A 224,566-nucleotide genomic window follows, 5' to 3' on the forward strand; every position below is an offset into this window, starting at 1 on the left:
AACCAGTGCCACACATCACGTCCTATTCTGGACCCCCTCCAACAAGTTAATGTTTTTTTACTGAGGAAGGTGAGTAAAAATTATGAGAGTATTCTTAACTAAGGAACCATAAAAATCTGATAGAGCAGTAATGTTCCCAGTGAGCCTGAAGGAAATCCATCAATAGTTATGAGGCTGATGCTCGATTTATGGCCTGAATTCATCAAGCATGGTATTCTCCATTTTTGTACAGGATGCTTTTGTGGTTCCTGCTGAGCAGAGGAATATAAAGTCAGCACAAGCTCTTTCTCAACAATTGCCCAGGCTTTTTAATTTAAGATAGCTGACTCTACAGAGGTGGCGATCAGGGTCCTATGATCGATTCGAAGGCAATTTTTCATCATATAGGACAGGCTGTACCAACTGTAAGGGTTCTTAGAGTCTCAGGCTTAGAACTGTTTCACAAAGAGTAAAAAATATGGTTATTTTGGATCTCTTTAAAACTTGACCCTGAAGTTATTCATTTGCCTGCAAACCACTCCACTGTCAGGAATGGTTCAGTAGCATGTTCTCCAAAAATCCTTTCACTGCCTTTTGTAGACCCCTTGCAATAGAATTTTCTAGATAGAGGCTGGACTAATTCTACATTTCTAAGCTGCCTCTGTGGAAGAAGTTCTCCCATCTGCATCCAGCACAGATGTGATCTCTTTAAGTTTTGAAATTGGTTTTTAAGGAAAAAGGCAGACAATGAAATTTCATCCAAAGGTTTTATTAAAACCACCATGTAAATAGTCAGACCTTTCCAAACCCTGAAGTAAATGCAAACCTGATGTAGCCATCTCCCACCAGTGCTATAAGCATTGGGAGAAACAACTGCTTTGAAAATTTAAAAAAGTTTATTAAACCTTGACAAAAATACAACAAAAGGACTATATCAGGAAAAATTCACAGCGCCGGGAACTGCCCCTCACAGACACCACAGGGCCAGCTCATCTTCAGGCTGAACGCTCAGTCTTTTATAGCCGCTGGGGGGTTGCATCCGCCAACCCTGGCACCTCCCAAAGTCTGTCAGTCAGCTCTTCTTTGCCGTTTATTGGTGGAGACTGTTTTCTTGTAACTTGGTTGGAGGGTCAGGTGTTATCATGCCACGCCCCCTTAGCAAGAAGCTTTTCCATTCCCAACTGCCCCAGGTAAGGGACACATATGTACGCCTTCTTTTACCTGTCCTAGACAACCCCGGCTGTCTGATGGTAACAATACGGGGGGGAAGGGAACTATGGGGAGAACAGAGGCCATCTAAACTACAATAACATAACTATACATCACTAAAGCTTTTCTTAATATTCACACAGTAGTTATCCCTTAATTGCGAGAGCCAATCATCTCATTATCCATCTATAACAGCATGAAATAGACAGAAGCTTTTCAGATTAAATGGAAAAGCCTAGGTTTAAGCCATCTCCTGTATCTACTTGTCATTCCTGCATACACAGATTAGTAGGAGAAAGTTTTAAGTCTCTGAAGTGACAGGAGTATTTTGTAAATATACAGTAAGGTCCTAAGTGAAGAGCGCTCTAAATTAACATTTGACCAAAAATATTTTGTGATACTCATTCAAATATAACTTCTTAAGGGTGCTTTTAAATCCCCACACCGTGCACATAGACTAAGCACCTGGACCTGCAGATGATCTTCATTGTACAGATTCATTCCTGCTTTGGCTATCTGCCAGTGGGTTTTATGTGAAATACTCCCTGGTATAGCCTCTGCATTTAAAGGATGCCGATAAATATCTGCACTGGTTGACGGGACAAAAAGAGAAAGAGACATTCTTAGAGAAATGTAAGATGTGCAGAGAGCTGAAATGCCCATGGTGGCTTTTCTGATGGTTCAGGACGGGCTCTGGGAAGCCAGGGCTGCTGGTGCTTTCCCAGCCCTCTCCTTGCAGCAAGATTTTCCTCTCCTGCCAGCAGCTGCAGGGGCAGAAGACAGGAGGCGCTCAGGAAAGCTGGGCTGTTACCTGAGCCAACAGCGACACCCAGAGCTCCAGCAGCACAATCAACCCCTTCTTACATCTGCAGCCCCGTGTCCATGCCGCCTGGAAAATATCCCAAGGATTAGCCCTTTTTGCCTTCCTGAATGACTACGTTTATTGAGAAGGAAGACATATTTTGCTGTAGTAATTTTATCAATAGCAATCGTGTGTACTGTGCTGACAGTAAATTAGATCAGCCACAGGCACATCTATATTCCAACGCTTGCCTTCACACAAAGTGGATTACACTCTTTCATCTCTATCAAAACAGTTAAGATGATGTTATTTTTTGCAGCTAAGGTCGAGGCAGAAAACTTATAAAACCTCCCATTCCTGCTTCCTCACTACTGCAAGAAGTCTCACTGAGACCACACTGAAATTATTTTGGTAAGCTTTTGTTGAATAAATGCACAAACAGAGGCAAACAGTACATGCAAGGAGCATGTCAAGATCAAAATAATAGGTACAAGTTTTGTGACAGTGAACACTGAGTCAGATTTTTATTAAAATGACCCTAAACAACCTCTTGAAGACACATATCTGAGCAGACAGTGGTAAAATAATTAGAGAAGTAAGAGAGAGCCAGGCATTAATGTCTCTAGAAAAACATTTCAATAGAAGCAAGAAAACTCGTTAGAATTGATCAGTATACAGAGTGTGCTGAGGACAACCCAAATTACACAGGACAATTACAAAGTACAGGTGTATTTTGCACTACCAGAATGCAAAAGCCCTGTCACCAGGGTACAGCCTGCACAGCTGCTGAGGTAGCTTCTTGTTTCCTTTCCAAGCTCAGGCTTGCCTCAGATCCAAAGGGAATACCAGTTCCTCTCTGCAGGGCAGGAGGCAGGTCAAGTGAAAAAGCACCAATGCTGAGCAAGTAGCAAATGTTATAGGCCAATGACTGTTGTTTGACCACCAAGCAGAGAAGTTGGTGGAGGGGAAGGGCATGAATGGAGTCCAAAGCTTTTATGTTCCAGCTGAGCTGAGGTTAATTGAGAAGAAAATAAATTAAATCCGTGTTATATCAATATAAAGCATAAAGGTGCAAGCCAATGTGAAACAGAGCAAGAAAAGTTACCAGTGCAGCAAGCATAGAATTAAGTGGTCCAGGAACCACAATCATCAGGGTTGGCAGTGCCTGAGAGCACTTTTGGTCACTCCTGGACAGTATCATGGACTCTCTTTGAGAAAACAACCACAAGCATCCTTCTCTAGCTGAAACAGACCATTAAGCAGTACTCCAAAAATCAGGGCCAAAGTGCCTGAAGATGCATCCAAAATGTGAAACATCTGTGGTTCATTCAGTTCTTCTGAAAATGCATGAGTCCATTTGCACTTTCATAAATCTGCCGGTTGCTTTGTCTCTGTGTTCTGAAAGATTTATATTGAAACAGTTACCATTCTGCATGTCTTTTCAAGGAAAGATGAAGCCAACTTCTGTTTATTCCTGCCATGGCACAGTTAGAAATGGGATATTTGCTAGGAACTCACACAGTCAATGTGAGACAGTTGCTACAGGCTGCAGCTCTATACCACCAGTTTTCCTTCGCATTTTTATTTCTTTCAGAATTTGTCAAGAAAGGTTATCTAAAAAACAGTCCACATCTTGATAATCTTGATAATCACCGCAAATACTGATTCCTTTGTAGGAAGTTTCAGATTGGTTTGTGTTTCTTCAGTTGATACTGAGAAAGTGACCCAACCACTACCATAATGAGGACATCCTTCAGATCACAGAAGTACCTGCTGTGGGCCAAATTAAAGGCTTCCACACACCACTCATCTTTGAGAAACTGCTTGGTCACAATGCAAATTGTTTTCCTGCTGTTCCAAATGGCGTCATTAATATTTTTGATATGTTCTTTGAGTATGTTCTTTGAGATTTCATGCCTCTTTACTCAAGAAGAACATATCTTTGATATGTTCTTCTTGAGTAAAGAGGCATGAAATCTCTTTACTCAAAACACAAGGTAAATCTGTTGTTATCAAAATACCGTGAGTCCAGGTGCTTTAGGAAAGAATTCTGGACCCATTCAAAGTCGTTTTTGCTGTAGCACAGATATGAATCATATTTGTATTCATTTTTATCTACTGCTCATGGTTGGTTGTCTATTAGTCTTTTTGTGGTGGTTTTATACCGGATGAAACAAATCCCCCAGACGCAAGTAAAAATTATGACTGCCACCAGAAACATGAGAAGAATGACCAAGAAGAAGATGAAGAGTGAGAATCTGAGTGTCTGCTGGAGTTCATCTTCATCACAGTCATCGTACTTCATATATGACAGGGGTACCCCTTCAAAGGCAGGGGGGTACACACCATACCTGTCAAACTGGGAGCCAGCCAGGGTTACATTTGTTTCATTCAGCCACACTAGCAGGCTCTTTAAAGCACAGTCACAGACATAATTATTATGTGTTATATCCAGAATACTCAAAGTCATAAAGACTTCAGGCTCAGGGGAAAACAGCTGGTTTCTGAATAAGTTTAGGTTTGTTAGGCTTTGTGGGAAAATCCCAGGAGAAAGATGAGACAACAGGTTGGAAGCCAGGTAAAGTCTTTTAAGAGATGGTAGACTTCTAAAAATCTCCTGTGGAAGAGCACTGAGGTAGTTGTTATTCAGATATAGAACTTGAAGTTTGGGCAATGCCCCAAACACATCCAAACATAAATCTCTCTCCCACACCAGCTGTAACATATTTTCACCAAGATCCATATATACTAACTGATTGCTTTCTATAACATTATCACTCTTCACACAGTAAGAGAATTAGTTCTGTTTTAAGAAGATATACTGCAGATCTGGAATTTGGAAAAGAACATACAGGTCACCTAGTTTTGCCAACCAATTTCTTTCTAATTCGAGGTGTGTTGCAGTTATTTCTCTGTTACCTACAGATATTAGCTTATTGTCACCTAAAAAGGCAGAGGTCAGATGTGGAAAGGAAGGGAGTCTTTTAATGGCATTGTCTCAGAGATAAATTATTTTCAGGTTTACTAAATGCCTGAAGGATTTTTCACCAATCATCCCAATATGATTTTGCTGTAAATCAATATACGTTACACTACATAGACCTGCAAAAGTATAATTGTACAACTCACCCCAAAGGTTACTTGAGAGATTGAGAACTTTTAGGTTGCCCAAGCCAAAAAATGCTTACCTTTGGATTTGATTTATCTTGTTTTTGAAAAGGTTCAGTGATTCCAGATTTGCCAAGACTTTGAAAGACTAAAGAATTGAGAGAGAAAATGCAACCCTGTGAAATATCAAAGAACCTTAGTTTACTTCTTCCTAGTCCTGCAAAAGTAGAATCATCTGGATTTTTTAAATTATCAAAGGCAAATCCTGAACCAATTATAGGACTGCTAAATATTAAAGAACTTATTTGAGTCCCTTCAATGGTTGTACAGAGATACTGGACTCTCTCTGTGCTCCAGCCATTGTCAGTAAGGTCTAGGGAGCTAAATGTGGTGTTTTTGAAAGGACTGGGGCACTTGGCCCAGGCCACATCTGCTGTCTTGTACAAATGATTAAAACTGAGGTTAAAAAAAAAAGTGTTTTCCTTGGAAGCTGGTAAGATTGGTTTGACAAAAGTTGGATATCTTGTTGAATTTCAGGTTCACGCTTTTCAAGGCCGTTAGATTATAAAATAAGGGGTGGGGATGAAGTTTTGTGATTTCATTCGTTGAAAGATCCAATTCTTCCAATGATCTCAAATCTTGAAAGTAACATTCTTTCAGGATGGAATCGCCAAGGGAATTGTGAAACAGATGGAGAACAGTCAGGCTTGGTAAGCCCATAAAAGCATCAAGATGCAGTTGAAGAATCTTATTGTCTCCCAAGTCTAAGATACAAAGGTTTAGCAGGTTCCTGAATGCTCTTTTTCCTATGGTAACAGGATGGACTAACTGGGTTCCGATTTCCAACAGCCACAAATGCTCTAGCAGTGAGAACGAAATCACTTTTCTGATATAGTTGTAAGTCAGGAAAAACTTCACTGTATCCTTTGGCACAGGTGGAACATCTGTGGCGCTGCAGAAAAAGCATATGGAGACTTGGGCTTCTGAGTAGCACCTTCTAGATGAACACACACCATTAGCTAGTGACAGACCAAAGAAGAGGAGGAGCTGATGGCACAACATCATGAACCTACGTGAAAAAAGTGACAACAGCAAGAATTAGTTCAGCAGTTGGCTGTCTTTGCAGTGAGTTTCAGAGCACATTTTTAACAGCTGTAGAATAGAGGACTAATGTCACCCTAAAAAGGACTTGTGATTTGGGATTTATCCTTTCTCTGAAATCTAACAAGCATCACCTGATAGTCTGTTTGGTCAGAACATGCATCCCAAAAAAATGTGAGGACCTCCTAAAACCTAAAAAGTAACTCTCCTTTATGTTCCTGTCCTAGGGTGACATTATGATGCTTATATCCCCAGTCAGGTGTTCTGTTTATGCTGGATGTTATATTCTGTGCCTTCAAGACTGGCTCTGACAGTGAAGGCAGGAAGAAGAAGAAGGAGCACAGAGTTTCATTATCGCTGCGCTCTCCCCCAGTCTGCTGGAACACAGAACTCCACTGTTGTTGTCTGGGCATGGACAGGGCAGAACACCACGCTCCTTTTGCTTTTTAGTTAGTCCAGCTAGCTGAGGCAGTCTGAGTTTTCCCTGGACTGTTTTTCTTTTCTTTTTTCTTGGAACCACTTGAGCCTGCTCCAGACTGGGAGCTGGGGAGCACCGAGAGCTTGCACTTTGTGACCTACGGGGGCCTACTCTGGGCAGCAGCCTTTGCCGGTGCCGGAGGGATTGATAACAGAGCGAGCACCCACAGGAGAGACTCTGAATTTGTCGTCTCTTCAGAGCGGCGAATGAGTTTTGTCATCTGGTATTGTTCATTTCTTGTGCTGATGAGTGCCTTGCCTGTTAAATAAACAGGTGCTTTCACGTCTCTCAGAGGAAATTCTTCCCGAACCAGTTGGGGGGGGGAGGGGCCATGTGGGTTGGCTTTCTGGGAGCCCCTTTTGGAGGTTTTCTCCCAAATTTGCCCTAAACCAGGACAGTTCTTTAAAACCTCACCAGGTAAGAGTAAAAATCTTGGCCTAGCTATTTAATCGGCACCATGGAACTCGTAATGCTGGTGTATTAGCTTAACTCCTTAAATAGTTTTTCCAAAAAGGCTAGAACAGTTTGGATTGTCCAAGTAAAAGTGCAGCCACCCAGTCATCTCAACAGAGCGGGAAATGCTGCTCTTTCCCTGAGTGCTCTCCTTGTCACCTGTCTGGAATTCAGATTGTTATCACACAGAGGTACTTAAAAGCCATGAGTTCTTAAGAAGGGGAACCTCTTTTGGGGCTCCTCGAGCCTCAGATTAACCTGACAATGTGAAGTTGTTCTGGAAAACAGCGGCTGTAAAATAGTTTAAAAAGTATAGGCAGGAACAAGACTAACAGTGATGGAACAAAACAAAACAAAAGCAGTAGCCTGAAACTGTGCTGCAAGATTTCATGTTTTATGAAAAACTACATTTCCCAAACTGTAAATTCCTAAATTATACGAAAAGGTGCATAGCACAATTTATGCAGCTTAATGATCAATCCATTTATTCCCACTGTCTATTTTTCTTGCATTATGCGCTCTGTCTGCCTGTTGCCCTTTTTATCTGAGACAAAAACCTCTTCAGAGCAAGGAAGGTCTTTTTTATTGAGCATGGTAAAGAACAGAGCAAATTATTAGCCCTAAAGTGGTTGTTTGTGTAGTGTAGTTTCAAAAAAACTCCTAACCTTCTAAGATCACAATCATCTGCTTCTGCTTTTAGCCAAGCATTTAATGAAATGACGACTTAATGGGTGATTTTTTGTGTCCTCCAGCACAATTTGCTCAAAGATTGGTAAGTGTGAATTCTTGTAGAACCGAACCCTCATCTAATGTCTGCAAAGTAGATCTACTTCAGAGAGAAAAACAGTGGGACATTGAGCGATTACTGTTCTGATTTGAGCACGCCTCCCTCTTTAAAGGACAAGAACAAAACTCCATCCAGAACACTGCACTATTAAATTAAATTAAAATTATGCTTATTGCTGCCATACAGTGGGATTCCTGGGGAATCAGAAAGTATGTCAGTAGAAGCCACTACGACATTTCCACTGCAAAAATGAAAGGAAAGATCCAGCCAATTTTTAGAGACTATCTGCTCCATAGAAAGTACAAGGATACTACAACACAATCCAGTCCTATAACTGACATGACCCCACTGTATCAAACATTTTTGGTGATGTTCTCCAAGTGACCTGATTATATTAAAACCTTCACTTGTAGCAGCTTTGACTGCTGGAATGTGGCTATGAATTTTCACCCTAGAGGCTCAAACCCTAAGTGGGAAACCCACATAACTCACAACTTAAAATAGTGATCTTGTAATTTTTAAGACAATCTCATGTGCTTGAGACAAGCTGTGATCCTTGAAAGTGAAAGAGATTAGGGATGTACAATAAGAGTTGATGTCTGAAGTCCTGGCATTCAAACTTCACTCATGTTTTGCCTTCCTAAGGAACTTAGGATGTGCTGCTACGGAAATCAAATTGCAGGCAGTGAGCATGAAAATTCTTTTTCATTGAGCATAGTAAAGAACAGAGCAATTTATTAGCCCTAAAGAGGTTGTCTGTGTACTGCACTTTAAAGTAATCATGAAGAAATTTTAACTTCTTCTTTGGGGAATAATTCCAAGCATTGAAAAAATAGTTGTACCTACTAACCTCTTTTTTGAACTAGCATGCACTTTTTAAGGGGACTTCATAAGCAGTAAACTATATAATGTTTCTTGTGACTACAAAATATTGTAGGTTATTAAAAAGGCACAGCTAAACATACAGCAGGTCATTCAAGATCTTATTTACTTTTTTACTTTTCTCTTTGCTTGAACTATGAAACCAAAACACCAAGTTGCCTTTTTAGTATTTGATAACTATTACATTGATTCTTGACACCTTGCTATCAGGTGTTTAGCACAAATAGTTTTAAATTACATTTATCTTCAGACATTTACATTTTCATCCCAGATTAGATGGATGCTTTTAAAGTTTAGGCAAAATCACAGCACCATCAAAAGGAGTGACAAAGAGAAAATATTGACTTTAAAAGTAAATATTTAATGGATATGTGTACATTAGACAGCTAGAAAAAGCTCAGAATGTTTAGAGTGCAAGAATTAGAAAATTTTGGTTTTAAATTTAAAAATGTAGTTTTATTTTTATTATGAGAGTACAAGAAAATGGGGAAATATTTTTAGAGATCTTTTCTTTTATGTTGACCTGCTTTTCCACATTTTTGTGAGCTAAAAAACCATCTAACAATCTTTCAGCAGTTGTTACACTCCAACTTTGCTCTGGTTTAGTGTCAAGCAAGATTTCACTTGTAAACTCTTTGCTCCCTTTCTGCCTAAGTTATTACCTTTTTCCCTGAATCCATGAGCAGCAGAGGGGCACTGGCACTAAGAAATGCCTTTTACTGCTCTCATAAAGACAGCAAATATTTGTAATTTATCAGATTCCCATCATGTAGCAGTTTATGCAACCCTTCACCACTGTACATTAGCATGTAAAACCTTTTGGGAAGAATATTCTTCCCACAAAATGAGGATCACCCCATTCAATTTCCTGTCTGTGCAGGGACATGGAAATGAAGGGATGTATAAATGCTCAATTCACAGAATCATAGAGTCATAGAATCTTTGAGGTTGGAAAAGACCACCAAGAACACTGAGTCCAACCTTTGGCCAAACACTACCATGTCAACTAAACCATAGCAATAATTGCCAGGTCCAGTTGTTTCTTGAACACTTCCAGGGATGGTGACTCCACCACCTTTCTGGGCTGCCTCTTCCAATGTTTAAACACCCTTTCAGTGAAAAAATTCTTCCTGAATGTCCAACATGTACCTCCTTGGTGGAGCTTGAGTCTATGTCCTCTTGTCCTGACAATTATTGAAAATTTTCATTATTGAAAACTGGAGCACTGAAGTTCAGAAACCAGAGCATGTGAAATTTTGTTTCCTTCTACTGCACTGATGTTGGAAAGGGTAAGTAGTAAAGGGAAGGGGAAAAGTGGGAAGGCTTTGCATCATCTGGAACTGATCTTCCCTATTGTACTTACTGTTTTAAAACCTGATTTTGCTAACCTGGTTTCAAAGCATAGCAAAGGAGGATGGGAACTGGCAGTACCTGAGAGTGGATACTGTAGCAGAGCCTGTCTATCTCAGCATCCCTGTGTTGGCCTGAGGACACCCAGAGGGACTGTCAGTAAGCAGGGCCTGGAGTAAATCTGAAAAGGAGGGCTCAGACTGTATCTTTTTTGTTATTCATGGCAGAGCAGCAACTCTCTTATGGAAATTTAGAAAGCACTGTTTCTCCTCTTTCCACACCCCCAACAAAAATGTGCTGGAGAAGTTGCTGTGCAATTGCTGTCTAAACTCATGAAAATTCACCTGAATCGACAAAGATGTCTCAATCTCCTTCTTTAGATTTTGGGGACCTTCCAGCCACCCAAAGGAGTCTTCCTTGTGCAGCCTTCTCTTTATATTCCCAGGTCACAGTTCTGTAGGGAAATCAAAATCATTCTTACTTCTTGGAGAAAGTGCAGAACAAAATATCATTGTCTGATGCCCTAGTATCTTTCATATTTTCCTCACTTGTGGCAAAAATTATAATTATCTTTCCCAGAGGCTGGTGATATTCACTGACTGCGAAGGACTATTTGTATTTGGTGCTTGGTAGAATTTCTCAGAAAAAACCCCACAAAGACCTTCAAAGAGCATCCTTTTTCTTTTAATCTAATAGAAAGCCTTCTGACAAGGAGTTTGTAATATTTCTTTACGTCATAAAAAATATCTTGAAAGATATATTGCAAAACAGGAAGCCTTTGTTCTTCGACTGGTCAGATAAAGGCTGACTGCTATTGGGAAAATTTGTATTGCTGATGTTATCTGATTAGATAAAATCTACTAACTGAAACAAAAATAAAGCTCCAAGCTTTTGACTGAGCTTTAGGCCATCACAATATATGCTTTGGTGCTCATAAAAAGTTGTGCAGTGTAAACACACTTTTTGTCATGGTCCCCCTCTAACAAATTAAGATCTAAAATAGAAACTATTTCAACTATTTCATTCATCAGATGATTGATTGATTGATGAATGTGCCCCATCCCATCACCTCAATTTCTCCCTTAAGTTGCCAGGATGCTTAAATCAAATATAGCAGATTTCCTCTTAAAATCAGGAAGCATCTTACAAGGTAATTGTGCACTGTGACAGTTCCTATCATCGATGGAGAAAAGCATAAGGCAGTAAGGCATTTAATGACCTGACAGAGCAGAAGGACCATAAAAGCCAGTACTGGTTTGGGTGTAATGATCTACTTTCTGTTTGTATTTATTTGTTTGTTTTGATATCCCATCAGATTATATGATGAGATACAAACACACTAAGACAGATGTGATTTCACCAATTATAGTGTAACAGCTCTTTACAGGAGAGCAGTCCCCAAAAGGACAGGAAAATGAACTTGAAAACAGAGACTAAAACATGCTGGGGCTACTCTGTGGAGGACGAGAGTAAATTGAATATGCTGAGAGAGATTCCTAGCCACAGACCTCAGCTTTTGGCCCTAGCTCAGCTGTTTTTAGCCTCTAGCACAGTTTTGAGTGTGTCCCTGGTGAGCTGGGTCAGCCTGCTCATGTCCCTGCCCAGCAGCCAGCTGGGTTGTTTGTCTCAGTATGGCCCAAGCACTGAGCACTGGTCCATGAGCCAACCCAGAGCCCAGCTCTGCCCTGTGTGTCACAGGACAGCATGAAGGCAGAAAGAGCCTCAGCTGGGCCTCAGAGAAGACCAACAGCCAGTCTTCCAGCTCCTAAGGAAATACAGCTTTAGTGAGGACAATAAAGATTCATTTGAAGGTTTGGGGGCTTTTTGTTTGGTGGACTTTTTTTTGTTTTTCCAAATTTTTTGCTACTGTTGTTTGCCGGCAGTGACACTCATTCTAGGCTGCACAAACCACCTGTGGGCAGTCACAGTCACCACTGAGGGATTCTTACCTCACATCTTGAGCCCATGTTTTCCTTATTCTTTGAAACCTGTCATGTGAGAACTGCCTGGTCTACACCAGAAGCCACCCTGGGGGAAAAAAGTCTCCTTCCTGTTAGTTTCCCCTCACTCTTTGCTGTAACTTTGGACTGTGTTTTTCAGAAACTGGATTTAGCCCAGAGACACAATGTTCTTTTTTTGTGCTTGCAGGATAATTAGAAGCAGCCAGAATTTAAGCTCTCACCTGGAAAAGATCAAAGTGATAATAGGAAAGGAGTCTTAGGAACAACAGTCAAAGACAAACAGAGCTCTGTACAGTCCTTTTTAAAGGTCTCACCTTTTTATAAATCTCATCAGTGCTGTCATGCCTGTGAAACAGTTGTCAGGTATAAATCAGTAGTAATGGTTTGGTAGCCTGAAGTCAGCAAAGATGAGTAATGGTGATCAGCCACAGGGGGAATGGCATGGTTACCACTCCTGCACTTCTGGGACCAAATCTGGGCACATTATTTATTAGAGAATTATTGAAAAAATATGGAAAAGGATTCCTGAATATGTGGAGCCAAATGGAACAAATTATAAAAGAGATGTTTGCTTTTTCAAGCTTTTTACTTTTTTTTTGTACATGCACTTTAAAAAAGCAATCAAAAGATAACAAGCTGCAAATGCCCAGTGACAAAAGGACCATAAATATAATACAAAGAGAGATAAAATCTACCCAGCTTTTAGGTGAAATTAGAAACTGCTCCAGACTTTCCTGGAATGGAGATGTTTGAATTTATTTGAAACAGGACTTAGATCTGAATGAATTTGAGTTTGCTCTTGGTGGTGGGGGAGAAAAATGTGAAAATTTCACTCACTAGTACGGCTGAAAAAACTCTGGACTGTCAAATCTGTGATGCAATGAAGACCTACCAAGTAAAGAAGGTAGAAAAGGAGCTGGTGGCCTTCCGGAAACCATTCTTCCAGGAGACTCTTGGTGAGGTACCTGTTCCATCAATTCCCAGCATGGCAGGAGCCATGGCAGGAGCATCCTAGGGCTCACCTGCATATACATCCTAGATCAATTGCTTATCCACTGATTATCCTTACACTAGATAGTCCCAACCCAACCAGGAAGAACAGCTGTCACACAGGCTGAGCTGATGAAAGATGTGTAGAGTGGAAGCTGGTGACTGAGTGACACACTCCATGCAGTGCATCTAGAAGAACATGCACCTGATTTCTGAATCCATAAAGACCTGCAGTCAGACACCAAGGGACTGCCACAACAGAAATCCCCATGCAGTTTGTATTTTAAATTGTCTTCCTACCCAGCTCTTTCCAGAGAGAAAGCCAGCTATGCCTTTATTTAGCACATTATTCTGTCAAGTAAAACAGCTACGGTCAGCTCTGTTTTCTTCACAATGCAACACCAAACCTTTTTCTTGCACTCATACCCACTAACTCTGGAAGCATTGGTTATTTTGGATAGGAGGCACTCTCCTCTTCCGTTATAGCTCTTTCAAGTGAGTGAATAATGTTCAAGATTCTCTAAATCATGTTTCAGCCTAATGAGGGGTTGGGGGATGCTTTGTATGGGGCCAAGGGAGGGAAGGGAGAAGATCTGTTCTGGGCTGCTTCTGTGTTCTCATTATGCAAATGTTCAACCCAGAAACCGTTCTTAGAGAACACTATGTAGGTCCTTCTAGCCCTGTCCTCTAGTTCCTGTCTTTCACCACCTTATTCAGCTTCCAAAAGTTCTTGCATAATGACACGGCTTCACAAGGAAGCTAGAGACGACCAAAATTAGCCTATTACCAGTTAAGAGGAAGACACATCTCATTCACCCTTGGGCAGAGGTTTGATGGACTGAACTCTCCCATGACCCGTGTGAATGCTCCCAGTCATGGAATTAAAGAAATACAGCAGCAGTTCACTGCTCCATTTTACAATGCTGTTGTGCTTTATGCTAGGTCAGAGCTAGAAGCCTGCCTACCTGACAACACCTATGCCATGCGTTAGCCAGGTTAGATGATGGCCAGTTAGCCCTGCCAGACTGGGGCACTGCTAGGTGTCTGCAAAAGCAAAACACTTTGTGCTCAAGTTCTCAAGTACTAAGTCCAGGGTGGAACTGCTGAAATCCCACAAGCTGGACTCTTCAAAGGCCAGGTGCAGATGCAGTCTTGTCCTATCAAGTCCCACCTCCAACACCTTTGTGCTTCTTAGGGACTTTGCACCCCGCAGATCTATTTTTTCCCCCATAAAAAAAAAATAAAAGAGTATAGTAATCCTTGTCCACCTCGGGCCAAGAAAATGAATGAGTGCTAAGTTACATAGTGCTCTGAAAAATTCGAAGTGAAACCGGGCTGCCAAAACATTCTCCTAGGGCTGGAAAACCTTATTTCTTGGCGGCTTAAAGGGATATTGGAAAGAGGGGCGGTCGAAGGTGGGAAGAGAGGGTGAAGACTGACCCTTGGAGTGCTGTGGGCTGTGACGGACCCATGTAGGGCTGTCACTCTCTCCCGCAGCCCGATCCCGTGTCCCAACGCCACCACCAGCGCTCCAGGGCAGAACAGCCTCGCACGGAAATTCGGCTGGGAAGAGCCTCCCTGTTCCCCACATTGTTCCCCATTCCCCGCGTTATTCCCACACACACATTGGGTGGCTGGAGCAGGAGAGCATCCTCCACCTGCCGGGAATGGCTGCGGCACAGGTCCAGCAGGAGAAGCACCACCCCAGGGGGAGCAGGAAGAAGCAATGTGGGGGGGGGCGCAGGGATTAGGACTAGAGGGAAGTGGTGAATGATGATTATGTGGATATGGAACAAAAAAAAAAAAAAAAAAAAAAAGTAGAATCATCAGGGAAGAAGCACTGGAAGGTAAATTCCCCAGCAGAATGGAAACCCTCCCTGGCTTTCCAAGATCGGCTGCTGGATACAGAACTCCAGGGCCCCAATAAAAGAAGGAAGGTGTTATGAGTAGAAAAGTTGCCAATTTTTTTAAAAGGTTGCAGAGTTCACAGGTTGGGCTACTTGCTGCCAGGGTGGAGGTCTAACTGTTTGTTGTTGAAATCACCTGTCATTTTCATTAACTACCTGTTGCTGATGGTTGGGGAATCCCCCTTTTGTCAGTGGCACCCTACTGCTTCCCGGAGGATGGCACCCGGATGGTGAGGAGGAGGGGAGGGGACATCGGGGTTGGCATGTAAATGCATCGGGGCGGGCATGCAGATGAAGAAACCCCTCACCAAACCTAGCAAAAACCCCAAAAACAATGAGCCAACATGGAATTGACGGATTGAAGTGATGTCTAGATGTGAGGAACAGAATCCAGTGTCTGCTAATACCCTTTTTACCCCTCACTCTAACCTAAAGGATGTTGGCTCGACAGAGGACCTCGAATGTCAAACTGAGAAAGTGGGAATCCTCTGATGCTCTCTTGAAGACAGAAGCCCTAGCTCTGCCTGCAGACAAGTGGACAAAGCTGCGCTTTTTCTTCTCCTCCATGCCACTCCTGGAAATAGCGGCGGCATGAGTGCGAGCCATTGGTTCTTCCCACCCGAGCTGATTTTTTAATAAAAGCATTAAAAAGGAGAAAGATCTCCTGCCCTATGTATTTCAGAAAGGAAGTGTTGGAGCAGCTCCAGAGGAGGTTCACAAAGATTCTTAGACAGTCTGAGACAGGTGGAGTTGTTCAGTCTGGAGAAGAGAAGGCTCCAAGGAGACCTCAGAGCGCCTTCCAGTACTTAAAGGGTGCCCATAAGAGGGCAAGAGAAGGACTTTTTACAAAGGATGTAGTGATAGGACAAAGGTGAATGACTTTAAACTGACAGAATTTAGATTAGGTTTGGATTAGATGTTGGGAAGAAATTCTTCACTGTGAAGGTGGTGAGACATTGCAACAGGTTTCCCAGAGAAGTTGTGGATACCCCTTCAAGGCCAGGTTGGATGGGGCTTTGAGCATCTTGGTCTTGTGGAAGGTGTCCATGCCCATGACAGGGGTGTTGAAACAGGATGATCTTTATGGTCCCTTCCAACCCAAACTATTCCATGATTCCATGGGAGAGAGTCAGGCCTGGGAAAACCAGGCTGAGGGGTATAGCCAGAGCACAGGAAGCAGTTTTTATAGGCTTTGCTGCATTTTAATCTTTAGGAGATTATCAGACTGACTCATCTCAGTCTAAGAAACATGAACATTTGTGTTTGCTAGCTGCTTGGTGCTTGAGCTGTTTCTTCTGGTCTTTTTTCAGATAGAAAGAGCCAGCACATCTCTATCTCTTACCTCCAGTACAGCTGACTCTCTGATCTGCACTTAATCTGACCCCAGATAACTGTAAGCAGGTGATCCTCCACTCACATTATTATTCTATTTCTAATGACCATTACATTCCATTTCCTACGTTACCTTATACTAAGGGAAATACTAAAGAAGTTAGGATTGAATGATAGATCAGTAACTGAAGTGATTTATTTGCCAGTTACTGTAATTCTCAGAGAGCAATCCAGGAAGGAAAAGGGGAGGTAAAAGAGAGGACAGGATAACGTTTATTTTTTAGAAATCATAGTAATTTAGGTTTTCATGTTACATTTAGATAAAATTTCTGGAAATTGATGCTATTTGAAAAAGCAACCACCTCTGAGCTACCTCTTGAGCTCACTTTCGCATAGCCGTATCCACAGGAGAGAGTTGGGGATTCAGTAACACTGCATGGGAGAAATGGGAGCCTAAAGCACTGGATCTACAATACCCAAATATCTTGTTAACCAAAGCAATATCTTGTTAATAATCTTGTAAACCAAATAAATATCTTGTTAACAAAAGCATCACCTAATCTGGACAGCTGGAAATGCAGCACTGAGGGCCATGTTTTATTATTAAATAAAAGGAGTCTCGACTCTCTTGAGGTTGCCTAAGTCTCAGCCTGTTTTGGAATTAAGTGCCTAAGGCAGTTCTTGCTCACAAGTCACACCAAGTTGTAGACCCTTCTCCTATCCAGATCACTCCTTCTGGAGCCCTCCTCTTTGTGAACTCTGCTTCTGTCCCTGATGTCCCCTGGTCTCCCACCAGACAATGAGAATATCTTGACAGGAAATTCTTACTCTTTCCTGCTTAAGGTGTTCTGCTTTTTATGGAATCAACTGGGCCAGAGATGACACCAAAGTGCCTATTTTCATACTAATCTGTGTTACGTACCTTTAATTACTTATAACTATGTCACTCCTATATTAAGTACTTACTAGTGATTGCATAGCATAAAGCCTAGGCCTCCAGGGACATAACAGCTACAAAAGGCATGCAAAGGGGAGCACTTAATATAATCTCACTACATTGGATTACAATCACTTAATTCAGAATTTGCTTTTATTTCTTTAAACTGAATTTCACTTCATTATAAGTTCACCCCAGTCAGTTTGTTTCACTTTGTTCTCTGACTTGGAAATTTTATTTCCTTTCATATAAGGAAATTCTTTATTTCATGAAAGGAAATGAAATCTTGTGACTCCAATGAGGATCCATTCAGCAACATTTGGTCCATCTCCCTGCACTTGAAATCTTGAAATCAGAGAAGAAAATGGAACAAACACTCAGGAAAGGAGATAGGATGAAATAAAATGCAATAGAAAAAAAAATTCAGAAATGAAATTACTAAAACCAAATGGATTGCAGTGAAATGAGGTACAGTGAAAAGGACCAAAATTTGGCAGAATTATACTTACTGAAATCTTGAAATCGGGAAATGAAATCAAACAAAAAGACAAGAGAAGAAGTTAATGAAATAAAATGCTTAAAGAAAAGGAAAATTTTGCAGTGAAGTGAAAACCATAAAAGCCAATAGGATTATATGAGCAACAGACAGTGGCCACAAGTGTGCTCCTGCCTTCTAAACTAGTGAAAATGGTAGGTCTCCCGGACCAAAGCTGCCAATACCTAAATTTCTGGCTGCCACTGAAGCACCAAACGCCACCTCTGAGCTGACCCTGAGACACTGGGGGAATGGGGTTTTTTCTCCATGGAAAATGGCCATGGTTCACATCCAGTCACACTGATGGATAGTGGGGTGCTGCCTCCAAGATTCACGAATGACACAGTATCTCTCCCAGAACAAAGCTGCCACCAACTAGGACCCTGGCTGTCTTGGAGCCCCAAATGTCACCTCTGAGCTGACCCCAAGACACTGGGGGCTGAGTATTGTTTTCTTTTGAAAAGAGCTGGTTCTTGTCCAGGTATTGGAAATCCAGGGAGATGGACCAAACCTTGCCAAATTAATCCTCATTTAATACTCAAGTATTCATTTCCTCTCATTAAATGAAGAATTTCTTTCAATTAAATGTAATAAAATCTTGATTTCAGAAAAGAGAGTGTAACTCCGTTCAGAGAAGATATGGTATTACACGATGCAGTTGAAAGAAGGAAAAATAAAATTTGTAAATGGAATGACTACAACCTAATGTATTGGGATGAAATTACCTGTAGTGAAAATGACCAAAATGTTTCAAAATTATACTTCATGTAATCCCAAAATCACAGAATTAAGTCAAACAAAGAGACGGGAGAAAAAATTGATGAAATTAAATTCTTAAAAAAAAAAAAAAATTGTAAATCAAAGTGAAAACAATAAAATTGAATAGGATGACATCAAGTGGAGGTAAATGGACCAAACCTTGCCAAATTTATCCTGATTGAACTCAAAAGATTTTGTTTACTTTCATGAAATGAAATGTTTCCTTCCATGAAATTAAGAACTTCATTTCATGAATGGAAGTGAAATTTTGAAATCAGAGAAGAAAGTGTAACACTCTGGAACGACAATATGATAAAATAAAAAAATACGTATTTCAATATAATTTCAATTCAATTCAATATAATCAAAATAATCCATGATGGTGACTATGTTATGGCTTTCCTGCTGAACCATGGCTTCCAGCTCCTCCTGTTTGTTGCCCATGCTGTGTGCATTAGTGTACATACACTTCAAGTGGGCTGCTGATTTCACCCCTGAGTCTGGCTTACCCTACTGGGGCTTGTTTCTGGAGAGCTTGCATCCCCTTCCCCCTTCAAACCTGGTTTAAAGTCCTCTCAATCAGCCCCCACATGGGCTAGAATCTTTTTGCCCTTGTTAGTTAGATGGAGCCCAGCTAGCTACAGCAGGCCAGGTGTCATAAATGTTGCCCCATGATCAAAGAACCCAAAGTTTTGCCCATGGCACCAGCCTTTAAGTACTTGTTGGTAATGTGTTTCCTTCTGTTCCTTTTATCATTTGTCCCTACTACTGAAAAGACTGAGCAGAACCTGTACTCCTGCCCCATCGACCAATCAACCCAGAGCCTTGAAGACTATTTTAGTTGCCCTGGTACCCTTCTTTTCAATCTCATCACTGTCAGCCTGGAGTATCAGCAGTGGATGATAATCAGAGGGCTGAGTCAGCTTAGGGAGTCTCCTGATAGCCTACAGCCAGGCCCCAGGGAGGCAGCAGACTTATCTGTGGGATGGGTTTGGTCAACATACCTCTGTTCCCCTCAGAAGGGAGTCACCCACCATGACTGCCCTTTTCATTTTAATGCCAGAGGTGCTGATCCATCTGACAGACAAAGTGTAATTGGGAGGCTCTTTGGGCAGGTTATTTTCTTTGATGGCACCTGGCTGACCCTCTGGATCCAAGGCCTCATAACTACTCTGAAGTGGCGCCTGGGTAAGTGATGGGGGTCAGAGGAATTTTTATTAACTCCCCGAGTAGGGACTAATTTCCCCTCCCTTTTATCTACTAGGTCTCCTCCTTCTGCCTGGTGGTGAGAGACAGGGGAGTCCTCTGACTCCTGGGGGGCTTCTTTCAGGGATGGAAGGGTGAAACTCCACCAGTCTATTTCCCTTTAACTTTCCCTAATACTCCTAAGTTTTTCTAATTTCTCCTTAAGCTCAGCCACCAGACAGAGGTGATCATTCACCTGCTTGCACCACATGTGGGTGTCTTTTGCATTGTCCCCTGCTACTACTGACAACCTCAAATACTACTTACAGCTAGGAGTCTGGACAGACACATCCTTCTTGAGGCGTTCTGTTTGGGTTGGCATGCTTTTACTAGCCATAGGTTTTAATCATTTGGAGACCATTGCTGAAAAAACAAACAATCAAAAAACCAAAACAAAAACAAGCGAACAAAATCCCAACACAAAATAAAAACCCCACATCCAGGAGGATGACTGCAACCCAGCCTGCTTACCTTGCCCTGTGTATACCACTGTGCCATGCCCCTATTTGCCCACTCCTGGCTGCCACCCTCCCTAGAGCCTTCTTGAAAAGAGGAAGAGCCTTCTTGAAAAGAGGAAGCCCCTTCCTGAACCTGAGTGGCCAAGGAGAGAGAAAGGGGACCACCTTGCCCTTCACGGTCCCTTTTGAAAGCACTTCAGATGGCATGGATTGGGATGAAATGATGTGCACAGAAAAGGATAGAACCTTGCAATAATTGTACTAATTGAAATCTTGAAATCAGGGAATGAAGTGAATGAAGTGACAGGAGAAATTGATGAAATGAAATTGTGTTAATGCACCTCTCTGATTGCCTGGGATATATTATACTTACATTAAATCAGATGACAGATCTGGCCTAGGCCTAGAACTGAAACAGTCCTAGACCACAGAAAATGGGACCTCAAAGACAAGTAATTTTGCTAAATTTGGAATAGTGTGTTTAAACAAAACACAGGGAATTGAAGAAAGCCAAATATAGGGAAAGAACACATCTTTGAGGACACGTGGGATATTAGAGAAGTATCTGGAAGCAAATTGTTTTGTGCAAATTTACAGTGTGAGGAAACGGTTGTGATACTTATATCACCGAAGGGGTATCAGGGACAGCCACAGGTGATACAGAGATTCCATCATCAGAAGGCATGAAAATACACTTTATTATTAGAAATCTACAGTTCTTATAGAAACAATGGTGGACCTAAGACCTGATTGGCCTTTAGGAATCTTCTTTCACACTATTGGTGACCTGTGAATAGCACACCCTGGAGAACCACGTCTATAAACAATGGTTACAGAAAGAGAGACAATAATTGCTTGAATTCTTTTCCTCTAAGTTTCCCACAGCTTCTACACAGCTTCCCAGGATTTTCCTGGGAGAACCATGTCTCTCTCTGTTCAGAGGATATGTAATTACTACGTCTCACCCTGTATACTGTAAAAAAAAGAGAAAAATGAAGGGCTGTGTTTGCCAATCTTCTGCAGGGCTCTTTGCAGAAGGAAGAACAAACAGAGCTCAATAGGTTTATCAGTGATCAATCAAAACCTCATTCAGAAGCTGATTTAGAATGGCCAGACTTTCAACATATACTGTTGAATTCTCTGCAATCTCTCAGGCAAGAGGTAATTATTAATTCTAAGAAATCAGTTACTAATTCTAATATAGTAACAAACCATTGTCAGTCTGAAAAAGGACTGGCAGTCCAACTTGTCAAAACCCATTTCCATGTGTGAGTAGATGCCCACATGGCAGAAAAGAAGGTATTAATAAACACGTGCACGTATTCAAGTCAGCCAAATTTGGCAAGATGAGTAACATCTGTTTGCCACAGCTGCAAAGCCTTTAGGCCTCTGGTATTTTTCCCAGCCAGTAAGGTGCAGCAGTTCAAGCTTTGGTTGGTGCTATAAATGACCAATCAAAAGCCAAATTATGAAAAATGTGAAAAGATTTATTTATCTTTTTGCGCGACCGAAATAGGGTCCTCAAAACCACCACAGCCAAAGAGACAATGTCAAGCCAAGGATCAGCGCTGGGTGAACCTGGATCTGACCTCTATTGCATTGAATACCACCCCCCGTTCACGCAAGCCGCTTCTAGCAATGAGGTTTTATACAGTTTATTGTGCCCGAGGCAAAGGAGTCCCAATTTCTTTTGTAACTCTTCACATTCATGGCTGTTTCTTTCAGTGTGCAGAGCTGGACAAAGATCATCTCCAGGTGGATAGTCAGTGTTGGTTGACTTTGGGGAAGCCATGTATTCACATGTATAACTCTGGCGTCCCTGGCTATCTTGATTGATGTTTTCTGCAGGACAATGATCGCTCTTAGGCGGTTTCCAACGACTCGAGATACCGGTGATCATCGTGCTGGGAGCGTCCATTCTTACGCTAAAGTGTCAATCGTTATCTTAGCCATGTCCGGGAATCTTTAGAATCTGTATAGACATCTGCTCTCGGCCGTGTGTGGTCAGAGACACGTTCGGATTTCACAACCTTTATAAAATACATTCTTTAATAGCATGAATTATTTCTAACATATATTACAATCCCTCCTCTTTAATATCACCACATTAATTCATGCTCCCTCTACATCCCAAATTGCTAAAATCTATTTATTTTCTACTTCTACCCACCACCTTTAAGGGTCTCCTTCAAAGAGAAGAACTATTAGATTCTTCTTCCACGTTCTCCTTGTGGAATCCCCTGATAACCAGTATTGTTTACATTTGTTTTGACTCGTTGTTCAAATTTTGCCAATACTTCGGCAGCATTGCTTGCATACTTTCTCTCTCCCAAGCTCGTGATCTTGGATGTTTTGTTTCCGGAAGCCAACTCCGGGTCCACAGGTACTATTGCTATCTGCATCCCCTGTACCACGGAATGAATCAGTCTAATAAAACAAGGAATTAGACACGGAAGAAATAGGATTCCTGCTACTGAACACAGCACAAAGATTATTATTTTGTTCCACCAGGCCCCATTAAGTAATCTGTCCCACCAAGATGATTGCAAAATCAAATTCCATTTCTAAACTGGGACATGGGCCACCTTTTTAATTCCGGCTGCCAATCCTCTTATGGTTTCCCCATAACCATCAATTTCAATACAACATTTTGATTCGCTGAATTTTCCACACACTCCCCCTTCTTTGGCCAGCAAATAGTCTAAAGCTATTCGATTCTGGTACACAAATGCCTGTACCTGGGTGTGTTGCCAATTTAGTAAATCCAGGACTTCTGAAGTGTGATTTGATACAATTTCTACCACTGCCTGCAGCCTGACCAGCCAGTTCAGTAGGTAAATAGGAGTCCTATATCTGTAGCTTCCATCTTGAGCCCATGTGGCCAGTCCATAATAGTCAATTATTCTTGCGGCTGGCCGCTCTTCCTCCCACCAGGTTTGCCTACCACTTATGACAGGTATCATCTTTTTCAGACTTCTTTACTCCCTCCTCAGGGTCTCGTACAAAGGAGCCCCTAGCAAGTTACTTTTTGTTTGGGGGAGAATGAAGAAGACTGGCAGGATCATGCCCAAAGTGCATGATCCCTTCCATCTCGGGGGCAACTCACTGTATGCTTTCTTTCCGCAGATCCAATAGATTCCATCCGGGGCTTTCCATCTAATGTTCGTCTTCCCTGGGTCTCCCCAGTATTCTCTCAGGCCCTCCAAGGATTGGTAAGGGTTGGCTCCAGGACTTTTGACCCAGTAGAGTCCTATTTGTCTCTTCCATTCACAATTTGTTTTGTTTTTCTGGCTCCAGTACCTTGTAGGCCGGGTTCCTTGCCCTTATTGTTTGAATTTACTGTCGTGTTTGTTATACACAGAGTGTATCCCACCAATTTCGGTATATTCCTTTCCTGCCCGACTGATGCAGATTGTTCCAATCACCCTTTGATCCAACACCCATCCCTCAGGTCTCTGTGCCGATTTTGAGACCCTTGGGTTGTCCCATTTCAAAAGCTGTTCCGGAGCCAAACCTTCACCTCTGTAGGCCATTTTTCTGCCGCCTTAAGCCCCCCGCAAAATCCAGCAATTTGACAATTCCAATTTCGTTGCAATTTCTTGCATTAAATCAATAAATAAGTTCCAATCCGGGGAAGGTAGTTCCCCATCAGCGTATGTTTTTACAAGCAGCTCCTACTGCTCTCCCAGAGTTTTCAATCTTTCTTGCTCCACTTTTTGTCTTCCTCAGTTCTGACTCCCTCCTTTTCAATTCCTGAGTAACTTCCCTCATCTTTCCCTCAGGATCCGTTCTATCTTTTTTTTTCGCAAAACAGACAACCCTATCATCGTTTGCCTGTGCTAAATCCAATATGATCGGTTCCCTGCTTAGGTTGAATTTGTTGTCGAATTTCATATTTCTTCTCACCCAGTACATCTTTCCATTCATCACACGCATCCCCAGTTTCGAATTGTCGTAACACAATGGATTCACCTGGTGATAAGCTACAAAAATTGACTCTGTCTTTCCCCCAACCCACATTGTTCGATTACATTGATTGCAAACAGGCATTGATTGACATTATTTCCACATTCCTTTTCCATATCTGATGTCAGTGCTTGCCTGACTGTCCATTCCATGTCCCCGCCTCCGGATCTATACACAAGATCCCTTTGCCCAATTTACATCATTTGACCGTCGTGCCGTTTGCCAAACAGTACCTGCCAGGCTCCCTGATGCATTCCTCCGGGGCTTGGTATGCTGAGGTTCCCCCATCCCTCCATTCAATCAGGACCACCTGAGTGCACTTATTGCAATCTGCGGAGCTTTTGTTTCCACCACTCATCGGGACCTCCATGTGCAGACTCTGCGTCCTGCACCTGCCTAGGCTCAGGCCAATCAGGATTCCCACCAGGCGTACTCCTCTGCCTTTGCCTCCGCCCCCTGGGGGGCGGCAGGAGTATTCTTCAGGGAATACATTCTCTGACCTTGCCACATACCTCCTCTTAAAGGTGCCTCACCTTGAGACCTTGACAGCATGTGAGCTGCACGGTACTTTGATTGACTTCCGACACTCCACATCCAGAATCTCTGCCTTAGACCTGAGCTTTCCACGCACCCCGTTCTGAAAAATGTGAAACCACTCCTGCGAGTCCAATTCAATGATTCCTAAATTTGTGGCTAGGGTTAGAGTACGGTCAGTCAGTTCAAGCTCCTCTTCCAGACACTGAGTGCACAATCTCTTTGGCCTCTGTCCCCTTCTGCAATGTACAACAAAAGTTCCCTGACAATATTCACACTTAAAATGTACAAATGGATAGCATACACAGTTAGACAGTATACAACTTATCTGTTCACTGTCGGTCATTTACGAGGATGTTGGAGTTTGATTTTCAAGTCGCCTGGGGAAGAAGTGACCCTCCACTTGAGTGCTTCTTCCTGGTGTTCGATTTTCTTCACCCTAGACGCGTGTATCCAGCCTTTCTCCGCAGTCCCAATGGCCGTGTCTGTTGTCAGAAGTACAAGAAAGGGGCCTTCCCAGTGGGGGGAGAGGGGTACATCTTTCCAGACTTTCACAAGCACTCTGTCACCCAGTTGAATTTTGTGAATAGTGAATCCCAGAGGGGAGCTCTGAGATACTATCCCTTGTTTTCTCAGTTCCTGTAAATTCCTGTTTATCACTACCAAATATGGTTGAATCTGGCTGTCCTCAAGTCTGGGGTGTCCCACTGGCATCCCGTGCTTATATGGCATTCCATATAGCATCTCGAAGGGTGAGAGCCCCATCTCTGAATGGGGAATCATCCTGATATTAAGCAAGGCTAAAGGTAGGCATTTCAACCAGGACATCCGAATTTCTAAAATTAATTTAGACAACTGCACTTTCAAGGTCTGATTCATCCTTTCCACCTGTCCTGAGCTCTGGGGATGCCGCAGAGTGTGGTATTCCCACCGAATGCCTAGCGCCTCCGCCATCTGCTTAATAATTTTTGACGTAAAATGAGTTCCTTGATCCGAATCAATGTAATTCACCACCCCATATTGGGGCACAATTTCTTCCAGCAATTTCCTGGACACTGTCTGAGCCGTTGCCTTTGGACTGGGGAAAGCTTCCACCCAGTGGGTCAATTTGTCCACGATCACAAGCACAAATTTGAACCTCCCCACCTTGGGCAATTCAGTGAAATCAACTTGAATCCTTTCAAATGGTCGGTACGCGATGGGGCGACTCCCCAGGATTGCCTGTCTTGCCTTAGGCTTGTTAACTTTCTGGCAAATCAGGCATCCTTGTACCTCTTGTTTGGCCAATTTGTAAATTCCCCTGCACCCGAAAAATTTCAAAAATTGTTCCGCTAGGGCCTGTGCCCCCCAGTGTGTTCACTGGTGCAGCTTCCTCAAAATCCTCCTGGTAAAACCTTTAGAGACTAATTCTCTCCCATCTGGTAATTTCCACTCACCTTCCTCCAGTTTTCCCCCAATCTTCTCATAACTTTCAGTCTCCTTTTGGGAGGGTTGAGGAGGGTCATCTGGGACCTCGATCCCTTTGATCTCCGAGGTACTTACCATCATCAGTGCTGCGGGCTTGGCTTCCTGGTCTGCCAAATTGTTTCGCCTGGTTCAGAACTGCATCTCTGCCTAGTGTTCCTTCACATGGACAACTGAAATTTCCTCTGGTCCGCTTATTGCTTCCAAAATTTGCCGGATCAGTTCTCCGTGCATCAGTCCCTTTCCGCATGTGTTGATCAACCCCCTTTCTTCCTAGATCTTCCCAAAGGTGTGAGCCACCCCAAAGGCATACCTGGAGTCTGTAAAAATCGTTCCCTTCTTTCCCTTCCGTCCTTTAAAGGCTCTTAGAACTGTGTACAGTTCGCAAGCCTGTGACGACCAACCCGTGTTCAGGTGGCCTGCTTTCTTTTCCTGTTTCGCCCGTCCACGACTGCATATCCTGATTTTCTTTTCCCGTCAATCACCCTGCTTGATCCATCTACAAACCATTTCCCCCACTCGTCTAATTCCTCTTCCTCCAAATCCTCCCTGATCTTTGTCTGCAACTCAACCACTTCCACACAATCGTGAACAAGTTCCTCCGAAGCTTCCCCAAACAAGAACTGTGCAGGGTTTTGCAACGTTGTTGTCCGCAATTCCAAATCCTGTGAGTGAATCAAAATGGCTTCATACTTCAGCAATCTAGCATCCACGAGCCACTTATCTGCCCTGCACATTGCGTAGTGCAACTACTACCAAAGGTGCTCCAAAGGTTACTTTCTTAGCTTCCTCCACCAACAATGCTACAATGACAATCGCTTGCAAGCACGTGGGCCAGCCCCTGCTGACCGGTCCAAAAGTCTAGACAAGTAACCCACTGGTTTCCTGATCCCTGCCCAGTCCTGTGTCAGCACACCATGTGCCGTGTGATTGCTCACATCCACGAACAACTGGAATGGCTCTTTCACATCAGGGAGGCTCAGCGCTGGTGCTGCTATGAGTGCTTCGTTGACTCCACTGAATTCATCCTCGTCTTTTTCTGCCCATTTGATCCTGTCCGTGGTGAGTTTCTCACACACAAATTTCACCTTCTCACTGTATCCTTTAATCCACTGCCGGCAATATCCCAACAGCCCCAAAAGTTGCCTAACTTCTCTTTTTGTTCGTGGGGTGGTAAGGCAATAATCCCTGCCACCGTTTCCGGATCCAACTTCTTTTTCCCTCTGGTTAACCAATGTCCCAAGTACCTGACCTCGGCCTCTGTGAATTGCAACTTTGACTTCGACACCTTCAACCCCTTTTCCTCTAGAAAGTTCAAAAGTTCAATGGTACTTGTCCTCACAACCTCCTCCCTTGGACCTGCAACCAACAAATCATCTATATATTGCAGCAATTTTGTTCCCTCGGTTGGTACAAAATGACTCAGCACCTGTTTGAGTGCTTGCCTGAAAAGGTTTGGGGAATCAACGAAGCCCTGAGGCAGCGATGTCCACCTGAGCTACTGCTTTCTCTTAATTTCTGGGTCTTCCCACTGAAACGCAAAGTAATCTCTGCTGTCCTCTGATAAAGGACAGGTCCAGAAAGCATCCTTCAAATCAATCATGCTGTACCACGTGTCCTTCGGAAGAGATGTTATTCAGCAGGGTGTAAGGATTCGAGACCGTGGGGAACAGTGTCTTAGTCCTTTGATTCACAGCCCTTAAATCTTGCACTAGCCTGTAGCTACCGTCCGTCTTTTTCACTGCCAAAATTGGGGTGTTGTGCCAGGATAAGCAGGGCTCCAACGTTCCTTTCTTTATTAATTCATCAATCACTGGTTCAGTCCCTTCTTCCCTTCCATGGAGATGGGGTAGTGTTTGACCCGAATGGGGTCCCCTGGTCTTTCAATTTCAACATGGATTGGCTCTATGTCCAGCCTCCTTGGACATACCAAACTTTTGGATCTATTTCCTCCTTATCCTGGATGGTGAGCCTATACATTCTCACCCTGAGCCAGGAATTCTCCACTGCCAAACCAATTTCCAGGGCTACCATCAAGTCCTGCCCCAGCAAATTTAAGTCTGCGTCCTTTATTAATAACATAATTTCTATACATTTTTTTGTTTCGTCTCTATCTCGACATTCTTTATGATTGGAACCTTGAAAGGTTCCCCTTTTGCCCCAATTACCATCATTGTATCATCACTCAGAGAGCACCCTTGTGGTAACTGTTGCACCACGGTTTGTTCTGCCCCAGAATCCACCAAAAACCAAATTTCCTGTCTGTGGGGTCCACTCTTAATTTTATCAAGGGCTCCCTCGGTGTTCCAGACCCCAAACTGAAAAGGCCCTGAGACCCCTAATCCTCCTGAAACATCACTTGATCCTTGACTTTGTTGTGACAATTCCTTCGGATGTGCCCCTTTTGCTTGCAGTAGTAGCACTCGATGTCCTTTTTCTGATTGTCTGAACCTTTTCCTTGGGAAGGATTTTGCTTCTTTGCCGGCACCGTTTTCGCCGAGTCTCTGACCTCTTCCTGTTTCTGTTCCCTCACTGCAGCCACCAGTACCTTTGCTTGAATCTTCTGCTTTTCTTCATCTCTCCTCATGTAGACCTTCTGGGCTTCCCGGAGCAAATCCTGAAGTTCCCTGTCCTGCCATCCATCTATCTTTTCTAACTTTTTCCTTATGTCTTCCCACGATTTTGCCACAAACTGAGTTTTCAGCAAAACCGCCCCAACCAGAGAATCGTGGTCTATCCCGGAATACTTCCTCAGGCTCTTTCAGAGGAGCCTTTCCAGCCATTCTGTGGTGATTTCGTCCTTTCCCTGACATTCCCTGAGTACCTTACTCATATTCTGCCCCTTCGGCACCGCCTCTCTGATACCTTGGATTACCATGTTTCTCAAATTTATAATTTTCTGCCTCCCTTCCTCCGTCTGGGCGCTCCAAGATGGATTTTGGTTCGGTCACCTCTGGTCTCCCCTCTCCCCCTGGGGATTTCTGTGTTCCCAGTCCTTGATCGCGGCTTGTCTGATCATCTCCCTCTCCTCATTGTTGAACAGCGACCTCAGGATCACCTCATAAGCGTATGTGCTGGTTCCTAGAAATTCATCTAGTCTTTCTGCCACCTCCAAAGGATCATCCATCAATTTCCCCATTTCTTTCTTGAACGCCCTCACATTTCCGGTGTCAATCGGTACATGTACGAAGCCGATAATTCCCAGAGCCATCGGCACCTCCTGTAAAGGGAAGATGCCAGGCTTCTCCTTCTCGTCATCACTGTCCCCAGTGGTCGCCCTCCTTGTTCACTGCCTCGTTCAATGGGCCAGGGGAGAGCTAACTTTCTTGGGGAAAATTACCTGTTTTTCTTCGGTCTTGGGGAGGGTTGGTGGCTGGGACTGCTTGCATGGGAGTGGGGGCACCATTGCCTGCCCATGTGGGAGAGAAGGTGCCGCAGCCGGCTCCGGTGGGAGCGGCGGCGCTGAGACCTGTCCCTGCGGGATCGATGCCTCGGGAGGCAACGCGAGCACCGGAGGTAGCTGGGCTGGCACAGGCTGGGGTGGAGGAACAAGGTAGGGGGTGGAAGGTTGTCCAGGGGTTCCCACTCCTTGCCACGGTTTGCCGCACATCTGAGAGCTCATATCGGGTATAAACTCATACAAGCGTATCTCCACATTTTCGGCATACTCAATTTCCTCAAAGTCCTGTGGGTGGCGATCAATACATGGTTGTAGAGGGACTCGCACATGGTGCTTCGAAACGTGCCAAACATTGGCCAAACCACATATTTTGCAACCTCCTTCCCTCCCCACTTTTCCATGCAAAACTGTATCATCTTTTCCTTGGATTTTCCCATTCTCCTGGGGCTGTCTTCCCAATGTTCTAACATCCATCCCAATGGGCTCTCCCTTGGGATTTCAGGCAGAACCTTCCTGGGACCTTGGGGAGATTTTTCTTGAGGCTTTTTCTGGAACCTACTTTTTCCCAACCCTATTTTTTCAAAACTCCTGCTTGCGAACTTTCTCACCTTGTCCCCTTCGGTTGGAACGCTCAATGGGAGTCCCGAGTCTCTGTTCGATGTCGATTTCCTGAGTTTGCGAAACGCCACCAGTCTTATTCAGTCACATGGAGAACCATTCCGTGGGTCTTTCGACTGGTTTTGATTTTTCTTACCTGTTTCTCTAGATCAGAAAGCAGACTGGCTCCCGAAATATTCTGGGAATGTCTTTTCCCCTTCCTGACCCAACCATGATCGATTTCCTGAACTACCTACAAGTTCTGGGTTCCATGTGTGTTAAGAAAAGCGCTCACTTCCCCTTTGACCGACCACGTCCCTCGTGGGAGAGTGGAAATGCGATCATAGGGTCCACACTTGCTTCGTGATAGAATCATGTCTCACACACACGCTCGATCACACCCCATTCAACCACACGATACTTATGGTTCGTTTCCCATGTGGATTCTTCATGCACATTGATTTCCGAGTGGAAAATGCACCTCGGTCTTCCTTCTTTGGATCATACCGAAGTTTCCGAGAGGTGGGCACATTTTTATCCCTCTTTGGCTGTGGTTCTGGTTTAGGTTCGGTGTTTTGATTGGTTTTGCGAACTCCCAATCCCGTCAGACCGCTGAAATCAGCAGGGTGGCTCCTGACTGGGAAGGGGTCCCTGAACCCCAAATTCAAATCCTGTCACCAAATTGTTATAAATGACCAATCAAATGCCAAATTATGAAAAATGTGAAAAGATTTATTTATCTTTTTGCACAACCAAAATACGGTCCTCAAAACCACCACAGCCAAAGAGACAGCATCGAGCCCGGGATCAGCGCTGGGTTGTCGCCGGTTGGCCACAAGGTTTTCAGGGTGAAGGAAGAGACGAGATGGGCTCCATGATCAGAAGGCTTGATTTATTAAGTTATGATATAAACATCTATTTTAACTATACTAAAAAGAAAAAGAAAAGGAGAGTTTCCAGAAGCTGCTAACTACCTAAGAATAGAAAGTAAAGAATGATAACACACAAGCTGGCCTTGACAGACTCCGCAAGCCAGCTCTGCTGTGACTGGTCACTGAACCAAAACTTCCCCAGGAGACCAATCACAGACTCACCTGTTGCATTCCACAGCAGCAGACAATCTATTGTTTACATCTTGTTTCTGGGGCCTCAGCTTCCCAGAAGGAAAAAATCCTAAAGAAAGGATTTTAGTGAAAAGGATGTCTACGACACTGGGTGAATCTGGATCCAACCTCTGTCACATCGAATCCTCCCCCGTTCACGCAAGCTGCTTCTAGTGATGAGGTTTTATACAGTTTATTGTGCCCGAAGGAGTCCCAGTCTCTTTTGTAACTCTTCACATTCATAGTTGTTTCTTTCACTGTGCAGAGCTGGACAAAGGTCATCTCCTGATTGATAGCCAGCATTGATTGAGTTCAGGGAAGTCATGTATTCACATGTATGTTCCTGGCGTCCCTGGCTATCTTGATTGATGTTATCCGCAGGAAGATGATCGTTCTTAGGTGGTTTCCAATGATTTGAGATACCAGTGATCATTGTGCTGGGAGCGTCCATTCTTACACTTAAGTGTCGATCATTGTGGAATCTCAGAATCTAAATAGACATCTGCTCTCAGGCCGTGTGTGGTCAGAGGCATGTTCAGATTTCACAATCTGTATAAAATACATTCTTTGGTAGCATGAATTATTTCTACCATATATTACAGTTGGCATTGAAATTGCTTCTTGCAGAGCGTGTGCACTTCAATAGAAGAATCATGGAAGGCTTTTGGCCTATGCAGTCATGTCCTGAATGAACATCTTGAGTGATATAAATGAACTCACGTCTGAATTACATCCCCAAAGTTTTCAAAACAATTGAGTGTGTCTGCTGCATAAGCAGAATTGACCAAATTCAGACACTTAAGAAAAGTGCTGGAAAGCCATGGCAACAGCCTGTAATATGACCAGACTGAGCCTAACTTGTGACGTTCCAGTGTTCCGAGCCATCTATGAAGACGATGCCTTTTTTTTCTTTCCAGAAAGGCCAGCAGCAGTAGCAGCGGGTCTTACAACCCAGCAGCACTGAGCAGGGAAGTGGCTGTGGTCCCGGTGGGCGGGCCAAGGCACCCAAACACAGCTGGCGGGGCAGGGTCTTTTTCCTCACTGCCCGCCCCAACCATGCTTCCAGTGTCTCGGCCAACTCCTCCGGCATTTCGCCCTTCCACCCACCCCCTCCCCCCTGCCAAAATGGGAGGAAGGATTGCTGGAGTGGCCAAACACCTCCTCCTCCTCCCCCCACTCTCTCCAGGACCCCTGGTCCATGTTGACAAATATGAAGGAGAGGTTTTTCCAGGAATATGAAATTCCATCCTGAATTCAGGGTTCTTGACACCACCCATGTCTGCCCAGGACAAGCAGGTGATCCGCGCTCCCCCCTGTGCCTCTCTCCCTCACAATACAAGTGATTGTTGCCCAGCTCCCTGATTCGTGGTCCTATTCCCCTGGGCATGAGACCAGCGGCAGCATTCTCAGAGACCGCCCCTCCCGCCCCGCAGACGCGAGCGGGAGGGGTGAGGCGTCCCGAGCCCTGGTGGGAACCCCACAGAGCAAGGGCACCCCCCTGTCTAAAAGAGAGTTGGTTTGAGAAAAATGTTGAAATGGATAAAGGGCAAGGAGACTTGCTCCTTTTGGATGCCTTTATTGAGTGATCAGGTCTGGGTGGGGGCCCCAGGAGTTGCGCACACCGCTGCTGCTCCTTTTGGCAAAGCAGGGGAGGAGGTGGACAGTTTTGCTCCACAGCAGAACAGGGACCTACATCTTTACAAGCGTGCCTAGAAAGACAGTTTCAAGCTCGTCATCTAGGGTCCTCATTCTGACCCAGTTCTAGTCAGGTCACGGTGACGTCTAAAACCTTGCTGGTGGAATAGGAGAACTTTTTGCTAGTAGGACCTGTCTCTTAGTTCCTCAAATCTTCGACTGGCTTGTTTTTTAGGGTCTTTCGTTGGATTTGCTTGACTGTCTCTTAGTTTGCATATTTTCCCGGGGACGTTACCTGACGCCATGTTGAGGAGCAGTGGAGGCAGTACCAAACAGATGCAACAAAGTTACTGGTAGGGTAAGGGGATTGACAGTGGGGGTAACTTAAAGGTTCACAATTAACTTGTTAAAATTTCAGATTAACTTTAACGATAGGGGGTGACTTAAAGCTTTAACATTTAACAACAATTTAAATAACACAATTAACTCGTTACAGTTTCAGATTAACACTAACAACTCTAATTGTATTAACTTGTGAACTTGTTCGTAATAATGTTGCTCTCCAGAAAATCACTGAGTTTCAAAGTTCTCAGCCTGGCGGCACCAGCAGTCAATTGTCAAGCGGTGCCTCTGCTGCAGAACAGGCTGGTGTCTCCTCTCGCTGTCCAAGGCCTCGCCTCAAGGAAACATGGCTTGGAACAGTCCAAAGAAGGCAGAGGGGAGACTGGGCTGGTTGCAGGCTCCGAAGCAAGTTGCAAAGCAGAGAACGGAGCCTCTGAAGGCGGTGGGGGGCAGAGCAAAGCAACTGCAAGGCCAGGTTGCGAAGCGGAGGTTGCAGCGTCCACCAGCACGGCGGCAGTAGATGCCGCAGATTGCAGGGGTTCTTCCCCGGTGGTGTGGTGCGCCGCCAGTCTCTGCAAAGTGTGTGGTGGTGCGGGGGAGCTGGCCCCCAGCGCTGCCATGGCTGGGGGCCCAGCCGTGGACTGCAGCTAGAGAGGTAAGGGGGTCGATCAGCGCGACGGCCACAGGTGCGCGAGAAAGCGCCGCCGCAGTTTCTTTTGGTCCCAGCAGGGGTGGCGCTGGCAGCATCTCTGCCGCTACCGAAGCGCATCGCGGAGTTGGCGGTGGCAGTTGGCTTGGGGCCGGTCAAAACAAAGAAACATCGGCTGCTCCATCTGGAGCGGGGGTGGGTGCTGACAGCGGGGACAAGCCAACCAGTCCCTGCGGCGCAGGGAATGCCAGAAATACCAGTGAGTGCAACTGCACTCCAGCCACCGCCCTCGGTGCGGGGAGAGTTGGAGCCGGCGGAAAGGGAGCAGGACGTTCTGCCACAGCCAATCGGGACACGGTTCCTGGAGCCATCGCAGGCGGAAAACCTGTTGGCTTTGTCACTTTCCTGTTCCCTGGGGTCTGTGCTGAAGGGCTTTAGAAATGCGTCTCTAGGGAATGACCAGTTCGGATGTGGTGGCATCCCCTGCGGTGACAGCAGTTAGCAAACAATCACCAAGGGATTCCCAAGTCTCTGAATTGAATGCAGCGCCCACATCTGCTGTGAACCCTTGATCTCTGGCCCAGGCCAGCAGATCACAGAGGGCTTCCTCAGAGACAGCGAGTCTCAGAGGAATTATCAGATTCCTCCAGGCAGAGACAATCGTTTGTTCATCTCTGGAGAGCTGGTTCCCCACTTTTAAGGAAAACCCATCCCTCAGCAGGCATCCACTTCAAGAGACAGTCTGCTGTGCCGGAAAAAGCCATCCCCCACTCACTTCTCGGCCTCCTGGGGCCAACGTCTCTGGTCCCAACGGGATCAGTCCTCTCAGGAAGACACGGGGCAGATCACAGTTATCTCTCTAGGACGGCAGAAGGTGTCCAATCTGTTTTGCAGGGAACGCTGGAGGTCAGCCTGAGTTCCTCTGATGGAGAGATCCAGATGGTCTCCAGTTTGTGCCAGACACATGGCTTGGGTCAGTAACAGTCACCCCAGTCTGTCTATACCCTCAGAGGGGTCAGCAATGTCAGGCTGATGTTCAGACACTTCAGAGGAGTCGTCAAAAAATCAAGGCAGAGTGTTCACCCACATGAGGGGTCACCAATTATCGTGCGACCCCGGGTGCACCCAGCATTGAAGGTCACCAATTCTCATGTGACCCCACAAAGGGGTAATTGATGCAATGCATTTGGGGTCACCAATTATAACCGAAGGGGTATCAGGGACAGCCACAGGTGATACAGAGACTCCATCATCAGAAGGCATGAAAAGACACTTTATTATTAGAAATCTACAGTTCTTATAGAAACAATGGTGGACCTAAGACCTGATTGGCCTTTAGGAATCTTCTCTCACACTAACGGTGACCTATGGAGAACACACACCCTGGAGAACCATATCTATAAACACACACCCTGGAGAACCATATCTATAAACAATGGTTACAGAAAGAGAGACAATAATTGCTTGAATTCTTTTCTTTTAAGTTTCCCACAGCTTCTACACAGCTTCCCAGGATTTTCCTGGGAGAACCATCCTCTGTTCAGAGGATATGTAATTACTACAATACTTATGCTCAAAAATATAACTTATTTTCTTTTTGTTCCTGTTTCTCCCTTTTATAACTGAATAGAAGACACTGGATATTTTAAGTTCTGAATGTTTTCAGGGTTATCCTTAGCTATAAATAGTAGGAAAAGACAGTAAGCCTGTAGTAAATCTCTTTTCTACTGAGTCTACCACCACAGCACCTCTTTTTATGTTGTGACATTAAGAACCAGCATCATGATTTAACCATGTTTACCCCCAGTTCACAGGCCACAAACATCTGTCTGATGTAGACACTTCACTTATAATCCAATTGTTGCAGGTGGAAAGCATCTCAGGTTTTGTAGATCCTGTCAACTTGGGCCTCCAACTGTTTGCCCATATACCTAAAAGGCTGACATATTTTATACTGACATTACTAAAACAAGGTCAGAAATGCTGTGAGAGTTTAGGTGCCAGCTAAGCCAGTCTCAGTTTGCGTAAACTTCAGAAGTGGCTGCAGCAGCAGGTAAGCAGGATTGTTATCCTTTAATGGCTGTAGTTTTTAAGAACTTTTTTGTTTAATACACAATGTACATTTGAGCATGGAAGCAATGTATTCACTGCTGCTTGTTGTACAGTCACCTGCTGCTAACAAATGTTCATGAATTTACACAAGTGTTTCTTTGCAAAAGTTCTTACTAAGTTATAGTTGAAAATCCAACCTGGAACTTTTTTTGGGTTGGTGCATTCACTTATTTGCCACTGAACAATGCTTGTACACCAATATTATGACTGTAGACTTGCTTCTGGATGAAATCCTTTTGATCCAGTTTTTAAAACCTCCAGGCTTCATGTGTATAAATCACAGGACTCTACAATAAAGATGCCAAAATATTCAGCTACTGTGGTTGTTCTCTCTCTCAGAGAGAAAAGACACAGGCAAGTTGCTTGTTAATGCAGCTGTATTTTCTGCAGCAGTGTGCTGACACCTTTCAGTGCCTTCTAGCTCACAGGAAGTAATTCAATTCCAAATGACACAGATGAGTATGTCCTGCATGTTATATTTTGATGAAAAAAAGCACACCTACACAGTACTCTCATGCTGTTCTGTCACTTGAAAGAAATGATGGAAACAAAGCCAAAAGTTGTCTTCCTGCAAAGCTGCCTCTGTTAAGCACAGACATGTTTCTTGCTTCTCCCTTGTCTTATGCAAGTCACATACACACAGTGAGCTAGACACCTAGCAGGCACCAGAAGGGATTAGGATGGACGCGGTAAAGATTTCCTCTCCAATACGAACAGGAAAAAACCAAAAATTAGGAACAATTGCTTATAGGATTTTACTGTCTCCTAGATTTATTAGCTTCTTGAAATTAAGCACGGAGAGACCTAATTTTAAGCATGTTACTAATTTCAAGAAAATACCATACTTCATTAATAAAAGATCAGTAAATGCTGTAACAGGTTTTATAGTTATCTCACATTTTGATAAAGACTGCAACAGGTTAATAGGCTGTTTATTGCCAGGGTTTATCACCAGCTACTGATGTGCTCATAACATTTCCAGTGTATCCCACCCCATTTTAAACATGTTAATAAAATACATGAATAGCATGCAATCTTTATAAAGCCCCCTTAAAATGCAGCCAGGATATAGTCTTTATTGAAATAAGACCAAACAGGTGCTCTCTCTTGTATTTAAATGGGGTAGATTCAATACAGGCTAAAAAAAGTGCTTTCAGCTAAAACCAGCCCCTTGTGTGTGCTGGTTGTGCAAATGACATTTGCTAGTTGTAATGTACTCAGCCTATGAAATTCTAATAGCCACAGAAGGTTATCTATGGCGAGCAACTAATACCTTCTAAAGAAAGGCCTGTAAGTGCATTCCAGTGATTAATGCATTATATTACCCATTTTTTTACATGTAGGACACTTAAAAATGTGTATCTTTACTGTACCTCTGAGCTCACCTGTAATGTACAATAGGTAGGTGAAATACATGAGCATTTCCCCCAGGCTCCTTCTACACCAGGCTTCCATCCACACAAGATCAACGCTGTAATAAGGTCATTATTTCTGGAAATGCACATTCTCAGATCTTGCATAGGTAATGTCATGAAGTTCCTTTACCTTATGAGTCCCAGTTAAAATTATCATAATAAATGCCAAGAATGATTTGATTTTTTCCCATATGGATTTCACAACTAACATTGGAAAAATCTATTATCTCTTTAATAAATCTCTAACTTAAAAAAAAGGGACAGGGAAAAAAACAGTATTTTGGGAATAATTAAAGTGTTCTAGAAAGATTTTTATCAAAGCAGTGAATTCAACAGTTTGTCCACATAATGGAGAGAACAAGAAAAGATGAAATTCTTCATGTACAGACTTAATTATTCTCGCTTTATGTATATAAAAGAATCTAAGATGAACTGCAAATTAATTTTTTCCTGGGCCAGGTAGCATTGATTTTGATCTCAGTGTCCTTCTGTGAGCTTTTTTTCTTAGTGAGACTAAAGACTTTGGAGAGGCAGGTTTTTGCATTTATCTGCCTTTAGAGCCTTGGCTACCACTGATTTCAGTTACAAATATGACTGTGTTAATTTCAGCAAAGAAGAGAAAAGCAAGTTCAGTAAAGGCTAACTGAGCAAAGCTTGATCAATTGAATAAAGTGCTCTGTTCATCTCAGCATAAGGATAATTCAATGTATTACATTTTAGCTTGAAAATGATGATATTTTCATTCTAGCACACACTGAAACCAAAGTTTCTCCATTGAAATTAACATGGTCAGGTCTTGTCGAAAAGAAACTCTCAGAGTATCAATGCAGGATGACCCCCAGATGAAGAATAACATGCAGTGACTCCATGATTCAGAAGGCAGAACAATTGCTTTATTAAGCTATGTTATATTACACCATACTATACTACTACTATATTATACTAAAGAAAAACCCATGACCCTTTCAGACAATCACAACACAGCTTTTTCCTAATTGGTCAATCAATCCAAACAACCATCACCAGAGTCCAATTAACAAATCCCTTTCAGTAAACAATCTCCATAACACATTCCACATGTGCCAAACAACAGTAGCAGCAAATAGAGATAAGAATTGTTTTCTCTTCTCTCTCTGAGCTTTCTCACTGCCTTCCTCAGGAAAAATCCTGGGAGAGAGAATTATTTCTCTATCTCCATTCAAAGAATAAGTGAATACCACATCAGAGCTGTGCTTACCCTGCTTTAGATTCTTAAACCCAAGTAGAAATATGCAAAAGGATAGTGATAGAGGAACAGGTTCAGCTCGCTCTGTTTCTCTCCTGGATCTGAGTAGGTTGTAGGAGAAAAATGTACTCCTACAGTTTATTATGGATAAAATACAGCCCTGGATTGTCTGACCTCCACAGCTGTACAGGATAAATCCTTGTTTTGGGTCCTACTGTCAGGCCAGCCAGCCAGAGCAGCAGCAGCAGCAGCAGCAGTTGGCCCTCGAGGCCACTTGGAGTAGAAGGAGACTTGTTCGGGCAACATCCACCAGCTAGCTGTTCCCTGTATCCTGCAAAATAAAAGGCTGACTGGAGCTGAAATCTGGTTTTACTCTAACCTAAATACTTTTCAAACACTGGGGCTGTAGCAAAATGACCTGTGACAGCTTTCATGTTATTCAACGGTCTGGCCTTGGGATGTGAGTGTACACGTGAAGTATGTGTGCAAGCTCAGGTTCTGCCATGGAATCACACAGTGCACGTGGGGTTGAGAAAGACAGGACAGAGCCTCAAGACATGAGTTTCTGCAGTGTTAACAGAAAGAGGAGATGAAGGTAAAACAAAATCCCCTGGTAACACCAGAAGAAATGTCCCATGAAAATGGAAACTGTACATGCTGACAATATGCCAGGGTTGTGCATGCAGCTGAGATTTAAAAGTCAGCACCTCCACAACAGCCTTGTATACTTATGGCTCCTGTGGCATTCGAGATGTGTCAGTCAACAACAGCATACTCAGCCAGGATGGCTGGATTGGTCCATGCTGGCCACTTCTCCAAGTGTAAAAATGACACATGAATTGTGACATGTCATGTTGTGCCACTCAAAAACACAGTGGATGAGGACAGTGTAAAACAGGCACATCACTTCTTGCACTCCCAGAACGTTATTCGTTTAAAGATCTCCAGAGCGGTTTAGTAGCAGAGCATGTGACATCCTAGAGAAAAAATCCTTAACATTTTTTTTTCACATGGAAAGATTCCTGCAGGCATTCAAAAAAGTACCTGAAGTCTCAGTACTAGAATACTCAATACCAAGATGCAGGTAGAAGTAATCTTCTGTTCTAGAGGGAGGACTGCTGGGTGACCACATGAACTCCCAAGCTGGGTGGCAGCCTTTCTGCTGCTGCTGCCTCTGGCTCCTATGTCCAGGGCAGGAGGGGCCCCAGAGTGGTGCAGGCAAGCAGGACCCACCAACCAGAGAGCTGTGCCGGAGGCCATGCTTCCCAATGGCCACCATAGCCCTCTCTGGAGAGATGCCTTTCCACTCCAGCTCCTGCCCCACAGCAGGGAATCACACTGATGGGGTGAATACAGAATAGAATAATACAGCAGTTTTTCTGCAGTTCCTTCCACCTTGCCCAGTGTTCAGTTTAGCCAAACTCAGCACTAAGTGGTGCTTTGCACTCCTGATCTTATGCCAGCCAGGAGTGACTGGAGAAAATGCTTGGAGCGGCATGCCACATCACTTCTGGCTTCATCCACACTTGAAAGTCCAACCTTTCAGGCATGAAATGTGTTTCACTTTTGTATGGCCTCTTCCTGTATTTTTTTTATGCCTGTTTTGACAAGGCAGCAGTTTCTGCTCATTTTGTGCTATCAGCACAAGCCCTAAAACACTGCTCTTATCTACACCTGTTCCTGCCATGAAATGCCTAAAGAAAAGATAGATGCTGCAGATGCCAAGAAGAAGCTCCTTTGACTCACTCTCTGCAAAGCAATCTTCACCTCACAAATACTATTTTCCTGAAAAGATCATGCTTGCTATTTTCAGTAACGCTACCCATTGCTGATATTGTTTTCTTTGTACATTTGAGAGAATTTGGAGCCTAGTCACCTTTGCTCCTGGCTTTTGTGGCCAGTGCACCAGTACTGATGGAGCTGAAATAGCCTTCAGCTGTGAACAGCTGTTGTTTTTAAGAGAGCAGAATCAATTCTCTATGACCATGCCAAGGGGTAAAGCAGTTGCTCAAGCAGAACATTTACCACTTATCACAAATTTGTGCTTTCTGCATTTCCTACCTTTTTAAGTTATATAGAAACAGTTGTGCTTTGCATGTGCACATGCAAGTCTATCTACATCTGGAATTTGAAATGTATCACAACCTGCTTGGCAGCAGTTTCCCTGTAAGTTTTCAGCATATACTTATGGCTCTCCACAATCATTCTTCATTTCTTTTTCTGTGGCTCTGGTAAGCAAAGCCTCAGCTCACTTTTCTTTTGAGGTCCAAACTCTCTTCACTCTGTAAAAGAGAAAAATACTCATCAAATGTCCAAGGTCCTTGAACTGTTGTATTGGTATAATCCTGATGATTGCATAGGACTCTTTCTGACCAGCAGCCTGAGATTTGTGCCTTTCTCATTCAGTAAACAAATCTTTTCCACAGTGCTTAAATATATAATTGCAGGGCAGAGGCTATTGCTTCCTAGGAAAAGCACTTATGAACACATCTTGCACTAAGTGTTGAGGTTTCAGTGTAATCATGGGCTAATATTTCTCTGGTTTACAGGCTGTATTTCTTTCCAGGGTCCAAATTATGAACATGAGATTTGGCTTCTCTATTGTGAACTTCCCGTTCAAGTGCATGACTAATCTGGAGAGAAAAATTAATGCCGGAGGACAACATAACAACAAGGCTACTCCTAAGCTAGATTTATTTGTTTATTTTTAAAATAATTTGTTTAGTTTTCAATGGTACTCACTTTGGAGCTGATGGGAGTTGAAAATATTCACTGCCTCACAGAGCCAGACCTGACAGACATCCTGATAGAAAGATCTGACAGTACTGAATACTGCTGAGGCAAAAACCTAAGAGGACTTGCAACCATTTCTAATTGGGCCAGCCTTGAGCAGTGCCATGTCTATCTTTGGAGTCACCAGGAACTAGGTCTGCTAAACATGGAAGCTTCAAGCTTCAAGTTCTCACAGAAGCCACTCCTGTAGTCCCACCAGCTACCAAAACCAGGCAATGCTAAACCAATACACTCCATTCCATTCCATTCTATTATTTTCAATTTCTTTCAGAATTTTGTATTTTATCAATTAAATTAAATTTCCTTCCCTTTCTATCCGTTGCGCCTCATTTGTTGATTTCTCATTTCATTTCCTTTAGTGAAAATTCTTCATTTCATGCAAGGAAATGAAATCTCAAGATTTCAATGAGTATCATTTCAGTAAGGTTTGGTTCATTTCACTGCACTTCATTCCATTCTATTTCATTGTTTTCATGTAATTTCACAATTTACTCTTTTTTTTTGCATTTCATTAAATGTCATTCTTTTTCCTTTCCTGTCTTCTCATTTCACTTCATTCTTTGATTTCTCATTTCATTTCCTTTCATGAAATTAAATCTCGAGATTTTTATGAGTATAATTTCAGCAAAGTTCAGTTGATTCCATTCCATTCCATTCCATTCCATTCCATTCCATTCCATTCCATTCCATTCCATTCCATTCTTTTTACTTAATTCCACAAGTTTTTTTTTCCAATTAATTTCAGTCTATTTCCTCTTCTGTCTTTTCATTTAACTTCATTCCTTGGTTTCTCATTTCATTTTCTTTCATGAAATAAAAATTCTTAATTTCCTTTCATGAAATAAAATCTCAATATTTGAATGAGTATCATTTTGTTTCAATTCATTTCACTACACTTCAGTTCATTCCATTCCATTATTTCCCCTCCAGTTCAGTATTTTATTTTCTATATATATATTCAATTCCACTTAATTATATTTCCTTTCCTGCCTTTTCATTTCACATCATTCCTTGAATTTTAATTTCCTTTCCTCTCTTTTTATATATTTTAGAGGAGGCATATTTGATTTACATCTGCTGTCACCTAATGACATAAAATACTGGTGACACAGCCTCAATGAAGAGACTGAAGGTCAGGGGACAATTAATCATATTGTTGCCCATAATTTAATATGAAGATATGTAGGCATATTTAGGACACTTAGGATCCAAAGAGTGGTATTCTGGATTTCCAAGTATTTCCCTCTTCCCCCAAGAGGGAAACTGTCTTTTAGTTCACTTGCTTGTCTTTGCCTAGAGCAGCCAAAGGCTGCTGGTGATCTGTTGCACAGCCCTCACATGTTGTAAAGACTCGAATCCACAGTACCACAATGCACCCAGTCAGCCTCGAGTCACTGCAAATGCTGTAATGCACGTAAAATCAGAAGTCTGGGTAGATTTTCCAGAGTCCAGTTTTACTCTAAAGAAGTGCAATGATAAACCCCACCTTCCCTTGGAAGGCAGCACATGGCCTTTTTTTTGCTTCTGGGAATCAGATGGGGACTCCTGACTGCATGGTCAGGAAAGAGTTTGTTGCTGAAAGGGGTCCCAGTTCTCATTCATTTCATTGGAAACTGAGATCAGTGTGCATATCCAGAGCCTTCTGTCTGTAACAGCTCCTAGATTCAGAAATTCAGGGTACAGGAGCCTCCCAGACCAGAGAAAACTGACTGAAGAGGCATCATTATCTTTAATGGTGCTTCTTCTTGTAAATTTTTCCTCCCACTTTTTCCATTAACCAAAGAGAACACTATCGTCTAAGCCTTGTTGTAGGTATGCCTATCCCCAGTAAAATGTATTTATGATAGAATCAGCCCAGCACCCTAATTGAGAAGCTGGACACTTCACAGCTGTCATGATGTCTTTTTTAATGCCAGGCTTTAGCACTTCTGTAGCTCTGTCTACACTGCACACTGGTGCAATGTCCACGGATATGTAAGAACACCTGTAAATTATTGCGAAATTAACCTGCACTTCTCTTCCCAAGTGGTTGCTCAAAATCTAATGAAAACCAAGCAGGAAGTATACAAGCAGACAGTTGGACTAATCCTCATTTTTGCTGCAGCAAAAATAGAGCCAGTAATGGCTCTATCAGTGATAGAGTGCAGACATTTATAGTCTTCATCAATGAACAGGCTAAGTGAAGCTAAATCGTTCTGCTAAACTTTTTAGTAAGTAATTAACCCTGAATTATTAACAACAGGCAGCTCTGGTAATGGTTATGAGAGAAATAACAACTGGTTGCATGGTTATTAGCATGAGAGCAGTGAACAAGGCAGGCAAGCAGCATGTGCTGCCATTGAATTAATAGAAGGGACAAGGGTGGCAAATGTGATCCCCTGCAGGGCAGTGCAGTTCCAGGGGCTCACAGAGCTACTCGAAGACACTTGCTTTGGCAAGAGCAGCATGTACTCAGCAGTAGATGGATGGAAGTCAGAAGTGGATGGTAATAAGGAACATTAAAAATAAATCCAGCCTTATTAGGTTAAAAAGAAAAAAGAAAATATGTCAACTTGACAGCTCAGAAACTGGCAACTCTTTAGTTCAAGCAGTTATCCAGGGGACAAGAAATTCATACTGGAGCACCAGGAAGCAGGCAGATGAAGTGACCTGCTGTGCACCCTGTGCTCCCTAACTGGACTGTATCAGTGCAAATTTCCTGAAGATGTGAGCTCACCAGTTTCAGAAAGGAGGGGGTCTTTTAAAAGGTCTTACCTTAACAACACCCTAAAACATCAGCAAATCCTTAAATCCTTTGGCTATTGCTGTTTTCATAGGAGCATTCACAGGCACCTGTGAATATTGGGCTGATAAAAGCTGGTGAGCTGACAATCCTGGGATGAAGGCATAGACCCAGCACTCATGAAGCAATGTGGGCTCCCCCCAGTGCCCCTCTGTAATCATTTTCATGGGCCATTTGCCAGCAGAGTGAGGAGCTCCATGTCCCTTCTTGTCCTGTCTGCTGAGAACTTAAATGAGCAAGGCAAATAAGAGCGACCTCATATATGGGAGGGAAAGTGTCCTGCTGGGTACTGCTCTGCAGGTAAGCAACTTGTTTTGCTTCCCAGCATGACTGGGGTGGCAGAATGAAACTGGAACAACAATATTAGTTACCAAAAAAAGCTGAGTGAATAGAAGGATAAGCAGAGGAGAAATGAAGGCAAACAAGTAAAATGGAAAAAGTGAATCCAAACCAAAACCAAGGCCCTTATTGTAAGCAGAACCAGTCTGATGGTAGAAATGCAGAGATGAAAGAAAAGAGATACTGAAGCTCCAAAAACTTGGAAGTTTGTGCTTGCCTCTTGACTTTCTTTTGAACCAGTTGTATTAAACAAACAGCTCCCTCTGTTCTTACTGGAGAATATGGGGAATTTATTCATGTCCCCTTGACTTAATTAAAATTTAGATGTTGTCCTGGTCTAGGGCAAATTTGGGAAAAGCAAACCCACACAGCCCCTCTCCCCAACAGGTTCGGGAAGAATTCCTCAGAGAGAAGTGGAAAGAACCTGTTTATTTAATAGGCACAGCACCCCCCAGCACACAAAATGAACAATACTAGATGACACCACTCTTTCACCGCTCTGTAAAAAGATGACAAATTCAGAAAGTCTCTCTTGGGGGATGGTCGCTCTGTTATCAGTCCCTCCGGTGCTGGGGTAGCTGCTGCAGCCACAAGGTGCAAACTCTTGGTGTTTCCCAGGTCCCAGTCCGGAGCAGGTTCGAGTAGGTCCAAAAAAAGGGAAAGGAGAAACAGTCCAGGGAAAAATTTGGACTGCTTAGCTAAACTACCTAATGAGCAGAAGCAAAAAGCAAGAGCAAAGCAGAAGCAAAGCAGAAGCAAGAGCAAGAGCAAAGAGAAAAAGCCAAGCAAAAAGCAAAAGCGACACTATGTCCTGCCCCGTCTGTGTGTCCCGCCAGTTGTGGGGGAGCAGCTGATAGCAAAACCAAAATAAAACATTCACTCTTCAGAGCCAGACTTGAAGGCACAGAACATAATATCCAGCATAAACAGAACACACGAATGGGGATACAAGCATCATAATGTCACCCTAGGACAGATGTCTTTTATTTCTTCTCCTTTCTTCCTTCTTCCTTTCTTTCTTCTCCTTTCTTCCTTCTCCCAGTTTCTGCTTAATATATTTTAGCAGAATGTAATTTTCCTGGGTTTTAAAATGTCCTCACATAGCAGCTGCCCCTGCCCCGCAGGGCAGCCCCTTTGCCTTGCTGAGGAAGGGTGCCTTGAATCCCAGTCAGCCTCATCCATCCAATTTCTTTATGGGGTCTTTGTGAATTATTAAAAGTCTGCTCTGAGACCTGGACAGAAGATAATTCAATCTCAGCCCTTTCTGTTGCTGTTAAATAACCTATCTTCCTGTCCTGGAAAATGTAGTGGCTGTGTGCCACTATATAATAATAGTGAGGAGAGAAATCTGGATGCATGAAGTAAGTTATGTACATTATATAGGGAGAGAAGGGTTTGTCTGCCTATTCTGGCTGCACACCTTGGCCTGGGAGAGTGATAGGCAATGCAGGGCCCATCTCCCCTCTGCCACAGGGCTTTCCCTCCAGTATAGTACAATTTCTTTGGGAATCATGTTGAAGGAACTGGATGCATCCTTGACTAGGTTTGGGGCAGATGTTTACTTGCTTTGTAATTCTTTCTGCCCCCAAGTCATGCCTGGACATCCACAGGAGATCAAGAACAGGAACTTGAGATGTGCTTCTCTTATCTGTGCTACTCCCCTTCTGACAGCTGACATGCTAAGCTGCACTACTATCCACAGCACAGAGCAGGGAGGAACAAAGAGCTTTTGGGCATGGGAAGCCAAGTTTTGCATAAGCATGACAATTGGGTCTGTGCTCCAGTTGCCTGAGCTGCTATTTCTCGTTGAGCTCAATAGGTGTCTTTACTTCACCTAATGCACAGGGAGTATTAGCAGGGCTGCATTCATTTAGCTGCCTAAGATAGACATGAAGACCAGAAAATCCCAAGTTTGGATTTGTCATTTTCCTAGGGTGACGTTATGATGCTTGTATCCCCAGCTGTCTGGTCTGTTTATGACAAGAAGGAGCACAGAGTTTCGTTATCGCTGCCCTCTCCCCCACAGTCTGCTGGAACACAGAATTCCACTGTTGTTGTCTGGGCATGGACAGGGCAGAACACCACGCTCCTTTTGCTTTTTAGTTAGTTCAGCTAGCTGAGGCAGTCTGAGTTTTCCCTGGACTGTTTTTCTTTCCTTTTTTCTTGGAACCACTTGAGCCTGCTCCAGACTGGGAGCTGGGGAGCACCGAGAGCTTGCACTTTGTGACCTACGGGGGCCTACTCTGGGCAGCAGCCTTTGCCGGTGCCAGAGGGATTGATAACAGAGCGAGCACCCACAGGAGAGACTTTCTGAATTTGTTGTCTCTTCAGAGCGGCGAATGAGTTTTGTCATCTGGTATTGTTCATTTCTTGTGCTGAGGAGTGCCTTGCCTGTTAAATAAACAGGTGCTTTCCACTTGTCTCAGAGGAAATTTTTCTGAACCAGCTGGGGGGAGGGGCTGTGTGGGTTTGCCTTCTGGGGGCCCCTTTTGGCGGTTTTCTCTCAGATTTGCCCTAAACCAGGACAGTTACAGAACAAAATTCTGAAATCAATGTCACTTCAATGGAAAAAGGTTTTATTAACAGGATTTTATTGGAGTTCAGCCCATGCTACATGAAAGCTTCAGTTGGTGGAACAGACTGTGGTTTTGATGAGCACTGACTAGTGTGCCCAGTACCATGAGTTTGGAATTAGTCTATGGACAAAACTGGGCATCAGCCAAGTTTAGTTCTCACAAGCTGGGAATCATGCAGAGACAGAATGAGAAGGGGCCCAAAACTCACATTGTGCATCTTCCCCAATGTTTTCCTGGCCTCTACTTATTTAAAACAGTCCTAAAAAAATCTCTCAGAGGTTTTTACAGCTTCTTCAGACCATCTCTCTCTCCTAACAACTATTCCTATGACTAGAATGTTTTTCCTAATATATAACCTAATTCTCTCAAGCCTCAATTAAGTCTATTATTCTTGTCCTACTTATACAGATAAATTCCATCTTCTTTGAAAACATGTTTCTTACAGAAAACTTAATTTCTGTGTTCTCTTTGGTCTTCTGTTGTTCACACTGAATGCTACATAATCTGTGAGGACGGGACTGATTCTTCCAATTCTATCTGCTTGATTCTCTCAGCTTGGCTGCTGTCCAGCTGCACCACATTTCCCTCAAAGAGGAAAAAATTTGCTCAACATTTGACACACTTCTCTAGCTGAGGCCTTACTAGTGCTGAGTGCAGCTGAATGATTGCTTCATGCATTTTATAAGTTACAGTTCTGTGTAAACACTGTGTTGACATTTAACATTTTCACAACAGCCAGGTTCTGTTGACTCACGCTCAGGTTGTGATTCACTACCTGCAGGGCTCCTGTGAGACCTTGGATCCCCACCCTTCACCCAGCACTCTGCAGGTCAAGCCCCTGTTCGTAAGTCACCGTTCAAGGCTGACATATTGCTCACTTCTGCTCCTCTTTTCTCATTTTTAGAAATATTGGCAGGGTGAAGCCAGTTCTTGTTTTTCTTTCCTGGAGTTCTCAGTACACAACCATTTTCTCTCTGCTGAAGGCACATGGGTTCCATCTTCACGAACACCTCACCAATAAGAGCTTTCCTGGATCTATTTTAATTCACATCCAGTTAGCTCAAGGGAAAACAGCTTATGATCTGCATAAGATGTGCTCATCCTCCCATCTGGTCTCATTTACACAGTGAACATCCTGCCGTGGTCATAGCAGCTCTTTTGTCTCTTGAGGTCCTGAAAACACCCTGAGGTCTTAGACCAGGGAGCTGTGGAGTTCTCCAGGGTGTCCAGGTTGCTGGGCAAGCTGGGGGTACCCCCCGCGCTTGCCCAGGGTGTCACCTTGTGGGTGGATCAAGAGGCAGGCAGTCCTCTCATGAGAATTCAAGCCCTATGTAGAAAAAAAATAGCGTAAGAAAAAAATCCTCTCTTTCCCCCCAGATATTCAAGCATGCAAAACCCCCAAACTCAACCACACAAATTATCCCCCCCCCCAAACAGTCTTCCATGAAGTTTTATCCAACATAAGCAAAAAATGGTAAAACTCTCTTTCCTTTAAAAATTGTATTTGGCACAGTCCTATCAAAAGGCTATCAAGCAAAATTAATACATTTATGTTTTTTGGTGTATTGTTCTGCACTTCTTAAAATAAAAATGTCCTAATAAGTCATAAATTTACATTTCTTCAGTTACCCTGTCTGGCTCCTTTAATAAAATGACTGCAATACAATACACACAGCAGTGTGACTCTGTAAAACCTCAGAGCTCCAAATATTAATCAAGAAGCTTTCATAGAAATTAATAAATGGAAGCAAAAAAATTTAAGGGATGAAAATTTACGAACTGCTAAAAGATCAGCAAAGATGGATTTCCTAGGCACAAGGCATTTAAAATAAATCCAATACTTTTCAATGGCATTATGAAACTGAAATCACATAACTGACTGGAGGCTTGGGGTGTGCTTCAGTTCAGGGCTGATTTTAGAGCACTCTTGTCTTGTTTGCTGGAGTGGTAATTCTGAGTGGTCGTGCCAACACCTCTGGAAAGCTTGAGATCATAAAAGGAAGGGGAAGCCAAGAAAGTACAAACACCTGATAGATATATCTGTGGGATAAACCTGAGCATGCAGCTGCAACTGAGACAATTCAGGAGAAGAAAAATGGAAATATTGTATAAGCAAGGATGGAAGATAAAATGGAATATGTCTCATTTTTCAGTACCAATAACTGTGTTTTCATCAATCTTACTGTAGGATAATTGACAGAATTACTTCTGCAGCTTTTGGTCTGCCTTTGCTTCTTGCTGTCATGTACAATTGCTGACAGGATGCTAATAAACACTTTTCTTGAATGGTTGCAGCACATCTATTATTCCACTATCCTGGCTCATGAGTGGGGCCACTAAATGCTACCACAATACAAATAAATCATTAAACAATCATGAAAAAATAAAAGAGCAGCTTGTAGTGATCCTCTATTTATGGCAATAGCGATATTATTAATTTACTTTGTACATAAAATCAGAATTCAGTCATATTTTCCCCTTTGGTTTGGATTAGCCCACATGATGGCAATCTCTGTCATTAACACACAGTGTTAATTCCTTCAAACACTGCCAGTTTAAGGTGTTTCATCTGCACAATACCAAAATAAGAAAATCAGCTTGGATTTCAGTGAGTACATGAAACAGCCAGGAATTTTCCTGACAAAGTACAAATAGCCTGTAACACCACAGAGTGAGCCCCTCATACAGGCTTTAGCACAATGCTCTGGCACAGCCTGCAGAGCAGAGAAAACCCTCACTGAAACCCACATTTCAGCTGCAGAAGCTGTGCCCCTGCTGCACCCATTCTGTGTGCTCTGTTTAACCAAAACCACTCTCTCAATTTCCAGCGGATATTGGGTGTAAAGCTGAAAATGCCACAGGACAGGTGTTCTGCTACCTCCTACCTTCAGGTACGAGCTGGTGAAAGAAGTGAGGAAGGAAAAAAAAAAGCCAACTACACAATAGTCAGATAAGTCAAAAGAACTGAAACTCAGCTTTATTATTTTTTTTTAAAGTATTCTACCATAATGGCTCAGAATACTACCACAATGTAAAGGGACAAGGCAGTGCTCTGGGCTATGACTGTAGATTACTCTCATATATATATACATATATATATATTTATTTATTTATTTAAGAGCTTAAGAAAGGTTGAAGCAGAGCAGTTCGACATTTCTTAAGCATGTATTTCATAATTTTAACATCTTTTAGATCTCTCATATTACAGCAGGATTTATCAAATGCAATGTAGTCACAGAAGTCTTGCATAAATACAAATATTGATACTTTACTTTGAATATTGTCTATGATATAAATTCTGCCTTACCTTTAAAAAAAATCTCCAGATCGTTATGTGACCTGGGAGTCTTTCCTTTTCTCTCTCTTTAAGAGTTTTTAAATATACATATATATATATTTTTATATATTTGCTATTGTACATCAAAGTATATATGAATCCCATAATTTCTGTTATATTTTCTGCAGACATGGTCTGAAACAAAATCACCAACAACTAAATCAAAAACTTCCTGGTTATCATAGGAAAGCCAAAGAGGATCTTTCCTCTTTTTTTGTGTGTGTTTAAGTATTGATATTTTTTAAACTTGAAAGGATTCTTCATAAACTAGAGGTCCATAGATCATTTAAAGTAGTCTTTATAAGCAAATTTACATATTTTGACATGCTTTTGTGAGGCAGTTAGTATCAAAATCCACTAGCATTTCTTACAGAGCCATATGACTTTCTGCGATGCAGATATACATTTCACTTCTAAAAAGCCACAGTTATTTTTCTAAATCTGCTCTCATCAAATCCCCAGGATTCATTCATAAAACTGCTGCTGTTGGAATGCTGATGCTGTTATCCCCACATACACCCAACCCGTGACATCATCGCGTGGAAGATTGGTAAGTAGGAGAACACCCTCCCCAAATCCACAGAGTCTTTTCTATCTCTGAATCCTCATGATTCATGTCACCCAACAGTACAATGTGATGAGGACACGACTCAGTGCAGGCTAAGGGTCTTCTTCCATCAAAGGAATCTCTAGGAGAAACAAAGAAATAGCATTGACTGCTGATTGCAATTTCCCTTTTTGCTTTTGCAAAGTATAATTGTTACCAATTCTACAAAACCAGAAATGGACATTGCAAATATCTGAACAAGACATGGGATATTGCCAATTCTAAACCCACTCGGACTCTAACACCTCTATGAAAATTAGATAACTAAAACTACACAGATTTTCTCCAATAAGTTAGGACCACAAAAACCTAAATGCAAACATCCTTGCTACTACATTAATCACTGAAGCAGCATTCAGAGGTGGAAGGGACTTCAACTGGCAGCCCTGTAATTTCTTCCTCTCCTCCTGGGTCTCCTATTCCCCTTTAGTACCACTAAAACTATCCAAACTCCTCTGAAGCAGAAGACTTCCTCCACCCAGACCTTCACCCACACTGAATTTAGGACACTGAGCTTCAGCTCAATGACAATGGAGAGTAGGATATGAGCCTCTCCCTCAAAATGTCTCCAAGGAAAGCCATCCAGTTTCTTTAACATGCTGAGCAGCACCAACCAGAACTCCATGAAATCATGTCAGTACATGCTCATGTTTGATTTAAAGGCGGGCAGTAATACATGGCAAGCTCCCTCCTGGCACATGGACCTGTGGCACGTTCTCCTTATGCTCTGATTTCCATTCCATGGCTTAAGGGTCACGTGCCTCAGATGGAAGGAACATTTTGCTGGATGCATAGACACGATGAGTTTGCTAATAAAGGCAGCTAATTTTGGCTGAGTATGAAAATATGATTTATTTCCTTTTTGAGGAGAAAATCCTGTTGTTTGCTGTGAAAGCCATGGTATGTGAGGGAGCTGTGAACGTACGAGTTGAAGAGCAGATGAACAAATCAGCACAGGTTGGCTTTGCTGCTGTACACAGGTGTTTGCTGACATCCCTGTTGATGAGACTGGGGTCTGGACAGGAGCCTTCTGGCCTGGTATTCAAATTACATGCACCACAGCTAGCAAGGACATATCACAGACATGAAATTCTATAACCATGGAGTTTTATGATTTAAAAAAAGTTTCAAATTAAGGTGTAGGGAAAACCACGGAGAAAGTAGGAGTGAGTCAGCTGGGTGAATTCCTAGAATTGTAGAATTCCTACAAAAAAATGATGTCCCCTGTCCATGGACTCACCTATTACATCTATGCAAGACTCACCATCTGTGATATCGATCCGGGGACTTGTGGATACAGCGTCCCCGTCAGTGCTGTGGGATATGTCAGTTCGATCTGAGCTGGGAAGTGCTGCCGTTTGGCATGTCAGGGATGGGTACAAACTATGGAGCAGTTCAGAGGAACCCGACCTACTGTCACAGGTCTCAAATTCACTGGGCTGCGTGTCTGGAATCCTGGGACCGGGATAAGCAGGGGGATTCTGATTTTCTGTCTGCAAAATATGCCCCTGGTCTGCAGCAGTTGAGTATCCGGGTGCCAGGGCATTCAAGCCACTGCTGACAGCTTCATCGTAGGAAGGCAGCATGACAGGAACACCATCCACCACCACAAAGTCGGGGTCGCCCATGGAGCCCTCCTGGTTGCCTCTATGTCAAACACAGAAAGGTTATCACAGAGAGCAGGAGTATGTCAGCAGCACCTCGGAGCAATTGCTGAATTCCAGTAAGCACAGTACTTTCTAGTCATGCCAAATGAAGCTACAGGGCCATTAACATTCACATAGTTTGCCAAACTATGCTTGGGTTGACAGGTGGAATCTGTTACAATCGGAAAAAATGAAACCGGTAATGGGAAGAACAGTTCCAAGAAGGGAAGGTAAACAGGTATGTGGAAGAGATAAGGAGCACCATTTGCTGTGCTGTGCACAGTAGGTCATGGATATAAGATCACAGATGTAGTTCACCAGGCAAAAGTGTCTGAACCCCTAGCAAAATGTATGCTAGAGCACAAAAGTGTTTACAGCACAAGTAAATGGGGGCTGAGATCACCACTGCTGGATGACAAGGGTTTGGTGGCAAGACTTGTGGCCTCCTTTGGGTCTTGCTTTCAAAGGATGGAGGCTTTCTTAACCAGTATTAAGCTGATTTCTTTTCAAGCAAAGCAATTCTATTAATTGGGAAGGTCCATTAAACCCTAAAGTTTCTGCTTAGTAGCCTATTAAACACAGTATAGTCCAGGCAGGAGGTCTTAGGTACCTTTAACACATGAAAACATCTGAAAAGGAGAGGACTAAAAACCATTCTAGTAAGCAAGACAAGTCCAGGCTATAGGCTTTCCTCATGGAGAACACTATGTCAATCAATGACAAATGCTCCCATCTCCAGGATATTTTACAGAAATAAAGGAAGATGTTTATGGATCAGGATGAAAATAACACTAATGAAGGTAAAGCAAACCTTTAATATAAATTTGTCCATAGAGAAAAAATAAATTATTTCTTAAAACTTACATTACTAAGTAATGTCTACATAGTTAAAAAATTAATCCCCCCAGCACCTGAAAACGAGTACTTAAAAATATTGTCAGCTATTTTTACAGGCAGAGGCAGCAGCTCTCAATAGGAGAGCGGTAATTATTCCCAGAGTGAATCTCGCAAACTTTGCTTTTTATCTTAGCTGCGTGAAGGACTACTGCAGGTTTTTGGGGGTGCCCTTCCACACTAGTGGTTCAGGGACTTCTTCTTGGAGCAGAACAAAGTATCTGCAAGGCTCATGAGCTCCTCCATTTCTCCAGAAAGAAGTGCTGAGTGTGAAAACGAAATCAAGGCCCTCAACCTTCAAAATAAGAAAGCAACCGGTACAAACCGTGGAAGGAAATGTGTCTTAAATTTGGTCTGGAACATCCTGGCTAAAATAACCAGTAGCAGTACTAATAAAACACTGGTAGCAGTAAACGCCACTATCTTCCATGTAGTCAGGAGGGTCTCCTGTGTATTTGGCCAGGCTTGTTCTGTAACAGAAAGACAATACAAGAGTTGTGCTTGTATATTCCCATTGTTATTTTATATTCAACACTACTCAGAAGTGCACATTTTTTATATCCAACTTGTAAAAACACAAATAAACCCTTTGCCATGTACCAAAAGCAGTCTTAACATAAAGCTGTCACAGAGACTGGATCTTGCTTTTTCCCCTTGACTGGTCTTTTATACATGTAATCGTGACCTTAGCTTGCATATATATAAAACATCCAAATGTTAAAAAATACATTTGAAGAGGTAATGATCAAAATGGTTTAGAACCATTCAGAATCTTGAGAATGCATTATATTTACCCTTTTTGAAAATCTTGCAAAGGAGTTCGAAAATAGCAGCATCTTAAAATCAGTGCTCATCACTTAACCATGAAAGAGACAAAGTTCACCAGGCATTGTCAACCTACAAATTTGCTCTGAAATAAGGGGCTGTAAGAAGACAGGGCTGTTAGGATAGGATAGTCCTTTACCTGTTTTGACACAGTACACTTGGTAGGAGGGGAACCACTCTCCGTACTGGCAAGTGATGTACTTGTAGTCATTGGCGAGGGTGTAACCAGGGTCGCAGTAGAACTCCACCACCGTCCCGTGGTTGTAGCGCTCGCAAGGCCGTGGGTGGCAGATGTAGTCTCCGTGACTCACCATTGGAGGTAGTGGACAAACTTGGGCAAACAAAGGGAAAAGGAGAAAGACATTAATGCCAGCAGTCCACCACTGGGCAGCTTCAGAGTGTCAAAATTCAGCAGGCACACTTTGGGTTCCCTCTCGGCTCCCTGTGGTTCTGGGTATGTCTCAGTGGCACCAGGCCACTGCCCTGGCAGTCCAGGTGGCCATCCACACCAGTGGAGGGATGCACAGGCCAGGGGGTCACTGAAGTGGGATCTGGAAAGCTTCCTACCCGCTGTGGGAAGAGGAGGGTGAGAGGAAGACAAAGGGGACACATTCCCATCAGGTGGCTGCATGGGGATGGAGCAGGGCAGTCAAAATAAGGAGAATCATGCTCTTCACGAAGCATTTATAATTCAGCTGTAACATGCTATTTTTTGTTTCATTAACATAATTAAATGGTTACATGCATTAATTAAATTCCTTTTAAAAATAAGTTTGCCATCAGCAGTGCTGTAAGAGATGCAAAGCACCTAGTGTTGCGTAAGCATGTGCAGTCTGTATCACTGTAATTTTATTAAGTTGAGCTAAAGTCTGCCGGTGGTATCTGTGTTTTGTTATTTCTGAACAGCCCAACTGATCTCAGTGGGACCACTGGTGGAGTGAGGTCTTAAATATAGCAGAGGCTGAGCCTGTGTTAATTAAGTAGACTGGTTTACTTAGGGTTAGGTAAATAAGAGAGAATTGCAATATAAACATGTGGGACTTTTCCTGTAGGCCCTGGAATCACAGCTCAGACAGATGAACTTCATGGAGAACTGAGGAAGCACTCTGGAAAACAGCAGTGGGGAAAGCAGTTCACAAGCAGTATTTTTACAAGAGAGAAAACTTTTCCACGGCTTAAGTGTTGGTTGATTACTGCTTTCTTAAGCGCTTCTAGCACCGGGCAAAAAAATCCTACAATGTGCAATGATGTTTCAAATGACTGCATACTGACCCAAAAGGGCTTCAGTTACTGGATGACTACTTTTATTTCCCTTCAGAGGCAGTTCCTGGCTGTCTCAGTGCCCCATCTACACACCCTTCCCTTTACTTCATGCCTCTCCCATGCAGGCAAGACCTGCTGCATTGATTTAAATAATGAAAATGACATCTCTTGAAAGAAGAACCTTCTCAGAAATTACAATTCAGCTGCTTCTCCCTGTGAATCTTGTTACATGAATAATGCATTTCATAAAAAAATACACCAGATATTAAATGAATCTTCAAGAGAAGCTGATTACAATGTGCAGCAATGTCTATTCCCCATCCTCTAGAGACATGGTTTTGTTTGCATTTTCACTGGCAAGGCTTAATGATAACTTGAAATCAGACTAAGTAATTCACATAAAAATTCACATCCTCAATGCTCTGCACACTTTCCAAAGTCTCTGGGCCCACAAGAAAGAGGAATACTTTACTGGGAAGTCAACTCAAGATTGAAAACAATTTTCTTAAGATTAGGGTGAGGTTGTCAGACTGAAATAGCAGGAAAGCACCTATTAATAATTCTTGTATATAAAAAGAAAATGATCGGTGAAAGCCATGATCCTGGCCTACCATAAAGAAACCTGGTATATGTTTATTGCCAATGCTTAGAGCATGAGAACAAAGGAAGAGAACAATTTAAACTCCTCTGCAACTGAATTTTGCCAAGCTCTGGCAGTGTGCAAGAGACGTGTAGATGCCCACAACCTTTCTAGCAATGAGCAAGTAGGGAACACCTTATCACAAAGAGCAACACTCAGAAAAACTAATTTTCCCCTCCAGCAATGTAGCTGCTGCATTATCCCTAACCTCTTCATGTCATTGAGAGCCAAAGCAGCCTGCTGAATAGAAAAATCCCTCAAAGCTGGCATCCCAGCAATGTGGGTCAGCTCAGGATTGACACACGTCCAGGCAGATTTAAAGCTATGCACTGTGGAAACAATCCAGATATGGAGCTGTCAGTCTGTACAAACAGAGGTCTATTTTATAACACCCAAAAACGAGTAGGACATGTCCCCAGTACTAAAAAGGGTGCCACTCCTTCCAGGGACACATTCATCTTTCAAGGGAAATGCTTGTGTATTGGTGCTGCCTGGAAACTCCTACAAACAATTTTTTATTGTCCTGCCAAGTATTAGTCATGAATTAGTTGAGGTTTACAGAGTCATACCTGTCAACAGCTCCTGCATGAAACACTGGGAACCAACAGATGCAATGCAACAGGTTTGAAACCGAGGGCTTTTAGCTCAGCTGAAAAAATGCTTCATTCTTATGTCAGCTGGATGGCAGGAGTCAGGGATTCTGACTCACCTGGAGTGTCACTCACCACCTCGGATGAACTTTACATTCAACCAGTTTCAGGATCCCTTTAACACTTCCATGGGCAAACTGGCCCCCATGTAGCACTCAGGTTCAAAGCCTCTTTTCACAAATCAAGTGAAAGGTATGTTGTGGTAATCACATACCCTCTGAACAGAGAGAGACATAGCTCTCCCAGGATTTTCCTGGGAAGCTGTGAGAAAGCTCACAGAAAGAATTAAAACAATTATTATCTCAATCCCGCACCTGGCAGGCAATCTCTGTTTGTCAAAGATGTTCACAAGAAGGAGTTGTCCCTTCTTGACCAGTAGGTGAGAGAAGATTCCTAAAGGCCAATCAGGTCTTAAGTCCACCATTGTTTCTATAAGAACTGTGAATTTCTAATAATAAAGTGCTTTTCATACTGTCTGATGATAGAGTCTCTGTATCACTTTTGTATGGTCCCGATACCCCTTTGGTGATAGTACATCACAAACAGCCCTCAATGAACTCACTTTGAGCTCTGGGTAGTTGTACACTCAGTCCTTTTCTCCACTCACTTCATTCCTATGGTCATCCTGATCCAAGATCCTTTAAAGTCAGTGGAAAGACAGCCAGCAAGTAGCCTTGGTTTTGATCATAGAAAAGAAATATTAGGAAAGGCTAGAGGGCTGCTGAACTCTCTTGGCTCTCTTGGACAGAAAATTTTTAGTGCAGAGCCGGTTACGTTACAGGGTCTGAACACTTATTTATGCCAGATGCCAGTGAATGATAGTGGTTACATGGATTAAAGGAATGTGTCACATAAAATATGGAGGGAAACTCTGGTGACAAACCTAACGCCACTGAAGTTTTTTAGGAAAGTTAAAATTCTAGCATTCCCAGTGATGAACCCTAATTGTGTTTGGAAATTACAGGCCATGGACTTCAGACAACTGCACCAAACTCACAGAATTAAAATAGCCATAAAACTGATTACAATAAAAGCATCTCTGACAAGTACATTTTCACTGCCAAAGCCAATAGCAGTATGCACAATAATCATAGAAACAAGGGAATTCTACCTCAGAAAGTTCTCACAAATCAAAAAAAGCCCTAAGTGCTGCTCTTAAATATGATACTTACTCTTTACTACCAGTAACTTTCAGCATCTTCACTTTATAAGGCTTTGGAGACTTTAATGCTCTAATTACAGCATCCAGCATGGATAATCTAGTACCATTATCTGGCGACCAGCATTCAAAGACCACATGCCTGTGTCCTTAACTTTGGAGCTTGGCAGAGGGACAGGCATAATTTAAACAGTGTCTGCTGGTGGTCATGCAGCAGGTGATCCCGAGTCTCTGGATCTGTCTTTGTACAGCAGTTGACCACACACTGTAAGGGGATTTACAGGAACTTTATAGTTCAGCATTCACAACTGAAAAGTTGAATCATTCATCAAAAAGAAAGAACAATTGTATTTATATGGTAAACAAATCTCTTGCTGGATGCTCAAGAGTCCTGTTACTCAAGGAAGTTGAAGGGAAGAATTCCTGATTTGATTTGGTGGAGTTGCCTGCCTGTTCCTAAGAGCAGCTGGAGCTGAGGGCTCTCCTCTAAGATCAGCTTTCTGCTCTGGCTGATTTTAATGAAGGACTAGCACTACCAAGAAAAGCTTGGAACCTGGGGAGATGAGTCTTGTGTTACCAGCATGTGGCACTGTGGCCTGGAGCAAAGGCGAAGGCTGGTCTGCCCCACAGAGTGTCCTCTCCATCACAGCCTCCACAGAGCCACATCCCTTGGAGCAGGGCCAGGGGAGGGTGGCACAGGCTCCATTCTTCATTAATTGAAGAATTAATGAGGTTCACCCAGTGATTTTTTCCTAGCCATTATGGTCAAGAAGCTTTTTAAACTCTGCCCGGAGGATGCTGCAGTAATTCTGCAATGTTGACGCTGGAACTGGAGGATGGAGGGAAGACTTTTTGGCATTAGCATATTCTCAGTTAACATCAATGGCACAGAACAAAGACATTGCATGACTTTTTAAAAGCCACTGGTAGAGAGATAACAGTGGAGTCACAGATATTTACACTGCTCGAAACCCGTTTTTTAATCAATGTTCAAAGGCTAGTGGTTTTAGTCTGTGGTCCAAGTAGACAGGTGGTAATCACTCAGGTTTTGCCCACTATTTTTTATATGAGCCAAAAATTAAAAACAAAAATGTCCTGAAGTACAGGACACTTACTTATTAAAAAAAGAAGGGGTAGGAACAAGCAAGCTTATTTTCCACCTGTGATAATTTGTCTCAAGCCTTTTATGTAGGACATTAATTTCTTGGCTAGCTGGGTTAGCAGAAAGCCCCAGTGTAAGGCCAGCCATTTCTGTTTGACACAGAGATGGAGAGGATTAGAGACATTGGCACCTCGTAAAGAATAACACTTCTTTCAAACACATTGTAAATGCCTGCTCATTATGCAAAGAATGCGAACAGATTAAGATGAAACTTCCAGATGAGAAAGACACAGATAAAAACCTGCCAGTTCCACTGTGTAGGAAAATGCTGGTATATCTCACTCAGAGAATCATCTGGGAGGGGGAGACACTCTCTGCTTTGCTCACAAACTGGAAGAGAACAAGAATTTCTCCTGACCCTCACTTGACATTTTTGTACACATCAGGACACTAATTATCACCAGGAATGTGGACACCTGTCACCTGGCTACAGCACCCCAACCAATGTTTAATTCAAGCTGTCACTTACTCCATGAGAGCACAGCTGTGTATGTCCCAGCAGGTCTAACCCTTTCCATCGAGGGTGGCCAGGTCCCCACCTGAAGCTTTACTGGCTGCTTCTGGGACCTAAGGAGGGATCCTTTTCCATATATTGCCTTCATACAAACACATGCTTAGGAATGTGAGATCTGAAAATTGTATTTTTTACAGGAACATAGATGATGAAGATTATATTTGTTCCTTTTCCTGCTTCTTTATGAACACTGTGCTAATAAACTTGGTTTCTTGGTTCCCTCAGTGTCATCACCCTTCATACCTTCAGAATAAAACAAATCATCAACTAAGAAGTTTTTCTTTCATATTCAGAAGGATTCCTGTCCAGTTCATCTGACAAACCTGTCCATTTCCACAGGTATTACTAGCAAATGAATCACACCTGCACTGCAAAGTACAGAGCCTGAGGAAATTAATTCTGCACTTTGAATACTAAAAAAGGGATTTTTCTATTCTATACTTAGATTTCAATTTACAGAAATGTACAAAACCCAATGTATTTTAATTCTAAAATAGCAAACCAAAAATTTCCATTAAAATATGCAGTATTCTAATTAAGATGGTAGAAAAAACTACTGGACTTAACCACTCATATCCAATCAAAAGCTTGAAGAAGAAATTTAGAGGTTTGTAAAAGGAAGGAAATAGCAAATCCAGTTGCTTTAAAATAAGCCCTGACAAAACATCTCCTTCTAGGAACAGCTGCTTAATAATACTTTTTTAAAATTACACTATTCAGGAATGTAAGCAGAACAGGAAGCATTACTGGTGTACGTTTTCATTGATTGTGAACATCAGCTTAACAATATCCTAATGAAGCATTCCTACAACAAATTCTGCTGGCTTTGTGAAGGGAGACTTCGAGCTGTACTGGAACAAACTTGGAGGCCATTGAATTTGTGTTCTGAAAGTGATGCCATGCTTTCAAGAACATTTCCTATTACTTGTTCCCACAGCAAAAAAACCCAGCACCAAGAGTAATAACAGAATAGAAAGTTCGGTAGAAACAACTGAGCACTCTTATATAAAGTAAAAACTATTTAAGCCTGACTGAAGATGTAAAGTAATGAAGATGCAAGATGCTAACTTTGAACACTCAAGTTGCCAGAGAATTTATTTATTGAAAGTCTAGAGCAAGAATTATTAATAATATTGTATTCTCAGCCAATAGTATACAAATTCTTCTCAGTCTTAACCTTTCTTGATTACTTAACCTTCACAATGCAACTTAGATGTTGTCTACTGAAAAGACACCTAACAGGTAAGCAATTTCTTCTCAACCACTCAGCAAGTCAATGTTCAAGCAGCCAGGAACATACCCCAGGTCTCCTGGCTCCAGACTGCTGGCTGTACCCCTAGAAAGTCACCCTGGAGTAATTCTGAAGCAGCTTTGACAGTGAGGTAAGCCTTTCAATGTGCACACAGTGAGAAGAACTTCTCACCTTCTACAGAGTGTGAAATGAATTGAATAATCAAGTTTTTTAAAGAAAAGCTGCTTCTCTGGTCTAGCTTTGACAAACACCATCTTAATGAGAATTTAATGAAACAATATAAAACTAATTTCAAACATATTTTAATAATAATTTAATGTTAGGTGATTCCAAAATGGAAACAGATGGCATTTTACAAACACTTATCATACACACTTCCTTCCTGGAACTGCAAATTACACTGCAGGTTTTGCAATACCAGTCAGTTGAGCTCCTACAGGAGCATTATGTCAAATTCACACTCAATCTCAACAACTCTGCCCTTCCCAGCACTGTGCCCCATGAAACATTGATATCAATGCTGAAGTCTTTAGTTTCAAATGCATTTCACAACAAATACATGATGAAGCACACCCTAAGTGATATTTTCCTATAAATTATAAGGTAAACAGAGAAAGTTTCATTTAAACAACAAAAAATTGATGACAAGTTTGCAGCTAGAGCAATAGGACTTCTTTTAGCAAATGGCCCACAATTATATTTAAGGAAATATTTATATTCATTATTAACATGAGTGCTTGGAGCACTGTGGTCTCATTTACAGCAGATAATTTTGTTCCAATGTTGTTTCTTCCTTCCCTCATGACTGGATGGCTTTATGATCAGCAGTGGTCTTTTCAGGAATTTGAGAAGCAGATGCTGAGGACTACACAGACACTTCGCGGAAAGGACTTAACTCAAAAATAAATCAAGGCTTGGGTATTTCACAGGCATCCCAGGATAACCTGAGGACTAGAAGAGGTCAAAGTGCTTAGAAGTATAATGGAGGTAGAGACGAAAGAGAAAGCAGTCAGGAAGCTGGCTAAGAAAACCAGGCAACCAAAGGCTCCTGTCAGGAATGTCTGAAAAAGCCAGTGCTCACTGAAAGCTGGATGTATCAGAAGGTTTTTATGTTACTTTAATCCCTCTTTTTTGAACAGCTTTTTCTTCTCTGTTATGAGCGAAAATCCCTTGACTTTGTGTGGGGTTACCTACACCCGTCATCAGGGACTGATGGAGACAAGGAATGCTGGGATAGACAAGCTGTAATCCAGGGCTTAGCTGAAGGCTGAGGAAATCAAGCTATACCACATAAGGAAGGAAAAATAACAAAGTCTCATTCCCAATGGAGAGCTACAAGGAAAAAAAAAGAGGGGCAAGGAAAACCAGCAGATGATCTTAGCACTGTAATTTCACAAATCATCTTACAAGACCAGGAAGGCATGGAGGAGTGTTGGTTTCTGTTATGTTCAGTTCCCAAGTGCCTGCCTACACTGATTGGTGAAAGTGCCACCCTTTAAATACTGGGTTTTATCTCTGGAAATGAACAAGTGAGTAGACTTCCTGCTGCACAGACTCTGTAGCTACAGCTCCCTCCATTTGTGGAAGATGTTCTGTGAGTGCACCATGTGGCCAAATTTAATGAATATGTCTGTAAAGTGCAGAGATGTTTGATTTCAAGGTAGGCAATGTGTTATTTTCCCTTCCAAGCAGCCTTGTCAGTTAAAGATGAATATCATAAAGTAACCCTCAGGAAGAATTTTTGTCTGCTTTCCCCCACCTAATCCACAGTATATTTAAAGCACTATGGATAAAACACTACATGCATCTGGCAGCTAATATGGAACTTCAGGGCAGAAATTAGGGCTCCATGAACAAATTGGGATGTCTGGCTGATTCTGGAAATGCTAAGAAGTTTCTGAAAGGTACAGAGGTGATAGAGCAGGTGTGAAACAATGATTTACTGTGGAAGTCCTGTGCAACAAGCAATACCAAAGACATGAAAGAAACAGATTACATGTTATTCTGTTGCTTTCTTGAAAAACTATGAACAGTGGAGAAAGCCCAGCCCCAGAAATCAAAGAAGATTTCTTCAATGCAATAAAGGAGCAGTCACTTAGAAATATAATGCTATTTATGTTCTTCAATGTCTTCGACTTAGAGCCTGTTCTCTAAGCCTTCCATCCCTCACAACAAGAGCTGCAAAAAGCCCATTTTGTTATGTATCCATTCTGTCTTGGGTTTGGACTATTTTTCTTCATGTTTCACTTTGCAATATAGCAGCCGGAGTTACAAAACTGGATGACTATTTAGCAGAATAACTTCTGCTAGACTTCTCTGTCTAGCATTTCATATCTCCATGCTCCTTTTGAATTCAATTCTTTTTCACACCTCTTCTCTTCAGCTGGGTAAGTTGAAGACTAACAGATGAAGTTCAGCATTTTCCAGCAGCACAAAAATCCAGATACCCCAGGTTAAAATGTTCATCTTCCACACTCATACATGTATGCATATAATTTCTGCACTCCTGGGTGATGAATGAATCAACTGTCTACAGTGCAGAAACAAGCAGAATTATTGAATGACTTTTTCTAAAGAAAAATATACTCTAACTTCTTCATCACACTTGCTTTCCACAACAAGCATCCTCAGGGTAAGACACTGTCAGCCTATTTAGTCCTTTGGGTATCAGGCTAGAGGTGTCACTGACATAATGGTGTTGCCCTAGTAAAGGTCCTTAGATATATGGTTGTCTGCCGCTATTTGAGCATTTACTGCTGGTTGTAGTTTCTGAGTCACACATTTTGCTGTAGGCAGTGAAATACCACTGTAGTCAGAGCTATCAATGTGTCTGTCTTATGTTAACATTAACTCAGTTAACTTGGATGACCTCTTTGGCAGTTGAGCGCTATTTAATTTATTCTCCCTCCTGTCTGCCAGATGAGTGGTTGCAAACCTAAAACAGAATCCTGGTATCTACTTCGCTTAATTGCTCAATATCACAGTGTTTCATAACTTGCTTGTATTGCTGCCCTCTGCTCCCTCTGCAGGACTTCTGTCTGTTGGAGATGTGCTGCATCAACATTATCATCCCCGAGGATACACGTCAGTCTGTCATGTTGGAATTTATCTAAAGCCTTCTCAAAGTCAGCAGAGAAACACAGAGAGAAATCCATTTGTACCAATGTGTAACGTCTGAGGCTTAGGATTGCTTACTTCCTCCTGTCTCCTGAACATAACTGATAACAGGCTGACTGCTATCCCTTTTTTCTCAGACTGTTGCCCTATGTTCCATCAAGAATTTAAAAGATTTTAAGTGCCTAGTTTATCAGATAGATAGCTCAGTGTCAATCACAGTTCATAGCATTAGGAATTGTTATGGAAGAATGTAGATCTGTGAAGCTTTCCTTCAAAGTGTCCTGCCCATAGCTGGTAACAAAGTTTCAACTATTTTGTTTTGAACTATTACAAGGCTTCACATTACAATGGCACTTCATCTCTAATACCACCCTCTTCTCTTATACCCTTTACTTTCTAGGTTCTAAGTCAGAATTATCAGCCCTTCTCTATGAGTGTCTATCCCCAGGCTTATAAGAAGAAAAATTTTAAAGCTCTGTTTGTATTCCTACCTGTCTTTCCAGAGTATTTTTTTCCTCTGCAGCATATTTTGTTGGTTTGGATTTTCATCTGGCTAACCCTTTTTTATTCTCCAGAAATCTCCTGGTGCCCAAGTAAGGGGGGGGTTGGGTTCCCTTGCACTTCTGGCTTTGTCATAAAATTTCTTAATTACTTCCTTCTCCTACCTTTCTTCCACAGTTTCCATAATTTTCAGAATCCTATCAGTACCTTTATGGTTGCTTAGCTTTGTATCTTTTCATTTACCCTCACAATGAGGTGGTTCTATATTCCAAAATTCAGAAATAACTTCAGGTTTTTTCTGTGTTTTTACTCTCTTCTGTTTAATGAATCTCCCCTTTGAAGTCTATTACTCATGTTTGTTTCATTTTAATTTCAAATCTACCTACAAAAAATTGAAATTTTCTGTTTTACATTCTTTCAAATTTAACCTCCGCTAGAGAATCTGGTGGTCCCACAAAGAGAATGAAGTTTTGATATTGCAGTATATTTGATTTCTTGCAAGACCAGCTTTTCTGTTCAGCTGGGATGATGCTGAAACAAGACATTCTAGAAAACAGCAACATGTCTATTGTTTGCAAATTGAATCAACCTGTTTTCCCTTTTATTCTTAAATACAAAGCTGGGAATTGCCAATGACACTATCCATACAACTGCTTAACTTCCTGGCACTGCAATCAAATTCTCCCAGCCCTTCCTCTCTTTATCTGCTTGCCACTCCCCACCTAGTTCTTTAGAAGAACTATTCTGGAAGAACTATTCTGGAACAGCAAAAATTAATGTTTCACCCAAGCTGGTGGGAGCCCTGTGCTCACCAATATTGAGGGTAAAGCTAAGAATCATTAGAAAGCCTGATGTGCAATAGGAGCTGCATGGTCTCTGGTGTGATTTTCTGTTCAAATAAAGCTAGAAACCCTTCTTTCAGAATTCATTTGCCGTAACAAAGAGGAAAAAAATCACCAGATTGATGCATAATATTTTTGTGACTACACACAAATTTAGGAAATCCCTTCTGTGGAGGCTTCAGCAAGAACATACATCTAAATGAAGAAGCTGTAAGCAGCATTGTTTATAGGAAAATAAAAGTTCTCAGATGGTTTACTGTAGCTTCCTAGCAGTCATCTGTTTTTAATCATAACCATATTAAAATACTGAGCAGGAAATGTCATTACAATACATTTTAAATTGAACATGGAAAGAAATAAATGGAATTAATTCGTTATTTGCAGATTTCCTCTGTGAAAAATACTGCTCGGCAAGATTACACAGCACACATAAAAGGAACGCTGAAAAATTAGCTTGACACTGGAATGCAAGGTGGAGAATAAAAAAATATGCAGGAAAGGAATTTGGTTCACTAATTAAGAGTAGTGGATTGTAACAAGATTCCTGGAGACCGGCACTCCTTCCATAAATGTCTTGAACAAGCACTTTCAAACGAGGGCATCTTGAGTTGATTTACCCTGTCTGGATTCATTTAGGATCACTGCACAGCTGCTGAAGCAGCCCTACAGCAGAGTTCACAAGGGGAGCTGTCAGGAGTGACCTTTCAGTGCTGCTGGAAGCTCTCTTCTCCCCCAAAGCTGAGCAGAACCAGCTCTTGCAAGTGTTGTGCTCCTGATTTGGTCTCCTGTGGTTCACTGAATGAATGCACTGATGGGATGCCCACATGAAACCACCATGGGAAATTCTGGCATTTAAAGAGTGCAGTAAGAAAGTGATTCAAAGGGAGGCTGAATTGAAATCAGAACTCAGGAGGCCTCCCCAATGGCCTTGGCACACACCGATCCCCCCATCACAGATCATCGTAGTTGAGAGGGGATTATAATTTTTGACGCATAACTTAAAATACAGAACTGTCAGGGCAGGAGTTCCTGCCTCATGTTTTAAATTATCAAGAAAAAGAGCCTCTCTATGATTTCATCATACAGGCAAGAAACAATGAGCACATGAGTTTTCTTGGGTATTTTGATAGCAGCTGGGATGCTCACCTGTGTTAAGTGACAGTAAGACACAATTTTTCCTGCTTCACATACTTGAGTTTCATGCTCTTATCTTTCTAACTGAAGAACTATAATTTTTCTCAAATCAGTTATATTGTTTGGATTAAGCCTAACAGGGCCCTTCTGATTTTTTAATGTGTTTTCCATGCTATAAACAACAACAAACAAACCTTCCAAAAATGGCTTACATACAGCTGATTGAGGATTAATCTTTCATGGTAAGCTAAATAAACAACAACAAAAAATCATCTTGTTTTGTCATTCCAAAATTGCAAAGGCATTTTTGAATTTTGGAACTTGAATTGTCAGCTAAAAATAAGGATAATTAAATTATTTTTGTGCCGTTTGTCACTTTGTTGATGCTTTTGGCAAATTTTTGCACTTCCAGAATGCTTAGCATTTAGTTCAGTGACATAAGCATCACATATGAATTCCTATAATTGCTTTTAGCTAATTTCTACGTATAGAGAGCTTCCTTACAGGCTTGAAATAGAACAAACGTGTTTTAAGGGAATGAAATGCAGAGGATGTATTTGGACTCTCAAGACTTCCTAGGATGTTTCATTCACGATGTGAAAATGGAGGAGGGTAGTTTATGCAGTTTTGGCAATGTATGGAACAATCCATCCGGTATAACTGTTTTAAATGTCTGGGTTGCAAAGATAAACACACTACAACGCCCTCCATCCCAGCTCTAGTCACAGAGCCTTTTGGCACGGTAGGATCTAGCTGCTTCACAATGAATGGCTTTTATGCTCCTCATCAATAAACTAGCTCAGTCGTTTTTCAGTTGTCAATCTTTCTTTAAGGTAGGGGAGACAGTGAATACCCGAGTGTGCGGCACCGTGTGGCGCTGAGTAATGACTGCAGCTGGCACAGCCCAAACCAAGGGTTTCTGTGGGGTATTTTTTAGCTGATCATGGAAATCTATCCATATGTGTAGGAGTTCTGACCATCTGCACAGGAAGGCGAGTTATGTAACTTCCTCAGTGTTTTAATCAGAAAGGTGGCAGAGAGTTTTCATTTTAAAGGCAAAGCAATCATTAGGAGCTTTCCCTCTTGCATTGGGACACTGTGAGAGCAAACATTACTTGGGAACACCACAAGTTGAGGGTGCAGTGAAGCACAGCAGGAACACATCAGAACCCACACAGGCTCTGCACAGCCAGTGGGAATATCACTGAGAATGGAACCGTGGCTACAGCCCTGAGTTAAAACCACAGAGAGCATGCAGGTCTTGCAAACCAGAAAGAGAAACAAACAGTAAGGCATTTACCTTCCACATCAAGGCATCTAGGTGGGCTATCTGACCAGATAAGGTTATACATGCACACAAGGATCTCTGCCCCTTCTAGTTTATATCCAGGAAAGCATTGATAATACACCACTGTTCCTATGGGGAAGGAGGCCCCGAACTCAGAAATGTTAATGTAACTATGAGGAAGAACCAACGGCCTCAGGCAACCTGCAAATTAAGAAGAGGGAGGTTTCTTTTATTATCAAGTGCTTATCTCAGTCATCTTCACACATCTCAGTTACCATTTCTAAATTGAGGAGTGTGATTTTTCATCCTCTCCACTATGAATGGCATGTCTGCATGATCTCCCTCAGATAGATCTGCCTCATTATCCTGTTTCAAACCCTTTTGTTGTTCAGCCCACATGTTTTGCCAGTGTGGGCTTCACTCAACAAATCCAGGAAAGGTTTTCCGAAACTGACAGTATTTTGTTTAACAAACATTTACCATTTCAGCAGATGACAATCTCTTTTTGAGGTAGAATATTTAATAAATAAAGATTTTCATTTATATAAATGGTGAGTTTTATTCCTCCTCCTTAAAAACGACAGGTATGTAAACCCTCTCACATATTAAAACCGCTTCTGTGACAAAGTGTATGCAACTATAAAAGATTTGCAGGCAGAATTCATGACTTTGAAATTCTAGTGTGAGAAAGTCTAAAGGGACATGACTTCCTAGGAGCAGTCCCATGATAAACATTGAGCGAGGTCTTAGACTAGGTTATCAAAAATTTAAGGTATCTGTTATCATCATAAATTGTAAATGTAGTCAGAATCAGAGACTATGTTCCAGTTCTACTTCTGGAATTACTCCTGAGGGATTTGTATCATGGCTGGTACTGAGCAGTGACAGTTAAATGGTCACCAACCAAAATCTGGGGCAACAAAGAGCAGTGAATTTAACAGATGGCATGTCATTCCTTGTGACCCTAGAAATGACCCTCTGGGTAATGCTTGATACTGTTTAATTTTTTAATTTGCAATAATGTGGAGAAAAGATAGCTAGTAATCATGGAATGACAAATAATATTTTAGAATTATGTGACTAATGGAAGCTGCATTATGGCTGTCCATAAATGGGTCTCTTGCCACTACTAGGAATTTGTGAAGGATGTTCATAGGACTCATAATTTTAAGCTAGAGGAGGAAACAAAAATCAGTCTGAGAACTTCTTGTAAGGTACTGGCATTTAAAACAAAAAGCCTAAGCAGCATTTCAAGCAGCCATTTCCTTGCAACAGTCTTTTGAGGGAGAGGAACAAACCCAAAGAAAATAAAAGAAAAAGCTTGAAAGCTTTTTGCAGCATGCTGTACCACCAGAGCAACGATTTCAACAGCTGTTGAAGCAGCTGGTTATGTCACTCTCAAATAAAGCTTCAAGCATCCTATCTGCTGGCTACTGCTTCTACCCTGATCAAGAATGCCCCACACACACCACACTCATTCCTGCAAACTGAGCAGCACATCGAGCAGGACGACATAAGCAGCCCCCAGTGGGACAGAAACAGCACAGACTGCCCAAGCAAGACCAAGCTTACTCTTCTCTGAACTGTATCAGAGAAAATTTGGTCCTGCTGGCTCAGAATTTTAATGCTCATTATGTTCCTGGTCATGCAGGACAGAGATTTATTTGAATTTGTATGACAGCCAAGCATTTGTGAAAATTCCTAGGTCCCCAAGCACTGCTTGAAAAACTCCATTTTGACATTATTTTGCTAAGTAACATCATTCCAGACCAGTAATTAATATTATTATCTCATGGCCAAAATAGAGGTTAGATTCTTATATACTCCACAATCCTTCCCCACTGCTCTGGCAGGGAAAAAAGGCATCTTAGTGTCATAAGACTCCCCTGCCTTCTGTAATGAAAGGATCATAGAAATGTAACTGACAGCCTACCTAGAGCAAGAAGACAAGTGACTTTGATCTTACCAGTGCCTGACATGTCAAAAAGAAAATTCTGGAATTCTGCAGTAACTTTAAGGAATTTGGCAAAATATGGCAAGGTCTTGAATCTGAATTGCCTATTCTCTGCCTACCCGGTAATCACAGCACATGGGTCTTGTGAAATTGATTTCTTAACTTTTATTAGCACTGCTTTTATTTTGAAAAGCAGTTAATATTGACTATTAAGTAGGAGTAATTGATTGTGTTTCACAGTATAAACACAGTAACAGAACTAACAAGCCAAGGGGTATTTGGAATACTGCTACTAACGCAGTAAATATTACCTGTCAAAAAGTTTGCTCCTGGATCTTTGGCAAATACAGCATCTTCAAATCAATCTTTTAAGCATTCATCTCCCCCTGCTGCAAAATTTTTAATCTACCTAAGTTAGATGTGAGGTGCACCCCCACAGAAAGGGGCTGTACACTTCATACTGCCACACGTAATGCTATCGCTGATAAGACACCCCAAAACTGGTGCCTGCTTTGCTATGGTTTTGCAAAATCTCCCCTGTGTGGATCTAAAATGTTGAGCTAGCCTGGTAATATGTCTAAGTTTCTGCCCCAGTGGAAGGCAGGATCTTGGGCAACAGTCTGATGTGCTACTGCTCCTGAGAAGTGTCCCAGCTCCCCGGCCTGCCTGTTCTGACTCTGCAAATTGGTGTGACAGTATAATTAAGTGCCTACAGAGAAGTGTTAGCTCTATGAGAGGACAGACGGCTTTGAGGAAAGCTGGGACTAACCCAGTCTGCTCCTCAGTTAAAATCTCTTGCTGCTGTTCAGAGGGCCAAGCTTGTTACCAAGACGTGACTTGGTTAAAACAGAGTCAGTGGTACTCAGATAAGCTTATTAGAAATATGAAGGGAAAGGGAGCCCAGAGTTACTGAATTTCCATTCACTAAAGCTGGCTTACCCCCATCCATTTCTCACAGTCTAAGCTGAGCTGGGATCCCATGCTGTTGATATTTCTAGTTCTACGGCTAATGGCTTTCCTGGCCAAAATCATCCCTGTGCACAACCTGAATTTTCAGTCAATACGTAAAAGTTTAATGGATTGTGAATCTAATCAACAGCTCTGCTGAAAACTCTGAGAGGAGAACAGGTTCCAGTTTCTCTCCTCTACCCTTGCCTTCTACACAAGGTAAAGGAAGAAAAAGTGCAGTTAGAAGCTTAAATATTTCCACAAATTAATTGGTGAAAAAATCAAGACACTCATCAGAACTTCTGACTGATTATCTTGATTGTTTTTTACTTTTTGATGCAGTGTATCTGTGTCAGATTTGAGATTTGCAAACAAAAAAGCAGCATTTAAAGTAGTATTATAAGCATGGGAATGTTCAGGAAGCGACATCTTTCCTGCAGAGAGCAAAGGGGAAGAGAAATAAAAAAATCTCAGCAGCAGTACTACTCAAACACTGCACTGTGGAGCTTATCAGATCACTTACATTCTTACAACTGTAGGAAAAAATATTGGCAAACTATGACAAGATGTATGAGCTATAAAACGGGATGTGCTGGAGTACTAAACCTTGACATATGGGTAGATTATCCCATGTTCCATCATCTTGGCATATGGAAACCATGTTGTCTAAGTCAGGGTAACGGATCTGGAATCCTTCATGACAGCTGATTATTAACTTATCGCCAGTCCTGTATGTCTTGTTATGAACCTCTGCATCTTCAACATGTGGAACAAGGCAATCTGTGACTTCATGAGAAAAAGAAATAGTAACTTAATTAAAAAAACACAGCTAGGTGTTTAGTATTCAAGCTCTTAAAAAGAAGTAAGCATTTAATATAAGTGGTCTGCTTAAACTGTTTGGAAAATACATGCATTTCAGTAAAAGTGCCTTTTCCCTAGCCAAACCATCATTTTACCAAGTCTATAGCACCGTAGGAGAAGCTGAGGTGCTACAATAATGGATCGTTTCCCCAGCCTTTTAAAAACTAACAAAATTAGGAGCCTTTAGGAAGGCTGTGGTTGATTTTGGCTCTCCATTCATCATGTATGCAATTACACCCCGAAGTCTGACTATCACAAGGTTCCATGCGAAGGCAGACTCTGACAGCACTAAGGACAGGATGAAAGAAAAGATAAAATACAGATATGGCATGAGGAACACAGAAAAGCTGCAGTTTGAGCAGAGACAGATGAAAATCAGGTACATTTACAAGGGTTTATCCAGCTCCATCCAGAGTTTATTATGAGAATGCCTTCACTTCAATTCCCTTGATTATGTTTTAAACCAGATAGTTTTGTGTGGCTGCATTCATATGCCTTTAGAGGACATGATTTTTAGGGTCCTAAGCAGCATCTTGAGTGCTTGTAGGATATTCTCAAGAAGGGACTGCAAACCTGAAGTGATATACAGGGATGGGCCCTAGTGCCTGTCTGTGACACATACCTCAGTCACATATTTCACTCTAGGTACTAGCGCCAAAGACACCAAAATACAGAATGAAACTCAGAACACTTAAAGATGTACAAAGTGGAAAGTGGAAGCAGGGGGAAAATCCCCTAGTAATACTGAATAATTGAGAAAAAAGCCAAGAGGGTCTGAGGGAATAATCTGGGTGACTTAAAGTTCATCCTCATCACAGATGCAAAGTCAGATGAAATGAGATGAAACAGAAGACAGGGAAAGATTAAATATTGGGAGAAAATTTTTGTTTGTCTGCCAGCAGTCAATCCATGACAGAGATGGTAATAAAAGTTTCCAGGCATCAAAACCCAAGAAGTATTTCAAACACAAGAAAGACAGAAAAATATTATAAGCCTGTGTTACTCTGTTTTATTCCCCCAACACCTCTACCATGAGAGACAATTATATTAATTTAGGAATACTGTATTTATTAAGGAAAAAAATCCCTTGAGACTTGCATAGAAGAGAAAGTTTCTGCCATTTTCATGAGTAATTCTTGCTAAAGAGGAAGAGGCAAAGGTAAATTTGTATTTAGCACTTAATTGTTAGTATGCACTAAGCAAAGTGATAGTGACAGCTTGTTTATTTCAAAGCACAAGTAGAAGGAAGATAAACTGTCATTTAGCAGAGGACTCACAAACTACTAAGAGTAAATGTATTTAATAATGTTTTTATTTAGTTAGGCAAACTGAGATTCCATCACTAAATTTTACTAACCTGAAGGAGGACAGTGTTCCTCCCCCAGTTAAAACATACTTTGTACCTTCCCATCACAGGGATGTTTCTAAAATACATTGTACCTAGCTAATTTTTTGGTACGGGGCCTGAGCACATTATTAGTTAACAATTCTTCCATTTCTCTTATTACGTTTTAGCTTCTTGGCAGCTGCTGTAGGTGCCTCTTGCTGCTGGTAGCAGGAAGGGCTGGCAGCCTGCCAGGCAGGGTGAGAAACTGCAGAAAGACATTTTCTTGGAATTTATTTATTTATAAATGCACAAGTCTGGGAGGATCCATGCCTTAACTGGAGGTTGTAAAATACACTGGCGAGGGTGCACACATTACTTTCAAAGATGGAACAGTTTTCTCTCTCACTATAAAGTTAATCAGCAGAGAAGACAGCAGAGGATGCCTCAGAAGAAATGCCTTGCACTAAGCCATAAATGCTGTCATGAAGAGGCTGTCCTGGGCACCCCACAAGGATGGGATGAAATAGATGGAGTACCTGCTTGGCAGCCACACAGTAGGAGACTGGAGATGGATGCCAGAAGATAACGTCAGTGAACAGCTCCCTCTCTTTCTACAATGTCTTTCTGTTGCTATACAAATAAAGATGGTGTGTGTACACATAGCGCAGTAAAACATGAGATTTCCCTTTCAAAGTGGGGGAAATGGATTCTGTAACAATGATCTATCACAGCAACTCCATCCCTATTATTCCAAGGAACAGCTGTAGATTCGATCACTTAAATCGGGTAGGTGTTGGCAGAGAACGGAGATAAGTTGCTCACTGCACTGTCCTCCACCTGCCACATCCTGGCTGACTTTGATAACAGGCTTATTACAAGCCCCAGCTAAACACCAGACCAATGGACCACAATATTACAGCTCTTTTTCCTGATGCCTTGCAAGCAAATGCTTTCCCACTGGCTGAATTCATATTTAGCACTTAGGCATAAACTGCAGTAGCCACCTCTCCACAAACAACTGGATTAGCTGGCACAAATTCTGCTTGGAAAAGCTAGAAGGAAGTGACTGAATTTTAAAATGTTCTGTCCTAAAAAATAAACTACTTTATTCTAAGTCCTTCTCAGCAAATCCGTGGAAGCTGCTAAACCATTTAAGGGAATATACGGTCTTTATCCAGCATTGAGCAGCAAAGGACTTACACTCCTTTCTGGCAGTTTTACATCATCTGCTTATAACTACTGTGTGAATATTAAAATGGGCCAGCCAAAAGGATACATTTCTTATCTTGCAGGGGCAGAAAGAGGTGGTGTAGAGTCAACAGGCTCAACAGCCTGACAAGCACAAGAGCTCACCTTGTCCTAACTTTCATGAAGATTTGTACATTAGGAACTCTTGGCTTTAGCAAACCAAGTGTATCCCCCATCACAGAAGATTGGTCTGAAGAATAAAATTTGTTAAACAATAGAGTGTTTTGCTCAGGTGCAAACCATGCAGAACCTCTCAGAACAGTTCCTTCCACCCCATGGGAAAGAAAGATCCCCACCCCATGGGGAAAGAAAGATTACCCTACCTCCTCCCAAGAGCACTTGGACCACAATAGCAACTGAGAAGGAAGGCATGACCTAGACAGCATGGGTACCACCCGGCCTGGGATGGCTTGTATCTATTGCAGGTGAGCCCCATCCAAAAATTATCCCTGGTCCATGCTAATCCAAGAAGGTGCTTGTAGGATTTACTTGGGAGTACTGCCCTGACAGATGCTGGTCCAAAACACGTCAAGGACCTTTACAACACTGTAGGAGTGCGTACAATTGAAGAACTGCCCAATCCCTGCTCTGGCACTGTTTTGTTTGCTACCTGTATGTAAATTCAAATGCAGAGGTCTGGTGCTCCTGTGTATATTACTGTTAACAAATCTCTGAATTAGCCTTGACTACATCGAGTCACACCACTGTCAGGCTGGAACAGAAAGAAACAGGGAGGAAGGATGAAAGGAATATCATGAAGAATTGGTTTGATGCAGGGACAGCATATCTACACTCTGTTCTCTTCAAAGTAAGCATTTAAGAGCAATATTGTCCCTTGGTTTTTTTACTAGTGTTAAGTCCATAGTACTGTGTTATTAGGATTGTTCTGTGGATGGCAAACACAGTGTTTTAGTGCATATTAAATAACCATTTCTTTTTATTGTCTTTGCTGGTATTTCAAAAGTGCAGAGAGATTTCACCGAAGATCGGTGGCCATTGAGCTGTGGCCTGGTTACAAATGTCACAGAGTGCTCATAATCAGGGTTAAGAATCAGCAAACACTGGGCAAGACAGATAAGAGATGGAAAAATAAAAATACTTCAGTCATCTCATAGACTCAGGGACAAAGGCAAAGCAAATGGAGGGCTAAATGTCCTACAGGAAAGCTGTAGCCAAACCATGTACTAGTCTACTACTTTCAGTGCAGGTTTATCATCCTTGTCAGTGGGAGAATGAGGCACTGAAAACATCTCCAAGGTGTCTGCCTGCAGAAGCACAGAGAGAGGAGGACACAGCTCTTTGCTTCGTTGCCATCTTCATGCAGACTGTAAATTTAGATTCAATCTCACAGGAAAGAGCTAGCATTTGTTCCAAGCAGGGCAACAGCCTCAGCAGCCACATTATCACAGTGGGAGAAAATTAGATTAAAATGTGAACAACATGACATACTGCTCTTAAACAGTAAATACAAAATTCCTACCCCAGAGGTTTCGTATTTATGTGCATAACTGTATTAGAGCTGATGAAAGGTACAGTCACACCATGATGTAGATCAACATAAGAACGTAACTCTAAGCATACAGATTTTTGACAGGGCATTTATTGGGCACCAAGTCATGAAACTTCATTCTCGTCCTCACACTTAGAATCTCCTGCCTCTTAACAAGACATGACAGACCTATAAAATCAAATAGATTGGGTGAAGAGCTCTAGGCAAACGTATTAGATCTAAAATCAATCACATTCTGAAACAGGTTGCTTTGCTTCCTTTGGTAAATAGCATCCATTTGTGATTAGAAATTGTGCTAGGAAACACATAACAACAATTAAACATACATAACATATAGACATAAAGTTATCCTTCTCTGAATCCAAACTCCTGAGAGTAAATGAACTCCAAAGTACAGTGTTTTCAGTGTTCAAGCTCAGCGGGCACTGCCTGATATTTAAATATGCTGGGATGAGAGGTGTGTAGAGCATACCACAGCCCACGGAGCAGCCAGCCCCCGCCATAAATGGTAAGTGCAGCATAAAGTTTATTTCACCTTGTGATAGGTGATGATGAATGGGAAAACATCAACTTCTCCCTTCTCTAGCAGTTGCTAGAAATTTCAAACTTCTTTCTATATATCATTACAGAACTTCTGCAATGAAAACTTTTATTTATGTCATTAGACAGCTGAGAATCACAAACCCTGCTGTAATTCTCTCTTAACTCATCTCCAGATGTGCCATGTTTCTACCCTGTCCACCTCTCTACCATAGCCCTCTCTCAATATTCTGCACCCAGTGTGCAGAAGGATCAGTCTAAAAATCACTTAAGCCAGTGCCTAGGCCTCATGGACTGCCACTGAGCCTTTGCTTAGTATTTCTTCTGAATCAGTGCTGCTATTGTGCAATGGAAAGAAGAATTAATGCTGTAATCTAATACCTGAGGTATTATAATAATGTTAATCAGGGAAGTACTTAAGCACTTGATTCACTAAATCCTAAATCAGGGTCCTACTGTTTGGTCCAAGTAATAAGAAGCATCTTTGCATCTGCCTATTTTGAGCAAAGAACTTTAACAAGACTAATCACATAATTACAGTTATGCTCCAGCTTAAGTGCTTTGCTTGATCAGAGCATTGGCTAGCAATCTTTTTTAAGTGTTCTATGCTGGAAAGTAATTATTATCTCTAAAGCAACTGTTGCCACATCATCCATCTCATTCTCATCTTCCAATTTCTTTCTTTTTTGAAAACACCTGGTTCGAGTGTTGATCACACTGACATTAATGGCAATTTTGTTGCTGATGGCATTGTGATCAGAAACTTCCTCCAGGGATTTCCACTGGGATTGAGGGAAGAGGTTTGAATATTTAATAAAAAACATTAATGCTTATTTTAACAACTGCAGTGGATGATACAGGCAACATTTCAAAGATGCACATCAACATTCCTAGCTTCCTGCTGTGCTTAAAGAAACAGAATTTCCAAGCATTAAAGCTTTTTCTGGTAGTTCCAACAGCCAATTTAGACACAGGCTGCCGTCACGCTGTATGTATTTTTTCTTAAATAACCATGAGATGAGAGACAAGGTCATTTATGAAAAGTGGCTGTCACAGAAGAGGGCATGATTTTCATACATAGTTATTTTTAAAGGCATTGGGTTATTTCTTTGAAGTTGACCCATGTGGCCATACGACGAGGTGCTGTTGGCACCCCTCTGCCTTTATTTCTAGACATCAGCTGTCACCTGATGAGACAGCTCACGACTGTGTCCCTCATGGCTCTGTAGCCCATGGCCTCACACTTGTCCAGGATTTAACCAAAATTTCTCCGGCCAACAGGCCAGCTGCCTGAAAGCCCATGCACTCCTTACCAGCTGCCTCTGGCTACTCTCTCCATTTTCTCATGCATCACTTTCACACTGGCCACTGTTTAGGGTTGTTCCCTTCACCACCTCCTGAGTGTGGTCTTCCCAGGCTGTGCTTGTCCCTGTCATGACACATCCCTGTCCTGGCACAGGATTCTCACACTTACCTCCCAGGATCACAAACAAGTACCTGCAGTTTTTATAAAGACTAAGTGATGCATGATCCTATGCAGTAAGTGTGTTTGTGAGCCACACAAGTCTTCAACTACCTCTGAATAAAGTCCATGTATTTATTTTAAATGGTGAAAGGTAACCTGAAGTAGAATTTATCTTGCTCCAACATGAAGACAATGAGGCAATGACTAATGTCTTCAGTGGAGAAGTCACAACACTAAAATGTAAACACTTTATTTAACCAACACTTTTCATGTCTGTTGACTTTAATAGCTCTGTTGACCAAAAATAAGTCAACAATAAGGACAGGTTATATCTTTAATATACTTGGAGAAATAAATAATTTGTGCTGCTTGGGTGTACTTTAGCCAAAATTTACAGTTATAAAATTCAAATCAATCCTGCCTCTAAGACCTAGAAGAAGAAAGCAATGCAACATCCTAAGTATTTAAAACCAAATACAATTTCAAATATACAATAAAAATAAATTGGTTATGCCATAATAGTCTGAATTATCTCAGAGTAAACTTCTACCCTGGCTTTAAACTTTTGCAGCCTCTGTGTATTCGATCTTGCTACTTGACTCATGCATACATCACCAAATACTATTGTTTAAAATTCCTGATTAGCAGGAGCAGTAGCATTGGAAATTGATTGTATTTTTCTAGTAAAATATTGCAGAAAGGAATATTAAATGGGCAGCTTTAATAAGTAGTTACAGTTAACTTACAATGGAGGTTGTTTTTCCTCTCTGCATCAATTTGTTGCTAGTTAAAAAGGGAGGTTAAATTCTATTTTCACATTTCTTTATGTTCCTTTCAATACACACAGCCTCTTGTGGTACAAATTTAACTGACAAAGGAGGATTATTGATGGAAAATTAAAGTATGTATCCAACAAGACACAGTGAAATGGACTCCAGCCTGTTGTGTTTTGTCTAGAGACAGACAGACATGGTACAAGGACAAGTGAGAACTGATGTGGCAAACAGCTTGAAGAAAACTAACTTACCTTCTTGTAGGCACACAGGTTTATCACTGGGTTTCCAGCTCAGGGAGCCATTAAAGTGTCTCACACAAAGTTTTTTGGATGTACCATTGAGCCTATATCCTTCTTGGCAATGGAACCGGACCACCACACTTTCAAAGAAAACACCTGCACTGGGCGTCTTGTAGCCATGTTCAGGAGCCCCAGGATCAGCACATGCTTGCAGGTCATCAAACCCTGTGTCAGACAAAGATACAATCCAACTGTGCTCATTTACTTCTCATGCTTTTTCTATCTTTATCCATTACCTTCACAAGGACCTTGTACCTCCCATATTGACCACTAGCAACCCTGCTTGGGTACCAGGTACTCCAGGGTTGGAGACGACCCACCCCCAGCTGAAATGCTCAGGTGACAGAAGTACTCCTGTCTTCTCACGCAGCAAGTAGCTGCATGAAGCAAAAGTCAACAACACTCCTTGGTAGCTGCCCTGGATAAAAATAAAGCACTTGACCCAGCCTACCAGTGGGGATTGCTCAGTAATGTGTCTGTAATTACTTCTGGGCACTATGGGAATTTGGAGGCCTCATGCAGTCACTGGTAAGAATAATAATGTGTCAGAACCAGAGAGGAAGAGGAAATAAGGGGGCATGAAACTTACCTGCCATCCAAAGACACAGTAATTGAAATAGGAGAATTGCTAAGTACAGTGAGATTTCAAGATGAGAGAGAGATCTGCCACAGGGGAAAGGGACACTGTGACGTTAGATGAATGTGACCCTCTTATCTCTTTGGTTCGGTGGCCCTACCACACTTTCCACACACTGTTATGGGAGTGCTGTATTACTTCATTGACACCAGAAGGGAATTTGTAAAGTCCTTTACCTCTACAAAATTAACTGTAAAATAACAAACTAAACCCCAACAGTTGCAATCAATAAATGTGACTGTTTATCACTTTCTCAAACTCATTTAATGCCATTTGCATAAGTGGAAGCTTTTTTTACTGCAAAGCAGCAAAGGTTTAGTGCAGCAGTGAACAAGGGCTGCATACAGAAAGAGCAAATAGTTTTGGAACAGGAACAGCAGGGGGGCAATTAATGCTGACGGGAGGGATGCCTGGAAATGTGAAAATCATTGGATGGTAATTTGAATGTTTTGATTTTAAAAGAATTGTATCAGACAGCCTCAGCTACTTCCTCCATAATAAGAATCAGATGCCTCCACGATGCAGTCAGAGAGAAGGAAGATATTACAGTAAAGGACTTTTTAAAATAAATCTCCATTTCCCGAAGCTAAATCATTCCCTCTGCCAAGGCCTCATTGTGATGCTGTGGCAGCCAAATGCAGAGCACTGAAGGTGATGAAGGGCTCTTGCATTTGAGCACTGAATGTCTCTGCTCAGTCCCCTGGCTGACAGCTGCTAGTAAAGCCACTTGTGTGCTACGTCCCATCACCTGTTCCTGTTCCTGTGAGCAGAGGCAGGACACACTGTGGAGTCACCAGGGTGGATTGCACATTCCTGGATTTCCAGGTCCTGTGCTGAACTCCCCAACCAGGCTACAATTCCTGGTGATGGACAGGTGATGTGATGGACAGAACCCAGCCCAAATTCCATGACCAACAGCCACCCTGCCCCCCCATGCAGTGCTCCAACACCCATGGATCTCCCTCTCCACTTCCCTAGCATCCCCTCTCCTGGCTGAAACAGCACAAGAGCAGCAAATCAGCTCCTCTTGTGCAGCTTCACTCCTCCTCCAGTTCAGTTCATCCTGGGAATTGAAGCAGAGCAGTGACCAAGTCAAACACATCCCTGAATTCCACCCACGCCTGCTCATCTGCCTCAGCTCAAGTCCTCCAGTGTAAATCACCCCAGACTCTGTCATTTGCCAATGAGATGAACAAGGAGAAGCACAGTCATCATGATCATGGAATTACATGCTGTAGGCAATACTTATTAACAGAGAAAGGCTGTCCATTTTTACTGGAGATTAAAAAGAAGCTTCTTATGCTCCAGACAGCAAGCCCACGTCCTTTAATAATGTCAGTGAAGATCTTAATTATTTCCTATTAAACCAAGGGGTAACATGACATTTAGATCAATTTTGTTACTTCAGTAATCTTGGAATTTGCAGTCAGGTGAGGAATACTGTAACTCACCTTGAGATATGTGTCCTTTCTCACTAGCTGCATCAGGGAAAAGTACACTGCTGCCTACTACTTTGTCTCCGCAACAACACAGGAAAAGGAAAGGTGCTGAGGTCACACACAATTTGCCTGGTAAAAACAAATGAGTCAAGCTCATTTCTCAGTTTTCAGAAAGTCAAATATGCAAAGTTAGAGATTTTTACACTTGTCAGCACAAAACTGAACGTGGAAGGCAAGAATGTTTTCTTCCCTAGAGCAAGCTAATTCTGTGACCCTACTGCCACTTTTCTGGTGACCCTTCACAAGCAAAGATTTCCATTCTTCCTTGGAATCCTTTTGCAGTGTGTGGGTCTCTCAGTTTCTTTTTGTCGAGTGTGGTTAGCAAGGAGACAAATCTATCCCCAAGGGGAATTCCCAAGTAGAAATGAACAAAAATGGGAAAATTGAATTATGCACCTTCTGGTTTCTACAGAGCCAGTAGCCAGCTGTTACTCAGTTACTGCATAAGAGATGACACACAGACTCAGCAGAGGATCACCACTTCCTGGCTTGTTCCTGAAGCAAGGAAGAAGGAAAAAGCCTCAGGGAAGAGCCAATTAGGCAGATGGCACACACGATACAGTAGCATCTCATGGTAAAGCCATGAAGGCAAAGCAAACAAATCCCTAACCCCATCTTAGCTCCATAGACAGGAACAGTAGATGCGGCTCAAATCAAAGTCCTGCTGGAAAACAGTGGAAGGCAACTGGATGTCAAGCTTCTTTATGCAAGTGTAGATGATCCAGGCATAAAGCAGAGAAGGCAGGGCTGTGCTGGGGCTTGGAAGAAGGAGGTATGAGGAAGGTATGGGAAGGCTGCCCCTGTGCTGAGGATCTCCCAGTGCACAACAGGCACTGCAGGTGTTCCAAAGGGGCAATTGCCACCATCCAGAGAAGCCAGAAACTGCTCTGATTTTCACCAGGCCTGCTCCTCTCTTGCACAAGAGCTGTGGTGAAGTTTCCACAGCTTATTTAGCAGACAACTAAGTGCATCAGTCTTTCCCAATTTAAGTATAAAGTTTCTGGTACAGTATTCAAGAACAATAATGCTCAAACATCCCTGAGAATTGCCATCTTCCATTTCTTCTTAATAATAGCAGAATTAGACCGTTTACATAATAATACTATCCATACAATCTCATCTAGTTAAGCTCCACCCTATCAAAAATTTTTAAATATGTGTCTTCAATGAGATACAGCTTGGTAATTTTTTTTCCTCACAATCTTTGTTTTCTTTTCTTTTTCCAAACTATGCATTTAAGAGCAGCTACTCCAAGTTGTGACACAGTAACTTTCTAATGGTAGGAGTAATCCTACATTATAGATGAGATGCTATAGCCATCTTATGCTCTAATCCCTTTAGAACCTGATGAAAAAAGCCAAAAATCATCTCAGCTGGAGCCATCATATAGGTCTTTGGAAGAGAAAGCCAATCTTTTGGCTATAATAAAAAGCTACTATCCATCAGGTAAAAGGTATATCAGATAAGATAGAAAGCAACTCAGAACTGCAATGGATTCTGTTTCTTGACAAACCCTTCAATGAGTCTTTGGGGAAAAGAAGATGACTGGATTTTTTCTCATGGTTAAAAGGAGGGAAGGGGAAATCATCATCACTACCTACTAGTAAAAATTATACAACACACTTCTTAAATAAAGAAGCAAACTTTCATGTTGCCTATATAGTAAAAATTTAGTAAGGCCAGCAGCCATCATAATCAATACTACATCATTAGCAGCAACTTTATGGAATGCTATTGCATGGCTTTAAATCCCTAAAGTAAACACTACACAATTACTGCTGGAACTGACTATTTCATGTGGAGAAATGGTTATGTGACAAGGGTCATGTAGACATGCTCCAGATGCATGAAGAGCTTGGAAAGTACCGAATTCAGCTAATCTGAGTTATTGATGTAGCAAGGACACTGTATCTTTGAGCACAGATACTGTGGTTAATAAAAGCAGGAGAAAAAGAGAATGTAATTCTTAAGGAATGTAAACAAAAGGTGGAGCTGACATGTACAAAATAACCAAGAGATTGCTTAGGTTACAGAATATGTATTAGCTTATTATCTTACTGTATAAAGGTCTGATGCTGTAATCAATAAACGAAGCTTGCTGATCACTCATATTGAGAGCCCAAGTCTTCCCTCGCCGTGACAAATGGCGCCCAAACAGGGACCCTAAAAAGGGTTGGACCCTAAAAAAGGGCTGGAGCCACAGTCTGGTGTAGTCTGTGTCGGTCCCGAAGCAGCCCGGGAACCGAAAGAGCTGGTTCTGCCCCGAGCGACCCTATATAGGAGTCTCGGTGGCTTCGAACAACCCTACCTAGTAGTCTTGGCTGGTTCCGCGCCCTGAGCGACCCTATCGAGGAGTCTCTGCCGACTTTATGTTGCTGATGCCTTGCAAGGCTGCAACAGCGCTGATGATTAGATTAAGGTATGGATAGGCAAGCGGCGTATGATCTTTTTAAATGCTTTTTAGAAAAGCGAGGTTTAAGGGTATTGACCTGGGAAAAGAGCTCCCGGGATTGCTTGCGTATGGGGTAGCAAAAGGGTGCTTTGCTGACCCTAACCAGGTCTTTGAGGAAGCAGAATGGTGTAGATTTGGAGATAAGTTGTGGGAAGCTGTGTTAGATGATTGTAAAACTGCAAAAAAGTTGTCTAAGATGTGGTGGACAGTTACTAATGCATTGAAACAACATAAGGCAGAACAGAAGGCTGCACAAGCAGCCTCCACGTGGTTAGGAATGCCAGCAGGGGAGGTGGGGCCCCTACATCTAGCTGTTCTTATCCCCTTCCTCCAGCTACTAACACGGTGTTCTTGCCGGCAGGTTCAACCTCAGCGGTGACTGCTCCACTTGCTCCCGCCACGGCTCCCCTGCGGCTTCACTCGCCCCCCCTGCACCTTCGCTGGCTCCCTCAGTGCCTCCACTTGTAGCGGGGGATTGCCCCTCCCCTTCAGTTTTAGCTTGCGGAGACAGGGAGGAAGAGACACCAGCAATGTTTGACTCAGAGGCAGAGTGAATTGCTAATGAAAGGCGGAAGGCATGGAGAGAGATTGCAGGGGACGCAATAGCCGCGGGCGATTGAACAGCTGCTGATGCCTTGCTTGAGATAGCTTGCCCAGGAATTTTTGCGCCAAATCCGGCCGGAGGCTTGCAAGCAACAATTACTGCCTTAGATTGGAAATGGCTTGCACAGCTCCATGCTACTGTGAGTGAGTGTGGTATACATGGCAAGCGCACCCGCCAGATGTTGGATTATTTGTGGGGTGGTAATATTTTGTTGCCATCAGATACTAAAAGCCTTTTGAAGCTAGTGCTTACCCAGCACCAGCAGTTGTTGTTCAATGCCCATTGGCAGGCTGCGTGCCAAGAGTCTGTGGCTATGCAGAGACAGCCTGGAGATCCGTTGCATGAAATCACCTTAGATGAGCTCATGGGGATGGAGGCATATTTGCGGACCGAATCCCAAGCCCTGATCGGACTGGAGAAATTGAGGGAAGCTATGAGATTAGCCCGGGTAGGGCTCGATAGAGTGAAATCCCCAGGGGGTATTCCTTCATATATGGGAATCAAACAGGGAAGAGAAAAGCCATTTGGGATGTTTATTGACAGAGTGGCAAGTGCTATTCAAACAGCAGGGGTCCCTGAATGTATGCATGGAGCATTGTTAAAACAATGGGCCCTGCAGAATTGCAATTCCACCACTAGAGGTATCCTTGTTACACTCCCTGGTACTTGGACTGTTGAGCAAGTTTTAGAACGAATGGCACAGATACCGGTGGGGCCGCAGGCTATGTTAGTAGAGGCGGTGAAAGAGTTTAAGGGAACAAGCGCAAGCAATGCAGAGTCAGGTGTTGGCTGCCCTTGCCTCCTCGCAAGCGTCGATAAATCGGCCACAAGGACAAGGACCTTCACGACTCCGTTGTCACCGCTGTGAAATCGCTGGGCATATGTGAAAGGAGCGTACAAAGAAAGCCGTGTGGTGCCGATGTTGCAGGTCTGACACACACAGCGATTCAGCCTCCCAGCGCTTTCCGGGAAACAGAAAAGTGAGCGCGCCTCAGGGTCCCCGCGCTCCAACACAAGTGGCGGACCAGAACCCGAGTGCCTTAACAGCACAAATGCCTCCTCGCTCTGCCCTGCAACCAGTGGGAGCCTCGGCTTGGACCTGGCAACCTCAATAGACTGCACCTTAATAGACTGTAAGCCACAACGTATCCCAACGGGGATCAAAGGACCAATTACATCAGGCGGACAGCCTGTGGGAGCTTTATTAATTGGACGCTCGTCTACTAGTATGCTGGGACTTAAAATACTTGTTGGACTAATTGATGCTGATTACACAGGGGAAATACAAATAATGGCACAAACGCTATTTCCACCACTGTTTATTCTGGCTGGATCCTGGATCGCTCAGCTAATCCCACTGCCTCAACTCACCGGAGGAGTTTTGCCACTTAACAAAAGGCAGCGTGGTGAGGGTGGTTTTGGTTCCACAGGGACAATGGCATTGTTAACAGTGGATTTAAAGCATCATCCTAAAAAATATATTGACGTTCAGTATCAGGGTCAAACCCTTACCCTGGTTGCACTCCTAGACACCAGTGCAGACGTTAGCATTATAGGGATGCAGAAATGGCCACCCCAGTGGCCCACACATGCCACAACTGCTACAGTCACAGAAGTGGGAGGACTTATGCTTGCACAGAAATCCCCTCTGCTGAAAATTATCATTACTTGTACAGTTACTTGTACAGTTTCTGTAATACCACTCCCTGAGGGTGTCCACGCCTTGTTGGGTTGGGATGTTTTGGCACAATTGGGAATGGTCCTTACTACAGATCTCCCTTTATAGGGATGGCCATTGCATGGACTTTCCCGATCCCACTCCGATGGAAAACAAAGACCCGGTGTGGGTTGAGCAATGGCCTTTAAAAAGGGAAAGTCTCATTCAGGCACATGAACTGGTACAGGAGCAGTTTAATCAAGGACATCTCCGACTATCTGTTAGTCCTTGGAATACTCCTATTTTTGTGATTAAAAAGAAGTCTGGCAAATATCGGCTCCTGCATGATTTACACGCCGTCAATGATCAGATGCATAGTATGGGAGCTCTGCAGCCCGGACTGCCTGATCCTGCAATGCTCCCTGAGGGATGGTCCCTCCTCATTATTGATTTAAAGGACTGCTTTTTCACCACTGCTTTGCATGAGGCAGACAGTGTTTTGCTTTTACCCTACCTGCATTGAATCGAGAAGGGCCTGCACAAAGATATGAATGGACAGTACTTCCACAGGGCAGCCGTTGCTCGCCCACTCTTTGCCAATTGTATGTTGATGCAGCCCTGCAGCCAATTCGAAAGGCATGGCCTGAAGTCATAATTTACCATTATATGGATGATATTCTCTTTGCTCAATCATCACCATTTTCTCCACAGCAAAAACAGTAATTGGCTCAACAGCTCCATCAGCAGGGCCTAGTAATTGCTGCAGAAAAGGTGCAAGAAAACAGCCCTTGGAAATACCTAGGGTGGAAAATTACTGACCAACATATCCAGCCTCAAAAACTCACTATTATGGTTGATCTTCAAACACTCCACGATGCTCAGCAACTTTTAGGAGATCTACAATGGCTTCGCCCGGTGATTGACATTCCTAACAAACATTTGAGGAGCTGTGACCTCTTCTAAAGGGTACAGACTCTGCTGCTAAAGTATCCTTAACTTCACAACAAAGAGGAGTACTACAGGATATTGCCTCCATGGTTGCCCATCACGTTACTCATCGCCGCCAGGAGGGCCTTCCATTAAATATTACCATCTTAGCAGGGGACAAGCACCTATTAGGGGCCATCACGCAGCATAAAAAGAAAACAGGGGAGAAGCAGGCAACTGAACAGATTGTGTTAGAGTGGATTGCCCCTCCTCTACAACCCCGAAGAACGGTGCAGGAAAAAATACGGACATTAGCAGAGATTATTAAGAAAGGCAGACTCCGAATTTTGCAAATTACAGGAGAACTACCAAATGAAATTCACGTTCCTATACAGGAAGAAGACCTAAAGTGGTATTTACTCAACTCCACAGCCCTCCAGACTGCGTTGCTAGAAGATGGAGCTGCAATTCGCATTGAACCTTTAACATCACCTGTATTAGCATGGATGGCAAATCAAGGCTGGATGGAAATCCTGAAGCAGGCTGATCAACCACTGCATAATGCTGTCACAGTTTTTACAGATGCTGGAAAGTGGTCTCGGACAGCTGCCGCCACTTGGAGAGATGTGGATGGATGGCATCATCAAATCCTGCAGGCAGAGCAAAATGATTCCCTGCAGACCCTTGACCTGTTGGCAGTAGTATGGGCCCTGTCATATTGGTTGCACAAACCCTTGAACATTGTCACAGACTCACTATATGTGGCAGGGGTAGCAAATCGCAGTGAGGATGCAAGTATTGGGGATGTGACCAATAAATGGTTAGGAGAGCTCCTGATGCACCTCCAGCGGGCCATACGACAAAGAACTGCCAGCTATACTGTTCTGCACATCTGCAGTCATCAGTGGGACCAAGGACTTGGAGAGGACAATGCGAGGACAGATCGTCTAGTGACTGTTATGAGAGAAGCCCCATTGTCTCCTCATCGCCAAGCTAGAGAGGCTCAGGCAATATTTCACCAGAATGCTCAGGGTCTCCACCAAGCATATGGACTTTCCTTGGAAGAAGCTAGAGCTATGGTGAAAGCCTGTCCCACATATAGCCATCATAATCAGGGTTTAGGGCTTGGGGCAGGAGTAAATCCAAGAGGGTTGAAAGCCAATGAAGTGTGGCAAATAGATGTCACACATGTGCCTGCATTAGGACGGCTAAAATATTTGCATGTTACCATTGACACTTACAGCCACATGATTTGGGCTACCCCTCAGCCTGGTGAAAAGGCAAGGGACATAAAAAGACACCTCACGAGTTGCTTCGCGGTTATGGGGGTGCCTTGTTGTATTAAGACTGACAATGGGCCAGCTTACAAAAGCCGCACAGTTGTACAATTCATACAAACATGGGACGTAAAGCACATAACAGGCATAGCTCATTCCCCTACAGGTCAGGCAACAGTGGAGCGAGCTAATGGGACTGTAAAGAGCTATCTTGAGAAATTTCAGAGCATAGCGGACCCAGGTGAATGGGTTAACAAGAGTCTGTTTGTAATGAATCATTTGTGTGTATTTGGTGACCACCAAGAGCCCCCTGTAATTAGGCATCATGTTGGCCATACAGAAAAGCAGAAACAGCCAACCATGTGGGTCTTATTCAGAGACCCCAAGACAGGACAGTGGAATGGGCCTGCAAAAGTGATTTTTGTGGCCAGGGGTTATCTCTGTATGCTTACCCCAACAGGCAACATCTGGGTCCCGAGCCGGTGGACCAAACCTGCAGTCGGCCACCCTGGATCCAACAACCGACAAGGAGAAGAGGCAGCTGCTTCGGTTCCATCTAGCGATTGACCCACTTCTCCAGCCAGCGAGACAGCTGATTGATCCTCAACTACTCAGCTGGAGGACTCTTGACCAGCTAGCATGGCTGGTAGCTACTTTGCCTGTCATAGCACTAGGTGGCCTCGCATACGCTATTTGTAGAGACTGTGGGGATAGGCGTTGTTGTCCTTGGATAGAGATTTTTTGTGGGGGTTGTGAAAGAAACCTCTGGGTACGTCAGAGTGTGTTGACAGGATTGTGGTGTATTGAGTGTCGTCGTGAGTGGATAAGAAAGACGGTACTTGCTGCATTGCAGGAGGAAACCGGATTACCTGGGACACAGGGGCTATGCCTATATGAGAGTTGGGAACAAAGGGAAATTGCTAGGTTGAAGTGGGAAGTTAAGTGGCAAGTAGATAGGATTGAAAACAGTTTAAGACGAAGATACTACCATCAGCTTGTGGGAAGCATGTTAAAATTCCAGATACCTGGATGGTTCGATCCACCCAGTGGGGAGAGCTGTGTCACCGCTTTGGTCGTCTTTCTCCTCCTAGCAGGCGGCGTAGAACTCGCAAGAGGAGCAGGAATCTGCAACACATGGGCCTCAACTCAACCTAAGAACAATATTTGGGTCACTTTAGCAAACCTGACAAATCAAGAGGCTATTTGTTTGTCATTGTCTTCTCCAGCTAATCCATTTACAACTTGTTTGGTTGGGCTACCAGTGGATCCCTGGCCATGTCCTCCAGGCCACTTACCCACCTGCAACACCACCAACAGTAAAGAAAGTGTAAATAATTGGGACTCATGAATTTTTCATTTTCCCATAGCATTGCAGGAACCCCAAGAATTAGAGTTGTTAGGCTCAGTAAAAGCAGATGCATGCTTTAATTTTAATCACACAAGTCGGCTGTCAGGCAAGAACCATTCCACTATTGTAACCTCCAGCATGGCTGTCTACAAAAATGCAACAGCCTGGTGTAATTATACCACACCAAATATATCGGTCTCATAAATTGACCCTATTCAATTGCTGACAGGTTACTTTTTAATCTGTGGAGACCGTGCCTGGCTGAGTATCCCACCCAGGCTGCGAGGGGGACCATGTACACTTGGACGTCTGTCCTTACTTACACCCAACACTTCTATGATATTAAACATGAGCTGCCATCGTCATAGAAGTAAGAGAATGGCCCATGCATTTACTGCTGAATGCAATGACGATGTGAAATTCTGGTCTCCAGCGGCCATAGTTGCGGCATCGTTTCTGGCTCCGGCGGTGTCAGCAGCAGGTGCCCATGCCACCCTAACTAAGTTGGGGTGCTGGCTTGCAAAGCAAACTAATGCTACTTCTAGGGTGCTTTCTAGCCTTTTGCTTGACATAGATTCTATTCGCCATGCAATGCTGCAATTGATTTTCTTTTACTTGCTCAAGGCCATGGCTGTGAGGAATTTGAAGGCATGTGCTGTATGAACCTTTCTGACCATTCGCAGTCCATTCACTCCCAGCTGTCTGAGTTGCGGAGGCTGACTGGGAACTTACAGATAGAATCGGGCTTTGGCCTTGATGGGTGGCTCCATCAAGGTCTGGGATCATGGTTATGTTCTATTGTTAAGGCTGGCATTATAGTGGGCATTATAGCTTTGCTAATAGTACTAATTCTGCCTTGTTTTGCATGTGCTTACAAAATATGATGCAAAAGATGATATCTGCTACATTTAACCAAACATTGCTTACATTGCTTGTGCAAAAAGAAAATAGGGGAATTGTGGAGGAATGGTTACGTGACAAGGGTCACGTAGACATGCTCCAAATGCATGAAGAGCTTGGAAAGTACCGAACTCAGCTAATCTGAGTTATTGATGGGAGGACACTCAAGGACACTGTATCCTTGAGCACAGATACTGTGGTTAATAAAAGCAGGAGAAAAAGAGAATGTAATTCTTAAGGAATGTAAACAAAAGGTGGAGCTGACATGTACAAAATAACCAATAGATTGCTTAGGTTACAGAATATGTATTAGCTTATTATCTTACTGTATAAAGGTCTGATGCCCTAATCAATAAACGAAGCTTGCTGATCACTCATATTGAGAGCCCGAGTCTTCCCTCACCGTGACACTTTCAGTAATCAAAATAGGTTAATATTTGGTCCAAGTTGCAGACTTTCTGTATCACAGTACCTTTAAGGGATATTGTGTAAAATATCATGGACAAGAATGTCTTCTTGGCAAGGTTAATGAGCACATAAGGTCATCATCATCAACAACAAAGCATGTGATTGATACAGAATATATTTTGGGTTTGGTATTTACCAATTTACCACATTTCTACTCTTGGACCAACCAGAAAATAGCAATGCTCTTGATTTGGATAACCCTCAAGCAGATTATATGGTGCTTACTTTACCTAAATTTCTTGGTATTGTCAGTCAGGTAAAATAATGTAAAATTAATGAGAAGACTGAAAAATAAACAATGTCCTCCTTGGGGTATAAAATTAACCATTGTAAATAACTTGATCAGATTGCTCCTAGAATTCTGCATTGTACATTCTCAAAATTAAAAATTATTCGTCTCATTCCCAATGAAAAGCCTGAAATGTTGGAATCCAGGGGAACATTACATATATGTGATGACAAGAAATCGTGACAGCCACAACTGAGCTTCAGACATGCTTAAAAAAAGGCAGGAGGAAGAGCCCCTCCATTCATCTAATAAATCTATTTTTCTCTGTTTCTTTTTCTCAGTTTCGTGTTTTGTTTTCCTTGTTTCCCCTCTTCTCTCACTTCTGTATCTTACAGCTCCTTGTAAATTCATGGTGCTGGCAAGGTGATTTCTAATCTAGATTTGATGGACTTCTTTGCCTCTAAAGCTGCTATAAAACATTCCACTGACACACTGATGATCCATGTGAGCTCAGAACTGGCTTCACTCATTCTTAAACAGAGGCATCACCCTTATTCCATTTTGTTATATACACCCAGTGAATGAAAAGTGACATATAATGTGCAATAATATTCAAGATAGAGAGTATTTTCAGTGTTTGTCTTCAGCAGGATGGAGAATGGGCTTCTTGTACATCAACACCTGCATTTGGGTTCACTAAATCTGTCTCAACCAGAAGCAGGGGGAAGCATAGGCTTCACAGACTGTGGCAGGACCAGACTGCCTGCACACACATTTTAGAAGGAGTCTGTAAACACTGCAGGAGCAGGTTATCTTAGGCCAGCTCTCAGTAAAAAGCCATTCTGGGGCTAAAACAGAAGGGCCACAAGTGCAAACATGCCAAGGGTTTGCTTGTCTTGTACAAAGGAAAAGTTGTTTTCATCCCTTCAGGAGTTTCTGCCCCGTTTCTGTGAAAGCCATGCAGTCACAGCACTGTGTGCCTCTGGCTGTTTATGCTTCCTTGCTGCTGCTGATGCTAATTGAACTATCCATGTCTCCTAGGAACAAGAAAAGGAAGGATAGGCTTCGATTAGCATCTAGACTTGGAAGTGAAATCTAATTATAAAGCTATGATTTCATTAGTGAAATGCCTGCTAAAATCTAAACTCTCCTTAATCCCTGAAAGGTCAGTAATGCTTAAGGTTCCCTGAGACTTCAGCAGCTTTGCAAAGCCCTGCCCTGTTTAAGATGTGAATCACAACCTCCCTTGCTACCCTTGCAGAACGCGCTCCCAGCTCCCAGCATGGCTGCATATCCCTCCTCACTGGGCTAAGCCTTACCCAGGGCAGACTAACAAGCCACTGGAAGAGACAGAGAAGCTCAAATTACTTTGTAGGAGAAACAGAACAGCAAAAAAGACCTCCAAGGATAGGTATTTTGCTTAAGTCACAAGCTGATCTATCAAATCAAGAACATCATTAAGCTACTTACAACACAACATCCTTCTTATAACACAAGAGCATCATAGCAGAAAAAAAGAAAGTCAGTGTGTAATGCAGCTCCTGAGCACCAAACTGACCCATCTGCAGTAAAAAATGAACATGCAAGCCCTGCATGAAGGGCAGCAGACTCCAAGAGAGGCAATTGGTCATTCAAAAGGCTGAAAGGTTCACTCATTTGCAGTTCCTCATTTTTCTGATCGTTCATCTTCTTCTACAACCCCGGCCTCCCACCTGTGTTCTCCATCCTCCTTCACCACAACTCACTGCCAGCCAACACCCGATCTGCCCTTGCACTCTCCTAGAAGACCACTGTGATCCCAAATCTTGCCCACCACTATGCCCACTACCTCTCTTTCTCCTCTTCTCAATGGGCCCTTGGAAAAGCAGTCACTCAAAGACGCTCCTAAGGGCAATGATCAGCTCAACCTTAAAATCCCTACTCAAGTATGACAAGTCCCTGGGCATTTTTGTGCTAAAACAAACTGACATATCCCTAGAAAGCCCAAGAATTGCTGCTCTCTCCAGAGAGGGTACAGGGGATGGAATGTGAGGAGCCACAAGCAGGATAAAGCGTCCACAGAGGACAAAATGGATCTTCTAGGAGCCACCCAGGAACTGCTTCTGCCTGGGAATACCACCAGGGAGAAAGAAGCACAAGCTGCAATGTCAGCAGGGCAGGTTCATAGGCCCTGCATAGATGACTGCAGATGTAAAAACAGCATCTTTCTTTCAGGGGTCATGCCTCCAATTGGTTACTCCAATTACCATTCAACACTCACAGCTGACAGCACATCCCAGCTGGTGCCTGACCAGTGTCAGGCAGCAGGGAACAAGCTGAATTTCCTATCCACAGAAACCCTCACCAGTTTGAATTTTGGATGTGAACCTTGATGCAGGATTCTTTTACTGCCTTGACATTAGGCTAATACACATGGAAAAACCATTTACAATTGCTGGAAAAAGAAGGTGGTTCAGAATACAACCAGCAAAGCACTTCAGTAAACCCACAGCAAACTAAAAAATAGCATTTGTTTCTTTGGGAGAAAGAGTTTCTTCTAATTAATATCTTAAACAGCACAGGCTTATCTCTTTAATCACAACTTCTCACACTTAATATAGCTGTGCCATCTTTGTAAATAAGCCATTTCATTTATAATGCAAGAAGCACTTGTTGAATTACAAAAGCCTGGGAGTAACAAGTCTGACTGCATAATTTATGAACCCTTATGAAATTTCATATGCTGCTCTGTGATCCTCTGAACTTGCCATCACTTAAATGAAAAAGAAGAGGCAGAAAGCAAATGTACTGCTGGTTCTGCTGACAGAGCTCACATCTTCTGTGTTTTTGTTACAGAAAGTTACCATGGCTATCATGGGATATGATTCAGGATGAATAGAAACCCATTTACCACACAATAAATCCCACAACCTTCTCCCAGCTCCTAAACTCTTAAACTGGATATTGATTTTTCCAACAAAACCATTGAAAATTATTAAACTGGTACTCTGAGACCTAGATTGGGGTGAGCTTAAATCAAGTATCAGGCAGAAATAATTAAAAACCTGAAGACAAAGTTTGGTCAGCTTTCTGCAAATATAGAGTGAATATTTTCTGAATCTCCACTTATCCAGTTAATTCAGTTCAATGACTAGTTTTATTCAAGCTGCAAACTCCACAAGAAATGAAAAAAGGTATAAAACCAGAGTGGTTTTTTCCTATTCTGTAAAAAAGAAGCATGTGAGAATAAATGACTTCTTCAATTTCCAATAATATTTCATGTTTCTAAGTTAATTTAAAATACAAAATGTGCTTAAATAAGCTTATCTGTGTGCATATTTATTATCCTTAAGGTAATTTAAACTACTTTAAAGTGGCTCTTCCTGCAAATGGTAGTTCCACATCTCTTATCGGAACCTTGAATATCTATGAATTCTAACTTCTATCTATTTTATTTATTCTAGCTTCTATTTCATTTACTTACTCTAATTTCTATCTATAAAAAATTGTAAACATGGTTTGACAAGGATGACTAATTTTTTTAACAATTCAGTTTTAAAAAATAATCACACACCACCTTTTACCATAATAAAAACAAGAATGCAGTAAAAGCTCTCTATATGCTTCAGTAAATGGGCAAATACCTAACACATCCTCCTATTCATTTTGCTGATAAGGCACTGTAATAAAGATGATATTTGCCAATGTGTGCTTTTGGATGGTGACCCATAAGCATCATCATAATGAATTAAATATGTACAAATCCAGACTATAAAATATTAATACATCACTTATGCCAAGATTTTCTTTTTACTGATTTAAATGAAAAAGTGAGCTCATTACTTGGATTTAAACCAACCAACCCCGTTTCTGTTTTCATCCTCAGATGTAACATTTTATATATTAGGCGTCGTAGGATTTCATTAGAGTTGCAATGCTGTTAATGTGGGAATCCAGCCTTAGGTCACTAAAATGGATCAATAACACCATAGAAAGCTACTAATAAAAATGTGACAAATAAAACAATATACCCATAATTTCAAGCATGTTATGGGCCCGCTGTGTTTTTCAAAAAGCAGTATCTAAGTATTGTTGTTTATCTGTCCTATATACCTAGCAGTCTGGAAAAAATTAATTACCATGAGTTAGTTTAAACAATCTTAGTCTAGACAGGCAACCCTTAGGAAATATACAAAAAAAACTCATAAAAAATGAATCATGAGCTAGTTACTATAGTAATACTTCTTCTAGACCAACAGCATATAATATTACTCATCACAGCAAATCCAAAGTGATGAAATGTCACACTGTTCTGCAGAGATCTTTGTTTCTGTAAGATGCAGGAATCAAATACTCAAGGGTATGAGTTGGGGTGTTGATATTTATGCTTTCAACAGCTACAGGCTTCCCTAGATAACACTATATTTTTACTGTATACCACAGTATGGTAATCCAACATTTTTTTTGCTTTTCAGCTGTGCTGTATAAATCAATTGTATACTTTCCCAAGACCAGGGCAAGCTGGGTATGGTGACAATCAGGATTAATGTGTGAATATTGTAATATTAAACTTTTAAATTAAGTGCACACTAGAGAAGACTGAGAGACGGGGGATTTAGAAAACTGGTACATATTAAAACAGGAGAGCTGACAGACACTGTTTCCAGCTTTTGCACTGTTTACTTATCACTATCCTCTGATGCTTCTGGGTACTCTGACAGCTCTTATGCTCTACAGTGATTTTTCTCTATACGTACCTACCCAAGAAACCATGGCCTTTGCTCTTAAATGGGGACCTCATCACAGCCATCCATTTTTTATTAATCTTTTCCTGTGTGTATGTTTTACTTGCTGATACTTATTCACTTAGCCTTGCACAGTTGGGGTATTATTTACCTACAGGTCTAGGAGATGTAAAAGAAGATGAGGTGGCTTAGTGGGTTCACCAGGTATTTCCCACACGAGAACTGGCATTGCACTCCAACATTTGCTTCAGATCACCCTGCAAAGCATTTCTATTTTATTCTAAGTAAAGCTTTTAGAAAGTAAGTAGATAATATCCACTGGGAAAAAAAATAATACCCTTATTGATTTTGGCCCTAATCTGAACCCAAGGAGAACTGATTTTCTTCTATATTGAAAAGTTCCTGTATGTCTTCTGTGCTTTGCTAGTACTGTTAGCATAAACCACAGGTTTTACTCAGTTTCTCTTCATGAGAATGCATTTTCTAAAGAAAAATGGAACATAATCATCTTGCTCTTTTCCAAGTATGTGATAAATCCCAAAATTGTACAGAGGGGTAGCAGGAGTCTGGCTGGGCACTAGCAATGAAGTATTGTCATCACATCCAAACACTTTTAACTTAAAATACTTAAAGTGCTCTGTCCTGTGAGTTGTTCTGTCTACGCTGAGAAGACTGGAAAAATCAGTGGGAGGTTGAGATAATGCAGATGTATTTTTCTTCTCTTTCTTTTGATTCATAATGGTGTTACACTTAATCCTCATGTGCCCATTTTCCTCACGAAGTCCTTCCAAGGAACTCCCAGCTGATAGAAGGTAATGGGAGGCTGCTCACAGAATCAGAACAAGCAACTCAGAGCAAAGTCACAGAAGAGCCAGTGAACAAGATGGAAACATTTATAACTAAAATGCTGTGCAGCTCCACAGTCACCATGTTAAACCCCCTAAAAAATTCCAGAAAAATGTCAATGACAAGTTCCACTGGCACACTCAATTTTTGTGGCATCACCAAAAAATCACTGGTGCACAAAGTCTTCTCTGGTCCAGTACTTCCCCTTTCAATGCAATCCGTTTACCCTCTAGTCAGTTTTCTATCAATTCTCCAATTCTTCTGTGAACCCAAATCTTCACAAATACTTTCCCTAGTGGCAGTTTACAAAAGTCAAGGTGGACAATATCTGCTAAATTTTTCATCCTTGGGAAACCAGCTGTTTTCTCAGGAGAGTAACAGATTATTCTGACACAAGCTTTCTTTTAATACAGCTATGCTTTATTTTATATCATGCCTCCAATATTTTTAACCTCACTGCCTTAAAACAACTCTAAAATCTCAAATTTCTGAAGTGAGAGAACCAAGTCCCTAAATGCCAGATCCTGTGGTTTTCTTTCTTTTTTTCCCTTTAATCTGTGAATATTAGTGATAGTGTCTTAGGGAGATACTGGAAGTTGCTTCATTTCAGTTCTATGGCAGTGAACTTAGGCAGAAGAGGAGGAAGCTGGAAGGAAGTGAAACCAAAGGAAGTGGATCAGGAACAGCAGGAGATACTTGGCAAAGGTACAAAACTGGGACGTAGAGACACACAAAAATATGTTAGCCTGGAAGGTGACTGACAGCTTTTGGACAGTTTGGATGGTAATACTACTAGCAGGTCAGAGAGGGGGAGATGGGAACACAAGAAGCAGCCCAATAGGGTTCCTAGAAAGTTAAAACATGGAACTGGAGAGGGACAAGAGGGAAGAGAGGGAGAGAGCCCCAGTTGCAGGCAACAGAGATGGGCAGCGCCTCACAGGACAACTTTGGAGGCTGGTGACACATTGTGAGAGCCTCTTCAAAGGTTAATGGCCTACCCTTTTGTATCAGAAAAACTTGATTTTTTTTTTTTCTGATGACACCTCTAAAAACTACAGACTCTGTAAGGTACTCAGCCTTAACAACACTTGATACTGTTGAGTCAGGGACAGAAATACTCCAGTCTTCAGGTGGATCAGAAGGCAAAAGAATAATATTTTACTTTATTTAGCAAGAAGTTGCAAATTTTATAGTCTTACTCGCTAAGTGGGACCTGATTAGTCTCAAAGTAGAAACATCTCACATTATTGGTGACTACGAATAGCACACTGTGGAGAACCAAAACTATAGACAATGGTTAGAGAAAGAGAGATAATAATTGTTTGAATTCTTTCATCTAAGATTCCCAGGCTTAGCCTGGGAGAAATTGTCTCTGTTCTTTCTTCAACTGAACTGAGAATATCCACAAACAATGAAGTGGAGATAGTCAGATCAAGTCTTGTACAATTTATATAATGTATACACATCATTATTAGTCAGCTAAAAGATTGAGAGTTAGGGTATTCTTGTGTATGGATAATAGGTATTGCTAAACTACCTGATGCTTAAAATATTTTCATAAAAGCCAATCTGAAAATCACATATGCTAGTTAAATGTAAAGATTATGGGCTTTTGTTCTTCAGAAAGCATTTATGTCCCTACTTTTCATGAAAATAGGTTCTCATCATTTTGAAGAAACAGAGGAAGAATAAGCTGTTATGAAATTGTTGTGGTACTGTAAGTTGATTAACTGGGAACTAGGAAAAAATCTAGAGCTAGTGAAGGGATAGTTCTTTGTTCTTATTCAAGGGACAGGAGTTTTAACCATATACACAAGAAATTTATTTGAGACTTATTTTTCTTAATAGATATTCATTCGAGGATTTCTGCAGCCTCTCTTTTCCCAGACTGTTAGATAGTTCTTTTCAGAACAACAGCTGCAGCAAATCTAGTTAAAATAAAGAGCAGGCAGCATACAGATCCATACATATGCTTTGTGAGAAACAGGCAGCATATCCAGATTTATATGTGTGCCAGTCCCCTAGGACATCATAATTGTGTTTGTTCTTTTAATAACTTTAGGCTCCAGTGATCAGAATAAAAATTCTATGCTGAAGCTAATGCTTCATCCTTAGTTCACCTCACTACCCTAAATTATATAGTAAGCAGACTTAAATAAATGCTGGAGTCTGGCTCCTTTCTTACAGCAGACTCCAACCACACATAATAGGTTGCCTGATTTAATTCGGGGTCTCTCTCTTCAAATCTTACTTTGTTTTTACAAAACATTTGGCTCAGCCATCTCTTTCTGTGCACAGCTTTTCTGAGCCCGCCTTCCAGCATGTGGGGAATTGCAGTCTCCCTGACAGGAGCAGCACATCAAGCTTCCTGACTTGCAAGAGCAGTTGGGTTATTTAGACAATCTTATTCTTCCTAATTATTGTATCTACACTTTACATTTACAACCTCTTCCTACAAACATACCCCAAATAACTGAGTTAATTGAGCAGCTTATTTAGCAGGCATGGCCTTCCAGAAGCTATTGTGACTACAGCATGCCAGTCATAATCTAATGATTACATATGATTTTTTAATTCCTAGAACCAGATTGTAATGAAAACAGACTTATAGATTACCAGTATCTATGAGGGGCATTAAGACAAACAGAGGTCATAAACAGCACAGGCTAATGGGACAGTGGTGGGCAGAAAGCCAAACCCCACTCAGTCAGTGTGTCATACAACATAATGGCTAAAAGTAAGCTGAACATGCCTAAATATACTTCCACTTTCAGTTTCTGACCACCTTGAAAGATTTTTATTTTACATGATCTGACATTATCTTGAATCTCTTATCTTGAGACCGGAGATAACTGCTTTAGGAAGGTCAGAAATTATAGAATCATAAAATGGTTTGGGTTGGAAGGAATTTTAAAAACAATTTAGTTCCAGCCCCTGTACCATGGGCAGGGACACCCTTCCACTAGAGCAGGCTGTTTAGAGCCCCCTCCAACCAGGCCTTGAAAATTTCCACAGATAGGGCAGCCACAGCTTCTCTGGGAAACCTGTGCCAGTGCCTCACCACTCAATTCTTACAAAATTCTTGGAGGCCTTGCTTGATTAGGCAAGACTACTTGTCTCTGCTACACATGAAATACATAGCTATTTTTGTGCCTCCAATAACTCAAAACCAGTTTCACAATAAAATTCTGAGCTTGGTTGTTGATAATGCTGGTGGAAAAGAATATTGAAGTGGTCCTTGCACCAATTCCCTGACCACCACCTTATGATGATCCTTTTCTCTTCATCACTACCCATCTTACTGTCCTCCTAAGGACAATAATGCCCCTTTGTTTCTGTATCTCCTCTATCCTTACTTAGCTATCTTCTGTAGCTCTGCTGGGTGCCACCTTCCAAACACCTCTATTAAAATATTTTCCTTTCTTCCTTTCCCTTCTGATTGATGGGAGTCACCCAACATGATTTGATCCAGTGCCAAAACTGCCTTTCTAGAATTGCCTTAAATCCCATGTCTCTGATATTCTCAGTAAGGTCTCTGCCATTATTCCCAGTAATAATGGTATTAGCTGTATTAAAATCAGCTGTATTAAAGAAAGGTTGCGCTCCCTCGGAGGGCACTGACTGGCCCCACCTGGAAGTCCTACTCACATCCTCTGCCCATGGCCAGGAGTTCCAGGTAGCTCAGCTTTGGGCTCCCAGACCATGTCTGGGCTGTGCTGCAGCTATGCCTGTCTCCAGTCCCATCTTCTGGGTGAACCTTGAACCAATGCTGGACCCATCAGCACATTCTGCTGCTCTTACTAGGTTCATACCCTGTCTGCTTCTGGGGCTGTTCCTGGACCCCATCACCAGCCCCCAGCTCTGCTGAGGCCCTGTGGGACTGTGCCCTGGTCAGTGAGAACACAGTCCCAGTTCCCTTCACTGTTTTCCTTTCTTTTCCTTTTGAAAATCAAGCCGCTCAGCCTGTCCTCCGTCAACATACGTCCCTATTTTCCACTTTTTCTGTGTCCTAATTTTCTTCCACATTCTACCCAGGATATAGTTTCGGTTGCTTTGTTTTTTCTCAAGCTTGAATTTATCTTTTTATGACACCTTCCTATTTCCCCATTTTTCCCCTTTTCAAGTCCAGTTGTCTTTTAAATCCCACCTCAAAGGTCCATTTAATTCATTTATTCTTGCCAGACCAAGCTGCTTTCCCCTTTGAGGATTGTTCACCATGAAGTCTTTTGAGTTTTGGCAATAAAATCCACAGACAAGAAAGCATCTTTCCACACTTGGTGGTCTCAGACATAGTCTGCCCTAACCTTGGACTGAAAATGTTGATCTTTTAACTATTTGCTCCTGGAAAAAGCCACCTTTCTCACATGTCATTAATTTTCTGTGAATATGTTGCTGTACCTATAAACAGAGAGCCTTCCAGTCATCTGACCGGGCTTATTGCTAAGAAATACTCGTTCCTGGGATGAAGAGAAGTCTCTCTGCTCCTGATTTCTGACTCAGGCCACTTGGTAACCCACATGCTGCTCACCAAAGATATATCAATCATCATACATCGGGCAGGAGTGACCTCCACAGGTACTTGCAAGTTCCTTCATCGAGACATCATGTATGGCTTCACCTAAAGTTCTCTCCCACTCACAAAGCAGCCCTGTCCTCCAAGCGTTTACACCCTCTGCTCTCATAAAATGCAGCATCTTGTGCCTGATCAGCAACCTGCTGAAACTAGGCATGGATATGGGAATGATAATTCTGTATTGTTTTAATTTTTCACTATCTTAATGGAGAGCCTGTATATGGAAAAAATACAAGAACAGATACTCCAAATTGGGATGAGTTCAGCATTTTTTTTGCAATTCATTTAATCAGTAATCACGTAAACTTGTGGTGCCAAAAACTCACACGGCTACACTTACTTTTGAAACCCAGTGTACCCAAATGAGGGAGGAAATTGCTTTTGTGTGATTTATAATGGCAATGAAGAGTTATATTCTTTTTGGTAATGACATTGTGTGATGCATTTTTTCTTTGGGGAGAAAGGTTCTGAAGTGTTTTAAGCTGTCTCATCTACCATTACCAACTCCAGCAAAACTGTGAAATCCTCACGGAATCATGACTGCATAAAAATCCAGTTATAACTCACGAACTTCTCTGTACTTTAGTTGTGGTTTTTTGTTGTAGATTCTTTTATGGAAAATTTGACAGTTTTATAACCCATTGGGCCCTTTAAAGGGATTCGGTTATGTGTTATGCCTGCTATGTTTGTGGGCGGCTTTTAGAGTGAAAGGGGAGAGGCAGAACACCATGAAGAGGGAGTGCAGCTTGCTCATGACCTACAGAAAATGAATGAACTGGACAGCACAAACTCCCAGTGTACAAATGGGAAGGGCACTACCTAAAATCAGTCCTTGCTTTGGCAGCTGGGAGGGTCAGTGCCACTTCTAGGGCTGGCAGAGGCTGCCTGGAGCTGGTGTCTGTCCCATCCCCTTTGCACAGGTAGCATGTGGCAACTGAGCTGCAGCAACAGCCGCTGCAGTCTCTTTGCCCATAAGACAAAATGCTTTGGCTTCAACTTCCTGCAGCCACACTATTTACCAGATGGATTCCTAACAAACAGCACAACCCAACTGTTGAATTATTTTACATATGCTTGAAAGGCCTGGGAGGAAAATAAACATAAAACAAATTACTAATGGGAATTGAGTGATGCATTTTTGAGAGCAACAGACCCCATCATTATCTCAAAAAAACCTCTGTGCATTACGATTCTATTAAAAATAAGTAAAAAATCTAAGTAGTTTCCTACTCTGAGATAATGGGTCTAATTTTCACTCAGCAGAAATATGAATCCCATTCCCACCTGAGCACCCATTCATTAGCAATGGTGTATGAATGTGTTAAAGCTCATATCGTGCTGCAAATATGCTTCAGCTTTGCCTGCAAGAAATTCCCTTTTCCCTCTTCACTATGAATCTACATTGCTGCTTCTGTACAACAGCTATTATTATTATTATTATTATTACTACTTTTTCTTTTGGTTTGGGCTTTCAATATTAGGAAGTGCTTAGCTTTTTTCAGCTTTTTAAAAAAAAACAAAACAAAATCCAAGTGAAATTAATGCAGCCATGAGAGGGAGCCTCTGATGTCTTTGTAGAGAAGGAAAAGCTATTGACAGTGACAGAGAAATTAATGAAAATAATTATAGCTGAGAAATTGAATTCCAAGAAGCAGTGACTTTGCCTTAAGACCAAATTCTATTTCAGTGTAAGGTTCGGTGAAAAGATACAATTTATGGCGTAACTGCCTCCTTTCAATATGCAAAGTATTGAGAGGAAGGACAAAAATCTGACTGGGATGAGAACAACCTTGATTAACAGTTGCTTAATGTAAAAATGCAGCAGCTCTTCAGCCACGGTGAGTGGCAGAAGCAATTCAGGCTACTCAAGAGTGCCAGCCCTTTGCAAGCAGATATTAATATATAAATACAGAAGGGTAGTAGAATAGTACCAAATTTTCATTATCTAGACACAAACTTTTTAAATGGATTTTGCAAAAGAAACATGCAGCTTCTTTCCTCTGTGTGAAGTCTGCGTGAATACAGGTTTTATATATGTCACGGCTCCCTTGGCGAGAAGAGGGATGAAACCAGAGTTCTCCAGAAAAGACAGCAGAGCTTTCTCAGACTCTCAACATCTTGCATAACCCTATCATATTCCCTAGACCGCTGACCTTCAAAATGTCATAAAGATAGCTAATATTAAAAGTACACTTCTACAGAGTAGCATCTGGGCTTTATATCCTATTCCTGCCATGGCTTTTCAGAAGAAATCTGCCTTAAAGCATATTTTGCCTAAAGGATAAAAAAAAGGATACAGTATGTTTGTAATCAGTATCTTCAATAGTACATTTAGTGAAATATTAATCACTTTTTCTAGTCCCTGAACTACTTACGAATTGCTTATGTCATTTTTTAGAAGATACCACATAAAGATTTTTTATGTTGGTATTTCTTAACTATCATCTTTCTAACCAAGAAATTTTGCCAGAGGGGCTTTACTTCACAATTAGAGAAACTCATGTTTTAGTTTACTTGGTCTGGAACAGTGACACTCCCCTTTCTCTTCCTACTAATGGAGGGAAATACCAGACTGATTTCTCAGTATCATACTTACCATACCCCTTCAAGATGCTTCTTGTGAATGCTAGGGGACTCAGTACTGGCCTTTTCTTTCCCATAACTGACACAAATATGCTACTGGAACCCACACCAGTAGCACTCATCAGTTGAAGCTTTCATTCTCATATCCAAAATAACTCTGCACAGGCAATCACAATTAGATATTAAAAAAAATCTAGTATTTCCCAGAATCTGAAGCTATTAATCCAGAGATAAAACAAGAATGGAATATTTCATTTAAATGCTTGTAACAAAGTTACAAGGCACCAAAAACAAGGATTCCAACTGAAGCAGCTTCAGCTACAAGCCTCCCTGCCAACCCCACCTTCCCCAACAGAGCACAACCCCTCCCTCTTGACTACACATCTGTTCATCACACCTAATATAATCTCAGTTATATAAGCAGCTCCAGCACAAGACACTTGATACAAATGTTGATGTCATGGTGATTTTTAAAAACAACATTTCTATTAACATTCTGTCTTCAGCCTTCCCAGCTGGCTGACTGCAGATCATTGTCCAAGATGTTCCAATTCTTCCCTGCAGAGCTTTCTCATGTATCTTAATAATAATTCATAACATTTCTATTGCACCTTTTACTTTGATTCCCACTGACACATTCAGCTGTGACTTTCAGAGCAGCAGTAATGCTGTTGTACTTGTGATTGCAGTACAATCAAGGCAACATTTGTCAGGAAAAGAAATATATTTTACTAGATCAATTATATCAACTAAGATAATTATAAAAAACAGACGATCTCACAGTCACACAAGGCCTTCCTCACAAAGTTTGCTGTATTGTCTTGCCTGCAGTTATGAACTAGAAAATGCCTGCTTAATGGTGTGCTGGCCAGAAAATTGAATTGTTTGGGAATATAACCTAACCTTGTTACAGGAGTTATAAATTTGCAAAGATTTTATAGTTTGAACCAGGACCAAATATAATCAAACTAGAAACATATTTTCAAAAGCACGTTTCCTCCCCCTCTCATCACTACATTCTTCACTGACCTCTTTCACCTTTTCACATACATGTGGAGCAGTGAGTAACTATTTACATTTTATGCTGAAAATTAAGAGACCAAGAAATGCATGCTAGAACAAAGAAGAGAATGTAAATCAATCTAATGCTAAAGCAATCAAGGAGAAAGTGAGGTAAAATCACTTTGCAGATCTGTTCCTAGCATTTTCCCTCCCCAGTTTCAGGAATGAGTACAAGCAATCACATGCCACCATAAATTAGCCTACCACTAATAGCATACACACAAGGCCAAAAAACAGTGAGCAAACATCACTGAATAATATCTAAAAAGCAAAAAAAAATTTCCTTTTGGCATGGATGTAAGATGCTATGAAGTAGAATAACAGAACCCTTAGTAGAGGGTGATAGCAAATTTCTCCCATTGCCCCAGTAGCACACTCTGATCCCAAGGAGTTAAAGTCTACAACCAAGCATGGTTCAAGTTCCACAATCTCATCCAAAACTGGCATCTCTGGTGAGATCATGAAAGATCATGAGGAGACCATGAGGGACACAGACATCTGAGCAACCAGAAAATCCATTTTACATGTGTGAGTTCATTTAATTGTCTACTTAGATGGCAGGAATCTCTTGTCACTGTTGAACTAAGGTCACTGAATCATAAGCTTAAAATATTCTTCATCCCTCTGTCCAGATTCAAAGTTTCAAGGCCATTGTGGCTTTTATGTAACCAACTGTGAGATGCTGCCAACAGATCAGTTATTTCATTGCTACACAACGAAAATGTTCAGAATCAGATATGGGAAGAAATGCCTCTAAATGCACATATGGCTGTGAAATCAGTCACTTTGCAACTTCTGAAAATCTTTATTTCTGTGTGGTATGCACTTGCCATATTTGAGAGATGCCTGATATAATCTGTGCAATGGAGAATTACATCTAGGCCTGATGTAATTTCTAGACAACACCTAACTGTAATAGCCAGCATATTCCAATTCCAAGCCAGTTCATTTGACCTTCTGCATCTTGTTTTCCCCAAGCTGGGAACACTCCTGCTATGCCATCTGTTCCTACCACGGAAGCAGCAACACAAGGACACAGAAGAAGATGAGCTGTGCTTTGGCAATTTGGTCCTGCTTGAGCCAAGGCAGCATACGGTTATGTTGTGTGTTCATCAAGACACCAGTGCAATGAACTTCCAAATTTCCATTGAGGATGGTAGCCAGGCTATGCTAAAAACAACTATGTCACTCACAACAGCAATAACAAGGATGGTAACAGTAACAGCAAACCACAATAGCACTGCCATGCCTAATGTCTTTATAGTTTTAATTTTCCGTCATTTCCTTCACTTACATTGCACTATTGATCTTTAACTCTGTATTGAAAGGGTTGCTAAATTGTGGCACCCTGAGCAAGTGGTCCATTTATCTGGACTAAAGCTAGAAGAGATATGAAAGGGGGAAAAGGGTAGTTACATGCAGCCAAAATTAAGTATTTCTTAGGCCACATATCCAGGCTGGAATTAGCCAGGTTCTGGAACATGAGCAAAAATGTCTTTATCTGTGTACACAAACCTTGCTGGATGCCCTTAAAATTCCAAATAGCAAGTCTGAGATCTTCATTTGCTTCTTATGTTTTGAGTACACCACAGCCTTGCCACATAAGTCCATGTACTTTGGACACAACCTGCACATTACATTGAGTCATATCATAACTTTACAATGTCTGTATAATGGAGTATGTCTCCTACACTTCCCGTTTACCTGACAGGACTAATGGACAAGTCTGACAGGGAAGCTTCCTCTGATGTGTGTCGATATGTGGTATATCACAGAACAGTAGAACTGCTGAGGCTGGAAGGGGCCTTTTGATAATCTAGTCCACACCCCCAGCTCAACCAGAAGCAGCTAGAGCGGGTTCCCCAGGACTGTGTCCAGTAAGGCTTTAAAAATCTCCTCAGCTGGAGACTCCACCACCTCTCTGGGAAACCAGTGCTTGGTTGCCCTCACAATGAAAAACTGTTTCCAGATGTTCAGAGGAAACCTTCTGTATTTCAGTTTGTGCCTTTTACCTCCTGTGCTGCCACTGGGCACCACTAAAAGCCTGGCTCTGTCTTCTTTGTCCTCCCCATTTAGGTTAGTTTTACACACCAGTAAGAGATTCCCTGAGCTTTCTCTCCTCCAGGCTGGACAGTCTCAGCTCTCCTGGACTCTCCTCACAGGAAAAAAGCTCCAGTGCTTCTCTCTTCCCAGTACAGTCCAGGATGCTGTTAGCTGCTTTTGCTGCAAGGGCACACTGCTGGCTCATGGTCACCTTATTGTCCACCAGGACTCCAAGCTCCCTCTCTCCCAAGATGCTTTCTATCTGGTCAGCCCCAGACTGACTAATAAGATTTGTAAGTGTCTGAAAATGAACTCCCCTTTAAAATGTGTGCCTGCATAACACCAGACTTGGATGTTGATGTACAAATGGCAAAGAAAAAAGAGATCCTTTAGACTAGACCAGGCAGTGGAATTTCTTACAGCCAGCTGTGAAGTGTTGATGAGTCAAACTTGAGACTTTAAGTGGAGTGCTCGGCTTGCAGCTACCTTGACTTAAAACATTCCTCTCAGACATTCACACAGGACCAGAACAGACAGTCATAGTCTTCTGCTTTGAAAACATCTCTCTGGTGTAGTTTGGTAAGTTTCCACTCTCTCCCGCACAACAAAAGAAGATAAATATGTGTGAACACCAGTCTTATGCCTCCTATGAAACATAACTCATCTTCAACCTTCTACATCCGTCATTTCAAATAAAGAGATGAAACTTTCACTGGGCTATCTCAACTCCCAGGTCTTTCCAAGGGAAAAGAGAATCCTTGAAAAAGAAAATATTCTACAGAATTTGTTACATCGTGAAGATTGCTTCCGATCAAAGGCAAGTGATCAGTAGCCTGTTACAGTCTGAAGCGTCTTCTGGATTCCTAATTCAATATCCACATGGCTTCTGTAACTATAAAACCTCTTTCCACAGTTAAAGGCTCCTTCCATGACCTGAAGACATGGTCAAAGCACACTACATCTTCCTCTGGATCAACCCTGGATCTTCTGGATCAACTACCCTATCCCACTGTACATGGCAGCAGATGGAAGCTACAGAGTTCATAACTAAGGGAAGGAAGAACACATTCCCAATGACCCAGTCAGGAGCCAAAATCAAACTGGTCTTCCAAATCACACAGTGAGAAGGTTGCACCCTCTCCTGGTGCAACCAGGATCAAGATTCCAAAGACAAGACCTGCAATACAACAGATGCAGTGACAAAGGGTGGCAGAATTCTACCTCTTCTGCTAAGATCTCACCTATAGAATATGATTGTGATCTCAAAACTTACTCTTACCAGAATGAAACAAAAGGCTCAGGTCACAATAACTCACAATTCTATAGGATTTTTTCAATGAGAATAAATGGAAAAAGCATCAATAAAAAAAAAAAAAAATTGCCACGTTGCACTCTTGCTTAATGCACTGCAGAGGAAAGGGGGAGTATATATGGTCAATGTTTCCTTTTCTGACCTTTTTTTTTCACAGAAAGCTTTAGTCTTAGACATTTGAACACATTAGACAGACGCACAAGGGTTAACAGGTTAAAAATGTGAAAGCCTAAGTGCATGGTTCACAATATTTCTGCAGTTGTCTCTCAAGGCAAAATTCTACTGAATATCAGTCAGATTAATTCTTTTGTTGAAAAATGAATGTAGGATTGATTACCTATGGCCTCTGCATCTCAAAGGATTGTACCTAGTACAAGTAGGACAAACTGTAAGCTACAAGTGAGCACACCCTCCTTCCAGGAGATTGAGAAGACAGGGATTTAGAAAGTCTTCAAGAAGCATTCAAAACAAGAATCTTGAATCTTCAGTTTTGAGGATGATTCTAAAGAAATATATTATTTTTTTAACATATTTCACAATTTAAATCTTTATAACTCTAGACCCATTATACAAGTCAGAACTTTGCAGAGTCTGAAACAGAGAAATCAGACAGCACATGTGCATGATTGCTTATAAAACCAAAATGTTGTATAAAACACATACGGGGCGTTAAGAAAATGAGAGCACCTCCACTAATTTCTTCAGCCTACACAGACATATGACCAAAGGATAAAACAATCATCTTCTAGATATTATATCTATTCTGCACCATTTTAATTTCTAAGTAGTCAGATCTTTTGCCCAAGGAGTCTTCTCACTTGGCACCACTAACACATCCCTGAAAAGAATCATCTATTCATTTCAAAATTGAATAGGAACACAATTTACTAACAATTACTTCAGCTACTTATTCCTTCAGATTTCAAATATGAAGCCACAGCTTTGCACCCCTAAAACAAACTCATCCTGTGGGGCAGGATATGGGTTGGATTCTCACCACTGTGTCCCAGTGCACCAAGGTGCACAGGGACATCTCATCTGCTCCTGCATGACAAGTCCCACACACGGATCGCAGTGGATCAGCCCTTTTGGGGCAGACCAGGGACAGGCATTGCCTTCCTTTCACACAGCAGCTGTTTGTCCTGGCCGTACAAACTTAAGAACAAGACAAATCCAACAGTATGGCAACTGGTTCCAAGGGTACCTGGAGGCACAAGCAGTCCCTGGAGAATCCCCATAATGAGGCCAAAGCAGGGGTAGCATCTCTGAGCAGAAGTGGTGACCACTTCAGAATAGAATGAATGTCCTCCTGCACATGCAGAAGACATATTCATGAATAAGGAGAGGTGTTCATTCTGAATAATCAATCTTAGGAACTGTCACCTGCGAGGGTGGAGTGGATAGGAGATTCACACTTAAATAAATATAACCTGTTTGATTTAAAAAATCTAGCAAACACCTGTGTATATATTTACATGAAGAACAGAAGAATGAGTAGGCAGAATACAATATTCCACTCCATTCCAGAAGCACGTTGCATAAAAATCCCAAAAATACAAGCCTGGAGCAATGTCAAGATTATTTCACTGCTTACGAAAAACCTGCAATTTTGCTGTTAAGCTTGATGTTTGGAGCAAGATTCATTAATGGTCTAACAAGAGGTAAAACCACTCACAGAACACAATCAGTTTTGGTAGCAAGGGACACATGACCTCATCCAGAGGCCATAAGAGAGGTTCTCAATGCAGAGTCCGATGCTGGATTGAAAAGCAGGGAGACAACACTAAGAGCCACTGCTGTTTACAGGGCAAGACGATGCAGACACTGCCCTTGTTAAGCAGGCCCCAGGTCTGTGAGCAGTTTTGCAGACAGAGTAAAGCAGAACTGAACAGAGTGGCTGAAGGAGTCCTCTCATGGGCTTGGCTAAGGGGATCAGACTGTGTAGTTCCAGTTCTTAACATTTATCCATTTAGAAACCTTTTCATCTTAGGTCGTTCAAGTCATAGCATGTACAGCATTATCTGTTGACAAATAACCTTTATATATATATATAACATTTAAGCACAGGAGCACATCTACTAAAAAAATCATCAGATTTAATATTTTCCTGCTTGCAGCTGACTCATAATGTGACTTGAACTTTATATTTAAATCCTGTGTGTGTGTGTGCATAGTGTGTCTCTTGGTATTTGCTTTAGTTTTTCAAATATGTTGTTAAGTGAAAAATGTTCTGCTGTACAAGACAAAGATGCTGAACATAATAAGCTACTGTCAGTCTTAAAATACATGCTAACTTTTCAACTGCTACATTGCATAAATAGGTATTTAGAGGCTGTTTAATGTGACAGTGCTCACAGGGGTTTTCAGATGAGAGATGAAGATTTGATTCTATATTGCAGAAAGCTTGATTTATTATTTTATGATATATATTGCATTAAAACTACACTAAAAGAATAGAAAAAAAAGTTTCTCAGAAAGCTAGCTAAACTAATAGAAAAGAATGAATAACAAAAGTTTGTGGCTTGGACAAAGAGCAGAGCTAGCTAAGCTGTGATTTGCCATTAATTATAAACATCTAAGATGGGCCAATCACATATGCACTTGTTGCATTCTACAACAGCAGATAACCATTATTTACATTTTGTTCTTGAAGCTTCTCAGCTTCTCAAGAAAAAAAAATCCTAAAGAAAAGATTTTCATGGAAAGATGTCTGCGACAGTTTAAAAGCAGATTATTTATGTAACAGTTCATAACAAATCCTGTAGCAACAGTACCATTTTCATGCAAATTTGAACTGAATGCCTTTTAAAAATATACTCCTTTTGTCTAATAAACTTATTACAAAGGTAAAGCAGTTCAGAAAATGAAGTGTTACTGAGCTGTGAAGTTTTTAATATACATCAGCTTCAATATTGTGAACATATTGGGTCAGATTCACCTGTGTCAAAAGTCCAGAGATGTCAGAACATTCTGTAATTAGTATTTGCTGCTTTTGCACAACACTGGGCAGATGGTCACATTTTAAAGAGATTTCAGTACAGTGGCCATAAGTCCTTCCACACTAATGGTGCTGTTATGATTGAGGTGTCTTAGGTCAGGATCTGCTTTCAAAAAACAGTACAAAATCACAACTTCCATGGACTTTTACTAGAAATTTGGGATAAATCACATCTGAAAATAAATCCTTAAATTAAATCAGTGATCTCCAGTGCTTTTTTTTTTACAATAATAACATTTGATCTTGAAATGCCACTTCATGTGTCAGGGCTCAGCCCCAGGCAAAGATTTTTCATTAAAAGGGAAAATAAATGCTTAGAGGACAAACTCTGGAACCTAAAAGAAATTCAAGCCATCAGTTGTGCAAATAAACTGGAGTCATAATCTAGCCTTCAGAGAGACCCAGGGTCTCCCCTGCTCAGTTTCGTAAGTCACAGACAGGATCAAGGAGGGCAGAAAAGTTCTGCTGTGTAGGCATTAGCCTGCTACAACTGAAGTCTATTGAACAAAAGTAACAATTTCTAAATTGGCACTAAGTTAAAGAAAAATTAAAAGTGAGCTAAATTTTATACTTTCAAATGCTTTCAAATGCTTAGTGCATCTCCAAAAGTATGATCCTAAATGGATCATCCATAAGACAATCTGTGCAGAGCCAGAAGCTGGACTTCCATGATCCTTGTGGGCCCCTTCCAACGCAGAATATTCTACAATAAGAAATTGTTCCATGAAAATTTGGAAACTGAATTTCTCTACTTAATTGTGACACTTTACTGCTGATGCAGAACTTCTGTGGTCTTCACTGAACCAGGCAACACTCTGAAAACACACAGGGGAGGCCACAGCAGCCTTGTGTCACAACTGGTGCTAAATGTAAATCTCCTGGGGACGGCAGAACAATTCCCGCTCTTCGCTGACTCAGTACCAGCTTTTCCTTCAACACTGACAGCAGTTACTGGGAATTAGTGTCAACTGGCCTAGGGCTGTGGGACAGACAGGTTTCCCACAAGAGTATGGTAAGAGAAGGCCTCCAGGTGAAAGAAGCTTCAGATTTGGAGCCAACAAGTGCTGACCTACTGAAGGAAGATGAATCAAGTACAAATCCCTGTCATGCTCAGCCCTCTTGAATATACAGCCATTCAATATTAATTTTCCATTTTTTTTTTTTTACAAGCTGACATTTCAACCCCCCACTCCTATTTCTGGCTGCATAACTTTGCATCCTGCATTCCCCATGTATAAAGAACAGGATTCTTGTGTACAAGTATATTTTTTCCTCCAGCAATGCATAAAGGGGTGGGTGTTCACATATATGTAAAGCATATGTGTGAGCATTCACCCACATTAACATTTTTGGGTTGTCAGTGGCTAGGTCTGTGTGCAAGTAATCATAAGACAGGTTGAGACACAACAGGTAATCATAAGACAGGTTGAGTCCCATCTGCAAAACTGAATTAATCATGTTCTGTCAGCAGAGATTTAGCTCACAAAGAGCTTGAGTCTCACAACATATTATTGACTTAAAGGCCATGCTGGTAAAGCAAATGGTATAAATTAAGCCATTTCTCACCAGAGCATTATATTCTTTAAATGTCTAACAGAGCAGCAAGCAAACAAAAAACATGGCTGTCCAAAAATATCAGGTCTGTAATTCAGTCACCACTGCTAAACCAAGGAGATTGGGATTCTTCAGGCAACTCACACTCCACAGGGATACTATCTGGGTTTTTTTTACCGGCCAGCTCAGAGTTTTTTGCATCCAAATAGTGCATTGTAGTTGACATAATGTCTTATCTCTGAATTGCAGAGAGAAAAGAAGTCTTCTGAGTTGTGCTTCTCTGTCTGTTCAGGAGATCTGAGGAAGCAGGGAGAACAGATGGGCAAAGTAGCACGTGCAAAAGCATCTCTGAACGCAGCAAGTCACTCAACAGAAGATCTAGAAGGGAGCCTTCAGCTGTCACTTTCCCAGAGGTATCACATAACATTTTTGGGCCAGGGTTTTTATTATGTTGGTGGCTTTTTTATAACAGGCATTTTAATATATTAAGCTGAGAATGATAATACCTGAGGGACTTTTGGCATTGACAGCATTCAGTTAGTGCAAGAAACCAACAAGATCTGTCCACTGGGCCACAAATCCAGGAAAGGGCTATGACTTCAGAACAGCCCAATTCTGTTATACAGAAATCACTACAATGAGCATGGGGAGGGTACAGCTGAGCTCTGTTCTCACCATGGCATTTTGTTTCCTGAATCTGGGTAGCTCCTCACAAGAAAAGGGAATTACACCCTAGCATCATTTACCACCCACAGACCCTGACAGATTTAGCAGGAGGTACAGTGATTCAGTACACAGAGGGTGGATTAAAAATAGCGACGTTGTGGCTAAGTTGCTTCCACTGTGTCTCTAAACACTGACAGCCTCAAAGCAGCCACTTACAACACTTGAAAACTAGCTGTGCTATTGGAATAGTGTGTCCACACACCAAGGTCATTAAATTTCTCATGGACATGAAGGCAATGAGGCCAGAAAAAAGACAATCTGGTCAAAAATCCTGATTGCATGGTTACTGAACAAAACCACTACTTCCTACTCCATGCATTTTAGCTTTAAAAACGGATGAGTCAAGAAAGCAAGCGGAGAGAGCAGCACAGCACAAACTCAGTAGCATCACTATGTCCCTGGGTAGAGAAAAGCTCAAATATACAGAGAGACTGTTCTACTTCCACTGTCTGCAATCAGTATGTTTGTTCTGGGATAAAACAAACACCCATAATCAAATACTGAAGGAATGCTGGACTGCATCTCATATACTCGAGCAACTGATCAAGAAATAATTTATCCCTGTGCAAGTCTTGCCCTTGTAAGTCTGCCAAGGTCAGTATCACTTTAGGTTATTAGTTGTTGGAAGTGGTGGCTAAGTTAAACTGCCTAGAGCAAGCTTTAAACTTACATACCTGACTTCTTGGACAAAATGCGTGTCTTACTTTATCTGAATTTGCAATCCCCTGATAATGCAAGGCACGTTCTTCCCCTGTGCTCCTTATTCTCTGCACTTATTTCCCTTTTTGGCTCAGGTAAGTCTTCCATATGCAGCAGAACAAGACATCACTACAGAGAATATACAAGCATCATTCATCTGACATTCACCATCATATGTCCCTCTTAAGAGATAATTCAAATTAGATTTAAATCCTAGAAAGGTGGGGTTTTTCCATTAAAAGGTTGCTGCATGTGCAGTCTCCTAAAGTGATTTAAAATTTTTTTTCTTCAACTCACCATAAAACCAGTAATCTCCTTATCAAGTATGCCGCATCACCATTATGAGCCACAGACTAGGACCTAAATCCCACTATTCAGCAATCTGAATGCAGGTTTTTGCTTTGGTCACAGTCTTAGCAAGTGTCCCAAAGGCAGTAGCACCTCTCTGGTCTGCCCTGCACCTTCATATCAGCTCAGGTCCTTTGTTTCATTGAAAGTTTAGGGACTTTAGGATTGTTTCAGCGCTTAAACTAATTCTAAAGCAGTTCTTAAATTCCAAAGTCATGTCACTGCTTTTTTAAGATGTAAACATGTTTTTTTATTCAAATCTGACAGTATCACCACTCACTTTTACTTAGAAATTCAGTGTTAGAAACTGGAACTGCTTGTATGCAACAGAGGATTTTAATGACCAGTTATTCCCCAGGTAAACCTGCGTCCTGGTTTGAAAAGGAAGTGAGTTTTTTGGGATGCTTTGGTCAAACCAATAGGTGCTCAGATATGAATATTGGCACCCGGTGTGGCCACTGAGGACATGGATACGCCTCTGAGAACACAGGGGGTTAAAAGCAGAGAACTCCCGGGGCAAACTCTCTTGGGTTCCGTCCATTAAAGAGGTCAGAGCTCCCCTGCCCGGCTGCTGCCAGCTGGGCGGGGCAGGGGAAGCCATGCGGCCAGGTGAGGCAGGCCGGGGCCTTGGACAGAGAGGGGAGGTGAAGGCCCCTGCGGGATGGAAGGGTGGAGGAACACTGAGAGGCATCGGGCAGCCACCCCCCCGGGGAGAGCGAGAGAGAGGGAGAGAGAGAGAGAGAAGGTGTCTGTGCCTGTGCCACCTTGAAATTTGATAGCACAGCCGGCTGAGAAGGAGAACGGGGTGCGGGGAACAAGAAGGTGCCTGGCAGGGCAGCCGAAGGAGTTCTGGACAGGCAGAGCCTGAGATTTTTAACCCTTTTCTTGAATGATGGAAACCTTACAAATGCTGATCCTCCTGGAGGTGAATAAGAAGTGAGATAGAGATGAGATAAGAGGAAATGGGCCACAAGAGAAGTTGAGAAGAATCTTAGGTGGGAGGAGATGATGGAGTGGCCTTTGGCTGGACTTTTCTTGTATAGCCATGGACAGAACCATTTTTCCTGTGACACAGAGACTGCATTTAGGGGGAGGCAAAGGCTTGGAGCCAAGAGAGTGCAGTGATGTTACGTGAAGGAGTGCATGAACAGAGATGATGGGTGAGGAGGGTGGTGGTGCCCTCCGTCTTCAGGGAAGAAGAAGACCTCTGTTCTCGAGACCCCTTGGTGAATTTGGGGGGGACAGGTGTCCCGAAAGTGAGATACTGTGGTTTTTTTGGAATTGGGCAAAGCATCCTTAAAAGGGGAACCCTAGAAGCAGCTCTGGTCCATGCACAGTGGTGAAAGCACCAGGCATGAAAGGAAGATGTCACGATGGCAAATGATCTCCAGTCAGTGCCACGTGTGACATGGAAACACACGAGGTTTCAACTGTGTTTCCAGGGGAAGCCTATGGTACAAGAGGGACTCCCCTCTCCTTGATGAACTGAGAATTGATTATCTGAAGGGTGGTGATGGACTGAGAGTTGATAATCTGAGGGGTGGATGTATTGGAAATTTGGTGGAAGAGGAGGAATGTTTTTGGAAGGTTTTCATTCTGAGTTCTGTGTGTGTTTCTTTTTATATATAGGTGTAGGTTAATAAAGTTTTTCTTCTTTATTCCTAAGTTGGAGCCTGCTTTGCTCTATTCCTGGTCACATCTCACAGCAGACACCAAGGAGCATATATGTTCATGGGGACACTGGCATTGTGCCAGCATCAAACCATGACAACCTGGCAGGAGCAGAGCTCATGCAACCTGGTAGGCTTTGCAGCATTCCATGAGATGAGGAGCAAAAGCTTTCAGAAATCACTTTTCCAAACTGAATCTGGATCAGTTATTCCACAGGAAAATGTGATTTTTTCCTTTATTATTCCGTACTACCAAATGTCTAACCTCTGAAAATCATTCTTTAAATGTAAAATAATTAGCACTCTGAAGGAAAATTGAGAAAGTATTTATACTTTAAATAGCACAAACCAAATCCACAGACTTCTGTGTTGCTGTTTCAGTTAAATCAGTCACATTTTCTACTTTGGCTGTTTCCAGCATTAATTCAGGTTGCAAAGTCTCTGTCCTGTCCAAGGGCCTGTACAGTACCACAAGAGCAGAGAACCATTCTCTCAAGGAATGAGCCTATTATGAATAGAAGCCAAACAGATGCATGGCATCTTACAGAACCTGGTTTAAAAAAAAGAAAGATGAACATTAAACCTCTCAGCAAGATCAGACTGTTCAACAAAAGGCACAGTTGGTATGGAAGATGAACCTTTGCTCCACTGTCTCCTATTCAGAGCTGAAAATATAGTGAGTCATGCCAGTAGCACTTTTGCTATTTGGCTTTACAAATTCAGGTCATTAGGCTTGGATGTACAGAATCATTCCCTTCCTACCACAGATCATATGAACTGATACTAAGGAACACTCAGGACTGGACACTGACCAGCCCTTACTTTCAAAACTCACTAAGATAGCCCATAACAAACCAAATGAATACAGTCAAGTTCAATAAGAGAGGCAAGAGTGAAACTACCATTACAACTAGGAAAAAAAAGGAAGTCTTACATAAAGCTCTGAATAATATATCCCTTGACATTTTTCCCCATCTAGCACATCCCCATCTTGTTTTTCTGACTTTTATTTTGTATTTCTGATCAAGGCAAATGGTTTAAAAGTGTGCATGAAGACATTTTTTAAAAGCTAGTTGATCTAGACAGCAGACAGACCAGATGATCTGGAGAAGGCTGAATGGGAGCCAAATTACAAAAAGAGACATATTAAACATTTTTTAATTGCCTTGTAGCATCCCAGAGAATCTCCCAGAAAAGGCACTAGTCCACCTGTTCATTTTATTTTCAGGTAAGTACTTTTAAAAATAAGCCAGAGGAAGAGATAAGTATAGAATGACAAGGATGTAAGGGAGAAAGAATGAGTGATCTTCAGACACTGAAAGGAGAGGCTGTACATCCAACCAGAAGGACCACCATCATCTTGTGTTGTAGAAAAAAAATCATATTTTCCTCATCCCTGCATGTACCTTGAGGGGGGGCATCATTTTAGAACTGTTTCATGAGGTCAAATCTCTTCATCTCATACAAACTCTTCTCACCCCTACCTCCTCCATTCATTATGTCAAGTGTAGGAGGTAATACAGAGGATCCAGATTTGCTCTTGTAGGAAATTTGGCTGTGGTGCTGGTGACCAGAGTCCCCATAGCCTGAATGACTGCCTTGGAGCAAGATAGGAAATTCACAGGAGAAATGGAAAGCTGATGAACAGGAAAATCCCTACGTCATCCAATTTCCAAACACATTCAGATCAGGGAAAAACTAGCAAATGGACTTCCAAGCTAACAAATAGCAACCTTGTGTTAACATTCACAGTAAGCTGCCAGTCCCACTGGCTCCTGAAACCCTGCTGCAGCTTCCTGCACTGCCTGGGGTTTGTGCTTCTGAGGAGATTTTATGACAACAGAATCACTTGACAGCAAGGACAGAAAACCTCAGCATATGGAAAATATTTTTTCTAACACTACAAGTATACATACACTACCAAAGGACTTTTCCCTCTCCAATAAAACAACCAAAGAATTAAACCGAGATTAAGTATGGCAAAAAGGGATCATAAACAGCAATTGCTAAGATGACTACAGAGCTGCAGCTGGGAGCTGCAACATTGTTCCTTTGGAAAAAAATAATTATCAGATCAGATTTACAAAATATATTAAAAAATCAGATCAGGTTTATAACTGTTTTCCCTGAAAGTCTGCATTCTTAAATCACAGCTTCAAACAGGCCAGGATGGCAAAAGTCATGAATCATTTACCTGTGATACTAATGCACTGCAGCAAAACCTCCAGTTGACATAATTCTGAGCTGATTCTGAGTGCCCCCTTACATTTATTGATATTCTAATAAATGTTGGCATGCTAAAAAAAAGTTCAAAATACTCTTTTTTTTCAGTCCTGTAACCTTGGCTTGGCTGACATATGGACTTCCTGAGCAGCATAGATCTACCTGCTCCAAGTAAAAGGTTTCTCAGACAGCCTTTTGGAAGAACCAAGAAAACTCTTTCACATGCAGAACCAGGGTTAAAAAATACACCTATTAGTAGCATCCAGGAAACACACCTCCTACTACATCAAGGCTACTGCAGAAAGGCATCTTTCATCTTAGTTTTGACAAAATTCCTCTCCCTCCAGTGAACGCAATTTATCTGATGGATTTCTCTTTAAAATGAGGAATGAAGTACATCTCTGTAACTTTATTGAATATGAAATAAAAATGAAATAGAATCTAAATATACCAAACACTTTCCTGCTCTCCATCCCTCACATGAATCCAGTATCACTCTTGTGTCTAAACAGAAGCATTAGAGGCAGCACTCATCCATTTTTCAGTGTAAAAAGCAACCTTGTAAATGCTAAGAACCAGCATAAGAACCTTGGAAAGACTGTCAATGAGTGTAGCGTATTTTTTGCTGTTTCATTCCTGGGTTGTGAGGTTTTTTTCCTTAGTTTCTTACTCTTATTCAGCATATATGCATACATCTCACTATTAATCTTCCTCCCTACCCATCCACCTATCCATAAGATTAATAAGGGGCATGCTAAGTGTGTTAGTGCATGGCTGCATACAAAGACAGATATGTACTCCTCCTTTATAACCAGATGCCCCTTCCTGCAATTTCTTCCACTGGCATCTCTTACAGCCACTGTGCAGAGGCATGTCCCATCTTGACCTAATTTCCAAGAGATCATAGGCATAATGGAGTTGGGCTTCATCTACACACACTGTGCAATCATTCATATATTTTTTTTACTTGGATTTTCCCCTTGAACTAATATATCCTAGCCTCTACAGACCAGCCTAGCCTTGACAAAATCAGTCCTACACTGTACCTTCCTTGTGCTGGTCTCTAAGACAGATGCAATGGATCAGGGCAGCAGTGACAGATGATGCACAGGCTACCAGCAGCAGGGAAGAACTCTGCTAGACTTGAAAGCTGGATTCTTCCATCTGGGCAAACATTTCTGAGTGTCAAAAGAGAAGGGGGCAAGGCCTGAAACAACAGCCTCTCTTGTTGGGACACGAATTCCACAGGACAGTGTGAGGGGGAGTTTTAAAATGTGGGTACTGTGCTGTCACAGCCATGTCACACCCTCCAGCTCACCCATGTAACTCCAGATGGTATTAACCTGGAATTATGTCTGAAGATAAGAGACTGTATCCTCCATACTTCTTCCCTGGCCCCACAGAAGAACCCCAGGCCTTGGAGAAGAGAACAAGGAGCGAAGAGAAAACAGCATGTGATGTTATGAGTCCGCAATGGAAAGAACTGCCCAGGATGATTATCTCTAAACCCAAGGAGGGATAGAGCAGGACCCAGGACTGTGGCTGCAGCAGCTTGGTGCTCCCCCAGAATGGTTGTGACTGTACTTTTGGGAGGAGTCATGGTCCCCCTTCAGAGGAGAGAAGAATGTTCTGCACTTTTACAAGATCAACACAAATGTCTGTGTATTTTCATTTTTACTATTGCTCATGATAACACCATTTTATCTTAATTTCTTCAAGATTACTGCAAAGCTGTTAATTGCAATCAAGCTATTTTATAAGTCCAAATTACAGGAGACTAAATTATTTATTATTTATTTTCAGTTATAAGTGGATCATTTGTGTTCTCTCTGAGTAAGATGATGTGTACAAAATATCCCTAAAAATGTCAACTAAGTGGAGAGAATCAGAAAAATGCCTCTCTCTCATAAGTGCCCATTGCTTTCAGAATACAAATCATTCTCACACAAACACAGCAATAGCATGGTAGGCTTCCACTGAGTATAAGAAATACATTAAAAAAACCCCTCCACTCTATGCCATGAAGTTTTTACAGCTAATAGATTTACCCAAGCAAGTGGGGCTGTTGACTTCCATCCCCACACCATTGCAGATCACCTCTTGCTAATTCACCTCTTAGTGCTGCTCAAAATCTAACTTCCAATTTAGCCTTACCAAGCAACTCCTCCCCATGGACTCTTGAATATCCCTCGAATATCCCTCACCTCCCCCCCCGCCATTCCTGAATGACACGATCTTTCTGGATACCCACAATTACCAACCATTTCACTGGAAATGGGAATGCAGGCACTAGGGGTGACAGCTGTCAAGCAGCTGCTTATCAAAATTCCAGTTAAAATTGTTTATTTGCAAACACACATGGAAGTCTTAAGCTATTGACTGGCTTTTGTGTGGATTTAATCTATTACCACAGGGCTGTTCAGTATAAACAACTTCACTCAGTCTGCAAAAGTAAAATACAAATTCACTTGGGTGCAATTTACTGTGGTAATAACCATACTGTTTACATCATGATCAAGTACAAAGAGTAGGTCTAATACCCCCAAGGAGAACAGACTGCATAAATAAGCATATTTTATGGGACGGCTCTGAGATTTATTCCTGATGCTTTCCAATTGTGACTTTGGAAAATCCTTGCAAGCCCTTCAGAACAAGCAAGGTAAAGCTGACCTTTTTGATAGCTGCTGGTAAAATATCTGATCTTGTGTTAAGCACAAACTTAGCTGTGACCTTCACTAAACCAGAAAAATGGAAGTTCCACCATCAAGAATCACAACAGCTCCTTCTGTGCTGGCAGCAACACATGAACACTGGGGCAGGTCCAGTTAAACTTCAGGTCCCAGGATGTTAAATAATCCATAACTTTTGAAAGACTCTTTGCTGGGGCAGTCTTCATTCTTCCAGCCTGACCCAGGAAAGTGGCAGCAGCAGACAGGATGGCCCAAGACACAGCACTGATGGATTTCTACTAACAAGCAGCACAGTGGAGGAAGTAACACTTGGGAATCCCACACTAGAGATGGAAATCCTCAGCGTCCTATGTTACAGCAATGACAATTCAAGTTAGACTTGACAAAAACATTTATAAAGGTTTGAGAATGAAGCATTTGGATAGATGGTAGAGTTTCCAACCTAAAGTCTCAAATGGTAAGATGCCTGAGGTAAATGTGTGACTCCCATGCTCTGGGCAGGAAGAGAAACTACAGGCACTTCTGAGCACTTTTCCAGTCCTATTTCTGTGACTCTGCTCTCAAGTGTGTTGTCCCGTGTCTTGAAAGATGGAAATGAAATTTCTGTTCCATAGTTTTCTACTGCACACACTCGCTGGTACTAATGACAGAAGTGAGAACAGGACCCCATGTTTACAGGCTTCTTTTCCTGAGCATCTTCTCCTCCCTCCCAGCATGTATGACAGCTTTTCTCTTGAATCTGTATGGTGTTCTCCAGCCTCCTGATAGATAAACAGCTATGAGTTCTGCTGCCTTTCTGCAGTACTAAAAAAGATCTGAAGGCTTTGCCTTTTCAAAGACAACCTTTTCTTTTTAGCGTTTTCTCTCGGTCTCTGGAATGGGAGTCCAGTGATATAATGATTCCTCTGATTCATGTACATGCCATATCTCGTTTTTTCTTTAGCAGTGTACAAGAGAGTGTATTTTTAGAATATTATCTCATGATACCCTTGATAACCCAACTTCTACATAATCTAACCCCTAGTAACATAACCTATTTTCTTCCTCAGGCTATTGTAAGCTATTTCCTCTTTTCAGTTTGTAAATTTTTCTAGTTAAAGAATTTGTCTTGACACAGAAACTCTGCTGCACCCTTACCTGTGCTTCACCATGTGCAGAAAGGATCAAGGGAGCAGACCTGTTTCATCTTTCTGTGTCCTCTGCATTACATCATATGCTTCCATGAGCAAACATTTGTAAGCTGAATCCATGTTTTTATGGGAACACATTACACATCCACTGATTTCTAAAGAGAGACAGGCAGTATAAGGCAGTGGCACTCAAGCCACAGCCTGCATGGAGCTGCCTGTCATGCAATGATCTTCTCCTCTCTAGCTGTTCAAGTATGTTAGAATTAATTTAAAACACATGCAGTACTTCTCTAATGTTGCTCTTTTGTGTAAACTGTGATCATGAACCAAATGACTGAGCAAGGCAGAAATACCCTTCTTTTTAATATGAACTTTACACCATTAGAAACCTGCATAATACCATTTTTCAGGGCTCTATCCTAACTCATGACACTTTTTTTTTGTTGTTTTTCTGAAGATGTTTTTGGTGTCTGGAAAAATGCCACGTGCTATCTCAGACATAAAGGAGTCACACAAATAAATCACACTGGAAAAACTCTCTGTGATTTGCTTAAGTCGCAATTTAAGTGAATAGGAAATCAGTTGCTCATCTCAATTAGAAGACAGTCACAGCCAAAAAATCCTATTATAGAGACCATATTATAAAAATGTGGATTAGGAATTCCCCTAAATTCTATTTACAGAAGAAAGTCAGAGATGAAGATCCAAAGGATCTCTTCCCTGTATATGGCAACATTTGTTTCTTACATAAAATGCGTCTTCAAGACATTTAATCTTTCTACAGTCATTTCGCCATCTACAAAGGAGCATAATAAAACTTACATTCCTTTATAAAGTGCTTTAAACTCCATGGATGAGAAGAACTATATGAAAAAAAAGTCATATTTTTATTACTGTTGTTACTATTAAGCTACCACAGTCAAGAATATTTGTCAAATTATGGGTTTAATGAGATAGGTTTATCAAAAGTAAGCGGGGGTGCTGGCAGAAAAGCCCCTATACTCCTTTCTGAAGTTGGTCATCAGTGACAAAATCAATTAATACAGAAATGTTCCTGATAAATTCTAGACTCTCCCTAGCTAAAAAAATGCTTGACAACAAGCAGAAGAGCAACCCAGGATGGACACTTCTTAATTTAAAAGAATCAAAGGTCACAAGTGTGGAAACACATTTGCCCCACAGGATCTCAGTGAGCACAGATGGCACCACCAACCACTTCCACTGTTTACAGTACGAAGAGAAAGAAACATCCTGACTCAGATGAATCCCATCAGCAGTCCAGCTGTTCAGGAAAAGCCATTGGGAGCCCCCTCTGAAAAGCAAGAGGTCAAGCTTGGTGCCAACAAAAGCAATGGGGCAGTCAGATAGATGGTGAGTGTGGACACCAAAAACTGCTGTTATAAACCACTGTGAGAATTAATAAATGTACGCCCCGTAATTGGTTTCATAATGCTCTGCTTGTGCCACCTCGAAGGAAGTAGATGAGGAGACATAAAACCAAGTGAGGAGATACCAGTTTCACAGTTAAATTGTTGAATTTGTTAGGATCCTTGTATCTTCAGTCCCTTAATATGTTAGCAAAGCAAATTTTTCCACTTAGTGAACCAAACTGTACACACTACAGCACTGTATCCCTCGAGCTCATTTTTTGACTAAGCAATGCTCACTAGTAAGTGTAGCCCAGCCTTCATTCACATTTGCACTGGCACACAGCAAATATGAATTCAGGCCATATTTTGTGGTCCTTTTCCTGCCTAAAACCTTGTGAAAATGCACAGCACAAGTGCAAGGTTTCCTGCTTCTAATACTGTGTATTTTGTTATAAAAGTAAATGAACTGCAATCAGAGTTCAAGCAATATTTGAAAAAAAAAACGGTTGAGTACATGATCAATCCTGTAGAAAAAAATCTATAAGAATCTGTAAAAGTAAAAAAATATAGCATTTTCCCAATTCTGGTAAGAATATTTAATTATTAAACCCCACAAATAGCAACAACAAAAATAATGAATAGTAAAGAACCTTCTACTTTGATAAAGCTCAGTTTATGCTTTGCTAAAATTTCTATTTCTCATTCTGGTAACATTTTCTTTGGGAGGTTCTCAAACTCTCTCATAACACGCCCACAAAATACATCGCTTATCTACTTTATAGATGAGAAAATCAAGCAAAGCATGATTAATTCTCCTAAAGTTGTAATCATCCCTAATACAGAGATCAAAGATACTCTATTGCAATCCTGGGAGTAAGGGAGCAAAGCAGCGAAGCAAAAGTTAACCTCAATCACCAAATGACACAGCACATCAGTGATAAAGCTCCTTCTAGCACAGTGCTAAGAAACTGATTTAAGATTAATCTATCAAATATGCCCACCTCTCTCAAGGCTGTAGGCAGATGGATGTGCCACTAAGACAAATGATGAACTGTCATCCTCTGATGTCACCGCCCTTGCCACTTGCAATCAGAGCAGCCCCAAAATAGTGATTAACTGCTGAGAACAGAGGTTGCATGAGGTACATTTGGGACTAAGATCCTGTCACTGTGGGAAAAATCTTTTCCTTTCAAAACACTGAGCTTCTCCAATAAACTGGAGGTTAAGAAAAATCCTACAAAATAACTGATGATTTCATCAATTGTACAAGGATCTCAAGGCCGAAACGTCTATTTTGCTTGACAAGAAAAGCAGACACACTGAGAGGGAGACAGTAAAATACATTAGCTGCAGACTTTGTGAGAGGGTATCAGAAAACATTTAGAGTTTTCAGAAAACCTTCTTTATAATCCCAAAATCACATGGAAGGTACTTATGGCAAATCTCTGGCTGGCTTTTCTTGCCAGAAACAACTGCAGGGTACCAAAAAATCAGCCCTATCAAAGACCTGCATCATCATCATCACATATCAAAAACTTGTATTACCCCAGGGAAACAAGTCCACTACCCTCAGAAACCTGAGGGATGTGGTTTTGATGGCCACTACATCCAAAATCAATGGTTAGTTACCATAACCATGGCATAACCAAAATTTCAATCAAATGTAGTACAATCACAGAGCAGTTACAATTCAGCCTTAGTCTAGAGAAAGAATCTCACCACTATTCTTCATGGAATCACTAATATTCAGTTTTTTTGACAGTTTCACAATATGCCAGATTTCTTTGCAATTGTGCATGATGTGCTTCCCAGCTTAAAAGCACTACTGATGTGCAGGGATGTCGCCTGCAGAACATGCAAGCCGGGAAACACCACAAATTGATTACTGTAAGTGCAATACAACAGATTACAATGCCAAAAAGAGGGCACTTTTTGGCCTGGGAGCTACAGGGAACCAGAAGCTGAATATAATGCAGCATCATCCTATAATGACAACAAAGGAACCCAGGATATCTGACAGGAGGAGAGCTCCAAGGCATAGGATATTCCTCAGCTCTGTTCAATGCCAGTGAGGCACATTCCACAGAGAAGTGGTTCCATGAGAGCAAGCTCATGGTCTGAATGACCAGCAATCCAGAAAGTACAACAAAAACTTAGGAAAAGTTCAGAATAGCTGGAGCCATCCAGGCTTTGGAGGAACTGGAGTGTGCATTTCTGCAGCAGAACATCAAAGAGATGAAACAGACCATGAAATACAGCCAGAATGCTAACACTGCTCGAGGCCAGAAGGCAAAACAAGGTCATGGCCCTCTCCAAGCCTGTGGTGATGTGTGCTGCAGCCCTGAGACCCCCCACTGGGCCCTGCAGAAGAACAGAGTTCACCCAACTGACCCATGACAACAAAGCAGACACATGCCCAAGTGACATCTGGGTACAAGACTACATAACAAATCTCGAAACCAAAAGCTTATTGAACTTTTTTTCTCCCTCTCCTTTGAGATATCATCCTCTACTATTTTAATATAGTTGCAGGAATTTGAAATATATTTAAAAATTCATCATTACAGCTATTTTCTCCATACTAGTTTCACAGTGAACTCTGTACAATACCTTAAAACTCCAGGGTAAGTTGTCATCTGCTCCATCCACTACACATTTCATTTCTCCTCATACCAGACTTCTCAGCCTGCTCCTGCTTTGTCTCTTTTTTTGCACCTCCTGATGAGGAGCAGCTGAGGGAGCTGGGGAGGTTCAGCATGGAGAAAATGAGGCTGAAGAGAAGACCTTATCACTCTCTACAACCACCTGAAAGGAGGGTGTAGCCAGGTGGGGGATGGCCTCCTCTCCCAGGTAACAAGCAACAGGACAGGAGGAAATGGCCTCAAGTTGCACCAGAGGAGGTTTAGACTGGGTATTAGAAACAATTCCTTCACCGAAAGGGAAGTCAAGCATTGGAACAGGCTGCCTAGGGAAGTGGTTGAGTCACCCACCCTGGGACATTTAAAAGATGTCTAAATGTGGCATTTGGGGCCACGCTTTAGTGGTGGCCTCGGCCGTGCTGGTTATCACTTGGGCTTGATGATCTTAAAGGTCTTTTCCAACCTAAATGATTCTGTAAACAGAAATGACTAGATGAAAGCCACAGGCTAAGTATGAGAGATACACTTTATCCTCAGTAGCAACAGAGTTTTTAATACATCAGGGATGAATGAGGGATATTGATAGGTGAAAGGTTTACTCATTTGAGTTCACTTCTACAGCAAATTTTTTCGCTAGATTCACTTTTGCAAAAGTCAAAGTGTAACAAACAAAGTTATTCTCTGTAGGGTTATTGACAAGAAAGAAAGAGTTATAAGTAGTATTGATTTGGGGTGAAATGGTAGAACGTGACAATCGATAGGGCTTCGTCAGATATAAGATAGACGAAGACACAAGTCATTACAGGATTATTACAGGAGACAAATCCTGGTATCAGCCAAGGAAGGGAAGAAGCTGTAAATGGGATCCAAAACATAAGCTGTAGATTGCTTTTTAGAAAAAATAACCCTAAATTATTCATTTTAATGTTTTAATATGTGAGGCAGTTTTTATTTCAGTATATTGTCAGTCCTGTTTTTCTAAAGCTTTTGAAACTAATTCTTTCCACCTCCATAGTATTTTCATTAAATGTCATCAAAACTCTTTTCTAATCTCTGAGAGAAGTATGATTATCCTCATTTAACAGATAATGAGAAGATAGAAGGAGACTGGAGCTACATTTTCCAAACTAGTCAGTAATGCCACGTGCCTTGTGTCTAAATACACAGATCCATAAAATGAGAGTCTTACAGAAATGAAATTTTCAAAGGTACCAGAAAATCACAACTTTGGTCAACAGCAGCTTACAGAGTTCCCAAACTCTGGGTCACAGGCTGGGGAGCCAAAAGCTGAGCCCCCACAGCAAACACAGCAAGCTACATAAGTACAGTGAGCCTGCTCACAGATACAACAGAGCCTAAAATAGGAGGGATGCTAATTCACAGTCCTCTGCTCTAATTAGAAAGCTCATTATTTTTACCACTCGAATGACTCAGGGTGAAAGAAACCAAACAACTGTATATTCTACCACATGAAAGGACTGTACCTTTGCTGGGATTTATAAAGTGCCTACCTTCTGAGCACAACCACACTGGAAAATAATAGTAATAATCAGAACAGCAATGAATGTTTTTCACTAGTGATTATGCCCATGCACAATCGTTCAGTGCATTGCCTTTTCCTAGACTCTGTCCAAGAATACCCCCAAATTATTGAAAGATACTAAAGTGATTTACAAATGAAATTTGATACAGAATTAGTTACACCACTGAGGTGAAAGGCAGCAGCATTAGTAACGATCAGATCGCACAACGATTTATTGCAGGCTGGGATGGAAACTATTCAATTTGAGGGAGATATAAACCATATTTTGAAGAACCTTTTGCACTAATTGGCCAAATAAGTGCTGACAATCAAACTGTGGGATATGCAGAGCCTCAGGGAGGAGGAGGCCTTGGAGCAGCTTCATTTTTATGAATGGAGCCATAAGAAGGTTAGAGAAGGACAGAAGCACGCACAACTCCAATCCTAAGAAAGGCACAGGACAGGCTGAATAGCGCCACCACACTGAAACATGAACTGCCCAGGAAATCAAGGTTGCACAGTTGTAATAAAATAAATTTTAAAAATAAAAAGGCATTGATTTTTAAAGAGGGGTATGTAGTGACTGCAACGGTTTAAAAGCTTTTTTAGCTGGAATCACATTTGCAGTCACGGGATTTCTATTGGAAAATGGCATTATTGTCTCCAGAGAGAAAAATAGGACTGAATCAGGAGGAGGATGGACAAGATGACCTTTTGAAGCTCTCTTCAGCCATACTCCTGTAAGTCCATATTCAGTGACAGAAAACACATCTGGACTAGAGCCGTTGGGCTTAGGCATTCAAGTTAGAAAATTTTGGCATAAATCTTTGGCATGAGAAGAAGAAGCTCAAGCAATTTTTATATTGGGCTCTGCCTGCCATTAGTGATGCGATTCAATCATAAAAATGGCTTATTCCCCTAACACAAATATATAATACCATGATGGAGTAGGAATGTGAAGCTGCTCTCATATCACAGCTAAGTTCATTTTGCAGCAAGGCAGTTTACTTTAAGATTTTTCCAGTAATCCACTCTAATTATGAAATAAATTTAAAATAATTTTGTAATTAAAAGTACCTCCTGAAATATCACACAGGCTCAACAATTTAAATGATAGTGTTAAAAAGGTAATTAAAATTAAAAAGGCCAAATAAGGCTGGGTCGCTCCTCCACTAGGAGAGTGCTGAAGGACGTTGCATTTGCAAACTCGAATCGCCAGCTTCCTCCCCAAATTCCTGCTTTCCCCAGCTGCACGGGGAGGGGATTTTGCTCTGAGAGTCATCCAAGAGATGTCGGAGAGGACGGCGGCGGGGCAAGGCTTTTTTTTTTTTTTTTTCCCGCTTTAGATTAAAAAAAATTACGCTGTTTCAAAATGAAGCTGTACTTACAGAGAGCCAGTGCTCCCTCCTGCCGGCGGTCCCCACGCAGGGTGCCAAAAGCTGCGCGTCCCCGCGGCGGGCACGGGAGGGGGTGGGGGGCGCAGGGGGGGGAGCTTTCCTGCCCTCTCCTGGTCGGGGCTGCGGGGTCGGCTGGGGATGGGGTAGCGCGGGCCGGGGCCAGGCGGAGGAGGGGACCGGGGACCGGGCCAGGGCACCTCACTCACTCACCGCCCGCCGCCAGCCCCGGGCCGAGGCTCAGCGCCAACTGCAGCCACAGCGCCGCGGCCAGCGCCCGCCGCCGCGCCGCCAGGAGGGCACCGCCGGCGCTCGGCTGCTTCCCATGACACATCTTCTGCCCGCCAAAGGCATCCGGTTCGCCGCCACCTGCAACGAGAGAGCCGCCCCGCCTCGCCGCTGCCCGGGGCTCCGCGCCGGCTCCGCGGGTCGCCCCCGCGCCGCCCCCCGCCCGCCCCGGGACGCGTTCCCGCCCGTTCCGCCGCCCTCCCGGCCCCGCGGCTCCCCTGGCCGTGATCCCCTCCGCCACTACCTGCGGGGCCCCCCGCCAGAGCCAGCGGTACCTCCGCGGCTGCTGCCGCCGCCTCCGCCGCTGCGGCTCGGCAGCCTGCCGGGGCCGGGCGGAGCGCACACGCACACTCACATACGTTCACACGCCACACAGGCGCACAGGGACTCCTGCGCACCCCGCAGCCGGCCGGCCCTACCTGCCAGCGGGGCAGGCAGCGGCAGCCGCAGCGCGCACCGGCCCGGCCCCGCCGCCGTGGAGGGGAGGCGCGGGGAGCCGCGAGCGGCGGGAGCGCGGACAGCCCCGGCGCGCCAAGCACCCATGGCAGCCGCGGGCACGGCCGAGCCGCCGCTCCCGCTGTGCCGCCCGGGCACCCCGGCCCGCGGGGACACCCCCTGTCCTGGGCCGGGAGGCGCCCCAAAACTGCCCAGGGTAGGGGAAGGGGAAGTTAAGGCTTCGCTCCCGGTCGTTTCTGCTCGTTTTCACCTCAAACGGGGTTTCGTGGTGCACAGCACTGACGGAGCATCTTTGGAGTGTCCTGTGCTTTGTCACGTAGACAGAGCGTTAGATACGAGACACGGTTTAGCACCGCTGGTGCCAGTGCCTCATCTGTCACAGTTTTTGGGAGTGGGAAGGTGTATTCCTGAGCACTCTAGCCCATCAGCTGCCTCTGGGGAAAGGCAGGACTCCTGGGCCTGCCGGCTGGAGCAATTTACTGTTACGGATCAGCATCCAGCTATATTTAGTGAATCTGTGAAATTCACAGCCACGAATCACTGAATCAGAGACTCGGTCTCGTGGCTCCAGCAGCTGTGGTAGCTCTGTGTTTCCTGGTGCCATTCCACAGCTGGGCACTGCACCTCTTCCCTTGCTCAGAGGTAGCAGAGGGTGTCCTCTAGCTGAAAAGGACTCTGCTAAGCAGATTAAGGTGTTTGGCACACTCCTGAGACACAGCAAGGGGAACAAAACCAGGGACAAGAGAATACACATTTACAATGAAACATGCCTATGCTTAGTACAAACACAGACCCAAAGGCACGTGGGGTAATATTAACAGCATGTGGACATAGCACATCCTGATGCTTCAAAGTTAATAATAAATACTGGTAACATTGAAGTTCTTTTCAAATGTCTCAGCTATCTGATGCTCATTCCTCCAAGTTAAAACTTAAGGCTCTTCAGGATAGGTTTTAGTTCAGATCATGTATAAGTTCAAAGGCCAGTGTAAGAAGCATAGTACTTTATCTCCCTGGGAGAAAATGGGCATCTCACAGTGAAATGCAGGTATTCTGCTAAGAATAGGGAAGTATTGGCCAATTTTCAGCTAAGAGAATTTTGCGTCTCCCTTTAAACAGGAAAATTTGGAAACTATAGAGCATTTTCACCGAGCATCATTTCCTGATCAGGTCAATTTTCATGTCCCCAGCCAGCCCAAAGAGGGAGTTCAGAGCAGTAATAGCTCTCATATGCTGTGCAAACACAGCACAGGCACAGTTACATGATAGAGATGTTCTTCAGAGGCAATAAGCCATTGACTACTATGAGTGGTAGGACAGAGCAATAATGCAGCAATTCCTGTTATCTGTAATAAGAGGATCGTTATGGTACTGATTTGGTAGCTTTCATTTTTGAAATCAAAATAGCAAAAGATAATGTCCTGAGCAATCTGACACTATTCATGTTCTCCATCAATTGAAATGCAAAGTGCTGGATGCAATGTCTACCTTCAGTGTGGATGGAGCACCCAGACACTTCTGAGGAGGAAGAGGCAATTCGTCTGTCAGTGTTGATAGGTATTACTTAACATTTGTTTCTGCCTTGTTTCTATCCCCACATGTGCAGCTGCACCTCTGACACCATTCAGCTTGAGGAAGGATGACTGAGTGCTCCAGACACCTGTCAGCCACCCTACATGAGTGGGAGCACCCCTGCTCCAAACAGCACCAAGAAATCAAGGCTTTCTTGTGCAGCAGCTCTTCTTCAAAATCTTAATGAAAATTCTTCTCTTGCTGAGCAGGGCATGTGTGTGCAAGGTGGTGACAGTGGCTGAAGGGTTGGGCCCCCAGTGGCTGAAGGAGTTTAGCAGGAATCCATGTCAGCCAGGAGCAGGGAAGGACTCCTGCAGCCCGGGAAAGCCTAAACTGAGTGAGGAGCAGCAAAAGGTGGAGGAGGATGAAGCCTGAAGCAACCCCAGCCACAGAGAGGCAGAGGGGAAGGAGCTGCTTTGCTTTGGCTTCGACTTTGTTTCTGGAAGGGATGGATGGATTGCCTGAAGGGCTACAACCACTCTGTGACCAAATCTGACATCTGTAATCAATTTCACTGCATCCTCCTGAGCTGAAGTGGGGCCAGAGCAGTGATCAGTGGGCTGGACCTGAAGCTCTGTCTGAGCTGCTGTTACATAGCACAGACTGTAAAATACAGGAGGATTTGTCCCCTGGTTATCCCACCCGGATGTTATGATTTCTGTGCCTTCATACATTTGGCTGCCCCTCCACTATTTTTTTTTAAGCAAGTTACAGATGAGCCTCAAACCTGTAGGGACTAACTCTGAATTCTCTGAATTGCCTCTGGTGGGGACAAACCCTCCCTGGTGCTGGTACAGACAGGCTGCAAACAAGTCCAAGAGATTATGTGACTTTTTTTTTTTTTTGCTTCATATGTACTCACAAAGCTGCTTCCATCTCCCTGCGCTGCTTCTGCAGCTAAAAATGCCACCTCTCAGAATGAAGATGAAAAGTGCCAGTGCTCATCTGCACCCTCCAGACTCAGGTTCCTGTTTGAGCCCAGGAGCATCAAGGTGGTGGTGGGAGCAGGGGGAGATCACGTGTTCCTTGTGGCAGATTGTGAGTGCTGCCATGTGGTGAGAGGTGTTCCTGGCCAGTTTCACTCTCCTTGGAGGAAGAGGCTTCAGCTCTGCTCCAGCTGGTGCATACAGTCAGCTCCTGGCTGTTTCTAGCAAGTGCAGGGTGAGCATCCCAGCCAGATTATGGCTGGCTGTGGGCTTACAGCTCATCTTCTCCTGGGGTTTTGTAATCACCTTGAGAAGAAACAATTGTGTGTATAACTCCTGTAGTTGCAGGATTCTAGTTTTGTCTTGCCATACACATTGATCTGCTTCATTCTCTTATTTTTATCTTCTCACATGCCCTCCTTTAGTTGATTATCTTATTCTGAAGTCTGTACTGGATAAAAAACTAGATTGAAAAATTCAGTTAAATGCATCCAAGCCAAAAATTGGCCTCTCACTCCAAGCCAAGTGACAAGAGCAGCAACACTGACTCTGCCCAGGACTAGGAGTATGAAGGCATGCCCACCCTACACAGCATTTGGCCTTGAGTCCTGGGTACAATATAATAATTTTCTCTCAGTGTCAAGAAGTAGGGACTATCTTTCAAAGCATCCAAGGCAATGTCTTGGATGTCTGTGGCATCACCAGACCAAGTGGTGCCCTTGTAACGTGAAACCTTTGTTGCACAGCTGATTCCATGGCACATGAAAGTATTTGAGAATGCTCAAAAACCAGGACCAAAATGGGAACAGGAGCAGCCAAATCTGCTGTAGTCTCATTCACACTCACACTGCTCATTGGGAAGGTATCTGGACTAAACTGTTTCCAGAACTGCTGACAGGTATTGTTTCAAAGGGAACAAATTCATTCACTCGAAAAAAAAAAAAAAAAAAAAAAAAAAAAAAAGAGCTAGGGAATGAATGAGCTCACCCAGTCCTCCATCATCCTGACAGGAATGGGAGGAGAACTGGAGAAAAAAGAGAAGAAACTCATGGGTTGAGAACAGAACATGAGTTCTGAGTTTAATAATTGAGAACAGTTTAATAATTGAAAAAAGTAAAATATAGTAAGGATAATAATGATAGTAATAATTAGACTGAAAAAGATGGACAGAGAGAGAGAGGAATAAGCCCCAAGAGAAACAAGTGATTCATAACACAGTTGCTCACCACCCTCTGAATGATGCCCAGCAATGATTGGTCCCTCCTGGCCAATTTCCCCCAGTTTACATCCTGTGCATGACTCTTTATGGTGTGGAATATCCCTTTGGCCAGTTCAGGTCAGCTGCTTGGCTATGCTCCCTCATGGCTTCTTGTGCAGCTCCTTGCTGGCAGAGTATAGGAAAGAAGAAAAGTCTTGATTTAGAGTAAGCACCACTCAGCAACAACTAAAACATCAGTGTGTTGTCAACACTGTTCTCATACTGAACTCAAAACGCAGCATTTACCACCCACTAAGAAGAAAATCAGCTCTATCTCATCCAAAAGCAGGGCACTGTGGTAAGAGTCAGCTGGAAAGAAGGTTTTGTCCAAATTCTTGGGTACCTAACACTCTGGTTGGCCTCATTGCATGCATGAGTGGTCATGGGCATCTTTAATTTGCTAGCAAAATGTAACCCAAAATATTGGGTATTAGATTAAGTGTTTGGGGGTTTTAATTATCACATTAAGATAGTCCTTCTCCATGTTTTACCTGCTCAAAAGCAAGGCCAGAAGGAATAGTCCTGGTGATGTGGCTGTTGGGTAGGTAAGTTTCATCCTTAAACTGGACTCCAGAAAGGAGTGAAAAGGAAGTGGTGAGGGTTGTAGCTGAGGGTAAAGAGAGAATTTATATTTGACAGTGTGAGACTTTAAAAAAAAAGACCCCAGGGCATGTTAGTGGCAGCTGTATGAGCAAAGGAGTGGTCAGTCCCTGGGGAAAAGAAGAGCTTAACACATCCAATGACTGGCATTGAGATTTGGCTGCAGAACATCCATCCAGACTGTAAGTACATATTGTTGCAAAACATCCTCCAGACCTTCTGGCCACAGACCAGCTTCCCATTTTATTGGCCAGAAGGAAGAGTTGTTGCCTCAAGCTCATATGTATTTACTGGTGTAAATACAATTCTGAACACAAAATTAAGAAAAAGAGCTCAAGCATCATCTTCCAAAATGCAGGGAGTTGCTAAAGGGAGTTCCAAATGCCTTGGAAGGCACAAAACTATTCAGGGCTAAGATTCATAATGACCATGTTGTGTCCTTGTGAAAGATAATGGCCTTAGATATGCTGTACTACTTGTACTCTAAACAGGCTCAAGCTTTCAAGCATTTTCAGGTAAAAACTCATTTGTTGAACTCCCTTATATATCAGATAAGGCATTCAGTCACTTCCTTCATACCTGGAGTACATTGTATTTCCCTTTTAACTTAGAAATATTAATAAGCTGATATTTTCGCAAAAAAAAAAAGGTTTGCATGGGTGATCCTGGGGAGGTGCCCATTATTAAACCATGTAAGAATAAATAGATGCTTTGCCAAGAATGGTTTTGTCGTCTTAGATGTTAGTGGTGATGTCTTACAGTTAATATTCAAGAATTAATGAGTTCTTAAGTGCTTTCCAATCTATTCCCAAGTGTGCCCAAAAGGATACTCCTGGAGACCCTCCTCTTCACCATGACATTGCCTTTGCTTGATTCTGCAGGAGACTGACCCCCTACACATCTCTGTGTAGATTTGCACTGGAAACTTTGATTTCATCATTTCCCTCCATTAATGGCTAAAAAGGCCAGCTCTCTCACCTACCTGAGCCTGAAGAGGGTGATTGCTGGACACACAGTAATTGCAGGGATTGCAGGAAAGCAATTATTCTAAACAGAATACTTTAAGGTGACTGCTTATAAGAGAGGCTTCCCTCATAAATGTGCTTTCAAAAACAGGTAAGCCATTAGGAGGATAATTATTTTGATGAATTCTGAACCACTAACAGTTATGATGACTCAAGAAAAGCAGTCCTAAAAGTGCAGAGTCCTGATTCTGCAGATGTTAAATAGTGCTGGCTCCTTTCAACTCCTACCAAATTGAAAGGAGAGCTGAAGGCATTCATTTTCTCACACAGTCAGGATTTAAAAACCTTTCTCTTCCCTAAACATAATCACTTTTGTTTGAAGGGAGCAGGGAACACCCTGAAGAAAATGACAGGAATATGAAAGGAGAATTGTCTTTCCTTCACTGAGCCATTAGTACTGACAGCCATAAACTCACATCTGGGACCAATACACAAACATTAATAACCAGCCATCAGTGTAGTTTTACCAATTAGTGCTAATTACATTTCATTAGAAAAACTGGCAATGTAAGGAGGATGGAGTTTGAACTACTTTTTTGTTTCCTACTGACCTACATAAGTAATGAAAAATTTTAGTTAACAGAAAACCACGCTTTATTTTTATTTCTGTTGACATAGTTTAAAGGACATCACAGAAATAAATGATACCTGGCTAATTGGAGAACTGGACCAAATCACACTTACTGTAAGACCAATTCTTCAGCTGAACGCATGAGATTTTTGTACTCTTCTGATTACAGCCAAATTGAACTTGCCACTAGTTCTGTGACTACATTTGGCCCTTGCTTTCAAGTAAACAGTAATTTCCAGCAAAAGAATATAAAACAAACAACTCCAGGAGCTCAAACATTTTAAATTGGTTATGAGTGCTTTTCGTTTCATCCCTCCAGACCAGAAGAGACTTGAAAATGCAAAATACAATATGTAGTGTTTGATTTGCAACACCATTCTAAGCCCTGAATGTATTCATCACCCTTAAGTATAAACTCATGAAGAATTTCCCTATGCCCACAGTACACTTGGCACAGTCCATTTCCTTTGCATTATGATACCTGAAGTGCTGCATAAGAGGACCCCAGTGTCTTTCACCTCCAGGTTACAGGTTCATTACTCACTGGTCTGTTTAAATTAAGGTACTCAGCCCCATCCATTTACTCCCTGGAAAAGTTGCCAAATCCCACTTTTTGACCTTTTCATCAGTCTGGCAGATGCAGACATGAGTGCCACGGTGCCTTTGGCGTAAGCAGCACAGGGACAGCAAGACACAAACTCCTTCCCGCCACTGCCTGATCTTACAGCTACAAGCAAGTCTCTCAGACTCAGCTCCCCCAAAAGGTACCTACATTCAAAGTTGCAGCCTCCAGACCCCAGCTCAGCTGCAGATTAAGTCAAAGGAACATCACTATCTCTTAGCAAAAAGTCCCAGGAGTTTGCAGTTGTGTTTCAGGCTGTGACCTCAGCCCTGGCAGCAGGGATCTTGTGGCTTGGTTGGTAGGGTTGTACCTCTGGATGCTGGATTCACAGAAGCTTTCACAATGCTTCTGATAAGCAAAATGTCTTTCAAAGCAGAAGGGATGTGCTTTCGTTTGTCCAAACAGAGAAACTGAGCTTCCCACTCAGGTGCAGAAGAAACCGGCCTCCATGGCCCTTGGATTCTTGCCCTTGCATCTCATTTCTCTGCAGAGTTGATGTCGACAGAGCGTGTTTGCCTAGAAGCATTTAACTAAGCCATGTAGAAAAGTAAAACATTGCACACTACCTTTTTCCTTGCATGGAGATCAGCTTTATGTATTCCTTGAGGACACGAGGAGAGAAGAATAAGGAATTGCAGCAGTCTGCATGACGGAGGAGAATGAGAGAGCTGAAGCAGATGTGTTCAAACATATTCTTTGAAAAGCTGTGACAAAAAATAGAGTAGCTGGTTGAGAACCCTTCCAGTGCAAATATCTGTACCTTTACAATCCTAAATGTAAAATAAGAGAAAAAGTTAAAATGTCACAATTTTATAGCGCTACATCATAACTTCCTAAGATGTTGAGATTTTTTTTATATTGAGTCCTAATTAAATGCCATGCGAAACCCTAGCTTCACAGCATATGGTCAAATCTGAATTCAGAGAATTAAGAATTAATTTACATGCATCTTAGGTATTCCATGTCTACACATTTTTTATATTTCTTGGTGGGCATAGAGCAATTTGCATTAACTTCATTTCATAGCAAAACCATAGAAAAGCTGCAAGAGGATAGTTCTGTCAGTGTTACACTAGAATTTTTGTAACTTCCTCTGGGATCCGTTCTGATGCACATACTTAGAACCACAGTATTGGGCTCCAAAACTGTTCACAAAAGCCCATGTGAAGCTACAGCCATATAGTGTGAATTAGTGCAGCCAGAAGAAAGGGAGCAGAAAGAAATGTCCTAGACAGAGTTTGATATGAGCAGACCTTGAAGATGCAGAGATTTGGATTTGAGCTGTTCTCGTCTTTAATTTCCATGTTTATTTTCTACCTTTTTTCACAGACACAAAAATAACTCTCTTCTGCTGTAGCCACATTACCACTGAATTGTGCCATTTTTATCAGCTGTTCATCTGGCTCTCAGTACAGGCAACAGTTCAGGTTTGTTCAGGTTTCTCCCTGCATGTGATCCTTTTCTTCCTTTTTGCTGATGCATTTTTGTAGTTTTGTATCTGTCAGCTCTTATCAGGTGAGATAATAACAAATCTAAAGCTGTCAGGAAAATACATGATCACCATTCCTCCTTGCTGTTTCCACCCTGAAATTCATAGCAACAAGAGGATTAGCTTGAATTGAAGACTAAACTAGATTAGGTTCGATTAGCTATTCTCCTTTAGCAAGATAAACTCTAAACAAAACCAAACCCCAAACAAACAAAAATTAAAAAATTATGTCAGCAGTTCCGAAAAGGAGAGGTGCAAGAAGGTCAGGACAGGTCCAGCCAGCCCTGAAGGTTATGCATCAGGTTGTGACTTTGGTGGCTGTCCCTGCCCTCTCTGGTCCATAGAGGCAAAGCTGTGGGTGGAAATCAACAGAAGGTGGGAGAAGAGAGTGAGGAAAAAGGAAATAATTTGAACTGGTGTGAGTTACCCTGTGATAATCTTTTTGGTAACAGAAAACACAGGATTGAGAGCAAGCCCTACACGGTCTGGAGAGGGAGAGGGCAGCAGGAACATTTTGTTGCAAGTGGCAACAGCATGGATTGGAAAGATCTCTGAAATGGTGCTGCTTTCCTCTTTTCTTCATGTCCCTGCCTTTTCTGCACAAGGTCTACTGCATCCTCCAGGGAAAGCAGCTCCACAGACCAATGGCTGAAACCTAGCTTAAATGTACAGAGAAAGGAGTTCTGCTTTTTTTTGTGTCATGTATAAGATGACTTTCAGATATTTAGGTCCCCATGGGAGTCATCTAATTCTTCATGCTTGCTAATGAAAAGCAAATCCAGTCAGGTTTAGTCTTCCTCAACAGATTATTTGTCATAATATTAATTATTCCTTTCTATAAAGTATAGGGCCATTTCAAGCTTTGTCCTTCTCTGTACTTAGGTGTTAAGGTTATATTATTTATATGTGATTGTTTTGTTTAAACTGTAAAACACAAACTGAAACATACACTAACTCTTTTTGGTATAGCAATGCCAATACATTTTAGGTGCAATAAAGCATCAGGTATTAAATACAAGGATGGGACAATGTGTGGTGGTGAGATGGCAAGAGCTTCACATGATAGGCTTTCAAAATCTAATGCTAATTACATCTTCATCAGCTCAGAACTTCCATGTGTCCCTGACCTCCCTATTTCTCTCAGTGGCCCCAATATATTTTGTATGCTGAAGCTCTTTAGTGTCTGGTTAAACCAAAGTTTCCAGGACATCCAGTTTACTTATGTTAGTTTTTCAAACACTTGGTTACTTTCCATGTGAAAATAAGATTTCCAACTCTCCAAATTGAATTTGTCAACTTCAGCTGACAAACGATTTCTCAGAGGTTTTTTCACTTGGATTTCCCCTTACCCTCATTTGGATTCCCTTAATAACTACTTTTTCTCATGAAAATACCTCAATAGCACATTTGAAGCACTTCTCAAGATTCTTTAAGGCAAGAGCGAGGTCTTCAAATGTCTCACACTGAGAGTATTAAAAAGGAGCTTGTTTGAGCAGCTCCAGGGCCACCTGGCATGGAGAAGGCTGAGCAGGAGCAGGACCCCTAGATGGTCTAGATGATCATTCTATGATCCTATGATTCTATTCTGTCACAGGGGCGTGCCTGAGCTGGTGGCCTGTGTGATCTGAACCTGCTCAAGCCACCTCTGTGCTCATCACTGCTGTGGCACTAAAGGTAAAGCACTGCTGGGCAGAGAAGGCCTTGGCTGAGCTTGCTCCTGCATCAAGCAGCAAGGAGAGGAGGGTTTTGAGCCCCCGCCTTTGCCAGCCACTGCCAGCAGCTTGGCTCTGCTGAGCTCCTGTGCAGGGAGGGAGAAGCCTGTGCCAGGGTGGAAAAGGCTTTGCTCAGTCTACACAGGAAAGGGCAGGAAGAAACAGATATTCCTCTCTTAAGAGGTGGTTCCTTCTCTTCTTTGGAGCTGCAAACTTCAGGCTTGGTTTCACTGTTGAGAAGTTCATAGTCAAATAGTCCCTTTTTCAAAGGGATTTCTCCATGATGATGCAGGCAGCCACCAGCCTGAATGGTGGGCTGTCTTGCCCCTAAAGAAAAGCCCAAACTCCCTTGTGCACAGCCTGAAACGTGAGACAGAGTGGAAATTTTCCAGAGTAGAAATCCATTTTGATTTAGGTGAAATGTACATCTTATAGTTAAGTCTGTAAGCTTGCAAACATAGCTGTTTAGTCTGACTGCCTGTTCTCACAAAAAGCTTATGCTCAGAGAAACTGCTTCAGTTGAAGGACAAGAGACGGGGCTGGGGGGGGGGGGAGGGCAGACAGAGAGACTGTCATGAGAGAGGGCAGCCTGACCCAGGAATTCTTTCTGATAAAGAAGAATTAGCAGCAAATATCATGCAAAATCAGTAGAATGAATAGGTATGAACCTACTGGGAAATTGCGTGCATATGTATTTGAAAGAGAGATCTGGAGTTCCCAGAGGTATGCATGTCTTTTGAGGGGAGCAGTGAGCACATGTGTTCAGCGCTGTAATAAACATGCTGGCTTTACAACTTTCACAAAAGTTGTGGAGTTTATTTGCTTCCGCAAATCAAAGGAATGGAAAGATTTCACTGTCACGTCTTTTTGTCCCTCCTCCATTCCCCACACTTCATAAATTCTCATCTATAATTAATCGTTATATGTTGCCCTTATTTATTGATTGTATATCACTGCATATTCCTAATTACTGCTTTAATTTTTTATTTTTTTCCCCAAAATTTGGCTTTCAGGCCGTGTTGTCATCTTTCTTAGCACTGGAATTACAGCTTTTTGGCTGTTTAATGAGCTCTTCTTGAAAGAGCTCACCATTCTCCATCACATTTGCTCCTTCTGGGTTTTTTCCTCACTCTCACTCTCTTCATCTGTGGGAAACCAGTCCTTCTGAAACACTAAAAATGTATAAAAGTCTGTTTTATTTTTGTCCATTGTAAATACTGGCAAGCAGTGATTACCATTTCATGACTGACCACTTAGCTTCACCTGTAACAGAAGGGTCCAGACTGGATTTGTTTGGGATGAGTGTTCAAGATTAGAAAGTTATACTTGTAACTTTTAGAAAAAAAATGCCTTCAGAATAGTCTTGAAGGATATTGCAGCTCTTTCCTTACACAAAGATTATGAAGAAAAGGGGGATTGTGAAATTTTCTTGTAACTTATTTGAATGCAGGAGTTCTTGTTCAGTTCATCATAGTCAAGTCAGAAATTATTTTTCTAACACTTGAGACTGTTAGGCTATCAGGTTGTATTTCAGCTGATGATTTATTTATAAATCTGAGCAAAATTATTATTTATGACTGCAAATGTAGGATAAATTGTGAAATTTTACCTATAACCAGAGTTACAAAACTTCAGCATATATTTTATTCACAACCTTTCTTCCTTATACATTATTTAGCAAACATAACATGACCTCATTATATGTGGTCTTTGCCCCAAAGAGTTTGCAGTCTCATTCAGGCACTAAAGATTTTTTTAGCAGAGGAAAGCATAATGAAGTAATTAGTTTTGAAATAAACAGACATCATTGCAGATTAGAGAGGATGCACATTAATTGAGGCATCATCCAGAACTGTTCTCCTGCAAGGCATGTGTTCTGCACCAGTCATGGCTAAAGATGTTACAGAAAGGACTTCACTAAAAGCAGAGACATTTCCCTTTGGATTATGACTGTGAAGTCATTTTATCCACACCAAGATCTGAAGTCCATCCATAAAACTGAAAGGAGAGTGATATCAAAAGCCATACATTATGTTTAGCCCTCCTTACACTCAGAGCACTTCCTCGTGGTTTGATTTTGCTGGGAGCTGAAACCATTCAGGTGCTCAGTCCTCAGGCAGAGTTACAGCACCAGAAATTATTCCACCACAGTTCAGTGCCATTTACCGTGCCTCATCATACAGACAGCCTCTGAATGCAAATGGGAAGAATAATTTCATAAAATCATTTCTGGAACTGCATAATTTTAGTAATTAAAACCTTTACTTATACCTATTCAGGAATGAGCAGAATATTATATTAATGCACTGCACTTATTAAATTTTTGAGGCTGACTGGTAAATTTAGGGGTGATGCAAGACATGGTTAAACACCTTTGAGGAAAAAAATGGTCAGTGTTCTATTAGTACAAATATGTGGGAATTGTCTCCTCAAATTTAGTTTGGTGGGAACAGATGGGCTTTTCCTGATTCTATGGCTATTTTGCTGTGCTTCAGATGTTTCTGAGGCACAGGTGTTTCTAGGCAACATTTACAGAATTCTCAGAGGAAAAATATCTGCATAGGAAAAGCAAAGCTAAAAGCTGCCTGACCCAGCCCCTGTACTGTACTGCATGTTGTGTACTTCTTCAGTCATTCAAGGCCGAAGAAATATGCTTATTTATTTCTTTGGGCTTTGTGTCAAGCTTTCAGGTTATGATTTGCAAAAACAGTGGGAAACCCAAACAGAGTGAGAGAAATGGCAGATTTGCCTTTACAAACAAGCTGTGGGTCTACTGGTAGATAAAACCAGCACTGAGAGATAAAAGAAACAATGGGAAGGATTCCACTGATTGATGAATGGAAAAAGATATATGCTTTTACAAATAAGCTTTAGGGTTGCTGATAAATTAAATTGGACATTGAAAGATGAAAGAAACAATGGGGAAAACCTTAAATTCCATAGGAATTAAAAATGAAAAGGGAGGGTTAAAGGGAAATCTTTGGTATCAGGCATATCAGGAAGTCTGTACCTCTCAAGTACCTCAGCCAATGGGGAAAGAGAGAAGGGAAATGCAGCCGGGAAATTAGGGTAAAAGGGAGGCTGCATCCTCCAAAAATTTGAGAGACCCCAGGGGAATGCCCCATGGCCTCTCCCTTTATTCGAATAAAGTAAAAGGACTCCTCTGTCTCCTTTTTGGACATAAACCTCTGATGTTTGTGGATTAATTTTCCTAACAACAGCAAACCCCAAGAGATATGTAAGGGAATACTGAAATGAAGACATTCATCAAATACTGATAATCATTCTGTTATCTCCCTAAGCATGGACAGGACACAGAAAACAAATGCAACAAAGCACATGCAGTACATTAAAACCCTAATTTCATGTGTATTTTATCCTGCCAAAAAAACCCTGGATATTTCACAAACACACAAAAAATACATACACAAAACTACACACAATACAAAAAAAATGGGAGCAAGGCTCAATACTCAATAGAGTTTTAATTACAATGTCTGATCCCAGGTTAGTTTAAAAGAAAATGAGAGAAATCATCTCACCTTTCATAATTCATTAGAGAAATGTAAGTCAGACACTGCAATTGATTCAGATGAGTACATGCCACTTTTTTCATTGTGTCTTTTCTATTTCTCTGTCAGAAATCTCTTATATCTCAGCTCCTTAGTTAAGATTGTTAAATTACTAGTCAGAAGAACAAACCTTTCCAAAGATTCAGAGGTTCTACCTTCTGGATTATAGATCATGGTAATTTAATGGTAACAAGCTGCAGTGCTGACTAAGCACTTTGATTCATAAGAATTTATGGGCTATTCAGAATATATCCAAAAACATGATTACAATTATCTGATGTGAGAAACAACTGCTCACTATGAAAATTTAAAAAGGTTTATTAAACCTTGACAAAAATACAACAAAAGGACTATATCAGGAAAATTTCGCAGTGCTGGGAACTGCCCTCATGGATAGCCCATGACCAGTTCATCTTCAAGCTGGATGCTCAGTCTTTTATACCCTGGGGGGGTTGCATCAGCCAGCCCTGGCTCCGCCCAAAGTCTGTCAGTCAGCTCCTCTTTGCCTTTTATCAGTGGAGACTTCTTTCTTGTAACTTGATTGGAGGTCAGGTGTTGCCATGCCGCACCCCCTAAGAAAGAAGCTTTTCCATTCCAAACTGCCCCATGCAAGGGACACATGTGTACACCTTCTTTTTACCTGTCCTAGACAACCCCGCCTGTCCGACGGTCACAATATAGGGAGAAAAGGGAACTATGGGGAGAACTGAGGACATCTAAACTACAATAACATAACTATACATCACTAAAGGTTTTCTTAATATTCACACAATAGTTATCCCTTAATTGCGAGAGCCAATCATCTCATTATCCATCTACAACAATGCCCCCTTTTCTATTTTATAAGTTATTTGGCTTGAGTAATTAACTAATTTTTAATGGTATATGTTGATATGGGTGAGGACAGTGGAAGAGGGTTTTAAGTAAAATGATTGGTAGAATTTGTGAATAAAGGTCCATTATTTGTGAATAATGGCTTTTACCCCCACCTCCCATGCCTACAGGGTTGCTGCCTGCTGTTGCGGTGGCCATTTGTCCGGCGAGGGAAGACTCAGAGCTCTCAATATGAGTGATCAGCAAGCTTCGATTTATTGATTAGAGCATCAGACTTTATACAGTAATTAATAAGCTAATGCATATTCTGTAACTTAAGCCATCTGTTGGTTATTCTGTACATGTCAGTTCCACCCCGTGCTTACATTCCTTAAAAATTAAACTTTCTTTTTCTCAGGCTGTTTTTAACCACTGTATCTCTGCTCAAGGGCACAGTGGCCTTGCCTCATTCATAGCTCGTTAGCTGAGTTCATAATTTTCCAAACTCTCCAGCCACCTGGGATATGTCGACATGACCTCTGGCATGCAACCATTCCTCAACAGCCTGCAGCAGGGTTATTATAATCTTCTTGGTGGCGAGTTCAGGGGGGAGTACCTGGTCTTGCCCTCTGGTTCTCACTATACTTCTGTTCTAAGCAAATTAATTTTTCATCGTTCCTCCCCTTAACAGATACTTCCAATTTTCATAGCACAATTATATTAATTACTAATACAATTTAAATTTTCTGTTCAAAAATGTTAAACAGTTATTTTAAGCACTTAGAGTAGTGAGGTTTTCACTTGTCTTTCACAAAGTACAGTATACATTTATATGTTTTAACAAGTCTACAACAAAATTAAGGCACAAGGTAAGAATGTAAATAACAACAGTTTGAATGGGTTGGTTTGTATTACTGTTATAAACTAAGTTGAACTCCACATATTGTACACAGGGAGTTAGGGGCTCTTCTGGTCAGTAGAGCTCAATAGTGATACATATATATTGACACACACAAACACACACATTTGTTTTCTTAGGTGAGACAGCAGCCGAGTGCACAGAGCCATGCACCCAGAGCCGTGTTTCTGGGTGTGCTCAGCCCATGTCTGCATGTAGGGGTATGTGCAGAACTAGTACACACACACACACAGGTGTGACAGTGGTCACAGGGGTCTTAGGATGAGGGAAGAGACGTAGATCTGACTCCATGTTACAGAAGGCTTGATTTATTATTTTATTATATATATTACATTAAAACTACACTAAAGAATAGAAGAAAAAGTTTCATCTCAGAAGGCCAGCTAAGCTAAGAATAGAAAGGAAAAGAATGATAACAAAGGCAGCTGCCTCAGACTCTGTTCGAGCCAGCTCTGCTGTGATTGGCCATTAATTCCAAACATCCACATGAGACCAATCACAGATGAACCTGGTTCCACACTTTTATCCTTTTTTTTTTTTGCTTTTTTTTTTATTTTTTAAGATGTCTCACACTTTGTTTACATAACCTTGGATAGATATGTTAGCACCCCGCACACCACAGAGCTGTGCAGTTACTTGTACATCTAGCACATGTTTCACATATGTGTGCCAGAGGCCTCATGTCAGTCTCTACCAATGACACATGCTCACAAAATCTTATAGGTAAGAATTTGTACATTAAACAAGTATATATATCTGTACACACAAATATTTGTTATTAACACGTATTTACATAGGGCTGTGCCACACTGCAGAGTTGTGCACACTCACAAACACAGGCTGTACACCAACTTAGTACTGAGAGAAAAATAACACAATCACAAAATACTCACACACGTGTGTACACTTTGGTACTTGTGTGTGACTCAGCAGCACCTGGCACACACAATGCTGTGCAGACTCCACACTTGTGAGTGTGCCCGTACATGCTAGCACATGTTTGCACACATGTGAGTGCCAGAGACACTCATGTACAGTCTCTACCAATGCACACATGCTCACAAACATGAGACTTGCTTGTATGTAGAACTTGTGTACATTAACACAAGTATATATATCTGTGCACACTAATATGTGTAATGTTATTAACACACGTATCTTACATAGGGCTATGCTCACACTTGCAGAGTCTGTGCACACTCACAAACACAGGGCTGTACACCAACTTAGTCATACCTGAGAGAAAAATTTAACACACATGCACAAAATACTGCACACAACGTGTGTACACTTTGGTACTTGTGTGTGCACTCAGAGCTATGCACACTGGCACACACAGGTATTGCATGTGCAGACTCACACACTTGGTACACATGTACCCATAGATGCACACTGGCACATATGTGTAAAGCACTCCCCCGAGATCTTCTGGGAAGAGAGTAGTAGGATATCTACTGTTTGCTGCTACACTGTAGTATTTTACCCTCTGTGCCTTTGGGGTGGGATCAGACAGTGTTGTTTTAAAGGAAAGGTTAAAGAAAGACTGTGTTGGACTCCTGTCCCCCATCTCTCACCCCACAACACTGGGAGGGCACAAAACGGAGCACTTCTTGTTGTTCCGTCCTCCCGCAGGGGCTTGATTGGCATGAAGGAGAGGCTATTTATTTAGACTGTGGAGACTTGGACCAGCACCCCTCCTACAAAGTACAACTTCAGCATAACAAGCATAAAAAATTTGGCTTATCTCCCTCACAAGGAAAAAAGGCCTTTCACTTGAAATGAACACAAGCCAGAACCAGAGGGAAAGGCACTGAAAAGAGAGAGAACAAAGCACAGCACCGGCCACCACCCACCCCCAGAATGATGAAAACACTGAGGCATTTCCCAGCAGACAAGACTGAAGGCTTTGAAATGAAGAGGCGCCAAACCCTCAAACTTTCAGTGTTCTCATGGCACACATCAACACGTCTCACCCTGTACCTCCACTCTTCTAAGGCTAAGTACAGATCTGCTGCATCCTCTCAGAAGAGGGCAACACAAAAACTAAACTCAAGTCCTCTTCCGCCAGCTACTCAAACAAGAAGCCATCCCTCCTCCCTTGCCAGGTAAAATTTAAGAGGATTTCTGATATAATGAACAGCACTTAGAAACACAACACAAAGATTCCCATTGAACTAGTCCTTGCACTGCCTAACCCATTCAACACAATCAGGCAGTGCATCAAACCTCCCACACAGAGAGAACAGCTTGCTCCAACACTACTAAGATGTGACGCTGCCAATAGCGCCCTTGTGCAAAGTCTCTACAAGGTACCTGGAAACTGCTTTCCCCCAAAAGCCCTGCAAGTTCGCAAATGAAGTGACCCCAAACACACCAATGAAAGTGGAATGCTAGCAGAGGCCTCCCAACCCATCCCACAATGTCAATCACAACTGGATCTGCACACAAAACTTACCAGTAATGTACAACATCCAAATATGTGACAGTGAACAAGAAATCCCTACAAATGCACTGCTCAAAGAGTAAATAAATAGGTTATGGTATTCTCTACCCCTTTCACACCTATACTGTTGTGTTTTGTCAAGAGATACCTCTTACCTTTTTACTAAAAAGGGGGTGCTTTGAAATAACTACCAGTTCATTTGACAGAACTGGTCTCCTTGATTAGTTAAAGGAGGGAGAAAAAGAGAAAGAGGGAGGGAGGGAGGGAGGGAGGGAGGGAGGAAGGAAGGGAGGGAGGGAGGAAGGGAGGGAGGAAGGGAGGGAGGGAGGAAGGGAGGGAGGAAGGGGAGGGAGGGAGGGAGGGAGGGAGGGAGGGAGGAAGGGAGGGAGGGAGGGAGGGAGGAAGGGAGGAAGGGAGGAAGGGAGGAAGGAAGAAAGAAAGAAAGAAAGAAAGGAAGGAAGGAAGGAAGGAAGGAAGGAAGGAAGGAAGGAAGGAAGGAAGGAAGGAAGGAAGGAAGGAAGGAAGGAAGGAAGGAAGGAAGGAAGGAAGGAAGGAAGGAAGGAAGGAAGGAAGGAAGGAAGGAAGGAAGGAAGGAAGGAAGGAAGGAAGGAAGGAAGGAAGGAAGGAAGGAAGGAAGGAAGGAAGGAAGGAAGGAAGGAAGGAAGGAAGGAAGAAAGGAAGGAAGGAAAGGAAGAAAGAAAGAAAGGAAGGAAGGAAGAAAGAAAGAAAGGAAGGAAGAAAGAAAGAAAAGAAAGGAAGGAAGGAAGAAAGAAAGAAAGGAAAGAAAGGAAGAAAGGAAGAAAGAAAGGAAGGAAGAAAGAAAGGAAGAAAGAAAGAAAGAAAGAAAGAAAGAAAGAAAGAAAGAAAGAAAGAAAGAAAGAAAGAAAGAAAGGAAAGAAAGAAAGAAAGAAAGAAAGAAAGAAAGAAAGAAAGAAAGAAAGAAAGAAAGAAAGAAAAGAAAGAAAGAAAGAAAGAAAGAAAGAAAGAAAGAAAGGAAAGAAAGAAAGAAAGAAAGAAAGAAAGAAAGAAAAGAAAGAAAGAAAGAAAGAAAGAAAGAAAGAAAGAAAAAGAAAGAAAGAAAGAAAGAAAAGAAAGAAAGAAAGAAAGAAAGAAAGAAAGAAAGAAAGAAAGAAAGAAAGAAAGAAAGAAAGAAGAAAGAAGAAAGAAAGAAAGAAAAGAAAGAAAGAAAGAAAGAAAGAAAGAAAGAAAGAAAGAAAGAAAGAAAGAAAGAAAGAAAGAAAGAAAGAAAGAAAGAAAGAAAGAAAGAAAGAAAGAAAGAAAGAAAGAAAGAAAGAAAGAAAGAAAGAAAGAAGCAGCTTTGCCTTCTTGGAAAGTCAAAGCAAAATATATTCTCAGAACGCCAGTGGAAGCAGCTGCTAAGCCACTCACGTGGTGCTCTTGTGTTTGCACGTCTCTACGCTGATGTATATCGCAGAGGAGTTTCTGCAGCTCGATACCCTGGCCAGCCTCTCTGGGCACAGCCGCCTCCCCAGTGCACCCGAGTTGCTGCGGGCTGTGGCGGCCTCAGTTACAATGATTTGAATCTCCCAAGACCGCTGCTGGGGAGCGGGGGAGTTCACATGTCCCGCCTCTCCCTTGGCCTTGGGACTCAGCAAGACCTGCTGCCTGGGGGTTGCAACACTTGCCGCTGCTCACACAGGGCCGGGCCACCTGCCTGCAGGAGGTTTTTTTTTTCAGTGGACCTGCAGCCAGTCACAGCACACTGCCGCAGAGGAATTATGCTCGGCCAGGGCTGGCCGCCAGTCCCTGCACTGGTCCACTCCCGCTCTGCATCTAGTCAGCCCCACACTGGTGGGCTCTGGATGGAGAAGCTCTTGCACAACTAGAAGTTTTTGACTCTTAGTGGTCTCTACTGAGACAAAGTAGAAATTTTCCAGAGTAGAAATCCATTTTGATTTAGGTGAAATGTACATCTTTGAATTCTTTGAATTAATCTGTAGCTTGCAAACATAGCTGTTTAGTATGACTGCCTGTTCTCACAGAAAGCCTATGCTCTAAGCAACTGCTTCAGCTGAAGGACAGAGATAAGGCGGGGGGTGGGGGCCTTGAACTCTGAAACAGACAGAGAGGCTGCTGGGAAAGCAGGGTCAAAATGACCCAGGAATTCTTTCTGATAAAGAAAAAATAAGTGGCAAATGTCATGCGAAATCAGTAGAATGAATATGTATGAACCTATTGTGAAATGGCATGCATATGTATTTGAGAGGGAGATAAAAAAGGATCTGGAGTTCCCAGAGGCATGCATGTCCTGTTTAGGGGAACAATTCCCACATGTGTCCAGCACAGTAATAAACATACCGGCTTTACAACTTTCACAAAAGTTGTGGAGTTTGTTTGTTTCTGCAAATCACTACACAGAACACGTCCCACGGCATTGATGCCAGGCGGGTGACTGCTGTGATTCACAAGGTTACACAGCTGAGCCCGCTTGCTACCCTGGCGGCACCACACCTCTGAATGTCTCAGTCCACAAAAGCGTGTGTCCCATTGCCGGCAGCCCACACCCTGCCCCTGCCCCCCCTCCAGCAGCGCTGAGCTCAAAGGTACTTGGCGTCGGCAGTCCACTGCCTCCAAACTCCCCTGGTCCACGAGTGTAGATTTTGCTGCCGGCAGCCCTGGGCTCCAGTGCGTCTGATGGCTGCGGTCACCCTCATTTGGGTCACAACTGCTGAAAGCCACTGCACCGGACGTTCTTGGCTTGCTACCACCCATGCAGGCTGGCGCGGTCCCTGGCCTGAAAACCCTGTGCACTCGGAGAAAGCTGCTGCAAGCAGCCCTTCTGCCACCTCCGGGTGCCATCACCCATGTGGCGTCCCAATCCCATGGCTCCACAGAGGAGCTGTTATGAATAAGAAGCTTGACTAGGCCAATATTCAAGCAGCAATCAATTTATTAATTAATATGGTAAAGTATGAGCAATACAGCGCTGGGTACAGTGGGGGAAGTTTTCCCTCCAACTTCACACCGATAGTTGAGTTACAGGTATTTATAGGGGTACTCATCAGCTTTCTCAGCAGTTTCTATTCAAATTTTTAGTCATCAGCAGTTTCTATTTCCCAATTTTTATGTCACAATTCTATACACTATTGTGATTTAGTTTTTCTCAGGATGTATCCCAAAAGGAGTATCCCCAGATGGTGGTGGTCCGGTTTCCAAAAGAAGAAAGATGAATCCCATCTGGTGGAGTCCAGCTCCCCAGATGTGGGTCTACCTTTTAATTGCAGAGACTATAAATCTCATAACAGTGATGTCCAGCTTCCCTTGGTCAAAACCATAAATCCTTGAGGTGATGTTCATCTTCCTTTCTCAAGCTGTTTTTCTCTCCTTTATTAAGGTATGAGATAAGCACATTTCCTTTATATATATTCCAAAGCTATAGTTTCAAGGATACAAGTAACATTCTAAAATTATACTTCAAAAGGTTATTATTGCAGAACTCTTTAAGGATTAACTACAAGCAAAAAAGCAACATCCTTAACGCTTTAATTCCAATGCTCCTAAATTAACCAGGGTTAATTGCAAACAAAAGATAGGTTCAAAGGCCTTCTTCCATACTTTATTTTCCTCAGTTATTATTGGAATTCGCAACTGTCCCACTGTCGGTCTCCACACATATCGCAATCACAAATACACACATTGCCTGTTTGTACCTGACACGAAACATAGCTGTAAAAAATGCATGTATTTTATGATTGGCTTTTCACAAATATTAAAATGAATGTTATATGTGTTGTGTTAGAAAGTAATGCTGTATTAATTCTCTTAAGTACTGTGTTAAATATAGTTTTAGGTTATAAAAATTGTTAAAATAGAAACGATGCTATGTAGGATCATTTTTAAAGATCGACGTTTTTAAAGAAAGGACTCGCAGCGAGATAGCAGCCACAGGACACCTCAATCTTTCAGAGGAAAAGAATTTATTGTCCTCTTATCAGAAGAAACTAACTTCTTCCCGCCTCAAAGGCGCTGTTAGGATTCAGAGGAAGAAGTTGACGATGACCAGACAGAATCCTGTATTTGAATGGAATTTATGCATCATGTATGAAGTGTATGAATATGCAATAGGCTATTGGTTTTAAGGGTTAATCCTTTCTTAACAGGGTCCTTTGTTGGGCTCATGCTGCCCAGAAAAAGGTACCTGGACGTCCATAACTCTTTGTCTTTGTTGTCTCATATTGTCCTAATTCAAATTGTCCAAATTATTATTACTCTAATTGTATTACTATTTTTATAACCATTTTATTACTATTAAACTTTTAAAATTTTGAAAACAAGTGATTGGCGTTTTTCACACAGCCACGGCGAACCCCGTGCTCCAGCCACTCTCTGACCGCCAACAGCACTGCACACAACATCAGCATCGCGCCTCCATCAGTCTTCCCCTGTCCCCACTGCGCCAGCGCACACCAGAAACTCTCCACACCTGCTACCGCCTACACGGGCCCATTCAGCCTCTGGCTCGGAAACTCCACGCATTCAGCAAAAGCCACCACCAGCAGCCCTCCCAGTGCCCATGGTCCCCTGCCACCTCTGGGCACCATCACCTACATGGCATCTCGATCCCACAGCATTACAGAGGAGCCGTGGCGGACTCTCTGCGCCCAGCATGGCTGCAAACACCACTCTATGCAAACTTGGCCCCTGGCCATGTCCACGCCCGCTGATTGGGAGAACCACTGCAGTGGCTCTGTGAAACCCTGCTCGCCCTCTCCTGCAGCCCCTGCCCGGGGAACCTATGCACTCCTCCTGAGAGGCGGCCCCACTGGTGCCAGCCACCACTAAGTCACTGTGGTTAGGCGCACCTCGGCTGATAAGCTCTGCAAGTTATTGTGCAGCTTGCGCACCAGGAGCTTACAGCACTCAGTACATCGGTGCTCTGTGTGGAGCAGCCACGCAGTCCTTCCCCCTGCCCCGCCGCCCGTGGGCTGGGAAAGTTACCTCAACTACCCGTCCCGACACAGGCCATTTTCTGCTAAATGGTGATTTTTGCTATCACTTTAACACTGTGCCTCTCAACTTGGTGACCTCCAAGTTCTCTTGAGCTCTTACAAATCCCTTAATCTTAAGCGTCCTGCCAGGCTGGGGGTCCCTGCTTTTGTCTTTTATGCATCCCACCTGCTGCATTTCAGCCGTTCTTCTACAAGCGTCTTGCCAGTGCCAGGGTTCCCCCCCTTCTTCTTTTACACGTCCCGCCCTATTTCCAACTGTCCACTATCCTGAAACTTCAACAGACCAGGATGGATCCATATATTACTAATGTGAAGCTCACATTCATATACTGGAATTATGGAACTATTTTCTGGCCAAAATAATTATGAGGATCTTTTACCATAAGCATACTCCCAAAACTACTTCACTCGCACTTCGGGCATACACACATGTATACTCAATCCTCTAGATCCTTCTCCTTCTTCTTTTTCGTTATATAGTCCTTTGTAGTCCCCAGGTTTACCTGCAATCACTGATGGTCCCAAGGGGAGTCGTTCAATCTGCTAAAATCAGCAGCGGCGCCATTTGAAATAAAAACAGGGCAGGAGACTTTTCTCCTTTTAATGCCTTTATTAAAGTGATCAGCTCAGGATTAGGAAGCTCGACGGGGCGGCCGTCTCCGTCTTCTTCCCAGCGTGGCTCAGAGGAGGAGGATGTGCAGCTTTGTCCACAAGGGGCAGAGCCAGGGGTCCGATCCTCACAAGTACGCCTGGGCGAGACCCCAGTGTTTCTCGCTTTTCACTGCTTCCCAGCTCCAGGTCCCAGTCCCAGGCAGCTTCTCTAGTCAGGGCGAGGGGCACCAAGGTCTCCCAACATCTCTGCAGGTCTAGCACTCTATCCCTCACGTCCACGAATCATTCTAATTCTTTAATTTTATATTTGGCTCGTTGGTTTTGGGGTTTTTATAAGTTCAATACGTCCCATGGTACACTGGTTCTCAAAATCTACATATTGTAATGCCTCCCTCCTCCCCAGATTCTCCCTGCCTGGTAAGGAGAAATGCAGTTTTGCCTTAGGCAGGGTTTTACCAACACAAAAGGAGGGCTATCTACCTGCCCTGGCTAGGGTCGTTAAGTGATACAAAGAGAACTATTAACTCTAACGACTTATAGTTAACATAACAAGTAACCCTGCCCAGCAGCTCTGCCTCAGCAGCTCTGGTTTATAGATGCTGTAACTCAGTTTTTTTCTACTGATATAAAATTTAACAAAATTCAGTTCATAACACCATTCGTCCTAAATCTCCTGGGTCATGGGCAAAGAGGCTTTATATTCCGGGCACAAGTCCCCATTTTGAGAAACAACTGCTCATTATGAAAATTTTAAAAGGTTTATTAAACCTTGACAAAAATACAACAAAAGGACTATATAAGGAAAATTTCGCAGAGCTGGGAACTGCCCTCATGGATACCACACGTATACTCACAATCCTCTAGATCCTTCTTGTTATAAGTAAAAAAAAGCTGCCAATTTTTAGAAAAGGTTGCAGAGTGAACAGGTTAAGCCAGTTGCTGCCAAGGTGGAGTTCTACCTATTTGTTATTGTAATCACCAGTCGTTTTCGTTAACTACTCCTTTTGTATCATATGGCCCTGCCTAAATCTAAGTTGATAGCCCTTCTCCTCCTAAGTAGATAGCCCTTCTCCTTGGACAGTGAAAGGAGGGGACATGGTGGGGGGGGACATCAGAGGGCATGCAAAATAACTTTGGAACCAGCATTGTTACAGTGTGAAGCAATGTCCTGTCTTAGCTTTCCCACTTCCTCCCAGGTGTAGTAATACCTTCCTCCTTCCCCTCTCCCTGCCTCCTGCTGAGAGCTGTCCATCAATCTAGGAAGGTCAGCAAGGCCGCCGTCTGATAGGTGAAGTTCAAAAGATGCCTCTCAGCCCTGGGGACAATTGGGCCATCCAAGTGTCATTTGTCTCCTGAGCCCCACCCCCCCAACCTGGTTGCTAGCTCACCTACCCCTTCCCCTCCCCCTTTCCCTGAGCTTAAAAAGACACGCCGGACCATGCGGGCGCTGTTTGGTTGGAGCTGTCGCAACATTCAGAGGCCTGCGTGCCCAGGAATAAACTCTGGATTAAGACCCCCCCTAGCCAGATCCGTCTCCTTTTCCTCTTTGCCTTGCCTAAAGCTTCTTCATCAGAGGTCAAACCTGAGTTCTGTTGCCTGGACTTGTTCCAAGAGCCTAGCTGCAACACACAACTAACCAAAGGTATCTCTGAGGTGAAACACCACAGCTGCCGCCTTCGGTCAAGCAGCGAGGGCCAGACAAGCCCAGGCACGTTCCACCTGGTAATATTGGGATTTTATTCCAATACAGCATGCGATGGGAAGCCACCCAAACTTACCGAAAAGACCCCAAAAACAACGAGCCATCACAGAATTAAGAGATCAAAGTGATGTCTGGACCTGAGGAACAAAGTACTGGGCCTGCAGAGATGCTCAGAACCTTTGCTGCCCCTTACCCTCAGCAAAGACCTCAGCTGGAGCCAGGACCCCGGGACGGCAAAAGCCCAAAAGTTGTAATATGGGATATACCCCCGCTGCTCTCATGAGGACAGGACCCCCCAGCTCTGCCCCCTAGTGGACAAAGCTGCACATTCCTCCTCCTCCGAGTCACCCTGGGAGCGACAACAGCGAAACCGCGGACCCGTCGAGTCTCCCAATCTTGAGCTGATCACTTTTAATAAAGGCAATAAAAGGAGAAAAAGTCTCCTGCCCTGTTTATTTTACTTCTCCTTCTTCTTTTTCGTTCGTGGTCATTTATACCCCTGGGGTTGCATCAGCCAGCCCTGGCTCCACCCAAAGTCTGTCAGTCAGCTCCTCTTTGCCATTTATCAGTGGAGGCTGCTTTCTTGTAACTTGATTGGAGATCAGGTGTTGCTATGCCACACCCCCTAAGAAAGAAGCTTTTCCATTCCCAACTGCCCCATGCAAGGGGCACTTGTGTACATCTTCTTTTTACCTGTCCTAGACAAACCTAGCTGTCTGATGGTCACAATATAGGGGAAAAGGGAACTATGGGGAAAACTGAGGACGTCTAATCTACAATAACATAACTATACATCACTAAAGGTTTTCTTAATATTCACACAATAATGAGATGATTGGCTCTCGCAATTAAGTTATCCCAGCTCTCTGCTTCCTTCACCAGCCCTTGTCTGTGTCTGGAGCAGAGCTGCAAACATCCCAGCCATTGCTTCTGGGGCCAGACAAAACCTGCAGTGTTGTGTTTTGATTCTACACCTAAAACTAGCATGCACAATAGAAGGAAGAACTTTTTAATAATCCTGGTAGAAAGAGACTTTCTTTTCCTTGTCCCTTCATAAGTCTGTTTATTCTCACTGCTATCCAAGCAAAGGCAGGATTGCCACAACCACTTTAGGCACTTGCTGGAAACTGAGATCACAAGTCCTTTGTAATTCATGGGGATTTGCCTTTGGCCCCAGCAGTTAGAGGATCATTATTGAAATCTTTCATCACTCTGCTTTTGTTTGCTCCTGTTTTACTAGCACGGGTTATCGACTGTACCTCCTATGCTTGATCATATTCCAGCTTTACAAACAGAAAAGTCCTTGGGAATACACAATTCTGAGAATATACAATTTACCGTTTCACCTTATGTGCTGTAACTACAAGGTAAAAAATCACAAAGAAAAAGACACAACAACAAAAGAGTATAGTGGGGTGAAATTCTGTTTTCTCACTCTAGAATCACTCCCAGGAGCTATGCAGCTGAAGTAGATTTACATTCAAGTAGATTAGAGCAGATTTAGTTCCTAGATTGTCACTTATATCTGTCTCTTATCTCATCATTGTCGTGCTTGCACTATGCCGTTAAAACTATTGAAGAACGATGCCTTCATTTAACATTGAATCTGTAATTCCAACTGTATGACAATGAGGTTTTAGCTGCTGCTGAATTGGGCTTCTACTTCTGTTCTTTTAGGAAAAGATGTTCAGAGCCCTAACATTTTCCCTGACAATCATCCAAAGTACTTCTAACTCATATCAGCACTACTTTCACTTCAACTCTGACCAAGCAATATCTTGGATGGCTTTGGAAAAGGAGAAATGCAAAGTGGCTTCTGTTCTTTCTAGCAGCAGAGCAAATGAGCATCTTAGGACTAGTGATCTGAGCCACTTTCTTTTCAGCCTCTGCAATATCTTTATCACCTCTGGCTGTTATAGTCCGTATCCATCTGTGATAATCATTCTGGAGTAATTTCAAGCTCCTATTCTTGATGTTGGTGCAACCTGAACTTGGTGTTCAGGTGCGATTGTTGTCAATAATTCTAAAATAGAAGAGTTCCTGCATTCTGAGAAGCTAAACTGCTTAATGCTCTGAGACTGAGTCTCCCCTGGCTGAATTCTCTTGGTGCTTAGACTGGCCCTGCCAGCTCCCCAGAAGTTTACTGCCAGCTTTGTTTATCAGAGGCTGCAATAATTAATTTCCTATTATTTTCCTGTGATGATGGATTAACCTTTTCAAGGATCTGAGGGAAGACTCCAGCTGTGAAAAGCACAACCATGGTGGGCATTGCCATTGCAGGTACCAAGGAAGTCTGAGAGTCTGCTGCCTGCTCAGAGAATCCCCAAGTGAGCATTTCCATGTAAAGTGCTTCACACCATGCTCAATTGCCTAGAATTACAGATTGGAAATTTAAAGGCTGTGCATTGACACCAGTAAAAGAAAAGGTTTTTATGCACAACAGAAGAAATATTTGACCAGTCTACAGTCTTTCTAGGAGACATAATCTTCAATCTCATTCTAACTGCAAAAGGAGGAAATCTGTTAAAACCAAATCACATTAAAGTGTTTATGCTTATGTCTTGCATAAATTTCTTTCTGTCTATAAAGTTTGGCTCTGATGAGAAGGAAAGCTGTGTTAGGAATAATTATGTGCTTATTTCTGAAGAAAACAACAGAGAAACATGCTTGAAAGACACCAGCTCTAACATCACATTACCACACTCATTTTCTTCTACGAATACCAAAGTCTTGAAAAAATCTGAAAGTTATTTAGTGTCTTAGACAAAAATGAACATACTCAATTGTAAAATGGTAAGTTTCATACTGAAAACTCAAAAGCAATGGGAAAAACATCCTTTTGTGGCAATATTTGGGTGTATGTTTTGTTTAGGGTGCAGTTACTGAAGAATTTAATCTATGACAGCAAAGTGGATATATCACCATCTACAAAGCAATTAGATATGCATTCATTTTGAGAGAGAAGCCAGCAAGCTGCTGGTTCTCTCTCTTTATCTCTCCCCACTGGCTAAAACACATAATAGCAAAAAACCCCAACCCAAGCCTCTAAACTAAACAAAACAGCGGCGTAGTTCTACATTTGATTTAAATAAGCATTTGTTTGAAACCTTGCAAGACTTTGTATCCAGCAGCACTAAAAACCCTGAAGGAGGTAACACATAAAAAAACAATCGTAACTCACATCCAGGTACAAAAGGATGCTGCTCTCCTTGTGCAGTTCACTAAGCCTTATTCAAATAACCTCTGAAAACACTGCCCCATATTCTACTACTAATCCCAGAACAAAGAGTAAAAAGGTTACTTCATATACACCTCAACAATCTTATCTAGCTGGGCTTGAAGGGAATAAGGTGTTTTCTAGGCAACTTGAATATCCAAATTTTAAATCCAGAGAGGGTCATTAGGCATCATAAAAAAATTTAACATTTTCCTTCTTCATCTTTAGTATTCTGTTTGCATTAAATAATGAAGTTCTCATACTCCCTAGTGCCAAGATTTTGGCTTTCTAGATAATGCCCTGCAGAGTTGCTGGAGAGAGAGAAAAGTGAAACAAGCAATTTCTAGTGGGGTGTATCATAGCTCCCATTGCTGTGAGGATACTCAGTGTAAACATAAATGGTTTTCTGTGTTATAGGGTAGGAATTTGAATATCTCAGTACTCAGACCATTTATTGATTTTCAAAATCTGTATGGCTGAATAATATGGCACAAAATAAATCTTTATATTTAAATAGAGAAAACAGGGAATGCCACAGTAATATGATGAAATCAATTTTTTTCAATAACAGCAACATTGCTGCAACTATTGCAATAGAAAGATAACTGGGTGAGCTTGCACCTTATTTGTCACTATTGGACACGTAAGAATGCAAGCACACCACGGTTCTCCAGGTGAAGGAAGAAAGAGGAAGTTTATTCTCTGACTCCAAAATTTATAGTTTTCCAAAAGTGACAGTGGATTGGAGGGTGACAGTGACACCTCTCCAATGACACTGGTTAAACCATCAGTCCATCAACTTTCTCCTCCTCCATAAAAGAAGACAAAACAATCAGTTGTTTACAGAAAGTGTCTGAGAAAGTTCACCACAAGAATGTCCATATCAGAAGGCCAAGAAAATCTTTAAAAACCAGGGTGACACTTATTAATTCCTTTTCATTGTGGAACAACCTAGTGATAATGTATTTTACTTTGCCTTTCTAAAATGAGCTTGAGATTTCTTTAGTTGAATCCCTAAACATCAGGGGAACTGTTCAGCTGAACTGGTCATGCTGAGTCATAACAATTCAGAAGCTGAGCAGATAGAAATGTAATTATCCCCCAACCCTTACCACAGATCGAGTCTCTCTGGGAAAATGTTGGTGAGTATGAGTAAATGACAGTGGAAATCTTATCCATTCAGCTTCTTCAAGCTAGTTATTGCACTAGGGATCAAGTAACAGTCCTAAACTCCAGTTTTCACACTGCCTCCTGCAATTTTAATGTAGCTGGATGTAATCTGAACATACAGATGTATCTGCATCCTTTTTAGATGGCATTGTGCAAATTATGTCTGCTTTATCCAGAAAAATTGCAGCCAAGAGGAATCATGTACTTAATACTATCAATGTCATGTGGCTGCCTCTTCAAGAGAGGTGTAGCTAACAGGCAAGGCAGGTTACACCAGCAGAGGAGTTCCCTGCTAGTCGAACACTTCAAAGTGCTCCTGCTTCCCTGTGGCTGTCCTGCAGGTGGGATCAGGCTCCTTTGCAGAAATCTTCTCTTCCTTGGATGTTGATTGCCAGACCTGGCATGCAACACAGCACTTGGAGTAACACTAATGTACTCTCAATGCTTTCCTGGTGGTTTCAACACTTCTGTAGGCAAAACCCTAAGAAAAAGAATCCCTGACCTCAAGAAACTTCAGACCCTGTGGCTGGCATATCTGGAAGATGTGGAGTAAGAGGCACATTTGAGTAGAGTGAGGGAGTAGAATGAAGCAAAGCACCCCCTGAACCTATTCAAGAAGACACACTTAGTGGGTTAACTCCTCATGGATGTCCTGGGACAAGTAAAGCTAGAGGATGGATTTGGATAATGATAAAGCTATATTGGGGGACCACCCAATCATCCTGTTGTGGTCTGCTGAAGGTCTGAGAAGGTGTTAAAATCCTTGAGAGAAAAGCAGATAAACAACATTTCTAACCTGAACTAGATTGCTGAAATCTTATTAGAAAAATGTCCTGCTCAAAAAAAAATAATTTTTTTTCATCATTTCAGCAGTTTCCTAGGATATCTGTGATGTCTTGCACAGCACATAGACCACTATGTCTCACTCCTAAAGGTCATTGACCATTAATTAAAATTTCAGTGTACATCCATCTTTCAAAGGATGTGTCCTCATCTTGCCATCTGGAAGGTTAATAACACACAGATTCACAGGCTGTGCTGCAATACTTGGATCCAAAGATGGATTTCAGATCCTACTGATTGTAGCAGCTGCTCAGAACTGCATTTTGGGTTCTTCACACAAGAAGGGTCCCTCTGAAGGTTTGGTCTCAGTGTCAAGGCTTTCACAGGGTTCCATTCCTCGGAGATGCAAATGTTGACTACTTGAGTGCTGGGCATGTAAATAATCAGAAGGGATCATGTGGAAAGATAACAAGGGATTTTCTGTGGCCATCTGGGTGGAGAGAGCAACTGAGTCACCATCTGGGACTACTCTGACAAGCAAAGAACTTCAGCCAGTTTTGGTGCCACCTTCCTTTACATGACATTGAGCCTCTGGAATTCAGCTGGAATTCAGGGGCAAGTAATAACATAGACAGATTTAATCTTCTCCTTTAACACCAGAAAGAGAAAGATTAGCAAAAGCTTTCGAACACAGGACTTTCATAGCTTCTCTGTGAGTCTTTAGAGTGTTTTTGTGGAATTTCTGATGATAGACTCACAGCTGTGACACTGGAAATGCAAACCCCCTGGGATGGCATTCCTAAGCATGTTTAACCCCAACTCCTTCAATGGTCTCAGCTCTCTCTTTTCCAAAGAGTATCCCACTTCATTCTACCTTTCAGCATTAAATAACTGATGTTTTTTGTGCTTGGCATTTGTAAATGTCTCCAAAGCAACAAATCCTGAACTTTAATATTGGTGTGTGGCTTTGTCTTCCTCCCACAGCCTCAACTAATTGACCCATTCTTTGCATCCAAATCCTTGTCTAACAGGTGCAGAGAAGCACAGTGATATGCAACCCAGGAATGCTGTTTGTCCTTGGAAAATGGTGTTGCATACCTCACCCTATAACCCAAGTAGGGCTGCAGTCTTTTACCACACATGGATCATCAGCCACAGAAGGTCAAAGATGCTTGATCAAGCTGAGCTGTCCCTGTGCATGGAGTCTTGCTTCCTGGTAACATGTTACAACCCATATAATAGCATCCAGAACTGTAGGCAGCATTCCCCAGAGAGGAAAAATTTGCAGCTAAAGAAAAGGCTGCCATTTGGTACATTATTCTGGCACTGCTCAACATTTTGTTCTATTTTTGCTTGGGAAGACAGCTAATGATGAAGAATGTCTCACCTTATTAGCAATGGACAGTAGCTGCTGCACAGGGATGGGAGGTCTTTAGGTGATCAGCTGTGCTGGGAATAATTTGAAGAGATGAGAGTTAATTAGTCCAGGATAAAGCAAGAAGGGATCTGATTAGTCAGAGTACTAAAAGGCAATTACTTCCTGAACACAGCTAAATGGCTTTACAAAGCTAAAAAGACAGCATCTGATAGCTTTTCCAACACATGAGCTCTGAGCACTACAAAAATGAATGACCCCCTTCTTGTCCTCCCCCAGAAAATTTAGTTCTGGATGAGGGAGAAAGTTTGGTGTTTTTTTTTTTTTTTAAGTAACTTCTACAAGGGTTTGTAAGATACCCAGCTACTCTTGAACAGGCTTTAATGTGCAGAAAAACTCTTCACAACAAAGCATGATTTTTTTGGAAACCACTGCTGAGAGCAAATTGATGTCTTTTACTAAGTCAAGTTGTCCCTTCTTTAAGTGGAGTTGGCACTCAAGCAAGTTGGCCCCCCTGGGAACTGCATCAGGTCAGCCTCCTAACAGCTGATCCCCTCTTCTCTGGCAAGAGCATGTCCTGTATGTAAGTAATGACTTGATTGTTTTCTTCCCATGGACTGCACAATTAAATATCTACAAACTCTGTTTGTGGCTGAGACATTGAGAAGTGCATTTCTGGACATTCAAGCATACTCAGTATCTTGCTTAATGTATATAAAAACAAAAGGATGCTCAAGGTAGGCAAAGCTGAAAGTGTGAGGAAGAATTGGACCATCTGTGGGCTGCTCTGTGGCTGCCTCTGTGGCTGCTAGCATTTAATTCCAGCTGGACTGCCAGCTCCTTCCTTGTCAATACTGTCAATGTAAATTGACAGGAATCCCCAGGCTCCAGCTTTGGAGTGTATTCCCTTATGCAGTGCTAAGTAGCACAGATCTGGCAGGAGTAGATGTTTGACTAATTGCATATAAAATTGCACCCAAGCCAAAAAGCAGCCCTGAAGAGGCAGTGTGCAATTTCAGATAGGGCAAAATGGGATCATATGAATGAATGAACTCAGCCACTCAGGTTCTGCTTAAATTCTCCCTGTGAATACCCAGCAGAATTTGCAGAGCAAAGCTGCTGCTCTGCATGAATGTGAATTGCATCCCTAGCATGTCTAAACTGCGCCTTGGATAATTCATGAGAATCGCCACACAGGGTCATGCCAAAGGTTCATCTAGCTCAACAGGCTGTCTCTGGGGCTGAACAGTGAAAGGTGTGTAGGAAAAAAGCATGACAAATGGGATAAGCATAGCATGCTTGTTCCCCTGACAGGCTCTCTATCTGCTGACAGTCACTAGCTCAGTCTTCTAGAGGCTGTTCCTGTTTCCCAGAGCTTAATGGCCCATAAGAGACCTCTCTTACTGATTCTGTCTAATTGCTTCTTCTGCCCATTCTTGCTTCTATCCAAAACATCCTGTGGCAAGAAGGTGTACAGTTTAATTATACGTTGTGTGCAGATGTTCTTAGTTTCATTTATTGTGATTAATAATTTCATCTGTTTCTCACTAATTCCTGAGTTATAATAGAGAGTGAACAATCTTTTCTTACTCATTTTTGCAATTTGCTCTTCCTCCCATAGATTGCTTTGTAATATTTGGAGAAAATTAAACCTTCAAGTCTCTCATTTCAAATATTAAACTGATAAGAGATTACACCTATTTGTTAACTTCCAGCTGTGAATAGCAGACCTGTTCTGAATTTCAGGTGCTAGAAATGGTCTCTCTTTAATGTTCAGGCTTTGAATACAATTTACAGCATTATTATCCACTGGACTACTGGGATTTAAAAACTCTTTGTATCTTGTGTGGTTACTATGGCCATTCTCAAAGTCTGCTATGTCTGTGCTTTGTCTCAGAGCTCTAAGTATAAGGCTGCTTAAAAAGTGAAGCATTTCAGAGAAAATCTCTCCATGTTCAGACACAGAGGTTTCAGTAGGCCCCCAGATGGTAAGACCAAAAGGAACCCAGAAACCTCGGATCTAAAAGAAAAACAGTCCTGTTTCTCTTTCCCCCTCATCTCCACATGTAATATTGTGCAAAATGCTCCTATGAAGTTCTCCCTCTGCAACTGCTCCACCCACCATTGGCTTCTGCATCTTATTCAAAGTCTTAGTCACAGATACCCTGTCTCACTTTGTGCAGCGTACTTGTCTCCTAATACTGCACCGGATGTATCTTCCTGACTGCTTGCCATTGGCAACAGTAATTTTTCCTTTCTCAAGGGAAAGCCATATTCACACATCAATTCTCCACCTTCATGTTTCTTGATTTCAAAGCCCCTCATACAAAATGCACAAGGGGTAAGAAATGACAGAAAATCACAGCATCTGCTTTTTGTATTCTTCCAGCACTGGCTTAAATGGCTGCACAAAAACACAAGCCTGGAGTTTTGAGGTCCCCAGCTCTCATCACCCTCGTATCTCTGCTTCTGTTAAAGACTTTATTCCCTGCTGGCCTGTCTGAATTGGAGTCAAAGGCAGGAAAAAGTTATATTTACCGTTCTCCTCTTCTCAATACCAGTGGCTGGGAATATTAACAAGTTAATGCACCCTGACAATGGTTCATTTCAAGGGTGGAGCATTACCATTCTCATCAAGGGCAAAGAACCTAGCACAGTTCACAAGAGCTCAGATGCTTTAAGCTCCTTTCTAAAATTACATTTCTGCAGACAGCAGACCATTTAGTTGAGTCATTCTGTGCAAACTGAATGAAATCTTCCAGTTGCAATTCTGTGTGATCAATAGCGAGTGCATCATTCAAGGCGAATGTTTTAAACCATCCCAGGTAGAAGTTTATCTCTGGCAGCCTGGGCAGTGGCTGGGCTCCACCACAGAGGAAAGGGCCAGGGCAGCCCCTTTCTCCTCCTCCTGCTGCTGATCCCTCCCACTCCAAAAGAAAGGAGAGCAAGAGCCCATCAGTGGAGACAACCAGGCAGTGCTCCCAGCTCTGCCCTGCCCAGGGCTGCACCATGCAGCAGGATGGGCAGGGAGCCAGCAGCTGGAAGCATGGCTGTGGCCTGAAGGCTCCTGAGAGCTGGCACATGACAGGACAGCCTGGCCCAGCCTTTGCCTGCTGTGTTTCCCCACAGGACTACTTCCAGCGGATGCCCTCGCTGCTCCAGGTGTCCTCCATCTGTCCACCCCTGCATGACAGCACTCAGGGGACAAGTGAACACAGCTCCTCCCAGCTTCAGCTGGGGAGCAGGGACCCATCTGCCCAGTTCTGAGAACAGAGCTGAAGCAGGCAGAACCTGGAGTGCTCAACACTCTTGAAGGATCCCAAGGATTTCTCTCTCTCCTGCTGCAGCATGATGGGCACTGACTTCCTCCAGGCGAAAGGCAGGAGCACCATCCTCAGTTCTGCAGGTGTGTTGGTTCAGGAGAAAATACTCACTCCGCCTTTTTTCCCAAAATTCAAATGGTGAGCAGCACGACTCCCACCATTTCCAGACAGGGCAGTCAGAGCCCTTTGCTTGCAATCATCCTGCAGAAACTAGGCTGTGCTTAGAGAGCAGCCCCCGAGCAGAAAGGGTCTCTGGGGAGCTGCTACCTAGCACCAGCACCTTGAGCATGGCAGAGCTCAGACTCTCTGCTCTCTGGGGCTCTCTGATCCACATGGCAGATTTCCTCCCAGCACCACCACCAAGGCTGTGCTACTGTTCCTGCTGGTTTCCAACCCTCTGTGTTCCCTGAGGGGCACAGCTGAACCCTTCTCTTCCTCCTTCCCACACTAGCTCACTTCACTGGCCACATATCACCTCTGCACCTCCAGAAGCAGCTGAAAGGCAGCCTTGCTACTGCCATCCTCCCCTTCTTCTTTCTGCCCACTGCCTTCTCTCCACCACTCAGCACCCACAGTTCTCGGGGCAGGGCTCAGACCAGAGGGACACGCAGCAGGGTAGCAGCTCATCTCTTTCTCAAGGAATGTTATTGATGGCAGACACACAAGGGAGGAATCAGGACGCAGCCGAGGGGAAGGGTCATCTCCTTCCACCTGTTGGTCTTCACTTCCCCTTGCTTTGGGTTCACTGCTAGTCGTGGTCTCTGATAAACTTGGTCCCTCTTTGGGCCACCAGCCTTTGGGCCCAGGCACTCAGCCAGCTTTCAAACCACCTCCCATTCTGATCTGCCTGCCCACACTTCCTCAGCTTCTCCAGGAGGCTATTCTGGCAGACAGTCCTCCTGAAGTGGCCAATGGCCACTCTGAATGTACTCCCCTCATGTCCCAGCCCAGCCATGTCACCACAGAAGATAATCAGGTTTGGCAAGCAGGGTTTCTTTTGCTGTATTCATGCTGGCTCCTAGTTCCAATCACCTTCATGTCCTTCACATCTCCAGGATGTGCTGTCGTATTCCAGCATCTCCATGAACATAGGATCCCCTTCTCTTGCCAAATACAATAATAAGTTCAGGATACCTGGTGATCTTGGCCTTAATTTTTTTTTTCAAGCCTCTCCAAGAATGTGACAGCAAACACTACAGCAAACATTTAACAAGATGTGTGGGCTCTGTCCTCATTAGTCTAAATATGAGAGGTGAAGCAGCAGATGCATGCAGAGCAGGCATTGCTGAACAACATGAAGTTAATTGGAGCTTGGAAGAGGGGAGCCTTTGACTGGCACACAGCCCTGCATAGTAAAGGCACTGATATGAACCAGCACAGGCAAGCCCTCAGCCACACTCCCTTGCCTATTGCCCCAGGGTCCTTCACTGAAATATGATTTTGAAACACCCCAAAAAGCCAAGGGCAAGTGAAACAGACATTTTAGATTGACTTTTCATCAAAGCTGTTTTGAAATCTGAATTCACCTTGTCTTTGCAAGCTTATTTCCTTGAGCTATGTTCACAGCAGCCACTATGAAAATGTACTTCCAGGGCATTTTTTCCTTGCAGGCTTGCTGTACTATCACCCACATTTTATAGAAAGAGAACAGAGATACAGAGGGAGACTTACTCAAGATCAGAATGGGCAGATGTTGTAGAAATGGAAAAAGCATAGAAACAATGTGGAAAAGATGGGTCTGATCTATACAGAAGAGACTTGAATGACAGTGATTTAAACAAGTATTTATACCAAGAAATTAAAACACAGTGTCAAGACATTTACATTATCACTTCTTTTTATTCTTAATAAAGGCAATGATTTGGCTTGAAAAATAGAATTGATCTGACCTTAAACATTGACTTGATAATTTCCTCAGGGATTTTTAACTTCTGATTATTAGTCCTTACACTTTCTCATCTCATCTTTCCCCCTCTCAAATTAACTGTCATATTTATGACACTATCCATGTCTGAGCTGCTAGGATGTCTCCTGTGAGCAATCCTCCCAAAGTATTTTCCACAGAGGCTTAGGAGCAGGCCTCTTCCTCAGTCTAGCCATAAAAGCCTCCCTCTGTTACAAGAAGATCCAAATATATTCACTATTTTCAGGGAAGTTCATGAACCAAGGGATTGCATGCAGCATTTCGTAGAAAACCATTACAATAAGCCTGTTGTTTAGCTTGAGGGTAGGTTGAAGTCAGTCCCGTGCACAAGGTGACACCGCAGCTCCCTCCAGCTGAACAGGACTTCCCCAGAAGCACCTGGGGCCAGCCAGCACCAGTGCAGTGTAACAGTCTAATACCCAGTGTGGAAAAAACCCGCATTTTGCTGAAAAGAACCAGAGACACAGGCATCAACTGTGATGTGCTCAGAGTCCCCCGAGAGGCACCATATTATGCCACCAGTGACAGTCCAGAGAAGCAGTGATGCACATCTGTTACAGTGTGAAGCAATGTCCTGTCTTAGCTTTCCCACTTCCTCCCAGGTGTAGCAATGCCTCCTCCCCTCCCCTCTCCCTGCCTCCTGCTGAGAGCTGTCCATCAATCTCAGGTCAGCAAGGCCGCCGTCTGATAGGTGAAGTTCAAAAGATGCCTCTCAGCCCTGGGGACAATTGGGCCATCCAAGTGTCATTTGTCTCCTGAGCCCCCCCCCCCCCCAACCTGGTTGCTAGCTCACCTACCCCTTCCCCTCCCCCTTTCCCTGAGCTTAAAAAGACACGGGACCATGCGGGCGCTGTTTGGTTGGAGCTGTCGCAACATTCAGAGGCCTGCGTGCCCAGGAGTAAACTCTGGATTATGACCCCCTAGCCAGATCCGTCTCCTTTTCCTCTTTGCCTCGCCTAAAGCTTCTTCATCAGAGGTCAAGCCTGAGTTCTGTTGCCTGGACTTGTTCCAAGAGCCTAGCTGCAACACACAACTAGCCAAAGGTATCTCTGAGGTGAAACACCACGGCTGCCGCCTTTGGTCAAGCAGCGAGGGCCAGACAAGCCCAGGCACGTTCCACCTGGTAATATTGGGATTTTATTTCAATACACATCTTGCCCTCAAAGTCTTAAGAAGATCACAGGGATTTGAATACCGAGTCCAAATTCAAGTTGCAAGAATAAAACTCTCTATTGTTCCTTGGGTAGATCTGTCTCAGCTACAAATGATATGACAAGAATCCTATACTGAAAAACAAGATAAAAGCACATGAAAATTATGTAGCCCAGAGAGGAGAATAATGAGAAAGACCCTCTGTGATGCTACAGACAAGACCACTGTGCCTGTGTGGAGTGGATGAGTAAAAATATAAGTTTTAAATTAGTCCCCCGGCAAATGTATGGATCATGTTCATCTTACTACACAGGACATAAAGCATCTGCCTGGACCCTGGGTTCCTCAGTACACTCTGTAGAGGAGCCAAGTTGTCAAGTGGTCCCTAACTTATGTCAGCAGCTAGAGAGGAGCCAGAGCTGAGGGTAACAGTCTCCCTCCTTCAGTTCTATCCCTAATGCAGAAAGGCAGCGGGATCTGTGAGTTGGAACACATTAATGCTGCTCCAAGCACCATTGTGGTTCCCAGTTTGTGCTGTCCAGGCCTCCCATGGACTCAAAAATCAATATGATAGAAGTGTGGAGAGTGTGTTGAACTGTATGAGTTTGGCTTTGGTTATACTGCTGTCTTGGGCAGAATGAGAGCTTCAGCTTTATTAGAGAAGTCCTTCTGTTGAGTCATGAGGGACAGAAAGAACCCCCTTGCTCTCTAAACTCCTTTCTAGAGAGGAGTCCAGCTGCTACTGGATCCAATCTTAGCCCCAGATTTGTCAATGATTTATGTCTAAAGGATTACATAGCTGTAATTGAACCTTCATACAATTTTGTCCCACAAGGTAAAGGATGGGGAACCAAATATATTTAGATAAAAATAAATTTCATGACTAGACTAAAAGATCTTAATCAAAATTATTTACTGCACAGTAGAGGAAGCTATAACTATTAGTATTGAAGCAATATTGAAGCAATTATATTGCAGCAAGCAAAACCAGTTATTAAGCAGAGATTGATGTTACTCACCTGTGCCAACGATAGCAGGCAAATCTCTTTCACTCAGCCTCAAGGAGTAACCTTGAGGGGTGTCCCCACTTCAGGGAGGAATCTCCAAACATGCTCCAAGAAGGAGTATGTTAGAAGGTGTGAGCCCTGGCACAGGATGCCCAGAGAAGCTGTGGATGCCCATCCCTGGAAGTGTTCAAGGCCAGGTTGGGTGGGGCTTTGAGCAACCTCGTCTAGTGGAAGGTGACCCTGCCCCTGGCAGAAGGGTTGAAACTGGATGATCTTTAAGGTCCCTTCCAATTCAAACCATTCTGCAATTCTATGAAGACCCTGCTGTTAAAAAGTGGGACTGGATTTTTATATATAAAGCGATTTTCTGTCAGTCATATGTCTCCAGGCCAGCCATGTCAGCTCAGCATCTTTAGATAAGTTATCAGCAGTATCACTCGATTGTCCCTTTATATCAGGTCTGCCACGTCTTCACCTCACTATCAGGGTGTTTATCTTTGGGAATGATGAGTCAGGCTGTTTTCAGCATCATTCAACATCAAAAGCAGTGTGCCAGCCCCCTTCTCCTTTCACTGCTGATAGCTTTGCAAAACCAGTATTTTTCGAGTTGTTCTCCCCCCACTCCAGGCAGAGCATCCTGCTACAACTGCCCTTCTGAGCACTCACTAGAAACTATTTACTTTGACTAGAACCTCAAGTATATTATTCACTCCTGCTGCCACCAGCCTTGAAGTTAGATCTTTTTGTAATAGCATTTTTGTAATAGCATGATGAAGTCATTAGGCCTAGTTATCTTTAATAGAGGTAACTGCAACTGGAAAAACTATAAACAGCTGTTGAGAGAAGTGATCTCTTATACTAAAAGTGATAAAATACAGCTAATTGGGCAATGCTTCATTTTCCTAGGGTGAAAATGTGACTGCTGGGAGGATACTAATTGGTCTGATTCTTGCAGCGCCTTCTGAACTCCTGACTCTTGACCTTTGCCACTCTCTCTGTTCAAAGAAAAACGCCTGGAAAAGGGGGGAACATTAGTTAACCTTGTGCTTCTCTTGGAGCTCATCAGCAGTGATTAATGGTTTGAAGGGAGAAAATCCTTCTTGCATGAGCTCAAAGAGTGACCTGAAGGATTGCTGTAATGTAGTGTCTCCTACGCAGTTTGTGATAGCAGTTACTTGCTATTTGTTCCAAAATTGAAATTTGTGTTCAGTTTGTAGCATGCCAGGCCAGGTGGGGAATATTTTACTGGCCTAAGAGACTTACCATTACTTTGAATATCCTTGCTTCTCCTTTATTGTTTAAAAGGCAAAACCCTGAGGGTTTTTTGCTTGAGGATTATATTAAAGTCATACCAATGTTTTGATTTCAAACCTTTACATTTCCTGTAAATTAAAACTTTGACGAAAAAGAAATTGCATCAATTCATTGATATTCCCATCCTGCTTCAGCTCTCTTCTGAGACTGAAAATGCAGTGAGCCTGATTGTTTCAACACAGAAGCTCTTTCTGACAAAAACAGCATTTTGAAGGATCATTTCTCAGGTAGCTGTTACAGAGGCAGGCTGAGAGTTTTCCAAGATCTCCCTCTGCCCACTCTGGTACTTCACCATTGCCAAAACTTGTCAGTGCCATTCATATCATTGGAATATCAAAACAAAGGGTCTGCTTTGTCATCCAACAGGCTCTGGGCTTACCAAAATGGTTGAGGGAGCTGCTTTGGACCATAGCTGAATATGGGAGAGGTAAATCGCAAACTGCAGGTTTGCGTTTGAGATAACCTTGAGATAACCTCAGGGGGGGATGTGTGCAGCTGTGGGATGGCATCAGGCAGCACTAAATGAAAAGGGGAAAATTCCCTGGCTTTCCCTGCATGATGAGCCTTGTACATCAGGACTTCAGGAGGTCAGGGAGGTGCAGGCAGTGACACAGAGAGACACTCAGCATCAGCTGCTGCTCAAGCATTCCCAGGTTTATCTACAAAATTAATATATTCAGTGCTGATAAAGTAATCAAGATAAGATAGGAGACAATCAGAGCTGGTCTTATTAGGATGTGATATAATTAATTTAAAATTACTTATTTGTGAAACTGTGATGATCAGTGTTGTGTTTTCTCTCCAGATGACAGTATTATTAGTTAACTTCAGGCTGCCTGGGGGTATGAAGCAGGCAGGAATGTAGTTAAATAGCAAGCATGTACATGCCACACTTATTATCTTAATACCCCTCCCCTTTTTCCTCCCCATCGTGTCCCCTGGCCATATCTCCTTGGTCTTTTACTTGCTTGACCTCTGGCAATGTCCTAGGTTGACTATATGATACTTTTATCCCCGATCGTCTTGTTTTGTTTATGCTGAATAATAAATATTGCACCTTTAAGACTTGTTTCAGAGAGTGAAGGGGGGAGAGAAGAAGCGCGCAGTTTGTTTTCAGAAACTGCACTCACTCTTCCACATTCCTGCTCCTGGACTGTGTTGTCTGCAGATGAACAGACAGGGGGACAGAGCTCTCCTTTGCTTTTAGTTAGTTTAGCTAGCTGAGGCAAAGAAGTTCCCTGGACTGTGGTTTTTTCCTTTTTCCCTTTTCTTTGGACCTGTTTAAGCCTGCTGTGGACTGAACACCCAGAAGAGCACCAGCAGCTAGCACCTGTGGCCCACTAGGCCAGGCCTGGCCCGTGACATTTCCAGCACTGGAGGAACTGATAAGAGACTGAAGTGAGCTGAACTGCAATTCAGGGAGGGGACTTTCTCAGTTTGTCATCTCTTTTGGAGCAGCAAGGGGTTTTATTGATTAATATTGTTTGGGTTTTATTGTTTAATAAACAGGGTTTTTTCCACTTCTTTCCAAGGAGTATTTTGTCCTGAACCTGTTGGGGGGAGGCCAAATGAATCTGCTTTCCTAGAGGAGCCCCTCTGGGGGTTCTCTCCCAAATTTGCCCTGAACCAGGATAGGCATGTATTAAAAAACCACTGACAATCAAAGGTAAGTACAGTCACTTACTACTGCTTTTGAACAATATTAATCTGAATTTAATTTCAGCTGCTGCAACATAGTGTGAAATTGAAGCACTTTCTTTAAACACCTGATGAATTTTCTCTCCAAGCCTCCAAGATTTCATTAGAATTACCCAACTGAGCTTTATCTTGCAGTGTTCAGGTCACATTCACAAAATGTTTAACAAACAAGAAAAAAAATTCAGTGATTCTGTGAGGAGAGGACGCAGAGAGTCAGTCCTTGATTCCTTTCCCCCATGCCAGGGCTCACCCAAAGCTTGTCGCTTGGTACAGGTTTGCATCAAAGCAGTTGATGTGAGCTGGAATTAGGCTCATGTTTGGAATCCATCCTGTGCTGACAGTTTGCTTCTGCACTCATCTCTGTAAGGCAGCTCCAGCACTGGTGGAAGTCCCTGGCAGCAGAGCTGTATTGAATATAAAGTATGGGGCATCCCTTCCTAGCTGGAAATAAAGGATGCAGCCACCTGGAAAGCCAGGGGCAATGCTTTATTCTAGTTTACTTTTCAGATATCATGGAGCCTTCTGTCACATTCCAATTTTTTTTCCTTAAAGAAAAAATGATATGTAATTCTATAAAATCCAAATAAGCCTTATGTTACATTTTAAATGGTTCCTACCGATTTTAGTGTGTTTCCATGGAGCTATTTTTAAAATAAATTCACAATATTCTTTATACCTGCTCAGAAATCAGCTCAAATTTAAAGTTTAGTGTGAACAGAATCAATACCTAGGAGCTTTTGCAATCTGTCCATGCCTCTTTAAAGACAGAAGGTGCTACATACAGGATAGAAATTGACATAATAAATTCCACACATAAAAAAAAAAAAAGAAAGAAAAAGGTGTTAACTGGAATTTCAGCAATCAAAGTGAGACCATTACAGCAAGGTTAGCTCAGACTCTGTCACTCAAGCCCCCCTGGGAGAGGAGATGCTTGCAACACCTCTCCATCATTCATACATCTTTGGCTCATTCTGGCCATGTTTCTTAAGCAGGTTTCTCAGTAGAGAACCTTTAAAATAGGGTGGACATCCCTGTGAGGGTCTTTCCCCTTCATTCTCCTCTGACAGAGCTTGTTCTGAACTCTCAGGCAGACCCTATCCCACCAGCAGCACCACGCCCCAGCCAACCAGAGCACATTCCTGCAGAGCCCAAGGGGAGCTGGAGCTTTCCTCTGCTTGGGAGCAGCTGAGCTGGAAAGAAGCTCCTAAAAAAGCTCTGCTTAAAAATACCCAGGGTCTGCCAAAAAAAGCTGGCATGTTATCATTTCACCAGTCTTGCCACACACGAGTACTCACTGGGTCTTGGAGTTAAACAGTTCTAGCCTTGAAAATGCTTTTGAAAACAAGCAATACTAACTCCTTCCTCTGAGCAGGAACTGGTGACATCCCCTTGACTCTTCCCTATATTGAGTTGTGAACCTCATAGTCAAAAATTCATGTCTAAAATTAAAATGAATCATTATTTTTAGAGCTTGCCATTGGCACTGGCATATGTGAGTATATTCAACAAGGTTGTTTTGAGGATTAGAGCACACTACTAATCTGAACTGGAAAGAATGAACTGTTTTATTATCTTATCTGACCTTTGCTTGTATTAGAGTCAAGCTTGTCACTTCAATGATAACTAATGTTTTATTGTCTTTGTATTCCTGTTACTCCTATAAACCCTGAAAAGTGTGGTCCAGATTTTATTTCCATTCTTTATCACCAGGGAAATAATGTACTGAGTTCCCAAACATTTATACACTGCAAATTCACTTGAAGCAAATATGCCACTCAGGGTCCAGGCTGGAAAAAGATATCAGGGCCTATTTTGTTTGGTGGAACCTCTACTGAACACAATGGTCTGGGACATCTGCCCAGGTTGATTGGAGGCAATGAGAAAGTTAAAAACTTTTTCACTTGGAAACTGAGCATATAGTTTTAAATGGATATTGTGGGTGACAGCCTGCATGCAGAAGAACTTTTCCTTTTTGAAAGAGGACTCTCTTCTAAAACTCAACACCAAGATGAATGGTGTTGCAATTCCAGCAGACCGGACTGTCACATACCAAGAGAGATCCCAAAGCAATAAGATGGGTCTAGAGGCTCAGGCAGACCCTGCTGCTGTTTTATACTGATTTTAATCAGGCTGTGCTGAAAGGCAATTTTTGGATTTCACTGTTTGTGCAGTGCTCATGGATGCGGCACCTGGTACACGTCTTATCCAATTTGAAAGCAGATCTGTCTTACAGATCTTGGTTATAGGAATGGATGACAGGGAAAATCTTGGGCCAAAGCCTTGTGTTGCTGGGAGTGAGTTAAAACGGCTAGATTAAAAGGAAGCGTTACAGCTTGGATATCATCACCATTAAGAAGCATGTTTGCAGACAGATATATTTGTCCCTTTGGGCACCCAGATGCTTCTCCTCTGGGGACTGATCCATGTCAGGATAGCTTTTTAAATTCTAGTGGTTTTTTATTCCATCCCACAAGTAATTTTCTAGAGCTGTTAGAAAACAGGAGTTAGAAAGGGATGCTTTCAGGAGATCTGGGTTGTCACCAGATCTGAAAATCAGAGCCATGGGTTGTCCCCATGTTGTGCTTCCCGAGGGAGATCCAGGGAGGTTTTGCTCAATTGTCAGAGACCAGGATTATATTAAATTATTTTAGTATATGTCTTAGTGCCTTCAAGCCCACATATTATAAGTAATCTTTAAAAAAAAAAAATGCTTTTCTAGGTTCTCTTGTGTTTTAGAGTAATTGTTACTAATCAAAAATACTTCAGCAAACTCAATAATTGACCAGAACTGGGCTTTGGAAATACCATTCACAGTTTCATTGCCTTATTAATCTGTAAATAAAGAATAAACATATGACTTACACTCTGTAGCAATTATTTAGGATGCAGTAAAAGCAGCAAAGGAGGAGGAGGAAAAGTGAAATCTTTCTGAGAGGGTGCAAGTTCCTTCTGCTCTGTGGCATGTCAGCTCCTCTCTGCTCAGCAAAGCAGAAGCTGACGGGAGGCTCCTTGCAACCCAGAGGGGTGAAATTCAAAGCACTGGTGGTACCTGCACAGCAGATGGGGACAAGTCTATTTGAGGTAATGTAGAGCAAGGACCAGTCTCCTGGGAGGGATCTCTGGTCAATCCAGTGGACCAACCTGTCTCAAAGTGTCAAAGATCGAGTGTTTCAGAGTAGCCACACAGATGGAGGATTATTTTAAACTTCACAGCAGGTTTGCTCTCAATCTCTAAGATTAGTGGTCATCTCAAAGCCTAAATTGATGAAGTTTCTTAATTTTTCAAAAGGTGGTTTAGCAATAAAGATTAAAACAAAACCACTGATTGCCCTTTTGTCTATACCAATGTCTGATCCCTCTTCTCATCTTGCCAAATACTGTAGACCAACAACATCCAGTTACAACAAGTTTTGCATTTTAGTTTGAATTTGAAAAATCTATTTCCTTTGATCAGGTCTAAGTGTGTTACATCTATATTATATTGAACATTTCTTCTCCTGCACTACAGCAGATGTTTTCTTGAGAGAGCTCCTGGCAAACCCGTTGGCTAAGAAGTTAGGTTCTACAAAATTTGAAAACAAACGAAGAAAAAAGATACAAAATCTACCAAATATTTCTATGAAATTCTTGGCTAGTTTCAGCAAAATATGGGGATAGTGCCAAAAGCATCCAGACTCCAGCTACTTGCCAGGAGTGGTGGAAACCCAGATGCACCTATGCTGTGTTGAAGCACACTGGTGCAGTTGAAAGATGTGGAATACGCTTCAGGTATTTCACTTCAGTCTGAGTGAAAGGGAAAGTGCACCACTACCTGGCAGATGTATTTGGCAGCACTGGCATGTGCGTGCTCCCTGGCAATCAGACTCCTCACACTGGGATTTTGCGTTACCTGGCTTTTTATTGCTGGTGGTAATTACTCTTGCATGGTTTTATTGCATGCCTGCCTGCACCCCTGTGTATTCCAGTTACAGTGGTGGGATAAATGGAGGTGTCTGGAGGGGGAGATTCCTTCTGTCTGTCAGGTCATTTGGGGGTGATTGTGCTCCTTGTTTCAGGAGCATGCCATCTACCGATAAAGACCTAGTTATTCCCCAAATTAGATGGTACTGAAGAACGCATAACCCAGCTCCTGGGTATTGTAGGACCAATGAAACTGTGGATGAGTACTGCCAAAGTCTTCCTCTGGCTCTTGTTCACAGGAGATCTTAACAACACTCTTCTATCATGCAGTGTCTCCACAACAGCCCCATGACTGCAGTGGCCCTACTCAGCCAGGGACCCCGTGTGAGTAAGGGCATCCATCTGGGCCTGGGGGATGTCACTGCAGCAGCTGAGGGCTCTGCCAAGCACTCCCCAAGAAGTCTGTGCAGGCTAGCACAAAATTAGGCTGGGGGCTGTGCTGATACAACCACCACCAGAATAATCTGAGCAATAGATAAAGAACCAGGAGTGATTCCCCAGTGTAATTAGGAAGAGCACTGTTATGCAATTAAGAAAATTAATTAGATGTAGATGTAGGGAGTGCAGGTTGAAGGCACATTGCAGCATCAGCTTGTCTAGGTCTGTGGTACTTTTGAGATCTGCTGGTGGTATAATTTGTTTTACAGTGTGTCTGAATGAGCTGTATTCCCAGATTTCTCTATTGACCACTCCTATTTCATGGAGCATAATTTACTACAAACAGCAGAAAACTCCAGCCTATCAGAACTGATACCAAAATATGCTGAGCACCTTGTGCTCAATGCAATGAACCTCATTAGTCTAGCCAGAATCACTCCTCCTCTAGCTGAGTTCTGATTTAACTGTCTCCATCCCTCCATGAAATGATCTTGTACTTTGGGATGGAAACATCAAGTATCCTTAAGCCAGTTATCACTGTGTTACCAGCTCCTTTCAAATGAAATGAGTGAGACCTGGTCAACAGCATTCTACTTGCCTTTATCTCCCAGGAATCCCAAAAAGAGGAGTTCATTTAGAGGAAAAGAAAGTTGAAGTAAAAAATCGTTCTCCTGGTAGCTGAGGAAATCTCATCTGTTGTATGTGTAGGAATCCAGAGAAGCAATACCATGGTTTGACAGACACGTGATTATTCAAGACATGCTCATATATATGTTATTCACAAAATGCACCTTGTGCTAAAAGAAATGTACATCCCTAGTGACAGTAGGGCATCACCATTAGATAGCTCCATTATATCACAGAATGATGATAGGACATCAGGTACTGAGGGGAGATATCCTTTAAACTAGAATAATATTTGCATCCTATGGAGCGGGGGAGGAGGGTCAAGGATTTTTATGAGGACAGGCAAAATTAAATCTGCCAGGGTAACATATAATAATAACCCACATAATTTTAAAAATCATTATTTTTTTCTTCTTACTCACATTACTGGTATCACGATAGAGTGCAAGGTGTAAGCTCTGAAATCAATTATATTTTCTCTTTCCATAAAGCTTGTTCATTGTTTGTGCTCTAGTCAACTTGGACACTAAAATTTGGTTAGATAATTTCTCATTCAAGCTTTCATGCACCAGACCAGCATGCCTGCAATTCAAACATTATCAGCCTGTATAAAAGCACACACAAGCGCACACACACACACACACACACACACACACAAAAAGCCCAAAACTGAGATGAGTTCAAATTAAATTAGCATGTAGAAAGCTGGCATTCTCTGCTGGAATCAGTTTCATTATGATTAAGTTTACTACTGCTGTTTCAGATAGCTCCTTCTCTCAGAGTTCTCTCAGGCTAAAAGTGCTTTACAAATTAGAGGTCAGGTTGGTACTTTATAATTTTCTCATTTTTCCTTTAATCTCCTTTTTTATGTTTAATTAATTCTATGGTTATTCTTTCTGAAACTGAAAACATTTTCCTAGTTCACTGTATTCACAGTTGCCATCTGTCAGGCAAAACTTCCCCAGCAAAAATTCTTTCACTCAAGCCATATGGGAGCACCCTTCACGTGACACAACCTGCACACTGGAATATCCCTTGGGAATGCTGCTGCATCCCATACAGAGACCCTGTGGGATGCCCCACTGCCTGCCACACCACCAATCACCACTAGTCATCAATTGCATGTTTGACAAGCACTGCATTTCCTGAGCTCCAACTCCATGCAAATTAATAAGCAAATATGATGATCTTTTAAAACATTGCAAAACACAATTTGAAATAAAATGTGTTGGTCACAAAGCTCCTTTAAACTCTCAAGAGATCATACCTGCTGTGGTATGGGTACTGGGTAAATTTGCACTGTGGTCTAAGAGTATGATTACAGCTTGGGAAAATGCACACAGTTTTGCAAACACAGTTTCAAGCTGGCTGGCTTAGTTACTGTGCCAGATATCTTATTAATATCAATTACCAAATAAAGCTCTTTAAATAAGAAGAAATATATTTTTCCTGATCAAGCCTACATGGATGACATCAAAGACAGGTAACCTTGAAGTCCTGGTGTCCAGAGAGCTATGCCCAAGAAATGGCCTAGGAGTGATGGCTAATCAAGTAAAGGTGTGTTGAGAAACTAAGACAGAGAAACGAGAAATCTCTGGAAATGCCAAATCCTGTGCTATCTGTAGCTAAGCTGTGGCAAATGGATGCCCATCATTACTAAAGAGAGCACTTACGATTTTACATTAAAGCAATGTCACACTGCCTTGGCCTATCCTCCTTCTCCTTTGAAAGCTTCATCAGACAAACAAGTAGCTTGACTCCTTTCAGAGGTGTTAAAGGCAATGTGAGCTACTGGTTTAGTAATAAACCAGTTTCTGTGTCTAAACACAGGCCCTCAATGGCAAAGAGGTTGGCTGCTTATTTCTCTTCCTAGTCTGTGATGCCACTGCCAGGGCAGTGATGTTTGTGGTGGGAAGTTCAGTGGTGCCCCTGTGGAGCCACAGGGTTGAGTAAAGACATAGAGAAAACACCCACTTACATGGAAATGTGGTTACCGTACCCATGTATCTATGATGCAATGAAGACATGTCTTTGGGAAAATTTGTGGTGCTTTCTACATGAACAGACTGAAAGTTTTCTTGGGTACTCTGTGGGGACTCTGTGCCCCATGTACCTGGGCTCTGAGAGCTTTTTTGAAGTGGCCTCAGCAGAGCACCTGGGTGATGTTTGCCAGTGATTGTAGCTATTCCTACTGCTCCACCTCAGCAACTGGTGGTGGTGTGGCAAGTCTGGAGCACAGTACAGACCCTGTGATCTGGGTATGGTTTGTGTCTTCACTGGCAGGGAGCGAACAACTAAGGAGGGTGATGAAAGTTCCCCTTCAAAACCAGCCTCAGTGGTGTTTTACGTATAAAAAAGGAACACATTTCACTGTATCAGCTGAAAAGAAGCATACAGCAGAGATAAAAATGTGACAGTCTGTGCATTTTGGAGAATAATAGAGAGACTATCAAAAAGGATATGGGAATTTAGGGAAGCCTGAAATGCTTTAAGACATAGGAAGAGGGCCCTCGCTGTTACGATCTCTGTAAGAATGAGATCAAGCTACACTGTTCAAACTAGCCTAGGAAAACCTAATTTGGTGAGGGATCACATTGAGGAGCACACCAGCTAGTTTGAACTTGAAGAAAATACCTTTCAGTTTGGAGGTTTGATGGTTTTTTGAATGAATAAAAGGTGGATTAGAAGAAATATCTTAATCACTCCTTGGGCTGACTATGTAGTTTTTACACGTTTAGAGGTGAATGAATAGACAAAACTACCAATGGTTTACAGAGTTTTCCAAATAGCAAAAGAGCTTTTTTTTTCTAAGCCAGCCATGCGTATTCTGAAGGAAAGATACACGCCTTCTTTCCTAAAACTTGCAGGGCCACAGAAGAACACATTTTCTCCAGTTTCTGACATTGTTCAGCTCCTGAATGGACAAAAAACTGCTTCATTCACCTTCTTCCTGGTTGTTATTCCAGTTTTTTGTTATTCCAGTTGTTATTCCTGGTTGTTTGTCCAGGTACTTCTTGAGTCCATCCCTCAGATACATTCCTCTGGATTCTTTTCTGTTCTTCATCTTTGCACACAGCCCTCCCCAAGTGCCTCCTGTCCACACAGCGCAAGTCAGGTGACAGCTGCATCAAAGATTTCAAAGACTGAGGAAGGAGTTAATGAGTGGCCAACAGTAACAAGTGAAGTAATTTGCTCTACTAAAGAAAGAGAGTTTTTATGCTGTATGTGCCAGTTATACAGAGGGAGACAGACACCATGGCAACAAGCTTGTCAGGCAGGAGCAGATGAACTATCACTGGGGACATCATTAGTGGTGGAGAGACTTCAAAAGCTTTGGAATTTGGGTTCCTTTTGCAAGCAGAATCCCATCTGCTGTTATGGAATTTGAATCTCCAGTCTATAAGCTTACCCTGAATAACATGGAAAGGAAGAATGTGCCTAAAGTGTCTCAGTGCTTCCAGGCCTGCCTGGTTATTGGAACTGTATGGAAAGGAAGAATGAAAACGTACCATTGAGTCAGGTTCAGCAGGATTGTCTAAAATAAAGATTGAAAGGGAATTTGTAAGTATTGTTCCTTCTACACTTACTCATAAGCCATGGATCTAATCATTAACCTGCACTGATGGATTGATCCCCCTGTAAATCTCCCATTCTGGGAGGGTGGACAGATAACTGCACATAAGAGGTTGATTCTTTTTATTCTCCTAGCTCATAGGTAGAATCCCAAATACCTTTGGTTGTCCTGTCCACAATGCAGACACTTACTCTGATGCAAAGCTGGAGTCAGATGCTGATAAGGTAGGATTTATACCCACGGGAAGTTCCTCTGTAGGCAACCACAAAGCAATTAGTGCACAAGGCATGTGGGACTCTGAATGCGGTCTAATGTGAATCTCATTTTACCAGAGCAACGTACAGAGTTCAAGTTTCCGGTTCACCAGCCTGCAGCGCAGAGGAAAGCATTTCTGTGGGCAAGTAGAGAGAGAAAGGAAAGATCTGAAGACCTGTGGCAGAGTTTCTGTGGGAGTCTCTTTAGCCCTGCCATATCTACAAAGTGCTGAGAAGGCCACACAGCAAAGTTTTCACTGTGACAGGGAACGGATCACAAATTCATGAACCTTTGTGACTTGCCTGGATTATAATTCCCCATGACTGAGTTACTTAAATCTAAGGTGAGCTGCAGCCCTTCACAGCTCCAAAAATGAAGCACAACCAACATGCAGAGTGTAAGAGTGCAGAGTCCAGGTGCCCAAGCTGTGGCTCAGCTCACCATGCCCCACTGCTTTCACAGGAGCTGCTGCAGGCATTTTAGTCAAAAGCTATTTTAGCCCCATCAGGACAAACTGGGATAACTGATGAACACAGACATTTGCCCAGCTTGCAGCATAGGGAAGGAAAATCAGGTGGACATTAATCATCATTTTGTGGATGCGTCAAGTAAAAAGGAGAAGCATATTCAATCCCATGAAAAGGCTTATTTTTGAGCAGTTGTTCTCTAAGACCTGATAGCCAAGTGCTGTACTCGAAGAACAAATGAAAGAAGAGGTGGCTCCTCTGGCACTGCCTGCTTTCCAAAGATAAAGGAAGATGGAGTGCAGCACTCTGCCCGTCTTGTACAGGAGGGTGAGAGCTGTACAGGATGGGGGGCTTCTGGCTTGCACTGAAAGGAGAAGAAGTGGGAGCATGCAATGGATTTCTGCATATGTTGAGTTTTCACAGTCCTGTGGAGAGAGGCCTCTCTGACCATAATTGGAACAAACTCATGAATAGCATGTGTGAGCAGAAAGCAAATCTGAAGCTGCAACAGCCAGCTCACCCTGCTGTGTCATTAACAAGGAGATGTGTTGCATGTGCAAGATGTAGGGCAGGGAAGGACATGCTCATCCTACTGAAAAGGCAGAGCATTCACCAGAATTTTCTGGTGGTTTTGGAGAGCTCATCTTGTCCTAGGTAGCTTTTCCTTCCAGGCAAGTGGAGATACACAGATATGTGTTGCTAGTCAGCAGGCAAAAATCTACCAGGAGAAACTGGTGGCAACCTATGACATATGGACACACAGGTCATGGCTAGTGATAGGTGCAGAGGGACAGCAGCCCTGGCTGCTTTTATCCTGCAACCCAAACTAAATATTTATTTCTCTTTTACTGGAAGAGGACATCAATTAGAAAGGCAGAGTTGTGCACTGACACAGGTTATGCATCCCTTTTAGTCACATAAGGCCAGCAGCAGGAAGAAATGCGGTGAGATGTGAGGTGTGGGGTTTGTCACCAGGCATTCTGTGTTCAGACATGGGAACCAAACAACAAACAGCTTTCTTCCTGTTCAAAGGTAGAGCTTAGGAACCAGCAGGCATGCAGAAAGGCTTCTCTCAAACACAGCACTGAATAGGAAGAGGAGGACAGTCATGGCCCCACATCTGCCTTGAGGACAGAGATGTCAGCCTGCACTCCTGCTCCTGGGGAGAAGCGTCCAACATGTCGCTGACCATGACATGCATGGTCTTGTCAGATCATTACTGCAAGTTCCAGAAATATCTTCTGATTGCTACTACAGAGTGCTAGATTATCTTGCCTGCATTGCTATGATATTACTCTTTAGAATACTATGAAATTTAATGTAGAGAGGAGCCTTTTTAAAGAGGATAAATGTTTACAAGGTTTTAGGAAAGCATAGAACTGTGAGCCAGTGTGAAGTTTAAGACAGTTGAAGCCAGCTAGTTTCAGCTTCTTCTTTAAGTCACAATCGACGTTAACACATCCCCCACATTCTCAGGCTCTGAGACCGCCTACCTGTGCATTTTTTGTTTTTTGCCTTCATGAGATTCTGAGCTCCAGTCACTCATTAAACTAAAGCTCCAAATCCCATCTTTTGGCATGCATATGGACAAGCATTCACAGGAGAAGATCTCAGCTGAAATAACTGCAGAAAATTGCATCTGACCTTCCATCCTCTCTCCTCCTCCTGGAGGACTGAGCCAAGACCTGTGGAGGAGTCCCATCACATTTTCCTGATTCCCAGTTAATCCTTGGGGCTGTGTCTGTGCCCAAATCCTTTGTGCTCCCAGCAGCTCAGCATCTGCCTCCAAGCTCCTTACCCCCAACTTCTGCAGACACTTGGCCCAGCCAAAACTGACAATTGTCTGCAAAAGGAGGTTGCCAAGACAGCAACATAAATTTTGGCCACACTCTTGAGCATGGAGCAAAACATATGCTGGATTTTGCAGCAATGGAGATCCCTTCCAGGATTTTGAACCCTGCTGAACTTTGCTGCACAGTCAGAAGTCAAACCACAGCCACCTGGGTCCATCCGTGCTAAGTCAGAACTGATGAGATTTCAGCACGGCACAGAGCAATACCCTTTCGGCAAGAAAAGTAAAGGAGGTCAGTCCTGGGTTTGTTTATTTGTTTGTTTAAGATTGCATTTATTTTATAACTGACAGGTGATCATTTTTATTGGCTTAAAGTAACTTGCCAGGAATAAAAAGAAGTTTCTCTTTCTTTTTTTTCACAACAAGGAGATGCCAAACAAGTGGTTTCATGCTCAGAAGAGCCTCAGAGGTCTCTGCTGAATTGATTGACCATGGTTCAAACCAGTGTGCAGCACAGCCACTGAGGGAGAAACAGCACAAAGAGTCAGGGCATCAGGAAGGTCTACAGGATGCCACTGGGGCACTCTTCCGTGCCTCTTGGAGAACAAGCTGGAAAAGGCTGGAGTTGCATTTTAATCTTTTATATGTGTAGGATCCATCTGCTCTTGAACTTCAGGGAAATCTACTGCCAGGATCAGCCTCAAACATTGCAAGTGGGGCTCCTCAAAAGGAAGATGAGTTCTGCGGGGCAAGCTGGAGAAAGCTTCAACTTTCAACCTTGAAAAACTCTAGGGTGGGAGTACGCAATGTACAATTTCAGCTAGGGGCTTCCTAGCCATCCTCCTCCCTTCAAGCCATTCTTCAGCTGAGAGGACTAATTGGATGGACCTCTTGGGGCTCCTTCCAGCTGTTTCCTGAGATATATTTGTATTCTGCAAAGGGAAGGCTCAAGCTGATTGCTTTTACAACAGCTTCAACAGGAAAAATTTGCATTAAAAACAATGTGGGAAGAAAAAAGACCTGGCATCTTAAAAGGTTTCTTCTAATTCTGGCAGGTTGATCAGCACATTCTCTGCCAGAAAGAAGAGTTCCCTGCTGTGTGTTTTCTAATGAATTGACCACTGCCCTCTAAAAAGAGATAGTGAAATGCACTGTGTAAGCACCTTCTCCATCAGCCTTGGGAGTTTTGAAAGTATCTTTATTTTTTTGCTCATATAAAGGTAAAAGTTCATTCTACTAATTCAGACAGGCCTTGTGGGCTGAAGAATATTTTCACATAAGCAAACTTGCCCTTTAAATCACTACCATGTTCTCTTATAACAATGATTAAATCTCTTACAGTAGTGATTTAAAATAAGTGTATTTTAGTGTGGTCTACTGCTGCAGTTGGATCAGGTGGTATTTCAATCTGACCAGACTTACTTCAGGCAGAGAGATCTGGATGACTCCATTCTTGTCTTTGTCCAGGAGACAGAACACTTCTGAAATGTAGAAGAGTGGGGGGGGGGGGGAAGCTGGATATAAAATACAGAGTTTGGCATGTAGAGAATCACTGCTTGACAAAATGTAAAAGTCTGGTTTTTTGCCATGATCTACTGGAAATTTAGACTGGTTCTGTAAGATAATATTACAGCAGTTCTTCTTTCTTCTTACAAATAATTTCTAAGCTGCTTCATGAGGTGGAATAGATCTATAGCAGCAAAATGGGAGTTGGCAGCAGGACAACTATAAAATCTGATGTGGTGGCATCTGGCACGATCCAAGGACAAACCTGTACATCAGATCTGCGTAAGGACTGCAAGTGATAAATGATCCCATTTGTCAGAACTGGGACAATGTGGGGGCCAGAGCACTAACCATAAGTTGCTGATAACTGTAAAGCACAAGAGAATGGTGTGTTGTGGAAATGTGTCCTCTACTTCCCCTGGGCATTCAGACAGAAAGGCTTTTGCTATTTCTCCGCTGGTTCCTCTGACTCAATTTTGCTGGCACCCGAACCTTTCCATGCAATTTACTACATTCACAGCTAAAAGACACCAAATACCTAAGGCAATCCCAAAGCTTGCAGGAATAGCCCTTGGGTACTCACTGGACAGGGTCTCCAGGCAGATCATGCAGGCCACAAAGCTATTGAAGTCAATGGTCAGCTTGGTCCTGCAGGCATAGCAGGTGACGATGCTGTGCTGCACCTCATCTTTGAGCCTGAAACCTGAGGGCTAGGAGACCACAGGAGTCACTGACACAGCAGATTAATTTGCGGTCTTGGATGTGACTTATCCATATCCTGCTGCAGCTGCAGGTTGAAGGGCAGGACTATTCCTCTGAGAAGGTCTGTTGAACTCCCTCACCCTCCTCACCCTCTGTGGGTCCTTTTCAAAACCAATTGTGCCAGCTGAAGAGAGACATAGAGTTCTCCCACAGCATTTTGTCAGACTGCATATTTCACATTGTTTCACAGCATAACCAGTCCTATGTTCCCCAGTGTCACTATAGGACACAAAAGAACACAAGCACAATACCGTTCTCAAGGTGAAAGGAAAAAGGGAAGTTTAATTACTGACTCCAACATTTATAGTTTTCCAAAAGTGACAGCGGATTGGAGGGTGACAGCGACACCTCTCCAATGACACTGGTCAAACCAACAGTCCATCAACTCTCTCCTCCTCCATAAAGGAATGCAAAACAATGAGTTATTTACAGAAAGTGTGTGAGAAAGATCACTACAAGAGTGTCAACATCAGAAGGCTTAGAAAATCTTAAAAAACCAGGGTGACACCCTAGATAAACCCCTAATTAGCGAGTGGGCACTGCAGCTGAATAGCAGTGATTGCAGCAGAGCCAATTGCTCACATAACGCATTGGGCTCTATTCAGGCCCATATTCATGCTATTTCTGTCACTGAATCATTCACATAAAATCCACAGAGCACAAGACAAATAATAAAAAAAAAATAGTGCTCCTCTAGATGTCCCTTAGCTGGCAAGCTCTGCTCCAAAAGTGAACACATCAGAGAGGACGTCACTGGAGCGTGCCTTGATCAGGCTTGCACCTTCTGCAGAGGAGAGAAAGGTGGTGGGAGGAAATGAAGGGAAAAGAGGGTTTGGGCATAGCTCTGAAAGAGAACTATTAGATTAGGAAATAATGAGGCAAAAAATAGATCAAGTAATAATCAGATTAATAAGCAATGGTCACAGCATGGACAAAAGTACAAGTGGTTCATAACACAGAACAGAGAATGGGGTTTGATGTATGAAACAGCAAAAGGATTGCAGTGTGTGACTGTCAGGAAGGGAGAATGTCACTGGCAATGCTGTGATTGAGGTGACAGGAGAGAATAAAAGCCATTAGACCACTCCGCTGTTCTCCCAATGTCTGGTGATCCAATCTCCGAGCAACACACTCACCTGCCTTTCTGAGGGCATTTTGTATCTCGTGGGAGTTGATGGTACCAGAGTAGTCACTGTTCACTTTCTTATACATTGTCTGTGGCAAAGGGTGTGGTGTTATTCACAGAGGTCCCAGGAAGAGGAAAGAGATGAGGATCTGACCCCATGTTTCAGAAGGCTTGATTTATTACTTTATGATATATGCATTATATTAAAACCATACTAAAAGAATAGAAGAAAGGATTTAGTCAGAAGGCTTGAACAGAAAGCAAAAAGAAAAAGAATGATAACAAAAGCTTGTGTCTGGCCAAGGGTCTGAGACAGCTGGACTGTGATTGGCCATTAATTAAAACCAACCACATGAGACCAATCACAGATCCACCTGTTGCATTCCACAGCAGCAGATAATTATTGTTTACATTTTGTTCCTGAGGCCTCTCAGCTTCTCAGGAGAAAAAATCCTAAGGAAAGGATTTTTCATAAAACATGTCTGTGACAGAAGGGGAAGGAGGGAATGGGAGAGGGCACTTGAGTGTGTGCCCCTGCCGCAATGCCATGGTGTGGGCACCAGAGGCAGGCCGGGCTTGCACATCTGGGTCACAGCAGCCATGAAGATATGGCAACACAGGTCTCATCAGGGGCTACAAGCCACAATGAACTACTCAGAGGTCTCCTCTAGGACAGCAGGGAGGGGAGAAGGGGGTGATGTCCCTGGCCATACACACACACATATTCAGTGGCATGATGCACGCAGAAAACTTGGCCTTCACTGACTCAGGCTTTAAACTAAAAAAATTATTTTGCTAGCCCACCATGCCACCCATGCCCTGCCATCCTCTCTGCTCATGTAGCTAACCAGTGCCAGGACAATCATACCTACCTCTGCCTGTTCACATTGTCACTGCTGTGCCCACTGGTGGCTAGGACAGAGACTGTCCCTACCACCACAAGTTCCTACTCTTTGAAACATTAATGAGCGAGAGAAACATTTCAAGCAGTAAGTGGCAAGCTAGGCAGAGTGGGAAACACATTCCCATGGGCTGGCAGCATGCCTGCCTTCACATTACATGGTGGCAGACAGGCCATTGAGGAGAATATCCTATCATTTGGCAAACACTGCAACAGACCAAGTCCATCTTGCTTAATGTTTCAGACAAGATGACAGATACCTCCTACTTCCAGCAGATTTATTATCCAGAATTAGAAGCCACCCAGATGTAGAGTTAATAGTGGATTTGGGTCTCAAGGTTTGCTTTTCTGACAAGCCTTAGGACAGAGCTGTGTCTTCATGAACCCAACATTTCTTCATGGAACTCCAGGGCAGATGCTCTGTGATGAACAGCATCAAGTATGGTGGCAGCAGGCTTGCCTGAAAGGGAGGTGGTCACACCAGGAAAGTCCAACTCTGACCTTCCTTTAGACCGCTTCATTCTGGGTGAACTTCTTGGGATATTAAATCCTGTATCAGAAAAAAAAAATCAACAGTTCTACAAGATTTCAAAAATACAAAGGCAGTTTTTTGTAGGTCCTAAAATTATATTTCTTGTATTTCCTTATGCTCATCCAGCCATGCAATATACAGCAAGAGCTGAAATGCTCATACGAGCTTTAAGAGACCAGGCAGCAGAAAGAGCTTTGCCAATAATCAGAGTTAATCTGTCTTTCCATAGGGTATTGCAAATTATGGAGAATGATGGGGCAAAGGTGAAAGAGGATTTGCTTGTGCGCTGTCAGGTGAGAGGTGTTTCAGAGCCCTGGAACAAATTCGAGCCCTGAGAAGGAAGGCTTCCAATTATATCTGCCTGTGAAGGTTTAACTATCTCAGTTCTGGATCTGTACTTCAGAGCTAATAGAGGAGGCAAGGGGATAGAATCAGAAATGTTGTTACCAAATACTTTTGAATCTTCATCCAAAGTGTCTTGAATTCTACAAGTCTCAAGGTGGTGGGTCATTCGGTCTGGGTCATGTTAAGGCATGGTTCAAAAATCAGGATTCCTGTATTCTTAACAAAACTGGAGTGTAAAAACAAGAGTTGGATGGTGCAACACTGGAGAGCAATCCAGAGAGCAGTTCTGTTAAAAATAAATCACCCATCACAGTGTCATCCTAATGCCAGTTTAGTTCTTATTTGTAATGCATCTCCATCTCCCACAGACATGCCCACAGCTCCATATTTGCTTGGCTAAAGGCATGCCAAGAATTTCTAGGCTATCTTCACTCTCAAGGAATGATATATGGGATTACTAAATATATAAGCAAGATTAAAAGCACTCACATTTTGGACACTTAACAGTAGGTTAGATTTCACGTTAGGGAGAAAAGGGCCTGGTGTTGCAGCAGAAAATTGTTAGAAACCAGAGGCAGGAGCTGCAAATGAAGAGAGTCAGTAGCTGTCTACAGTGTCCTCTCCCATGTCCTTCAGGTCTTTGAACATCCCTTCCAATGTAAAATTATGCAGAAACAGGGATTTGGACACTATGACATTGTATTTACTGAGTTATCCCATTAAGCTTGGGAGCCTATGGAGTGTAGGCAATGGCATCACTTCTCCTAACAGCCAATTATCCACAAGATCCACAGTGAATCTTTGCTGGCCTCAATATGGCCATACCACGGCACCAACAGTAGCAAGCTCCTAGAAGCATGGGTCATCACCCTCCCAGTGCAAAGGAGCACTGAGTAGAGGTGTTGACCTCCCTTTTTCCTTTGGCTACACAAACCTGGGCAGAGGTGTTGACCTCTCCTTTTCCCTTGACTACACAAACCTTATAAGCTCCTAAGTGTCTCCCCAGTTATGCAGAAGGGAGGCAGGCACTGCCTGTACTTGCAGCCTTCCCCCTGGGAACAGGCTCAGCCTGTCCCTGCTGCTGTGAGCTTGGGGCTCTGTAAGCAGGACCTGACTCAGAAACAGCAGCTGTGGATGTACTCAAAACCTGCATCTTGCCAAGCATGCTGTGTATGCACCTGAAACTGCACAGGTGCAGCCAGGCAGAAAGGCCCTACTTCCCCCCCACTATATTTAGGAAAATGTTTAAGTAATGAGAGATGGTGGTGAGAGAAGCAGCTGATGATTAAATGGTCCAGGTTTCTGCCACCATGAACTGACAGAGATGCTTGGTTGAATTTTTTGCCCCCAGCCATGTGCTAGGACAAGTGAAGTGTAAACTTAGCCCAGCTTGTCAGGAAGTTTTACAAAAGAGATCCAGAAACTTTAAAGGAGATGAAATTACATTCAAAGGATACATCTAAAAGGCTGATCATCTCCCTGCAAGTGTTAATGTTGAATCTATCACTTTTCACATCCTTTCCTGTACAAAAAGGAAATATAAATGACTAAGTGAGAAATAGTTTAAGACAAATATTTTTCTGCAGACAATGCTGAAAATACCAACCACCTTAAAATCTTGGTAGCAAAGCAAATGCTCTGCTATTTCTTCCACTATGTCCTTTCAGTTGATTAATATGGCTTTTTTTTTCCCCACAGTGGGAGGGGATGTTATTGGTTTTGGTGGTGATAACTCTCTATTTGTCCACAGAAGTCATGCAGCAGCAGCATAATAACACTGCCCATGGTGGTCCTCCCAGAAAAGTACAGGGAATGTTGTGTCTCTGCAGAACATCTGCTGGCCATGTTTGGAAGGGAAGCACCAGGCACTATTTCCACCCCACCCCATATTTAGAGTTTCAACAAGTCAGGAGAAATTCAGCTGGGATCAGACAAAAACTCCATTTTTCATCACCCCTAGCTGGCAGAACTGGGTTTTGTTAGCACAGACCCTGTTCTCAGCTCCATCCGATGGGAAGTACATAATGTCACTCACTCTTCACCAAAACCCAGTTTGGAATCCTCTTTAAGTTCAGTTGCAGTCACTTCACAGTCCTGGACAGAAAACAAAACATACTGTAGGTGTTAACAAAAAATTATTTGAAGAAAGACATCCGGAGACTATTTTCTTTCCAAATCTAAGACCCGTAAACCCTTCATTTTTTTCAAACCCTTCACATTTACCCTCAGATATCATAGGGAGAAGATCTTCAAAACAAATCATACTTCCTAGACATTCAGCCAGGAAATAAGTGGTTTGTTAGGTGCTATGGTGACGTGACCAAGTAAATGGCAACTTTTTACAACGTTTGACTGAATAAAAAGTTTCAGGAAAACATTTGAGATTTTCAGGGCTTACAGAAACTACAACCAAACAATACTAAAATTGCCATCTCAAAACTCAGAATGGTCTTCCTAACTAAAAAGATGTTTTCCCTCTCCAGTAACAGTGGCCACCTGTTCATTAAGGGGAAACCTGACATGACAGCCACAGGCTAACACAGCAGGACTTTATAGGTACTGTTTTTCAAATATATTAAGTAGAGAAAAAGCCCAGCCGACAGTTTTTTGATTCCTGGGACTAAACAAAAAGGAAGGAATTGGCCAGCCAAGCAATTGTCAGAATTATATGATAATTCCACAGTTAATTTATTTCACCCTGGGATAATATTTTCACAGTCCTCACTCCTATCGCCCCTATTTTCAAAGTTATTCCCTGCCTTACATTACCAAGGAAAAAAAAAATCACATTTTGCACCAATAAGAGGAACAATTAGAAAATCTTCTCTATTGTAAAATAAACTGAACTGAAGCTATGAATTAGTAAAAGGGGAGAAATACTTGGTTTTTTGAACAGACAGTAAAAGGAATTAGCAGGTCAAATATTTGTATAATCATAACAGAGAGATCTCAGGTTTTTTTGTTCACTTTAATCCACTTACCTCTCCAGAGAGCTTTTGGAATCGAGTCTTGAACTCATCATCTATATCATCTAACATGAGGCTAGAGGAAGGGGATGGATAAGAGAGTGGTTAACAAGGTTCTAGAAAGTGAGCTGTGGATATTGTAAAGATGCTGTACAGGGGCTTATTTACAGCAACAGAAAATGAGCATGTGCTCTGCAGCAATGGCAAAACAAAGACACTACTTTAGTCATGACCAGCCAGGGGCTGGCTTGGAGCAAATACTTCCTAAGGCTGATGAGAAAGTTTTCTTCTGTTACCAAGACAGCATTAGAAAAGAGCCACAGTGAAAAGATGTTGCTGCACTTGGCCAGAGCAATTCAGCAGCTCCTTGGAAGCCTTTTGCAGTTTCTCCCAGACTTCAGGAAGACTATTTGTTTCTATGGAAATGTACCCTTTCCACCTTCTCCTACCCATGCAGGAGGTAAGGACAACGAAATATATTGCAGTTCAGTCTACAAGGTTGAAGTCTCTGTGCCACATGGCCTGGGTACATAAAAATGAATGTGAAACTAAGACATGGACATATGTAAAAAATCCCCATGGGCAAAAAATATTTCTCCTCAGCACAAAAACATTCTGTAATCCCAGCTCGAATGAGAAATAAAAATCATGCCCCTGTTTACTTCCACATTATGAAGGAAAACTCTGCCCAGTTAGTTCGTCTAACCTCATATGGCTTTGCAGACACCTCATCACCCATCATCCTAGAAAAAAAAAAAAAGAAAACAGTTAAACCAGAAATTATGAGTCTACTTTAAATTCTTGCCATTAAAATAATTAGCAAAAAAACCCCAAACCAAAACAAAAAAAAAAACCCAAAAACCCCAAAATCTATTTAACTATAAGGTATTAGTAAATGCACAGAACAAGCCCCCAAGTTTCCTGCTTCCCATGCTCTGCATCCCATCTCTGCCTGCCCCAACTCTTTGAAGATATTTCCCATGGGAAATGCAACCTTGCTGTTCTTGTCTTCCATCCAGACTCTGGCTTTTTCATCCAATGGATGCTATTGATATCACCCCTTTTAAAACCATCTCATCATCATCATAGCCTCAAATCCTGCACTCTTTCATTGTGGGAACTTCTCCTTCACAGAGCTGAGGGACCTTGTTCCCAGCCAAGTGCTTAGGGGACATGTCTGAAGAGCCATGACTCTGAAGAGCTATCTACCATAGATGTGTGGTAACTATGGTAGCCTGTGGAAAAAATGCTTTGTGGAAATGGGCCTATTTTGCTGGTTAAGACAAAAGATCAAGCCCAGGGTATGGATGCAACATGTGACCTTCTCCTTTGTGTGCCTCCCCAGCAGAAGGGGGGTTGTCAGGGAAGGTACTCACTGTGATGTAGCCTGAGTCTCAGCAAAAACTCCCAGGCAGAACTCCCCATTCTTGTAGGGCTCAAAGGTGGAGGGCATAATACGGTACTGTCCCCGTAGCAGCGTCATGTGGCTGGAGACCTCATGCAGGTTCACACAGGGGTCAGTCCGGACTGCTGGCTGGTGTCTTGCAAAGAAAGCATGGCCTACATGCACATCTGTGCTGCTTCCAGCTGTGGAGAACATGGTTTTGTCAGAAGCTCTTTGGCAGCTCTCTGGTAAACCAGCCACCTGATTTCAATTTCAGTGCTTCAAAGCCATCTCAAGCTTTTCATTGCAAAAAATAATAAATCCATGAATGATGGCACAAAAGAAAACCACCAGGGTTCTGTCATGGGAAAGAGGCAGATGATTAGAAGGGGCAAGGATCTTCCTCTATAAAGATTCTCTTTTCACATGCCTCTTTACACTTGGTACCATAAAATAAATAAAAGTATCATAAATGTGTGCTCATATGTGATCAAATTACTACACTGTAAATTTTCTATGCATTGAACATTTTTTGCAAGCTTGTGGACAAATTTAATTTTCAGAATTTTTTTTAGCAATTAATGGTATTGAATAAATCTCCTAATTGCATAGGAATTTTAGTCTCTGATTTCTTTAAATAGACAGAAAAAAGTAGTAAAAAGAACAAAGAAGTAGTCACAAGGGTGAGACTTTTGGGGCCACATTAGGTGATTTACCCAACTTTTATTAGTAATACTAAGGATGTAGAAAACAGTGCTTAAATTTTCCTTAATACCAATATAGTCTGTAGGAAGTTAAACATTGCACATTTCATAAAATAAAACACTGACATAAGAAGGAACAGTAGTGTAAGAACAACATCCCTGCTATAAAACTCTATTCATAACTTTTGGTCCACAAAGATGTCTTTCAAAAAGTATGATTCAGTGACACACAAAAAAATGTGTGGCTGATGCAGGATGGGAAGCATCATTTAGGGATAAGGTTTCTGTCTAAGACCAGAGCACACAAAAAAATCTTACCAAACATTGTATAACCATTCAGGTTTTCTGTTGTAAACTGTAGAAAAATATGCATGCTTTTCCTCTTTTGTTCTGAAATAAGATTGAATTTGGTATTTACTCAACTGCCCCATCTTTTCCCCTCACTCAATATTAAGCTAAGTGGGACTGCATAGGTTAAGAAGACAGATCCATATCTTCCCCAATATATAAAGTTCATTTTCCCTTTGCATTTGCAAGGCTGCTAAAAGAGAACAGTTAATTGCTACGTGTCCACATGTTCATTTACTGAGAGAGGAAAAGGGCTGAAAAGCCAAGGAAAACTTAGCAGCATAGGCTGCTGGACCTCAGTAATGAGTATAGGATATTCCTACTGCCAGACACCCCTGGGGTCTTTCTCTTCGGTAATAAAAAGTCTCTTTGACTCAGTATTGACATTTGGGGGGATTAGGGAAAGTTGAGCAGGGCTTGTTCATTACCAGGAGCCTTGGCTCAGAACTGTAAAAGGAACAGATCCACAGAGCTTGGCATTTCTTCTAAACAATATTAGCTACATTTTTGCAGTTTTAGAGTGCGGAGGTCCTGTTCTGCCATCACCTGAACTAAACAGACAAATTCTGACCTCGGTTGTACAAACTTCCTGGAAGCCAAATTTCAACAAGTATAAATGAGATCAAGACTGGGAGTCAGACATCTGTAATAAATCCTTGTGTGCCAGTCCCTTGAAAATGATTATTCAGAACTTGAGATATTAGTCCCGTGATTCAAGGGCAAAGCTCTCCATAAGAGATATCATTCATAAGAAATAAGTCATCGTGGCAGCTAAATTCTCCCGTGCAAGAGGAGGTGCCCATGTGGAGGCTGGAAGTCTTCAGCAGAGACTACATACCTCCTGAGGAATCCGGAAGGAAGAGAAAGAGACAGTGGTAAAGTGCTGCTATATACCTGCAGCAGAAGGAAAAAAAAAATCAGATAAAGCCTCCTTCAGACACTTTTTGAAAAAAAATTTCAATTACAACCACATATAATAGTATCAGATACACATGAAATTCTGTCTTGTCCTAGAGTTGTTCCAAAGGAAAAACTGTATCTTCATCCAGAGAAATCTATGGCATATCAAATTACTTTTCCCCTGATGTGGTGTTGTGAATGATACTATTGGTTGGAAACATTTAAGTCTTTAAATGTTCAGTCAGGAACAGTCAGCAAGTTAGTGCTACTTCACTAACTAAAACCAGGGAATTTATTACAGCAGACCCAAACTCCACTAGTCTAGTGCTACTGAATATGGATAAAAATATAAGGCTACTGTCACTAGCAGTCAGCCTGGGGATGATGAGATTGTTGCGAGGCAACTATAACAAGTAGCAAGTTTCAATATTTGGCTCTTCCTAAATTAACTGAATTGCTATGTTAATTTGTACCTCCAAATATAAGGCAAATTTTCCAAAAGCAATGAGTTGTCTTGAGAACACAGATTTCAGTGAGAGCCAAAGAGACTGTCCTCCCAATTCCCAAAAGAACTTTTACAAACATCATTCATACAACATTTCTGAAGCCTGAGTGGCCCCTTGAGACTTCAGGGTCTTTTGTTGCCTATAACCAGCACACTGGGGCAGCAAGGGCAGGAGCTGGGTGATGGACACACAGTTGTTGTCAGCAGGCAGCTACATGACTTACAAAAGCTCTGCAGAGCAGGTAGACAGACTTCAACACACATCTTTTCACCTTCTCCTGCAGAGAGATCTGCTTTAGGTCATCATCTCTGCAGTCCTAACTGGAGCTCCCCAGTCACAACATCAAATGCGATGAAGTAAACCTAGTGTGTGATTCAAGGGAGCTGGGATCATAGCTGGGTCATAGCATACCTGAGATGACTTAGCAGCCAGGTTTTTCCAAAAAATTAACACCTTAAAGTCACTTAAGTGACTTAGGAGTCACCAAGTCTACCTTACTGTGGGTAAGGCCCACAGAGGACACAGATGGGATGGAATAGATGTAAAGCACAAAGAGTTCTCCACTGTTGTATCCAGTGATGGGAGCAGACAGATGTCCATAATGCACAAATTTAGGATGCTGATAGGTGAGGGTACCTGGTACCACAGAGAAGGCAGCTCAGAAATGTGCTCAGCGTGTGCATGCAGGCACTTGGGCACTAGGGAAAACCTTCTGTAATTTTGAGCCAAACCACACAAGATCTATTAGCAAAAGTCAGCTGTTCCCATCTGCTCCACCTGGGCTGGCTAGTGATCTTCATCCAGTGAAGTCTGTACAGCGTTTAATTGCTTTTCTTCACATATGATATCGGTCATGATGATACTGGTTGAAAATTTTTACACTTGTTTCTCTCCCCTCACACCACAGAAATTAGAGATTACACTGTAGGTTTTTTCCTTACGTTATATTTTTAGAAACACTGGGAAAATGAGGGAAAACAAACCCCCAAATTTACTGAATCAGAACAGTAGCATATGGCAGACAATGGATTAAAAAAAAGTTTGAAATACAAGGGAGAAATAATAACAAAAAAGAAAGTGAAAACTGAGGGCTAATGATAGGCTGTAATCAGAAACACTTATCTGGTATTGCCAGGCACCATGAGCCTGCCCCCATTCAGATTTTGTAAAAAAAGATTCTCAATGAGACTGTTACTAAATTACTGGCTCAATAAGTTACACTGCCATCCAGTTGAAATGGGAAACAACTGAGCCTCAATTTATCCGAGTCTTCCCATGTTAGGCCAGGAAGAAACAAGAGAAATAATTGAATCATTTTGCAAAATCCAGATCTTATTGAAGTGTAGTCCTGAATGCCAAGATGTAGCACACTGCTAATTTTTTCCAGCTTAACAGGACAAGGAATACAGTCTTTAAAATGATGAAAAATTTTACCTGATAGAGCAAATAACCAATACTAACCAGACCTTCTCCCATTCTCTTCTGTCTCCTGTGGTTCTTCTGCATCAAGCCCATCAGAATGGTACAGCACAGCTCATTCAAACTCCCTTCATGGTCATCATCTGGTTCATCCAACCGGATTTTAAACTGGGGATTGGTCCAGTATGTTGCTAAGAATTCCCAACAGAAGACAAAAAGGAGGAGGCTTTGCTGTCATTGTAATTGTCATCGCAATCAAGATGGTTGTCACTATATCTACAGAGAATATCTCCCTGGAAGAACTTTTGCCTGGAGTTTTTCCAATTCTTTCCATTGAGTTGTATGTGTTTATGTTTTCACAGCTGTGCTGAGTATCAACTGGAGCCATGAGAAATCAAAGCACCAGGGTATTTCCTGGGACTAAATACCAACAAGGAGCTGATACTGTTAATTCCAGACAGTCTTGTATCTCCAGGAAATGTCCTTGGCTGAGGCTGTTATTGTTGCAAGAGGACCAAATGCCAGACAGCCTTTCCAGGGGTCTAACATGAAGACGAGTTAGAAATAACAATGCCACTGAACTGTGACACTTTCCTGGCCTACCCAACTCTTCAGAGGATTACTCCAGCCAGTAGTAAAAGCCATATAAGCAGGAAAAGCAGACAGAGAAAAAAAAATTAATATTGCCACATATTAACTGCTTGGTGGGCTGGTAATCCCCCACAAGGAAATAAGTGTGAATTAGATGTTCATTTAAACTCCTAGGCTTTTTATTACTGTCCAAACCCCACAGATATTGTTGCACTTCCAAGCTCCTTTTTCCCCACCAAAGCCCCCTCCAGTCCACAAGCAGTTTTTGAATGTTTTGTTTGGTATTTCACTAAAGGCCCATTTGGTTGGGTCCTTACCTTGGTAGTTCTGGCAGCCCCCAGCAGATGAACCCCATCTCCACTGTGCATTAAACAGAGTCAGGTCCCATTTGTTGACCTTGTGGCTTGTCAGTATGTCAGGAGTCAAATTGCAGATCTCAAGGCAGCTAAACTGCCTTTGGAAATCTGAAAATGCCATCACACAAGTGGCACACAAATTGACAGGTTAGTCCATCAGCCTGCAACAGATGAGGTGGCTGAGGCTGGACACTTCGCCCAACAGTGTTACAGAGCTGTCCAATGCTGCATTTAATTGAATCCTGAAACTTGGAACTGGCTTTTGGGAAACAAAATTGCCCACTGCCTGAACGATCTGTATCTTCTGAAGACAGCCTCTGTCAATGGCTATTACACATTTTGGGCTCAGACAAACCATTTCCTGTCATTCTCCAGCTGTGGGCACTACCCCATGGATCATGCTTCATAAACAAATTCACTGGAACCGGTGAAACAATTTGTGTGAGGAGATCCCATTTTAAGGGAGTAAGATCTGGCCCTTGTGAAAGCAGCACTCTGTAGGAGAACAGTCACAGTTTGGTGTTTTTCTTCATTCCTATCATTGATGTTTGTTTCTACCATTCCTGGTATGTTTGCATGAGGACAGACCTTGATTGCTCCATGCTGCTAGCAGAAGTCTGCTCTCATTTCCTAATGCCTGATGGCCCATGCAGCTGATTGCACTGGAGGACAGCGGCCATTTATCTTTCCAGGCTAGGACAGAGTGACATCAGTTCAGCACTGATTCATATATAATCAGATCAGGGTTAGGACAGGCTTTCTATTAGGTCTGAATAAACAGACTCTTCCCAAGCTGGTAATCTGAACTTTTTCATTAGTGTGTAGCATTTAGGCAAAAAAACAAATGTCAAAATGTAGAGTAGCTGAGGCTCGTTCTTGCCACCTCATTGATTTTATTACCATCTGGTCTCTATATTTTGGATTAGTGCTGAGTTATGCAAGCTCTAATAAAAGGTAATATTTGAATACAAAAGGAGATAAAGAAGAGGTGAACAATGCATGCATGCCATTATTAAACCCCTCAGTGCTGCCAATTTTTCTCCATCCAATTGAAAAGATTGCTTAAGGCACATAAAACATCCAAAAGAGTAGGCTAAATGAACAATTCTCACCAAAACTCTCCATCATCTACTTGTTTATCCAGAGCCTGTTTTTATTTGGTATCAACATAATTCCACTCAGGACCATTGCAGACAAAGCACAAAAGCACACTGTTCAGCTCTTGCATTTTATTCTACAGTGAGATCTGAGTTAGATGCTATCTTGGGCTGATAAAGGAGTATATATTTCTTCAACAAATAGATCTTGTGCCCCTCCAAATGACAGCACATGTTGTATTAGACACATTCACAACAACTCACATACATATACAGTAATACATTACACAACAATACTTATACATATACAGTAATATATTATACAACTATACTTATGCATTACAGTAATACATTATACCAGTTACATTACACCAGTATCTATCTCTACTTGTCAAGGCAGTCATAACGCAAAGTAAACACCTCAAATGTCCCAAAACAAAGCCCTCAAATGTCCCATTATTGCTTGTTGGTGGCTCACCTACTTCCAGGTGTCTTAATTGGAGATAATCAGGTCCGGCCCTCCTTGTGGCTTCCACCTGCCACTCTCAGGTTCACCAACACTGCCTCCCCCACTCCATCCCAGTGGGTCACAGTAACCCTACACACTTCACACTAATACTAATACATTACAGTAAACATTACAACAAATACTAATACATTACAGTAAACATTACAACAAATACTAATACATTACAGTAAACATTACAACAAATACTAATACATTACAGTAAACATTACAACAAATACTAATACATTACAGTAAACATTACAACAAATACTAATACAATTACAAATACTAATAATTACAGTAAACATTACAACAAATACTAATACATTACAGTAAACATTACAACAAATACTAATACATTACAGTAAACATTACAACAAATACTAATACATTACAGTAAACATTACAACAACAGAGCCCATCCCCTCCAGGGGCTTTTCGTGAAGCACCCAGCCAGAAGCATCTGCAGCTAATCCAGCAGCGATCCAAAGAAGGATACTGCTGCCAGACTGCCACAGAGCCCCAGCATGTCCAAAGCTTCTCCAACTCTCTCCTGGGGTCAATCTTCTTCTGATATTATTCATCCCTTCTGGGGGAACTCACCATCTTCTCCTGGGACTCACCTGGTCCTTGCAGCAGCCATCTCTGGGACTCTCCTGGTCCTCACCCTCTCCTGGGGTCCTGGGATTCTTCTCTTCTCTCCTGGGGTTCCTGGTCTTTGCAGTAGCCTTCTCCTGGCTCTCCTTACACTCGTCTGACTCTTTGGCTGACTCCACCTTTTTATGTCCCTTGCCCTTAATCACTTACAGGTGTTAACACAGCTGCAACTCATTGGCGAATACTGTGCCCCCTTACAATTCTCCCTACAAGCACACCCTGCAACCTGACTGTGCCAGGCTGGAATTAGACTGCAACAGTATTTGCAACTAAGTCTTGAACTGAATCTCCCCTGCCAGGTGCCAGAAGGTACAAACAGACTGGCTGGATTAGGAAATTCACAGTCTGAAAGTCAGTCAGAGCTTCCACATTTTAAGATTTATTGGGGCGCCTGATATCCTCCCTAGGAAAATGATACAACCTCCATTATTGAGGGTCATGAAGGAACAGGAAAGCAAAAAGGCGAAATCAGAAAATTCACTGCAGAAAACAGCATTGCTCCCTTGCCATTCTGATATTAATGTGCTCAGGATGGATTCTGCTCTGATCTACTCCCATGTGAAAATGCAGTGCTACACCTGCCTCAGCAAGGTTGCCCCATGGTAAAACAGGTGTGACAAAACCAGGATATGGCTATGTGTGTGCCTGAGGTACCTTACCTTGGGGCTTAGCAAAGCAGCTCTGATAAAAGTAAAATTAATTGTAATGTTATCTCTATCCTTAATTATAATACATCAGCACCCATGCTACAGTCAATCAGAATAGGAAACTGAAATCTCAAATGCTGCATGAAAAAATATATTGTGGTTCAAATGACAGTAAAATTTATGCCATGCTAAGTATAAAAACAAAAGAGCTGTTGTCACTACCACACTCCCAAGATAGCTGAAGCCCAGACAGTTTCTGAGAGATTTTGAAACTTTGTGTCCTTATCTTAGTCAGCATCTCAACTTTTTCAAGATTCTCAGATAGGTACCAAATTCTGGTGTGATTTAGAGCTGAGCAACCTCAGAATCAAAGCAGAGGTATAATGGTTTATCCCTGCTTTAACTCCCAGGAACAGGACTAGTTTGTATATTTTACTTAGGTCCTGGAACTCATTGATAGGATCAATTTGAGAAAAACTGTCTTGCACAATGATAAGGATGTGGCTTGCATTGGGCTGCTCAGAGTCAAACCAAGGGCTGTTCTCTCTGATGTGAAAGCTCCTCCTGAGGCAGGTATTAATGCCCGCTGGAAAGAATGGATCAATATTCAACCTTGGTAATAAATTAATAGTGTTTTGTTCCAACTGATTTAGTATCTCTCCTAAATACACTTTGTGATTGGATTAACTGCATTGTCCCAATTTAATTTTTAATAGATTCCAGAATACACCAAAGAGAGAGAAGCAGGAGCTTATAAAAACCTACTTAATCACTCCAAGATCCAGTCCATTCTACTTCACCCCAGGGATTCCTAAGCCTCACTAGTTTCTCTGGCTGTCCTCGGTAATATACCTAAAAGATCCACAACAAACAGAGCCTGAGCACTTCCATTATTCCAATCATCAGAGACCAATTGCTTTTCAGATAGGATAATATATGATTTGTACTTGAGTGATGCAGTCCACTACAATTTGCAATAGTTAAAATACACCTAGATGCCTTTCACCCTTATTTTACATTATGCTGTGGCACCAAGTGAGCCATTAGCTGCAGCACTCACCATTTCATATAATGACAGCAACCTGCAAGGAAAATCATCAGCTACAAACCAGCAGAATATCTACATCCTTAAAAGCAGGAAACATTGCACAACATTGCAAGGTTGGAAGGAGGTTATCTGGCATTGTGGACATCTATGTAATGATTCCAGCTTCAGAGGAGCAGGAATACCTGGGGCTCGCTCTTAAGATGAGACTCACAGCAGGGTTCATCAAAAAGGCTTTTACTTTTTTCCCGTCAGATCTGACTGGGAAAGTGCTCGCTCCCACCTCACACAATACAAACATGTGGGGAATGGCTGCCTCCTCTCCTGCTCCTCCTTTCTGTACCCTGAATTTTGGTAACAGCTTGGCCCACCTTTACACTTTTTACCCAAGCCTCTTGGTACCATACAAGTGGCAGACTGCACAGTGTGCTCCACATCACTACCTGTACAGAGCTTCTGACCTGACTGAGTGTTACAGGTACTACCTTTTTCTGTATCAGTGTATGTAAGTTCGGAACATTTTTATGGTCAGTCACTGAAAGACATCAGAAAGTTGAAGGGACTACAGTGTTGCAGCCCCAAGCTGGTTTGCATGATGGTCCCAGAGAGGCTGGCTTACCTCCTCTGCTCCAGTGATAGAGTAAGCATGTCCATTTACCAGCTTCAGACTTGTGATTGCTTCTATTTCAGCTGTAGCAGTTATCTGGAGCAATAAAAGTATGCACATTTATGATTATGTATTGCGTACGAACTGAGCTTTCATAAGCAAATTAATATGGGGGAAGGTATCGAAAGTGGTGTGTAATATTCTTGATGCAAAGTATATTAAATTGAGGTGAGATCCACAGCAAAAGCTGCAGTCTTAAGATGCAGTCCAAGCACAGAAGAAATTCAAGAATATACAGTGAAATCTAAATACAATTCTCAGCTCAGGTGACAGACCCAGTCACCTGCTAAGACATGTTCACATGAATTTAGCTCTAGCCTGTCTCAGACGAGATCCAGTATAACAAAATTGGAACTCTGGTAATTCTGTATGCCACAATGCAAATGAGATAATGAAACAGGGTGTGAAAGGTGTGAAGTTTTCAAAACATGTACAAACATATGTAACTTGAGAGTGTTTGTATTACAGTTGTCAGTAATCTTTACCACTGAAAACCAAAGCCAGAATCAGACTACAGGCTACAACCAAATGTCTCAGCAAATTTGTCTCTGGCAGTCAAGTGTCTGGAGCTGAAATTACACAAAATTTGAATAAGAAATGATGTTCAGAGAATGGAGTTCCTGATGACCAACAAGTTGTTTACAGCTCTAAGTATTATCACATGCTGTCATGTAAACAGGGAAACATGATGAGGATTGATCATTTAGAACCTTGTCCAAAATTTTTTATACTGAAATCAATAAAGATCTCAAATTAATTCAGTTTGCTCTTGTATCAGACCTTCCTACCTATATCTTACATTGGTCTGGGCTTTTGTCACAGCGTGGGACAGAGCCCTGAGAAGAAGAGCAGGGAGAGTAAGGCCTTGTCAGCCTCTTACATCAATGGAGTAGGCAAGCAGTGACTCAGCTCCCAGGGCCTTCTGGATGATTTGGTAGAGGCTTGAAGGAGCCCTTCACAACTCATAGGACTCAGAGATGCCTCCAGTAAATTCCTCAAAGCCCTCCACAATGGAGCCTCCTGCTAGAGCTTCAAAAGAGCTATTCAGCCTGGGGGGGAAAGGATAAGAGGGACAAGGATAAGAGGGACAAGGGTTCATCTCCTCCTGCAAGCACAAGGTACCACAGAAAGAAGGGGTTATAATTTAGTATCTCTTAATTTGCTTGTTCATCAATGTAACCTGGGGCAAGAAAATTCAAGCCTCTTGAAATACAGTTGGCAACACCCTTTATGGACCCAGAGGGAACTGTAGATGCTGAGTGGGAGGGAGGCTGCCTTAGAATGAAGGGTGTTGTGACTGACACCCCTGGGCTGGGCCACCACCAGGGGCACAGCCAGGGGTACGGCTCCTGCCCAGCCCCATACTTGGCGTAGGCCTTCTCCAGCAGCATGCTCCAGAACTTGTTGCCCTCCTCTGAGTGCACGAAGAGCAGCTTTCTGTTCTTAGTGGGCAGCCTATCATCCACCACTACATCCACCCACTCCCCACACTGCCAGAACAGAGGGAAAGAAGAAAGGAAAAGATGATGAAGGCTGGTGTGCCCAAAATAGCTCCATGCTACTATCCTCCTAGCCCTTCGCCTGTTATCACTTCCCCCTGCATAAGCCACTGTAGGATTACTCCTGTGCTGGATTGCTCTCCTTTGTAATAAAGACAAACTCCTCCCAGCTCTGTGGATCATTCAGCAGGCTTCTTCAAGCTATATTAAATTTTGCTGATAGGAAATATTAATAGCATCTTGTTGTACATAGCATCAAAAACTGTCTGGACATGTAAACTGAGTTTACATGGTGGACAGCCCAGAAAGCCAGCATGGAGATAGGATACTCTGAACTATCTCTAGGCTCAAATCTTAAGAAAAAAATCCCAAAACAATATGCCAGTAAAAATGCATGTAAGTAGAATTCATCTAAAGGGGAAACACTCAATAGTGCTAATCCCTTCTGCAAATACTAGGAAATGCGTGAAATGTGCTTGTGCTAAATTTTGGCTTCAAAGCTAGAAATGTTTACTTCAGGATTTGCTGCATTCCTGAGAGGAGAGATGATAATTCACACCAAAACACTCAAAGGTGAAAAGGCTGGTGGAAAGGCTAGGTATGTGTTCTAAAACTTCTGTCCTCACCAGAACAGCTCATTTAGCAGGGTGAATCCACACTGCTCCCACCTGAGCCTAACCTCCAGTCAAAGCAATTTGACTAAATCCCAGCACTCTGGCTCCACAGGCAAGGAAATAAAGGCAAAGCAGGGAGGGAAAGGGAGGAAGCAGAAGGAACCACACCAGCCTGAATTGACTCTCAATACCTGTCAGCAGCAGAGCTTGGTTTGGGCTCATGTTGCCTGATGGTTCAGCTCAGTTTAAAAAATCTGTATAACCCCCCAGAGCCCCATGAGCAGAATCTCACCAGTGAGCAGGCCTCATTCAACATTATTTAAATCTGTTCCTATTTTCTTTCTAGCTCCTCCATCAATTTTATATACACACTGTAACTGTTGATTATTTCACGTGTTCCAAACAAAACAAAACAACAAACAACAAACAAAACAGAAACCCACACCCTAACCCTAACCCTAACCCTAACCCTAACCCTAACCCTAACCCAGCCAGCTCAGGTGGTTACACCAGGAAACACTCCTTTACAGATGTTTGGGAAGAACTGTGTTGGAAGAATTGCAGTGGCGGACTTGGCCTTAAAAGCAGCCATGCCTCTCTTGAGAACTGCAGAGTCCCATCTCCAAATCTTACTGTTTGGGGCCTTATATCTTTGACTTAACTTGTGCCAACCAAAAGGAACCAACTGGGAATTGGTTAGTAACTTGACAAAAATGGAAATATTTCTGAATGTTGATGGTTTGGGGGAATCTTTGGATAGCAGAGATGCATGACATTCAGGATCCTGTGATATTTACTTTCAGAGGATGTAGGAATCTGTCCATATCAAGGAGCTTTCATGACAGGGCCTAAAGTGTGCAGTTGGCCTCTTATATTCTTGTACACCATAATGGGATCCTGGTCTATTAATAAGCTTTCTCAGTCCTACTGGATAATATATGACTAGCTGTAAAAGAGTATAAATTGGTACTTCCTGTTCCCTTTTTCAAAGTTTAACATCATTTTGCCAGTAGGGAGTTTCACAATTTAGTTTGTGGTTGTGACTACAGGACAGCACAAGAGCACATGATCCCCAGAAAGGCACCTTATGTAGGCCCTCAGACTTGTTCTGATTCAGCTGCAGGTTATAAGTCATCTTTCACACTGTGACAAAACTATTTTATTCCATTCCTAAAAAGGGAATTTTTTTGGGGAGAGAAGAAAAGAGGCCAATTGACCAATTAATTAGAATGCATTTCTGCTTCTGTTCAGTCTCATATTTCATTAACAAAAGTTTCAGACAAATGCCAATTACAGCGTTTACTGCTGCTGCAGAATGTCTTATAAAGAAGCCAGCTTGATTTCTGGATCTGAAGTCTTTTCAAATGGTAGTAAAGTGAAATATTAATTGGTGGGGGTTTTGCTGTTGTTTTTTTGGTTTTTTTTTAAAAATTTAAGCAATCCTGAACTTGAGTTTGTGGTGGAAAAATGAAGCCTAGCCATGCCTAACTGCTGTGCATGTGTATGTGTGTGTGTGTGTGTGCATATATATATATATATATATGTAGACACGTGATCTTGGAGAATTACTTTGACTGTTAGTGCACTTGAAATAGGATCCCTCGCTGCTCACAGATGTCCTGAGTTGGCTTGGGTTCTCCGTGCTACCGAGGCAGCCCCTGGTTTACAGAGATAATCAAACTGCTGCAGCGAATAACAAATCCTTGGTGACCTAGCAGCTCAGTGACTCCTCCGTATTGATGATGTTTACCCAAGAATGCTCCACTTGCAGAGGCTGTAAAATAAATGAGAAATTTGATTCGTTTCAGTTGTTCCAGTGCTGTGCTCACTTTCTGTTTAGCTACCATCAAAGTGTCTAGACACAAAGCATCTAAACCCTCCTTTGACCTTGAGATGGTGAGTTTCAGCCAAATGTCCAAGTGTCTGGTTCCAGGATGCAACTGGACAGCACAGAGGCATTTCTGTCCTGAGCCTGTTCTGGCTTGTTGCTGTTTCAGCAATGCCTGGTGTTCAGAAAGGATCCAAAAACAATGCTGCGGCTTCCTGGATTGCCAAGCAGCTCTGACTCTCAGCTTTAGTCTCTGCTGGAAGCCCTTGTTCAGAGCTTGCAGTACCTGCGGCATCACACCAGACAACAAGGAATCACTGACCCACTAGCTTATAATTTATGGCAATGCAGATTGCTTCTGCTTTGAGAGTTTTAAAGACTTTCTTAGGTTTTCTATGGAAGTTAATTTTGTGCTGCAGCTTCGTACAGAAAGGCAAAGAAGAATCCAGCAAAGGAGCAGGCTTTCTTCTCCTTAGGGTCTCTGAGTTGTTAGAAAATGTATTTTACATATCAATGAGATATATTTGCTAGAACCAGGATCTCCAATATCCCTGCACCCATGGGACTGAATGTCAGAAGGGCCATGTATTAATGTCTACAGCAAAATAAGTGAACAAGCCCAGTATTATCAAGTTCTCTCATGCCTACAACCACTTCAAAGTCTCCCTCAACAGGTATCAGATCTATCTCAGAGCTATCTGGCTTTGGTTTGTTCTCCAGAATACCTCTAGTCTCCCCAAATCTGCCTGTAGGACAAAGACATGCACAAAGCCCATGTGGGGTGGGCTCCTGGGCTGGTGTAAACTGGTGCATTTGCCTTGGCTTCAGGGAGCTCCTCCAGCTCCCAGCCCAGGCCCAGGAAGCTGCTGTGCCTGGAGTGGCCTCTGGGCATTCAGAACAAAAGGCAATTCATCAATATAAATAGTGTGGCTCTGGAAAGCTAATATTAAACTAAGGGGGTTTCAGTAGATTTTATATTATTTAGATTAAATTTATGCCACTCACTTCTTAAGAAGTCAGCAAACAGTCCTTGGGTTAAGTTATTCAGATAGCAGCAAGAAAACTTCATAAGTCACCTTTAATAACTAAGACTGTGTGATTACATTTCAAGTTGTTACTAGGCTATCAAAAAGATATGGTTCAAAGAATGTTTAAAATATTTCAAGACTTTCAAGTCCCTATCAAACTTCCCAAGCTGATATTCATCTAGCTTATGCTGTTGTCAAAGAAATAAGTTTAATGGAATGAGTTCAACTGTGGGTTTTCTTGCTCCTTTTGTTCACATAAACCCAGACCTGCAGTTATTTTTAAAAGAAAAGAGACATGTTAGAGAATATTATTAAAAATAGGCTCTATTTCCCTAAAGGATGTGTTACCCAGTCACATTCGTGGCTTACGTAAATATGTAATCAGGGTCTGTTTCAATAGAAGTGTTTTACATGAGGGTTTTAGTAATGAGGACTTTGATATTCAAGGTATGGGATCAAATACCAAAAAAGCTTAGTATGGCTCAGAGATGTAAAGCAAATACCTGAAGGGTAGAAAGAAAGTGCCATGCCTGCAGCTTAACAAATTGGATTATCTTTCTTTTTTCTTTTTTTTTTTTTTTTTTTTGTGTGTGTGTGTGTGTGTGTGTGTGTGTGTGTGAGATAGGGAGAGGGGGAGAGAGAGAGAGAGAGAGAGAGAGAAAGAGAGAAAGAAACTCCTCATAACAGCAGAATCTGATTTTGGGGCTTTTCTTCTAGGTTTGGGATTGTTTTCACGACCAGCCTTTGGGTTACTGCCTGCCAAAAGATGTCTTGGGAAAACCCAGAGCAAGGCACCATCCCCAGATGGTGGGGTCCAGGTTTTGAGGTCCAGTTCTGTTGATACCACTATGTGATGAATTTTGGCACTGATCTCTAATGATAGCCCATTTGGCACAAGGGACTGGGACTCCACAGAAAGATTCAGCAGATGACAGAAACAGAAAAGGACTCAGGGTATTTACATTCAGTTTCTAGGCTAAACACAATGCACTGGCCTCTTCTAGTTAAAGAATAGATAAAATTTTTCAGTCCTATAGCTTGTAAACTGTCTGGGAAAATGAGGTTTTACTTCAGGTGTATCTTCTTAAATTTTTTATGCCATTATAGAAACTTTCCAAATAGGAGATGACAAGAAATGTTGCTTTTACTACTTGTTTGAGCCATTTTCCTGAAATACAGTAAGTGATTTCCCCATACTCTGCTCTAGCATCCACCAAATAAATATCCTGGAGTGACTATATGATTGGGCATCTCATTTTTTGCATTTGGAACACAAGCCCACACACCAGGGAATTTTTTAGCAATTGCTTTAATAGTGCTGTGTTTACAAGAGCAGCACTGGTGTTATTTATCACCAACGACTTGCAGAAATTGTTTCAATCTCATTTGCACAATGGATGTGCTGGAAGACCAGTGAGGTCGGGAGTACTGCAGTTAGCAGCCCAGGAGAGAAAAAGGCTGATTTCTCTGTGTCTAATCTATCAAATTCTCATTACAAGAGTTTCAGCCTTCTCGCCTCTCCAAGCAGTCAAGGGTTTCTTGCTGCTGTCCTCTGTAGCTGGATCTTATCAGTGAGGCAGGCAGGGAAGGCAGCTGCTGCAGCAGCTACTCTGAGGGGGAATAAAGTCCCCTTACAGCTCCCTTCTGGCCACTTGCACAGCAGCTCTGTTTAGCCAAAGGCAAGCACTGCAGAAAAATGGGTAAGGAAGGTTTTTTATGATGGATGTCTGGGAGAGGATGAGTGCTGCCTGAGAGATACTTCCTCTACATCAGGCCCTGATTCATCAGGAGCTGAGCAGGACTGCCTTTTTGTCTGTGTGGGTGGTTCCTGGTTGCTCCTGTCGCTGCTCACAGCTCTACATGAATGCAGTTCAAGCAGAAAGGAGGGTTCAGCATGAAGGACTCAGAACAATTTGTTTGCTGTGGATGGTATTACAAAGTTTAAATTCTCTGTTCATTTCTTTCCAATGTGGTCCTTGCTTCTAACTTATACTTGGACCATCCTGCTTGACACAAAATGGCACATCACAGACCCAGCCCCTCTACTAAACCAGTTCCTGCTCTGGTCCTTGGTTGTTGTGTATTTGTTTTGTGTGAAACCGAGGCAGGAACTTGCTCTGCCTCCCAAATAAAAGCACCTAAGGACTAGGCTACAGCAGAAAACTTCCCTGGTGTTCCTTGTCCCCTGAGTCTTTGGAGCTGCTCTTGCTGGCATTGGCATAAATCCCACTCTTGCTTCAGGGCAAGTGCTCCCATGATTAGGCTGGCACCTACCTCTGTCTTAAGAGGTCAAAAGCAAAACAGTTTTCTGTTCCACATAGTTACTTCCTCCAGGAGACAGTCTGGTGTCTTCCAATTTTGACATAGCCCTTATAAGCCCACATATACTCTGTCTCAAGCAGCAGTGCTGGTATGTGAGTCCTCTTCTTGGGTATCTGTCTCTCCATACTATGTCTGGGAGATAGCCAATAATATGGTTCATGTATCAGAAGTTTTTAAATGAAGCTTCATTTCTTTTTCTTCTTCCAAACCAAAATTCAGAAGCACTATACATACACAGCTCTCCTTGGCAGACATCTGTTTGGGTAGCTCCTCCAATTATAAACTGCGGGTTGGCACACAACTCCTGAAAAGACACGATTTCAAAGTTTGCATCACCCTTTCTGCCCTGAAAAGTTCCCTTTTCTTGTTCCTTGTTTCAATATTCAACAACTATTAAGCACTTTGAACATTTCTTTAAAAATATACCCTTTCTCTTCTGTCTGATTAACATGGTCCCAGGAAAAAATGTCTTTTTTAAATTGATGGTTGCATGTATTTTTTGAGGCAAATCCTGACACTCTTTGCTACTAGGCATTGTCACTGATACTACTGAGATATTTTTGCTACAGTGGAGACAGAGGTGAAAATTCACCTCAGTGTTTACTTCTTATTTCATCTTGCTGAGACTTTGGTTCAAGCAGCACAAATGAGTTTGTGAATCTAGCTGCTGCCTGTGCCACTGGAACTATGTTGAGTTTCCAGTGCCAAAAGTGTGGAGGATGTTCCCCCACCCTGACCCTGCTTCCTGGGAGGCCAACCACACAAATGCTTTTATTAGCAACAACTCCCCTTTCTTCCTGGCCCTTTGGGGCCAGCCAAATGGGTAATGGCAATGACTGTCACTCCTATCCTAACTCTGAGCTCTCCAGTAACTCATGGCCTATATTAGGAAGTCGTTATTGTCTCTCTAGAGACAAAAGCCTTTTCTGTTTTTCTGAGAATTTTCCATGAGCTTCTGGATGGCAGCAAGGAACGGTTTATAGGAAGCCTAACTTGGCAAGCAGAGTTGAAGACAGTTTAGGCAGTCATTGGCTCTCCTCAAGAGCAGCAGTTGTCAGCTCTGAGCATCCCAGGGAGAGACAGAGACAACCCAGGACTTCTTGTATATGATGGAGAGCCAGTTTGTGAATCTTTGCTCCAACAGGAATCATCTCAGTTACATGCTTTTGCTACTGTCCAGTGGAGAGGGGCCCAGCAGTATGTTACCCACCACACAGAAGAAGGTTTTGCGTAATTTTGTGCAATTTTTTCTCTTCTCCTTCAAAAGTGCTGCACCCGGTGTCAGTCAGATGCATATGACTTATTACTCACCCAGACACCTGTCCTTCCTGAGCCGCTCCCAAGTGCCACATGCACCTTTCACACAGCTGAGTTTCCCCTCAGGGATCCCACAGGCTGGTCTCTGGCAGGCAGGGCTGGGACATTTAACCCTGTTGGATCTCAGCTCTCATTTATTCCTTACCCCGCTATGCTTGTGGCTGTGTGTCTGCCTGCAGCAGGCTCCGCACTGTTCTTGTATGAGAAACCAAAGTCTAATTTAATGAGTTTTCTAAGGTTGATCTTCCCCAAGGATAGGCAAAGCCAAAAACACATCTATGGTATTTGTTGAGGTAACATTCAGGTGCCAGAGTGAGGTGCTGATGGATAAATGGGGTTGCCAGGGTTATTAAACCTGGAGTTACTAAAACTGCAAGTTTCTGTTTCTCACTTAGCCGGTGAAAAAAATAACAAAGTCCAAAGCCTTGGCATTTTCTGTTTTTCTCATTCTCCTTTCCTCCACCAGATGAAGGTAATTAATTTGGGGGGGAAGAATTCCCATTTTTAAAAAATAATTCTTGATGTTGCAAAATGGCAAGGGAGAAGTAAATGGGGACAGAAATAAATGACTGAAAAATGAGAGTGCAGAAAAATCTCTGAAGCCCAGATTGTAACTTTTAAAAAAAATCATCATCTAATCTTTGCTGATAAAAATTACTTTCTTAGAATCACAGGCCATTTCTAGGATATATGTATTTAGGTAATAACATTTCCAGTCATTTGCTATTTAACTGTTACAGGCAGCTTGAAGTGAGGCAGAGGATTTTATTTAGGTATTAGCCTGATTTCCTGAGCGGCATAGTGGCAAGACCTCAGTGTGGGTGCTGTTACAAATGATAGTGGCTTCTAGGGTGGCCCATGGTCTGGTGGAGCTTTTGCATCCACCTCTGAATTGCACTCTGGACTTGTAGCTCTCTGGAGTTGGGATGGACAGGAAGGAAGTGAGTTGCCAAGAAGCAGGTGCCCGTGAAGCAGTTATAGGATTCCCTGCTTTATAATGGGCTTAGAAGACGGTGATTCCTCTTCCCACCCCCTGTCCAACTTTGCTTCTGCCATGGAAGTAAAGCAAGATAGAATTAAGAGAAAAAGACCTAAAGGAACAGTGGATATTCAGCTCACCAGTGATTTAACCTGGATGTTCAGCTGGGCTTTGGTTAGGTTTGAACCCAGTGAAATAAGAGAGCACTTTTACTGTGGGGCACTTCCAGATTATCCCCCGAGTTTTGAAGGAATATGGTCCCAGGTCCTGGTAGCCTAGAGCAGAAGGACAGGCTGGGAACTCTTCATCCTTCAACAGTGTGCCAGTCTTCAGGGACTGCTGCTTCAGGGCTTCACAGTCCTGCTTCAAATACTTGACAGCATTCCTGTTGGATCCAAGACCATCCGGTGCTGCTTATTCTTGTCAGAGTCTCACTGTGACCCTGGACATGCTGTCCACCCTCCCAGCATGGGCTGGAGCTCTGCCTTTGCATCCAGGGCAAAGACAGGAGGTAAATATGGGCAGGCAGCAGGCTCAGGTGGAGCCAATATGTACCAGGGAGATGGGAGGGAGCCACAGCCATCCTACACAAAGGCTGGGATCATGGGTACTGCTGCTGCTACTCCCATGGTATTTGCTCTTTTTGCTGTCCCTTTTTAAAATACTCTTTTAGCAAGAAGCCAGGGAGAACTTTTTGCAGGCACACCTGCTAAGAGATGGAAAGAAACAGTGTGCATTCTGAGTGCTGAAAGTGAGGTTTAAGGATCAGTCCTTTAAAAATTCAGGTGAAGATAGTTCAAAACTCCTTCCCTCCTTCTGAAATTGGACTCTATGCTGTTGGAGGGTCGTACAGCTGCAAAACCTGGAGCTGGATATCTATTGCTACAGTTTACGTGGCTATGGAGATGCCATGGAGTTTTAAAGCTAGGGAAAATGAAACCCACTTCTGGCTTTAATGAAAAGTTTTCTTAGAAAGACCCTCTCTTTGGTACTCTCAAAGCAGTATGAATTTATTATTTAATTTATTTGCAACAAGAGACTTGAAGCTGAGAGAGCTAGGGCTGGCCACTTGGAGAGGGCAAGGATACAACCCAGGAGCATGACCTAGGCCAAAAATGGGAAATTGTTTCACCAGATAGGAGCGAAGCTGCTAAGCCCTGCTACCCCTCTTCAGTGTCACCTTGGGCAGAAGTCACTAAAATGTCCCCATCTATAAAAACAGGATGTGGTCTCAGCTAGTGAGAGATTATCCATCATATATACAGTCTTCTGGTGGTGTTTCCTGCATATAAAAAGTTTACAGGCAGAAAACAAAGAAAGCCTTGGGTGCAAAAGGCTTTATAGACCTTAGGAAATAGGGGTTCCTGTTCTTGTAGAAGAAAAGCCCCATTTCTACCCTAGCAACCCCATTTTGCACTGACACAGGGATCCATACCTCCCTGGCAAGGTGGCTGCCTTTGAAGGTTTAGGAACTGAAGGAAGAAATATTTTCCATGGAGCACAGCTTCTCTCTGCTGTCATCCTGTGTAATGGCTGGGATTCCCCAGCAGAGCCACCACGTGTCTAGTTGGGTAAACAGTAACTTTGTTTGCAAAGGAGCAGGTTTGATGACTACCTCTAGGTAAATTTAGACAGAAGGTGTGGGGAAGGGAAGAGGGAATTTTTAAGGAATGAAACCGGTGACATAAGGAATCCAAACAGAGGCTAGCCAGGTTCCTTGTCTGCAAATATTTAAAGAGAGTGAATGCAGAGGAGGAAACAAAATTACTTGATCAGTTCCAGCCGTCCAGGCAGTGACGGCTGGGCTGAGGGAATTAATATATCAGTTACCCCAAAATTAAACTAATTCAGTTGAAATTTAGTAAAGAAAAAGAGTGGCTAGCATTTTATCCCTGTTGCATTTCAGTACTTCCAGGCATGTCTGTGTACTGAAACAGAGTGAGGAGTGGAATAACAAAAGGTTGAGGGGAGGGTTTTTTCTTTCCACAGTGGAAAGAAAAAAGACCCACTTAAGGGTACCCACTTTTTTAGTTCATGAGGCGGAATACTGCTTTCTTCCCCCACCCTGCATCAGCCTTGTGCTGAAATGTCCTCTCTTCCTGTGGTCCGGAGGACTTCTTTCACTTTGCTGTGATTGTTGTAAGCTGCAAGTTTGGCAATGTTGTTCATAGAAAAGAATAGTGCCCCAGCAACTGGAAAAGGTCATTTTGAACAAATGGAATATTCTGTGTTCCATGTACTTTTTGAGATATACACTTGATATGCTGCATGATCTGTAACTCCAGATACCACTTTCAGGAAAGGAAATGAAATCTTGCAATTTCAATGAGAATCAATTTGGCAAGCTTTGGTCCATATCCCTGCACTTCATGCCTTTTGATGATTTTCATTTTGGTGAAATTTAAAATTTTTTTTCAATATCCATGCCATTTCATTCATATCTTCCCCTCAATGTTCTGTCTTCCTCCTTGATTTTTTCCCCTGATTTTGCAACATCTGGCTACAGAGAGCAGCACGCAACTTTCCCAGGCATCGTGCTGAGAAAGGCTGTGAGTAGATCAGAGAAAAGAATGATAAACAATTCTTATCTTCACTTGCTGCACCTGTTGTGGTGAACATGTGAAATGTGTTATGCAGATTTGTTTACCAAAGGGTGATTTCTTAATTGGCCAATGATGATTGAGTTTAAAGGACCGATCATGTCTGTCTGTATCACACTATCTGTAAGGGTAATGGGTCTCTTAAGAAGCATAGTATAATAAAGTGATTGATCAGCCATCTGGAATCATGAAGTCAATGCTAATTATTACATGGCCAGGAACGCTGTGCTACAACATCTGTGAGGTTAGTTTTAGCATGTTTTCATCCTTTTCACTGCACCTCATTTCCTCCCAGACCAGTACCTTGTAGTCACTAAATTGCCAAAGTTTCTTTTTTTCAATTGCATTTCCTTTGATCATATCTCTGTTCCAGAGTGTTTGTAAGGTTTTCTTTTCTGTTTTCAAGATTTTATTTCCTTTCCTGAACGGAAGAATTTCCTGTCAGGAAAGGAAATGAAATTGTGCAATTTCAATGAGGATCAATTTAGCAAGCTTTGGTCCATATCCCTGCAATTAATGGTATCCCATGCCTTTTGATGATTTTCAGGTCAGCAAAGATTTTTTTTTCCCCCCGTATCCATGATATTTGATTCATATGATTCCCTCAATGTTCTGTCTTCCTCCTTGACTTTTTTCCCCTGATTTTGCAGTCTGTGAGGTTAGTTTTGGTGTATTTCAGTCCTTTCCACTGCAACTGATTTAATCCCAGTCCATCTTCTTGTAGTCACAAAATTTACCAATTTTCTTTTTTCTTTCTCAATTGTATTGTATTGTATTTGATCATATGTTCTTTCCAGAGTGTTTGTAAGTCTTTATTTTGTGTTTTCAAGATTTCAATGAGGATCAATTTGGCAAGCTTTGGTCCATATCCCTGCACTTCATGGCATCCCATGCCTTTTTGATGGAAAAAAACCCAAAGCTTTGCCGAAGTGAAAGGTCTCAAAAGGAATGGGATGCCATGAAGTGCAGGGATATGAACTAAGGATTGCCAAATTGATCTTCATTGAAATCAAAAGATTTTGTTTCCTTTCCTGAAAGGAAATTCTTCTATCAGGAGAGAAAAAGGAATCTTGAAAACAGAAAAAAAAAACTTTACAAACATGCTGAAAAGGAAATATGATCAAAGGAAATGCAATTCTAAAAAAAAAAAAAAGAAAGAAAATTGGGAAATTTTGTGACCACAAGAAAATAGGCCAGGATGACATGAGTTGAACTGGAAAGGATGAAAACATGCCAAAACTAACCTCACAGATCAATATCTGTCCAAAATCAGGGGAAAAATGTCAAGGAGGAAGACTGTACATTGAGGGGAAGATAGGAGTGAGATGGCATGGATACTGAAAAAAACCCCTTCACTGAAATGAAAACCATCAAAAGCCATGAGATGCCATGGAGTGCCGGGATATGGACTGTAGGAGAGACATTCTGTGCTGTTCTTGTGAGCCAGCAAAGGCCTCTGGAGGATAAAGGAAAGCCCCATATCTCTCCTGAGGAAGACAACATGGTTGTCACCATGGAGATGTGATGACGTTAAGAGATACAGACTCTAGCTGGCTCACAGAATGACGTGGCTTCTTGGTTACCCACTGAGAACTTTGTTTCTTTCCTATAACCAATGGGCAGTGAATGTGTATGTTAAGTGAATGTAAATATCTTGAAAAAGTATAAAAGCAACACGTCGCTGTAATAAATCTCTCTCACACCTTTCTGATGGAGTCATGGTACTTTGTACTGTGTCATGCTCTATAATGACACCTGGTGGCCGTCCACCGTGATTGCAACTGGACTGTAAAAAGAGAGAAAAAAGTTGAAGGGTTCTCTAAAAATGAGTGAAGGCAGCAAGGACGCTGTGGCGGTCCAGACCTAATTCAGACGTCTGATTTGAGGTGAACAATTGGGAAAAATAATGGGAAATAATTTATCAAATAGAGGAAAAGACTGTTTTGTCCACGTGAAAAACTTTACTGAAAAGAAAAATTGTTCAAACTTCTGATTATGCTCTTCGTAGTTTACTGATATAGTGTAAATCACAGGACTTTGAAGCTGATGCCTTCGGCGTCCGGGCATGGAAAAAAGTTGGGAAGAGACTATGGGAAGTGATATCTAAGGGGAATAAGACAGTTGTTGATTTGGCTACTACCTGGAGACTGTTGTATGAGGCATTGAAGGAATGGAAAGCAGAACAAGATAGAGGGAAGGAATTGGAGGAGCAGGAATTAGAGCAAGAAACTGAAGTAGAGGAACAGGAGTGTTATATATGTGGTAGATTAATTCATGCTGTAAAGTTAGAAATAAGTACATATAAAATATTAGGAGAAGTCAAACGCTATGCTTATGACTGCTCCGGCTGGGTACTGTATTCACATTCTAACCAGTTCCGGGACAACACTACAGATAACATCAAGCCAGCTACTGTACGAATAAAGAAATCTTAAGCCCGCAGCCTCCCTGACTGAAGACAGAGTTATGCATATGGTAACCCCTTCCCGGACAGCCTGAATGAGACTAGCTCCAGCTATCAGAAGGGGTTTTCCTGCAGGCACGATGCATGAGAAGATATCATCTGGACCTTCCCGGAATGGAATGTCCTAAAGAAGCTCACAAGACCTGCACCTGGAAAGGATTAAGTCTATACAGTCAGGAAATACACATCTTCTGCCTGGGTGCTCAGACACTAGTCTAAGTCCAGACTTCATCTTTGTTTATTCTTACAGTTATGTGGATTCGACTTTACATGTAAAAGGACACAAAAGAATATGTGGGCATTTCTGCCTCAGGCAAAAAACTGTATATAAGCTGGCTCCTGGAAGCACTCAGGGTGTCCCTTCGGAGGAACGCTGTCACTCTGTCAGCAGGAACCCAAGGGCACCCAGCATCTGTGTCCGGGGCAGATGCTGTCTTGGCTGTGGTTGACTTTTTGCTTTTATCGAAAATTCTATCTTTTTTGTTAATTGACTTAATAAATCTTTGTCGATTTTTATAAATTGGCTACAGATCATAATTCATTTATAACAGGAGGAAGATGAGGCTGAGGCTGTCGATGAATCTCCCCCTGAGGAGGCTGCTGCAGCTGCTGTGGAGCTTCCCCCAGGATTTGCTATCGTGAGAATCAAACGGCAGGCTAAGACTGTTCCTCGGTATTTATCTTCAAAAGACTATGTTCAACCTGTGTATACTTCGCCTGCTCAGCAGTTAGTTGAACTGAGTGCTAAACCGAAGTATCTTACACCTGCACAGCAATTAGCAAAAATGAAGTTACAGAAGAAGCGAAGTGAAAAACAGGCTGGGTCATCGGCCCTTCCCTCTCTCCCTGCTGTTTGCTCCTCCCTCATCATCCGCTCAGTCGGCTGCTCCTGCCTCACCCTCCTGCGCATCAGCTGCTCCCTCCCTTACCTGTCTGTGACGGTGGTCACAAGGGTTTTCAGGATGAGGGAAGAGACGTAGATCTGACTCTATATTTAGAGGGCTTGATTTATTATTTTATGATATATACATATACTATAACTATACTAAAAAGAAAAGAAAGGAGAGGTTTCCCGAAGCTGCTAAGCTAAGAATGATACTTTACTTTCCTAAATAAAGAAGATTGATAACAAAGGCAGCTGGCCCGGGAGCCAGCTCTGCCATGAGTTGTCACTGAACAAAAACATCCACACAAGACCAATCACGGATCACCCTGTTGCATTCCACAGCAGCAGATAACCTATTGTTTACGTCTGGTTCTGAGGCCACAGCTTCTCAGAAAGAAAAAATCCTAAAGAGAGGATTTTTCACAAAGAGATGTCTGTGACACCCATCCCTCGGTCGGCTGCTCCTCCCCCCACCCTCCCGTGGTTCGGCTGCCTTCCCCCCCACCCCCCGCTTTCCCTTGAGCCGTCTGCCCCGCCTCTGCCCTCCTTCGAGTCATCTGCCTCCTGAGCCGTCTGCCCCCCCCAACTGGTTGAACAAATGCAATCTTTAACATTGTGTCCTTCCTTGTCTAGTGATAGTTTGATAGTTCTGATTATGAACTGCCAGTTAAAAGTACATCTAAAAAGACACAGGAATCTGTTTCCGTTAGACCTCATAGCAGATCCCAGCCTGCTGTTTCTTGGACTCTGCCTCCCTGCCAGGTGGCTGTGACTCCTTGACACCCTTTGCAATTTTGGAAGCATGTGAGAATGATAGCAGCTGAAGTGAGAGATTGGAATTTGTTAGAGAAAATAGGTCCACCTAAAAGGATGGAGATGGCTGCTTCTTCTGGTGGGCCTGTGGCTTTTCCTGTTTTCAAAGCTGCTCCTAATTCAGAACAAGAAGATAGCCATCAGGTTTTTGCATGGAGGGTTGTACAGGACCTTCAGTCAAAAGTAGATCAGTATGGTGTTAACTCTTCTCAGGTGATGCAACTGATTAGTGTTCTAAATGCTGATGTGCTTGCACCTTATGATATTGTTCACCTTGCTTATGATATTGTTCACCTTTCAGCCAGTGCAGTATGGTGTGTTTCAAGCTACCTGGAAACAAATGGTTGAAAGAGTAGCATTGGACAATATGCAGTTACTTCAGCACGATCCATGTCACGCTGTGGGAGTTGATGCCTTTCTGGGCAATGGGCCATTCTCTAACCCAGATTTGCAGGCAAGATGGGACCCCCTGGTTCTTGCACAGGCCCAGCAGCTGGGTATGAGTGCCTTACTTAAAACAATGGAGATGGCAGCTCCTAAACCAAGGTATATTACCATCCAGCAAGGGGTGAAGGAACCTTTTCTGCAGTTTGTGGAGAGGGTTGCTGCACCCCTTGAGAAGCAAGTAGAAGATGATAAGTTGAGGCAAATTTAATGCAGACAGCTAGCACGAGAAAATGGGAATGATGATTGTAGGAGAATTATTGATTCTTTACCAGGAGATCCCTCGCTGTCTGATCTTGTAGTTGCTTGCTCAAAGGTCAGTTTGGTTGAACATAAAATGGTTGCTTTGGCAACAGTCATGAAGTCCTCACCCAGATGTTCTGCTTGTGAAGAATCAGGGCATGTGAAGACCCAATGACCTCAAACTGCTGGACGATGCGCACATTGTAGGGTAATTTGGACCAGTAAAGTGCCTTGTTATCATTATGGTAACTTTGGCCATATTGCTAAATTTTGTAAGTTAAGATCTTTTTCAGGTGGTTGACAAGTGCAGGGAAACTGGAAGAGGAACGCAAAGGGGCACATGGAGACACAAATACCCTGATGACAATCATGAGCCCAGCCAGCATTGCAAAGCTCTCCATTTGTGACCAATGCACAAGGGCCACAAGAGGCTCAGCAGGGATTGATATACCGGTAGCTGAAACAGTGACTATTTTGACAAGAGGTATATGTAAAGTGTCTCTTGATGCTTATGGTCCTATAGGCCAAGGTTTGAGTGCTTTTCTGATGGGAAGATCTAGTAGCACTATTCAAGGTATTAATGTCCATTTGGGTCTTATTGATTCTGATTATGTGGGACAAATTCAGGCTATGGTGTCTGTTAGTGAACATCCTGTTGTTATTCAAAAAGGTATTTGTACTGCTCAGCTTGTTCCTTTTTTGAGTTCTGTTTCAACTGTAGTGGACCGGAGTCATGGCACTGGAGGTTTTGGATCTATAGGACCACCTCAGGTTCTGTGGACTCAAAAGGTGACAGCTGAGGATCCGTTAATACAATGTTTGGTCACTGCTAAGGGATGTTACCTAGAAACTACAACAATATCAGGTTTACTTGACACAGGAGCAGACGTAACTATAACTTCACAGCTTGTTTGGCCTCCAACATGGCCCCTCACTCAATCAAACTTTGGAGTTGTTGGGTTACGTGGGTCAACTGCTGGTGCTTTATCTGCGATCGCGATCACTGTAACACATATGGAAGGCCAACAAGCTAACATTAGACCACATGTTACTAATGCTCAGCCTAATTTATGGGGATGTAATTGCTTAACCCAATGGGGTGTTAAAATGACAACGGATTTTTAGTGGGGGCCACTGGGATGCAGGGCTTTAAACATCTGGTTGTGTCCTTGACATGGCTGACAGATAAGCCTGTCTGGATTGATCAGTGGCCCCTGCCTATTGAAAAGCTTCTTGCCCTGTGAGGCTTATTGAAAGAACAATTACTAGCTGGACATATTGAAAAATCATTTAGCCCATGGAACACACCAGTGTTTTTAATAAAAAAGAAATCTGGTAAATGGAGACTTTTGCACGATTTGTGGCGGATAGACTCTGTGATGGCTGCAATGGGTGCTTCACAATCAGGACTCCCAACACCTACAATGATTCCACAAGGATGGGAAATAATTACCATTGATTTGAAAGATTGCTTTTTTACAATTCCATTGGCTGATCAGGATAAGGAAAAATTTGCCTTTACTGTGCCTTCTTTAAATCATGAGGAACCAGCCCAAAGATATCAGTGGACAGTTTTGCCTCAAGGAATGAGAAATTCTCCAAGTATTTGTCAATGTTTTGTGGCACAGGCTTTATCTAAGGTCCGAGAGCAATTGTTGGCATCCAAAAATAAACAACAATTGTTGACTCTCGAACAATGTGCTGTGAAAAATTTAGAAGCCTTTGGTTTGGTTATCAACCCAGAGAAAGTTCAAAGACAGATGCCTTGGAGATATTTGGGGTTGATAATCACCAATACACAAATTATGCCTCAACCTGTGAAACTGGACATTGATATTAAAACTGCTGTTGACGTGCAGAAATTGGTTGGTGCAATAGGTTGGCTTAGGCCATACTTGGGGATAACCAATCATCAACTGCAACATATGTATGACTTAATATCCGAGATAACTTCCTCTACTGATGAGAGACATTTGACTGCTGCATCAAAAAAGGCTGTATAAGAAATTGAATTGGCCTTGACATCTAAATTTGTTACTAGGATAGATGTTTCTGTTGGTGTGCAATTATTTATTTTGAGAGATGATGAAATACCATGTGGATTGTTGTGTCAATGGAACGATAAATGGGAAGATAAACTGCATATTTTGGAATGGATATTTTTGTCTTTCACGTCCCAAAAAACAGCTCCAGGTCTGCACGAGCTTTTTGCAGACATCATTATCAAAGGTCGCAGACGCTGCCGTGAGATCTTAGGCCGTCATCCTGTAACTATTGTCATACCGGTACAACAATGGTATTTTGAGTGGTGTTTTCAAAACAATCATGAGCTGCAATCTGCTTTTTCTTCCTTTACAGGTCAAAAAGCATATAATTTACCTTCTCATCCTATTCTGAATTTCACTAAGAGGATTCCTTTTCAGGGGAAACAACTTTGCTCTTCTGTGCCAGTGGAAGGTACAACAGTTTTTACAGATGGATCAGGTAGAACTGGAGAAGCTGCTGTAGCCTGGAAGAAAGATGACTGCTGGGAATATGAAGTAATGGTTCAACAAGGGTGTCCTCAGTTAATTGAACTTTGTGCCATACTCTTGGCCTTTACCTTATTTCCTAGTTCCGTAAATATAGTTATTGACTCTGTTTATGTTGCTAATTTAGTGAAGCAGTTGGATCAAGCTGTGTTGTATAATGTAAAGGAGAAACCATTATTTGTTATGTTGTTGAAATTGTGGACCATTATTCGTAATCGAAAGCATTCTTATTTTATTATGCATATTTGTATCCATACATAGCTACCTGGATTCTTTGTCGAAGGTAAGGCCTATGGGGATTCCCTTGTGGCTGCCTCAGCAGTAGAATTGTGACTAATGTGTTACAGCAAGCTGTTCTATCTCACCAATTTTTTCATCAAGGTGCTCAGGCACTACGGCAGCAATTTAAATTATCACATAGTGAAGCAAAGTCAATTATTTCTTATTGCTCTGATTGTCATATTGTTGCATTGCATCTGGGTGTTCCCTCCCATACCTGATTCGGTGGCTGTCCCACGGGTGGTCCCTCCCCATTGGCATCCCATTGGCCACAGTCCTCTTTCCCTGCCCCCTCTCCCCTGGACAAAACCCTGCAGCAGGCTGTCTGGGGTCTCTTTCTTCACCTGGGTGGCTGCACCGCCTGACGTCCTGTCTCAAGCTAATAAACGGATACCTACACCCACGTGGAGGAAGAGCGCTCCTTGTCTTTTGTCCTTCGTCTATGCTGGTTCCATGCTGGGCTTGGATTCGTGCTGGCCGGATTGGATTCATATAAGCCCAGAAACCCACAGAACGCAGCATCATATGTCTCATGTTTCACAGTATTACGGTACTAATCCTAGAGGCTTACTCCCTTTGCAAGAATGGCAAACAGATGTTACAAAAATGCCTGAATTTGGCCATTTAAAGTATGTTCATGTTACAATTGACACCTTTTCTAATGCCATGGTTGCTTCAGCATTGGCAGGTGAAACAGCTGAGGATTCGTCATTTGAGGTTATTTGTCATTTTTGGCATGCCTTTTCCATCTTAGGCATTCCATCACATGTAAAGACAGATAATGGCCCAGCATATGTTTCAAAGAAATCACAAGTGTCTTTTCGTGCCTGGGGTGTTGGTCATTCTACTGGTATCCCTCATGCTTCGACAGGCCAAGCAATTATTGAACGTGCTCATGGTGTGTTGAAGTGCCAGGTACAAAAATAAAAAGGGGAATGCAGAGGGAGTCACCTCAAGTGAGATTAGACAAAGCCGTTTGTCTTAAACTTTTTATGTCCTGTACCTGACTTACAAGTGTCTCCTATATTCTACCATTTTTCATCTTTGAATTCAAAACAGTCAGACTTTTGGAAAGGTATTAAGGTACGGGTAAAAGATTTAATCACGGGAAAGTGGACTGGCCCAGTGGAATTAGTAACATGGGGAAGAGGATACGCATGTGTCTTAACAGAAAATCGCCCTCGTTGGGTCTCTGCCCATTGCGTGAAACCTTATTTGGAGCACACAGAAAAGGACAGGATGGGTGGTTCTACAGTGAGAGCAAAATGAGTAGGTAATTGCATTGGTTATTAGGTGGATGGAAGCATGGACCCTCAAGGAATGTGTGGTAAAGATGGTAATTCAAGACAGAGTAAATGTAGTTACAGGCTTACGCTGAAATTCCAAAAGTTAAGTTAGTGGATGTTACTTTTGCTTCTTTTCCTTGAATTCTCTTATAGAGAGGTTGGTAGTACTGAGAAGTGTGTCTTGTACCATTTCCTTTTGCAGGGCACCGACAGTCCCAAAACAGGGGAATTTGATGTACCTAAGGGAGGAGTGTTGCCTTTGCATAGGGGTTGAATTAGTAGCAGAAGTCCACACTTTGAGCAACTAGGTTGGTTGCCCATTATGATAGCAGCCCATTATGATTACCAGTTGTAAAGTTTAATGGATGCTACTTGGTTCTAAGTGGTGACTAGGCAGATGACTTGGTCTCTGATTCTGTGTGGGAGAAAGTTATTTGATTAGAAGTGAAGGTGCCATTCTGCTACGAATGTGTCATTGGGAAATTGCAAGGTCTGTAATGGTATTTGAAGATCTGTCTTTATGTGCTTTGTCTGTATATGAATGTTAAGATTGTGAGGGTGTGTGTTGTGGAGTTGGTAGAAGTTGGTTATCTGTAAGTAAATGAAGAATGGATCCTCCATCTGCTTGGATTTTTGCAAGGGCCCTGCAGAAGTCTTTAGCAGTTGTATTTGTAGGTCAAATACAAAAAGGGGGAATTGTAGGAGAGACATTCTGTGCTGTTCTTGTGAGCCAGCAAAGGCCTCTGGAGGATAAAGGAAAGCCCCATATCTCTCCTGAGGAAGACAACAAGGTTGTCACCATGGAGATGTGATGAAGGAAAGAAAGTTAAGAGATACAGAGCTCTAGCTGGCTCACAGAATGATGTGGCTCCTTGGTCACCCACTGAGAACTTTGTTTCTTTCCTATAACCAATGGGCAGTGAATGTGTATGTTAAGTGAATGTAAATATCTTGAAAAAGTATAAAACCAACACGTTGCTGTAATAAATCTCTCTTGCACCTTTCTGATGGAGTCATGGTACTTTGTACTGTGTCATGCTCTATAACAACAATGGACCAAAGCTTGCCACATTGATCCTCATTGAAATAGAAAGATTTTGTTTCCTTTCCTGAAAGGAAACGTACAGTCTGTGCTGGTAATACATCTAGCAATGCAAGGGTTTAGATCTTTTTTTACTTTTAAATGTAACCACTATTTGAAATAGTTAAGAGTTGGAGGTTTTCCCCCCACAAAATACTTCTCTCTGAAATGTTACTCAGGGTTTACACACAAAAGTCCACCCTAGGATATATGTAGCAGATACTCTGCAGTAAGTGCAGCTTAGCAGCAAGAGATGATAACGTGGGTTAAATGACGTTCCTTCTGCATTGATGGAAACTCTGTCTACACAGACATACTCAACAAAGGTTACAATGGCTTAGTTCCTGTCCTAAAGTTAATGTGCATTTTAAAACTTCCCAAGAAGGTGAATTCAAGCTCCTTCATTGCTCTACGCAGGAGTCCCAAGAGAATTTCAGTGTGCTTTTTGTCATTTACAGCTGTCATTGCTTAGCTCTTGAACATGAGACTCCCTCATGACTGATGAAAGTTGTCTAGTTAAGAGTGGGTCAAGGACATGGTCCTGCTTGAGAAGGAGATGTGAAGATTTTTGCAGTCTTTGTCATCTCTACTGCTTGTGATTTCTATACAAAACCAGTGGGAAGTTTTCTGAAGGCAGTCCAGAAGCTGGGAATATGGACTGCTTACAACTGAACGCTTGCTGCAGTGCTACCATGGTGATAACAGAAAGAACCTAAAAGATTAAAAAGGGCAAACAAAGCAGTTGGAAGGA

The 224,566-nt window shown here is 42.4% G+C and overlaps 3 protein-coding genes across 3 annotated transcripts; all 3 read right to left on the reverse strand.

The window, feature by feature from the left end:
• Nucleotides 1-3,512: 3,512 nt before the first annotated feature.
• TLR5 (toll like receptor 5) lies at nucleotides 3,513-26,318 on the reverse strand. The gene is given in 6 exon segments (XM_030946768.1): nucleotides 3,513-3,641; nucleotides 3,643-3,873; nucleotides 3,945-4,971; nucleotides 24,773-25,012; nucleotides 25,177-26,073; nucleotides 26,134-26,318. Coding segments are annotated over 6 exon segments (2,709 nt in total).
• A 23,580-nt stretch (nucleotides 26,319-49,898) lies between these two features.
• Nucleotides 49,899-129,273, reverse strand: SUSD4 (sushi domain containing 4; the record flags this gene model as incomplete). Its single annotated transcript, XM_030944250.1, has 8 exons — nucleotides 49,899-51,231; nucleotides 52,414-52,796; nucleotides 54,015-54,159; nucleotides 54,654-54,845; nucleotides 68,049-68,237; nucleotides 71,545-71,724; nucleotides 78,917-79,129; nucleotides 129,063-129,273. Coding segments are annotated over 8 exons (1,542 nt in total), but the record flags the coding sequence as incomplete, so codon positions are not given.
• A 53,857-nt stretch (nucleotides 129,274-183,130) lies between these two features.
• On the reverse strand, nucleotides 183,131-211,638 carry CAPN8 (calpain 8). Its single transcript, XM_030944251.1, is given in 21 exon segments — nucleotides 183,131-183,154; nucleotides 184,057-184,115; nucleotides 184,724-184,843; nucleotides 186,039-186,117; nucleotides 187,909-187,977; nucleotides 189,264-189,328; nucleotides 189,842-189,875; nucleotides 189,877-189,900; nucleotides 190,788-190,839; nucleotides 190,841-190,848; nucleotides 191,479-191,515; nucleotides 192,149-192,417; nucleotides 196,049-196,224; nucleotides 196,942-197,102; nucleotides 198,093-198,170; nucleotides 200,659-200,741; nucleotides 201,554-201,637; nucleotides 202,482-202,650; nucleotides 202,967-203,198; nucleotides 209,127-209,196; nucleotides 211,402-211,638. Coding segments are annotated over 21 exon segments (2,130 nt in total).
• Nucleotides 211,639-224,566: the final 12,928 nt, after the last annotated feature.

The sequence above is a fragment of the Camarhynchus parvulus genome, chromosome 3 (assembly GCF_901933205.1).
Source record: "Camarhynchus parvulus chromosome 3, STF_HiC, whole genome shotgun sequence".
NCBI lineage: Eukaryota > Metazoa > Chordata > Aves > Passeriformes > Thraupidae > Camarhynchus > Camarhynchus parvulus.